The sequence below is a fragment of the Aquarana catesbeiana genome, linkage group LG05, assembly GCF_042186555.1.
Source record: "Aquarana catesbeiana isolate 2022-GZ linkage group LG05, ASM4218655v1, whole genome shotgun sequence".
NCBI classification, from domain to species: domain Eukaryota; kingdom Metazoa; phylum Chordata; class Amphibia; order Anura; family Ranidae; genus Aquarana; species Aquarana catesbeiana.
In genome coordinates this window covers 476,042,145-476,330,502 of record NC_133328.1, presented here as the reverse complement: position 1 = coordinate 476,330,502, position 288,358 = coordinate 476,042,145, and the positions used below count along the sequence as shown (strand labels likewise).

The 288,358-nt window shown below is 42.0% G+C and overlaps 2 protein-coding genes across 3 annotated transcripts; one reads left to right on the top strand and one right to left on the bottom strand.

Moving 5' to 3' along the window:
• Window positions 1–12,326: 12,326 nt before the first annotated feature.
• On the bottom strand, window positions 12,327–37,421 carry RIOK3 (RIO kinase 3). The gene is made up of 13 exons (XM_073631476.1): window positions 36,992–37,421; window positions 33,059–33,180; window positions 28,207–28,352; window positions 27,824–27,931; window positions 26,192–26,301; window positions 23,760–23,903; window positions 23,529–23,656; window positions 23,004–23,186; window positions 21,221–21,380; window positions 21,022–21,102; window positions 20,573–20,662; window positions 15,506–15,613; window positions 12,327–13,207 (listed from the first exon to the last, which is right to left on the bottom strand). Exons 1-13 carry the CDS (start codon window positions 37,394–37,396, stop codon window positions 13,097–13,099), a joined length of 1,896 nt encoding a protein of 631 aa, XP_073487577.1. The 5' UTR covers window positions 37,397–37,421; the 3' UTR covers window positions 12,327–13,096.
• Window positions 37,422–48,290: 10,869 nt separating this feature from the next.
• Window positions 48,291–266,874, top strand: TMEM241 (transmembrane protein 241). Of its 2 annotated transcripts, XM_073631474.1 has the most exons (15): window positions 48,291–48,509; window positions 62,422–62,468; window positions 66,054–66,131; window positions 107,275–107,356; window positions 118,800–118,877; window positions 122,538–122,563; window positions 123,111–123,162; window positions 138,469–138,517; window positions 141,467–141,512; window positions 141,878–141,913; window positions 145,516–145,550; window positions 172,502–172,571; window positions 181,163–181,256; window positions 235,283–235,347; window positions 262,532–266,874. In XM_073631474.1, the coding sequence occupies exons 1-15, from the start codon at window positions 48,438–48,440 to the stop codon at window positions 262,590–262,592; spliced, it is 891 nt and encodes a 296-aa protein (XP_073487575.1). In that variant the 5' UTR covers window positions 48,291–48,437; the 3' UTR covers window positions 262,593–266,874. The 2 variants fall into 2 exon arrangements, with proteins under 2 accessions (XP_073487575.1, XP_073487576.1); XM_073631475.1 differs by lacking the exons at window positions 235,283–235,347; window positions 262,532–266,874 and adding an exon at window positions 200,979–201,421.
• Window positions 266,875–288,358: the final 21,484 nt, after the last annotated feature.

Here is a 288,358-nt window from a genome sequence, read left to right as displayed (position 1 = left end):
ACAAGAAATTGTTTCTAAATGTCATAAGAAATTTAAAGTGACATAAGCGCTGCTATGATGTTTTAAAGGGTGCAATTTTTTTGCATTTTTTATTTTCATCATTTTACATATTTGCTATATTCAAGTAGCTGCTATTTAGGATTAAAGAACTATAAGCTGTAATATAGATATCTAAGATACCTAGGAGGATTTATCATCAATAGCGCTGAGCGGTGCATTTTGGGCCTATTTGTGTGCACCTGTGTGTTATGCACCTGTAATAAAATATTTACAAAAATGTGAGGGATGTACTCACCTTTGTGAGATACTGTATATAAAAACCAAATTATGCACATTAGGTGTCAATATCCATGTAAATAGCATTGGATGTGCATGTGGGGAAACCCACATCCAGTTCGCAATAGTGTGAACCCAGCCTAAAGTGGTTGTAAACCCTTCCATATACCCAGTGAAGTGACTGGCCTCAGGTGATACACAGAGGTGAAACAAATCCTCCTACATAAGTGATACTGGTTTATCTGCAGTATTCTCTTCTCTTCAGCTTTTCAAAGTCCAGAATTTATCAAGATTGTCTCAGCTTTCAGAAAAAAAGGAGGTGGAGAGCTGAAGTCACACTCTGCAGAGCTCAGTGAAGAGAGCTCTGAAAACTGATTGGAGAGAAGGGACACATACCCTTTCACACAGCACACGTGAACAGAGCTGAGGCTGTCAATCAGCTGGAGGTCCCTCCCTGTCATCATTTTTCGTTTGGTGTCAGGAAAACTTGTCAGAATTGACTCATGATAGCAGAGGAAGGAAGCAGCAGACAGAAATGACAGTTAGTGCTCTGGATTGAGACAAGTACACACTATAGAAAAATATGCTTTGTTCATATTTCATGTCTGAGGTTTACAATCACTTTATTAATGCTCACTTAAGGCGTACCCCGAAAGCATTTTTTTAAAAAACTAACAAGCTGAGGCACAGTGGCTGCATATACTGAGCACAGAGGCTGCATTTGATTGGCACAGTGGCTGCATATGATGGGCACAAGTGGCTGCATATGATGAGGCACAGTGGCTGCATATGATGGGCACAGTGGCTGCATTTGATTGGCACAAGTGGCTGCATTTGATTGGCACAAGTGGCTGCGTTTGATTGGCACAAGTGGCTGCGTTTGATTGGCACAAGTGGCTGCATATGATGAGGGACAGTGGCTGCATTTGATTGGGCACAGTGGCTGCATATGATGGGGCACAGTGGCTGCATATGATGGGCACAGTGGCTGCATTTGATTGGCACAAGTGGCTGCGTTTGATTGGCACAAGTGGCTGCATATGATGGGGCACAGTGGCTGCATATGATGGTTCATAGTGGCTGCATTTGATGGGCACAAGTGGCTGCATTTGATGGGTACAGTGGCTGCATCTGATGGGCAAAGTAGCTGCATATGATGGGGCACAAGTAGCTGCATATGATGGGGCACAGTGGCTGCATATGATTGGCACAAATGGCTGCGTTTGATTGGCACAAGTAGCTGCATATGATGGGCACAGTGGCTGCATATGATGGGCACAGTGGCTGCATATGATGGGCACAGTGGCTGCAAAGGATGGGCACAGTGGCTGCAAAGGATGGGCACAGTGGCTGCATATGATTTGCACAAGTGGTTGCGTTTGATTGGCACAAGTGGCTGCATATGATGGGGCAGAGTGGCTGCGTTTGATTAGCACAAGTGGCTGCGTTTGATTGGCACAAGTGGCTGCATATGATGGGGCACAGTGGCTGTATTTGATTGGCACAAGTGGCTGCATATGATGGGCACAGTGGCTGCATTTGATGGGCACAGTGGCTGCATATGATGGGGCACAGTGGCTGCATATGATGGGCAGGGTGGCTGCATATGATGGGCACAAGTGGCTGTGTTTGATTGGCACAAGTGGCTGCGTTTGATTGGCACAAGTAGCTGCATATGATGGGCACAGTGGCTGAATATGATGGGCACAGTGGCTGCATATGATAGGCACAGTGGCTGCAAAGGATGGGCACGTCTGCATATGATTGGCACAAGTAGTTGCGTTTGATTGGCACAAGTGGCTGCATATGATGGGGCAGAGTGGCTGCATATGATGGGGCAGAGTGGCTGCATTCGATTGGCACAAGTGGCTGCATATGATGAGGCACAGTGGCTGCATATGATGGGGCACAGTGGCTGCATATGATGGGGCACAGTGGCTGCATATGATGGTTCATAGTGGCTGCATTTGATGGGCACAAGTGGCTGCATTTGATGGGTACAGTGGCTGCATCTGATGGGCAAAGTAGCTGCATATGATGGGGCACAAGTAGCTGCATATGATGGGGCACAGTGGCTGAATATGATTGGCACAAGTGGCTGCGTTTGGCACAAGTAGCTGCATATGATGGGCACAGTGGGTGCATATGATGGGCACAGTGGCTGCAAAGGATGGGCACAGTGGCTGCATATGATGGGCACAGTGGCTGCAAAGGATGGGCACAGTGGCTGCATATGATTGGCACAAGTGGCTGCATATGATGGGGCACAGTGGCTGCGTTTGATTAGCACAAGTGGCTGCGTTTGATTGGCACAAGTGGATGCATATGATGGGGCACAGTGGCTGCATTTGATTGGCACAAGTGGCTGCATATGATGGGCACAGTGGCTGCATATGATGGGCACAGTGGCTGCATATGATGGGCACAGTGGCTGCAAAGGATGGGCACAGTGGCTGCATATGATTGGCACAAGTGGTTGCGTTTGATTGGCACAAGTGGCTGCATATGATGGGGCAGAGTGGCTGCGTTTGATTAGCACAAGTGGCTGCGTTTGATTGGTACAAGTGGCTGCATATGATGGGGCACAGTGGCTGCATTTGATTGGCACAAGTGGCTGCATATGATGGGCACAGTGGCTGCATATGATGGGCACAGTGGCTGCATATGATGGGCACAGTGGCTGCATATGATGGGGCACAGTGGCTGCATATGATGGGGCACAGTGGCTGCATTTGATGGGCACAGTGGCTGCATATGATGGGGCACAGTGGCTGCATATGATGGGCACAAGTGGCTGTGTTTGTTTGGCACAGGTGGCTATGTTTGATTGGCACAAGTAGCTGCATATGATGGGCACAGTGGCTGAATATGATGGGCACAGTGGTTGCATATGATTGGCACAAGTGGCTGCATATGATGGGGCAGAGTGGCTGCGTTTGATTAGCACAAGTGGCTGCATTCGATTGGCACAAGTGGCTGCATATGATGGGGCACAGTGGCTGCATATGATGGGGCACAGTGGCTGCATATGATGGGGCACAGTGGCTGCATATGATGGGCACAGTGGCTGCATTTGATTGGCACAAGTGGCTGCATTTGATTGGCACAAGTGGCTGCATATGATGGGGCACAGTGGCTGCATATGATGGTTCATAGTGGCTGCATTTGATGGGCACAAGTGGCTGCATTTGATGGGTACAGTGGCTGCATCTGATGGGCAAAGTAGCTGCATATGATGGGGCACAAGTAGCTCCATATGATGGGGCATAGTGGCTGCATATGATTGGCACAAGTGGCTGCGTTTCATTGGCACAAGTAGCTGCATATGATGGGCACAGTGGGTGCATATGATGGGCACAGTGGCTGCATATGATGGGCACAGTGGCTGCATATGATGGGGCACAGTGGCTGCATTTGATTGGCACAAGTGGCTGCATATGATGGGCACAGTGGCTGCATATGATGGGCACAGTGGCTGCATATAATGGGCACAGTGGCTGCATATGATGGGCACAGTGGCTGCAAAGGATGGGCACAGTGGCTGCATATGATTGGCACAAGTGGTTGCGTTTGATTGGCACAAGTGGCTGCATATGATGGGGCACAGTGGCTGCATTTGATTGGCACAAGTGGCTGCATATGATGGGCACACTGGCTGCATATGATGGGCACAGTGGCTGCATATGATGGGCACAGTGGCTGCATTTGATGGGCACAGTGGCTGCATATGATGGGGCACAGTGGCTGCATATGATGGGGCGCAGTGGCTGCATATGATGGGGCACAGTGGCTGCATATGATGGGCAGGGTGGCTGCATATGATGGGCACAAGTGGCTGTGTTTGATTGGCACAAGTGGCTGTGTTTGATTGACACAAGTAGCTGCATATAATGGGCACAGTGGCTGAATATGATGGGCACAGTGGCTGCATATGATAGGCACAGTGGCTGCAAAGGATGGGCACGTCTGCATATGATTGGCACAAGTAGTTGCGTTTGATTGGCACAAGTGGCTGCATATGATGGGGCAGAGTGGTTGCATATGATGGGGCATAGTGGCTGCATTCGATTGGCACAAGTGGCTGCATATGATGGGGCAGAGTGGCTGCATATGATGGGGCAGAGTGGCTGCATTCGATTGGCACAAGTGGCTGCCTATGATTGGCACAAGTGGCTGCATATGATGGGGCACAAGTGGCTGCATATGATGGGGCACAAGTGGCTGCATATGATGGGGCACAAGTGGCTGCATTTGATTGGCACAAGTGGCTGCATATGATGGGGCACAGTGGCTGCATTTGATTGACACAAGTGGCTGCATATGATGGGCATAATGGCTGCATTTGATTGGCACAAGTGGCTGCATATGATGGCTCACGGTGGCTGCATTTGATTGGCACAAGTGGCTGCATATAATGGGGCACAGTGGCTGCATATGATGGGCAGGGTGGCTGCATATAATGGGCATCTATCAAAAAGGGTTTTTCATCTTTAAACCTTTCATCTGATTTCTAAATTGCTGCATTTGTATAATCCAAAAGCCAATATAAAGGAAAAGTAGTGGTAAAAAAATCACTTGTGGGTTTAACCAATCTTGTTTTTTTTGTACAATTCTCCTTTAAGAGGGCGTGGCAAAGGGTGTGTCCTATGCCTGCATACTTTTGCTGATAGGTGTCCCTCATTCCCACCTCAAAAAGTTGGGAGGTATGCTTGTCACCCCTCTGAAAAGCGATTCACTGGTGTTTGACTGGTGCCTGGTTTAACTAAAAAGGCTGATTCACTCTGCCCCATACACCTGAATTAGTTGCGTTTGGCAGTGCTACCCCCCACTGAGTGCGGCGTGGTTTCATTTTTGCAGCAAAGGATTGCAATCGCAGCGTGTGTACATCCCTGAGCCTATCCTTCTTTAGGAGGGTGGTCTGGATAGAAAGGGGGATTTGGTGATAAAACTGTGGGGTTTATTTACTAAAGGCAAATCCACTCTGCACTACAAGTACACTGCAAGTGCACTTGGAAGTGCAGTCACTGCAAATCTGAGGGGAAGATCTGAAATCAGGGGAAGCTCTGCTTATTTAATCATCCAATCATGTACTAGCAAAAATGCTGTTTTTTATTTTCCTTGCATGTCCCCCTTGGATCTACAGCGACTGCACTTCCAAGTGCACTTGCAGTGCAAAGTGTATTTACCTTTAGTAAATAAACCCCTGTGGCTCAACCACTTGCTTTTACCACCCTTGGGCTGCCTACCTGAATGAGTCCTAAGAGCAGACATCACAAGGTATTACCTGTATAAGTCAAACAAGCCTCTTCCATGCACCCCTCTGATTTAGTTTCATTATTACTGGGTCCTGACTTCCCCTTTTCTTTTACTGAAGGAGAATTGCGCATTGTATTGTATACAGTAGAATCTCTCTGACCGGAGACACAAGGGAGAGAATGCCGCATGCTACAATCTGAGCCAGAGCTGCAACAAGGTCCTCCAGCACCCGCAGCCCAGCCAGGATGTTAAAGGGTCTTCCCATGCCACCAGTTTGTTTTGTCATTTTAAAAACCCCTTTAAAACATTTATACACAAAAAGTCAAAAGAAAAAAAAGAGGAAATTAAGGCTTTAATAAAAATAGTCAGGGCCAAGTAAAATTTTAATTATGAGTGTTAAGCATACCTCCCAACCTTCCCAGATTCGCCGGGACGGTCCCAGGATTTGATGTAAGTCCCGGCCAACAAGGCTTTGTCCCAGAGTGGAGCCCAGTGCCAGAACCAGTTCCAGCACTTGGCTCCAGTGGCTTGCCCAGCATCACACACTAGCATAGGCACCGGTTATACCTGCCCTGTGGCTTGTGAGGGGTGTCTGGGGTCCAGCATAGCTGTGTATATGTGAGAGGCAGTGAGAGATGCTGGCTGCCTCACACATGCACAGTGCACTGCAGAGTGGCTAGCGGCTGAACCTGCCTCCTCCTTGACTGTGATGCTATTTTGTCATGTTACAACCAAAATGTAATTGTATTTTATTAGGATTTCATGTGATACACCAAAACAAAGTGGCACATAATTGTGAAGTGGAAGGAAAATGATAAATGGTTTTCAAAATGTATTACAAATAAATATCTGAAAAGTGTGGCGTACATTTGTATTCAGCCCCCCTGATTCAATACTTTGTAGAACCATATTTCACTGAAATTACAGCAAGTCTTTTTGGGGATGTCTCTACCAGCTTTGCACATCTAGAGAGTGACATTTTTGCCCATTCTTCTTTGCAAATTAGCTCAAGCTCTGTCAGATTGGATGGAGAGCATCTGTTAACAGAAATTTTCAAGTCTTGCCACAGATTCCAGTTGGATTTAGGTCTGGACTTTAACTGGACCATTCTAAGGGCCAGTTCACACCAGATGCAGTTCTGTGTGCTTTTTGTCTGCACTAAAATGCATGCACAGTGTTTTCCATGTATTCCAATGGCTCTAGTTCTCACCAGTGCAGTCAGTTCCAGTGCAGAAACTGACCGGAAACTGACTGCATTGGTGCAGAAAAAAACAGAACTGAATCTGGTGTGAACTGGCTCTAACACATGAATATGCTTTGATAAACCATTCCATTGTAGCTCTTGCTGTATGTTTAGGGTCATTGTCTGGCTGGAAGGTGAACTTCCGCCCCAGTCTCAAGTCTTTTGCAGACTCTAACAGGTTTTTTTTCTAAGATTGCTCTGTATTTGGCTCCATCCATCTTCCCATCAGCTCTGATCAGCTTCCCTGTTCCTGCTGCAGAAAAGCATCCCCACAACATGATGCTGCCATCACCATATTTCATGGTGATGTGCAGTTAGTTTTCCGCCACACATAGCATTTTGCTTTTAGGCCAAAAAGTTCAGTTTTGGTCTCATCTGACCAGAACACCTTCTTCCACATGTTTGCTGTGTCCCCCACATGGCTTCTCGCAAACTGGACATCTAATGGCTTTCTCTTGCCACTCTTCCATAAAGGCCAGATTTGTGGAGTGCACGACTAATAGTTGTCCTGTGGACAGATTCTCCCACCTGAGCTGTGGCTCTCTGCAGCTCCTCCACAGTTACCATGGGCCTCTTGGCTGCTTCTCTGATTAATGCTCTCCTTGCCTGGCCTGTCAGTTTAGGTGGGCGGTCATGTCTAGGTATGTTTTCAGTTGTGCCATACTCTTTCCATTTTCTGATGATGGATTGAACAGCACTCTGAGATGTTCAAAGCTTTTTTTTTATAACCTAACCCCGCTTTAAACTTCTCCACAACTTTATCCCTGACCTGTCTGGTGTGTTCCTTGGCCTTCATGATGCAGTTTGTTCACTAAGGTTCTCTAACAAACCTCTGAGAGCTTCACAGAACAGTTGTATTTATACTGAGATTAAACTAAACACAGGTGTATTTTATTTACTACTCAGGTGACTTCTGAAGGCAATTGGTTCCACTAGATTTTAGTTAGCGGTGTCAGAGGGGGCTGAATACAAATGCGCACCACACTTTTCAGATATTTATTTGTAAACAATTTTGAAAACCATTTATCATTTTCCTTCCACTTCACAATAAAGCCTCGTACACACGATCGGATTGTTGGCTAACAAAACCGTGAACTTTTGTCCTAAGGGCGTTGGCCCAAACTTGTCTTGCATACACACGGCACACAATTGTTGGCCATCAATCACAAACGTAGTGACGTACTACATGGTTTTTCAGCTCTTTAGCACCACCCTGTGGGCTCCTTCTGCTAATTTTGTGTTAGTAGAAGTTTGGTGAGTGTTGATTGGCGCTTTTCATTTAGTTTCTGAATGGCCGTTCGTCAACCAGACATGTTGCGGAATCGGAGGAGATAACATGTTATTTATTATTGGCCTTGGATTTATTGCTTTGACATGATTTTTTGGTTGAATAATGATTTGATTCGGTATATTTTCTATATTTTTGGATGCATAGAATGCACTTTTTGGTTATGTTCTAATGGCAGATAGCATGTCTAATTTTATTTGTTTTCTTTTTTTAATAAAAAAAATTGTGGAGAATAATACCTGGCTGTGTTTTACTTCAAATGACAATTTGGGAGTAGGCAGTTACATTTAAAAAAAAAAAAAATTAAATTGACAAGGAACACCAACATTGTTGTATCTTTGATCTTAAAAACTATGGGATAATGGTGTTGTGGTAACTTTCCCAAAAAAAAAAAATTATTCTTGATATCACTAGAAAAAAAAAGCCTTTGAAAATTAGTTTGCAAAAACTCCATCAGTATCACCAGCAAAGCACGTCACGAATGTTAATTCTCCATTACGAACGCTAGTTTACAAGACCAACCGCTTCTGGCTCGTCCTTGCTTCCGAGCATGCGCGTTTGTACTTTGGACATTTGTCCGACGGACTCGTGTACACACGCTCGGAAAATCCGACAACAGACATTTGTCCGCGGAAGATTTGTAAAACCTGCTATCCAACATTTGTCCGTGGAAAATCTGACAATTGTCTGATGGAGCATACACACAGTCGGTGTAGGGCAGCACAGTGGTGTAGTGGGTAGCACTCTCACCTAGCAGCAATAGGGTCGCTGGTTCAAATCCCGACCACGGCACTACCTGCCTGGAGTTTGCATGTTCTCCCTGTGCCTACGTGGGTTTCCTCCGGGTACTCCGGTTTCCTCCCACACTCCAAAGACATGCTGGTAGGTTAAAAAGCGCCCTGAGGCGATTCAGTTCGCATAGGTAGCGCTATACAAGTCACTCATTCATTCAAGTCGAATTTTCCGCTAACAGCCTGTCATCACACATTTCCCGTCGGAAAATCCGATCGTGTGTACGAGGCTTTAGAGTGCCTTGAAAAAGTATTCATACCCCTTGAAATTGTCCAGATTTTGTCATGTTACTACCAAAAACATAAATGTATTGTATTGGGCTTTTATGTGATAGACCAACACAAAAGTGGCACATAATTGTGAAGTGGAAGGAAAATGATAAATGGTTTAACATTTTTTACAAATAAATACCTGAAGAGTGTGGCGTGCATTTCTATTAAATTAACCCCCCCCCCCCCCCAAAAAAACAAAACAAAAAACAGATCCTGTTCCCTTAGAGCATGTTATACGGCAGAGTGCCTGTGCTGTGTCAGTTTGCCCCCCCCTGTAACACCTAAAAAACCTGGCTGATCCTGCCAGTTTCTACCCTCCCCGTGCTGACTCCCATGTATCTCTCTCTCTCTCTCTCTGCCTGAAAGCTCCCCAATCCTCTCCTGCTCGGGAAAAAAAAAAAAAAAAAAAAACTATTTTTTTTCTAGTTCCCTCTGATATATATTAGTAAGCTGGGATCCCATTTGAAAAAGTCTATTCGACGAAACATGTCTTGGGCATGGTTACACGGCATTCCATCGCACTGACATTAGATGCCGCTGTCTGAGGAGGACTACACCGATCGGATGGCTGGGCCTTAGAAGGTTGGGTGAGAGATATACCAGTTTACACTTCAGGTCCGCTGTGACCGCGGTGCACCGTTGGATCACTGATCCTGTTGCTTGCTGTGGATTTCTTTTTAAAGGCTTTTATGTTTCAGTTTAAAAGTGAGTGTAACCATTGAAGTGTGTTTGAAGTGATTTTAATAAATCTGTCAAAATGGTATCACGCTATGTGGAGCACTTTACTCATTTTTTCACATATGGAGCTGGCTTGATTGGAGTCACGGTTCATCACATGCAACCCAGGTGTGGTTCAATTGCTGTTTTGCCAAACACGAGAGTGGGAGGCTATACAATCTGGTGAGTGCGCTCTTCAGAGGGAGTGGTGTCACTATCACGGTGGTGTGGTGGAAGAGTAGAAGATTTTTCACAAGAAGATTGAAAAACAACTGTTGAACTTGATCATTCATTTCTTGTAATTTATTATTTATAGTGACACTTTTCACTGGGTGTTAAAGAAATTTCTTTTCATGATAAAATATTTTTCATGACACTATTATTATTAATATTTTTATGCATAAGTAGAGGGTCATAGGCATTATACTGCTCTGACCCATTATTTTACACAATTTATATTAGCGCCGCTATCTCTATCTGTACACGTGTGAGAGGTATAGTTTTGGGGATTTTGATCAGATAAAAAAATATCCCAAGCTTTGAACATCTCATGGAACAATGTTCAATCCATCATTCGAAAATGGAAAGAGTATGCCACAACTGCAAACCTACCAAGACATGGCCATCCACCTAAACTGACAGGCTGGGCAAGGAGAGCATTATGCAGGCTGAATACAAATGCAAAAGTATAGCTCAGAGGAAAAAGTGACATTAATGGAAAAGTCAGAACTGTTCCCTTTTTTTTTTTTAAACGCAGATGAGGTCTAAAAATATCATATAGTCATTATTTTATTGGGCATCCTTACAGAATCTCATTTTGAGGGTTAACAAAGGGGGGGGGAGGTTTAAGCAGGCAGATCACCAGTGAATTGCAGACTTCCCAGCATTCTGAATTTGCAGATAATTGTTCAGATTTTCAGAGCGATTTATAAAAGGAGGTTTGGTTGGAGCACTGTAGAAGCGGTTGTGTCTCATTTCATTATAGCCATTTGAAAGACTATATTAGATTATTTTACGCAATCTAACTGGCATGTTTTGGGGTGGAGGAAACTATTGGGATTTTTTTTAAATAGTTCCAGGGAAAAAAAAAAAAAAAAAAGTTTTTAAAGCATAGAATGGCTTACAAAAGATATCACATGCCAAAAAGTTTGACGACTGGGAATCTTTAATTTAATCTTTGCCTACAGATACCCAACGATCTATAGTATGTTTCCAATAAGTCAAATGTTAACCAATGACCCTCCAATTGATATATTACCCTCCACTTAAATACAAAATATATTTTTAAATTTTAGTAGCGGAGGTCTTCCCACTTTCCTCCATCTGCTAGTTGTTGGACTGACCACCATCCATCGCCTTGTCCAGCCTTAGACCCAGCACTGCTACTTAGTTTGTCAGTAAAAGAACAAATTATATACTGTTATTTTTGTATTGTTTCACTGGCTGTTGCGCCCATTTTATCGTTAACCACATTCTCTCAACAAAAAAATAAAAAAATTGAGTTAGAAATGGTTTAATGTCAGGAGATGTATGCCCCCTACTGGAAACAAAATACTACCTGTTATTTACACTTTCATTGAACACTGGTTGTATAGATTCCGTTATACTTCTAGAGCTTTGCTAGAGACTTGTATCTATCTTAGGGCTCATTTGCTTCAACTTCAGTACACAAAGTGCCTACCACCTTACCATGATTTATTTATTTTTTTAAGCTTCAGTGATGTTTTTTTTTTTAAGTTTGGTAGGTAGATGCCCCGTGTGTTGAGATCTCAGATTTGCAATACCTCCAAAACAATGCAAAGCTTAAGCTGAATAAAAGCCTCTCAAAAGCTTCAGGTGAGCTTTGTCATAGATCTCTGGAGGCTCTGAAGAAGTACCATGAAAGCAACATGGGGTATCATTTTTTTAAATTAGGCTAAGCACAGTAAACCGTGTATGAACAGGACTGTAAGGTAAGCAATTTTTCCCCCTGCTGTAGCAAATTGGATCATACTTTGCTGGGTTTTTTTGCCTTCCTCTGGATCAACTGTGGGAATAGGATTGGGTATATGGGATTGTATAACATTTTTTATTTATTTTTATGGTTGAATTAGATGGACTTGTATCTTTTTTCAACCTGACTATGTAACTGTATTCTGTGAATAGGATCATAGAATAAAAAGTGTTCTCCGATTGGACAAGATGAGGTAAGGGGAATCCCAAGTTTTGGAATTCTTCAGATTGTAACAGTGAGAGGATCCAGATGGATGCAGCAAACTGTACCGCCATTACTACAAAAACACACACAGAAGTTATTATATAACCAGCAGCCGAAGATCTTGGGAGGGTAGAGAGCACCCTTGAACAATTACAGAACAATAAAAACAAAGTTTAGTGTATTTTATTGCGTTTAACTGTAAGATGCTGTATTCCTATTGTTTGGAGAGGAGAAATAAAATAATAATAATAATAATAATAATAATAATGTAAAATCAGAAACAAATGCATTCAAAACTATTTATTTCAGACCTGGAGATTACACAGATACAAAACTATTATGCCTGTTATGTAGTAGTCATTAGAATTATATATAAGCAGTAAAGACAAACTTTAGTAAAAAGCACATCATTGTTCTTTTCAAGATAGAACTTTTAGGTCACAGGCTAATTAGAGTCAAACAGGTCAGATTATTAATGTTAAAAACTATCCTGGTTAATATAGGTTTAGATTATATTATCTCATGTTGATGTTTTGAGAGATCTATAGTTATTTGATAAAAGGGTCAGCACCCTTCTGATAACTCCATGTAATTCCAAAGTTAACAAAATGTATATTTGCTCAATCCAAACTCTGGAGGAAAAACTGTTTCCCCTTCACTCTCAACTCCATAGTAAAATATTTCAATTTTCACAATATTTTTTTTCTTTTTTTTAACCAGTCACCCAAAGCACACTTTTCTGGATTCAACCCATCTGCTTTCACAGGGCTCAATGAGTAGCAAAGCAACTGGACCATCTTATCATAAAAAAAAAAAAAAAAAAAAAAAAAAAAAAAAAAACAACTTAGAGCAAAGTCTGCACTTCTGTGCCATGCCAAACCATGTTGGAGGCGTGTAAGCAGACATCATACTCTAGATCAGGAACGGTGTTCTCTAGGGTGAATGGTGATCTCTATCAGCACTTCCAACCTGCATTTGGCAGGGGTTGTTGTCAGGAGACAACCATTTTTTTGCCTTTTTTTGTTCTGCAACTCTGCATGGGCATCACATCAGGGTTATTCATCATATATTCTTGGAGGTCCATCATCATCATCTTTCTGGAAGGCAGAAACCTTCTTTGCATGATTCTGGACATGATCTTCATTCATTTTCTCCAGGGCTTCAATCTAGAGGAAAGAGAATTAAGTGTATTACCACATATCCAAATTAAAAGCAACCAGGTAAAAGACCACATCTGTCTGTGTTGTCCCAACAGCACCAAAGTTATGCTGGCCATACACTATACGAAAAATCGGCCGAAAAATCGTTCGTACGGACACTTCGTTCGTTTTTCGGCAAGTTAGTGGGTACAAATCGATAATCGTTTGTGACGTTTTTGTGGAAAAAAAACGAACGGCATGTTTGGAAAATTTCTGCCGAACGTACGATAAATTGCAAGGTTAATGTGTTTCCCGTCCGAACTGCCTGCACTAGGTATATGTAAAAAAACGAACACAAAATTATTTATTCATGTCCACTGAACAGATTATCGGACATTATATGATGGCACGATCGTTTGCGGTCACGGTCGAACGTTCGTTTTTCGAAAATGGGTTCGGCCGATTTTCTGTATAGTGTATGGCCAGCATTAGATTCAAGCTTAAACTGGAAAACAGCTGACAAAGGACAGGTTTAATCCAACCAGGTGCTTCAGGGCAATACAGACCATTCTAATTTCAGACACTTTGATAAACGAGGGCCTATTATCCCAAGCATGAACATGTTGGATACCACCTAAAGGGGTTAAGCTACAAATAAAGGTTTCATTTCTTAGTAGCATAGAATTAATTTGGAAATATATTTCAAACCCTTGAAAGGTTCCCCTTCCCACACACTCATTTATAAAGCAATGAATTTGACATTCAAACATTCACTGCATTCTTAATTATAAAAATGTTTTCACTGTGTTTTAAATTAAATTATTGTGACCGATTTACCTGTAATAAATGTTCGGTGACTACCACATTCTCAGCTTTATAGATTTGGGGAGAACTCTCATCCCTCTTTCTTTTTTAATTCCATCTTACCTTTTTTCACTGGGCTGCCCTTCCTAAAACATACTAACATGCCCAGCGAATACAGAGTTTCTCTGTAGTACCTGGCATTCACTGCTGCACACTGGGTCCCACATCGCCATCTTCCTCCTTTACACTATCTGGAAGCTGGCCCTCTGATGACAAGCAATGGAACATGTACTATGTAGTACCCCAAGGTCTCCTGGGATTCATGGCATAGAATCTCAGGAGGCTGCAGGCAACTGCGAAAGTCATTCTGGCCTAGGTGAAAATTGTGGGGAAGTTTCCCAAACCCTTAACAAAAAAAAGTGTGCTTAAAAGATAAAGTCACTTTTTAAAAATAATTTAATAAATGCACATTTTTTGCAGGTAGAAAAAATATGTATTTTTAATTTAGTTATTTTCGTAGGAACCTAGAAAGCATTGCATGCATGATCAACAGATCGCGGGTGCCATGCAGGACTCCTACATACTGTCAGTGTAAGCTGCCTGCATCTTGTATGGGCAGGCAGTTTCACAATGACAGGAAGAATCAATGAACTACTAGAGCACTCAAAAGCACCGTGGTAGTTCAGCAAGAGTTACAAGCCGACAGCCAGAAAGGCATTCACAGAACTCTGAATGAATGACACGGCAATGTGGGTGGAGCCCTGCACTGCTGCTCTCTTTTCAAATAGTGACAGCAGGCATGGGGAGAAGATCCCCAGTCTGTCACAGGGAGTGCGGAGACCCAGGAGCGGCTGCAGGATCGGAAACATGTTACACCCTAAAAATGGGTGGAACACGTAACATGTTCCCGAAGGTGAGCTTATCCTTTAACTCTTCCCTTCCCCAGCATCAAATACTCATCTTCCTTTAGCCCCCCTGGTGCCAAGGAAGTCACCTAGAACAGATGTTCCCGCATACCTGTAGGTGATGGGTATTTCCCTTCACTTTAAATGAACAAACAGAGCAGTAGAAGAGCAAAAAGGGGAGGGGGATTTAACTGAGCCTGTTTGGCCTGCATTGTCAAAAGCACAGGTTCACTTTAAAGTTAGTATCCACTGTTAGGCACATGTAGAAGTTGCCAAAAGGCTACCACTTATGGGATGCAGATGAAAATTCCCAATATGCTTTTCTTTTCATGGTCTCGAGATACCCCCATTATCTGATGGCACTGTGTTGGCACACACCTTATTCAAATTTTGTACAAAAATAACAAAATTGCTTGTATGAAAACAAAAATTAGAGGACATTTTAATTCATTAGCAATAACAACTAAACTACACTTCATTGGAAGCTCAACAATAGGTCTTTTCACTTGATCTTGTCCTATTCTACAAAGCCATGCAGAGTTGCAGTATGAAGGTTATGCTAGGTCTTTTTATTCAGCACACAATATAACTAACTAATAACTAAAATGTCATTTACCTCTGCAAGGAAATCCACTTGATTATCAGAGGTGATATTCAGGCCAGAGACCATATTGAAGAGTTCACGTTCATTGGGAGTCTCTGCAACACCACATTTCTGGAAGAACTAGTGAGCAATGCAAATAATATGTTAGCCAATTAACAATATCTGTCTGTGTCAAATTACTTCAGCAAAAATGAAAATGCTTGCTATTCTGTTTTCCCAGCCAAAAGAATTTTAGTCTTGGATGAGGAATGGAAAAATCCAGTTATACAGGGAATCTTTAAAGAGATTCTCCTCATTTACCATCTCAGGGACAATGGTTTTCTTTGGACGGGTAATGAGGAAAATCTGCAACAAACACAGGAAGGCCATGAAATGCTGAAAGGGCCTTCAGGAGGAAGAAGACGACCTAGAGGCAAGACACAGAGCCTTTCTGCTATGCAGTTTGTACCATGCTCTGAACTCTTTCCTGGTTATCGGTGTCCGCTGCCTGTCCTAAACTATCTTGTATCCTGACAGTCGGTGTCTGCAGCCAACCATGATATCTGGCTTGCACCCTGGTGACTTGTTCTGTTTAGGGATGCATTGATACCAGTTTAAAGACCAAGAAGTGATACTTTTTCCTTAAAGTTCTCACCAATACCAATTACCGATACCTATTTTTAGTGTCATGTGGCAGTTTTTGCAGCTCTAATCGTTAAAAGATCACGATCTCCATTCTTTCATGTAACAAGTATAGAGTTCTCTGCTTACTCTGGCAGACTGCCAAACTGGGAGATTTTAACATTGTAACTCTTCCCTCTTAGATCAAAGGGAAGAAACTTCTGTGTGAATATGCAGGAAGTTTAACCACTTAAAGTCTAAACCTTTTTCTGACACTTGTTTCTTACATTTAAAATCAGATTTTTTTGCTAAAAAATTACTTGGAACCCCCAAACATTATATATATTTTTTTAGCAGAGACCCTAGAGAATAAAATGGGGATTGTTGCAATATTTTAAGTCACACTGTATTTGCACAGTGGTCTTTCAAATGCAATTTTTTGGGAAAAATACACTTCAATGACAAAAAAAAAAAAAAAAAAACGCAACAGTAAAGTTAGCCCAATTATTTTGTTTAATGTGAAAGATGATGTTACGCCGTGAGAATCGTGAGAGATTCATGATCGATCTTCTAAGAAAAGAAAATAAATAAATAAAATAAAAAATAAATCGCGATTCTCATTTTAGTCAGAATCGTGCAGTTCTACCATACATGCATGAAAACCGCACAGATGGTCTTTCGGTCCCTAATTTATGGGCCTATTATATAGCTGCTAATATAGCCCCACTCTCACGAGACAAATCAGCTCCCGCTCTGGGCGACGATTGACATGGTCGACACCGACCCTATTTCTATCTCCTCACTGCCCTGGCTTCCTCCTGCGCACCGCCCGGCGGTTATAGGGCCCTGCTTGGCCCACTCCTTGTGATTATGGGATTTGATAAAATATTCAGCGGGATTGATTTCTCCCCATCTACCGCTTTTACGACTATTACACACTGCCCATTATTTCTCCCGGGCTGTGACAACCCCACCCAATTCTCATGGTGGACTGTGAATGGCTTCATAGATGTTCATTCACTGTTCACACCGACTAGAATTTTGACGCTCTACGTTCTTCTCATGATATCCCCTTGCGAGAGCATTATAGCTATTTACAACTTCGTCACTTTCTCCAAAGTCTTATTAAATCCCAACCCTCCCCCTATACTTTGACCCCTTTTGAGAGCCTCTGCAGAGCTAGGCCCCATTCCACGGGACTGATATCACTGATATATTCGGGCGTGATATCCATAAAGAGACCCCCTTTGAGACCCCACCACCTTCAATGGGAGAAAGAATTGGGGAAGCAATTGGACCCTGAAGACTGGCAGGCAATGACAACGGCTTTGTCCAAATGCTCACGTAATGTCTTAATTTTGGAAAATGCCTATAAAGTATTGTACAGGTGGTACTACACTCCGGCAAGATTGGCACGCTTTATTCCAACTTACTCCCCGCTCTGTTTTAGGGGTTGCTCCCAGGAGGGATCCATGGCACATATTTGGTGGTCATGCCCGCGGGCATGCAGACTATGGGTCAGGGTATACACCCTTCATCGCAATCTGTTTCAGATTAACATTAAAAGGGACCCTTATGAAGCTCTCCTTGGTAAGCCTATTGCTGAATTACTACGTCCAGAACGGCAACTAGCCCAACATCTCTTTACTGCAACTAGATTGACGATTGCGAGAGCATGGAAAACCCCCACACTTAGCTTTGAGGCAGTCAAAAATCGCCTGAATGATGTCATGGTCAATGAGAAACTGCCGGCTGTTCTTTCTGACACGCATGACAAGTTTCTCAAAGTCTGGCAACCTTGGATTGCATATCACCACCCTTCAAGATTTGACGTAACATTACTATCAATATAGGTTTCCTCCTGCCCACACCCCATGGACCCCCCTACCCCTTTCCTCTCTCTACCTCTCTTCATCTTCTACCCTCCTTTTCTTTTTGCTCTACTCTATCACTTTTTCCACTCCTTTATCACCTCTTTCTTTTTAGTTATCCTTTCTCTTTTCTCGAGGATGCTAAACTTCAGGTTCTACTGTAGTGTATTGTATACCCTTGTTACAGGTTTACAAGCAGCCGGGCTTGGCCCGGGTTCTGCACCAAATGGTTCTTAGAACTTTTTCCATTTGAGTCTACATAGGATCACAGTTCCAGCCTCCATTATGCTGGAGATGGCTTCGGGGCCCTGATTTGTTCTGTATATTATATGCTATAATGCTCTATTGTTAACCTGTATTGTTGGTTTGTATGACAATAAAACTTTTGTAAAAGAAAACCGCACAGATTTCACTTGGAGATATCAGTTTTGCCTTTCAGTGTGTGGTCAGGCTGCAGTGCTATTTGAAAACAAGTCCTGTGCTAGGCCTGTCTGGTCCAGGTGCGATTTCTAATCACATACACTACAATTCGCATTGGAATCGCACCAGACCGGGCTTTGAAATTGCACTCCAAACCCAGTCTGAAGGTATCAGTTTTAGTATGGGTTGGGAGCATTTGCACGAGTACAATTACTCATGCAAATGCTTAGTATCTGCACCAATATCAGTATCGGTGTAACGCTAGTTCTGTTCCACTGTTACCTTATCTGCTCCAAGACCTACTTCTTGGTTCATGCAATACATGGCACTTAGACAAAGACAAACTCACTGGCTTATCTTATACAGTGTAGCTGTAGCTATAGTCCAATCTGGCAGAGTGACCATCTTGACATAAAGGATACTAAGCATAAACCTTATCGATTTGTCACACCAGATGCACTTTGTTGCAGAGCATGTTAACACAACTTTCAGATGTGTAGTTTCTGGCAAAATGCAGAGCAACACACCAAAATGAAGAATGCTGCAGGACATGTGCATAAATACAGGTTTGATCATATGATGCTCCCCACGTGTCAATAACCATGCTGGTGAGATGAAGGAGTGACATGCATATGCTCGTATAACCTGAAGGGGAAGGAAGAATGGGAAAATGCTGATGTAAACAAGCTTTTCCCTGTTCTGCCTAGTGACACTGATCACAGCTCCCTGTAATCGGGAGCAGTGATCAGTGTCGTGTCACACATAGCCCCTCCCCCCCACAGTTAGAATCACTTCCTAGGACACACTTAACCCCTACGGTGCCACCTAGTGGTTAACCCTTTCACTGCCAGTCACATTTACGCAGTAATCAATGCATTTTTAATTGTACTGATCACTGTATAAATGTGAATGGTCCCTAAATCGCACCAAATCTGTCCGCCATAACGTTGCAGTCAAGAGAGGAAAGGAGAAAAAAATAAATAAATAAAAAAACTATCCCCTATTTTGTAGACGCTACAACTTTTGCGCAAACCAATCAATAAGTGCTTATTGCGAGTTTTTTTAACAAAAATATGTAGAAGAATACGTATCGGCCTAAACTGAGGGAAAAAATGTTTTTTTATATATTTTTTTTAGGGATATTTATTATAGCAAAAAGTAAAAAATAATGTTTTTTTCAAAATTGTCGCTATTTTTTTTTGTTTATAGCGCAAAAAATAAAAACCGCAGAGGTGATCAAATACCACCAAAAGGAAGCTCTATTTGTGGCGAAAATGGGACGTCAATTTTGTTTGGGAGCCACGTCGCATGACCGCGCAATTGTCGGTTAAAAGAACGCAGTGCTGAATCGCAAAAAGTTCTCTGATCTTTGGGCAGCCAAATGGTCCGGAGCCTAAGTGGTTAAAGCAGCACCCAGACTGAGAAAGAAAGGGGAATCATAAGGAGCTAATCAAGCATTCATTAGATATGATGCTCTGCGAGTGTGTTGCTGACACTTCACTTCAGTCAGTGGGTTGCAGGTTGGTGCAGATACTGCTGTATTCCTTAATTCTGGTTTCTAAATATCAGACGCCAATCTCTAGGCTGTGCTTCATGGTAAAGATGTATGAAACAGAGAAGTGGCTGGACAGATCTACAAATACTTTAGCAAGTAGGACAATTCACATGTCTGTATGTGGGCATTTGCCTTAAAATATGAATTACAGACATGGTATATTTATCAATAGTTATATTCGTATGGCTTGGACCAATGTAACAACGTATATACACCATACCTGGCTGATAACCATGGAAGCTGGAAATCACTGAAATAGACACTGTCCACTTGCTCACAGGTTCTGTGCTGAGGGGCCAGCCTGAAGCATTGTGAATAGAGGAGGTTGGCTGCTCAGCATGGGCACCATTCAGAGAATGCTTTGCATTTTCTAAAAGAATGCAAAGCATTGTCTGATTAAACAAGGTGGAGGGGTGGTGATTTCATGCTCTCCATCAAGTCCAATAAGAGAATGCACAGCGACGTCTTCGGTGATTTCCAGCTTCCAGGGGCATCGACCAGGTATGGTGTATGCATAGTTACATTGGTCCAAGCTGGACCAATGTAACAGTATGTGATGTAAGGAATTATTTTTTAAGATTAGCTTACACTCCACCACAGATTTGTTCTTTAAAATGTTTAACCTTAATGTACCTGTGACACATTCCTGCAGTCCCGGTAGAGAAATTCCAGTCCATGTGGATGCGTAGGCTCAACTGACTGACTTACATCAATAAGCCACACCTGTGAGAAAAAAAATAAAAATAAATATCGTCAACTCACCCAAATGAAAACAAAACCTTTGATAATTTGCCAGTCATACAAAATAAATGCATTCACTTTTCAAGTTTAAAAGTATGCAGCATACTGCAAAGTATGCATGAGCAGCATTACAGTGTACATCTAATCTAAACTTAGCCAAAACCAAGACTGTAAAAAGGCTTAACCGTTGAATACAATGTTAGCAACACCTCAAGCTCTTGAGTCCTAAACCATAGGTTCATGTAAAATGTATTCAATCATGAAATAAAATGTTATTATATGTATATCTTTATTATCTCGCCATCTTCAGACTCTGCTACGGAGTAAGCAAATACACTCACCTTCCCATTATGCCACATCATGTTGTATTCACTCAGATCAGCATGAACAAGAGTACACTCATCATAAAGCTGCTTCATCATCTAAAAGGAAAAAGACAAATCAATAAACCTAAACACGCTCTAAGTGTCAATGCAGTAATACACCATCCCAAATGTCAGTTTTAGAATCAACACTGTACTGTCATAAATGTAAACTTACAGCAAGGACCTGGTAATAAGCAACTTTGGATTCTTCCAAACCAAGCTTAGCTTCTTTAAGGGTGGGAGCAGGTACCTGATCCTTCCCAATAAAAGACATGACCAAAACATGCTTCTTTAACATAACAACTTCTGGGCAAGGAATGCCAGCTTTCTCCATTCTGTACAAAAACACATGTAGAAAAAGAAATGGTTATACAGTACATCACAAATATTAATTGCTTTGTGTCATTTGCGATCAGCTGTACTTTCTGGGCTTCATTTATTTAGTGTATGGCTTGATGATGCGACTAAAACAACTTGCAGTAACATCAGTACAAGAATGATAGGAAACACCTGACAACCTTCCCTTAGAATGGATACAGGGCAAAAAAAGCAAGCGTAATAGTGCAACACCTGTGAACCCTGTTTGGTCAGACTCCTGGCTATATGTTTTCAGCTCCCAGACTCCCAATCTGCACTACAATGTGATCACCTTATAAACAGCAAACATAGCCTGCAATATAAATACATTTGTTGTCTGGTACCATGGCTTAGCCCTGCATTTTTATTTTTTCCATGCCTTCAACCCTCATGTAGAGCAGGGGCCCGTGGAGCCCGCTGACATGGCCCCCTAACCTCCTGATCTAGGAATGCAGGTCAGCAAGCCCAGATCGTGGGTTGCTAACCTGCCATACCAGAGCATCAGAGTGGATGGAGCAGGAGCCGCATAAGCCGATGCGTACTGTAGCGCCAGCTCCTGTGCCAGGTGAAGTGCATTAGGTTCCTGTCCCAGGCGGAGTGATACCAAACAGCCAGCGATGGCAGCAGAAACCGAAAGATAAAAAAAAAAAAAAAAAAGGTCAGTTTATTAATCATCACATAGGTTTTGCAATTGGCATATATGAGCACAAAAAATACATTGAAAAGGGAGGGAAAGGAGTTGGTTTTTTAGGCTGCTTTGACAATGATCCATGGGTGCAGCACAGTGCACCTGAGCCTTTCCTGTGGGAGACGCTACACCAGTGGTTGGGGGTGTGTGGTAAAAACACATGTAACTAAGTCCTTATTGTCCTGAGCCCCTATAAGGCTGCTATGACACCTGCATCGCTGGTGCAGTGCAATGCACCTGCGGCTTTCCTGCACTGAATCATAGACTTATTACAACCTGCGGGTTTGGTGCGCTTTCTGAAAGTGCACCAAAACTCCTGAATGCAGGAGGAGTTTGTGCGCTTACAGAAAGGGCACCACACCTGCAGGATAAAATAGAAGTCTATAGCAAAGCACAGCTAATTCGCAGGAAAGCCACAGGTGCATTGCACTGCACCAGTGATGCGGGTAAACAACAGTGCATCAGTGTTAAAGCAGTCTTATAGGGGGCTCAGGACAATAAGGGCTTATTTAGATTTGCGGTTGGGGGGGGGTGGCACGGTAAAACCCCGTAGTTGAGATGTGTTTTTACCACACAGCCCCAATCACTGGTGTAGCGTCTCCCAGTCACATTCAGTTTTACACTTGGATAGGAGGGGGCAATCGATCCTCTCCATTTTTCTACTGCAACCGCTGCAAGACGGTTTCTTCTCTCCTTCCTGCTGGCATTCAGCAGCTGCAGCAGGAAAATGTTCATTATGCTATTCAAAATATTCATTTAAAATAATTTTTAACCATTTCATTGTGGCCCGCAACTGGTTACGAAATCACTTAAATGGCCCTCGCTCTTAAAAAGGTTTAGCACCCCTGATCTAGAGTACTCCTGCCATTGCATCATTTTGATATGCTTCAATACTGCTGGCAGCTCTGCATACCTCTTCAGGTTATGCTTTTCCTTTTCGGCCCACATTCGGATGATCTTGCGTGGATTCAATTTGCTGAAGCGATCCTTGAACCTGTAATCATCCTTAATATATTTGTCTCTGTTCTTAAACTCATTTAGAGTTGTCTTGAATACCTTTAGGGCACATTCAGCAGGTACTTCCTGGCCTTCAATGCTTTGAAAAAAAAAAAAAAAAAAAATTGAAATCAACATATAAACTAATCAATGGTGCAGCAGGCAAGAATATCTGAAAGTTTAATCCACCCAAAGGTAACATTTTAGTTCCAGCTGGATGCTGATTTTCTAAATGAGCTTCTGATACCCGAATACTCCAATTGCATGATCTCTGTGCCTGCGAACATAGTTTGTTTACAGATCCAAGAGCAAACGTGCACAGCTCTCACCAATGGTCCCCAAGAGATCAAAGACATTGACTGTTGGTTTAACTCAACCCAACTGAAAGATCACTTTTGGGTATCAATCCTTTAAAAACTCAAGCTTTTATTATCCCCCATACCTTCCTCCATTTGCGTGAAACACAACGGATTCTTTTCCAGTGCTCACACAACCATTAATGGTGTCCAGTATCCCAGAATTCACCATTTTGTACAAAAGTAGTCTGGTCTTTGGGTCTACCACTTTTTCCTGTAACACATTAAATCAAAAAAAAAAAATGTTACAGCGGTCTACAATATACAGCATGCACATGAGTAATAAAATGTAAAACAAAAGACTGAGTTAGACTTACAGCTGTTGACACTTCCTTTTTGTCATGCACTCTGGCACTCTTGCGCTGTTCAGAGATTGAGTGTTGCTTTAATGCATTGAAAACTTGATTGGACAACTTCAAATCCATTCCGATTCCATCTCCAACTTGAAACTCTGGGGCAAACTGAAAGATTTAAACAAAGGTTAGGTTCACCGTGTTTTGAAGATTTTACTATCAATATTACGGCAAATATAAAGCATAACCTACTGGTTCTAATTAACAGTTTAGCTCAGCCAAAATGAAACTTTAATCTAAATGGATTGATTCCCCCCCCCCCCAACACAAGCAGAAAAAAAAAAAAAAAAGAGAAGGAGAGAAGAAGAGCTCTCCATGTTGTCATGCTAGCCGTGAAAACACTTTCTAAATAAGGCACACACAGATAACACTGGCCTAAGCCTCTGACCAAATGCTAACTCCTTCAGCAGTGTATGAGCCTAGCCTTTAAAATCAATATATAGCATTTTTCTCCTTTTTGTCTTTATCATGTTCAGGACAAAGAGTAAAACTTTTTTTTTATACTTTATAATTAACAATGAAAAGCTGAACCTGAACATTTCATATTCAACACACTCAGCATGGGTTTTGGGTCTGCTAACTAAGTTTTCTGCATTTCTTTCCTTCAAAAGAAAGATAGGTGGGGGGTTCTAAGTAATTTTTTAGCAAAATAAATACGGATTTTAGGAGCTTATTCAGTTGGGCAAATAAGGCCCATAATAAGGCTTCCATGAGGTTGCTGGGAGATGCGAGTGCTTCTATCTCAGAGCTGTGTGTAGGCAGCCCATTGAAGAAGTGGATGGACATGCAGTGGATGCACAGACACAATCACATGCCAAAGTATGGCAGGGATCCGAACACAGATCCGTGCACCCCCTCCAGTTATAATGTCAAACTTCGACATGCGATTGTGTTTGTGCAGCTGCTGCGTGTCCATCGACTTCTATGGGTTGCCTGTATGCATTGAGGACCGGCCTAATCGCCCGTCTAATTGAGCTCTAATGCGTGTAAAAAAAATTTAAAAATTGCCCGAAGTAATATAGGAGCTGCAATCGCCTACATTCTTCTAAGAATGCTAAACTAAGTTGTTAGACCAACACACTGAATCTTACACTTTTTAGGTCACTAACCCAAGACAAGCATGCCAATTAGAAAAGTCACATGGCCTTCTCTTCTAATTGTTCAGGTGGTTAGTTAAAAACACTAAATAAAGAAAGTCAGCATGGTAGCCAGCCTGCTAGTTCTTTGCAATGAAAGCTTTCTTCTTTAAAAGAAAAAGGTTTATTTTTTTATTAAAACATTTATATAAGCAATTAAGAAAAAAAAATGTATGTATATATGAATATGAGAGAGTAAGACAGAAAAAGAGTATATATATATATATATATATATATATATATATATATATATATATATATATGTATATATATATATTCTCTAAGATTGTAAGCATAAAAAGTGTGACTGTAACCAACAAAACACGATGAGGGGAATTTACTAAAACTGGGAGCAGGTGTGCATAGTAACAAATCAGCTTCTATATTTAGTTTATTCAGCTAAGGCTGGCCATACACGGGTCGAATTTCGAAAGAATTTTCTTTCGAAAATCCTTATCTAAGAATCTTCGTTCAAATTTTGCACCATTTGTGGGCTGCAGCAACAGCCGATTTTCGTGCGGCAATCAAATTTGAGTAAATCGGGCATGTTGAAAATTTTTTGAAAAACGAACTATTTTCTAATCATTAATGGGGGAATCGTGCGAGAAATGTAATAGAAAAAAGGAATGCACATGAGTGCAAGAAAAGAAAATTCCCAGCCACCAAAATTCTTTTCTGTAGCAACATGAGGTAAAATGGAAGGCTTGGTTGGTCGAATTTCCAAAATCAATAGTGGCGCCATCGGATCAAAAATTGCACAAAATTTGATTTTGAAAAGAAAATTTGTTCGGAATTCGACCATGTATGGCCGTATGGCCTGCCTAAGCTTTGAAAACTAGAAGCTGACTGGCTGCCATGCAAAGCTGCCCCAGATTCTGCCTGCTCTAGTTTTAGTAAATTTTCATCATTATAGTTTTACTATAAGGTTACCTGTATACAGACGTGGTAAAATACTTGTTAACAACATTCTGGGTACTCTAGGTTCCTCCCACAACCCAATTTTCAGTAAGTTAACTGCCTTTTAGCAAAATAGCTGCTGTGACCATGCTTGTGAGTAAATGACTGGGGCCATGATAAACTGTAGGCAACATTAAACCAGAGGCCTAAATGAACATTTTAATGGTGCCTGTAATGCTTTGTAAAATTATGTCAGCATGATATAAATGGGTAAAATAGATATATCTTGTGATATTTAAAAATAATTTGGTATACTGCTATTCTTCCAAACAGTATATAACAAAAGCATTTTCCTCTGCTTACATTCTCCATCCGAGCTGTATTCTTCCTGCCGCACACGACCTCATCATGTTTGGTTGTAATGTCTTTACCTTTACCAATGAATCCTTTTTTGGGGGTGGTGGTTGGTTTATCTGTATATGAGCATATGAGAACATCACTGGAACACATTTTTTAAATTACGCTAACATTTCAAGAAAGTTTCTTATTTTAAATCATAAAAAAAGTTTATACCTAGCGATCAATTAATTTCCACAGGTCCCAAAGTGACACTGGAAACTTTCACACTGTACTGAAGCCTCGTTCTAGTGACTCCCATCAAGAACAGCTTAAAGGGAATCTCTGAGGATACAGTCTGTATTTTTGAAGTTGCAGGCTCTGGGACTGTCAATCCTAATCTCCAATTAGCGAGAGTGTCACTGACCCAGAACAAGTAGCGCACATTATCTTTCCTGGTAACTAATGAACACCTCATTATTCCAGGCTAGTGACTTAAGCCTGGTGCACACTATAGGCTTTTTTTTCTTCAATCCAGAGGGATAAATGAAAAAACTGACAGATCACTGTACTAACACATGGATGTTAGAGCAGCGATCTTCCCCGCTATGCTATTGTGTTCTGACAGGAACAGTGATGAGCGCTGACAGCAATTGGCTACCAGCGCTGATCGGATGCAGGTGGGATGATGGTTTTCCAGTATGCTTGTTCAACAGAAAACGGTTGAGATCAGCTTCTGACAGACAGGCAGCTGTACACATGGGCGGAAAGTTGGCCAGTTTCTACTGTACTGGCGATTTCAGACAATTTTCAGCCCGTGTGTGTCCGGCCCTAAGCTGGCCACGCACAGCTCTATAGTTGGCACCACCCATTTTGACAAAAGAATTTAAGTAGCCAAGTGGAAAACTGGCAGCTGAACAGTGACAGCATCCTATCAGATGTAGTCTCTTTACAGGTTTGCAGCTGTGGGTGCTATGGCTCCTTGAATATATTAACCATCAGAGGAGATTCCTCAACTCACACTGTTTAGCATGGGTGTAGGAGCCTATTAGATTTCTCTAGTTAAGCTCATGGTCTGAACAAGAGAAATCTATGCGAGTAGGACTAGCATTACCAAGCAGCTAAGTAAGGATGACAGCCCCAGCACATGCACCCTAAAAACAAGGCAGCAGGTGCTGGACCCGTACTTCTGCCCTGCACAAGGCACTAGGATTAACATGATTGTCTACATGAACATCTTAGCTCAGAAGTAGATGCTGATTCCTGAGTAAACATGGCACTAAGCTTCTAAACAGAAAAGCAGATGAAGGAATTGACAGACAGTACTGCGATCACTTTGAGAGCTCCTAAAACACTTACGCTGGCTGCTCTGCTATAAAAAAGGTTGTCAAAACAGTTTTGTGCACCTTGTTAAAACATTATCCAAATCTCTTTAGACAAAGCATTTACAACAAACAATTAACAGATTACTTTTGCGCATAAGGCCTAAAACTTGTTCTGAAAGAACCAGCAAGTGAGAAGACAGCCACTCCATTTCATTTTACTAATGACCTAAATCAATAGGAGTATCAGAGTTTGATTTGTAGAGCTTGAAGCGCTGGCAGGAATCTAGAATGAGGTCTCAACAGAGCAGAATTATATCATCATCTGTATCCTCACCAGCTTTATATGGGTCGTGGCGTGTATCCTGCCAATCCACTTCATCTTCGGAGCTGTCAGTATCTTCACATGGATGCACCTTGCGATAGTTTTCAAAGGATATGGAAACTGCAAACATCAGAGTACCATGTTTAACTTGTTTTCTAAGCTGTATATTATTGGCCAAATCGAGATTGATTTATTAAAACTAGAAAGTGCAAAATCTGGTGCTGCTGTGCATAGTAGCCGACGATCAGCTTCTAACTTCAGCTTGTTCAATTAAGCTTTGAAAAAAAAAAAAAAAATGGAAGCTGATTGGTTTCTATGTAGAGCCGCGCCAGATTTTGAACTCTCTAGTTTTAGTAAATCAACCCCACAGTGTCTTCATCACTAGGCCACTTTACCTTTACTGTCGCCATTAAATTTCTTCTCCTCTCTGAGAAGCTGAGCATCATACTCCTTGTCAAACTGCGTCTGCAGCATCTGAGCCAACACGGCATCACTTGATGTATCAATGTTCTCACTGGTTAAGAAAGCACCTTCATCGGAACTAAAATAAGAGTAGAAGATGGAGGTTAACTGATTCAACTGACAAGACACACTATTATTATTATTAAAGCAGAACTTCATGCTCTCAATCACACTAATTGTTTATCCTTATGCCGATAGCATTAGTAAATGGATAGAAAAGTACATCAAGTTTGTTCGTTTTAAACATTTTTTTTTTTTTACATTTCTTCAGTTACATTCTGGTTTTCGTGCCTAGGCAAATTATGTCATACATTCAGGAGGAGGGGTTTCTCAGCCAAGCACACTCTCTCTTGTTTGCAAGCCTGAGCCAAGGGCAGGTGGATTCCAAGACGCAAATGCTAAATGAATCATCTGCACTTACTTAAGATGGCCATGCCCAGGAATGCTAGGGGGTGTTTTTCAAAGTAATTTCTCAACAGAATAAAAGCAAAGACATAGATGGATGGGGGAGTTTGCTTTGAATATTAACCACTTAAAGACTGAGCCTCTTTTTGAAATGTGTTGTTTACAAGTTAAAAACAGTTTTTTTTGCTAGAAAATTACTTAGAACCCCTAAACACTATACATTTTTTTTCTAACACCCTAGAGAATAAAATGGTGGTTGTTGCAATACTTTGTCACACAGTATTTGCGCAGCAGACTTACAATTAAAAAAAATAAGACAGCAGTAAAGTTAGCCCAATTTTTTTTTTTAGATTGTGAAAGATAATGTTACGCCAAGTAAATTGATAGCCAACATGTCACTCTTCAAAATTGCGCCCGCTCGTGGAATGGTGACAAATTTTTACCCTTAAAAATCTCTATAGGCAACATTTAAAAAAGTTCTACAGGTTGCACATTTTAAGTTACAGAGGGGGTATATGGCTAGAATTTTTGCTCTCGCTCTACCAATCGCGGCGATACCTCACGTGTGGTTTGAACACCGTTTTCATATGCATACTTTTTTTCCCCCTTATTTTTACACTGTTTTTAAAAAAAAAAAAAAAAAATAGGGTGTCACTTTTATTCCTATTACAAGGAATGTAAACATCCCTTGTAATAGGAAAAAAGCATGACAGGATCTCTTAAATATGAGATCTGGGGTCAAAAAGACCTCAGATCTCATATTTACACTAAAATGCAATAGAAAAAAAAAAAATTGTAATTAAAAAAAAAAAAAAAAAAAAAAAAGCCCTTTAAGAGCTATGGGCGGAAGTGACGTTTTGACGTTGCTTCCACCCTGCAGTGTTATGGAGACAGGTGGGGGCCATCTTCCCCTCACTCATCTCCATGCCCAGCAAGGGCGAAGATCCAATCGCCTCAGCCGCTGCCGACGGCTCCGGTAAGCGGCAGAGGGAACCGGAGCGTGGCGGGAAGGGGGGGTCCTCTCCCGCCACCGATAAAAGTGATCTTGCGGCAAAGCCGGCCAACAAAAAGGATATTGGGGTTACGGTAGCTGCTGCCATAACAACAATATCAAATAAAACAAAAAGTGTAGCGCTAATATATAATGTGCCTAATGCGATGTGCATAGGTGAATTGAACCACAAAAAACTATATGTATTAAATAAACCAATATAAAATAATCACATTAAATATATCTAAACATAATCTTAATTGTCACATAAAAATTGCAAAAAAAAAAACAAAAAGACTGAAATAAGTGCCCATAGATATATTCTTCATCTGAATAAAATAAGAAGTGAATCTTGAACCCGGTGCATATATCAAATAGTGAAGAAAACCACCACCTGTTAAAAAGGAGGCTTACCAGATAGTTTGAACACGACAGAGCATACGCCCTGCGTGTCAAACAAGCTTTAATAAACAGTAGAATGGACTCTGAACCGATATCCACAGGTAGGTATTCCCTCCAAAGACCGCCAAGTTGAAATCACAGAGGATCTAATACAACCGACAAACCGGAGCTCAGATGTCCACAGGTATATAGTAGTGTTTTTAAAGAAGAAAGCAAAAGAGGACCATAGTGTAATTCCGCAAAAAACTTTGATTTATGAAAAAAGTGAATAACACTCACATGATTGAAGATAAAAGACAGCGCCGATATAAAAAATCAATAGAAGCAACAGTGAGGATTGTACTGACGCGTTTCGTCTCTACAGGATGTCCTGTAGAGACAAAACGCGTTGGAACGATCCTCACTGTTGCTTCTATTGATTTTATATCAGCGCTGTCTTATCTTCAATCATGTGAGTGTTATTCACTTTAACAAATCAACGTTTTTTACGGAATTACACTATGGTCCTCTTTTACTTTCTTCTTTAAAAATACTACTATATACCTGTGGACATCTGAGCTCCGGTTTGTCGGTTGTATTACATCCTCTGTGGTTTCAACTTGGCGGTCTTTGGAGGGAATACCTACCTGTGGATATTGGTTTAGAGTCCGTTCTACTGTTTATTAAAGCTTGTTTGACCCGCAGGGCGTATGCTCTGACGTGTTCAAACTATCTGGTAAGCCTCCTTTTTAACAGGTGGTGGTTTTCTTCACTATTTGATATATGCACCGGGTTCAAGATTCACTTATTTTATTCAGATGAAGAATATATCTATGGACACTTATTTCAGTCTTTTTGTTTTTTTTGCAATTTTTATGTGACAATTAAGATTATGTTTAGATATATTTAATGTGATTATTTATATTGGTTTATTTAATACATATAGTTTTTTCGTGGTTCAATTCACCTATGCACATCGCATTAGGCACATTATATATTAGCGCTACACTTTTTGTTTTATTTGTTTTTGTAATACCATTATTTCCATAAGGCCCCTTTCACACTGGGGCGGTGGGGGCATCGGCGGTACAACAGCGCTATTTTTAGCGCTGCTGTACCGTCGTTCTTGTAGCTGTATTCGGCCGCTAGCGGTGCGGTTTTAACCCCCGCTGGCGGCCGAAAAAAGGGTTAAAATCCCTCGTACAGCGCGGCTATAGCCGCGGTATTGCCGCGGTATAGCCACGCTGTCCCATTGATTTCAATGGGCAGGAGCGGTGAATACACCGCTCCTTCACCGCTCCAAAAAAGCGGTTTGCAGGACTTTTTTCACCGCCCTGCCTGCGCACCGCTTCAGTGTGAAAGCCCTCGGGCTTTCACACTGAACAAACAGCGGAGGCTGTTTAGGGGCGGTTTGCAGGCGGTATTTTTAGCGCAATACCGCCTGCAAACCGCCCCAGTGTGAAATGGGTCTAAGTGGTGTGTTAGCTGCTGGTTTTAGGAGCAGCGCAAAATTAATTTGTATTCATAACAACAATATTCCTCTTTAAAGTTAGGACGTATAATTGGCCTGTGGCTGTCCGGAAGTGGTTAAAAATGAATTAAATTTTTGGTTTGTAGTGCTCACATGAAGTATAGTTCCACTTTAAGTGGATCCAGTGTAGGTCTGCATTCTCACCTGGCCGTTTTGAATTGCGGGCAGATTTGCCACGATTCTGCCCGTGATTGCAAAACGCCCAGGTGTGAATGCCAAAAATCGCACATTTCAGATGCCATTCATTGGAATGGCACCTAAAAACGCGGTGCGGTTCTGCCATAATTGTCCTGTGATAAATCACGCTGCAATCACGGCAAACCACATTGCGTGAAGGATGTTGCCCAAAAGAAGCGCCTGAACTTTTTTTGTGCAACAAGCTTCACGCTATGTGGTTTGCTGTGATTGCAGCACGATTTATCGCTGATAATCACAGCAGAATCGCAGCACGGTTTTAGGTGCCATTAAAATGAATGGCATCTGAAATGTGCAATTTGTCATTCACACCTGAGAGTTTTGAAATCGTGGGCAGAATCACGGAAAATCTGTCCATGATTCAAAGCGCCCAGGTGTGAATGCAGCCTAAAGGAGAAGGAAGAATCCCATAAAAAAAAATAACTGCTTAATACAATCTTAAAGAGGAAGTAAACCCTGATGGATTTTACTTCCTCTTTAATTTCCCTGCAAAGGTAAAGCATAATGGGCTACTATGCATAGTAGCCCATTATGTGTCATTTACCTGAAACTGAAGCCTGCGATGTCACCACTGTCCCCACTAGCAGCGAGCATCCATCTTCACTCCTCTTCCTTCCGGGGCCAGAATCGCGTGACATCACTCCCGCGCATATATGACTTCTTTGGAAACGGCACAATCTGCCCTTTCTAAAGTGCGCATGCGCCGACATTGGCGCACAGCTTTTTTTGTAAATATCTCCTAAACCGTGGAGGTTTAGGAGATATTTCCAGCACCTACAGGTAAGCCTTAATATAGGCTTATCTGTAGGTAGAAGTGGTTGTACAGGGTGTACAACCACTTTAAAAGTGCAATGCTACCATTAGTGAACTTATGCCTCCATTCCTTCTCATATTCCCCAACCATAATAAATATTCTCATTTGTATGCACTTGGTGGTTATACACCAATGTCAACTGGCATTTATTTTTTGACAACTCCTGCATGAGTTGCATAGGTCTCATAACTGTCTTAGGGGGATTAGGTTTTCCCATATTATGCTTTATAAATGATATGTTTTACATGAGCAGTGCGGCTGCTTTCTTCTGTGAGGTTTCAATTCTTCTGAAAGTGCCAATAAGGAAGAAAGGTCTGAATTAAGAACCTGCACAGATAAATCTCATGAATAGCTTATATTTTGTACAGCTAGTATATATTGTGATAGATTTATTCAGCATCAAGTTAGCGATTGCCATGAATAATAGATCTTAAAATAGGAGAAGACAGAAGCTGATAAAGAACTTACAGCACTTCTTCCGGGAACACATGTCTCTCTTCTTCTAGCTGCAGCTCTCTGGCCAGCTCTTCACTCATGACTTCTGTCAGGGAGCACTGACTCACAGGCTTTGCAGGTAAACCCCAAGGGCTCTGAAATGAAGGAGAGAAGCAACTAGTAACCAACGTGTCAAACAAATTAATTCACAGTTCTGTAAATCCACTCTTTTATAGGAGATAGATAAATAAAATGTTACCCGCCATTCATTTTCCAAAACATTACTTAAAATGTGAACTCCAGGCAAACAACTAAATACACAGATGAAATGCATACATAAGACTGTTTTACCTGTCAAAGGATTTGTATTTCTGTCCATCCAGTCCTGAGATTTACAAAATTCTGCCACAGAGCAGAGTTATTTCCAGCAAGAACAGGAAATGTACTTTCACTTACATGTCCTCTCCCCTACCCACCATTCTGTAGCTGGACGGTGAAAAGGAGTAGGAGCACAGTGATTAGTTCATTTTTCTGTCACCTTGATCTCTCCTCATACAGCATGCTCTTTGCACTGCAGAAAACCTGATTTACTACTTGTGCTGCTTCTCCCTCCTCCTCTCCGAGCTATGCAGTACAGGGACTGAAAGAGGAGGACACCAAGTCAAAATTGGGTACTTACACTGATAGTATTTAAAATATAGATGTTATGATTTTTTTTATTAATAATTAGAGAGCTGCATTAGTTGTGCCTTTTAGATGTGCCTGGAGTTCAGCTTTAAATTCTATTCCTATTACTCTGAATGATCTTTAAGTTTGTAAACTTACTTTGTGAAGATCCCCACCCGTTATTTTCTTGAATTCTGTGACACATCATCACTATGTCCTGTGAGAAGTCACACATATCACAGAGCCTGCCTTCTGATCTACAGAGGTGCTGAGAGGAGGAGGGTCAGGAGGAAGAGCCTATACGGGAATCACTGCTTGAAGACAGCATAGTACTATGGGATATGTAGATGTTGGAAATTAAAGTTTATTTGAACCCTTGCTTTGTAAAACAACCCAGTTTAAGATAGGAATGCAAGGTAATCACATAACCTCTGTTCCCAGCTCTATAAGGGTCTTATGCCGCGTACACATGGTCGGACTTTCCGACGGTAAAAGTTCAATGTGGGCTTGTTGTCAGAAAGTCCGACCGTGTGTAGGCTCCATCGAACATTTGCTGTCGGAATTTCCAGCCACAAATGTTTGAGAGCAGGTTCTCAAATTCTCCGCCAACAAAACTTTGTCAGAAATTCCGATCGTGTGTACACAAGTCCGTCAGACAAAAGTTCAGACATGTTTGGAAACAAGCAGAAAGAGCTGCACTGGCTATTGAACTTCCTTTTTCTGCTCATCGTACAGCTTGTACGTCACCGCGTTCTCACATTCGGAATTTTTGGCCAACATTTGTGTGACCGTGTGCATGCAAGAAAAGTTTGAGCCAACATCCTTCGGAAAAAAATCCACGGTTTTGTTGGCGGAAAGTCTGATCGTGTGTACGGGGCATTAGAGAGGCGGTGTGGACAAACAGCAGTACACTGATCTTCTCAGTGAATGAATGTACAGAGGGGCATGTCAGTGCAAGTCTGACCATTGGAGGATGGCAGGCTGTTCTCCCAGGACAGGCAGAAAACTGACCACACTAAGATGGATGTGCCCTCATGCCTTGTGTGGTCAGTTTGAAAATCCCCCCCCCCCCCACCTTAACCCAATTCCATTGCTATAACAAGGGGGGGTGACAGCCCACTATGTGATTTCACCTAAAAAATAACAGGTATTTTTATGAAGTCATCATGAACCTCTTCCTGTCTGCAATCTGTGGTTGTTCCCCAATATTATGATGCCCTGTGTCAAGTATACATTAATATTGCTCTCACTATGTGAGAGCAAGCAGCATACACTCAATCCTTTCTTTCACCAATAGCTGGGGTCCCCATTGACTATAAGAAACTGATCAGACGTTATAAACAGAGATAAATTGTATTTTCTACAAGTGTGCCACTCTGTTGATCCTCTCCTGCCTATACAGAGGCCAATGCAATATCATAAAGCAGTAGAACAGAGAAGATATAATCAAGTGAGTCAGACAGAAAATCCGGGTTATGTGTGACATCACTAAAATCAGATATTGTGCAATAGGTGAACAAAGTACAGCAGTAATTCCATAAACATGGTACAGTAATAAATAACAGTGGGTGTGCTGCTAAATAATCTGCCAGCAGAATGGGAGGAGGAGAATGGTGTCATCTAATGAATTTAAACAAACTAAAGATCATACAAACCAATCAATTCCAATACTACGAAAGTCTTTTTTTTTGTTGTTCATTGAGGGCAACAGGATTATAGTAATTTTGGAAATATTGGTTATGTTTGGACTCTAGCAAACTGTGCATCTTAGTGAACACAATATACAGGGATACGGGAAATAATTATAGACACTGACACAAGTACACCTATACAGGTTGAACTGGATGGACTATTATCTTTATTCAAACCTACCAACTATAAATCCCTTCTGAAGGCAACAGTAGAACCCAGATACCCAATAATTACTGCACTGCTATGCCCCTCAACAGACACAAGGAAAAAAAAAAAAGTTTTATGGTATATAAAGAAATCTTTTTTCAGAGCACAGGTCATATTTATATTCTTTACTGCTATCTGGGACTCCATCAGAGAGATTTATTCTCACTTCCTGTCCTGCTGACAGTCTCTCCAGTATATTAAAGTATCACACAGTTCTAATTAGGAAAGAGCTTGTGTTGTGGATCTGGGCTTAAGTCCAAAGCCAGAAGAGCTGACATTTCTGGTCCAATGAGCTGCAGGCAGGGGATTCCCCACGCCCACAGATGATGTTACAAAGGGGTGGGAATTGTTGGTGACATCATCGACCTAATTTGACCACAGCTCATTGGACCAGGAAATGACAGCTGGGCATGAACCCAATTCTGGACAAAGGCAACAACACTATCCCTACTTCTGATTAAAGATCAGACCGAAATATTGTATTTTAACCATTCCAAAGATTTCCCCATTACTTCTGGTGACAACTCAACATCATTTGGGATTTCCCTCACTTTCATTCTCAGGGGCCGTGGTCACCAGGACAAGGGGATTGAATCTAATGCAGTCAGAAAAAAAAAAAAAAAACCCTGACAGTGGTTCTAACCTGGACAATTCTATTAAACATAAAACTTGCTTTAGATACAGTCACATGACCAGGAGAATCGCCTTTAGATACAGTCACATGACCAGGAGAATCGCCTTTAGATACAGTCACATGACCAGGAATATTGAAGTGGAATTCCAGTCTAGATGAAAGCTTAAAAAGGACCCCCACTTATCTTCTAACACCTGTACTACCTACCCTGTAGAAGATGTGTATACTTACCTATTCTCAGGGTGCTCCAGTTCGGTCACATGATCGAGTCCCAGCAACCAACTTCAGGGGAGAGGAGAGATCACTGACAACAGATGGAATGCCTGTGCAGTGATGTCACCCATAGGCTTATTAAGGGGCATCTGTTCATCCTCTCCCTGGGAGCCAATCATGTGACCTGAGTATAGGTAAGTATACACATCTATCTACTACAGGGTAGTTGGTATAGGACTTGGGAGGGGGGTACATTTATGTTCAGTTAGGTGCAGCTCGGAGTTCCACTTTAACTTTAGATCCAGCAGAGCTGTCAGAGGTGGGGCAGTGCCCGGCTGGTATAAAGAGCACCACATGGCAGCTGTGTCCTTATATGGTGATGGGCCTGGTGTGATACCACCTGTGCCCCTGTGTACGTGTGTGTGTGTACACACACGCATATAGACATCTAAGTATTGACAGTATATATATATATATATATCACACACACACAGATATGTCAGTATTAGCAGTACAGAGAGGGGTGACCATGAGGTGGGTGATGGGGGTCTCACCGGCCGGGATTCGGGTGTGATGATGCCCCCTCGCTCCATCTTCTCATTCAGACTAGAGTGGGTGCTGGGTGTGGACGGAATGTCGGTCGGTGGTGGAGGTAGGTAGGTAGGTAGGTCGTACAGACGGTATAGAGAGATGGCGGACTGTGGAATATGTCCGGACTTGTCCCTCTGTGCTGGTCTATGGAAGACACTGGCTGTATAGATGTATGAGGACGGAGGAGAGGTCCTAGGATGGTCCTGGTTCCGGTCCTGACAGATAACAGTAACAGGCGGTAGCTGGGCTCGGTATGAGGGCTCAGAGTCGGGATAATCGTCTTCTATACCGGGGGGTGACGGAGCAGCGCAATGCACTCTGGGAGTAGTCTGACTATTCCCCTCCCCTGCACTAGGGCCGCCCTCCATACGTCTGCATGTCCTCACCGCTGAGGAATGTGACTTGTAGACTGACAGAGCGGACCTCTCTGTGTGTCTCACAAATCCTCCATTCCCCGCTACATAACACTACAAGGATAAGAGGAATTAAACGTTAAAGTAGTTATCATGTTTCATTATAAATTGAAAGTGTTTGAATAAATAAGATGATAGAAGAATTCATACTGTATTGTGGAGTTTTCTCTAAACATTCACTCAACAACTTCACTAAAATGTCTACAGATACCAGCGTGCTCTAGCGTCCGATCCGCGGACTGACGTCATCCGTACTTAGTCATACAGAGCGGGGACAATGATTGGGTGTGCGTGACAGGCAGTCATATAATTATCAGAAGGGGATTTACAGAGGAGATACTACGAATGTGTTACCATGGAGATGGCACTCCTTACTGACTACATGACGTCTTTGTTATGGATCCTATTATATCATGTTGTCATGACATACTGTCCTATATGTTGTAGATCATTATATGACATACTGTCCTATATGTTATAGATCATTCTATGACATACTTTCCTATATGTTATAGATCATTATATGACATACTGTCCCATATGTTATAGACCATTATATGACATACTGTCCTATATGTTATAGATCGTTATATGACATACTGTCCTATATGTTATAGATCATTATATGACATACTGTCCTATATGTTATAGATCATTATATGACATACTGTCCTATATGTTATAGATCATTATATGACATACTGTCCTATATGTTATAGATCATTATATGACATACTGTCCTATATGTTATAGATCATTATATGACATACTGTCCTATATGTTATAGATCATTATATGACATACTGTCCTATGTGTTATAGATCATTATATGATCCATTCACAGGGAGCTTTGTATTTTATGAATGAATATGGGGTTTCCTCTGATTGGCTGAGGTAGTTATTCTGAAGTCATGCACCTGATTCTCCACCAATTAGAGGAAGTCTTGTATCGTTCAGAAAAAACAAAGCTCCCTGTGAATGGCTGAGCAGAACCTGTCCCAATAGAGAAGGAAGAAAGGGGCATGTCCCCATCAGATCATCTTTAGTACAGCTGAGCCCAGAGCTACAGGGCTGCTAACCCCCTCAGCTTCCAAAAGTTCAACTGCAGGAAGAGCACGGGGCAGCCCTGCAGTGAAGATTTCCACAGAATCCAGCAGCCTGCACATTGTGGGACATTCACATAGTTGCCAACATTGTAAAAAAAATTTATAGGGACACTTTTTTTGGCTGTAGGCGGAGTCTTATTATAATTAGGGGGTGGGGCATGTGTTTGTAGGCGTGACATTGCAAAAAAGAAAAATGAGGTGCGCGCCGAAAAATGGGCATGGTTTACGTTAAATCGCGGACGTGGCTTATATGGGCGTGGTTCAAACGGGGGTGTGGTTAGAGTCTGAGATGAATGAGAGATGGAGAAAGAAAGGGAAAAAGAGGGAGAGAGAGAGAAAGAAGGAGGGAAGGAGAAAGAAGGAACGAAAGAGGGATGGAGGGACAGCAGGCTCAGATCCTACACCACAATAGAAATGTATATTCCAGAGTTTAACAAATCAGCAGATAAAGATACTCCAAACACCTGGTGTTAGCACTTCAGTCATACCAGCACCATGGTTGTTGTGGTGTCAGGATGATTGAAGAGCATTATTACTATTATTACATTGTAATATAGAATGAAATCATTCATCTCACCATAATCCAGAATCAGTGAGACCCCTGAGCATGTCACCTGCCATGTCGCCTGCCACCAGATGCCATCAGGTGCCCCCAGTAGAGTCTGTCCTTGCATCAGGTGTCCCCAGCAGAGTCCATCCTTACATAAGATGCCCCCAGCAGAGTCTGTCCTTACATCAGGTGCCCCCAACAGAGTCCGTCCTTACATCAGGTGCCCCCAACAGAGTCCGTCCTTACATCAGGTGCCCCCAAAAGCAGAGGCCCTCCTTACAGATCTGTGTCCCTGGCAGCGGAGCCCCTCCTTACATCTGGTGTCCCCAGCAGCGGAGTCCTCCTTTACATCTGGTGTCCCCAGCAGAGGAGCCCTCATTTACATCTGGTGTCCCCGGCAGAGGAGCCCTCATTTACATCTGGTGTCCCCGGCAGAGGAGCCCTCATTTACATCTGGTGTCCCCGGCAGAGGAGCCCTCATTTTCATCTGGTGTCCCCGGCAGAGGAGCCCTCATTTTCATCTGGTGTCCCCGGCAGCAGAGCCCTCCTTTACATCTGTGTCCCTGGCAGCAGAGCCCTCCTTTACATCTGGTGTCCCCCAGCAGCAGAGCCCTCCTTTACATCTGGTGTCCCCCAGAAGCGGAGCCCTCCTTTACATTTGTTTTCTCCCATCAGCAGAGCTCTCCTTTACATCTGGTGTCCCCCAGCAACGGAGCCCTCCTTACATCTGGTTTCCCTGGCAGCGGAGCCCTCCCCGGCTCAGCTCCGCTCGTAGTCCCGCCATTGGACGGAGTGTTATATTCATCATAGGAGCTGGGCAGGACTGCGAGCGGAGCCGAGCACTCGGCTCTGTCTTTTTCGGCAGCACTCGATCCTTATCCTCTCAGAGACAGCAGGGAGGCGGGATGGCGGGACTTCGAGCGGCAGAATGGACACTGATGAGACTGCATTGATTGGCATTTAAATGTAAGTTTTTTTCCTTAAACTTCCCTCCTAAAAGTTTTTTTTCTGAAAATGCCCCCCTAAACTTTGGGTGCGTATTATACGCCAACGCATGTTATACGCCGATATATTGTATTTTTTTCTAATCTGTTCCTTTGTTTTTCTATGCTATTCTTTTCTATTCTAAACTTTTCTATTCGAATTTGAATTCATTCTATACAAAATTAGAATTTCGGAAGATGGCTTCTGAAATTCGAATTTCGTATAGAATGAATTCGAATTTGAATAGAAAAGATTAGAATAGAAAATAATAGAAAAGAATAGACTAGAAAAACAATAGAACAGAATAGAATAAAATATAATATATATATTATATTTTATTCTATTCTGTTCTATTGGTTTTCTAGTCTATTCTTTTCTACTCTATTCTAATCTTTTCTATCCACATTCAAATTCATTCTATACGAAATTCGAATTTCAGAAGCCATCTTCCGAAAATCAAATATCGTATAGATATTCAAATTCAAATTAAAAATAGAATTCAAATTAAAAATAGAAAAATTGGCTTCTGAAATTTGAATTTCGTATAGAATGAATTTGAATAGAAAAGATTAGAATAGAAAATAATAGAAAAGAATAGACTAGAAAAACAATAGAACAGAATAGAATAAAATATAATATATATATTATATTTTATTCTATTCTGTTCTATTGGTTTTCTAGTCTATTCTTTTCTACTCTATTCTAATCTTTTCTATCCAAATTCAAATTCATTCTATACGAAATTCGAATTTCAGAAGCCATCTTCCGAAAATCAAATATCGTATAGATATTCAAATTCGAATTAAAAATAGAATTCAAATTAAAAATAGAAAAATTGGCTTCTGAAATTTGAATTTCGTATAGAATGAATTTGAATAGAAAAGATTAGAATAGAAAATAATAGAAAAGAATAGACTAGAAAAACAATAGAACAGAACAGAATAAAATATAATATATATATATTTTATCTTATTCTATTCTGTTCTATTGTTTTTCTAGTCTATTCTTTTCTACTCTATTCTAATCTTTTCTATTCAAATTCGGATTCATTTTATATGAAATTCGAATTTCGGAAGATGGTTTTATATATATATATATATATATATATATATATATATATATATATATATATATAATATTTTTTCTATGCTGGTCTATTGTTTTTCCATGCTATTCTTTTCTATATTATTCTAATCTTTTCAATTTGAATGCGAATTCATTCTATACGAAATTCGAATTTCGGAAAATGGTTGTATAGAAATAGAATGAAATCGAAATCTAATAGAATATAAAAAACAATAGAGCAGAATAGAAAAAAAATACCACCTGATACCGGTGAATGTGCACTTTTAATATGATTTTTTTTTTTTTTTTTTAACTAAATGGAAGTGTGTGTATATTTTCTTACTAAACAATAAAATTAATGTGATATATTGTACAATCTTAAATGTGTATTGATTACTTATAGTTACACTTTGTTAATACTGTTTTGTATGTGTAGCACCCTGATGTTTAGGCAGGATTGCTAGTAAATTTACCTGCCAGGTATAGTTGCCTTGGCCAATTGATAGGAGATCAATTGATTCCACCCTAATTCTGGAATTGCTGCACTTCTCTCTTCTGTCACTAGATGGCCGGGTATCTGGTGCCATTGGATAAGAGAAGGGCATTGCAGGGACAGTTTAGGAATAGATGGGGTGTCTCAGCCAATGTGCAGGGATCTTCATGGGTCCCTTAGCCTGCTGGAAGAGCCTATTTATTTGGGTGAGGTCAGGTGATTGGGGTTCTGTGCCAACTGGACGGCTGTCTGGGTGGACTTGTGTTGTACTGTCCCGGGCTGCTAGGCCGGAGCCTGGGGCCTATCCCGGGGACATCTGGCTGCTAGGCTGTCTGAGGGCCTACCCAGAAGTAAGAGAGCAATGTAGGGTTGGGACTGTGGCTTGCAGTCCATCCATAAGTGACGGTTCTGCTGGCTGGAGAACCTGTCGTTGTCAGAGGTAGAGGGGAAGCTGTCGCCACTAAGAGTCCATCCTCCTTGTTACCGGGGACCACTGAGTAGCTGAAGCGTGTACAGGAGCAGTATTCTCACCAACCGGGGACGGTGACAAATTGGGAAACTCCAGCAGGTGTCAAGCCAGGGACCCAGCCAGCAGAGGTGATGCTTGCAGAGCAGCCTTGTGTGTCAAGCCAGGGACCGAGCAGGCCAGTGGGGTGACGCTTGAGAAGTATCTTGGATGCCAAGCTAGGGACCCAGCAGGGATGCGGGGCTGAAGCTTGAGGAAGATACTGATTGAGAAGGTTGGAAGAGCTCAGAGGATCCAGTGGCAGTGGATCAGTAAGTCTAGTGAGAGAGACTGGGAGCTCAGTTGAGTGAAGATCTACAATAGGAGATTGTAGAGAAAGTTAAAGAGTTCCCTTTGTCGGATGAAAGACTCTGGGGAGTCTTTCATCCGACCAGGATTGTTGATACAGGACTCCAGAGGAACCCTGAGCTATCCCTCACAGGCCGGAACACTCACCCTAACTTCTCCTAACTCTCCCTGACAAGCAGGTTCACTCACCCTGTCTGTATACACACGTGAACTCAACTAAACATGGCTGAGCTTTCCTATATAAAATATCCACCCAAAAATGGCCGACCAAATCTCTCGAGATTTGCTTGTCCTATCAGAACACCAGGCTTCTCCAAAATGATGCTGGAGACAATATAGAGGCCAAACAGCTCTGAACCTATGTACACATAATAAACATATCAAAGAGGCTGGAAGTGAGAATATACACTTGTTAACCCACTACCTCCTGCAGCCAGCTAGGCTGCCCTGCACACAGCTGCTTACAGGCCGATCGGAGACTTTCAGCTCTGCTCGGCTCCGACACCCCCCACCTCAGGCCAAAAGCGGTACTGCACACCGCTTTTGGCCTGAATCCTGCTCATTTTGCGAGACAACACTTGCAAACCGAGTTAGGAATTTTAGAAATACAGTGCTCGGTTTGCGAAACGCTCGTTAACGGCGTTAATCGCAAACCGAGGTTCCACTGTATATAGTATCACACAAAAGTGAGTACACCACTCACATTTTTGTAAATACTCAGAACTCTCTGAGGATCTGAAAAAAAGAATTGTTGCTCTACATAAAGATGGCCTAGGCTATAAGAAGATTGCCATTTTCCCTCCCCGGTGTCATGTGACTCGTTAGTGTTACAAGGTCTCAGGTGTGAATGGGGATCAGGTGTGTTCAATTTGGTGTCATCGCTCTTACTCTCTCATACTGGTCACTGGAAGTTCAAAATGGCACGTCATGGCAAAGAACTCTCTGAGGATCTGAAAAAAAGAATTGTTGCTCTACATAAAGATGGCCTAGGCTATAAGAAAATTGCCAAGACCCTGAAACTGAGCTGCAGCACGGTGGCCAGGACCATACAGCGGTTTAACAGGACAGGTTCCACTCAGAACAGGCTTCACCATAGTTGACCAAAGAAGTTGAATGCACGTGCTCAGTGTCATATCCAGAGGTTGTCTTTGGGAAACAAACATATGAGTGCTGCCAGCATTGCTGCAGAGGTTGAAGGGGTGGGGGGGTCAGCCTGTCAGTGCTCAGACTATACGCCGCACACTGCATAAAATTGTTCTGCATTGCTGTCATTCCAGAAGGAAGCCTCTTGATGCACAATAAAGCCCCCAACAATTTGCTGAAGACAAGCAGACTAAGGACATGGATTACTGAAACCATGTCCTGAAGTCTGATGAGACCAAGATAAACTTATTTGGTTCAGATGGTGTCAAGTGTGTGTGGCGGCAACCAGATGAGGAGTACAAAGACAAGTGTGCCTTGCCTACAGTCAAGCATGTTGGTGGGAGTGTCATGGTCTGGGGCTGCATGAGTGCTGCCGGCACTGGGGAGCTACAGTTCATTGAGGGAACCATGAATGGCAACTTGTACTGTGACATACTGAAGCAGAGCATGAGCCCCTCCCTTCAGAGACTGGGCCACAGGACAGTATTCCAACATGATAATGACCCCAAACACACCTCCAAGACGACCACTGCCTTGCTAAAGGAGCTGAGGGTAAAATTGATGGACTGGCCAAGCATGTCTGCAGACCTAAACCCTATTGAGCATCTGTGGGGCATCCTCAAATGGAAAGTGGTGAAGGACAAAGTCTCTAACATCCACCAGCTCCGTGATGTCATCATGGAGGAGTGGAAGAGGACTCCAGTGGCAACCTGTGAAGCTCTGGTGAACTACATGCCCAAGAGGGTTAATATCCTTATAGATAACCTCTATGGCAGTAGTTTAGAAAGGATGACATTGGGTTTACATCCACTTTAATGGCTGTGTGTTGAGTTATTTTGATTGGACAGCAAATGTACACTGTTATACAAGCTGTACACTCACTACTTTACATTGTAGCAAAGTGTCATTTCTTCAGTGTTGTCACATGAAAAGATATAATAAAATATTTTGTTGTGAGATAATGTATTCTAGATATACGGCGGCAAGGCAGCTTGGCTGTGCCAGATCAGTTACCTAGTAAAAACTCCAGTATATATCCCATAGTTTGTAAACGCTATACCTTTTGCGCAAACCAATCGATATACGCTCATTGGAATTTTTTTTATCAATAATATGTAGCAGAATACATATTGGCCTAAATTTATCAAGAAATTCGATTTTTTTACATTTTTTTTGATTTGATATGTTTAAGGCTGGGTTCACACTATTGCGAAATGGATGCAGACAATAGCAGGAAATTTTGACTGGCTCTCTATGGAGCCGGTTCGCATATCTCCGCTGGGGCTCCGGTGCGAATTTGCACAGAAGCCCTGTGCGTCTTTTGGTTTGTTTCAGGTCAGAATTCAGCCAAAAATTTAGGCTGAAATCAGACCTGAAACGGTGAACGGGGATCCACCGAACCCCTGCTGTGAGCCGCATGCGAAGATAGTGTGAACCCAGCCTTATAGCAGAAAGTAAAACATTTTTTTTTTCTTTTTCAAAATTGTCTTTTTTTCTTTTTTTGTTTATAGTGCAAAAAATGCAGAGGTGATCAAATACCACCAAAAGTAAGCTCTATTTGTGGGAGAAAAAGGACATCAATTTTATTTGGCTACAGTGTCACACGACCGCACAATTGTCAAAATTGTTAAAGTAACGCAGTGCCGTATCGCAAAAAATGGCCTGGTCATGAAGGGGGGTAAATCTTCCAGGGGTGGTTAAATCCCTCCTTATATGATGTCCCTTTCTTCTTCTATAAACAAAAAAAAAAATACAATTTTTGCTGGAGATCCACTTTGATCCATTTTGCAAATAATCATTACAAATCTACTTTTGTATTTCTGTGCTGCAACTCCATTCCTTTGATTTTTTCTTTTGGTGGAGTTTCAATGTTATGACCTTGTTTCTCTGTCACCCCTGCTGACAGCATGATGTGATCTAACTGCTCCCCACCATAGATGATCCACACCTCCCAACTTTTTGAGATGGGAATGAGGGACAACTATCAGCAAAAGTATGCAGGCATAGGACACACCCCTTGCCATGCCCCCTTAAAGGAGAATTGTACAAAAAAACAAGATTGGTTAAACCCACAAGTGTTTTTTTTTTACCACTACTATTCCTTTATATTGGCTTTTAGAATTTACAAATGCAGCAATTTAGAAATCAGATGAAAGGTTTAGCACTGGGAAACACTTTTTGATAGATAAAAAGTGCATTTTATATACATCTATATAGACCAGACCAAAATGAGGAGGAAAGAGGGACAGGGGGACTTTGTTCCAAATCAGGGACAGTCCCTCGAAATCAGGGACAGTTGGAGGTATGTAGTATGTCATATAATGATCTATACACTTTTTGAAAGATAAAAAGGACATTTTATATACATCTATATAGATCAGACCAAAATGAGGAACAAATGAGGAGGAAAGAGGGATAGAGGGACCAGGGGCAGATCCGGGGGGGGGGGCAACAGGACAATTGCCCCCCCCTCCGAAAATACTACACTGACATGCCTCTGCCTGAGTCTCTCCCTCACATCAGCCGATCAGCGGCGCCGAGAGAGAGACTCGTCTAGTGTTGCCGTCTAGCCTGGCGTCTAGCAACGAGTGAGGTCAGAGTCACGTCGGACTCGAGTCTCAGACAAGTGATGTCAGTGAGTCACGTTGGACTTGAGTCCCGGAGCCGATGTGACAGGAGCTGGAGCCATAAATAGGGGAAAAGTTGTTGCTGCAGTTTAGAGTTTAGACAGATAGATAGAGTTAGATATAGTTTAGAGTTTAGACAGACTAGTTAAAATGTCCAGCGTCCACTGTCAGTGGCAGAGCGCCAGCATTATTCCTTCTCCGCCCCAACTTGTGGCAAGTGACAATCTGCAACGTGTGGCAGGTGACGTGACAAGTGCACAATCCGCAACGTGTGGCAAGTGGACAATCCGCAACATGTGGCAGGTGACATGGCAAGTGTACAATCCACAATGTGTGGCAGGTGAAATGGCAAGTGACAATCCGCAACGTGTGGCAGGTGACGTGACAAGTGCACAATCCGCAACGCGTGGCAAGTAGACAATCCGCAACGTGTGGCAAGTAGACAATCCGCAATGTGTGGCAGGTGACATGGCAAGTGACAATCCGCAATGTGTGGCAGGTGACGTGACAAGTGCACAATCCGCAACGTGTGGCAAGTAGACAATCCGCAACGTGTGGCAAGTGACATGGCAAGTGACAATCCTCAATGTGTGGCAGGTGACATGGCAAGTGACAATCCGCAACGTGTGGCAGGTGACATGGCAGGTGACAATCCGCAACGTGTGGCAGGTGACATGGCAAGTGACAATCAGCAACGTGTGGCAGGTGACGTGACAAGTGCACAATCCGCAACGTGTGGCAAGTAGACAATCCGCAACGTGTGGCAGGTGACATGGCAAGTGACAATCCGCAATGTGTGGCAGGTGACATGGCAAGTGACAATCCGCAACGTGTGGCAGGTGACATGGCAAATGACAATCCGCAATGTGTGGCAGGTGACGTGACCAGTGCACAATCCGCAACGTGTGGCAAGTAGACAATCCGCAACGTGTGGCAGGTGACATGGCAAGTGACAATTCACAACGTATGGCAGGTGATGTGGCAAGTGCACAATCCGCAACGTGTGGCAGGTGACGTGGCAAGTGACAATCCGCAACGTGTGGCAGGTGACGTGGCAAGTGACAATCTGCAACGTGTGGCAAGTGGACAATCCGCAACATGTGGCAGGTGACGTGGCAAGTGACAATCTGCAACGTGTGGCAGGTGACGTGGCAAGTGACAATCCGCAATGTGTGGCAGGTGATGTGGCAAGTGCAAAATCCGCAACGTGTGGCAGGTGACGTGGCAAGTGACAATCCGCAACGTGTGGCAAGTAGACAATCCGCAATGTGTGGCAGGTGACATGGCAAGTGACATTCCGCAATGTGTGGCAGGTGACATGGCAAGTGACAATCCGCAACGTGTGGCAAGTAGACAATCCGCAACGTGTGGCAAGTAGACAATCCGCAACGTGTGGCAGGTGACATGGCAAGTAACAATCCGCAACGTATGGCAGGTGACGTGGCAAGTGCACAATCCGCAACGTGTGGCAGGTGACGTGGCAATTGACAATCCGCAATGTGTGGCAGGTGACGTGACAAGTGACAATCTGCAACGTGTGGCAAGTGGACAATCCGCAACATGTGGCAGGTGACGTGGCAAGTGGACAATCCGCAACATGTGGCAGGTGACGTGGCAAGTGACAATCCGCAACGTGTGGCAGGTGACGAGGCAAGTGACACACTCAGGGCTCCCACTGATTCTGCATTATGGTGAGTTGAACCATTTCATTTTATATAACAATGTAATAATATAAATAATGCTCTTCAATCATCCTGACACCATAACAACCATGGTGCCGTGATTATTGAAGCGCCAACACCAGCCATTGCCCCGATAAATTGCCCACAAAAAAAAATTATTTTCTGGCAGTGCCCTTCCCGAGATTAGACTCTGGATCCGCCCCTGAGAGGGATTTGTTCCCAATCAGGGACAGTTGGACTTGGGAGCTATGGATGATCCGAGAAAGCGATCACCTGCCTCCTCCCCACTCCCCAGGGTTCCCAGAGCCTGGATACAGCGCTGGATGAGATAGTGGGCGGAGATATGTAAATCTTCACCTAGGTCCCGCCTGCAATACACAGAAGCGTGTGCAGGCAAAGGAAATGGCATACGCTGATTGGAGGAGGCGCAGAGCAACGTGGAAGTGTCATGGCAGCTTGCTGCTGATCCTTTTCCTGTGCTGATTGTATTGAAGGAATAAAGAGCGATCAGAGCGGTGGAATGCGGTGACAGATGTATTTTAGGGGACCCGCGGTGGGTCTCACCTTCTGCTTCTTCTATCTGGCCTCTTACTTTACAAACAAGGTGAGATGAGGGGGGTGGAGGAGCACACATCTGTGCAGGGCTGAGGTTGCTGAGTGGAGGGAGCACTGTGTGTGCAGGAGTTGGGAAGTTCACTTACAGATTTGGGATACATGTGATTAGTAAAGGTGATCAGATCTTCCGATCAGCTCAGTGTGGGAGTACAGGGTGGAAGGAGGTCACAGATTGGGGGCTGTCAGGAGGTCATAGCTCTGTATACACTCAGGGTGGTACACCTGTGTGCACACTACAGATAACAAGGTGTATGTGCCTTCATCTTGCCACTAGTCTGGCTGCCAGCATAAGTGCCCAACACTTTGTCCTAGTAAATACAGTAGTCTGATGGGTCTGATCGTTATAGTAGACGAGCAATGTACAAACAGCAGATCCAGAGCAATCATTCAAAATACCTGTTCTCACCTGTTTGTTGCATCTCTGTACTGCTGATCCCTTGCATCCTCTTTGCAGACACTTTGTTCGAACAGCCAGGTGTGATCGTCTAATCACAAGCAGTGAGACCTTTTCCCGATGTGCGGCTGCAGAGATCAGGAAATGTCTCACTGCCTGTGATTAGCACAGCACTGTGCTGACCTCCTGGCGGGCTCGGCACGTGGGCTGTGCGAACACGCTGGAGCTCATCCTGATCCATGAGGCAGGGTGACAATGCAGGAGCATAATTGGGAGGTAGAGGCAGAGCGTGGTTTTCATGCTATAAGAACTCCTATCATAGGACAGATATTATAAGTGCTCAACCTGTAGCCCTACAGCTGTTGCAGAACTACAAGTCCTATGATGCCTCAGCCTTTGGGAGTCATGCTTGTAACTGTCAGCCTTGCAATGCCTCATGGGAATTGTAGTTCTTCAACAGCTGGAGATACTTGAAAAAGGAGGCAGGTCCTATGAAACGTGTTGTACACGCCCCCTTTTCACCCTCTGTGGATGCTAATTTGATCCAGTTACACTGCCTGCCCCTTTGGGCGGTCCTGGAGTCTGTGCATGACAGCTGTTTGTGCTGGCCAGCTGTGCTGCTCTTCACAGTTTTGCAGCCCTTTGCTTACCCATACGTTGGTGTGCTTTTATTAAATGATCTATACTCGTATTGTTTGGGCTGTGGCCACGTTTGTTTTCTACATTATATTGAGGATTCCCAGACCGGATGAGCCCTGCTGCACCACAATCTGAGCCGTCGTCCATCCGTTTTTTTTACCACTCACCTCTTCTGCTGCGATATATATCCTAGATTGACTTTCATTAAGGCTGATGATTGATGTATTCCACCCTGATCCATCCCACTGGAACCAAGACTCCATTGGAGTACGGGAGCCTCTCTGTTACATCATAACCCTTTCGCTGCCAGAGCCGGTTTTGCTTTTTTTTGCACACGTTTAAAAAATGAATTTTAGGCCTAAAGATTGCACAAAACCCACAAGTATTATATTTTTTCTGAAAGCAGACACCCTAGAGAATAAAATAGTGGTAGTTGCAATTTTTTTATGTCACACAATATTACCGCACAGGTCTAGGAAATGTAAAATTTCAGTAAAAAACACACTAACGTGAATTTTAGGGCAAACAACCGCAATACATTACCCAAAATTTTGATAAAATATAAAAGACGGGGGTTGCACCAAATAGATAACCAACATGCCAAACCTTAAATTTATGTGTGCCCGTGAAATGGCGACAAACTTCAGTACCCTATATTTTCTAGAGGCGACGCTTCAAAAGTCCCCTATAGGTATCAGTTTAGTGTTATGGAGGAGGCCTTGTGTTAGAATTATTGCTCTCACTCCAGCATACGTGGTGATATGCAACACATGTATCGCAATCAACGTTTTCACACGTAGGCGCCCCGACGCATGCGTTTACATTCGTGCTTGTGTATATATGGGGGGCCTCAAAACTTTTTTTTGGGGGGGGGGGGGGGGGATTTTATGTGTTTGGGTGTAACTCTATTTTTTTTTTTTTTTTTACTTTACTTTTTTTTCCTTCACATAGGGGACAAACAGTCCCCTATGTGATGATTTTTAGGGGACAGGTTCTCTTTATTGAGGTATGCATGGTCTAAAATGCCCTGCATGTCTCTCCTGTGCTCCACTGAATGTTTTGCAATGCAGATCACATTGGGTCGCTGGGGATACCGTGAGCTTGACCCGGAAGTGATGTCAGAAAACGTTGCTTTCTGGGTCACAAGAAGAAGGGGAGAAGAGCGGATGTGTGTCCGCTCTTCTCCTTCCCCTCTACCTGCCGGCACCCGCCATGGACATCCCGGGCCCGCCGATGGGCAAGCGGAGCCTGGTAAGCAGGGCAGGGCACTGCAGCGGGGGAGTGCCGGTACTGGGGGTGTGTGCGAGCGATCGGGCAGCAGCAGAGCTGCCTGAATGCTTTCACCTGACAGGCAGGAGTCTGCCTGTCAGTTTCAGACACAATCCAGGTGGCTGCAGCCACCGGATTGCGTGTGATGGCCACCACCGTTGGGTCCATATGATGTACGGACCTGGTGGTGAAAGGGTTAAAGCTCCCTTTATTCCTGGATTTAAGGTTTGATGAGCCTGAACCTAGAGAGCAATGAGACTCCTTCCCTTTTTTTTTTCCTTGTCTGCAACAGTTGGAGGTCTACAGATTGAGCACCAATTAGATAGATGAGCTGGGGCAGTTACCATTGGAAATCAGCGATCCTGGTTGGGTACATACATTTGCATGTAACAAATCAATGATAGGTACCACCACTGTTCACATGATCCGCTCATCTAAGTGGTTACATGGGATTAGGTACTCCGACTGGCCCTGTGCACAGCTTTTATCTAGGGATGGGGGTTCTGGCTGCAGCTAATCAGCCAGTTTGTATGCGCTCATAGCACAGAGCTGGTGGGTCTCAAAGAAGAATTTTAGTTTAAAATGAACAATGTGATGTAGGGATCAGGATTGCATAATGCGCAGAGGTCCTGAGTGCTTAATGCAGAGAGTGCAGGGGTCAGGTGTTTGTATCACACAATGTACAAGGGTCAGGAGTTCCTAAATTGGAATTCCAGGCTAGTACCTAAGTTTCAAACTGCCCCCCCCCCCCCCCCCTTCTAACCGCTATACTAACTACCCTGTAAAAAGAAGATGCATATACTTATAGTACATATTCTCAGGGTACAAGCTCAGTAACGTCATATTCTAGCGGCTGGCTTCAGGGGAGGGGAGAAAGTGCTGGCAATGGATGAAATGCCTGGGTGAGGACATCACCCATAAGCTCACTATGGGTTTCTGTTGTCAGCTGTCCCTCTCCCCTGAAGCTGGCCATTGGGAGCAGATCACATGACCGGACCAGAGCACCCTCTGAATATGTAAGTAGAATCATCTTCCTTCCTTCCTTCTTATAAATAAAGTACCAACAGTCCACACATAAAGTGCTCCAGTGCATCTTCATAAATAAATACATTTAGTCAGTTCCCACCCAGCATCAGTTAGTGCCAGATTTCCGCTGCACTATCACAGTCCCATTATAAGTCACTAATTGCCACCATTAGCAGTATAATTTTTTTTTTTTTTTTTTTTTTTAATTCCAGTATATATACCATAGTTTTGTAGATGCTATAAGTTTCACAGAAACCAATTAAAATACACTTATTGTTTTGTTTTTTGTTTTTTTTTTTTTTTTTTTTACCAAAGGCATGCAGCAGAATACATTTGGGCCTAAATACATGATGACATTTTTTATTTTATTGGATATGTATTACAGCAGAAAATAAAAACTATTGGGTTTTTTTCTCAAAATTGTCGGTCTTTTTTCGTTTATATAATAAAAGATGAAAAACCCAGTGCTGATCAAATCCCACCAAAAGAAAGCTCTATTTGTGTGAAAAAATAATGATATAAATTTTGTTCTGGTACAGTGTTGTAGGACCACGCAATTAGCAGTTAAAGTAGCTCAGTGCTAAATAGCAAAAAATGGCCTGGTCATGAAGGGGGTAAAACCTTCCTGGAGCTGAAGTGGTTAATGCGCAGAGTGCCGGAGTCAGAAGTGTGAAATGCACAGGCCAGCATGCATTATATAGAGCACAGGAAAGGGTTAGAAATGAAGTCAGATTTTTATTGCTGGTCATGTGACCGTTCTCGCCAGGACAGAAAGTGAGGAAAACTCCCAAATGTAATAATTGTCATTGGGAGGAGAGAAGGGAAAATCTCCTGAATGGACAATGTTTCAACAACAGCATTTAAAGGTAGGATTTCCTCTTATCTTCTTTGAGTCAGGGGAAATCTTCCAAATAGAACCTAACAGTTCTACCCCCCCCCCCCCCCATTCTGTTCACAACAACAACAAAAAAAAATCAAACTATTTACCTTCAGCTCTTGTTCACACCAGCGCGCCTTTGAAATCGTGCTACTTTAGCACAATTTCAAACCGCAAATCAGTGCGATTTGGATTGCCGATTTCATTGCGGCATGCGACTCAGAAGTCAATGCAAGTCGCAGTGAAATCACAAAAAAGTCGTGCAGAAGCCTCTTTCAGAGTCGCAACAATATGAACGGTTCCATTGCTGAAAAAAGGGTTCAACTTGTCATGCCATTTGGAACTATCAAATCGCATGAAAATTGCACTGGTGTGCAATTTTAGTCGAATGGCTTGAAACATGAGAACTTTTTTTTTTTTTGGTCAAAAAAATAAATAAAAATACTGGATATCTCTGGGATTTAAGGTTAAACTCTACGCATTGGAACCAAACCCATCAATGTTCCCCCAAACAGTTACATTTAAAGTGGTAGTAAAGTCCTGCTGATGAATTTTCCCCATATAAATCATTAAGGAACACATGTTCGCTGTGTGTGCATTCATCCGAACCCTCTCTGTTTTTCTTGTAAGCCAACGTAATTCTTTTTATGATGTCACTTGCGCATGCACACATTTCACACAGCACACACATTGGGGGTTATTTATTAAAGGCAAATCCACTTTGCACTACAAGTGCAAACTACAAATGCAAAGTGCACTTGAAATTGCACTGAAAGTGCACTTGGAAGTGCAGTTGCTGTAGATCCGAGGGGGATATTCAAGGAAAATAAAAAACAGCATTTTAGCTTGCACCTGATTGGATAATAAAATCAGCAGAGCTTCCCCTCATTTCAGATCTACCCCTCATATTTACAGCAACTGCACTTCCAAGTTGACTTTCAAGTACACTTTGCACTTGTTGTTTGCACTTGTAGTGCAAAGTGGATTTGCCTTTCTTAAATAACCCCCATTGTATCCCATCGGTCCTTTTAATACATGCCGTGGCTCCTTCATATCCTCTCGCTATGGCACTGCATGGGGGTCCCGCAAAATTTTAGTCCCATTCAGAAGCTCCTGCTAAAAATGACCGCGCATGTGTGAGATTACACAGGACAAGAAGAAAGGACGGAAGTACAGTGCGGATGATATAACCTAACATGGTGCCTGGCTTCTCCCAGAAAGAAAGAAAGATTTTGGAAACCACTTGAAAATAAGTTACACGCGAAGGCGCTTCACATTGATGCAGAATGTTTTCAGAAGCTCTATTTTATTGTGTGAAATAAGCAGCAATTGAGGGCAGAGTTTACTACTGCTTTAAAACGGTATTAACCACTTAAGGACCGAGCCTCATTCTGAGATTTGTTGTTTACAAGTTAAAAACAGTTTTTTTTTTTGCTAGAAAATTACTTAGAACCCCCAAACGTTATACATTTTTTTTCTAACACCCTAGAGATCACTCTTATCAGAATCCAGACCGCCGGCTGAACACGAGGATACCGGGGTTATGGCAGCTAGCTGCCATAACAACGATATCCCCTGTCAAAGTTGGGACGTATATCGGCGTGCGGCAGTCCGGAAGTGGTTAAAGTAGTTGTAAAGGCGGAAGGTTTTTTTTTTTTTTTTTTTTATCTTCATGCATGAAGATAACAATGCCTTCTGTGTGCAGCAGCCCCCCTTTAATACTTACCTGAGCTCCATCTCGATCCAGCGATGTTGCACGAGAGACTCTGCTGTCTGGGACTCTGCCTCCTGATTGGCTAAGACACAGCAGCAGCGCCATTGGCTCCCACTGCTGCCAATAAGGGGAGCGAGGGGGTGGGGCCCCCATAACAAGCTGCTTGCTCTGGGGGCACTCGGCAGGAGGGAGGGGCCAGGAGCGTCGGTGAGGGACCCAAGAACAGGAGGATCTGGGCTGCTCTGTGTAAAACCATTGCACAGAGCAGGTAAGTATAACATTTTTGTTATTTTTAAACAGAAAAAAAAGAGACTTTAGTATCCCTTTAAAACCAAAAATAAAAATGTAACATATTGCCTCTTACCATTTCTTAGATGTGTATTGAAGGAAGAATACACATGACTCTTGTATTTAGAAAATATTTGCTCAGCTTTAACTAACATGGATCCAGCTGCACAAAATGACTCAACGATGTCAGGATGAAAATTGGAGCCAGCTTAGCCCACAGAGTCATTTTAAACGGGAAGAGGTCTTTCTATGGCTTTTTACAGTACAATGCTATAAATAAGACCTGGTAAACTATTACTGTCATTACACATAATTCACAGAGCTTCTTTACTCCCTTCATGATGTTAGCAAACCTGTACATATAGCAACTACTTTGTGTATCCAGGTGAATTAGACTAGGGTCACACCTATGTGTTTTGCAGTGCATTTTTAGATTTGCAGAAACGCACTGCACTCCATTTAAAGCAAAGTTCCAGCCTGTAAATAAATAAAAGTCAGCAGCTACAAATCCTGTAGCTGCTGACTTTTAGGCTGCTTTCACACTGAAAGCGCCGGCTGTTAGCACTAAAGCCCCGCTCGTTTTAGTGACGCTTTTCGGCCGCTAGAGGGGTGCTTTTATCTCAAAAAAGGGTTAAAAAGTCCCGTTTTGCCACGCTTTTAAGGCATTTTGAAAGCACTGCCCATTCATTCCAATGGACAGGGTGTTTTGGGACAGAAAGGAGGGGTTCCCCTAAGTGGACTTTTAAGGCAGCCAATGATATTCTAATGCCGCGTACACATGAGCGGACTTTACGGCAGACTTTGTCCGACGGACTTTACGACGGACTTTCCGAATGAACGGACTTGCCTACACACGATCAACCAAAGTCCAACGGATTCGTACGTGATGACGTACGACCGGACTAAAATAAGGAAGTTCATAGCCAGTAGCCAATAGCTGCCCTAGTGTCCGTTTTTGTCCGTCGGACTAGCATACAGACGAGCTGACTTTTCGACCGAACTCGAGTCCTTCGTACAGATTTGAAACATGTTTCATTTCTAGGTCCGTCAAACTTTTGAGAACAAAAAAGTCCGCTGGAGCCCACACACGATCGAATTGTCCAACGGACTCCGGTACGCCGGACCAAGTATGCCGTAAGTCCGGTCGTGTGTACGCGGCATAAGAAATATGCAAGAGTAATATAATAACAACAATTTTATTTAAACATTGTTAAAATAAAATGAAACTGATACGCTGATTTGTTACAATACAATTCATTACTATCACCCTAAATCCAGCGCTCCCAACCCACCCCAAAGATGCTGCTTACAGGACTTTTCAGAACGTCCCGCAAGCGCACCGCCCGAGTATGAAAAGACACACTGGAATGAATGGGAGGCGGTTTTCAGGTGCTTTGCCGAGGCTATTTCTAGTGCTAAAGAGTGAAAACCACCCCAGTGTGAAAGGGGTCTTAATATAAGGACACTTACCTGTCTAGGTATCCTGCGATGTTGGCACCCCTAGCTGAATCGTCAATCGGCTTCGGGTGCAGGCGCCAGCATCTTCACAAAGGGAAACGGGAAGTGAAGCCTTGCAGCTTCACAGCCTGTTTCCTACTGCGCATGCACGAGTCTCGCTGCTCTTTCTGTATAGTCCCGCTGTCTTCAGGGACCTGTCTTCAGGAACCCCACTGTCAGTGCGTCCAGGGGCAGCAGCGTTTTAGTAGAAAAAAAACGAATGACACTGCTAAATGCGCCAAAACGCTAGGCACGTTAATTATTTTAATAGCCACAAAAAATTATTATTCTGGTCAATGAAATGAATTAAAGCTCTTCATGCCTGTTAATGTGCCTAAAAGCCTGTAAAAGTTTTAGACACGTTTACAAGCGTCAGGCTTTTTTTCTGTCATGACGCTGCTGCCAGGAGAAAAGGCTTCTAAGAGAGTTTGCAAAACGTCTTGTGTGCATGAGGCCCAAATCTCCCTTTCCTCTGAAGCCCAGAGGCTGACACATATTTTAACCTTTTTTTTTTCCAACAATTGCACTGCAACCATTTGCATGCCACGTGGTTGCAGGTCGTTTGGGGTGCTTCCTCCTTTGATTGAATGTGTAGTGTTTCGGCACAGGTGTTTGGGCAGCAAGTCACGCAAATATGCAGGCCCTCTGCGCTGAGGACCAGGTGCAGAGAGGCCACATATTTGCCTACGGCCAGCGCCATAGGGTAAGGCTTTGACCAAAAAAACGGGAAGCTGATTGGTTTCTATGCAGAGCAGCACCAGTTTTTGCACTTTCCAGTTTTAGTAAATCAACCTCTTAAGCCTCGTACACACGATCGGATTTTCCGCAGACAAATGATCAGACTTTTGTCCAAAGGGCGTGTGTTGTGAACTTGTCTTGCATACAAACGGCACACAATTGTCGGCCAACAAACACGAACATAGTGACAAACTACGAGCCGATAAAGAGGAAGTTCAATTGTCAGACTCCATCCTTTGGGCTCCTTCTGCTAATTTCATGTTAGTAGAAGTTTGGTGAGTGTTGATTTACGCTTTTCATTTCTCGCCTTTCAGTTTGTTTCTGAACAGCCGTTCGTCAACCAGACATGTTGAGGAATCGGAGATATATATGAAGTGAACAGATAGGCTATGGGGGTACCTCATCCTTTATAGAATTTATAAACAAAGAACCAACATGACGTACCATAGAGGAATTTCAAACACCTAATAATTTGCAAACAATTTTTATTTTACAAAAGTTAATACATAAAAAAAAAAAAATATAAAATCAATAAAGCTGTTCTTGTAAGCTTCAACAGTAATAGGTACATCAGATGTAAAAAAAAAAAATGGTTGACGCGGGGATCCCTTCCTTCGTATTTTCCCCTCAATTTGATAGATCTTGAGGTTTTTTATAATATTTGAGGTATGCTGTATGAGCAAGTTAAGTGCTAATTGGCACTAATGGTCTGCTTAGCATCTACTAGGAGATTGATCCGTGTTTTCGGCCGGCTGCTTGCGTTGCGGGATTGTCTGGGCCCGTCTGTGCATGTGCGTTGTTTCATTCTCTGGGGGCGGAACTGGCGCTTGCGCAGTGGCGTTCGGATGGATGGTGTCATCGCATGTTCCTGCATTACCATCCTCTGTTGAGGATTATCCCAGCCAACACACCTGCCGGCAATTGATTGGAATGCCGTTTTTTGGCACCAAAACTGACTGTTTAGTCAGTGTGGTTTGTCAGGTCTGGCGAGCGGTGTGCATTTTTTTTATGCTGGGTGACTTGGATGGTAAGTGTCTTTATGGATGTTCTTTTGATATTTTGAACCCTTTATGGACAACGGTCCCCTCTATTGTGGTGACATGATGCCAAGTCCTTATTTTCTTTCCTTCAGTTGTGCTGTGCTTGAAGTTAGAAACTTTTGCTGCAGCAGCGCTTTGCGGTGGCTTTAACCCTTTCGCGGCCACTAGCGGGGGTAAAAGCGCCCCACTAGCGGCCGAATAGTGCCGTGAAATTGACGGTAAAGCGCCGCTAAAAATAGCGGCACTTTACCGCCGACCCCACACCCGTGTGAAAGGGGCCTTAATGGATTGATTGGATCTGTGATATCTTATTACCTGAACTGACTGGTGTTCCTACGATGGGCTCATTCTCATTCTGAGTTTTAAGAGCCATGTCATTTATCAGCATGGAAGTCATATAGAGGTATTTTTTGTCTCTATTCCATATATACCCCTCATATTTAAAATTTTCTTTTTTGTCTATCTAATATTTTATTTGTAAATGATATAGGACCCCAGTGACAAACAATAAATCTTCTTAGGGAGTGTCATCAGTTATATGATTGGAATACAACCACTTGCTCCCATCCTAATTTGTGATTGGGAAAACTTTCCAGTGAGTATTGCCTATCTTTTCATATGATTGGCGTTGTTCACTACTGTATCTAGTCTTTGGCACTTTTGTAATCGGGGTTTATTTTGGTAAATTTTTATTATATAGGGGCTGTTATTTTGGTACAGTATCCTGCATCCTCTGTGCAACAACTCCCTTTGCCATTGTGTGTGGGCACACCGCTTTTGGTCTATAGGCTGTTTGGCTGGGTTCATAACATGTAAGTCACAATGCTTTCTTTGAATGAGGGTTATTATATCTGTAATAAATGAGATTACTATGTGTCTTTTTCTCTTATCCTGATCTAAGTCATATAACCATTGCTAATGATATCTATCTCCTCCCATTTCTCCAATTAAGGATCTCTTGTTACAAGTCAATAAATAATTGGTTCTGAAGAAGCAGAAATGTGAAACGTGTCAATCATTTTTTTGATCTGTTGTAACTATTACTGTTGAACCTTACAAGAACAGCTTTATTGATTTTATAGTTTTTTTTTCTATGTATTAACTTTTGTAAAATAAATTGATTGAAAATTTGTAAGTGTTTGAAATTCCTCTATGGTACCGTGATAATCCGTCATGTTGGTTCTTTGTTTATGAATCGGAGAAAATAACGTGTTATTTATTATTGGCCTTGGAGTTATTGCTTTGACCCAAGTCCAGTCCAGGAACAGGAGGAGGAGGATTTCTTGGACCAAAAATTGGTTGCTTTATTAATCGTGACTAATTATGTCATATGCCTTTGCTGCAGGAGCTCCAGGAGAATAATCCGGATGATTTTCCGAATTATCTCCGGATGATGGACCCCTGCTTTCATCAACTGTTGGCATTGTTGACCCCCTATATTAAGAAGCAGGACACATACATGAGGCTTATTTTATTTTTTTGATTGAATAATGATTTGATTTGGTATATTTTCTATATTTTTGGATGCATAGAATGCACTTTTTGTTTAAGTTCTATTGGCAGATAGCATGTCTAATTGTATTTGTTTTCCTTTTTTAATGCACAATAAAACAATTGTGGATAATAATACTTGGCTATGTGTTTTACTTCAAATGACAGTTTGGGAGTAGGCAGTTACATTTAAAAAAATACAATGTAAAATTAACAAGGGACACCAACATAGTTGTATCTTTGATCTTAAAAAACTTCGGGATAATGGTGTTGTGGTAACTTGCCCAAAAAAAACAAAAAAAAACAAGCATAATAATATTTGTTCTTGATATCCCTAGAAAATAAAAGCCTTTTAAAATACCTTTGGCAGAACTCCATCAGTATCACCAGCAAAGCAGCTTCATTATTATCCCATTAAAGAAGAGAATGTGCGCAGCATTTCGATATTTAATAATTTGCCGTGTCACGAATGTTAATTCTCCATTACGAGCGCTAGTGTACAAGACCGACCGCTTCTGGCTTGTCCTTGCTTCCGAGCATGCGAGTTTGTACTTCGGACTTTTGTCTGACAGACTTGTGTACACACAATCGGAAAATCTGACAACAGACATTTGTCCACGGAAGATTTATAAGTCTACCATCCAACATTTTGTCTGCGGAAAATCCGACAACATTTGTCCGATGGAGCGTACAAACGGTCGGATTTTAGGCCAATAGTCTGTAATAGAGGTCGGCCGATATTTGGCTTTTTTTACTTAATCGGCATTGGCCGATTGTGCTGATAAAAAAAGCCGATTATAACTTCATCGGGACTTGCAAATGACTTCTGTAATAGAAGTCAATGCAAGTTTCCTGAGGTTATCTGTGGAGAGGATTCTCTCTCCCCCCCTGGACAGCCTGCCAAGTCTGATAAGAAGAAACATTGTATCTTTTCAAATTCTTTTTATCAATGAACTGAGCTCCATGTGTAGAAGCTCTCAGTTTTAACCATTTAAAGACTAAATCTTTTCTGACACTTGTTGCTTACAAGTAGAAATCCTGTATTTTCTGCTAGCAATTCACTTAGAACCCCCAAACATTATATATATATTTTTTTTAGCAGAGACCCTAGGGAATAAAAAAGCGGTTGTTGCAATATTTTATGTCACACGGTATTTGCGCAGCGGTCTTTCAAACGCAATTTAAAAAAAAAAAATTAATGAAATAAAAAAAAAAAAAAAAACTAAGCAGTAAAGTTAGCCCATTTTTTTCGTCCAAAAGTTTTGATTACCTGTTTTTGTGTATTTAATATTTAAGATAGTTATTTTTTTTTAATCTAAATTATACATAGAAGTGAACTGATTGGAGGTTTGTTTTGTTTAATAAATGTAAAAAATTTTCTGTATCACTTATTACTTAAGGTTGCTTCACACTGGAGCGGGCATGCGTTGACGGTAAAACGCTGTTAGTTTTAGCGGCGCTTTACCGTCATTTTAGCGGCGCTATTCGGCTGCTAGCGGGGCGCTTATAACCCAGCTAGCGGCCGAGGAAGGGGTTAAATGCGCCCATGAAGCGCTGCTGCCGAAACGCTTTGCAGGCGCTTCGGCAGCGGTGCGCATTCATTTCAATGGGCAGGAGTGGTGGAGGAGCGGTATACACCGCTCCAAAGATGCTGCTTGCAGGACTTTTTTTTAACATCCTGCCAGCGCATCGCCTCAGTGTGAAAGCACTCGGGATATCACACTGAGACTGCAGGGGAGCTGTTTTACAGGCACTTTACAGGCGCTATTTTTAGCCCAAAAGCGCCTGAAAAACGCCCCAGTGTGAAAGGGGTCTAACTATTAGATTTTATGAGATGAAGGGGAAAAAAAAAAAAAAAATCGGCCTAATATATCGGCCCAAAAAAACCGGCATCATATATCGGCCATCGGCCACCGCGATTTCTAAATATCGGCCAGAGAAAAACCCATATCGGTCGACCTCTAGTCTGTAATCACACAATGGCCGTCAGAAAATGCGATCATGTGTACGAGGCTTAAGTGTCATTTACCCACATCTCAATTTTGGGCCCACTTAAGGTAGTTAACACTTTCAGATATTTAGGTGGTGTTGTGCAACAACCCCTTCAGCGATATATTCAAAATAACCTGGAACCTCTTATTACTAAACCTAAAAATAGTATTTGGACCAAACTTCCCTTAGGTCCAGTTTACACCAGGATCACACGTGTTAATATCAATGTTTTAGTGGTTAGCTTTCTTTATTGTCTTAGACTGTGTGTTCTTCAAACTCCTCTGAATTCTAGAGCCTTATTTAAGTAGAGCTCATTAGAACAGCTTTGCAAATCTTGGGGTGGTCAAACACACTTTGATTTTATTATCAAATCAAATCAAATCAATGTTCAATTTGATCAAAACAATTGAACCAGAGACCAACTGAATAACCATACCGCACTTCCAATTACTTTCGACTCTTTTTAGATTGGATTCACCCAAAATAAGATTGGCTAAGGCAGAATATTATCAAACATTAGCAGCACTAAGATACTTTATGAATACGATTGATTGATTGTATTTCTATCGATCAGAATATGAGTCTACACGGTGGAAACAGAGATATAATCGATCGATAACTTTTTGTTTAACTATCAATTGAAATCTACTTCCCAATATGTGGCATATTGATCAAATGGGTAATTGACTAGAGATCTATTATACTTTTTAAAAGAAATCAAAGCATCTATGACCCCATTACTGAGTACTCTATGTGGAGAAGTGTATTTACATATGAAGAGCTTTGTTCTAGCTTTGGCATGCCTCTGAATCCCTAATAGTAGATAATAGGTCTATGTAACCCACTTTACTCATGTATTGTTGTGAGCAAGTCCTAGCATTTTTATGTTTTAACTTAATTGATGTCTGTCCAATTAACGTGGTCTTTGTTTTCCAGTATGTTCTGTCTATTCTGAAATTCACCTATCCTACCCTTTTTCAAGGGTAAGTATTATATATACATGTGGGTATATTTAATGATGGAAATAGGAAATCATTCTGTAATACTTTTGTCTGTTGAATCATTATTTGGTGTCACATAAGCAGAAGTAAATGGAAACAAATTAAAAACAAAAAAGTGTCATTTGCATACCATGTCCATTTTTTAATTAACTTGGCTTTACCAGTTGGAAGAATAAATAAGATAACAAATGTTGCCCAAAATGCCCTATAATATCTGAATTACAAAGAAAAGCTTTAGCGGGGTTGTCCCATATATTTATTTACTGTATATAGTGCTGAAAATTTATGTAATGCTTTACAACAGATCTTCAATTTTTTGAAGAGTGAGGGCCACTTAAGCAACTTGGTAATCACTTACGGGCCACAATGAGGGAAGCGGGCAGATGACAGGTCCGTTTCCACGCCGTATATATATGCAGAGCAGACAGGGGACACGGTATGATCCACTTTATGGGCCCCCAATCCTGTCCACCCTGACGGAAGGGGAAAGATTCCCCTTCTGGTTTTTTTTTTTTTTGCAAATCGGATTGGAGGTAGGTGGGCGTAAACGGACACAAATCCGTTTTATCTGCCGCTCCATAGAGGTGAATGGCGGATCCGATTGGGTCCGCCTGAAAAACAGACAGGCGTACCTGATTGGACTGATCATGTGAAAGGGGCTTAAGGCTGCTTTCACACTGATGTGCTGTGGTTTACACGTACCGCAGGTGCAGGGCAGTGTATCTGTGGCTTTCATGCGGGTTAGCTGCACTTTGCCATAGAATTCTATTATATCTTGCAGGTGTGGTGGACTTTCTGAAAGTGCACCAAAGCCGCAGGTAATAACAGAAGTCTGACTCAGTGCAGGTAACCCGCAGGTGCACTGCTCTGCACCTGCAGATCAGTTTGAAAGCAGCCCAGTGTAGCTAGTGTACCAGTGTAGAGAACAGATATACCCATTGCTGTTTGATATAATTATTTCGCTTCTTCCTCAGGATTCTTGCGGGTATGGTTGGCAGCTGCTGCTGCTGTCCCTCAGGAGGGTATGGTTGGCAGCTGCTGCTGCTGTCCCTCAGGAGGGTATGGTTGGCAGCTGCTGCTGCTGTCCCTCAGGAGGGTATGGTTGGCAGCTGCTGCTGCTGTCCTTCAGGAGGGTATGGTTGGCAGCTGCTGCTGCTGTCCCTCAGGAGGGTATGGTTGGCAGCTGCTGCTGCTGTCCCTCAGGAGGGTATGGTTGGCAGCTGCTGCTGCTGTCCCTCAGGAGGGTATGGTTGGCAGCTGCTGCTGCTGTCCCTCAGGAGGGTATGGTTGGCAGCTGCTGCTGCTGTCCCTCAGGAGGGTATGGTTGGCAGCTGCTGCTGCTGTCCCTCAGGAGGGTATGGCTGGCAGCTGCTGCTGTCCCTCAGGCGGATATGGGTGGTAGCTCTTGCTGTCCCCCAGGTGGATATGGCTGGCGGTTACTGCTGGCTGTCCCCCAGGGCGGATTTGACTGGCTGGTACTGCTGGCTGTCCCCCAGGGTGGGTATGGCTGGTTGGCATGCCTGGCTGTCCCCCAGGGCTGGCTGTCCCCCAGGGCGGATATGGCTGGCAAGTCCTGCTGGCTGTCCCCCAGGGCGGTTATGGCCAATATAGACAGAAGCCAATTAAACATCTAGCATGTTTTGGAGTGTGGGAGAAAACCCACCAAAGTACAGGAAAATCATACACACTCCATGCAGATAGCATCCTGGACAAATTTTAAACTGTGGAGCCTAGTGCTACAAGGCAGAAATGCTAACCACTAAATCATTGTGCTGCCCTGCATGTAATTTAATACTAATTTCCAGTCTTGGCTAGTGTGGGAGAGTTGTGATATCAGTCCCGGGTAGGAAGACCTCCTCCTATTTATGGTCTCGCTGACACCTGTCACCGGTTTAGGAAGTAAAGGGAGGCTGCTCAGCAGTGTGGTGATATACATTCATGGTCCAGTGAGCGGCCAGAAAACACTTCTTACCCTACTTACTATGGTCTGTGACAGTGGTGTGCAAATCTCCGAACAGAACTACAAATGTGTGGGCAGAATTTTTTTTATTACAACTGTAACTTAAAGTGATTGTAAAGTGTTGTTTTACTTACCTGCTTTGTGTAATAGGTTTGCACAGAGCAGCCTGATCCTCTTCTCGGGTCCCTCGCCGGAGTTCATGGCCCCTCCCTCCTGTTGAGTGCCCCCACAGCAAGCAGCTTGCTATGGGGAGCACCTGACCCCAGCTGCAGTTCCGTGTGTCCATTCAGACATGGAGCCACAGTTTGCCCCGCCCCTCTCCTCATTGGCTAACTGACTTTAACAGCAGTGGGAGCCAATGGCGCCGCTACTGTGTCTCAGCCAATCAGGAGTCCTGGACGACCGAGGCACATGTGTACATCACTGGATAGAGATGGGGCTCAGATGAGTAGTAGGGGGGCTGAGGGGAGCTGCTGCACACAGAAAGTTTTATTTTTATCTTAATGCATAGAATGCATTGAGATAAAAAACCTTCTGCCTTTACAGCCCTTTTAAGTTGTTTTGCTGGTTTTCTGCTTTAAACAGCAAAGTGATAAGAAGGTATTTTCTTATTTTCACAGCTTACGTCTTCCTACATCTTCTGGTTGCACCAAATCCAATAATGTTTAGGTCCGCCACACTCATCTATAGTAAGGGTCTACTAAATGTTCACTGTACCCTTACTATACAGAAGAAGCACTAAAAAGTTATGACTGAAGTTCATCTGTAAATGGCTTCATGTTTAATAAGTGATGTGTACTTTGCACATGGGTGTCTGAGCCTGTTCAACATAAATTCTTGCATCTTTCCCTCACCCGGGAAGCCCAGGTGGAGCATACAGCCCCTCATAGACATGAATGGCTGTAAGACGTTGTACTCGGGTATATACATGTGCGTGTATCGTAAACACGGGTATAGTGTACTGCCGTGTGTTAAAAAAAAGGATACATTTTCTAACAATAACCCAGCTGTAAAGTCTATGCCACGCTAGCCTGTAATCGAACTGATGAAACCCAACTCATGGTGGCCCCCCAGCCATCCAGTGAATAGGGCCACAGGACACGTTATGTACACTAGGGAGAGGACCCAGTTGGAGCATTTTGTGTGCACAGCTGTGCAGTGCAGGGCAATCCAGCGAACTCAAGGGGCAAAAAAAAGTTAAAGTTGGCCATACACAGCTCCAATTTTGGCCAAATCTTGCTAAATTGGACAAAATTTGAACTGTGTTTGGTTCTTTTGAAAAATTGCCATCAGAACAGCGACTGCATCCTATCAACTTGAGGGCCGAATTAGTGAATTTTATGCATATTTGACTGGCCTTTGTATATAATTTTGCAAGCTTCAATGATGGGGGTGGGGAGTTTACTTAAAAGATAACTCCATTTTCATGGAAAAAAAAATATAATATAGTTTGAAGCAACAGTAATGTGACCGATGTTGTTTTTTTTTCCTTCTTAAGGTGAAAAAACAATATTCATTGAATGTTTGAAGTGTCATTGCCTGCATTAATATGTTTCTTGTCTTTCTCACTCTATAAGCTGAAGATGATTGTCATTTGTTTCTTGCAGGTGGCAGACATTAGTGGGTGGAGTCTTTCTTCATATATGTTGGAAAATAGGCTGGGTGGAGATTAACTGCTCTTCCAGGTAAATTTAACTTTTTTTTTTTCCCCCTCTGGTGTAGCTGGTGGGGTTGTTAGAAATCAACAAACTTAGCTACACCTATTCTGGGATTTATCTCTTTCTTTAGGTCAGTTTAACAAGGGGGAAAAGAGTTTTTTATTTTTTTCTAAATGTTCGGGGTTTGCACTTCTCTAGATTAAGAATTTTTCCAGGAATTGAACATTAAATTGTTGGAAAACGCCTTACACACTGTCAAGGATGGCAGTCTTTTTTTTTCACTTTTCTTTGGGGGTAGACCAGTGTTTCTTAACCAGGGTGCTGTCTGGGTTGCCCCAGGTTGCCGTGAGCATGGGCTGCAGTTTTCTCTGGATCAGCAACATGAGTTGCCGTGGTACAGGTGGGCAAGCTGTCACGCCTGGTCCAAGGTACAGGTTTCCTTGAGCATTGACAGATCGATCTACCACCTGAATGTACCTCAAAAATGTAATTGCAGGGCTGATGTCTCTCTGCATAGCCAGCAATGTAAGACCAGTGGAGCCTTCACTCTCAAATATGTGACCAATGACAGCAAGATCTTTTTAAGCTGTCTGTAAGTGGGCATTTTTCTCATTTACCCGTAATGAAGGGATGCACTTCTCCATCTGACCACCAGTGAAAGGGACCATTCTCCCACTGGTGGCCAATAAAAGAAGGGCCTTCTGTTTAGCCAAATATCATAAAGAGTACCCTACCAGGTCAAAAAAAGGTGAAAATACATTATTATGGAGTAGGAGCCATCCACAAAAATCTTTAGAACCAAAAATACAATAACAATTGATAGCTCCAACTATTCCACATCCGTTGTTATAAATACTAATTTGTTATTTAATTAATTCATAAATAATTAAGTAATTACGAATAAGGTGACCGAAATAATTAATCCCTGACAGGTGTCATTGCAAAACCCTTTATTGAAACATCTCTATAAAATAAGGTGAAAACACATGACAAACCATACATGGTGAATTATTATAAAAACTCCACCTGTAATGTTCCCCAATGATATAATTATTGATCATATTCTGAGATAAACTCAAGATAGACTATATCCATATCAAAAAGATCATATAGCAATGGATAGGCTTCTAAAAGGCAAATATATGTCCTTAAATATGCCTTGTTGTAAAAAGTGGCTTTACTGTTATTGAAGATTGGTGAAAGTCAATACATATGCAGTAATAATCCATCATAGCTGTGTGAATGCGGTCCAGAGGAGAAGTATGGGCTGGCAGGTGTTTGCAGTCCATCAGACAAGTGATTATTTATGCAGAGCCCCACTCAAATTCCCTTACACTTGAAGAAAAGAAACACCACATAAAGGAACTTCAAGAAAAGAAAGATCCTCATATATCCAAGATGATATATTTGACTTGTAGACTCCCTGTGAAAGCAAGTGGATAACCAGTCCCTGTTGCCCAGAGGGGGAGATTGGGTTTATATTATGCATTATGTGTATTAATAGGACAATGTTATCCAGTAGTTTCCTTAGGCCTCAAATGACCTCCCTCGCACAGGTAATTGGTGTGCCAAAAGAGGCACTTGTTAACAAACAGTTCCTCATATATCTATATCTATATCTATATCTATATCTATCAAAAAGTCTTCATTCAAATGGCCTTTCCCACAGTACCCATAATGGTGGACAAATGGGGTCTGTGGCGACTGGGATTAGCCTGACCGGTTTCGCCTGTTCCAACCGGCTGCATCAGAGGCATCACTAATACTGTCACTGACCAACAATGTAGGAGGGTACATGTTACCCTGATCGCACTAATGTAATGGGAGTAGATTAAACTTAAAGCGGAACTCTACTCTCTTCCAGTCCAGCGATGTGGTGTCCCAGACCTCTCCCACCAGCCAATGATCTCTTTGACCGGCCTTCTTCCAGGTTTTAATCTTTAGCTGTTTTTATTGGCCAGGCCAAGATGACGTCGCTCCCGCACAGGAATCCATTCAAGCATCCGTGGGATGCGATCTTCAGTTTTTGAGGTTTGAGGAACACAACGTGTTTGAAGTGTTTACTGAACCTTAAAATTCTTCAGATCACATCCCACAGATGCTTGAATGGATTGAGATCTTCAGCAATTTTGATTGGTCACGCCGCGGTGACGTCACTCCTGTAAAGGAGTTCATTCATCACGGCAGATGCCAAAATTGTACACTGAGCTGCACGTGCACAGCCCAGTGTATATTGCAAACAGGCAGGTAAGAATATTTTTACAGCCCTGCATAGAAACTAATCAGCTTCCAGGTTTTATTGTCCAAGCTTAATTGAACAAGCTGAAGTTAGAAGCTGATTGGCAACCATGCACAGCTGCACCAGATTCTGCACTCTTCAGTTTTAGTAAATCAACCCCATAGTATGTCTCTTCTGTAATAAAAATCCTTCCTATTTGCACATTTTTATAGTAAAGTTTCACTTTAAGCAGGGGATTCCCAAGGCCCAATTATTACAAGGAATTATTACAGGATAAAAAGGTTGAGACAAGCTGGTATAGAGGGAAAAACACACTGCAGATGGTCTTGTACAAAGGTCTTCCAAGTAAGCCAGGCCCCCTAAAAGACCTCAAGTGTATCTGGTAACGTGTCTGTATTAACCTTTTACTGATCTAAATTTTGGACAGCTTCAAAAAGACCCCATTGCACTAGGTTTGGTGTACACCATTGTTTAGCTGTAGTCTGTCTAGCAGCTGCCAACACAAATTCTGTTTTTTACCTCCCACATGATCAAGCATTCAGAGCGTGCAAATACACTTTTTAAAGTAGGAATGCTCTACTCTAATTAATTAACCCCAGCATATATGTCCCTCTGTAAAGGATAATGACACTGATAATGCAATTAAGCCAGCTTTTCAGGTAACCCAATAATGCAAATAACACCCTTTTACAGCCAAGCTGGCTTTCCCTAGAGTTTTGGCACACAAATAAACACGATCTGGGAGAAATATAAATCCCTTCCATTTGTATCCCAGTGCTTCTCTCGCATATCTTACCCCTATATTGACCTGGGGTCGCAACATGTATAGCTCAAAAACAGTGATCACTTTGGCTTGCAAATAACTACACCAATCAACCAAAACTTTATGACCACTGACAGGTTAAATGAATAACATTGATTATCTTGTTACAATGGCATTTGAAAGTTGATGGGATATATTAGGCAGCAAGTAATCATGTTGTCCCTGAAGTTGATGTGTTGAAAGCGGAAAAAATGGGCCTCAGTTTGTTGTGTGTGGGGCTGTGTAACTGCAGATCAGTCAGGGTGCCCATTTCCACAACCCAAGGCTCCTACAATGGCAAGGTGGTGTAGTCTGATGAATCCTGGGAATGAGATGGCACCAGGATACAGTATGGGACAAAGGTAATCCGGTGGAGACAGTGTGATGCTTTGGCCAGTGTTCTGCTGGGAAACCTTGGGTCCTGCCATTCATGTGGACATGTACCACCTAACTAAACATAGTTGCTGACCAAATACACCCCTTCATGGACATGGTATTCCCTTTCAGCAGGATAGTGCACACTGACACGCTGCAGAAATGGTTTGAGAAACATGACAAGTTTGAGGTGTTGACCTCCAAATTCTCCAGATCTCAGTCCATTCAAACATCCTGTGGGATGTGCTGGAAAAACAAGTCCAATCTACGGAGACCCCACCTTGCAATTTAATGGACTCAACTGCACCACCCCCTGTACATTTACTGCAGCAGGGCGACCGCTCTGTGCCAGATCACGTACCTAGTACGTGATCTGACACTTCCAGGCCTGGGGCGAGTGACATCGGTGGCCCACTCTTGCTGTGATTCTAGACAGCGGGAGCTGATGGGCAGGTACAGCGGAATCAATGTCCACCAGCACCCACCGATTGCTTCCGTACATAGGAAACATGGCAGTGTGCCTATGTAAACAAGGCAGTGAGTACAGAAAACAGGAACACCGATCCATGCCTTCCACTAGTTAAAGCACCTCCCCCGCTACACTGAAAAACCAGCTAGGCACACAGTTAACCCTTTGATCGCCTCTGATGTTAACCCCCTTCCCTGCCAGTGTCATTAGGACAGAGACAGTGCATATGTTTAGCACTGTATTAGTGTCACAGGTCCCCAAAAAGTGTGAAAAAAGTCAGCGTCCAATTCGTCCACCACAATATCGCAGTCCCACTATAAGTAGATGATCGCCGCCATTACTAGTACAAAAAAATAAAATATCCCATAGTTTATAGAAACTCACTTTTGTGCAAACCAATCAATATACACTTATTGGGATTGTTTTTTACCAAAAATATGTACCAGAATACGTATTGACCTAAATGAAGAAATTTGATTTTTTTTACATTTTTTTTATTGGATGTGTTTTATAGCAGAAAATCTTTTTTTGTTTATAGCACAAAACATAAAAACCACAGGGGTGATCAAATACCACCAAAAGAAAGCTCTATTTGTGGGAAAAATAGGACATAAATTTTATTTGGGTACAGTGTTGCATGTCTGTGCAATTGTCAGTTAAAATAACGCAGTGCTGTTTCGCAAAAAATGGCCTGGTCATGAAGGGGGGTAAACCTTGCAGAGGTCAAGTGGTTTACCACTTCAGCCCCGGAAGAATTTATCCCCTTCCTGCACCCAAACAAAATTTACGTCCTTTTTTTTTTCCCCCACAAATAGAGCTTTCTTTTGCTGGTATTTGATCACCTCTGCGGTTTTTATTTTTTGCGCTATAAACAAAAAAAGAGCACCAATTTTGGGAAAAAAAGCAATATTTTTTTACTTTTTGCTATAATAAATATCCCCCAAAAATATACAAAAAAACCCAAATTTCTTTCTCAGTTTAGGCTGATATGTATTCTTCTTCTACATGTTTTTGGTAAAAAAAATTGCAATAAGCGTGTATTGATTGGTTTGCGCAAAAGTTATAACGTCTACAAAATAGGGGATAGATTTATGGCATTTTTATTATTCATTTTTTTTATTATTAATGGTGGCGATCTGCGATTTTTTTTTTTTTTTTTTTTTTTTTTTTTTTTTTTTTTATCATGACTGTGACATTGCTGCAGACACATCGGACACTTTTGACATTATTTTGGGACCAGTGACATTTATATGCGATCAGTGCTATAAAAATGCACTGATTACTGTGTAAATTACACTGGCAGGGAAGGGGTTAAACACTAGGGGAGCGATCAAGGGGTTAAGTGTATCCTAACTGGGGGAGGGGGGGATGGGATGGGCTCACTACAACATGACAGAGATCACTGCTCCCGATGACAGGGAGCAGTAGATCCCTGTCATGTTGCAAGGCAGAACAGGGAAATGCCTTGTTTACATCGTCATCTCCCTGTTCTGCCGCTCCGTGTCACGATCACGGGCCCCTGGCAGACATCGAGCCCGCAGGCACGCGGCAGGTGCGCACCCACAATGCCACGTCTTGAAGGGGATGTACAGGTACGTCCCTTTGCGCAGCTGTGCCATTGTGCCGACGTGCATCGTCGTGTGCTGGTCGGCAAGAGGTTAAAGGTTCGGCTACTGATGGCTTGATGCCAGATACCACAGCATACCTTCAGAGGTCTAGTGGCGCATCCATGCCTCAATGGGTCAGCTCTGTTTTGGTGGCAAAAGGGGGACTTACTGAATATTTGGTGGGTGATCATAAAGTTTTGTATGATCAGTGTATATCACAATGAGTACAGTACAACCCGGCTATGTTTTCTGCAATATGTACATGTTCATGGTTCCTCTCTGTGTAAAGCCTAGTTCACATGTATGTGTGTGCAGGACTGTATGTCTGCTGTTAGCAGATGCGCAGGGTTGCCATTAATTCTTAATGGTACCCCATGCACTGAAAACCACAACGTATTTTTCTGTGCTGAGAACTGCATAGTACAGCGCTACGCGGTTTCCATGCAGCTGCGATTTTGGTACAGTAGCGCAATCAAATAAATGAATAGGCTGCTGTGCCTGCGCAAACATGGCCGCAGGGAAACTGCAATAGTATGAACCTAGCCTAAAGCAAGAGTGAGAAATGTAGCTTCTCACTAGAATGGGTTGTCATGTGTGTTTTCAGTTTTAGGTGTCTGCTACCAGAGCTGCAATGAAAAGGATGCTTCCCATTTTGTGTGAATGGAGATGTACTTTCAAATTGCTTTATTTGCATAATTTATTGCATAATCGCACACTTTAATGGCTTTTCATACATCAGTTTATAACAGCGATGTCTGGCTAAATTTATCACTGGTCACAAAGGCCATATAACAATCTCAGCACTTTTGAGGACTGGTGACATTTGTCTGTAATGAGGTGGAATTGAGTAAAGTTAACAATTCCATACGTTCTTCCACATTGGTGACATCTATTAGGTCACTCATTAGCCGTGTGATGAACTGGGTGTGATCATCTTGGGCAAATATATCTACAAAGCTCACAATGGAAGGTTTCCTTTCAGTGTTTTTTGGTTTTGGTTTTGGAGATATCATGTTTACAACATGTTTCCACAAATTTGTGCTGCCTGTTCCCTTATGAAGTCTTAAAAAAATAAAAAATATCTTTAGACAAATGTCACAAGCATTGACCTAATCTTCACAAATTCTAGTTGTTTTTTGCTCTAAGTAGAACTTTATCCAAAATGAAAAAGAAAAAAGTTTTGCCTAGAGTAAAGCCTCATACACACGGTACGATTGTTGGCCAACCGAGCGTCTGATTTTTGTCAAAAGGGCGTGTGCCAGGATCTTGTCTTGCATACCAACGGTACACAATTGTCGTGCAACAAACACGAATGTAGTGAAGTGCTACGAAGAATTTCAGCTCTTGCGCGCCAGCCTTCTGCTAATTTTGTGTTTGGTAAGCATTGATTCCGAGCATGTGTGTATGTACTTTCGACTTTTGTGTGACGAATTTGTGTACTGACAATACGAAAATCTGACGTCAAACCATTGTCTGCCGAAAATTTACTAGCCTACCATCCAACATTCTGTCAACAGTCCAATCCCCTGCCATCCAATCCCCTGCCAACAATCGTACTGTGTGTACGAGGCTTAAAGTGGTGTTCCACCCCCAAAAAAAAAAAAAAAAAATTGGAAAATGTTTTTTTTTTTTTTACTCCCCTTTAAATGGCTGTTGCTCCCCTTTAATTCATCACTAAACATATATACCTCATATTTGTTGGTATATAGAACAGCAGTAGCATATACCTTATGAATATTAGCGGTTACCTCATCTAAAATCTGTACAATGTAACCACGTCTGTAACACTATGCAGCAGCAATACACTTGAATGTACAAGAGAATTGCCACCTAAAAAATGGCTGCGCACATGATGTCTAAATTATAGAGCACTACCTTCAATAAAATGGAGGAGAGTAAACCTCTCTAAAACTAAAGAAAAATGGCCGCTGAACGAAATTAACACTGACCACAAGTAAAATGGCGGCTTTGAGACTTCCGGTTTTATAATATATAAGCCCACATAGAACAGCCAATCCGGTTCCCCAGATGAAGACACGTGACGGTGTCGTAACGCGTAGGGATTGGCTGGAGCGATACACACTATCTGAAGCATAAGTGAGAGGGCGCTGAGAACGCCAGACCGTTTTTTACATTTACCCTGCCTGTTTTAACTATAATAGATGTAAGAGCATTACTTTAATAAATATCCCCCCTTGATTTTAAAAGTTTAATGCACTAGTGGAGCCTCTTTTCTCCCCCTTCCCTCTTTATTTATCCCCCCCCCCCCCCCCAAAACTGAGTTTACCAGAGCGGAGTTACATAGAGGGAATGCTGGAGAAAAAAATAACAAAGAAAGAGAAGGCTGCCAGAGACCACTCCCACTCCTTAAAGATATACTACTGAATGCCTGACTACTACTAATTGAAGGTGAGGGTTCTGTGAGACCACACTAGGAGACACCACCAGCAAAAGGATACATATTTGTCACATCTTTATTTTCAAGATTAAATAGAAGAATCACTCACAGACTTTTTTTATATTAATACCCACCTACCTCCTTTCAAAGCACTTTTTTATCTGAACACCTGCACTTTATTGTAGCACTAAAATGGACTGTTTTTCACTCATTTCAATGACCATAATTTTTATGAGTATTTTTTAGGATTACACTTATGTTTGATTGCACATTTTGATTATTAATTTTAGAAGATCTTATTTGTTTTTTATTCACCAGGTATTACCATTTGCTTATGCACGTATTCATGTTATATGCACGTATTCTTTTATGCTGATTACAGGGTGGCATATATATATTATTCTAGCATTTGATTATTGCTTTTAGAAGATTTCATTGGTTTTTTATTTACCAGGAATTGCCATTGTTCATTCTTTCATGCTGATTACAGGGTGATATTTTTATTATTCCAGCATTTTATTACAACTATTGGAATACCATCACTATAGAGGCAATAGCAGCGATTATTATTTTGCAAAATAGAGATCATTAATCCTAGCAATAATAGCAATAAGTCACCAGTGTCCCACACTTGCATTATAGTATGCACTTTACATATTCACTTACACATTATATTTTGATTTAATATTGCGCGAAATTTATTTTAATATTAATGTTATTAAGTGTTGGTGTGAACACCCTCATTTTGCTGCAATATTATCACTTGTTTAATTTATTACCACCCATATACTTAATTATCGGGTGATTTCACCTTTTAGTATCCACCAGCGCGAAGGACATTTTTTAACTTGTTGCTAGGGGGTCCCTCGTAGTCTGCCTCCTTCAGTGCCTGGGCTTGTGACATCACCCTTGGCGCAGAAAGGGCTCAGCTCTGCCCCCTCCCTCTTTTCAATCATCTGGGACACGTGACAGGTCCCAGATGACTGCGCGGCCAATCACAGTGCGCGGTGCTGCTCGCGCATGCGCAGTGGGTGCCCGGCTGTGAAGCCACAGCCGGGCACCCACAGTTGCAATGCCAGCACTGCCGAACGGAGGGGGAGATGAGCGGGGATTTGTTCCCCCGCATCGCTGGACCGTGGGACAGGTAAGTGTCTGATTATTAAAAGTCAGCAGCTGCAGTATTTGTAGCTGCTGAATTTTGTTTTTTTTAAATGGGAACTCCCCTTTAAGAGAGGGTTATAACCCATCAGTTTTTTTTTTTGACCATCTGTGTCCCACTGTGGGAGATTTCCCTTCACTTCCTGTTCCATAGCAAAACAGGAAGTGAGAGGAAATCCCTGCAAATTAAGAGAATTCCTTGGGGACCCCCCGGTCACTAGAACTGGTGTCCCCAGTTAGAAGATTTCTCCTCTATTACTTTTCTGGGGACAACCCAAAATTTGGGATTTTCTTTTACTTTCACTTTTTAATTGTAAACAGGTCAAATAGAGAGGGTGAATCTCCTTAACGGGGGGCACAGCAATAAAAACTGCCAAGCGTTCTAAATCCTCTCCACTCTGTTGCCTTTAGTTACACTTTAAAGTAGAAGTTCACCCTAACACTAAAATCTCTAAATCTACAGGCATCCACAATCTAACCTGTAAAGAAGAAATCACTATACATACCCTTTCTGAAGCCGGTCCGACCGGTCCCATGCTGAGCTGTCAGCCACGGCTTCGCTGTGTAGGTGGGTGCAGAGGAGGCAGCCCACAATGGAAGCCCCATAGTAACTCTACGGGTGATGTCACTTCCCATTCATTTCACAACCGTTGTCGGCTGTATCCTGCACAGAGCTTCCGCCGCTGGAGACCGGACCAGCTTCAAAAAAGCTATGTATAGCGACTTCCTCTTTTTACAGGGCTAGATAGGTTTGTCTTAGATTGTGGATGCCTGTAGAGTTATAATTATAATAATAATAATAATACAGGATTTATATAGCGCCAACAGTTTACGCAGCGCTTTACAACTTTAGGGTAGACAGTACAAATACAATACACTTTAATACAGTAGGAATCAGGCGGCCCTGCTCCTTAGAGCTTACAATCTAAGAGGGAAGGTCAAGAGATACAAGAGGTAATAACTGTGGGGAATGTGCTGCTGGAGAAGATAGATGTACAGTTATTAGGTGGGGGCCAGATAGGCTTCTCTGAAGACATAAGTTTTCAGGGATTGTCTGAAAGTGGATAAAGTAGGAGAAAATTGGCCAGATTAGGGTGGAGCATTCCAGAAGATGGGAGAGGCTCTGGAGAAGTCCCTGAAGGCGAGCATTAGATGAGGTGACGAGGGAGTTTGAGAGCAGGAGGTCTTGGGAGGAGCGAAGAGAACGATTAGGTTGTTATTTTGAAACTAGGTTAGTGATGTAGCTGGGGGCCAGGTTGTGGATGGCTTTGTAAGTTATAGTTAGTATCTTGAATTTAATTTGTTGGCTGATTGGCAGCCAATGGAGGGATTGGCAGAGGGGTATAGCAGACGCTGAGCGGTTTGTGAGATGGATGAGCCTGGCAGCAGCGTTCATGATGGACTGAAGTGGGGATAGCCTATTTAGAGGTAAGCCAATGAGGAGGGAGTTGCAGTAGTCGAGGCGAGAGATGGCCAGGGAGTGGATTTGAAGCTTTGTGGTGACGTTGGTTAGGAAGGGGCGTATCTTGCGGAGGTTAAGGCATCAAATTTTGGATAGCGATAGGATGTGGAGCCGAAAGGATAGTTCAGAGTCCAGGATTAGACCTAGGACCTTGGCGTGGGGGGAAAAGTTGATAGTTGAGCCATTGATATTGACAGAGAGATCAGGGGAAGTGGCACCTGGGGGAGGAAATGTCATGAGCTTAGTTTTGGATAGGTTGAGTTTGAGGCAGTGATGTGACATCCAGGCTGATATGTCTACTAGTAATTTGGTGATACGCGAGGAGACAGATGGAGAGAGCTGGGGGGTGGAGAGATGGATTTGGGTGTCATCTGCGTAGAGATGATATTGTAAGCCATGGGAGGCAATCAACTGACCCAGGGAGGTGGTGTTGATTGAGAAAAGGTGAGGTCCAAGAACAGAACCTTGGGGGACCCAACAGAGAAAGGAAGAGGAGAGGAGGAAGTAGAGTTGGAAATGACACTGAAGGAGTGGTGGGATAGGTAGGATGAGAACCAGTGAAGAGTACAGTCACGGAGACCAAAGGAATGGAGTTTATTGAGGAGGAGGGAGTGGTCCACTGTGTCAAAGGCAGCAGAGAGATCCAGGAGAAGTAGTACAGAATAGTGTCTGCTGGTTTTAGCCGTTAGTCGGTCATTTTAGAGTTTAAGGAGAGGAGTTTCCGTGGATTGTTGAGGGAGAAATCCGGACTGAAGGGGATCAAGAAGTTTGTTCATGGTCAAATGGTCGCTCAGTCGGTTGTAGGCCAGTCTTTCAAGAAGTTTGGAGGAGAAGGCAAGTAAGGAGATGGGACAGGTTGTTAAGATTGGTGGGGTCCAGTGAGGGCTTTTTAAGTATGGGGGTGACTAGCGCATGTTTTAGAGAGTTTGGGAAGATGCCACAAGAGAGGGAGAGGTTGAAAATGTGAGTTGGAGGGTATACAATCGATTCAGAGGGTCAGCGTAGCATTTGTGAGGGAGCAGGATCCAAGGGGCAGGTGGTTAGATGAGTATTTAGATAAAAGTTTAGCAACCTCATTATTACTAGCAGGGTTGAATGAGGGAAGTAATGATTGTTTCTGTGGACATGGGGTGTTGCGTGGGGGAGGTTTCTGCGCGTTGGAGATCTCATGAATTGTAGCAATCTTATTTTTGAAGTGATTGCCGATCTCCTGGGCAGTGAGTAAGTTAGAGGGTGGAGGCAGTGAAGGGCAGAGTGTTGAAGGTAGAGAAGAGTTGATGTGGACTGGATGAGAAAGTGTTAATGAGTGTGATTAAGTAGGTCTGTTTGGCAGTGTGGAGGCAGGAATAGTATTTTAGGAGGGCAGATTTATATTGTGTGAAGTCTTCCTGGAACTTAGTCTTATGCCACAGACGCTCAAGAGCACGGCTACGTTTTCTGAGACTTCTGGTGTCGTTTGTTTGCCAGGGTTGTAGCAGTCGGGGCCTAATTCTGCGTGTAGTGAGGGGGGGGCAAGATTTTCTAGGGAGGAAGACAGTGAGCTGTTGTAGATGAAAGTAGCTAGGTTGGGGCAGGACAGAGGTGAGATTTTGTCATAGAGGTGATCAGTAGCAGAGTAGAGAAGAGAAGGGTTGAGGTGGCGAAGGTTTCTACGTGTAACTGTTAGGCAGTTGGAGGGAGAGGAGGTGGAAGACAGGGAGAGAGCAAAACTAATAAAGTGGTGATCAGAGAGTGCGAGAGGATTGTTGGAAAGGTTGCACAGAGTGCACAGATAGGAGTAGACAAGGTCAAGAGTGTTGCCGTTGGAGTGAGTAGGAGCTTGTATCCATTGCTTCAGGTCAATAGATGAGGTTAGACTGAGACATTTAGAAGCAATAGTAGTGTTAATATTAACAGGGATGTTGAAGTCACCGAGAATAATTGTGGGGATTTCAGAAGAGAGAAAGTAGGGTAGCCAGGAAGAAAAGCCATCAAGGAAGGCTGATACTCGTCCAGGGGGCTGGTAGAAGACAGCAATTCTTAGAGAAATGGGAGAGAATAGACAAATGCAATGTGCCTCAAAAGGGGAGAGTGTCAGAGAATGAGATGGGCGGAGTACCTGATAGGTGCTGCATGGAGCTAGGACACCTCCCTTCCGTCCACTTGGTCTGGGGGAGTGAGTCCAGAGAAGGCCACCATGGGAGAGGGAAGCAGTAGGGAGAAGTAGTATCTGATTCATGAAGCCAGGTTTCAGTAATGGCAAGTAGGTTAAAGGAATTTGTGATTTGTGATTGAAGAGGTTGTGGAGGGCGGAGAGTTTGTTACAGACAGAGTGTGCATTCCAAAGGGCACAGGAGAAGGGGTTTTGGAAAGAAGAGAAATAGAAACTAAGTTCTGTGGGTTGCGGCTGCTGCCAGAGGTGTAGGGCAGTGGTCATCAACCCTGTCCTCAGGGCCCACTAACAGGCCAGGTTTTATGTATTACCTCGGAGAGATGCAGACTAGAATACTGCAATCACTGTGCAGCAAATCATCTCACCTGTGATGTATTTCAGTTATCTTGCAAACCTGGCCTGTTAGTGGGCCCTGAGGACATTAGTTGATGACCACTGTTGTAGGGGGATGGGAGCGTTGGGCAAAGACAGATAATGGAGGCCCAGGGTTTGGGGATATGTCACCAGAGGTTAGGAGAAGCAAGAGGGTGAGGGAGGTAAAGTGGGAATGTGATTTAAATGAAGGGGTATGCCTCAGAGTACTGGAGGTTTTATCAGTATATGGATGTAGAATGAGCAAGAGTTGGTAGGAGCTGTAATAGGGAGAGGACAGAAGGCAGGGTGATCTGTATAAGCAGGGGGGTGGAGAAGAGGGGTGAAGGTAAGAGAGTTTGAGGAGAGAGGACACAAGGAAGGAGTGGTAGAGAGCACATGTTGGAGTGGAAGGAGAGCTTAATAGAGAGACAGGGTCACCTGCAGTCTGTTAGGTGCTTTCCAGTGCAGTTTGCTATGTATGTTTGCTTTGTGCAATCGCTGAAGTGCAGAGATTGAAGTGCATATCACTTGTAGAAAGAATCATTTAGAGAAAGAAGCCTTAAGGATAGAAGCCCCTGCAATGTACTCCCCCAGCAATGAGTTACAGGTTTTAGTTTTTAAGGTGAACTTTTACTTTAACCACTTCAGCCCCAGAAGGATTTACCCCCTTCCTGACCAGAGTACTTTTTACAATTTGGCACTGCGTCGCTTTAACTGCTAATTGCGCGGTCATGCAATGCTGTACCCAAACGAAATTTGCGTCCTTTTGTTCCCACAAATAGAGCTTTCTTTTGATGGTATTTGATCACCTCTGCGGTTTTTATTTTTTGCGCTATAAACGGAAAAAGACCGAAAATTTTGAAAAAAACGATATTTTCTACTTTTTGTTATAAAAAAAAAAAATACAATAAACTCAATTTTAGTCATACATGTAGTCCAAAATGTATTCAACCACATGTCTTTGGTAAAAAAAAATGTCAATAAGCGTATATTTATTGGTTTGCGCAAAAGTTATGGCGTCTACAAACTAGGGTACATTTTCTGGAATTTACACAGCTTTTAGTTTGACTGCCTATCTCATTTCTTGAGGTGCTAAAATGGCAGGGCAGTAAAAAAAAACCCCAAAATGACCCCATTTTGGAAAGTAGACACCCCAAGGAAATTGCTGAGAGGCATGTTGAGCCCATTGAATATTAATTGTTTTTGTCCCAAGTGATTGAATAATGACAAAAAAAAAAAAAAAAATTACAAAAATTTGTCACTAAATGATAATTTGCTCACACAGGCCATGGGCATATGTGGAATTGCACCCCAAAATACATTTAGCTGCTTCTCCTGAGTATGGGGATACCACATATGTGGGACTTTTTGGGAGCCTAGCCGCGTACGGGGCCCCGAAAACCAAGCACCGCCTTCGGGATTACTAAGGGCGTAAATTTTTTATTTCACTCCTCACTACCTATCACAGTTTTGAAGGCCATAAAATGCCAGGACAGTTCAACCCCTCCCCCCAAATGACCCCATTTTGGAAAGTAGACACCCCAAGCTATTTGCTGAGAGGCATGTCGAGTCCATGGAATATTTTATATTTTGCCACAAGTTGCAGGAAAATGACAAACCTTTTTTTTTTTTGCACAAAGTTGTCACTAAATGATATATTGCTCAAACATGCCATGGGCATATGTGGAATTACACCCCAAAATACATTCTGCTGCTTCTCCTGAGTATGGGGATACCACATGTGTGGGACTTTTTGGGAGCCTAGCTGCGTACGGGGCCCTGAAAACCAAGCACCGCCTTCAGGATTTCTAAGGGCGTAAATTTTTGATTTCACTCCTCACTACCTATCTCAGTTTCCAAGGCCATAAAATGCCAAGATGGCACAAAACCCCCCCAAATGACCCCAATTTGGAAAGTAGACACCCCAAGCTATTTCCTGAGAGGCATGTTGAGTATTTTGCCGCTCTCATTTGTTTTTGAAAATGAAGAAAGAAAAGAAAAATGTATTTTTTTATTTTTTTTTTCAATTTTCAAAACTTTGTGACAAAACGCGAGGTCTGCAAAATACTCACCATACCTCTCAGCAAATAGCTTGGGGTGTCTACTTTCCAAAATGGGGTCATTTGGGGGGGGGTTGTGCCACCTGGGCATTCCATGGCCTCCGAAACTGTGATAGGCAGTGAGGAGTGAAATCAAAAATTTACACCCTTAGAAACCCTGAAGGCGGTGCTTGGTTTTTGGGGTCCCAAATGCGGCTAGGCTCCCAAAAAGTCTCACATGTGGTATCCCCGTACTCAGGAGAAGCAACAGAATGTATTTTGGGGTGTAATTTCACATATTCCCATGGCATGTTTGAGCAATATATCATTTAGTGACAACTTTGTGCAAAAAATATTTCATGGACTCGACATGCCTCTCAGCAAATAGCTTGGGGTGTCTAATTTCCAAAATGGGGTCATTTTGAACTGTCCTGGCATTTTATGCACAACATTTAGAAGCTTATGTCACACATCACCTGCTCTTCTAACCACTTGAAGACAAAGCCCTTTCTGACACTATTTGTTTACATGAAAAAAAAATGATTAAAATGGTGGGTGTTTTTTTTTTTTTTTTTTTTTTTGACACAGTATTGACGCAGCGATTTTTCAAACGCATTTTTTTGGGAAAAAACACACTTTTTTAATTTTAATGCACTAAAACACACTATATTGCCCAAATGTTTGATGAAATAAAAAAGATGATCTTAGGCCGTAGTACATGGATACCAAACATGACATACTTTAAAATTGCGCACAAACGTGCAATGGCGACAAACTACATACTTTTTTACAGGTTACCATTTTAGATTTACAGAGGAGGTCTACTGCTAAAATTACTGCCCTCGATCTGACCTTCGCGGTGATACCTCACATGCATGGTGTAATTGCTTTACATTTGACGCCAGACCAACACTTGCGTTCGCCTTTGCGCGAGAGCAGGGGGGGACAGGGGTGCTTTTCTTTTTTTTTTTTTTTCTTTATTATTTTTTTTGCTTTTTTATCTTATTTTTAAACTGTTCCTTTCATTTTTTTTTTAAATCATTTTTATTGTTATGTCAGGGAATGTAAATATCCCCTATGATAGCAATAGGTAGTGACAGGTACTTTTTTTTTTTTTTTTTTTTTTTTTTTTTTAAATGGGGTCTATTAGATCCTAGATCTCTCCTCTGCCTTCAAAGCATCTGACCACATCAAGAAGATCAGTGTGATAAAATGCTTTCCCAATTTTCCAATGGCGCTGTTTACATCCGGCGAAATCTAAGTCATTAAATGCTCGTAGCTTCCGGTTTCTTAGGCCATAGAGATGATTGGAGCCATTCTGGTCTCTGATCAGCTCTATGGTCAGCTGGCAGAATCACCGGCTGCATTCTCAGGTTCCCTGTTGGGACAGGAGAGCCAGAGAAAAACATGGAAGAGGGGGGGGGGGATGGGGGGGTTGCTTTTACATGAAAGCTGACCACTGGCTGAAAAGAATGATACTAAGATGATACCTAAACCTGCAGGCATCATTCTGGTATAACCAGTCAAAGTCCAGCAACATACCAGTACGTTGCTGGTCCTTGTTGGGCATATATTGTAATCTTTTTTTTTTTTTTTTTTTTTTTTTTAAATGCAGCCTGTGGGCTGAACGAAAAAAAGAGATTGATTGGTGGGTATGCCCACCATTAGAATACCTCCCTTCATCCAGCCACTTCTAATGATGGGCATACATGCACCATTTATATATGCCGAAGCATGGGGGTATCCGCCCCAAAAGTTGGGAGCAAATCGCTCCTCCGCCCCTGCTGCCCCCATGCTTCGGCATATATCACCTCCGCTGGAGTCACGGCTTTATATATCGTAGGAGCAAATGCTGTTGCTGTCAAGATAAATTAAATCCGCGCTGCAGCTGAATGGCGTACCTGAAAACAAAAAAAATGGTTAACAATAAAACACAGTAAACAGTAAAGCATAAAAAATTGCATACCTAAAAAAGCAAACATGATAAAACATAATAACAATAAAACATTGCAGAATAGAATACAGTAAAAAAGAGCAGAACAATAGAGAGAGAATAGAGAGAGAGAGAACAATAAAACGACAACTATTTTTTTATTTATTTTTTTTTACACTTTTTTTTGTAACTGTAACTTTTATAACTGTAACCGGTTCCAGGTTCGGGTCTCTCAAAATGCGATGGCATCTTGGGAGACCCTGTGAAAGTGTACCTAGTCTGTGCAATGCTGTACCCTACAGTAATACTCAACTAGTGTATGGTAGCGTTCAACATTCACCAATGCAAAGACCAGGATTGTCAGGACAGGAGGGACAATAATAGCGGGTGTCACGCCTATATCCTCGCTTGCTGCAGACAAGACATCTTTTTGGGGGGTTCGTTGGGTAGGGGTACTCGGGAGGACATAAAGAAAATGCCTCTCATGCAGCCGACTGCATTTGGTTGGGGATGTGAATGGGGGAAGTACGGGTGCTGCAGAAGTGGTGGGTTCCCAATTAGGATTGGCGAATGCATCAGGAAGGGCATTATGGGCACGACAGGCCTGTGTTTGTCTTCTTCTTGGTGGCAGCGGGACACTACTTGTGCTTGCCACCTCACCAGCTTGAACTGCACTTATGGGACTCGCCACATCACCAAGTGTTACTGCAGTGCTGGTTTGACTACGACTGGGGTGTACTAGGCCACTGGTGCTTGCCAGTTCACAAAACGCTACCAAAAAAACTGTTAGTGATCACAGGGATCAGGCCTGACTCTGCGAACGCTGCAGTTATGCGTTTAGTGTTTTGTAAGTGACAGTGATCGATCGATACTGCACTTGGGTGGGCTGGGCCGGGCGGAGGGGCAAAACGCAGGTGCTAGCAGGTATCTGGGCTGATCCCACTAACACTGCGTTTTTGGGAACCCTAAACTGCTGGGGACGCTAGTATAGATCTGATCGGATCAGATATTGATCTGTTCAGATACTATACCACTAAGGGAGGTGTATGCTGCGTGCGTGGGTGTTAGCGGTACTGGCGCTAACCTGACGCTGCCTGGGGCGACGCAGACCCTATCTGACCCTAAAACCTAAGTTATATCACTGTCGGGCGATCAGGGGGTTAAACCTTTATTAGGTAATAAAAGGCAGGTGCCCTGACACTATAAGAAATAAACTAACCAGCGTCACCTGTACCGGTTATACGGTGATCACTGGTGAAAGGGTTAACTAGGGGGCAATCAAGGGGTTAAAACCTTAGGTAGTATATGGGGGTCCCTGACGCTATAAAACGCTGATGGCGAACCTAAATATTTACCTCCCTAACTAGCGTCACCAGTTATACTAATACAGCGATCAGAAAAATGATCGTTTAGTGACACTGGCGATTTATGGCATTTATATGGCTTTTTTTTTTTTTTTACTAGTAATGGCGGCGATCTGCGATTTTTAGCGGTAGTGCAACATTGCGGCGCACAGGTCGGACACTTTTGACACATTTTTGGGACCATATATATGCTATAAATATGCACTGATTACTATGTAAATGTCACTGCTAGGGAAAGGGTTAACACTAGGGGGTGATCAAGGAGTTAACTGTGTTCCCTATCTGTGTGTTCTAACTGTGGGAGGATGGGACTAACTAGGAGAGATGACAGATCGCTGTTTCTACTTTGTAGAAACACATGATCTGTCTTCTCTCCTCTGACAGCACAGGGATTTGTGCTGCCCGTGCTGCCGCTCGTGCACGTGATCGCGTCCACCGGCCGTGCATCGGGTCCCCTGCTGTGCAGCGGGCGCGCCCTCTGGTGGCTCTCCTGGGCAAAGCTGTATATGTATGGGATTTCGCCCAGGAGAGCCATTCTGTCTCAGTATATCTGCATGAGCCTGTCGGGAACTGGTTAACAGGACAGGTTCCACGAGAAGTTGAGTGTACATGCTCAGTGTCATATAGAGATATTCTATAAGAAAAAGGGGGATGAGCATAAGTCTGTGTAAAGGATTTTGAAGTCCTCGGTCTTTCATTTCCCTCTCAATCTGTGACACGCTGTCCCATATTGGGCAGACATTTTTACCATTGGCTCTTCTCCCAGTAGAAATTTGAGTTTCCTCTTCTCTCCTATAGAATTGAAGTCTGGAATGAGAGTGGAGAGTCTCTGGAAGTGAGTGTCTCTCACTGATGAGTACTTTGGGCAATGTAGCAGGAAGTGGTCCTCATCCTCCAGGACCCCTGGTCACATTGCTGGCACAGTCTACTCTCCCTGGGCTTGTGGGTCTGTCTGTGCCGTCCTAATTTGATTTCCAGGCTGTGGACGCTCAGTCTGTGCAGGCTCAGGGTCTGTCTTCCTTTGGGGTCTTATAGCACCTCCAGGTACGGGGCCAGTTTGTAGTCTCTTTGCAGTGACTGGTAAATAGTTAGTTTTTTGGAGCTTGTTAGCTCGTTTCTCCATTCTCCAACATGTTTTTCTTTGGAGTCATTCATTATGTTTTTTATGTGAGATTTTGTCAGGCCGCATTGTTGAGAGTTTGGGATAGAGAAGGTGTTGATGAGTTGTTGTAGGCCAAACGGCTTGGACTGGTCCTCACTGTTCAGTAAGGCTTTATGGTGGTATGAGTTGGGACTGCTGTTTTGTAGATGGTCCCAGTATGATAGCACCCTCTTCTGTACTGCGAGAAGTAAGGGAAATCTGCCCAACTCAGACCAGCAAGCACTGTTGATGGTGCTCCGATGGACTTGGAGGAGGTGCTTGCAGAATTACAGATGGAATATTTCTGTTGGGCGGGGGTCCCATTTGGATTGGTTTGGATAGGTGACAGGACCCCAAACTTCACTGCCATAAAGAAGAATTTGGGTGATGACGCTATCAAATATTCCGAGCCAGAATCTCACTGGTGGTTTTAGGTGGTACAGCTGTCTCCTGATGGCATAGAAGGCTCTGCATGCCTTGTCTTTTAGTGCCTCTATGGCTGGCTTGAAACTTCCTGATTGTTAATTTCTAGGCCGAGGTATGTGTGGCTGTTAGTTTCATCAACAGTGCAGTTGTTTAATGTAAAGGAAGGGCTCTTTGTTTTTTGTATTTTTTCTTTTGGAAAACTATGATTTTTGTTTTGCTTGAGTTGATTGGTAGTGCCCACGTGGCACTGTATTTCTCCAGCAATTCCAGGCTGTCTTGTAGGCCTTTCTCTGTTGGTGACAGAAGTAGGAGGTCATCCGCATACAGCAGGAACTTCACCTCAGTGTCATGTAGAGTCAGTCCTGGTGCTGGGGAGAATTCTAGAGCTGTGGCCAGTTCATTGATGTAGATGTTAAAGCGGGTTGGACTCTTCAACCCTGTTTGACTTCTCTCAGGCCTGCAGGAAGTGTTCAGTTATTTTCCAATTCACCTTTATGCTGCAGCTGTTCTCAGTGTATGAACTCTTGATAACATCATATGTTTTCCCTCCTATTCCACTCTCCAATAGTTTGAGGAACAAGCCCGGGTGCCACATGGAGTCAAATGCCTTCTTAAAGTCCACAAAGCAGGTGATTATCTTTCCATGTTTTGTATTGTGGACATGGTCCTTGATGAGGCTGTGCAAGGTGTAGATGTGGTCTGTAGTTTGATGGTTTGGCATGAACCCTGCCTGACTTCTGCTGAGGACATTGTGTTGTGTCAGGAAGTTGAGGATCTGTTGAATAGTTTCCCTAGTGTGCAGCTGACATGTATCCCCCTGTAGTTGGCTGGATCATACTGGTCTCCACTCTTATGAATGGGTGTTATAAGGCCTTGGTTCCATACTGTAGGGTACCAGCACTCAGGACCAGATTGAACACTTTGCATAGTGCAGCGTGTCTACATCTGGGTAGCCATGTTTAATCCTCTCTGGCAGGATTCCATCCACCCCACTGGATTTTTTGGTTTGCAGGTTTTGTATTTTCTCCCTAATTTCTTGTGGTGTAACCGGTACATCTAGGGGGTTCTGGAAGTCCTTAATTTTTTCCTCCATATCATTTAGTCTTTTGATGATGTCTTTTTGTCCTACAGTTAGAGCCTCCCCTGGAATATCTTTGTAGAGGTTCTTAAAGTAATTGAGCCAGATGTCGCCATTTTAGATGTGGAGGTTGTTTTTCCTGGGTGCTGAGCTAATATTCTTCTATATTTCCCAGAAAGAATTTTCCTGAAGTGCCTCTTCCAGCTGTTGCAGGTTTTTGGAGATGAAGTTTTGCTTTTTCTTTTTAAGGGTTTGTTTGTATTTTTTCTGTAGGGTGCCATGGGCTATCCTTAGGTCAGTGTTGTCAGGGTCTCTGTGTTTTGTTATTGCAGACTGTCCATAAGGTGTTCCTTAATTCTTTGCATTCTTTGTCGAACCATTTATTGGATTGTTTGTTGGATGTTTTTTTGTAGTTGACTTTTCTCAGCTGGGCTGTTTCTGCGATGGTGTGTAGTATTTTATGGAAGTCCTTTGCTGCTTGGTTCACACCTCCGTGGGCTTATCTCATAGGCGTTGTTTTGAAAGTTTTTTTTAAAGCTGTTTTTTTATGTCAGGTCTGTCAGTTACCTCTCTGTATTTTGTGGTAGACTGTTTGGACCATTTTAAATGATGGTGGCAGGTTGCAGAGAGAGGCCCGGTGGAGTTTTGGTGATGGTTTGCTAGAAGATTTAATGTATAGCAGTAGTTGCTTGTGGTCTGACAGGTGTATTTGTGGGGTGACTGTAAAACCATTGATTGGGGGGGGGGGGTCATATCTGTGATGGCATTGTCTACCACGCTGCCGCCTACATGGGAGCTAAATGTGTACATTCCTAGAGTCTCCCTTGGTACGGCCGTTGAGGATGTAGAGGCCCAGACTGCGACACAAATTCAGCATTTTTCTTCCATTTTTGTTGTTTGTACTGTCATAGCTGTTTCTTTGTATCTGTATCGACTCATGATCGTAATTTGCATGGCCCACTATGTACGTGTTGCCATCAGAACTTGTATAGTACTTTTCCCTTCCTGTCCTAGCATTGAGTTCTCCACAGATGAGCACTTGTCCCAGGGATTGGAAGTGTATAACGTCACTTTGTAGGACCACATAGGTGTCTGGTCTGAAATATGGGAACTCTGCTGGGGCAATGTATGCTGCACACGGGTAGCTGCCAGACTGAGAGGTAAGGACGGAGCTGCTTATTCTTAGCCAGATGTGGCTCTCTCTTTTTTTGATTGCATTGATGTTCCCATGTAGCTCCTCCTTATACCAGACTAGTATTCCTCCTGAACACGACCCTGTTTGATGTCTTTATCTTTCTGTGCGGGGACAGAGAATTCCCTATAGCTAGTAGGTACTGATGGTTCATCCTGTGCCCGGGTCCATGTTTCCAGGAGGATTTGTATGTCAGTTTCGCATAGTCTTTGCTTGAAATCTGGATTATTTACTTTGGATCCGAAGGCTGAAGCGTTCAGACCCTGAATGTTCCAGCTACTGATTACTAATGATGTAATTTTTTTGTTTGTATATTTATATACCTTGTAATGGGTACATTTCCTGGGACAAACCGCGTTATGGGTGGTTGTCGTATTTTTTGCTTTTTTAGTTCAGTCGCATAGTTTATTGCATAATGTGCTGAGGAGAGTTCTTATCTCGTCCTTTTCTCTGCTCTGTGGTGATCTTAACATCCATCTTGGAGCGGGTGGTTTACTCCATTCTTGCCATTTTCGTGGCCCTGTTTTTTGGCTGAGTATTGTTGTTGTATTGTATTAGTGGTGAGGTTTGGGGTCTTGCAGTTTTAATTGTGCCCGTCTGAGAATGGTTTGTGCCATGTTCAGGGTTGTGAGTTCTCTCAAGAACAATGTCTTTGAATTCCCTTGCCAGGTGACTGACCCTTTGTTTGATCAGATGTTTGTTGTCATAGAAGAGTTGGGGTATTATAGAATGGTGTTGTGCCAGGTGGATGGAAGGCTTTGACCTGATTTTGTCTGCCAGCTCTGTATTGATTTGTTTGATTATGTTTGGTATGTCCCTCCTTGGAAGAAGAGAGGGCAGAATTACTTTGAAAATTTTTGTTGTGCAGTCTCTGTTAGTTGCAGTAATTTTGTCCACGATAACTTCCTGTTGTTCCTTGATGTTTGTGCCTGTGTGTATGATGATATGTTTGGGCTTAGTGAAATATGGATCGTTGATGACTCCTGTTGCCTGATTGTGGAGTATCATTTGTGATTTTAGTGAATTTATTTCTTCCCTCATTTGAGCATTTTCTTGTTGTAGCTGTTGCTTTTGTAGATCTAGTTTCTAATAGGACAGACTTGTGTTCAGACTTGAATGTGTTCAGTTCTTCCTTCAGATTTGAATGTGTTCAGTTCTTCCTTCAGCTGGTCATTTACACTTTTGTCACCTAAATGTCTTTGGAGCTGTTCTTTGAACTGTACAAAATCTCTCTCTAGATGAGATAAGCAATCTCAGAGGATGTTGGGTGAGGGGACATCAGGCATGTCTATGGACAATGTCTTTGCTGGTATCTGTTTCTCATCATTTTATCTGTAGTTTTTAAATCCTTATAACCCTTGGCCTGATCTTTAATTTTGGGGAAGACATGCTTATACTTCTCTAATTGTTCATCTGTGCCTTGTGCCATGATGGTGCCATTGTTATATATGTTTAGGGTGAGTACCGCACAATTATCTTCCTCAACCCTGACCTTGATCTGCCTGCCATTGGAGATATATCTCTCTATAATAATCTTGTAATAATTACAGAAAGCTGTATGCCAGGCTTCAGTGTTCTCAGTATAGAATAAGTAATCCGTGATCTTTCTGCCATGTTCAGTACTGGTGTAGTCAGCTAGCAGAGTCTCTGGCTTTTGCCTAAGACGTTTTTTTTTTTATGGCTTTCTTTGCTCGTTTGCTGTTTTCTCTCTCTGGGTAAACAATCTCCAAGACATCAGACCCCCCGGTGGCTTTGGCTTGTGTAATGGGGTCTGTGTTTGGGGTATTTGCTTTCTGCTGTTCCATTTTTAAGTATAGAAGTTTGCTTAAAAAATATATTTTTTCTATATGTTTCTTGTTTGCTTTTACTGTTATAGCAGGATGGTCCTACCTTGTGTCACTGTTTGCTTGATTCCTTCAGCCCTGGATGCTCTCTGATGCTGGATACTTGTCCGCCAGATGGGCTTGCTGTTTTTGCACTTTTTATCTTTATTCTCCTCTTTTTCGTTGAGTTATTTCTTCTTGTTCATCTATGTCTTGTGTGTAGTCTCAATTTTCCTGGTTTTGTCTTTCAATTTTACCCATTACAAGGTATAAAGTGATGAAGTTTCAGGAACTCATTCTAAGTGCTGCTGCCTCTTCTGTCTCTGTCTCTCTATACACACACTGTACATAAGTTTGTTGACGCAACGCAATATTTACATGTATTCACACATATCTCTTTGTATGCAAACAACTATGGCGTTGACTGTCGCTTGGCAGTTTTGGCACCAAGGTAACCAGTCTGTCTGGAGTCAAGAAGCACATTCACCTTTTCACCATCACAGAAATGATGAACATTTGTGTACTTACTCAGACTGTGGTATAGCCATTTAATCTGGCTGGGTAAACCGATATGACAGTCTGTCCCTAAACACAGTATCACATTGCATAGGCTCAAGCTGTATGTCCCATCACTTGCCATCTGAAATAGCAAAAAAAAGGCAGCTTGCAAGTGTGTAGGCCCAAAATCTAGAATCCTTTCTAGGACAGGACAGTCTCTCATCACTATTTCTAGCTACATTTTCCCCCAACAAAGCCATTTTGGACATAACTGATGGTCTTATTTTCTGCACTCATGTGCACTGGGGGCTGTTGAGAATATAGTACAGTGGAACCTCGGATTATGAGCATAATCACGTTCCAGGAGTATGCTCGTAATCCAAAGTACTCGCATATCAAAGCGAGTTTTCCCATTGAAGTAAATCTAAACGAAAATAATTAATTCCGCATCGACTTCAATGGGATGCAATACCGTATGCGGCCAGAGGCGGAGGGTGCCGGAGAGCCTTGGAAATGGACGAAAAGGCCCGAGCACACTTCAGCTGACCTCAGAAAGACTCCGTTCACGAGCCTTTCCAGAGGTTTGCCGAGGTCAGCCGAACTGTCCTCGGACCTTTCCGTGCATTTCCAAACGCCGAGGATCGGCGCTGTTCGGCTCCGGCGCCCCCCCACCTCAGGCCAAAAGCGGTACTGCACACCGCTATTGCCTGAATCCTGCTCGTTTTGCGAGACAACACTCGCAAACCGAGTTAGGATGTTTAGAAATACAGTGCTCATTTTGCGAAACGCTCGTTAACCACGTTACTCGCAAACCGAGGTTCCACTGTAGCTCCTCAGCCCAGTAGGTTTCTATGCCAGTGACACCCTGGCACAAAGGATGTCGCAATGACAGAACATAATGGAAAATCTCTCTAACAAGAACATGGAAAGTAATATGGAAAGTAATATCCAAAGGTAAAAAAAGAAACAAGAAAAGCTACAGTTGGAACTTAAAAATCTCCTAAACTTGGTGGCTATAACTTTTAGGTGTGTCTTTGGGGCTGATCAATAAAAAATATGAATTATAGAAGCGGCCTATAGCTTATATGGAAGATCTAGCTGCCAAAATTACTGTACAGTTTAGAAAATGGTGTTAATTAATAGCATTAGGCAATTCTGCAAGTTTTCATAAAAAACAGCCAGAGATCTGTCCTATGTTAGAAAAAAAAAAAAAAATAAATAGATTTTTTTGAAAGAATTCAGCAAACCACATTTGCCATAATGTGCAGGTATGTATAGTATACCTGCACTTTATAACACTCTTGCCCTTGGAAGTGCGAGCTCTCCACCTCTACTGCGTCCCAACCATTGCCATCTTCTTCTGAGTCCAGCGTCTTCTTGATTAGCCGTTTAGATGGGCACTGATGATGTAACAACCACAAATTTACATTGGAGCCACGTTATCTTGGTACCCTTCTCCATTCATGCCTCTACAGATTTCGGGGCCGTGCTTGGCATGCTTTACAGTGGGTACAGATAACCACAATTGGCATGCAGACAGAAAAAAAGTTGTTTTGGAAGAGACCAAAAAAGTACACGCTTTAAGTGTCCTTATCTCTTCTACGCTGTGTTTTTAGATAGCACAACTTGGAACAGTGCAAGCAAAGCTCACATCCACTTTAGGAAAATGGTATTTATTTATTTTATAATTGGTTCAGACTTGCTCAGTTATAAAATTGCTCAAAGGCATAGCCACACAAGCTCAAAAACGAAAAATCTTATGTGCATTTAGCAGAGGGCTCCATGAGCCTATAAAACTGCATTTTTTTTTTGCCAGGTCTCCAGGATTATCTGAAAGTATAATGGGTTAATTTTTTTTCTTTTTAGCCATTTCAGATTTGGTGATGTTCTTTCACAGAAAGGAAAAAAAAGTCTGTTGTAAAACAAGACACTTCCCTTTTGTACAGTTTTAGTTAATTGTTTAATTAACTTTTTGCATTAAGGATCAGCCTAATAAAAAGTGAGATTTTAATTCTCGGTAGAGTCTGGTGTGCTGGGTCATTGGCTTCTTTAATTCTTGCTTCTTATATGTGATATTCAAGATATCCCTGCCATAATTATGTGCTTTCTGAGCAGTCAGGATTTTTAGGTGTTCCTGTCCATCATGTATGGAATTCTCTGTAATATTAAAAAGGTAAGGGATCCAACCTGGAGAAAGTGAAGTTTAAAGCGGAACTAAAGTCTGCTGTAATCACCTTGTGCCCAGGATTGCAACATCTGCCCCTGGCATCTTCATTCAGTCTTCTTCGGGTTGGCATTTTTACCTGGGCTGACAAAACTCCCATACATTCAGAGAGACGTTAATTCATACACTGAGCTGTGCATGCATGGCTTAGTGTACATTAAAAAGATGTATTGCTGGCACGCAGGTAGGAAGTATTTATTGCGGAAGAAGCATGCTAAGTCACTATTGCAATAAAAACCTACCTGCCAGTAATGTTTCATAGAAAGGTTATAGTTACGCTGTAACAGTTGTGCAGACCCGTCAAGTACAAAGATTTCACCAAGCCTTTGAGAGATGTAAGAAATCACCGTGTTTAGGATTTCCAACATTTTTCCAAAAATGTAAATATGTTTTGGGTGGCCTGACCCTTTTAATTGTTTTGAATCATAAAAAAGCAGTTGATCGTAATTTATACATAGCTTCTCTTTTTAAAGTAATAAACTTATTTACTTAGTCACTTATTTTGTCTTTTCAAGTTTACTTTTTCTTTTTTTTTTCTTTTTTTAAACTACATAAATTAAGTTCAAAGGTTTTTTGGGTTTGCAATGGTTGATAACACACTAGGGAACTCTGCCATGTACTTTGTTTTCAAGGATTTGCAAGAAGTGCTGATAAGTGACTTAACAGTTTGTACTGCAGTCATGGACCTGGCATTACAAAGCAAACAAGAAGCCAATTTGTCTATGCTCTCTGTTTTTTCTTTCTTTTTTATAGCCTGGGTTTTAAATATTCACTTACATCCCACATTTCTCAAAGACTAAATTTTATTAATACTATTTAATATTATTTATTTTATCAATACTTTATTGTTCCATATGTAAGCTCTAATGAGCAGGGCCCTCTGATTCCTCTTGTACCAAATTGTAATGAAACTGTTATATTGTTAAACGCTGCTGAAACTGTTGGCGCTATATTAAACCTGTATAATAATAATAATTTATTAATAGTTGTGTTTTTAAAATATTTGTAGTATGTCAGGTTACCACCAGATGGCAGTATGTGCCTCAAAAAGAAGCATGTTGAAGTGCATAGTTTTTAGAACAATGGTATGCAGCAATAAATATTAGAAAGCTATTGAGAATGTAGATAAAAAAAACATGCATACACTAAACGGGTGTGTGCTGCAGAATGGTTTTCAATAATTGAGGTATACTTCATTTATTTACTTAAGGTGGCCTTGTCACCACTGGGTCACTTATAAAGGATCATATATACCTTCCTTTAATTAGGACCAGAGTCTTTAAATACCACAGCTTTGCTGCTGTTCAGCAGGTTTTTGAAAGTTCCTGGTGTGTTAAATACCTGCTCTGCTCCCGCACCTTATGCTGAGGGTTCTCCTGCTGACTCATGTGTGATGCCATTGCTGGTTTATAAAAATCAATAAAAAAAGCCAGAAAAAAAGTTGCTGCAATAACCCTTTCAATTCAAAGCTGCTCCTGCAGTACTTATATACTTCCATAAGATGTCCTCCGGTCTTCTGAGTTAAATGGCTTCCATGAATCCAGAAGGCACTAGCACCCAGGGCCACTGCTTTTTGGATTGACAGCTATTGAAACCCTTAGCCACAGTGTCTGAGAAAGGTAGTGTCTGAGAAACAAGTAATGGATGAATTTGCTTTCTCGGGATAGGTAAAGAGATGGATAGATATATGCAGTGCCTTGAAAAATTATCCATACCACTTAAAATTTTCCGCGTTTTGTCATGTTACAACCAAAAACGTAAATGTATTTTATTGGGATTTTATGTGATAAACCAACACAAAGTGGCACATAATTGTGAAGTGGAAGGAAAATGATAAATGGTTTTAAATTTTTTTTTTTTTTTTTTTACGAATATCTGAAAAATGTGGCGTGCATTTGTATTCAGCCTCTTTTTACTCTGATACTCCTAACTAAAATCTAGTGGAACCAATTGCCTTCAGAAGTCACCTAATTTAGTAAATGGAGTCCACCTGTGTGTTATTTAATCTCAGTATAAATACAACTGTTCAGTGAAGCCCTCAGAGGTTTGTTAGAGCCCTTGCACACTGGGGCGGGGGGCGGCGTCGGCGGTAAAACGTTTTACCCCCCGCTAGCGGCCGAGAAAGGCTTAAATACCTTTCTGCAGAGGCGCTTTGCCGGCGGTATAGCCGCGCCGTCCCATTGATTTCAATGGGCAGGAGCGGTAAAGGAGCGGTATACATGCCGCTCCTTCACCGTTCCAAAGATGCTGCTGGCAGGACTTTTTTTTACCGTCCTGCCAGCGCATCGCTCCAGTGTGAAAGCCCTCGGGGCTTTCACACTGGAATGAAAGTAGCGGTACTTTTGGGTCGGTTTGCAGGCGCTATTATTAGCGCAATAGCGCCTGCAAACCGCCCCAGTGTGAAAGGGCTCTTAGAGAACCTTAGTGAACAAACCGCATCATGAAGGCCAAGGAACACACCAGACAGGTCAGGTATAAAGTTGTCAAAGTTTAAAAGAGTTGTAAAGGCTGAAGGTTTTTTATCCTAATGCATTCTATGCATTAAGATAAAAAGCCTTCTGTGTGTAGCAGCCTTCCCAGCAACCCCTAATACTTATTTGAGCCCCATCTCTGTCCAGCGATGTCCACGAATTCCTCGGCTGTCCAAGACTCTCCCTCCTGATTGGCTGAGACACAGCGGCGCCATTGGCTCCCACAGCTGTCAATCAAAGTCAGTTAGCAAATCAGGGGAGAGAGGGGGTGGGGCCTAATAGCAGCTCTGTGTCTGGATACAGGAGCTGTAGCTCAGCTCGGTTGCCCTCATAGCAAGCTGCTTGCTGTGGGGGCACTGGTCAGGAGGGAGGGGCCAGGAGCAGCAAAGAGGCACCCGAGAAGAGGAGGATCCAGGCTACCCTGTGCAAAACCAACTGCACAGAGCAGATAAGTATATGTTTTGTTGCTTTTATTATTTTTTTATTTTAATTTTTAATTTTTTTTTAATTAGACTTTATAATCGCTTTAAAGCAGGGTTAGGCTATTAAAAAATATCCCAAGCTTTGAACATCTCACGGAGCACTGTTCAATACATCATCTGAAAATAGAGTATGGCACAACTGCAAAACTACCAAGACATGGCCTTCCATCTAAACTGACAGGCCAGGCAGCCAAGAGGCCCATGATAACTCTGGAGGAGCTGCAGCTCAGATAGGAGAATCTGTCCGTAGGACAACTATTAGTCGTGCACTCCACAAATCCGGCCTTTATGGAAGAGTGGCAAGAAGAGAGCCATTGTTGAAAGAAAGCCATAAGAAGTCCCGTTTGCAAGAAGCCATGTGAGGGACACGGCAAACGTGGAAGAAGCTGCTCTGGTCAGATGAGACCATAATTTAACTTTTTGTCCTGAAAGCAAAATACTATGTGTGGTGGAAAACTAACACTGCACATCACCCTGAACACACCATCCCCACCGTGAAACATGGTGGTGGTGGCAGCATCATGTTGTGGGGATGCTTTTCTTCAACAGGGACGGTGAAGCTGGTTAGAGTTGATGGGAAGATGGATGGAGCCAAATCCAGGGCAATCTTAAAAGAAAACCTATTCGAATCTGCAAAAGACTTGCGACTGGGGCGGAGGTTCACCTTCCAGCAGGACAATGACCCTAAATATACAGCCAGAGCTACAATGGAATGGTTTTAGATCAAAGCATATTCATGTGTTAAAATGGCCCAGTCAAAGTCCAGACCTAAATCCAGTTGAGCATCTGTGGCAAGACTTAAAAATTGCTGTTCAGACACTCTCCATCCAATCTGACAGAACTAGAGCTATTAAAGAAGAATGGGCAAAAATGTCACTCTCTAGATGTGCAAAACTGGTAGAGACATCCCCAAAAAGACTTGCAGCTGTAATAGCAGGAAAAGGTGGTTCTACAAAGTATTGACTCTGGGGGTCTGAATACAAATACACACCACACTTTTCACATATTTATTTGTAAAAAATTTTGAAAACCATTTATCATTTTCCTTCCACTTCATAATTATGTGCCACTTTGTGTTTGACTATCGCATAAAATCCTAATAAAATACACTGTTTTTGGTTGTAACATGACAAAATGTGGAAAATTTCAAGGGGTATGAATACTTTTTTAAGGCACTATTATTACTTTTGTGTTTCCTTATAGTATTTGGATTGGAGCTGTTTAGACTGTTACATATTGTAGAAACATTCAGATGTATTTTAAAATATATCTGTATATTATACAGGTGATACTCGAAAAATTAGAATATCGTGCAAAAGTTCATTTATTTCACTAATGCAACTTAAAAGGTGAAACTAATATATCAGATGGACTCATTACTTGCAAAGCAAGATAGTTCAAGCTGTAATTTGTGATGTCATAATTGTGATGATTATGGCTCACAGCTCATGAAAACCCCAAATCCACAATCTCAGAAAATTAGAATATTACATGCAATCAATAAAACAAGGATTGTACATAGAACAATATCGGACCTCTGAAAAGTATAGGCATGCATATTTACTCAGTACTTCGTTTGAGCCCCTTTTGCAGCAATCTCTGCCTCAATGCGCCGTGGCATGGAAGCTATCAGCCTGTGGCACTGCTGAGGTGTTATGGAAGACCAGGATGTTTCAATAGCAGCCTTTAGCTCTTCTGAATTGTTCGGTCTCATGTCTCTCATCTTTCTCTTGGCAATGCCCCATAGATTTTCTATGGGGTTCAGGTCAGGCGAGTTTTCTAGCCAATCAAGCACAGTAATCCCACAGTCATTGAACCAGGTTTTGGTGTTTTTGGCAGTGTGGGCAGGTGCCAAGTCCTGCTGGAAAATGAAGTCAGCATCCCCACAGAGCTCGTGTGTGGAATGAAGCATGAAGTGCTCCAAAATCTCCTGGTAGACAGCTGCGTTGACCCTGGACTTAATGAAGCACAGTGGACCAACACCAGCAGATGACATGGCTCCCCAAATCAACAGACTGTGGAAACTTCACACTGGACTTCAAGCATCTTGCAGTGTGTGCCTCTCCATTCTTCCTCCATACTCTGGGTCCTTGGTTTCCAAATGAGATGCAAAATTTGCTCTCATCAGAAAAGAGGACTTTGGACCACTGAGCAACAGACCAGGTCTGTTTTTCTTTAGCCCAGGTAAGACACTTATGACATTGTTGTTTGTTCAGGAGTGGCTTGACAAGAGGAATACGACATTTGAAGCCCATGTCCAGCATCCGTCTGTGTATGGTGGCTCTTGATACACTGACTCCAGCCTCAGTCCACTCCTTGTGAAAGTCCCCAACACTTTTGAATGGCCTTTTCCTGACAATCCTCTCCAGGCTGCGGTCATAACTGCTGCTTGTGAAACTTTTTTCCTCCACACTTTTCCCTTCCATATAACTTTCTATTAATGTGCTTTGATACAGCACTTTGGGAACATCCGGCTTCTTTTGCAATTACCTTTTGAGGCCTTTCCTCCTTATGGAGGGTGTTAATGATGATTTTCTGTACAACTGTCAGGTCAGCAGTCTTTCCCATGATTGTGATTCCTACTGAACCAGACTTAGAGACCATTTAAAGGCTCAGGAACCCTTTGCAGGTGTTATGGCTTAATTAACTGATTAGAGTGGGACACTTTGAGCCTAGAATATTGCACCTTTTCACAATATTCTAATTTTCTGAGATTGTGGATTTGGGGTTTTCATGAGCTATAAGCCATAATCATCACAATTATGACAAATCTCGGCTTGAACTATCTTGCTTTGCATGTAATGAGTCTATCTCATATATTAGTTTCACCTTTTAGGCTAGGTTCACACTGCTGCAGTGTGAATTTAGCGCGATTTTGATCCGATTGCGTTGAAAATTTGCATTGCGAATTCTTTGTGTGTTCTTGCGATTCTACTGCAAATTTTGCAATCTATGGAGCTGAATTCGCATTGCACACGGATCAAACTCGGACAGGACCCTTTTTTTACGCAGGTTAAATTCGCAACGCATTGATGTGAACAGCACTCATGGAAAACAATGTTATTAAAATGACTTGCGAATTTGAGCGATCGCAGCGGCTCAAATTCGCAATAAAATTCGCAGCAGTGTGAACCTAGCCTTAAGTTGCATTAGTGAAATAAATTAACTTTTTGCACGATATTCAAATTTTTCGAGTATCACCTGTATATTATAAAATATAAATGTAATACATAGCAGCTTATCGGGCCTTAGATGTAGTGGACTGTCTTTGTACGCAGCCTTTTGAACTAGAAACTGAGAGTGGGGGTATTTTATTTAATTATATATCTCCCCAGTGCGGACACCGATTGCAACAAAAACTTAAAGAAAGTCTCATTCTTCCCCTTTTATTCTAAACTATAAAAAAGTTTTGTCTTTAAATTACTTTTATATTTTTAGGCTTCAGCATAAACAGTAAATACAAATATGTATAGGATTAATGCATTCACTTTACCATTTTTCAAGAGTCTCCTCTTCTTAAAGTCTCCCCTCCACACAATTTTCACTAAAAATCAATGTAAAAATACCTTAAACACTCCAGAAGCTACTTACTCAAGACATGTGTGAACTAAAATATAGAGGCTGAAATTTCCGCCTCTGTCTGTTTTCGTACTGAAGAATAACTTTAAAAATGTGATGCTGGCTGTTTCCATCTTGCTTGTGGGCATGTGAAGCCCACAAGCATTGATTTCCTGGATGTGGTGAATGCTGTTCATTCACAGCTTGTTCACACGCATGATCATTGTTCCCGCACTGAATCTTGGGAAGCCTGACACTAAGCTCCCAGGAGACAGTGCGGCGCCGGGGAAAGGCAATAAACACGCCTACTCCCATGGGAGGAAAGACAGGAAGTGCCACAATAAAGTACAATGTAAAGGTAATTACAGCGATAAAAAATTTTTTCGTGCGGCATTTGAACATCTATGCAATTAACTGAAGGGGGTAAGATTAAGTTAAAAATTTGAGTGGAACCCCCGCTTTAACTGTTTATGCACAAGCTTGGATCCTGAGGAAGAAAATCATAAACACGTTGATCCTTTACACTTTCAAGAGGTTGATTATATGCCACTGAAAATTACTTTCTTATCGTATATCATGGGACACAGAGCCATAGTAGTTACTATGTGGGTTATAGGCCACCTTCAGGTGATTGACACTGGCACGCCCTAAGACAAAAAGTGCACTCCCTATATAACCCCCCCACTACTGGGAGTACCTCAGTTTTTTCGCCAGTGTCTAAGATGTTGGTCATGAGTAAAGATTTGCTGTGTTGAGCTCCACTGGAGCAATCCTTGCTGGGTCTAGTCATGCAGCCGGAGCCATTCAAAGTGTCTTTTTGGCCGAATTGAATGGTACCCAGGCCTCGTATCTGAAGAAACAAGGTTTTGCCTGTAACGCTTCTCTTTTTAGAGAGCTGGACCCCGGGATCCAGTACTTTTTTGATATTAAGGTCATAAAGTTTTTACTGATGGGATGCTGTTACAGGTCCAGGATTGTGGGTTTCCTCGAGGATCCCCAGCTCCTGAAGGTTTAACGGAACCCACCGTGAAGGGTGAAGATTGGGTCTGTTGGTTTACCACAGAAACCCTACGGCGGGAAAGGTAAGTTGAGTTTTCTAAGAATTTTTCAAAATTTTCTTACGAATGTCTCCTTTTAATTAGTAAATGCTATCATGCCTATGTGTCACCACTGGGGGCTGTATTAAGTACTCACCGTCTCATGCTTCTCAGAGAACCCACGCTGTGTCTTGAAAGCTGCAGATTCTTCTTCCTCCGGCCAAGCAGCAGATCTCTGGTAAGTCTGAGGGGGTTTCCTCCCTCCACCAGACGCTCCCCTGTGCTGTTTTCTTCCCCTCTTCTTGGGGAAAAAGGGCTGCAAATTTTTGGGAAAAAAAAAAACGGAGCGAACGGCATGCCGCTCGGCGGCTTCCAGACCCCCCTCGCCATTTTCTGTTTCCTTCCCTTGGATCCCATAGGATCAGGAGCCCATGCTCGCACGAGAAAAAGCTCTTTTAAAAAAAGAGGGGAATGGCTGTAGGCGACGGGTGGCGGGGCTTAGTACTTCATTGGCATCGTCCAGCGCGGGATGGTATGTTTTAAAGGCACCATTTGTGCTGTTACATGCTGCAGGAAGGACACAAGAGCAAAGGTGGCATGTAAGAGGTTTTGGTAACACAGGCATTCCTTTTGAGACATTTACTTCTGCATCAGGCTGAGCATTAATAGCAGTGACAGAACTGGACTATTGCTCAAGCAGTGGATGCATTCCTTCTGGTAGTACCTCTGCTTTGTGCATCAGGCTATGGTCGGAAGGGGGGGTAAAGACACCTCTAAAAAGGGTTCTAGAAGGACTTACAGTCGCATGGAAGCCTAAAACCACAGCAAAAAAAATGGCATCCTCCCCTGAAAGTGATATGGCTGGTCAGAGTGAGCCATCAGGAGGGGCAAGTGTTGCAGCTGCTCTTAACACTACAGCCCCTGCGTATATTACTAAGGAGGTTTTTTTCTTCAACCATTTTAAGCTTGGAGCAAAAAATTGATGCTTTAATTGCATCTCAGAGTGGGACTAGCGCAGCAAGTCCCTGTCTATTGCTCAGGACTCTCTTACTGAGGAACAAGGAGCAAGAGCTGACGAATTTCTTTCAAGAGACCAGGAAGAGCCTAATGTCTCCTCTTTCCGAAGAACCTGATATGGAAGTATCAGGTTCGCAGGAAAGATTGTTGGTACAGTCTCTCGCTGAATTGGTCCGCTCCACATTTTTACTGCCAATAACGAAGTCCGTCGATGAGCCCACTTCTGGTTTGGGTTCACTAAAGCCTCCCCAATCTATTCATTCTTTTCCTATCCATTTATGGCTAAGGAAGCTAATGTATTCTGAGTGGGAGCACCCAGATAAACAGTTTTTTCCTCCGAAAAAGTTTTCAATACTTTATCCTATGGAGGAAGACTTTTATAGAAAATGGGGAATTCCAGCAATTGACGCTGCCATATTATCCTCTGTAAACAAAAACCTGACTTGTCCAGTAGACCATGCTTATATGTTAAAGGACCCAACAGATAAGAAGTTGGAGTTCCTTTTTAAAAACTATATTTCGCTGACAGGTTCAGTCGTTTAACCTGCACTGGCAGCGATCGGAGTATCTCAGTCCTTAAAGGACCAGTTCATAGAGGTACTCAAAGTCATTCCTGATCAGCAGGCCCAGGAGTTGGCCAGGATATCAGAAGCATTGTGTTTTACAGTAGATGCTATGAAAGATTTTATTATCCAGGCCTCACGGCTCATGGTAGGGCTGGTACATGTGCGTGGAATCCTATGGTTGAAAAATTGGTCAGTCGAAGCACCATGCAAAAAGCTTTTGGCCAGTTTTCCTTTTTCATGGTGAACGGTTGTTTGGAAATGATCTGGATAAGTATATCCAAAGAATTTCTAATGGGAAAAGTTTCCTTCTACCAGTTAAGAAGAAGTTTAAGCATTTTTATTTTAAACGTGCTTCTTCTCCAGTGCCAGGGGCATCAGACTTCAGGCAGTCACGACGGCCTCCACCGTCAGGTTTAAGAGGTAAACCTCAGGGTCAGTCCCAGGGCCAAAAAAGGGCTTGGGGAAAGAAACCCACAAAACAGAATACTAAAGCCTCCTTATGAAGGGGCGCCCCTGCTCGCTCGCGTGGGGGGAAGGCTTCTACAGTTTTCACAGGATCTGGCAGGAACAGTGTCAAGACAGGTGGGTGGCTTCCTCAATTTCTCTAGGTTACAAACTAGAGTTCCGAGAGTTCCCGTCTCCTCGTTTTCTCAATTTAAACGTTCCCAGAGATCCAGTGAAAAAGAAGTCTCTCTTTCTAGCTTTGGATCATCTCTTGTCTCAAAGAGTGATATCCGTGGTCCCATTGGAAGAGCAAGGTTTGGGGCTTTATTCAAACCTGTTCACGGTTCCAAAGCCAAACGGGGATGTCGGACCCATTTTAGATCTCAAAGATCTAAACCGGTTTTCAGTCAATCCAATCAGTAGTCTCCATCCTACAAGGGGGAGAACTTCTGGCATCAGTCGACATCAAGGATGCTTATCTCCATGTGCCGATTTTCCCCGCTCACCAGAAATTTTTACGCTTCGAGGTAGAAAATCTTCATTTCCAGTTTGTAGCTCTGCCTTTTCGGTCTAGCTACTGCACCTCGAGTGTTTTACAAAGGTCCTGGCTCCTCCTTTAGCCAGGCTAAGAGCTCAAGGTATAACGATACTAGCCTACTTAGACGATCTACACTTGATCAATCAGTAGCCCGCTTAAACCAAAGGTTGGTCACCACAGTCAGCTATCGGGAATACCTAGGTTGGATTCTCAACCTAGAGAATTCCTCCTTAAAACCATCAAGGAGATTACAGTACTTGGGGCTGATCATAGATACAGCTCAGAAGAAGGTGTTTTTGCCCCAGGAAAGGATCAGTTCCATAAAGGAACTGATTCAGCTGGTCAAAACAATAAAGAATCCTTCTATTCGACTTTGCATGAAATTGTTGGGAAAGATGGTGGCTTATTTCGAGGCCGTTCCTTATGCGCAGTTTCATTCAAGACTGCTGCAAAACAGTATCCTGTCAACTTGGAACAAGAAAGTCCAAGCTCTGGACTTCCCAATGCGTTTATTGATATCCAACAATCTTCAAAAAGGGAAATCCTTTCTACCAGTTACCTGGAAGGTGGTAACAGATGCCAGCCTTCTGGGCTGGGGAGCAGTCCTGGAGGAAGCGTCTGTCCAAGGGAAATGGCCCAAATCAGATGACCTTGTCCATCAATATTCTAGAGTTTTGGGCAGTACGCCTGGCCCTGGAGGCCTGGATGTCCAGGCTACGGAATTATCCTGTCAGAATCCAATCCGACAATGCCACAGCGGTGGCTTATATCAATCACCAAGGGGGCACGAGAAGTCGTGCGGCCCAGAAGGTGGTGAATCATATTCTTTCTTGGGCAGAAAACAACATTACTTGCCTATCAGCAATTTTTATTCCAGGGATAGAGAATTGGCAGGCGGACTACTTGAGTCGCCAACAATTGTTCCCGGGAGAATGGTCCCTTCATCCTGACATCTTTCTGTCAATATGTCAAAAATGGGCATTCCGGACGTGGATCTGTTTGCGTCCAGGTTCAACAACAAGTTTGACAACTTTGTGTCAAGGACAAGGGATCTGATGGCATACGGAACAGATGCCTTGGTCTTTCCATGTGATCAGTGATCACTGATCTATGCATTCCCTCCTGTTCTGCTGCTTCCGCGTCTTCTTCGCCGAATCAAGCAAGAAGTGAAGGAGGTGATTCTGGTGGCCCCAGCGTGGCCCAGGAGATCTTGGTTTGCCGGGATCATAAAGATGGCGGTAAGGGACCCTTGGACCCTACCACTATGGCCAGACCTTCTATCACAAAGTCCGGTATTCCATCCTACCTTACAAACTCTAAATTAAACGGTTTGGCTATTGAGACCCACATTCTAAAGGACTGTGGGCTGTCAGCTTAAGTAGTTTCTACTTTGGTTAATGCTAGGATGCCGACCTCCAGAGTCATATATACTATAGCAGTGATGGCGAACCTTGGCACCCCAGATGTTTTGGAACTACATTTCCCATGATGCTCATGCGCTCTGCAGTGTAGTTGAGCATCATGGGAAATGTAGATCCAAAACATCTGGGGTGCCAAGGTTCGCCATCACTGTACTATAGAGTCTGGAAGGCAGATGTCTCCTGGTGCAAATCCAGGGTTTGGCACCCCAGGAAATATGTCATAGGTAGGATCCTTGAATTCCTACAGATGGGATTAGAAATTAAGCTGGCCTTGAGTACTATCAAGGGCCAGGTGTTGGCCTTATCTGTGTTTTTTCAACGACCTCTTGCTTCACACTCTCTGGTTCGTAACTTTATTCAGGGGTAACGTGGATTAATCCCCCAGTTAGGTCACCCCTGAACCCTTGGGACTTAAATCTAGTCCTGTCGGCTTTTTGAGCCAAAACGAGATATTCCCTTGATCCTCTTGACGAGGAAAATAATTTTCTTGGTTGCCATATCTTCTGCAAGAAGAGTAACAGTGTTGGCTGTTCTTTCTTGTAAAGAGCCATATTTGATTATTCATAAGGATAAGGTTGTATTGCGGCCTCATCCTAATTTCCTATCGAAGGTAGTGTCAGGTTTTCATTTAAACCAGGATATTGTTCTGCCTTCATTTTTTTCCAGAACCTCGTTCTGTGGAAGAAAGGTCACTACATTCTCTTGATGTGGTGAGAGCCATCAAGGTCTATTTGAAGGTGACCGCTCAGATTTGTAAAACAGATGTTTTGTTTGTGTTGCCAGAAGGTCCTAAAAGAGGACAGGCAGCGTTGAAATCTACTATTTCTAAATGGATTCGTCAAGTGATTGTTCAAGCTTACGGTTTAAAAAGGAAAATTCCACTTTTTCATATTAAAGAGCACTCCACCAGGGTTGTTAGTGCTTCTTGGGCAGTGCATCACCAAGCCTCCCATGGCTCAGATCTGCAAGGCCGCAACTTGGTCTTCAGTCCATACATTAACCAGATTCTATCAAGTAGATGTAAAAGGTCATGAGGATATTGCCTTTGGGTGCAGTGGACTGCAGTATAAGTCCTCTAGTCTCTTATTGCCCTACTTTTGTTGTGTCTCCCTCCCTTCAGTTGGCATTGCTATGGGACATCCCACATAGTAACTACTATGGCTCTGTGTCCCGTGATGTACGATAAGAAAATAGGATTTTTATAACAGCTTACCTGTAAAATCCTTTTCTGAAGTACATCACGGGACACAGAGTTCCTCCCTTCTTTGGTATACACGTGTATTGCTTTGCTACAAAACTGAGGTACTCCCAGTAGTGGGAGTGGTTATATAGGGAGTGCACTTTTTGTCTTAGGGCGTGCCAGTGTCCATCACCTGAAGGTGGCCTATAACCCACATAGTAACTACTATGGCTCTGTGTCCCGTGATGTACTTCAAAGAAAAGGATTTTACAGGTAAGCTGTTATAAAAATCCAATTTTTTGGATATGGCTTATGATAGATCTATATATGGCTTTTAATGTGATATTTAAAATTTTGTAATAAAAATATTGTGATTTTATTGAATGCTTGTATATCATTGTGTTCTCTATTCTGGCACAATTTAAATTTCCTATTTTTGTGGTCTCCTCCTTATCCTGGGAGTCATACCACGGGGTTGGTGGACTCCCATGTTTCTTTTCATGTTGGCTCAGTATCATGTAGCTGGTGGAGACTGGAACATTGTGGGGGCCTTTCTTGAACCTCCTGACCAACACTCCTGAAAGTGAAGACACGGAGTGGCACGAGTGCCAGAGTAGCTGGCTGATGTCTGCACTGTAAGTGGATGGAGTTGGAATTCACAGTCCTCAGGGCAGGATGCAGAAGTGGCTTGGTACCAGAGCAGGAGGTAGTAGAGGAAGCTAAGAAGCAGGCTGGAGTCGGCCGTAACCGGGCAGCATGGGGCCGAATCGGCAGGCAGAGTAATTCTAGCAAGCAGGCCAAGGTTGGTAACAGCCAGGCAAAGCAGAGTCATCAGGCAAAGGGGAGTCCAGTAATGAGGCTGAGGTCAAGGGAAACCAGATGAGCAGGTGTAAGGCAGCAGGTATATGCGAAGTTCAAGGAGAAGCCAGGTCACACACGGGTAGGCAAATATAGTGAATCAGGTCTCAGGATACACAGGAACAAGCTGAAAACCACTCGGGCAACTTCTTTCAGTGTCAAATAATTTTAAATAGGCCGCTGGGTGCCAAGTGTGTGCGCTAATTGTTACGTGCGCACGCGGCAAACTGTCACAGCACTTTTTGATGTAGTCCTTTTGCCTAGAAGTACAAGTGGCGCAATGCGTACAACATGCATAAGCATAAATCCATACTGGCTTTTTGGAAATCTGGTTTACCTTCTCAGTCAAGAAGGTGTGTGTGGGTTGTGTTTTTTTTGTTTTTTTTTTTTTTTTAATTTATTTATTTATATATTTTTTTAACAATATTTTTTATGTATTGTTGCATTCGTTTTTTTTTTATCAGAATGTTCCCTTTTGCTAACTAAGGGTTTCTGTGGCTTGTAGCGACCTATCCCAAATTTTATTATATTTGGACATGCATCCTCTGTGCTTGTATATGAGTTGTTGTGTGTTTTTTTTTTTTTTTTTTTTTTTTTTATGGTAAGCTATTATTTCCCTTATTTTTACTTGGTGAATCTGCCTGTAAAACATTTCTCGTCCCAGGGTGACAATGCTCACCCACTGTACTGTACCTATAGAGGGAGAGCGTTGTGACCCTTGGCTGCTTGCTCTTAATTTAGACTACAGAACACTTACTTCCTCCTCTCCATAAGCATATTAATAAACCAGCTATGATTTATTATATCACCAAAATACTGTTTATTTTATCTCTCTTTTCTATATTTGTTTTTTGTGTTTTTCAGATCTGATGTTATATCATGGCTTCCTGCCTCGGCTTTCTTTGTGGGCATTATTTATGCTGGTTCCAGGGCTTTGTCAAGACTGGTATCTATAACAAATATCTCTTTGCTTCTGCTTTGGTTCCCCCCACCACCCCAAGTTTTTATTCATTTGAAACCTGGTTTTCATAACGACAATCTCATTTAGCTTTTGTTTCTTCTCTATTGCTTAATATAAAGGCATGGTCTGTCCGCTGGGACGTTGCCAGCAGGAATGCACTTTATGTGATGAGCTGGATTGTTGTCTTTTGCTAGGGACTCTGCTTGTCTCTAATGTTTACGTTAAGTTATATGGACAGCCGCATAAAATATCAGTGTTTGCTTTATGTAATGCCATAAAAGCCATGTTTTTTATTTCACTTTTTCTTTTTCCTTAATAAAAAGGGCTTTCTTAGGATTCTGTCTGTAGGATGTATAAAAGTCCTTAAAGTTGGCGAATTTTGAGGTACATTAAAGGACTAGAATGGAAAAAAAAGTATTTTTTTTTTCTATAATAAATATAAAAATATATATATTATTTTTATTTTTTTCACAAAATTGAGTAAACCCCTTTACATTTTTGTAAATATTATTATATCTTTCCCTGTGACAACACTAAAGAATTTACCCTTTGCTATAATGTAAAGTAGAGAGTGTACAGCTTGTATAACAATGTAAATGCTGTCCCTTCAAAATAACCCAATACACAGCCATTAATGTCTAACTACACAAACAACAAAAGTGAGTACATCCCTAGGTGAAAATATCCAAATTGGGCCCAAATAGGTTCTGTCCTGTTAAACCGCTGTATGGTCTTGGCCACCCTGCTGCAGCTTGTTTCAGGGTCTTGGCAATCTTCTTATAGCGTAGGCCATCTTTATGTAGAGCAACAATTCTTTTTTTCAGATCCTCTGAGAGTTCTTTGCCATGAGGTGCCATGTTGAACTTCCAGTGACCAGTATGAGAGTGAGAGTGATCACACCAAATTTAACACACCTGCTCCCCATTCACACCTGAGACCTTGTAACACCAACGAGTCACATGACATCAGGGAGGTAAAATGGCTATTTGGGCCCAATTTGGACATTTTCACTTAGGGGTGTACTCACTTTTGTTGCCAGCGGTTTAGACATTAATGGCTGTGTGTTGAGTTATTTTGAGGGCACAGCAAATTTACACTGTTATACAAGCTATACACTAGAGCTGCACGATTCTGGTCAAAATGAGAATCACAATTTTTTTTCTTAGAATAAAAATCATGATTCTGGCGGCAAAAAATCTTTCACATTATACAAAAAAAATTGGGCTAAGTTTACAGGTTAGTTTGAAAGACCGCTGCGCAAATACAGTGTGACATAAAATATTGCAACAATCACCATTTTATTCTCTGATCCGTTGACAAATTGTACAATGTTTAGACTTGGTTCCACTGCTAAACAACATTGTGATACTTGGCAGACTACCCGTTATTTTTTTCTTCCTTTCTTTTGAGGGCTGTGGCTTCAGCAGAGCAGAGAATTCTCTGCATAGAAAGAATCAGGAAATACTTTTGTCAAGATCGCAATGGGGAAAAAATCACGATAACGATTCTTAACGATTAATCATGCAGCTCTACTGAACACTCACTACTTTACATTGTAGCAAAGTGTAATTTCTTCAGTGTTGTCACATTAAAACAATACAATAAAATATTTAAATCAGAGGGGTGTACTCACTTTTGTGAGATACTGTGTGTGTATGTATATGTGTGAGTGCTCCCTTTACATAATTGCCAACATTGCAAAAAAAATACGTGGGACACTTTTTTGGCTGTAGGTGGAGCCGTGCAATAATTAGGGGGCGGGGCATTCGTTTGTAGGCGTGACCTAGCAAAAACCTATAAGTGTGGCGCTCGAAGCGCGCCGCGGCGAAAAATGGTCGTGGCTTACGTGTAAAAGTGGGCGTGGCTTAATGGGCGTGGTTCAAGAGGGTGTGGTTAGAGTCTGAGATAAATGAGGGATCGAGAGGGAAAGGGGGAGAGGGGGAATGACGGGACAGCAGCCCCAGATCCTACACAATAGAAATATGTGTATTCTAGAACGTTTAACAATCAGCAGATAAAGATACTCCAAACTCCAGGTGTTAACGCTTCAATCATCCCGGCACCATGGTTGTTATGGTGTCAGGATGATTGAAGCGCATTATTTCTATTATTACATTGTAATATAAAAATAAATCATTCAACTCACCATAATGCCGAATCAGTGGGATCCCTGAGCGTGTCACTAGCCACGTCGCCTGCCACCAGCAGAGTCTGTCCTTGCATCAGCTGCCCCCGGCAGAGTCTGTCCTTGCATCAGCTGCCCCCGGCAGAGTCTGTCCTTGCATCAGCTGCCCCCGGCAGAGTCTGTCCTTGCATCAGGTGCCCCCGGCAGAGTCTGTCCTTGCATCAGGTGCCCCCGGCAGAGTCTGTCCTTGCATCAGGTGCCCCCGGCAGAGTCTGTCCTTGCATCAGGTGCCCCCGGCAGAGTCTGTCCTTGCATCAGGTGCCCCCGGCAGAGTCTGTCCTTGCATTAGGTGCCCCCGGCAGAGTCTGACCCCATACACAGTGCCCACAGCACAACGGTGACCCCATACACAGTGCCCACAGCACAACGGTGACCCCATACACAGCGCAAGAGCAGGAATGTGACCCCATGGAGTCCATTGGTGCACTGTTATGGGGACACCTGATCATCATTTGTGAACTGTAAGTAGCAGGCACAGGCACTCCTGATCTGCGTGGCATTCTAATGATTGCAGTACATGTGCCCAAGCCCAGTAAGGGGGCTGATATCAGAGGCGTCCCCACTACTCAGTCCAAATCAGGCATGCCCCTCAGTGCCTGCGTAATGCAGCATGCTGCTATAGATCAGAGGACTGGAAAGCCTCCCTCCCTTCCAGGCTCAGCAGCTACATTAAAAATGGAACGATGCCTGTAGCAGCGATCATCCTAGCTCCTCCTAAGCCTTCCTCCTCGGAGCACACCATGTGACACACACACACCCCCCCCCCCCCCGCTTATCCTCTGACACTGGCAGCTCCGTTCTGCTCTCTCCCTCCTCCTCCTCTCTCTCCTTAGAATACCTGCTTCCTCCAGGTTCCTGGGACACTGCACAGGGCTGGGCTCTCTTGGCTGCTTCTATCCCATTCATCTTTTGGTGGCAAATGCAGGAGATAGCATGTGTCAGCACCAGCACTGGATCAATCTGCCACTGATGCAGGCTCACCACCCAGCCCCTGCCGGGTCTAACTAATCATTAGCGGCTTATTCGGCTGTATCCCTCCACTTCACAAAACAGTCCCTAGCCTCTTGCAGACAGGATTCACAGCAGGTACCAAATATTTTTTTAAAAATCCTGTGACTGTACTGTAATACCTCTGTTGAAATTTTGGGGGTGCTATGAGGGTGCTTGAACATTTTTTGGGGGCGCTTCAGCACACCCAAGCACCCACCTGGCGCCGCCACTGATCCAGGGAGATTTGTCCTGCACATTCTTGCAACAAATCAAGAGGTAACAGACAGGGCACAAGTCTAGGTGTAGTAGCTTAAAATACAAGTTTATTGTAAAAAATTTAGTGGCTACTCGCAATGGTAGTACTGTATCGGGCATGTCTCAGATAAAAGTATCTGGGTCAGATGGAGATATTCCCGGCGTCTGTCGCAGGTAGTAAACCTGGTGTGTTCACACCGGACCAGAAGTTGTTGGCCAAGAAAGATGACAACCAGCATGTTCCACTGAAGAGGCGCTTCTTCTTCTGACCTCTGAAGAGGTCTAAAGAAGAAGCGGAAGCTTTGAAATGCGTCACCTGAATATTATGAGGTCTCCCATTGGACATTGCCTCCAGCACGGCCTGTTGTGCGTTCCACGCTGGTTGTTAGCTTGCTTGGCTGACCGCTTCTGGTCCAATGAGGACACACTGGGTTCCGGAGTGGCTCACCACCAGTGACAGATGCTGGGGATATCTCCATTTGACCCAGATACTTGTATTTGAGACATGTTCGCTATAGTACCACCATTGTGAGTAGCCACTATGTTTTTTACAATAAACTTGTATTTTAAACCACTACACGTAGGCTGGCGCCCCTGTCTGTTCCATCTTGTCTTGCAGAGATTTGCTTAAACTCTATGGGAAGATGCAACTAGGATGATAACACTACATAAGAATTTTTCTATTATTAAGTTTTTTACAAAAAGGACTTTAGCTTTTTAACCATTTAGTGTTGTAATTTTTCTTGTGCCATTCTCCTCTTTTGTGTTCCTTGCAACAAATCAACACAGCCAGTGCAGGAGGGCTTTGCACAGCACATTCATGGCATAAAGCAAAACCTCTGCTTATCTAAACAACTAAGTAAACTTGGGTCAGTACCAGACTAACAGGGAGCCCCCTGTTGGGTTCCCCAAAACAAACAGGCAGCACCTGTACCTTTTTTTGCTGTTCTATCAGCACTCTGCCCTTTCACCCTGCAGCAGGCTCCCACAGCGTAAACATGCCTAAACATCAGTCGGCTTGTTTATTTAAAGGCCTGTGCACAACAGAGATTGATAATGAAGTCTGGCTGGCAGGTATGCATGTGAACCTAGGAATGTAGGCTTTATCCCACCCAAAGCTCTACAAAGCCTCCATGCACCAGGATGCAGTACAGAACTTAAAGCGGAGTTCCACCCAGAAATAGAACTTCCGCGGATCGGATTTCTCCCCCCCTCCGGTGCCATATTTGGCACCTTTCAGGGGGAAGGGGGGGTGGATACCTGTGAAATCCAGGTATCTGCGCCTACCTCCGGGGAAAGATCGCTGTGCGGTGAACTACCCAATGTATCTTCCCCCCCCCCCGCTATACAAAAATTGCTATAAACAGGGGAATTGGCGCTGTCCGGCTATATGTGCATTAAATAATGATTCATACAAGTGCAAGAAAAAAGGAGACATACGTGTAAAATAAAAAATGCGTGTGACCAATGTGTTGCGGGGACTATTAAAGTGCAAACAACACTCCCAGCAAGTGTTAATATAATAAAGTGCAACTTGCTCCTATAAATATATGTATATGTGCCAATATCTCAATATATATCAAATACCTATATATGTATAGGAATGTGCCCAAAAGTAAAAAACAAGAACTCTGAAATAAACAGTTATGGCAATAAAACAGTTTTGGCAATAAGGAACAAACAGTTATGACAATAAAAAACAATTAAGACAATAAAAAATCCCCAGCATGTGTACATAAAGAGTCCAACAAAGCAATTCGTGAAAAGTGAAAAAAATTGTGTATGAAAAAACAAAAAATCTATAAAAACCAGTAAGTGTCCAAAATCAAGGTCCTAAAGTGTATCCTTCTAGTGAAGAGAACGTGGTTTCAGCATTGACTGGTGTTGCCCCTGTCCTTCACTGCACCCCCACCGGACTGCTTAACCCCTGCAGGTGTAAGAGGCATGTGTAGAAAATCCTGCGATGGCGAGTTCAGGAAGCGATCCTCCGTCCAGGGGTGTTTATCCTTCTCTGATGTTTTAGTATCCCCAATATTAAACATCCATCTGTCCAAGAATCCAGCTGTGCCCACCTGGGCTGGTTCCTCAAGAGTCTTTAGGTTGCGCTTTGTGAATGATCCAACAGCCTTCTGGTATCTGTGACGGGTCCACAAGAGGCTGAGGGCAAGGAAGGGAGGGGGCAAACTTCCGCTTAACTTGCTTAGGCAATCGGAGTGGAAGTGGGTACCTTTATTTCTGCCTTAGAAGTCCAAGGGGGTGGCCTCTGTTGCACTTGTTGCATGCTCCTTTTTTTCTCAGAGATTGGAATTTGATTGATTGCTTCTGCGGAGAGGTGTCTTTTATACAGGTTACCTGTATAAAAGACACCTCTCCGCAGAAGCAATCGTCCCTGCAACACATTGGTCACACGCATTTTTTATTTTACGCGTATGTCTCCTTTTTTCTTGCACTTGTAGGAATCATTATTTAATGCACATATAGCCGGACAGCGCCAATTCCCCTGTTTATAGCAATTTTTGTATATTGGATTTCACCTAGGTGATTTTCATTTTTAGGGGGGCAGCAGTCCTTCCTTGTCCCTATCCTCCTAAGCACGGAATTACCGTTACCCATTACTCTTCCCCCCCGCTGCCTTCTGGGAGACACACATGTAGCAGAAGACAGGAGGGACCATTCAGAACCCACAGCGAGATTCGCGAATGCGCAGTAGGAAACAGACTGTGAAGCCGCAAGGCTTCACTACCTGTTTCCCTTAGTAAGGATGCCGGCACCTGCACCTGAAGCCGAGGGACGGGTCGGCTTTGGGTGCCGAATCGCGGGCTCCCTGGACGGATAAGTGTCCTTTTATATTAAAAGTCAGCAGCTACAGTATTTGTAGCTGCTGTCTTTTAATATTTTTTTTCCCCCGGGCGCAACTCCACTTTAAAAGAGAAGTATGGAAATCAACAAGATATAAAAATCATACTGCCTAGATGACTGCAGCATGGATCCGAGCTGCAATTGTCCTCTGCCAGCTTTACCTGGAGAACTGAGCTATCAAAAATACTGTTAATCGCTCTCTCCCCCTCCGCTCTGAGCAGAGAGCTGTGACTGACAGTCAGCAGATCTCTGCTCCCCCCACCAGCGCTCACTGGAGCTACAGGATGGGCTGGCTCAGGCTCTCAGCAGATCGCTGAGAGCCTGAGCCAGGTTCTAGCCCAGGCATCTGGGTGGATCCTGACCATAAGGTCGGGATCTTTCCCGAGCCCTGACCGGCTGAGAGCCCCTCACCACATGTAGGTGAAAAGCCTAGGTGATGCATTCACACCATCCAAAATTATTAGGTAATGACAAAGCAGCTGCTTCTGCACTGATACATTTTTTTTTTTTTTTTTTTTTTTTTTATAAGCAGCTGATGCTAAACAGTCTTGGAAGCCATTTGTTATATTACTTTTTTTGACATTTTATTTTAAAAATGATTTTAATTTAAGTAGCGCTACATTTTTAATTATAAACCTATTCCGTATTAACAGAGTTTAGTTTATTTTCTATTAGTTCTACTGTGTCCCTGGAGTTCTCCTTTTTTTAATCGTTTCAGTTTTTAATTAATATAGATTTTAATACCCATCATTGAACTGTTTGGACAGTGTGTGTGCATGTGAGTATAATTATCTATCCATCCTGTGTGTGTGTGTTCCTGAGAATTTTTGTGGTAGTTTTAAGTGTAAGGTAATTTTTAAAAAAAATATTATTTTCTCCATAGCTAATAAATTAATTAATTCAGCACTGACTTTGAATACTGCAGCGGCTGTTCAACAGACAGTGGCACTACAGAATAAAGATTTGCCGGTGCTCCTTGATTTCCGATCACTCACAGTGATGAAGACTAAATGTCCTGTGTGCTGGATATTTGGCTGCATAGGGCTTAGTCACACCATATCATTTAAGCTGCATTGATCTGCAGATAAGCACAGGCTCGATGTAAGGGCACATAGAAAAACAGTTGTTCACACATAACGCCACATTGAGGTACAGTGTGCTGTGTAAAATGTAGCATGTCTGCATTTTTAGGGCTTGCGCATACCAGTCAGCACACTAAAGACCATGCACGGCAGTGAGGGGTGGTGCAATGCTTTGTTATAAGGCATAACTGTTTCACTTTTTTTTTTTTTTTTAAATTGACACTTTATTTAACTCATTAAAGTGCTGCAATGCCCTGAGTTGCACTGTGTAACAATGCAGACATGCTTCTTTTTAATGTAGTGACCTGAAGCAATGGGTATAGGCTTCTACTCACTCTGATGGCAACACCCTTGACCTTGTATTCTCCTACCTATGCACTCCATGCAACTTCTCAAACAATCCTCTCTCCAACCATCACCTTATTAGTTTCTCTCTCCCCCTGCCTTCCACCATCTTTCCCTCCAATCGCCTAACCATCACCCGTAGAAATTTTCGCAACTTCAGCTTTTCTCTCTTCTATTCTGCTACTGACCACCTCTATGACAAAATCTCTCCCCTGTCCTGCCCCAACCAAGCCACGTCCATCTACAATAAATCCCTGTCCTCCACCCTGGACAAGCTCACTCCCCTCGCTACACGCAGAATCAGGCCTCGACCCCTACAACCCTGGCAAACAGATGACACTAAAATTCTCAAAAAACGTAGTCGCGCTCTTGAGCGTCTGTGGCACAAGACTAAGTCTCTCAAAGACTTCAACCAATACAAATCTGCCCTCCAAAAATACTTTTCTTTCCTCCACACTGCCAAGCAAACCTATTTTACAGTTATTATTAACACCTTCTCATCCAGTCCCCGTAAACTCTTCTCTACCTTCAACTCTCTACTTTGTCCTCCACCGCCTCCACTCACTGACTCACTCACTGCCCAGGAGATCGCTAATCACTTCAAAAACAAGATTGATACAATCCGTGATGAAATCTCCACTCTACAGGTATCTCCCCCAGCTAAGACCTCATGTCAACAGGTACAACTGACACTCCCCCTATTCAAATTTGCTACTACAGACAAAGTTGCTAAACTCCTTTCTATCGCCCACCTAACCACCTGTCCCCTGGACCCTATTCCCTCTCATATGCTACGGTCGCCCTTTGACTCCATCCCACACTCTCTAACCCACATCTTCAATCTCTCCCTCACCTCTGGCATCTTCCCCAATGCTCTAAAACATGCACTGGTCACCCCCATACTTAAAAAGCCGTCCTTGGACCCTACCAATCTTAACAACCTACGCCCTATCTCCTTGCTCCCCTTTTCCTCTAAACTCCTTGAACGCCTCATTAAAAACAACCTTCTTGATCCCCTTCAATCTGGATTTCGCCCTCAACACTCCATAGAAACTGCTCTTTTAAAACTCACAAATGACCTACTAACTGCTAAAACCAATGGACACTATTCTGTACTCCTACTTCTGGATCTTTCAGCTGCCTTTGACACGGTTGACCACCCCCTCCTCCTCAAAAAAAACTTTACTCCCTCGGTCTCCGTGACTGTGCTCTTCAGTGGCTCTCATCCTACCTATCCCAACGCACCTTCAGTGTCACTTACAATTCTACTTCCTCCACTCCTCTTCCCTTCTGTGTCGGGGTCACCCAACGTTCTGTTCTTGGACCTCTTTTATTTTCAATCTACACCTCTTCCCTGGGTCAGCTGATAGCCTCTCACGGCTTTCAATATCATTTCTACGCTGACGACACACAAATCTATCTCTCCACTGCTCAACTCACTCCATCAGTCTCCTCACGCATCACTAACTTACTAACCGACATATCTGTATGGATGTCACACCACTTCCTCAAACTCAACTTGTCCAAAACCGAGCTTATAATATTTCCTCCCCCACGTGCCTCTTCCCCTGACTTGTCTGTCAAGAGCAATGGCACAACCATCCACCCGTCCCCACATGTCAGGGTGCTAGGTGTTATCCTGGATTTTGAACTCTCCTTTCGGCCCCACATCCAATCACTTTCCAAAGCTTGCCGCCTCAACCTCCAACATCTCTAAACTATGTCCCTTTTTAACCAATGAAACCACAAAGCTCCTGATTCACTCCCTGGTTCTCTCTCGCCTCAACTACTGCAACTCCCTCCTCATTGGCTTACCTTTAAATAGACTATCCCCCCTTCAGTCCATCATGAATGCTGCTGCCAGACTCATCCACCTTACAAACCGCTCAGTGTCTGCTACCCCTCTCTGCCAATCCCTCCATTGGCTACCACTCACCCAACGAATTAAATTCAAAATACTAACAATAAGTTACAAAGCCATCCACAACTCTGCCCCAAGCTACATCACTAGCCTAGTCTCAAAATACCAACCTAATCACCCTCTCCGTTCCTCCCAAGACCTCCTGCTCTCTAGCTCCCTCATCACCTCCTCCCATATCTGCCTCCAGGACTTCTCCCGAGCCTCGCCCATCCTCTGGAATTCCCTACCCCAATCTGTCAGACTGTCTCCAAATTTATCCACTTTTAGGCGATCCCTCAAAACTTTCCTCTTCAGAGAAGCCTATCCTGCCTCCATCTAACAATTGCACTATTTTCTCCATTAGCTCATCCCCCACAGCTATTACCCTTTTGTATAACTTGACCCTCCCTCCTAGATTGTAAGCTCTAACTAGCAGGGCCCTCTGATTCCTCCTGTATTGAATTGTATTGTACTTGTATTGTCCTCCCTAATGTTGTAAAGCGCTGCGTAAACTGTTGGCGCTATATAAATCCTGTATAATAATAATAATGTAGTGTATCTCAATGCAGCATTATGATGGGAACAGGGCACATACAAACCAATCATTTATTTATTTATTTTTTCCCTATGTGACCTTGCATTAAGCTTGTATTGATCTATGCAGTTCAGCTGATGTGCCATGAAGAAACCCTTAGGCCTCATGCACACGAGATGCTGTTAAACACGCGTTCAGAGGCAGTTGGACACTTTTTTCAACTGCCCCTGAACTCATTCAATGTTATCCTATGTGTCCATGTACACAGTCTAGTTTTTTGGCGTTTTTAGGCAGTTGTGTTTAACCTCGTTTTTCCAGAAGCAAAAAAATGGGTTCAGACGCAAAAGTTTTCCACGTTTTTTGCGTTTATACGTGTTTTAAAAGGAACCCTATTTTTTGGACCAGAAAACACAGAAATATGATAGTAAACTGCAGCAGAGAATGACATTTTGCGACCCGACTTTGGGGCCCCATATCTCGGGGCCACTTGATGCTAGGAACCCCAAATTTGGTGTGCAAAGACAGTGGAACTAGCACTATAACTGTAACATTTGGGGTTCCTAGTACCAAGTGGCCCCGAGATACGGGGCCCCAAAGTCGGGTCGCAAAATGTCAAGCACTTTTCTGTAGCAGTCAGGTCGCAAAATGTCAAGCACTTTTTTGTAGCAAAGAATGACATTTTGGGGCCCCATATCTCGGGACCACATGGCGCTAGGAACCCCAAATTGGATATGTTGTAGTGTTAGTTCCACTGTGTTAGCACACAAAATTTAGGGTTCGTAGCACCAAGTGGCCCTGAGATACGGGGCCCCAAAGTTGGGTTGCAAAATGTCATTCTCTGCTCTGCAGACGCTTCTAGACGCAAACGTGGCAAAACGGGCGTTTCTAAACGCCGGTTTCAGCTTTTAAAAAATGTGTTCAGCAGAGTTTGCACCAGCGTTTCGTGTGCATGAAGCCTTACACAGCTCATTGCAACACACCGTGGTGCAAAGAGTTGAATGAAGTGTCTTTTTATGGCATTTTAATAAAGTAAAAAAAGTAAACTGTTACTTTTTAACAACCCATCGTACTGCTCCTCACTGCCCCTGTGCAACACACCAGCATGCACATGTTTTATTTTGCAGGTTAGCATGATGGTGACTTATCAGAGCCCAGAGACTATTGGTGATCTAAAACTGAAATATTTGTTGTGGGTGGACTGATCAATGCAATATGTTACATGCACATTGGTATTCTGTGTATTCTTATTATTTTTAACTGTGTGTCTTTCTCTGCAGCCCATTCCTGTGTTTTTGACTCTGCACAATGCAGCCGAAGCTGTGACATATGGCGTTCAGAAAACGTTCTTCAGAGAGGTGGGATATCCTGAAAGTTTTAAAGTGATACTAAAGTCTTGTGTTATTTTTAAGGAAAAAAAAAAAAGGAAAACATGTTATACTTGCTGGCTCTGAGTAGTGTTTTTTCACAGAGCAGCCCAGATCCTCCTCTTCTTGGGTCCCTCTTCGGTGCTCCTGGTCCCTCCCTTCTGTTGTCTCCCCCCACAGCAAGCAGCTTGCTATGGGGGCACCTGAACCAAGCTGCAGCTCCATGTATCCATTCAGAGACGCAGCCGTGGCCTGGCCCCACCCTCTTTTTCTCATCATTGGCGCACTGACTTTGACAGCAGCAGGAGCCTTGCTGCTGTCTCAACCAATGAGGAGGGGAGTTCCGGACAGCCAAGTCTCTCGTGCAACATCGCTGGATCTAGATGGACCTCAGGTAAGTATTAGGGGTGTTGAGGGGGGCTGCTGCACACAGAAGGTTTTTATCTTAATGTATAGAATGCATTAGGATAAAAAAAATCTTCTGCCTTTACAATCACTTTTATTCACATTCCTTAAAGCGGTAATGACATGTGTAATATATTGCAGTTCAATCCTTAAATAATCCTTGCCGCTTTTATTCCTGGTTATTTATTTATTTTTCTCCCAAAAGTTATCTATAGTTATAATCTAGCACATGCTTTAGCCTGTCTGCGTTAGGCAGGAGCAAACACTACATAAACTTTCCTCTTAGTAAAGTGGCGTTGCTTGTGCTGTTGCTACAGGCCCAGGGGCCCCCAGTGTAAATTGTGGACCTAGCGCCCTCATTACTGTACCTTCCCATGGCTACCCCCTCCAATTGATTTACCTTTTCCCCCACTATTATAACACCTTATTCACATCTCTCCAGTTTATAAGTAATGCATGTATTAAAAATTCCCCCAAATTCACCAGTTTTTCAGCATCAATGCCGTGTTGTGCTCATCTGTGCATTCAGCTCTCACTATCAGGCTCACTTCATGCAGCAGTTTAAGAGCGTTACAAAGAGTGCTGTGTTATCTTTTTAGGGGCACCATGCTAAAATTTGCTGCCTGTCTTTTTACTAGCTTAACCATCTCAATACAGGGCACTTATAGCCCCTTCCTGCCCAGGCCATTTTTCAGCTTTCACATTTTGAATGACAATTGCGCAGTCATGCTACATTGTAACCATGTAAAATTGTTATCATTTTCTTCACACAAATAGTGCTTTCTTTCGGTAGTATTTAATCACTCCTGGGTTTTTTATTTTTTCCTAAAAAAAAAAAATGAATTTTGAAAAAAAAAAAGTTTTTTTTCTTAGTTTCTGTCAGTAAATTTTGTAAATAAGTAATTTTTCTCCTTCACTGATGGTCGCTGATGAGGCTGCACTGATGGGCTTTACTGATGGGCACTGATGAGGTGGCACTGATTAGGTGGCACTGATGAGGCACGAATATGCCGCATTTATGGGCACTGATAGGTGGCACTAATATGTGGCAATGATGAGTGCTGATAGGCGGCACTGGTGGGCACAGATAGGCAGCACTGATGGGCATTGATGGGTGGCATTGATGGGCAGCACTGAATACCTAAGTATTCACAGCCTTTGCTCAATACTTTGTTGAATCACCTTTTAGCACCAATTACAGCCTCAAGTCTTTTTGAATATGATGCTACAAGCTTGGCATGCCCATTTTTGGGCAGTTTTTCCCATTCTTCTTTGCACGACCTCTCAAGCTCCATCAGGTTGGATGGGGAGTGTTGGTGCACAGCCATTTTACGAACTCTACAGAGATGTTCAATCGGGTTCAGGTCTGGGCTATGGCTGGGCCACTCAAGGACGTTCAGAGTTGTCTCGTAGCGACTCCTTTGTTATATTGGTAGTGTACTTAGGGCCGTTGTCCAGTTGGAAGATGAACCTTCACCCCAGTCTGAGGTCCATAGCGCTCTGGAGCAGGTTTTCATCAAGGATGTCTCTGTACATTGCTGCATTCATCTTTCCCTCAATCCTACCTAATCTTCCAGTTCCTGCTGCTAAAATACATCCCCATAGCATGATGCTGCCAACAGCATGCTTCACAGTAGGGATGGTATTGGCCAGGTGATGTGCGGTGCCTGGTTTCCTCCAGACGTGACACTTGCCATTCAGGCCAAAGAGTTCAATCTTTGTTTCATCAGAGCAGTGAATTTTGTTTCTCATGGTCTGAGAGTCCTTCAGGGGCCTTTTGGCAAACTTCAGGTGGGCTGTCATGTGCCTTTTACTGAGGAGTGGTTTCCGTCTGGCCACTCTGCCATATAGACCTGATTTGGTGGAGTGCTGCAGAGATGGTTGTTCTTCTGGAAGGTTCTCCTCTCTCCACAGAGAAACACTGGAGTCCTGTCAGAGTGACCATCAGGTTCTTGGTCACCTTCCTGACCAAAGCCCCTCTTTCCCGATCGTTCAGTTTGGTCGGGAGGCCCGCTCTAGGTAGAGTCCTGGTGGTTCCAAACTTCTTCCATTTACAGATTATGGAGGCCACTGTGCTCATTGGGACCTTCAATGCTGCAGAAATTTTTCTGTACCCTTCCCCCAAGTCTGTGCCTTGATACAAACCTGTCTTGGAGGTCTACAGACAATTTATTGGACTTCATGGCTTGGTTTGTGCTCTGACATGCACTGTTAACTGTGAGACCTTATGTAGACAGGTGTGTGCTTTTTCAAATCATGTCCAATCAGCTGAATTTACCACAGGTGGACTTTAATAAAGTTGTAGAAACATTTCAAGGATGATCAGTGGAAACAGGATGCACCTGAGCTAAATTTTGAGTGTCATGGCAGAGGCTGTAAATACTTATGTACATGTGATTTTTTTTATTTTTTTTTTTTATTTTATTTTTAAGAAATTTGTAAAGATTTCAAACAATGAATTTAATATATTTTGGAATAAGGCTGTAACTAGGGCTGTCCCTATACCAAACTAGTATTAATATCGGCACTGATACCGAGCATTTGCCCAAGTACTTGCACTCGGGCAAATGCTCCCGATGCGTCCCCCGATACCTGGATAGTCAGCAGTGATCGGCGCGTGGGGGAGTTACAAGCTTCTCCTCCAGCGGCTTTCAGCTGCTCTCGTGAAATCTATAGTGGTGATCCGTGCTTGTAACACCCCCACACCCGATCACTGCTGACTGTCACCGCATCCTCCTCCAGTCCACCTCCATGCCACCTCCACTGTCAAGTGACATTAAAAATAAAAGAATCGGTATCAGTGAGTACTTGAAAAAAGTATCGGTACTTGTACTCGGTCTTAAAAAAGTATCGGGACAACCCTAGCTGTAACATAACAAAATGTGGAAAAAGTGAAGCGCTGTGAATACTTTCTGGATGCACTGTATATTTAAAGATTATGTCCAGGGAAATTTTTTTTTTTTGTAGAGAAACCAGACAGATAAATTCCTCTAGCTTTTCCGATTCAAGGCAAGTCACTAACATCCTGTTAGACTTGTTCATTACCTGGTACAATTATTGGTGTACTGTTGACAGCTCAGGCCTTCAGGTTTATACAGTGCTTAAAAGCTCCATTTAGATTTTGCGTATCTGTTGTTCTGTAATCTACTCTTTGATCGAATTTGGATTGTGTGTGAAGGGTTTGTTTTATATGGCAAACTTGTCTGTAAGTTTTAGAATAAACAATATTCATCTTTTTATTTGTAGCAAAGCTCTTATACAAGAACTTGCAGGTAAGAAACAAAATGTGTCTTTTAATTTATGTAGGGTGTGTTGTGTTTGTATTTGAAAGGATAGCTGTACTTCTGCGATGAATGTACACATGTGTGCAGACCAGGACTGAGAACAAAGAACACATCAGGGATCCTGCAAGGTTTGCCTTCTGCCCTCCATAGTGGACTGGCTGAAATCCTATGGGACAGGAGGGAGCAAGGGCTTAGCTAAACTTGTACAGGGGCTGCTTTCTGCATTCCTTATTGTTCTCCGCCATGGTCTGCGGACATGGTGCTCTCTACACTGTACAGGTCAGACAGGCTGAAAGTATACAAAACATTGTTTACATTGTCCTCATCCTATGCAGACAGTTCTTGAAGTACGAAAAAACCTAGTGTAGTGACATTCAGCTCTAGTCCTTGAGTCCTGCTAAAACACATATATACTCCTTGTTCTTGTACATAGATATTCAACTATCAGATCTGCAGTTAAGTATACAAAAACTCTACAATTTCAGCCTTGCTGTTTTCAAGCTTAGGTTGTTACAGATTACATTTCATTTTTCAGTGTAATACTTTTACTGATCTCAGCGGGGTGTCTTCCATTACATGACTCTCAGGTATGTTTTGTTTTTTCTCTACCTGTAGCTGCTTTTGTTCTATAAGCCGATAATTGTCTCATTAGTACTTTCTCTTGTAAAAGTGTACATGTTGAATAAAAACAGTTGAACCAAAAGAAAGTGTATGAGTGTTTTAGAAAAAACAATGAATGGATGCATGTTATACTTACTTTCTGTAGGCTGGACATAGCAGAGAAAGGTACAGAGCTTAGCAAGGGTATGGCGCAGCTTCAAATCTCAACAGCGCCTGTAAATTTAGTAAGATGTCAGGCATTAATTGAGTTTTTGCTAGGCTTATATGAATGAAGTGTCACACTCTGTTCAAGGTAAGATTTCTAAAATATAGATCTCTAACAGTACATAAGAAAAAAAATTGCTAATAAAGATAGCGTGACCAAATAATACATCAATTATCCGAGCAGCAACTCTCCTGTAAGATATAGACACAATCACATAATAATCAAAATCATTTACAGTCACACTGAATGAATGATTATCCATATATAACAAACCGTACATTTTCCAAAAATTAAAAAGTTACGCCTCTTTCAGACATACAGACCGTTCGTCCGTTTTTCATCCATCCGTTACCGGATGACAAACGGACATCAATGCATTCCTATGGAAAAAAACGAATGACAACGGATGATTGTCTATTCCGCTTCCGTCAACATCCGTTTTTTTTTTCAACGGATGAAAGCCTTATTTTTCATCCGTTTAAAAAAATGTATATAAACGGAGGAATGGCCTGTTTTTGCATGAAAAAATTACTCCAGGACTCAAGTGGTTAAAGTGGAGTTCCACCCACTTTTACAACTCTTCAGCATCCCTCACTAAACTGTGCACTGTAAACGAATTGGATATTTAAAAAAAAAAATTCTCAGCACCTACTGTATATCTGCTGTATTCATTTTTCACTTCCTCCTTCCTGGCCGTGGCCCATCGCATCATTTCCTGTTTGCAATGCCTTCTGGGAAGGGGCAGCAACTTCCTCTAACACTGCCGTTGCTATGGAAACCTGACCTGAAACCTAGTACACTGCTTGTGCTGTACTGAGCATGTGCGAGATCTGCAAGGATGAGATCCAGGAAGAAATACAGTCTGGCTTCAGATGCCCACACTTAAGATGGCCACGGCCTGCTGTAAGTTTATAAAATAACAAACTACTGCTATAAACTAACAAAACAGACCTTAGTTTACAGACTAACTTTACTAGAATACATTAAGCTTGTGTATTATAGGGGTAATTTTATTTAAAAAGTATAATTTCGGCCGGAACACCACTTTAAGGACTCTAGTTGGCAGATGTAAAAAAACGGATGAAAAACTGATGTAAACTCCAACCGTTTTTTCTTTGAAAAAAAAGTGACTGAACTGATCAAACAGACGGGGTCCGCATGTGTGAAAGGGGCCTTATCCTGTCACACTAACAAAAATGTCCTGCCTGTAAGCAACAAAACAATGTCTGGGTTCACTCTGGGAATTTAAGCTGGGAAATGTGTATTGAGGTTTTAAAAAAACTACTTCATTATGAAGTTGTCCCTGTAGATTACTCATTGGTTTACAGGTTTTCAGTTTTGTCCTTGTAAAGATTCTCAATTCTGTGGTCACTAAAATGGTTATCTCTTCCTTGATTTTTACCTTTCACTACCTCTGTGTTCTCACATTCGCTGTGCTGGCAGATGGCCGTCTTAATGCACCTCATGCTTCTACAGATTAACTTTCACAAAGATCCCTGAGATGGAGATGGTATATTTTCCACTGTACTAAATGGATTCAGTGTGCAGGGGACCGGTTTTCTTTTTTTTTCTCATAGTTTAATGGGGCACACAAATCATATTTCAGAGTGAGCCATCAGTATTTTATTCACCCTAGCTGAGAAACTTTAAACAAGTCATGTGTATAGGCACCGCTTATAATAATGCTCTGTGCAAAACCACTGCACAGGGCAGGTAAGTATAACATGTTTGTTATTTATAATTAAAAAAAACAAGACTTTAGTATAATTTTAAAGTGGCTGTTAACCCACTTTGCCAACTTTACATAATCCTCCTCGTTCCCTAATAATAGGAGCTCCTGTCTCTGTGTTTTCATCATGTGACCACGGTCACGTGATTGTGGGAAACTGCTCTGAAATACGGCAAAGGAGGCATTTTAAAAAAAAACACAGACAGGAGCTCCTGTCATTAGGGAACAAGGAGGATTATGTAAGATTTTAACAGTTATGAGAGCAGCAGAAGTTGCCAGGGTGGGCACTGTCACAGGAGCCGACAGGCAGGGAGGGTGGGGCAGAGGAAGACAGAGGAGAGAACGAATGAGGGAGGCACGTAAACTGACCACGGTTTCGGGGCTCAGCAGCCATGCTAAACTATAGTCAGCTTACAGGGGGAGGGCAGAACCAGGCAGGATCAGCCAGTTATTACAGGTGATACAGGGAGCCAAATTACACAGCGTAAGCACTGTGCTGTATAACATGCTTTAAAGAGACAGGATCAATTTTTTTTTTTCTTTTTAGGTTAACAAACGCTTTAAGGATTAACGTTTTCGCCGCCACCCTTTCGCCACCATGGCGGGGGGTATTACACAAAATCCGGTGGCTGCAGCCACCGGGATTGTATGTGAAACTGACAGGGAGAATCCTGCCTGCCAGGTGAGAGCGTTCGGGCTCGCACACACCCCCAGTACCGGCACCCCCCCCTGCCGTGGCGCACCGCCATGCTTACTGGGCTCCACTTGCCCATTGGTGGGCCCACACACATCCGCTCTCCTCCCCTTCTTGTGTCACTTCCGGGTCACGTTCTCGCTGTCCCCGGCTCGCTTTGCCGGTGTGGGATGTTTTGCAATGTGATCTGCATTGCAAAACATTCAGTGGAATACAGGGGAGATATGCAGGGTCTTTTAGACCCTCCATACCTCAATAAAGAGAACCTGTCACCTAAAAATCATCACATAGGGGACTGTTTGTCCCCTATGTGATTAAAAAAAAAAGTTTAGTAAAAAAAATGTGTTTATATTTTTTTTGCAAAAAAAAAAAAAGTTACACCCAAGCATATAAACCCCCCCAAATTTTTTTTGAGGCCCCCCCACCCCACATATACACATGCACCAACGTAAACGCATGCGTCGGGGCGCCTACGTGTGAAAATGTCGATTGCAATGCACATGTTACATATCGCTGCTTACGCTGGAGTAAGAGCAATAATTCTAACACCAGACCTCCTCCATAATACTAAATTGATACCTATAGGGGGTTTTTGAAGCGTTGCCTATAGAAAATATATATTTTTACGTGAAAGGTTGCTTAAAGGTGCATTCACACTGCAGCTAAAAAAAAAAAAAACCAAAAAACAGCTTTTACAGGCAATTTGAGCTTTTATTTCCCTGCCTAAAAGCTTGAAGAAGTTTGTGCTTTTTTGTGCTCATTTTTTTTTTAGCTTTTTTTTTTTTGAGCTTTTTTGAGCATAAGCGCTTTTCTTCACAAACCTTCCACTCGGCTTATTTTTGCTTTTTTTTTTTTTTTTTTGTTTGTGTGTGTGTGAACTATTTTTGTGCTTTTTCACACTTTTTTGCATTTTTGGGCACTTAGGCGTCTTTTATGCTCGAAAGCTCCTCTCAAAAACACAGGTTTGGTGGGGTTTTTTTTCTGCCTGTAAGAGCACATGCTTGTAAACTCCTGTGCTTGGACACATTGGGGCTGATTTACGAACATGTTGGCGCATTTGCGTGAGCAGGAATAGTTATTGCGACATGGCGCATACTTAAAGGAATAGAAACTAGCTGGTGACTTGCGCCGGATGCGCGGAATCGTTGCGCGCATGGGCGCAGACACATTCTTAAATACAGAACAGACATCGGGCACTTGCTCATTGTAATGCTGATCATGTTAATGAGCTTTTCATATCACATGAGGAATATTGCTTCCAGTTTTATTCCATTCATTAATTTCTTTTTGAAACAACTAAATTAATTATTCTAGAGATCTTCCTCCAATCAACAACTGTGCGGATATTCCCTGGACTTAGATGTGAAATGTCATAATTGTCAAAATGTAATTGTGTGCATTTTATGGTGATAATCATTGGTGACCTGAAACTTCCATGAAAACATCTTCTTAATACATGTCTGTGTATTATGCATTCTGGACAATTCATTTCCCCATACACTGTGCAATTTGATTGGATAACATATAAATCTACTCATCTATCCGAGCAATTCTTTCCCCATACACTGTGCAATCTGATTGGATGACTTTAAATCCACTCATTTGTCTGAGCAATTCTTTCCCCATACACTGTGCAATGTGTAAAGGGTTAATACCCAAAAGAGAAAGCAGCTTGTGTCTGGTGGTGTAGCTGATTAGTAACTCCTATTCAGAATGTGTCAGCACAAAACCAGATGCAGTTCCGTGCGTTTTTTTTTTCTGCCCTGAGGCTGGATTCACACCTATGCATTTTTAGTGCTTTTTGCATTTTGCAGATTTGCACTACAGAACGTGTTCCATATGAGACCATGTTAAATGGACTGTACTGCAAATCTGCAAAATGCAAAAAGCACTAAAACTGCATAGGTGTGATTCAGCCTCAGGGCCAGTTCACACTAGATGCAGTTCCGTTTTTTTCTGCACCAATACAGTCAGTTCCGGTCAGTTTCTGCACCAGAAACTGACTGCATGGTGTGAATTAGATCTATTGGAATACATGGAAAACACTGTGCATGCATTTGTAGTGCAGAAAAAAGCACACGGAACTGCATCTGGTGTGAACTAGCACTAAAAATGCATGCAGTGTTTTCCATGTATTCCAATGGCTCTAGTTCACACCACGCAGTCAGTTTCTAGTCAGTTCCGGTGCAGAAAAAAAGCGCTCGGAACTGCATCTGGTGTGAATTGGCCCTCAGAACTTTAGTTCTTAAAGAAACCAAAGGTAGTAATGTTGTAACCCCTTTTTTTGAACAAGCATGAAAAATATATTGCTCACAAAGAGGGGAGTATTTCCAGCATATTATCTGTGTGATCATGTGTGTGTCTATGGGTAGTCCCCCCCCCCCCTCCCTTTGTATATTATCTGTGTGATCATGTGTGTGTCTATGGGTAGTCCCCCCCCCTCCCTTTGTATATTATCTGTGTGATCATGTGTGTGTCTATGGGTAGTCCCCCCCCCCTCCCTTTGTATATTATCTGTGTGATCATGTGTGTGTCTATGGGTAGTCCCCCCCCCCCTCCCTTTGTATATTATCTGTGTGATCATGTGTGTGTCTATGGGTAGTCCCCCCCCCTCCCTTTGTATATTATCTGTGTGATCATGTGTGTATCTATGGGTAGTCCCCCCCCCCCCCTCCCTTTGTATATTATCTGTGTGATCATGTGTGTGTCTATGGGTAGTCCCCCCCCTCCTCCCTTTGTATATTATCTGTGTGATCATGTGTGTGTCTATGGGTAGTCCCCCCCCCCTCCCTTTGTATATTATCTGTGTGATCATGTGTGTGTCTATGGGTAGTCCCCCCCCCTCCCTTTGTATATTATCTGTGTGATCATGTGTGTGTCTATGGGTAGTCCCCCCCCCCCCCTCCCTTTGTATATTATCTGTGTGATCATGTGTGTGTCTATGGGTAGTCCCCCCCCCCCCCCTCCCTTTGTATATTATCTGTGTGATCATGTGTGTGTCTATGGGTAGTCCCCCCCCCCCCTCCCTTTGTATATTATCTGTGTGATCATGTGTGTGTCTATGAGTAGTCCCCCCCCCCCCCTCCCTTTGTATATTATCTGTGTGATCATGTGTGTGTCTATGAGTAGTCCCCCCCCCCCCTCCCTTTGTATATTATCTGTGTGATCATGTGTGTGTCTATGAGTAGTCCCCCCCCCCTCCCTTTGTATATTATCTGTGTGATCATGTGTGTGTCTATGAGTAGTCCCCCCCCCTCCCTTTGTATATTATCTGTGTGATTATGTGTGTGTCTATGGGTAGTCCCCCCCCCCTCCCTTTGTATATTATCTGTGTGATCATGTGTGTGTCTATGGGTAGTCCCCCCCCCCTCCCTTTGTATATTATCTGTGTGATCATGTGTGTGTCTATGGGTAGTCCCCCCCCCCCCTCCCTTTGTATATTATCTGTGTGATCATGTGTGTGTCTATGGGTAGTCCCCCCCCCCTCCCTTTGTATATTATCTGTGTGATCATGTGTGTGTCTATGGGTAGTCCCCCCCCCCCCTCCCTTTGTATATTATCTGTGTGATCATGTGTGTGTCTATGAGTAGTCCCCCCCCCCCCCCCTCCCTTTGTATATTATCTGTGTGATCATGTGTGTGTCTATGAGTAGTCCCCCCCCCCCCTCCCTTTGTATATTATCTGTGTGATCATGTGTGTGTCTATGAGTAGTCCCCCCCCCCCCTCCCTTTGTATATTATCTGTGTGATCATGTGTGTGTCTATGAGTAGTCCCCCCCCCCCCCTCCCTTTGTATATTATCTGTGTGATCATGTGTGTGTCTATGAGTAGTCCCCCCCCCCTCCCTTTGTATATTATCTGTGTGATCATGTGTGTGTCTATGAGTAGTCCCCCCCCCTCCCTTTGTATATTATCTGTGTGATCATGTGTGTGTCTATGAGTAGTCCCCCCCCCCCCCCTCCCTTTGTATATTATCTGTGTGATCATGTGTGTGTCTATGAGTAGACCCCCCCCCCCTTACCTTTGTATATTATCTGTGTGATCATGTGTGTGTCTTTGGGTAGTCCCCCCCCTCCCTTTGTATATTATCTGTGTGATTATGTGTGTGTCTTTGGGTAGTCCCCCCCCTCCCTTTGTATATTATCTGTGTGATTATGTGTGTGTCTTTGGGTAGTCCCCCCCCTCCCTTTGTATATTATCTGTGTGATTATGTGTGTGTCTTTGGGTAGTCCCCCCCCTCCCTTTGTATATTATCTGTGTGATTATGTGTGTGTCTTTGGGTAGTCCCCCCCTCCCTTTGTATATTATCTGTGTGATTATGTGTGTGTCTTTGGGTAGTCCCCCCCCTCCCTTTGTATATTATCTGTGTGATTATGTGTGTGTCTTTGGGTAGTCCCCCCCCCTCCCTTTGTATATTATCTGTGTGATTATGTGTGTGTCTTTGGGTAGTCCCCCCCTCCCTTTGTATATTATCTGTGTGATTATGTGTGTGTCTTTGGGTAGTCCCCCCCCTCCCTTTGTATATTATCTGTGTGATTATGTGTGTGTCTTTGGGTAGTCCCCCCCCTCCCTTTGTATATTATCTGTGTGATTATGTGTGTGTCTTTGGTTAGTCCCCCCCTCCCTTTGTATATTATCTGTGTGATCATGTGTGTGTCTTTGGGTAGTCCCCCCCCCCTCCCTTTGTATATTATCTGTGTGATCATGTGTGTGTCTATGGGTAGTCCCCCCCCTCCCTTTGTATATTATCTGTGTGATTATGTGTGTGTCTATATGTATATATTATTATAATAAATCTATATAAAAAACACACACACACACAGCATACATTAAGGCCCAGTTCACGCTTGTGCGATGCCAGACATCGCATGTAATTCGCAGCGCACTGCCGTTCACATCATATGCGATGTCTGTGCGGTGCGATATCAGCCATACAGATAGTATGGCTGATATCGCACCGCATTCGGTCCAAACACGCACAGGACCCTTATTTCTGTTCGGACCAGAATCAGATCGCATGTATGTTCACACATATGCGATCCGATTCATGTCCGAACTGTCAGTTTGCAGTGCGATATGCAAGCTGAACTGGGGGTGTCGTTAACAATGTATTGACACTCCCCTGTGATTCGCATATGGCAGTGTGAACTGACATGCGAGTCGGTGCGATGCGGGTACCCGCAGTGGATTTGCAGTGTTCTTGCATCGCACCAGTGTGAACCGGGCCTTATGCAGATTTTGACCATAAATATGTAATGTGTCTAGCCACTAAGGCCCAATTCCCACTGGTGCGATGCGAGAATACTGCGAATCCACTGCGGGTTCCCGCATCACCCGCATCTTCACATCACCCCCATAATATTGGCACTTCCAGCTTCTTTTAACTTTGAGTTGAAGATGTCCTGTGCCATGTCCATAGTGGCGCACTGATCGCCTCCTCCCATGCGCCGAGATTACTGTAGTAAATGGGGAATAGCGCTGTTCTATTCACACTAATGCGTTTTTTGATGCATTTTGCAGAAATGCATGGGAATTTTTTAACATGGGTTCCTATGGAACATGTTCACATCAATGCATTTTTGTGCCTCTGCGTTTTTGGAAAGGGTCGGGGACTTTTTTCATGCAAAAAGCAGCGTTTTGCATGTAATAGAATTCAATGGACCCGCATCCAAAACGCAAGTACCGTGTTTTTACAGCGGTTTTAACGCGTTTTTGCAGGGTTTTTTTCCTTTCTTTTTTTTTACTCTGTATACAGTATAAAAAAAAAAACGCAAAACGGCGCAAAAACGCATGTTCAAAAAGGCGGTAAGCACCGCAAAAAGCACTGCAGAAACGCTCAAAAGCAACATGCATAGATGTGAATCGAGCCTTGCCGGCACAAACGTTTCATAAATACCAAAACGTACATTGCGCCTCAGCGTGCACCTCAACTCATGGCGCAAACAGTTCGTAAATCAGCCCCCTTGTATGGGGAAATGAATTGCTCAGACAAATGAGTGTATTTAAATGTCATCCAATCAGATTGCACAGTGTATGGGGAAATGAATTGTCCAGAATGCACAATACACAGACATGTATTGAAAAGATGTTTTCATGGAAGTTTCGGCTCCACCAATGATTATAGACTATCACCATAAAATGCACAATTACAAGTCCAGGGAACATCTGCACAGTTGTTGATAGGAGGAAAATCTCTAGAATGAATATTGAGTTGTTTCAAAAAGAAGTGAATGAATGGAATAAAACTGGAAGCAACATTCTCCATGTGATAAGGAAAAGCTCATTAACATGATTAGAACTACAATGAGCAAGTGCCCGATGTATAAGCAGTTGTGCACGCTGGAGAACGCAGATGCGCCTGTGTGCAACACACATATTTAACAAGCTAAAGCGTGTGCGCCCTGTCGGGCAAGGATGAAATGGTGTGCTTTGACAATGCGCATGTGCAGTTGAGTAAGCTGAAAGAAGGGTGTAAAAAGGCTTGATTAGTTGTAAGACAGATCTACATGTTCTGGACAGAATTTGTGCATTTAAACAATATTATATACATACTTTTTAGCCTGGTAACAGAAGATGGTAAACTGTAGTAAAGTTATCCACAGTATTCAGACAAAAATGTAGAAGATTATATTGGCTGCACTTGCTAATGGTAGGCGCGAAGGATTGTGCAAGTACGCAATAGCGCTTACTATGTAAATATGGTTTGGTGCATATAAGTGCACCATAATTTTTGATAAATGTCTTGAGTCCCGTTTTTTGTGCAACTGCTCCAATTTCTCCACTGCACCACAGGCGCAGGTCTTTAGTAAATCACCCCCATTGGCTAACATGGAGGGGAGTTTCCAGGCACAAGAAATGAGAGCTCAAAAAGGTTCAAAAGCGTGTAGGAGCAGCTTCTTTGAGATGCAGTGTGCATGAGCCCTTAAACTGACTTTATCTGCAGATCGAAGTTCATCCATTTGATTTGTAGATGAATAAACAAAAAGATAGATATAAAAAGAAACAATGTTTCTTTTGAAAGTTATGTTTCAGTGGCTGAGCAATGTTGTTGATAAACATTGCGCTGCTGCTTTTTTTTGACTGCTGCAATTGCCAGGACTTCATTTACAATATAGCTGTCAACCCCACTGACCAATCAACAAGTGATCGGTTGTTAAGGACACAGCGGCCACCCCGCTCCTTTAACAACCGATAATTGCCGACCCCCTTTTTAAAAAAAATTATTTTACATTTAAGAGGGGGAATACCTCTGACCGATGAAAGAACCGTGCCTGAAAGTTTCAGGCATTGGAGCATTTGAGTGTGTACCAATACTCGTGCAAAGGCTTAGTATCCGCACCTGCAACCCTAATTGACATAAAATAAAATTTGGTTTTAAATATTGTGTTATGCTCTGTACACATGACCGGTTTTCCCATCTGAATAAACTCTGTAGGTTTTTCCGACGGAGTTCAGACAGAATTCCGATCAAGATGTCTTGCATACACATGGTCACACCAAATTCCGACCGTCCAGAACGCGGTGACGTACAATACGTACGACGGGACTAGAAAACGGAAGTTCAATAGCCAGTAGCCAATAGCTTCCGTCTCGTACTTTCTTCAGAGCATGCGTCGTTTTTGGTACGTTGGAACAGCATACAGACGATCGGTTTTCCCGATAAGAGTTGGTTCCGTCGGAAAAATTTAGAACATGTTCTTTTTCTAGGTCCGTCAGAATTTTTGACGTAAAAAGTCCGATGGGGCATACACACGATCGGAATATGCAATGAAAAGCTCCTGTCCGACTTTTTCTGTCTGACATTCTGCTCGTGTCTACGTGGCATAAGAGTGGTTCTCAAAGGAATACTTTTTTTTTTTTCTCCAAATAATTCCTCAAAATAACTTAGACCCCATACACATTGGTTGTTTAGCTCTGGTGCATGGGGCACTAGCATTTAGCTTCTGGAAGAGGGCACAGATGCGCTGTCCAGCCCCACTGCCAGCAGCCTGCCATACTCTGAGAAGCTGACAGCTGCAGGAGCTGGGTGCTGCACCTAGTGGTATGTAAGTTTAGTGCAGTATAGGCCCAGGGATGCAAGAAGTCTGTGTTCTGGGCATTCATCTCTGGGCACATAATGCTCATATATATATATATATATATATATATATATATATATATATATATATATATATATATATATATATATATATATATATATATATATATATATATATATACACACACAACAGTGTTAAACAACCAGTGTGCATGGAGCCTTGTACAACCCCAGACAAATTTTCTTATTTTAAATTGTAAACACAGTTGTCACCTGCATCGGCTTTGCCCAAATAGTCCCAGTTTTTTACAGTAAATACTGCTCTGGCATTGGTGTATCCAAGACCGTGCTCTGAGATGGTGGATGAGGTTCCTGACCAGCAGGAATAGCGGAAGTGACTTTCAATATGCACAAGCAATTCTCATGGCACAACCACTACTACACACAAACCTCACCGATGGCCTGCCTGATTTCTCAGTTGTACAGGTGCATTATTGTGGACACTGCAATTCTTTTCTCTTAGGGCAGTTCACACCACAATTTCTGTATTCCAGATGTGTTTCAGTGTGTGCATTTTTTAGGTTTTTTTATGTTCCGTTACAGTACGTTATTCCCCTCCTTATTTTCTTTATCTCAATTTAGAAGGTGTGCATTCCAGTGCGTTATTCCCCTCTTATTTTCCTCATCTCAATTTAAAAGTGTGTTCTGGTGCATTTTTGATGCATTTTGCCACTTTCCAGATGCATTCCATACAGAAAAAATGCAGCAGGTTCTACTTTGACTGCACTTGAACACACTAATGAAAGCATGCGCATGCTCAGAATACAATAAGCAATAGGGGACATTTCTTCATCCATTTGGATTTGCATTGTAAGAAGGTTCAGTGAAGCACAATTATTATGCGACACTGCAAACCAGGATGCAGAACCTGTATAATGAGCAAATGTCCTTGTCTTATGTACACAAAAACGAAAGCCCCGTCCACACTATTAGATTTTCTGCAGATCTTTGTCTTCAGATTTACCAAAACCATATAATATGAGATCAAACCGTAGCCTCCCTGACGGTATTCCTGAGTGTGGCTCGGGGTTAAATTTCAGCACCATTAGCGGTAACCCCGAGCCACACTCGGGATTGCATTGCAGGATCCTGGAGTGGTATACTTACCTTGTCCCCAGGATCCTGCAATGTCCCCCCGCGCTGTCTGCGGGCTCCGTCCTCCTCCCGAAGCCTCTCTGTGCCGGGCTCCATTCCCTGCAAGTGTCGCGACGCACGGGGGCGGAGCCTGGCGACAAATTCAAAAAAATGTAAAAATCATAACACATACAGTACTGTAATCTTACAGATTACAGTACTGTATGAAATCATTTCACATCCCTTTTGTCCAATGCCCTGCATGCAGTTTTATATTATATATACTGTTCTTTCTGCCTGGAAACTTGAGATTGTCCATAGCAACCAAAAAGTGTCCCTTTACATCAAAAGTGGTTTTAGACCAGCTAGAAAACAGCGATAAATTAGAACACTTGCAGAATTGAGCGATAGTGAATCGTGGGGAAATTTATTTTATTATTATTATTTTTTTTTTTTTTAATTATTTATATTTATTCTATTATAATTTATGATTTTGTGTTTCAAACTTCATCATACCCGGGATATCTACTAGGCTCTTGGTGGACATATTTAAGTGTGTTATTGCTAAGAATTACAGGCCTACAATATAAAACGCCAAATTTCTATGCAAAATAATTGTACCGCTTTGAGACGCAAAAATCTGAAATAATCATACCGCCAGGGAGGTTAAGAGTTTCAATTTGTATGCAATCAGGCAGGCCCTTGCACTATATGTTTTTGGTAAATCTAAAGACAAAAATCTGTAGAACATCTAATTGTTTGTATGGGGTCAAACTGTACACAGAAACAAGGCTTTTAAAACATTGACACATATTTATAAGGTTATTTCTATGAAGATGATTTCTTTTAAGAATGATTTACTTTTTTAACTTATATCTAAAAGTTTGATGGGCTACACATTCTCTCTAAAGCAAACATATAAGGCCATGCAAAGACGACAGACAACAGAGGTTCTTCATTTTGGCTTTGCATTTTTTTACCTATAATAAGTGCTGTCATACAGTGTGCAATGATTTTGAACTGGTAAATCATTCAGTGGATTTCCTTTGAGAATCCAGAAGCTTTTCTCATTGCCCTGGATGATTAATACCCATACATGAGGACATATAACTGGTTCACCTCTGCTCCTACTCTGTATATAGTAGCTGAACTGTAATGTTATTGTACCGTGTCTAAAATCACGTCAGCTGCCCTGTTTTTAAACGATGTGGTCAATACGCCTTCAATAACTAGAACAATTCACAGCTTCACATACTGTATCCTGGGGCAATTGTATGTGTGTCATTTTGTTAGATGTTGGTGCAGAGCAATGGGTTTATCACAGGACTGAATTTGCACAAAGCAGGCAATGGGTTGCTACAAGGCATCATAATAGTGTATGTTTTTTATTTGGTTAATAGCATACTTTACTTAACACAGCTTTGTATCTAAAGTGTCTATTAGAATGGAAGGCAGCCGGTTTGCCTAATGTGCTGTATGAAGTGGTAATTATCCCAGCTGCGTGTTCTGCTACTGGGGGTCCTTTATAGAAAATCAGGCAAATTATCTTGCTGTAAATTGTCTGTTTAAATATTAGCTTAAACAATACCTTGCAGATTTACACTAATAAGAGTATTGTATTTACTTTATTTGGTGTCTTGGTCCGTAGAGTTTAAAGCTGGCCCACCGAGGCAAGCAGCCAAACACACTAATATATATATATATTTATATATATGTGTGTATGCATATATTTGTATATAAATATACATATACACACACACACACTATATTTCCAAAAGTATTGGGATACCTCTCTTTACACGCACGTGAACTTTAGTAATGAGTTGGCCCACCCTTTTCAGCTATAACAGCTTCAAATTTTCTGAGAAGGCTGTCCACAAGGTTTAGGAGTGTGTCTATGGGAATGTTTGACCATTCTTCCAGAAGCTTATTTGTGAGGTCAGGCACTGATGTTGAACAAGAAGGCCTGGCTCGCAGTCTTCACTCCAGTTTTTCCCAAAGGTGTTCTATCGGGTAGAGGCCAGGACTCTTTGTAGGCCAGTCAAGTTCCTCCACCCCAAACTCGCTCATCCTTGTCTTTATGGACCTTGCTTTTTTCACTGGTGCGCAGTCACTTTGGAACAGTAAGGGGCCATCCCCGAACTTGAGAAGTTGGGAGCATTAAATTGTCCAAAATGTCTTGGTATGCTGACACCTTAAGAGTTCCCTTCACTGGAACTAAGTCGCCAAGCACGACCCCTGAAAAACAACCCCACACCATAATTGGCCCTTCCACCAAATGATTTGGACCAGTGCACAAGTCAAAGTCCATAAAGACATGGATGAGCTAGTTTGGGGTGGAGGAACTTTACTGGTCTGCACAGAGTTCTGACCTCAACCCGACAGAACACTTTTGGGATGAATTAGAGTGGAGACCGCGAGCCAGGCCTTCTCATCCACATCAGTGCCTGACCTCACAAATGCACTTCTGGAAGAATGGTCAAACATTCCCATAGACACACTCCTAAACCTTGTGGACAGCCTTCCCAGAAGAGATGATGCTGTTATAGCTGCAAAGGGTGGGCCAACTCAATATTGAACCCTGCACAATATAGTGTACATCAACTAAAGTAAGTACACACAAGTGAGGCAGCACCAAGTGAGAGTACAAGGAAAGGTGGATGTGAGGAGCTGAACTGATTGATGAACAAACCTCTAGCATGAAGTGGCACCGTCTACCCCCCCCCCCCCCCCCACGCAGAAGAATGACGATGACCTCCACTAAGATATCAACTGAAGTCAACAAAAAGAGCGCCAGATGGTCATCTTATATGTCCATAATTTATAGATAAAATTAGGACAACAGGAAGATGAAAGGTATCCATGTTCTGGGGGGGCAAAAAAGCCCCCTTCATCGGAGTTCAAATAAGTATAAGAAAATTCCTAGAGAATTGTATATATAAAAGCTAAAAAGAAGGCGTTCCAAATTGGAGAGGGAGCATTGATGATCATAATTTGATAAACTTGCAGTGAGTTTCTCAAGCGCACGTTCTGTATGACCATAAATATATTCTGATCAGAATAAAATTATTCTGATTAGGACACTTTGCAGAATATTTTAAAGTTGGAGTCCTAGTGGAAGCTTTTTTTTTTTTTTTTTCATTTGAGCCCTGATGAAGGGGGGTTGTTTGGCCCTTAAAACATGTTGGCAGTCTTTCATCTTCCCTTCCCATGAACCTAATTTTATCAATATTAAATATGGACTACTAAGATGACTGACGCTCATTTTTTGTGGACTTCACAGAAAAAGAAAATTGACAAGGAAGGACTGAAAGGGTTAAGCATACCAAATGCCAGGGTGTTGCATATCAATTGTCATCTGTCTATGTATTTCAGCTTTGTATTTACCGGTTTGTCTGGAATTCAGCTTTCAAAAGAATATAAATTCTCCTTAATATTGTATATACACTGTATTATCTTTGTTTTCTTTACAGTTTGATAGAGACGGTTATTTTTGGGCTGTGATACATCTAGTTTGTTCAGGTACGTGCACCTGATGGCACATAACATAACATTAAACTTGGCTGAAAGTAACTAACCATCAAAATTAAAGTGAATCTGTTCCCCATGTTAAATATTTAAATGTATAGCCTAAAAGCAGACACCACAAGATGCATGTTATCTTTTTTAACCAGAAAAGCCTCTTCTGTGCCCCCCAATTTACTATTGGTAGGAGACTTCTTGGCTAAAAGTAGTCAATGCCATTCTAACACTGAAGACCACCGTCCTATATTTGCAGGTTTGTTGTCTATACCCAGTCACCCATTGTGCCCAAGTGTTTGTGAATAGATATCCTGATATAATCAGGGTTTTTGTAAAAATTATTTTTCTTTTTTCATCTAACTAGAGAAACTGCTTTTGAAATATTTGTCTTAGGAAATTAATTTGTAGATACAGTGAAAGATTTTTCATACAGTGGGGACGGAAAGTATTCAGACCTCCTTAAATGTTTCACTCTGTTATATTGCAGCCATTTGCTAAAATCATTTAAGTTAATTTTTTTCCTCATTATTGTACACACAGCACCCCATATTGACATTTTTGAAGATTTATTAAAAAAGAAAACCTGAAATATCACATGGTCCTAAGTATTCAGACCCTTTGCTGTGACACTCATATATTTAGTTCTACACCTTCATTTGAGTCCAGCTGTGTTTGATTATACTGATTGGACTTGATTAGGAAAGCCACACACCTGTCTATATAAGATCTTACAGCTCACAGTGCATGTCAGAGCAAATGAGAATCATGAGTCAAAGGAACTGCCTGAAGAGCTCAGAGACAGAATTGTGGCAAGGCACAGATCTGGCCAAGGTTACAAAAAAATTTCTGCTGCACTTTAGGTTCCTAAGAGCACAGTGGCCTCCATAATCCTTAAATGGAAGACGTTTGGGACGACCAGAACCCTTCCTAGAGCTGGCTGTCCGGCCAAACTGAGCTATCGGGGGAGAAGAGCCTTGGTGAGAGAAGTAAAGAAGAACCCAAAGATCACTGTGGCTGAGCTCCATAGATGCAGTCGGGAGATGTTAGAAAGTTGTAGAAAGTCGACCATCACTGCAGCCCTCCACCGGTCAGGGCTTTATGGCAAAGTGGCCTGACGGAAGCCTCTCCTCAGTGCAAGACACATGAAAGCCCGTATGGAATTTGCTAAAAAAACACCTGAAGGATTCCAAGATGGTGAGAAATAAGATTCTCTGGTCTGATGAGACCAAGATAGAACTTTTTGGCCTTAATTCTAAGCGGTATGTATGGAAAAAAACAGGCACTGCTCATCACCTGTCCAATACAGTCCCAACAGTGAAGCATGGTGGTGGCAGCGTAATGCTGTGGGGGTTTTTTTCAGCTGCAGGAACAGAACGACTGCTTGCAATTGAGAGAAAGATGAATGCGGCCAAGTACAGGGATATCCTGGATGGAAACCTTCTCCAGAGTGCTCAGGACCTCAGACTGGGCCGAAGGTTTACCTTCCAACAAGACAATGACCCTAAGCACACAGCTAAAATAATGAAGGAGTGGCTTCACAACAACTCTGTGACTGTTCTTGAATGGCCCAGCCAGAGCCCTGACTTAAACCCAATTGAGCATCTCTGGAGAGACCTAAAAATGGCTGTCCACCAACGTTTACCATCCAACCTGACAGAACTGGAGAGGATCTACAAGGAGGAATGGCAGAGGATCCCCAAATCCAGGTGTGAAAAACTTGTTGCATCTTTCCCAAAAAGACTCATGGCTGTATTAGATCAAAAGGGTGCTTCTACTAAATACTGAGCAAAGGGTCTGAATACTTAGGACCATGTGATATTTCAGTTTTTTTCTTTTTTAATAAATCTGCAAAAATGTCAACAATTCTGTGTTTTTCTGTCAATATGGGGTGCTGTGTGTACATTAATGAGGAAAAAAAATGAACTTAAATGATTTTAGCAAATTGCTGCAATATAACAGAGTGAAAACTTTAAGGGGGTCTGAATACTTTCAGTCCCCACTGTACAACGTATTTCAGCTTTAGTATTTCAGAATAACCACAGTTACCAAGTGTATATCCAACATGAATTCTAATATGTCTTAACACTTTGCAGCTTGCAATTTTTTTTTCCATCTTATTTCATGTGACCTATAACCAAACCCTAATATAGGGTATTGCTGGAGCTCAGTCTAGGGGCTGACTTTATGCATATGTTTACATAGTACAGACGATCAGAAAATCGGACGAAAAATACAGCTTTCAAAGTGATCATACGATAATGTTATCGCTCGAACGCAGCTTTCGAGAGCCGATCACGACAGTTCATGAGAAATTATCTGAAGGAACAAACGCGAAAGCTTTTCTCGTAAAATACCAAAACAAAAGATTTTTGAATAATCAGTACAGTATTCGTCCGAAAAAAATCAGAAGACCATGCATGCTCGGAAACTATAGAATACATTACAATACAATACATTACTTCTTAGTAACCTCTTCATTTTAGATATAAGACTAGCATGCAAAAAGCAGACGACCATTCATCCGATATTCTCATCGTGTGTATGAGGCTTAAGAGTGGTCTTTTAGCTAACCCCCTTCTTCAGATTTCGCTATCCTCTTACATTAGAGTATGACTTCAAAACGTTTTTTAAATAATCTCCTGAAAATCCCACCTTTGACAGTTGTTAATGGAACCCAAACAACAAGTGTCACCATTGGAAGAAATCCCTCCGCTATTGTTGCAGTGAATACTTTGCATTGCTCAGTTTCTCTGAGGACAGTTGCCACCAGAACAAATAGTGACGTTACGTTACATCTCCCCAATGAGGACACAGAAGCCAATGACAACCTGCCATATCTCTAACCTTCCCCCATTTAACTCAAATTGCAAAAAAAATAAATAAAAATGCTTGACTGAAGTTATACATTAAAGATAATAATAATACATGTTATGCAATCTTTTTATCCAGGATGCTACAGAGTATTCCAGAAATCTCAGAAGTCAAGTTTGCTAAGGTAGTATACATGAATAATGGTAACTAAATATAAATGTACATTAGTATGAGTTCTGTCTCTCAGGACTTTGTGCTATATTCAATTTGGGGCTGCTTAACAATGGAAACTGGAACTGTCTTTGTTCCTTCTCTGAGGAGCAAACTTAAAAAACAAACATTCTTAAACTGTGTGGATTATACTACAATAGTAACAAAGGATACAACACAATGGTGTGAGGAAATATATGTACTTGCCAAGGGCAGTTATGCTTTTTGCTTATTACTTTTTACATTACATAATTATGGCATAAGCACTGCATCCAAACAATATATAACCCAGCATTTTTGCGACCGCCGTCTCATTTTATTTCTTTTTCTTTTTCTCAGTGACCTTGATCAACAGTATATAAATTATTTTTTCAGGTAAGTATGATCTATATATTTTTTTGGGTGGTGTATAATTGTTTAAGGCTGGGTTCACACTTTTGCGAACATCCATTAAGCAACAGCAGGAGATTTTGACTGGCTCTCTATGGAGCCGGTTCACATATCTCCGCTGCGGCTCCAGTGCGAATTTGCACAGGAGCCCTGTGCGTCTTTTGGTCCGTTTCAGGTCCAAATTCAGCCAAAAATTCGGGCTGAAATCGTACCTGAAACAGTGAACGGGGACGCACCGAACCCCTGCTGTGAGCCACATGCGAAGATAGTGTGAACCCAGCCTCCAACAAACATAAGGTGAAATCGGGAATGTTGGTGACTATTGCCTATATACTCCATATTTTTAATCTATATCAATGACTTTCACTACTGATGAGTTAAAACTTATACCATCACTACCTTGACCAACTGTGTATAAACTATTTTCTTCAGGTTGGTATAACCTATATACTGTTTCTATAATCTTTATTAACATAAACTGAAATGAGAAAACATAGTGAATTTTGTCAAATATACTTTATATTGTGAGTATTGCATATGAATGGCCTCCTCTGTTGGTGAATCAAACCTTCTAGATCTGTTATGGTGCCGTTGGCAGGACACGTGGGTTCATCCAGAGTGTGGAGTCTAAATACTAGTGGGTCTTCACTAGAGCATCCTGTAAGGGATAATGGCCTGGAACCCTAGTAGCAGCCTGCTTTCTTTTCTACACACTGCCACCTGGTCGCGGCCCGCATGATTGCCCCACCAGAGACCACAGAGGTGACACGAATGGAGGAGCATGATGTGTGGAGACAGTAAACAATGCCTTAGTTGAGAGAGTAGTCAGGTATAAGTGGGGGTCGAGGCAGACAGCAAGCAGAGCACAGTCAGACAGTCCAGGTCAGGAATAAATAAACAGTAGGGTAAAAGACAGGAGAGTAGTCAGGCACTTTGGGTCAGCAACAATCAGGCACTGGCAGGCTTCAATATTATAGCTCTGAGGTAACTGATAAGAGGACACAGTGCCAGCCTGTTAAAAGGCTGGTGCTTAAATACCCTTAGAACACTCCCAGTGGTGTTGGTGTTTGGTGCATGTTAGAAAACCTGGAACTGGACTATAAGTAGAGTTGCAAGGAAGGATGGACTGCAGCAGACCACAGACAACTGGAAAAAGGCTGGAAAGCGAGAGCAATGCCTGAACAGGGCTGGATAGATGTAACAATGCCACTACAGGATATGTTTGGGACAACAGCTTGCAGGAGGAATCACAGCGCAAAGCAGCTGACATGCTATCGGACATGCTGGAGGTCTCACCTGTTGCTGTGGATGACAATGGACATCTGACTCGCCACCTGCTAGTTGGGTAAGTATTCAACATAATTTTTCACAGGTGCTTCAGGCTCAATCTTCCTTACATAGCAATATGGTCATGTTGGAATATCTTTTTCTCTTTGTGCACATGCTCTTTCTGCTCTTCCACCCCAGTTCTTTATGCTGGCACAATGACAAGTTTCCAACTTGCTTAGGAAGAGAGAAGGTGTATCTGACGACGTCAGTTACAGCGCAGTAGATGTGGTCAAACTCTGGGGCCTATTGGACTGCACAGTCATATTTTAACACCCTGTACAACTGCTCCGACGTGACAATATAGGTGAAATATATTAATGTATGCTATCAGGACAGTGTCTTTCTAAGTGAATACTTCTACAACTTCAGTCAGTTTGCCATATCGCAGAACACTTTGCAATATATAAAGTATGCTTATGGAATTTTTCAGTTTCTCAGCCAAGAAACAAATAGTCCCACTGAAAACCAACATATGGGGACAGGACTTTTTTGGGTGTCAGATTGTTATGTCAAGATATTAGGTGTCCAGGTTTCATATTACTTTTTGCATCCAAGATAACGGATAGACATACAGTAGCTGTAAGTTCACAGTTGTGCATCATCTTTAAACTGGTTTGCCCTTTTGAACAGCTGAAAATTGGACTATATCGTACGCTTACATTTTGCAACTCTAAAACTGGCACATTTTAATACCGCACATGTTCACCTTTTCAGCTTGTGGCATTTGGATGTTTTATAGAATTTACTTTTTTTTTCTAAATAATTTGTTTTAGAATTGCCAGTCTCTGTATATTCTGTGCTCATTTGTCACCATTGGGGCTAGTTTTTCTGTTTTTAAATGAAATACAGAAGTGTCTTTAAGCAGCTTGGTGCAACTAAGAAGTAGCTTGGAGCAACTTTTTCTAACAACTGGAGGGAAAATCAAGGCAGAACAGATGGCATCTGAAAATATATTAGATTTAATTCTCTTCTGAGTCTACAACCCGTCTATACAAGCTCAAAAAATAATGGAAACAACTTCTACTTTCAAAGGCAAAGCCAATTTATTTGTTTACTTTCTCACACCAATATTCAGATGTTGTGACTATAATGATGCCTGACATTTCTTATCAATGGCCATAGAAAATAAAAATCTGTAATATATAATCGCCCTCCTGAACATTATTGCGAGCGCTATGTTAATACTTGCTATTCTCACTTTCTTAGTATTGATACATTTATACATATGCCGAGTTCCCCTGAGGCAAATCCTTTCTAGCACATTCTACTATATCTACAAATGCATGTTTTCTTTTAATACTGGCTGTCTTCATTCTGGAAACTAAACAAACAGGATTGCGTTTCCCAGGCCTGGCCGCGTGGCTGCCCTCGTGCTTGTGGAGAAATAAGTTATGAGGTGATATCACAGCAGTTTAATGAATGTGCAGGGATTTCTCGCTAATACATGACAGACTGTTTGATTGCTCAGAACCGCAGGAATGTGGTAGGATTACAATAATCAGTGTAAGGAAACTGTTTAGAGTTTCCAACTGGAATTTTCTGTTTAAATTCTTTGTTCTAGACTTCAGCTAAGAGAATCCAGTTTATATAAAGGAATATGCTCCCAAAACAAGCTAAACAAGGACTGGCCTGTTGTGTCTTGACTATATATTCCATATCCCCCTGCTGCTTCCATAAAGTTCCGTCACAAGAGCCTAAGTACATTTCAGGTTGGGTTCTCCTTCTGGTAGCCTACTAGAATACAAGCATTATGGAGGCCGGGTGGGGTGGGAGGACATATATACATGTAGGATTGAACTCGCATCCTCGCTTTTTTTTTTTTTTTTTTTTTTTTTCGGTCCTGTAAAAAGATATGTCTTTAAAGGATTTTCCCTTGGATACACCTTAAAAGCTTTTTTTTTTGTGCTGGTGGAAATGCATTTCTTGCTTTCTTTTCCAGGCACGAAGGAGTAACAGCCAGTGTGTCTTCCAGTTTACTTACAATTTTGAGGAAAAGGGGAAGTTAGATTAGGGGTTGGACAGGACAATGTGCGCTAATCCTTGTACATATTGGACTGCACACTCATATTCACACACATGGAGCAACTACTGTAAAAAGGAAATGGAGGTAGTTTGTACAGTAGGCCCACAAAGCTAACATACCAGGATATCCGGGACATATCTTTTTTGCATTTTGTCCTGTAGAAGATGGTAGGATGTCTTTAATATCTTGTTCTGAGAAAACATGCATACAATGTTTGCAATTTTGTGTCTTGCAGTGTTGTCCTGTTGGCCTCTGCCTCACATCCTACTGGTAAGTGTATATAGTCAATGCAAATATTTGATTTTTATTGGCTCAGTGACAGTTCATGAAATATGCTTTTGTGTAAAAGCATGTGCATCCTAATGTGCAAAAGGGCCAGGACTTCTAGTGTCTACTACTTGTTACTATAAATGACCGCTCCTCTAGACTCTTTCCAAACAATTGTGGTTTAGTTTATGATATGATGACCTGCCCTTTTCTGATACCATCATTCTTCATGTTCTGGTTGGTGCAAAAATCTTAAAGCAGACCTTCATCCTCTTCCACTAGTTCCCTCCACTCCACCCCTTCTTCCATCCTTTATACGTTTTGCACTGTTTTTTGTTGTTGTTTTTTTTACCGTTTTCTTAGGCAAAAAAGTCTGGCCCCACCTCCCCGTGCATATCAGTCACCTTGGGGTGAATGATGTGCACACTGCCCTGCTGTCCCTCCTGAAATATGCACGTGATCACATATCCCGGGAGAAATCGCCTTCCATTCTAAAAAGGAGGGGGAGGCGGGCCTATCGGCACGTCATTGGGAGGCCCGCCTACTGAACCATGAAAAGCCAGCAGGCCTCTTGATGACGTCAGAAAAAATACATGGCAGAGTGGGACAGAGTTGTAGCCATGCAGGAGAGGATCTTAGCGGGACAACACTGGATAGGTGAGTATCTGAAATGTGCAGACACCACCTTAAGGTAGGAGGGGGTGAAAAAATCTGCTTTAACTTCACATAAGAGAAAAGCAGGGCATAGACTGCTTGAAATTCAGTTGCCTGGAGTCACTGATCAGTGTATTCTGACAGCAGTGGGATCTGCCGTCAGAATACAATGTCCCTGCGGGATGGATAACACCATCCACCTTGCTTGTGTGGATGGAGGAACTAAAAAACTAACCTTCTTTGCCCAGCTTTAGTCTTTAAAATCATTCCTGACCAACAGCATGAAAATATGACAAAATAGAAATAAATTCTTGTCAGCTCTCTGCAGGGGTGGTAAAGACACTTGTGGGCCAGTGCAAACCATCCAAAGGAGGTCCCTCTGCTCAGTGATACCACTGCAGCAGTAAAGTTTCAGTTTAAACAAGCAGGCCTGTAGATGGCCATATATGTATTACAAGCAAATGTAAATAGTACTATTTCTGTCATTCCACATATAGCCAAGATCCCAAGTCCTTTTATCACTGTAAAGGGAAACCAGGGTCCAGAACTTAAACATGGAAACATAGCATTCTAAATTTAGTTACACCTCATTTATAATACTGTCTCAGCTCTGGAGTCCCAACTTACAAAAATATATTGATGAGATGAAACAAGTCCAGAGATGAAGAGAGAAGTGTTAATAGTTTATTTTTATCAATGAACTAAATGGAAATTAAATGAACAATCAAATCAATATTTGCTGTGACCACCCTTTTACCTTCAAAACAGCATCAATTCTTCTAGGTAATCTTGCACTCTGTTTTGGAAGGAACTCGGCAGGTAGGTTGTTCCAAACATCTTTGAGAAATAACCACAGATATTCTGTGGATGTAGGCTCCCTCACATCATTCTGTCTCTGCATGTGATCCCGGTCAGACTCGATGTTGAGATAAGTGCTCTGTGGGGGCCAAACCATCACTTTCAGTACTGCTTGTTCTTTATGCTGAAGATGGATCCTAATGACATTGGCTGTGTGTTTTGGGGTTGTTGCCCTTCTGCAGAAAAAAGTTGGGGTCATCACCTGCCTCCCTGATAGTATGACATAATGGTTAAGTATCTGTCTGTATTTCTCAGCATTGAGGACATCATTTATCCTGACCAAATCCTGCCCAAATTTAATATATTAACTCATCAGTCCTGAGCACCTGCTGACATTTTTCTGCACCCCAGTTCCTATGTTTTTGTGCATAGTTGAGTCCCTTAGCCTAGTTTCCACTTTGTATGTATGGTTTTTTGGACACAATTCTTTCATGAAGACCACTTCTGGACAGACTTCTCTGGAGTTCTGCCAGTTCTGTGTTGATGGCACTGCTGGACATCTTCTGATGTCGAAGGAAAGTAAGTATGATGTGTCTTTCATCTGCTGCATAACGTTTCTGTGGCTGACCACTGCGTCTACGGTCCTTAACCCTGCCTATTTCTTCGTGCTTCTTCAAAAGGGCTTGAACAGCACATCTTGAAACCCCATTCTGCTTTGAAATCTTTGTCTGGAAGAGACCTTGCTGATGCAATATACCTACCTTGTTTCTTGTCACTGTGCTTCTATAGTGCTCCAGCCCCCCCCCCCATTTTACTTACCTGACACGGATCTTTCTCTGGCCGGGAAAGAGCGCACCACCTGTAGCTGGTGTCTCGTGTCCTGATTGAATAGATTGATAGCAGCGCAGCCATTGGCTCCTGCTGCTGTCAATCAAATCCAATGACCTGGCGCCAGGGGGGGCGGGGCCGAGTTCTCCACAGACACAGATGCGGGATTTGGGCACGCGTCCGCACGGGTGTCCAAAAAGGAGAGCACTTCTCCAACATGGACACTCGATGCGGGGAGGAGCCACCAGTGCCGCTGAGGGACCCCAGAAGAGGAGGTTCGGGGTCACTCTGTGCAAAATGAACTGCATAGTGGAGGTAAGTATGACATGTTTGTTATTTAAAAAAAAAAAAAGAGGGTTTACAACCCCTTTTATTGTTTTTTAACTTGCATATGAAATTGATGATCATTAGCACATGCTTGGTGTAATTGGTTAATCATACACCTGACTCTAATCCTACAAAATCCCTGACTTTGTGCAATTGTACAAAGTGTGACAATTTAAGAATTGATGCTGGATTGAAGCCAAAATATTATTTTCTTCTGTTCGCTCTCTTTGCATTTTGTAAATTGATAAAAATAAACCATTAAAATATACAGTATATATTTTTGAAAGCATTCTTACTTTATAGCATTTCTTTACACCTTCCTAAAACTTTTGTACTGTACTGTATGATGGATACTGTGCACAAACAAGGTCAATAAAGACATGGATGAGCAGGTTTGGGGTGGAGGAACTTGACTGGCCTGACCTCAACCCCATAGAAACACTTTGGGATGAATTAGAGCAGGGGCTGTGAGCCAGGCCTGCTTATCCACATCAGTGCCTGACCTCACAAATGAGCTTCTGGAAGAGTGGTCAAATTCCCATAGACACATATTCCTAAACCTTGTGGACAGCCTTCCCAGAAGAGTTGAAGCTGTTATAGCTGCAAAGGGTGGGCCAACTCAATATTGAACCCTGCACCTAAGACTGGGGTGCCAATAAAGTTATGTGTGTGTGTGTGTGTGTGTGTGTGTGTATGTGTATGTGTATGTGTATATATATATATATATATATATATATATATATATAAGCAGGTGTCCCAATACTTTTGGTAATATAGTGTAGATGCACTGTAAATTACACTGCCACTGATTTTGCTGACTTTTCACTACCGCTGACTGCACCAACCTCCATTCCGGGTTGGGTGTGTTACTTTTCACTGCCAGTGCACTGACCGCCTATACAGGGGAGCAAAAAAATAGCACTGCTACTGAACACCAGTGTAGTAGGGGGCTAACAGCACTGCCACTATTGCTGGGGATAACAGACATTAGTGCTGGGGCTGTATTATTGAAATCACTGTTATACCAATGCAGTTTTTTTTTTATTGTGATCTGTGACACAAATGTGGGTTTATTATTGTTATCATTGACACCAATGATGGGGGTTATTACTGCAGTCACTTATTATTTTGGCCACTGACACCAATGCTAGTGGTAATCATTGTGTAATTATTGTGGTCACTGACACCAATGATTGGAGTGTTTATTGCAATCACTGACACCAATGCTGAGGTTAATCACTGACACCAGTGCTGGGTGTTCTTACTGTGGTTGTTTGTGCGGTCACTGACACCAATGCTGAGGCGGTTATTGCAGTCACTGACACCAGTACTGGGGATTATTATTTCAGATGAAGACCTCAATGGTTGAGGATACTGTGGTCACAGACACCAATGATGACTCCAACTTTCTGTTAGTGTGCATTGCAGTACCAACATTTTTAGGTGTTGAGGTGGGTTAAATCCTAGTAATTTTGATTGGGCTGCCTAATTTGAAGCAATGCCCCTCAACACACGAAAACATGTTGCTATGCAGCCCTCTGGAAACGTCAGGTCTGTGCTTGTGACCCTTCCATTATTTTCACGTTGACCACCACTGATCTATTCTTTTTTAGGTTTTATATACTGCTATAGCAAAATCTTTTTAAAGCGAGTCAGTTAGGTTAGATTTCTAAAAGAAGTCAGCTGATTTTTAGGAAGTCAAGTCACAGGGCCGTAATTTTCATGCTTGCTTCACTACTAAATCATTGGTCCAGAAAAAGTGTACATATCAAGTGTCCAACACCCAATCAGCAGTTTCTTCTCCTAGGCCAGTGACTAGTCAAGTAGTGAACCAAAAATGAAGGCGACTGCTCTGGAACATGCATTTTAAAAAATAAATTATGGCATGATTAAATGGCTCATTCTGGCAACCCTTTTTCTGTAAAATTCAGCCTTACTATTATTATATTACTATACATGATTTATATGGTGCCAACAGTTTGCACAGTGCTTCATAAAATAAAGGAAGACAGTACAGTTATAATGCAATTCAATACAGGAAGATTCAAAGGACCCTACTTGTGAGTGCTTACAAGGTTATAGGAGTTAAGGGATAAAGTAAAAGTACAATTTATTAGATGGAGGCAAGATAGGCTTACCTGAAGAGATCAGTTTTCACGGATCGCCTAAAGGCGGACAGAGTAGGAGATAGCTGGACAGGTAGGGGTAAGGCGTACCAGAGGAAGGGAAAGGTTCTAGAGCACAGGTTTCAAACTGGCGGCCCTCCAGCTGTTGCGGAGCTAGAAGTACCATGAGGCATTGCAAGGCAGACAGTTACAAGCATGATTCCCACAGTCAGAGGCATCTAGGTGGCAGTGGGCAGCGGCTCCTGTGTCCTCCTCCATCACGACGGCTTCCACCGTGGGGCTCCTCCCATCTTCCTAGGTGTCCAATAGAACTGCCTGTCCTTTCAGCCAATCGGGTGCCGGGTCTCAAGACCCGCTTCCTGATTGGCTGGGAGGAGGATCAGTGTTATAGGGCGTACACACGGTCGGACTTTGTTCGGACATTCCGACAACAAATCCTAGGATTTTGTCCAACGAATGTTGGCTCAAACTTGTTTTGTCTACACACGGTCGCACAAAGTTGTCAGAAAATCCGATCGTTCTAAACGCGGTGACGTAAAACACGTACGTCGGGACTATAAACGGGGCAGTGGCCAATAGCTTTCATCTCTTTATTTATTCTGAGCATGCGTGGCACTTTGTCCGTCGGATTTGTGTACACACGATTGGAATTTCCGACAACGGATTTTGTTGTCGGAAAATTTTATCTCCTGCTCTCCAACTTTGTGTGTCGGAAAATCCGATGGAAAATGTCCGATGGAGCCCACACATGGTCGGAATTTCCGACAACACACTCCGATCGGACATTTTCCATCGGAAAATCCGACCGTGTGTACGGGGCATTACAATAGTGAATGTTAATATTAAAGAGATTATTCCTGCGCTATCAGATATGAGAGTAGGCTGAGGGTGGAAAAGCTGCTAGCACCGATTCTGGTATACACCTGACCTTAATAATAAGTATATAAATGGGTGGTGCTGCGCTGATCCTAAATAGAGTGGTGTAGCTTAAGTGGTAGGCGTCACCAAAAAAATATTCAAATGGTGCGTAGTGCTAACCAGAAACGTATAAATGTCATAATCTTAAAAAAATCTTCATAAAAACACTTATATAAAAAACTTATATCACCGTGGTGTATGACTGACTAAATCAGTAACAGAACAATACTTAATGCAGTGCAGGTAAGTTGTGATTTAAGCTATGTGCACACACAGCTCATGAAAAGTGACATTGTGCAATGTGCAATACAATACAATATAAGTGACAGTATGCTAAAACTTCACACAGAGTGCAAAAAATAGAAAAAAGATCCCAAATTAGATACAATATGAATGTCCCAAATAAGGAAATACATGTTGCAAATAAAGGAAATACTTGTTGCAAATAAAGTCCTTTTGTGAAAAAATATATATGTGACAGCAGCGTCCAAGCATGCAGACGTTGCAAATAAAGTGCTCAAAAGTGAATCACATCTGGTGTATCTTCGTGTGCAAACACACAGGTGGGTATTGGCCCCTTACCTTAAGGTAATAGGGCAAAAGCATATAGCCACACAGAGCCTTTATGGTATCCACCTGGGGGTTCCAGTGCTTCCCTCACCGTCCTAGATCCTGGGACATGGTTCCCTCAGATACAGTGCGGGGGGGTATGTAAAATAATAAGGCAAGAAGGGACCCAATAGTGTAACACCATTTGATATGAATAGCTTGTTTATTGGAAGAAAATATAGGTACTCACATTTAAAACAGTGAACAGCGATTTAATCCGACGAGCGGCGAGCTCGTATGTTTCTATCAGTATCTGCAGCCTGTCCCGTCCCTACGTGTGACCTCACACCACACGTGACTTCATCAGGGGATAAGTACAGGCTAGAAAAGTGTCCTTAAATAGTTTAACATTGGCCGACAATGGGCGGCCATTTTGCCGAAGTCTAATGTATTGTAGTGCGGTGGCCATTTTCCTGGGGATCATAAGGCGCTAGTTCCGCTTATGATGTACATGGATGTGAGGCATCAGCTGACTTATAGGGCCAATAGGCAGTCTGCAGCCCATTCCAGCTCCTTAAACTGTCAGCAGAGAAAAACAGATGCCGGTTCTAAATTAAAACCAAAACAGAAGAACAAACGAATAGGAATCTCCACAGACTAGATGTAGTTAGCTGTGTGATAATTAATTTGCATTCCCACGGTTCTCGTATCGTAGCGGAAAGGGGATAATGTGCACCACAACCCCCCTCTTATGGAATCTATACTAGGTGAAAGCTTGTAGAATACTACAAGCGATAGATTTTGAAGTCACGTGTGGTGTGACGTCACGCGTAGGGAAGGGACAGGCTGCAGATACTGATAGAAACATACGAGCTCGCTGCTCGTCGGATTAAATCGCTGTTCACTGTTTTAAACGTGAGTACCTATATTTTCTTCCAATAAACAAGCTATTCATATCAAACGGTGTTACACTATTGGGTCCCTTCTTGCCTTATTATTTTACATACCCCCCCGCACTGTATCTGAGGGAACCATGTCCCAGGATCTAGGACTGTGAGGGAAGCGCTGGAACCCCCAGGTGGATACCATAAAGGCTCTGTGTGGCTATATGCAAAGGGTGGGCCAACTCAATATTGAACCCTGCACCTAAGACTGGGGTGCCAATAAAGTTATGTGTGTGTGTGTGTGTGTGTGTGTGTGTATGTGTATGTGTATATATATATATATATATATATATATATATAAGCAGGTGTCCCAATACTTTTGGTAATATAGTGTAGATGCACTGTAAATTACACTGCCACTGATTTTGCTGACTTTTCACTACCGCTGACTGCACCAACCTCCATTCCGGGTTGGGTGTGTTACTTTTCACTGCCAGTGCACTGACCGCCTATACAGGGGAGCAAAAAAATAGCACTGCTACTGAACACCAGTGTAGTAGGGGGCTAACAGCACTGCCACTATTGCTGGGGATAACAGACATTAGTGCTGGGGCTGTATTATTGAAATCACTGTTATACCAATGCAGTTTTTTTTTTATTGTGATCTGTGACACAAATGTGGGTTTATTATTGTTATCATTGACACCAATGATGGGGGTTATTACTGCAGTCACTTATTATTTTGGCCACTGACACTAATGCTAGTGGTAATCATTGTGTAATTATTGTGGTCACTGACACCAATGATTGGAGTGTTTATTGCAATCACTGACACCAATGCTGAGGTTAATCACTGACACCAGTGCTGGGTGTTCTTACTGTGGTTGTTTGTGCGGTCACTGACACCAATGCTGAGGCGGTTATTGCAGTCACTGACACCAGTACTGGGGATTATTATTTCAGATGAAGACCTCAATGGTTGAGGATACTGTGGTCACAGACACCAATGATGACTCCAACTTTCTGTTAGTGTGCATTGCAGTACCAACATTTTTAGGTGTTGAGGTGGGTTAAATCCTAGTAATTTTGATTGGGCTGCCTAATTTGAAGCAATGCCCCTCAACACACGAAAACATGTTGCTATGCAGCCCTCTGGAAACGTCAGGTCTGTGCTTGTGACCCTTCCATTATTTTCACGTTGACCACCACTGATCTATTCTTTTTTAGGTTTTATATACTGCTATAGCAAAATCTTTTTAAAGCGAGTCAGTTAGGTTAGATTTCTAAAAGAAGTCAGCTGATTTTTAGGAAGTCAAGTCACAGGGCCGTAATTTTCATGCTTGCTTCACTACTAAATCATTGGTCCAGAAAAAGTGTACATATCAAGTGTCCAACACCCAATCAGCAGTTTCTTCTCCTAGGCCAGTGACTAGTCAAGTAGTGAACCAAAAATGAAGGCGACTGCTCTGGAACATGCATTTTAAAAAATAAATTATGGCATGATTAAATGGCTCATTCTGGCAACCCTTTTTCTGTAAAATTCAGCCTTACTATTATTATATTACTATACATGATTTATATGGTGCCAACAGTTTGCACAGTGCTTCATAAAATAAAGGAAGACAGTACAGTTATAATGCAATTCAATACAGGAAGATTCAAAGGACCCTACTTGTGAGTGCTTACAAGGTTATAGGAGTTAAGGGATAAAGTAAAAGTACAATTTATTAGATGGAGGCAAGATAGGCTTACCTGAAGAGATCAGTTTTCACGGATCGCCTAAAGGCGGACAGAGTAGGAGATAGCTGGACAGGTAGGGGTAAGGCGTACCAGAGGAAGGGAAAGGTTCTAGAGCACAGGTTTCAAACTGGCGGCCCTCCAGCTGTTGCGGAGCTAGAAGTACCATGAGGCATTGCAAGGCAGACAGTTACAAGCATGATTCCCACAGTCAGAGGCATCTAGGTGGCAGTGGGCAGCGGCTCCTGTGTCCTCCTCCATCACGACGGCTTCCACCGTGGGGCTCCTCCCATCTTCCTAGGTGTCCAATAGAACTGCCTGTCCTTTCAGCCAATCGGGTGCCGGGTCTCAAGACCCGCTTCCTGATTGGCTGGGAGGAGGATCAGTGTTATAGGGCGTACACACGGTCGGACTTTGTTCGGACATTCCGACAACAAAATCCTAGGATTTTGTCCAACGAATGTTGGCTCAAACTTGTTTTGTCTACACACGGTCGCACAAAGTTGTCAGAAAATCCGATCGTTCTAAACGCGGTGACGTAAAACACGTACGTCGGGACTATAAACGGGGCAGTGGCCAATAGCTTTCATCTCTTTATTTATTCTGAGCATGCGTGGCACTTTGTCCGTCGGATTTGTGTACACACGATTGGAATTTCCGACAACGGATTTTGTTGTCGGAAAATTTTATCTCCTGCTCTCCAACTTTGTGTGTCGGAAAATCCGATGGAAAATGTCCGATGGAGCCCACACATGGTCGGAATTTCCGACAACACACTCCGATCGGACATTTTCCATCGGAAAATCCGACCGTGTGTACGGGGCATTACAATAGTGAATGTTAATATTAAAGAGATTATTCCTGCGCTATCAGATATGAGAGTAGGCTGAGGGTGGAAAAGCTGCTAGCACCGATTCTGGTATACACCTGACCTTAATAATAAGTATATAAATGGGTGGTGCTGCGCTGATCCTAAATAGAGTGGTGTAGCTTAAGTGGTAGGCGTCACCAAAAAAATATTCAAATGGTGCGTAGTGCTAACCAGAAACGTATAAATGTCATAATCTTAAAAAAATCTTCATAAAAACACTTATATAAAAAACTTATATCACCGTGGTGTATGACTGACTAAATCAGTAACAGAACAATACTTAATGCAGTGCAGGTAAGTTGTGATTTAAGCTATGTGCACACACAGCTCATGAAAAGTGACATTGTGCAATGTGCAATACAATACAATATAAGTGACAGTATGCTAAAACTTCACACAGAGTGCAAAAAATAGAAAAAAGATCCCAAATTAGATACAATATGAATGTCCCAAATAAGGAAATACATGTTGCAAATAAAGGAAATACTTGTTGCAAATAAAGTCCTTTTGTGAAAAAATATATATGTGACAGCAGCGTCCAAGCATGCAGACGTTGCAAATAAAGTGCTCAAAAGTGAATCACATCTGGTGTATCTTCGTGTGCAAACACACAGGTGGGTATTGGCCCCTTACCTTAAGGTAATAGGGCAAAAGCATATAGCCACACAGAGCCTTTATGGTATCCACCTGGGGGTTCCAGTGCTTCCCTCACCGTCCTAGATCCTGGGACATGGTTCCCTCAGATACAGTGCGGGGGGGTATGTAAAATAATAAGGCAAGAAGGGACCCAATAGTGTAACACCATTTGATATGAATAGCTTGTTTATTGGAAGAAAATATAGGTACTCACATTTAAAACAGTGAACAGCGATTTAATCCGACGAGCGGCGAGCTCGTATGTTTCTATCAGTATCTGCAGCCTGTCCCGTCCCTACGTGTGACCTCACACCACACGTGACTTCATCAGGGGATAAGTACAGGCTAGAAAAGTGTCCTTAAATAGTTTAACATTGGCCGACAATGGGCGGCCATTTTGCCGAAGTCTAATGTATTGTAGTGCGGTGGCCATTTTCCTGGGGATCATAAGGCGCTAGTTCCGCTTATGATGTACATGGATGTGAGGCATCAGCTGACTTATAGGGCCAATAGGCAGTCTGCAGCCCATTCCAGCTCCTTAAACTGTCAGCAGAGAAAAACAGATGCCGGTTCTAAATTAAAACCAAAACAGAAGAACAAACGAATAGGAATCTCCACAGACTAGATGTAGTTAGCTGTGTGATAATTAATTTGCATTCCCACGGTTCTCGTATCGTAGCGGAAAGGGGATAATGTGCACCACAACCCCCCTCTTATGGAATCTATACTAGGTGAAAGCTTGTAGAATACTACAAGCGATAGATTTTGAAGTCACGTGTGGTGTGACGTCACGCGTAGGGAAGGGACAGGCTGCAGATACTGATAGAAACATACGAGCTCGCTGCTCGTCGGATTAAATCGCTGTTCACTGTTTTAAACGTGAGTACCTATATTTTCTTCCAATAAACAAGCTATTCATATCAAACGGTGTTACACTATTGGGTCCCTTCTTGCCTTATTATTTTACATACCCCCCCGCACTGTATCTGAGGGAACCATGTCCCAGGATCTAGGACTGTGAGGGAAGCGCTGGAACCCCCAGGTGGATACCATAAAGGCTCTGTGTGGCTATATGCTTTTGCCCTATTACCTTAAGGTAAGGGGCCAATACCCACCTGTGTGTTTGCACACGAAGATACACCAGATGTGATTCACTTTTGAGCACTTTATTTGCAACGTCTGCATGCTTGGACGCTGCTGTCACATATATATATTTTTTCACAAAAGGACTTTATTTGCAACAAGTATTTCCTTTATTTGCAACAAGTATTTCCTTATTTGGGACATTCATATTGTATCTAATTTTGATCTTTTTTTTATTTTTTGCACTCTGTGTGAAGTTTTAGCATACTGTCACTTATATTGTATTGTATTGCACATTGCACAATGTCACTTTTCATGAGCTGTGTGTGCACATAGCTTAAATCACAACTTACCTGCACTGCATTAAGTATTGTTCTGTTACTGATTTAGTCAGTCATACACCACGGTGATATAAGTTTTTTATATAAGTGTTTTTATGAAGATTTTTTTTAAGGTTATGACATTTATACGTTTCTGGTTAGCACTACGCACCATTTGAATATTTTTTTGGTGACGCCTACCACTTAAGCTACACCACTCTATTTAGGATCAGCGCAGCACCACCCATTTATATACTTAATAGTGAATGTTCATTCGCTATTGTAACACACCTGTGTGGGCTCAGTTTGCATTCTCTGTCCCTGGAGCCTACCCTATTTTGAAGCCTATTAGAGCCTCCGGCTCTAATCAGGTGCCTCAAAAAAAACAAAACGCATGGATAGGGGGGGGTATCACCCATGCATCTTTAATGGATAGGCTGTCCCTGACCAGGTACAGCTTCTAAATCGTTACCTAACATGGGTTGGACTGCCTTTGGCATCCAAGACTGCCTGAATTCTCTTGGGAGTTGATAAATAAAAAAAGTCTTGGATAATGGAATCTAATACCAGTCTTTATGCAAAAATCATTCTAGTTTTTCCAGAGATGCTAGAGGCAGAAAATGAGCCCGAACATTGACCATAGTGGCTCTATTATATTGATGTCTGGCGAATGCAGCGTCCAGGGAAGGTGCGAGACTGTATACTCGTCAAACCAAGATTTGACAATACCAGTTGTGTGAATCGGACCATTATCTTGGTAAATGTCTGCACCATAGGGTGCATATGGTTGGCCACAATTTGTACATAGTCGCTGGCACAGACTCTAACTTTCAAGGTAATGATGGGGCCTGCAGATCACCAAGAAATGGCTGCTGAAACCATGATTGCACCGCCGTTATGCTTTACCATTAGCACAAGACAGTCCTGGTCGTAAGCTTGGGACAGTGTTTGCCACACGTAAACATGTCTGGTGGTTGTCAAAAAGTGTGAAGCTCGGTTCATCAGACCATATAACAATCTTCCGTTGATCGATAGTCCACGATTTTTGCGTTCTGCAGCACTCTCTCCTCTTCTGAGCATTATTATCAGTCACTAGTGGGTTGGCAATTTCCTCTCGCTCGTGAATGTTTTGCTTAGGGCACTTTCACACTGGGGCGGTGAGAGTGTCGTGGTAAAGCGCCGCTAGTTTTAGCAGCGCTTTTAGACCGCTAGCGGGGCGCTTTTAACCCCAGCTACTGGCCGAAGTAGGGGTTATAGCACCCGCAAAGTGCTGCTGCCAAAGCGCTTTGCAGTCGCTTCAGCAGCGGTGCCCATTCATTTCAATGGGAAGGGGCGTTTTTAAAGCGGTGTATTCACCGCTCCTAAACCGCCCCAAAGATGCTGCGTGCACAATCTTTTTTTAATGTTCCACAAGCGCACCTCTCCAGTGTGAAAGCAGTCGGGCTTTCACACTGGAGTGACAGGAGAGGCGCTTTACACACTTTTTAAAGTAGTCTTAGAGTGGATGAAAACCCAATTCATGAAATTTGAGCTGGGCACATATATCTGCATTGTTATCTCTTCAAAGCACTATGTCCTGTAGCTGTCTCCTGCTTCGATATTCTGTTATCAGCCTGATAATTCCTGACAAGTTCTCCGTCACATATGATAAAAGGAGCTTTGTGTTGGGGGGATGCTACAAATAGATTAGCACGGAGCTGAATAATTCAACAAACCGAGCTGAAAGTCTCTACCTATGAGGAGAGGGAGTGTATGCCTTTCCTCCAATCCGCTGTCTTGGCTGTATGCCCAGGCTTCACTGCAGTGCTAACCAGGAAGAGAAAATCTCCTAACACGATGTGCACTTTCTAAACAGTATATAAAGATGAAGACTGCAGATATACATGTAAAATGTATGTAGGGAGTTCGTTTCATCTCTGTGTATCAGAGGCTGTTCACTTCACTGGGTACATGGGTCCACTTTAAGGAGTTCCCTCTGCACAGTTTTTGTGGACCTGGGCTTTGGAAGACTTATGCCCCGTACACAGGGTCAGACATTGATCGGACATTCCGACAACAAAATCCATGGATTTTTTCCGACGGATTTTGGCTCAAACTTGTCTTGCACACACACGGTCAAACAAAGTTGTCGGAAAATCCGATCGTTCTGAACGTGGTGACGTAAAACACGTACGTCGGGACTATAGACGGGGCAGTAGCCAATAGCTTTCGTCTCTTAATTTATTCTGAGCATGCGTGGCACTTTGTGCGTCGGATTTGTGTACACACGATCGGAATTTCTGACAACGGATTTTGTTGTCGGAAAATTTTATAGCAAGCTCTCAAACTTTGTGTGTCGGAAATTCCGATGGAAAATGTGTGATGGAGCCCACACACGGTCGGAATTTCCGACAACAAGGTCCTATCACACATTTTCCGTCAGAAAATCCGACCGTGTGTACAGGGCATAAGATTGAGCTCTGCAGTCATTTTTGCAGCCGTTTTCTTATTCCGGGTCACAATCCCTGCATACTTTTGTCTCTTTCGATCAGTTGACCATGCCGACCGCGCTTATGCTTGGCAGACAATATTTTACCAGAAACTGAATTTGCCATCATAATCTTTGATAATGTACCTCACGACAACGCAAATTGTCAACTTCAGTCACAGAGGCACCAGCTAAGCCAACAGTTTGTCCTCTTTGAAACTTGGTAAGCTCTGACATGACACTGTATTATTAGCAGTGCATGCAGTGAATGACAAAAGTGAGGCTTTCCACCTGTTCACTAGGTGTCTCCTCATACAGCAGAAGCAAAAGAATTTCCGTATTTTTGTCCAACCCCTGTCGTTTAGGACAGAGGTTAGAATTTTGAATTATTCTTTGAGGGAGTGGAAACCAGTGGAAGGGTTGGCAGAGTAGGGTGGAAGAGTCTGGTAGCAGCATTCATGATAAACCAAAAGGGAGATAGATAGCACGTGTAAGGGCATGCCTAGATCCTTGGTGTAGCAGAAAGGGCTTTATATAATGATGTCCTGCTGCTGTACTAGGTACTGTACCAGAGACATTCTTGCTGGCACTGGTGGTGAGCCCACCTGGATTGCTGCCAGCTGTCTCATTTTCCTTATGAATAGAGTAGCCCTCTGCCTGCATCTCCTCAGCATTTCATATTTGTATCGAGCAGATCTTGGCCAAGAAAAATAAACTCCCATGATACAATGGGGTCCCCCCTATTTTCTGTGCAAGGTGTGCTGTCAGACTGATCTCCTATTGCATGAAAAGTTATTACTAAAAATGAATTGCTCAATGAAACAGTTCCTCATTTCGAAGTTGTTTTCTGCTTTTCACTACACCGGAGTCATCCTTTTTATGTAGCGTGTGGGGCAGTTTGCATGAGGTGTCCTCATTCAGTCATGTGTTCTTTTACTTAACAGGCAAAGCTACCAGAGGGAATTTCTATTAAAACAATCTTGACTTCCTTTCTGTTCTTATTTTTATTTTCATTCGTGTAGATTGTTACGCAACGTTTTAGTACAACAATTAGAGAGAAAACAAAGATCTTAAGGCACAGCCATGACACAGCAGTCAACGCACTTGGATATTTGGTCATTAATGGGAATGTTGTTAAAAAAAAAAAAAAAATTTAAAAAAAAAAGGTGAAATGCCACCAAAGATTAGTGAGGGGTTAGCACAGTTATATCATTTTCTAGCTTCTCTTTTTTGTTTTGCTGTTCTGCTTTGCCTGCGATAACCCAAGAGAATGCTTGCCAAACCAATAAAAGCTATCTAGGTTCATCCTCAAGAAAGTACATTGCAACACCAGCAAGCTTAAATACATCTTGCTTAAAGGGAACGTGTAGTGCATATTCATTGAGCATATCATTTGAGGAATTTTCATAGAGTTTGCTGCAAAATAATATTTGAAGTGGCTTTTACTTTTTACATGCTTGTTCTTGTTGCAATAAATCTAGAGATTTGCAGAGTACCCACTAGAGGAAGCTCTGTATTTGACTTGGCTTCACATACACTCTCCGCTTGGCAGCTGCTGGGATAGCAAATGGGCCACAAATGGAGTGCTTTTTTTTCAGAGTGTTGGCTGATTGATAGACGAGAAGAAGCCGTAAAGCATGATCATGGTGTAGCAGAGCTGCAGTGTGAAATGAGCAAATGCATCTGCTCCCATATGCATATAAAATCAACCCCTTAAGACCGTCTGTATGCTTACATATGTGGCAGCATTGACTGGTCCTTATGCCATGCTGCCACACATATGACCTACAGTTGTGCTCAAAAGTTTGCATACCCTGGCAGAAATTGTGACATTTTGGCATTCATATTGAAAATATGACTGATCATGCCAAAAACTCTTTTATTTAAGGATAGTGATCGCATGAAGCCATTTATTATCACATAGTTTTTTGGATCCTTTTTAAATTATAATAACAGAAGTCACCCAAATGGCCCTGATGAAAAGTTTACATACCCTGGAATGTTTGACCTTGGTACAAACACAGAAGGTGGCACACACAGGTTAAAATGGCAATTAAACATTAATTTCTCACATTTTTGGCTTTTTAAATCACAATTAGTGTCTGTGTATAAATAGTCAAAGAGTTTGTTAGCTCTCACTTGGATGCACTAAGCAGACTAGACACTGCGCCATGAGGAGGTAGAAAAGAACCGTCAAGAGACCTGCGTAACAAAGTAATGGAACTTTATAAAGATGGAAAAGGATATAAAAAGATACCCAAAGCCTTGAATATGCCATTCAGTACTGTTTAATTCCTTATTAAGAAGTGGAAAATTTGTGGCTCTTTTGATACCAAGCCAAGGTCAGGTAGACCAAGAAAGATTGCAGCCACAACTGGTGGAAGAATTGCCCAGGATACAAAGAAAAACCCACAGTTAACCTCAGGAGAAATACAGGCTACTCTACATAAAGACGGTGTGGTTGTTTTTAAGGAGCACAATTCAACAATACTTGAACAAAACGCAGCTGCATGGTTGAGCTGCCAGAAGGAAGCCTTTACTGCGCCAATGCCACAAAAAAGCCCAATGAGGCATGGTCAAGGTGTTGTTGGGCATATTGTAACCAGGATTTTTTGTGTAACTGGTGCAGTAAAGGCTTCTTTCTGGCGACTTGACCATGCAGCTCTTTTTGTTCAAGTATCATCGTATTGTACTCCTTAAAAACAACCACACCATCTTTTTCCAGAGCAGCCTGTATTTCTCCTGAGGTTACCTGTGGGTTTTTCTTTGTTTCCCGAACAATTCCTGGGGCAGTTGTGGCTGAAATTTTTCTTGATCTACCTGACCTTGGCTTGGTATCAAGAGATCCCCAAATTTTCCACTTCTTATTGAACGGTAATGACTGGCATATTCAAGGCTTTGGATATCTTTTTTTATATCCTTTTCCATCTTTGTAAAGTTTCATTACCTTATTACGCAGGTTATTTGACTGTTCTTTTCTGCTCCCCATGGCTTAGTATCTAGCCTGTTTAGTGCATCCATGTGAGAACTAACAAACACATTGACTATTTATACACAGACACAAATTGCAATTTAAAAAGCCACAAATGTGGCAAATTAACCTTTAATAGCCATTTTAACCTGTGTGTGCCACCTTCTGTGTCTGTACCAAGGCCAAACATTCCAGGGTATGTAAACTTTTAATCAGGGCCATTTAGATGATTTCTGTTATCATGATTTTAAAAGGAGCCATAAAACGATGTGATAATAAATGGCTTCATGTGATCACTATCGTTTAAATAAAAGACATTTTTTTGGCATGATTAGTCATATTTTCAATATAAATGCCAAGATTTCACAATTTCAGCCAGGATATGCAAACTTTTGAGCACAACTGTATGTTTGTGCTAGGAGTGGACTCGATTGTGCGCACCCAGCACTGAGACTGAGCTGTTGCCGACAGCTCCTGGTCTCAAAGTAACAATCTGGAGCCAGTAGGGTGGGGTCCCGATCATATGATCACTACGATAACCAATCACAGTGACCACTAGTTTCAGAAGACTCCCTTGTATCTCTTCAGAACTTTTGTGAGGAGAAAAAGTTACATTGGGGAACTTGGATGTGCATCCTAGCGAAAACAATATACGGGGATATGGGAAATTATTTTCTACACGCACACAACCTTACCAACTATGTAACGTTTCTCAATTCTATTGCAGGACAAGGCATTGCTAAATAGGGGCAGGGAGACGCATCCTGAGACAGATTTATTTCATAATTAGTTGTAATTTCCACCTATGGCCTGTGTGATGTCACACAACTTGACTGACTGAAACCCCACCCTGACCGCTAATGTCTGTTTTACAGTTTAAATCTGCCTCTTCTTCAGTAAAGAGTCTGTCTTTGAACTTTGCAAACTGCCCAGGAATGCACACATCTGTAAACCAGAGATGCAGAGAAAGGCTTTGCCTTGTGTGCTATTGTTTATATGTGAACAGTGGCAAAATGCCAGACAACTCTGAAGAACTAGTGGGAAATTGCACTTGTTCAGCTCCACCATATTTGCTCTTTAAGCATGATTTTGGTTTTCAGGTCAGCCAGAAATAGATTGCAGACCAGGTCATTATATGTAAATAAGGAGAATTCGCCAAATCAAAGGCGATATGCAGAAAGATGGGCAGAACGTGGAGTTTTTTCAGATGGTGAAGAGGAGACTTGACCGCTTTGTCATTTTGAAACACAACACTGTGGTTAAACCAGAAAAAGGGATAAAAGGCTTCCTGTACAAAATGTTCCACTGTGCAAATTAACAAACAAATCTGTAATTATAGAAGTCTAAAATTAGCATGCAAGACCCACAGGCCACATCTTGCTATTGGTCCCCTTAATCAATCCATCAATGCTTAAATGCTTTCAGAGAATCTTTTGTCCCTTGCCAGCTGCAACATTTACCTTGATAAATCCCCTGTTGTAAAGATTTATCTCCCTGTTTTATGTGAAGGTTTTGCTAGATCTGTGAATAGCTTCCTCTTTTTGCAGGAAGACTAGGTTCATCAATCCCTCCCTCAACTTTTTTGTGGATTTGCCTATGTTGTCATTTGTATTTGCTGGGAATTCTACGTACGTCTAGAATAGTAAATTAAAATGCTTAATGATTATAAACTTTCTATGTTAATGTTTAGCTGCTGGTTGTCTTGAAGTAAACATAATGCTTCGAAAACTAATGCAAAGTTTTATTTTTACAAAGGGGGTCAAGTGGCTTTATTTTATTTGTATTCAAAAGTAGTTTTCTAGATCTTTTGTGGGTATTTTAAAGCTAAACTCAATGAAAACTTCTAATATGCAGAGTAAATGCATGTGAGAGCTGTTTCACCTGCCAAAGAATTTATGTATTTTTTCATTCAGTCCTGAGATCTTCACAGCCCCTTCAAATAGCATAGCCACGTGAATGACACCATGTACGGTTAAAGAAAAGAGGTGATCACTGTCTACTCCCAGTCTGCTGACTGGTCAGTGACAGACCTGCAGCAGACTGATTAGGTCATCCCTCTTCACTCAGCTCCTATCCACATGGTACTTCTAAGGATGTTGGCATGCAGCACACCTGTTTGGCTCCCAGCCCTGTCCCTCGCTCTCCCAGTGAGTGAGAGGGGTCAGCACTGGTAATCTTCATTTAGCTTACTCTGGGTTTGCTTTAACATTAGATCCCTCTAGGAAAAACAGTTCTTTTTTAAATATGCTCATTATATCTGTTAATTAAACCCTCCTGCCCAGCCCTGGCATCCCTTTCATAGGGCTACGAGCGGGTGCTGATAAGTATTGAGCCTTACCCAGAAAAAATTGGCAGCTGTAAATTGCATGGTGTACTGGCCAATTTGTCTATATTCGATGGTGCAAAAATCCACTTAGCTATGTTTTTAACTTATTATTCTTTTTCAGGTCCAAAGTGAACATGGCAACACCTCCAAAACAATTCAATGTGGACGCGCATAGGACCATAATCAAGTTCCTGTTTCTCCAAAGGAAAGGTGCGAAGCAGATCCATTATGAAATGTCACAAGCTTTGGGTGACAGTGGCCCTTCATTTGCAACATTGGGTTGTCAATTTAAAAACTGGCCATTTTGGTGTTGAAAGTGAGAAACCCAGTGCAAGGCCTGTTTCTGCCTCTGTGCCTGCAAAAGTCAAAAGTTTTGGGATCCACTTTGCTGCAAGCTTTCTAATTTCCAAGTCTTTGTGGATAATGGCACCAACTCTATCACATGATATTCCCAGATATGCAGCAATACTTTTGGCTGATATTCAGCAGTCCTCCATGATCATGTCATGAATGGCTTTCACATTTGTAGGCACAGAGACAAACAGGCCTTCCACTGGATTTCTCACTTTCAACACCGAAATGGCCAGTTTTAAACATGGTAGCCCAACATTTAACTGTTGCATATGAAGGGCCACTGTCAGCCAAAGTTTTTGACATTTCACCATGGATCTGCTTCGCACCTTTACCTTGGAGAAACAGGAACTTATTTATGGTCCTATGCTCTTCCACATTGAATTTTTCTGGAGGTGCTGCCATTTTAAATTTGGACCTGAAAAAGAAAGATAAGTTAAAATCATAGGTAGTGGATTTTTGCACCATTGAATATAGACAAATTGGCCAGTACACCATGCAATTTACAGCTTCCTCGCTCAATTTTTTCTGGGTAAGGCTCAGTACTTATCAGCACTCCCTCGTATATGCATTGGATGGGAAGGATCAGCCGATCATGACAACTGTGATTGGCTGTCAGAGTGATCAAAGACAACTTTCGGTTCGGGCTAATGATCTAGAGTTGGTGGGACCAGCTCCTGATCATGTGACCACTGTGACAGACAATCGCAGTTGTCATGTTATTGATTGTCACATGATTAGGAGGCAGTCCCACTGACTCTCGATCATCAGTATAAACCGAAAGCTGTCTCTGACAGCTACCTGGTCACTGTACTGGGAGCCCGCAGTGGGCACACAAAACTCTGCCGCCCATGAACACACATGTGCAGTGTGTGGGTGATAAATACTCACCTATCCAATAGCTGCTGATTATTATCTGTTATATTGGTCATCTTTCCTGACCCTGCCTAGTAAGTGGGCAGTGAAGGACCCGCTCCAATAATAGATTGACAACACTGCAATACAGTAAAGCCCTGATTAATTCAAATTGTTGACCTTACATTTCCTAGCCCAAGGCCAGATGTGCAGGAGGTTAAAAGCAAAATGCATAAAGACAGATTCCATTACATACACTAGCTGTATTTGAAAATACATTTTAGTAAATTTTTTTTTTCTTAATGAATTCATAATTAAAGTGATTTTTTTTCAGTTTGCCTGTAGTTATACTATTTTTTTAATGATTCTGTCAACGAATTTGGAAAATATGACCACTTACTGCTACCTGAGAAATTCTAATCACTTTGATGACATTTGACATAAAAAATTCCTTGATCTGTGCATGTTGGCCATTTTCCTTATTACTGCCCAAGAGGCTCTAATGATTAGTGCAAAGTTCTCTCTATTCACCTGCAGATAAATAGATAAGAATGATCGGAAGACTTGAAAAAATGTTCTAGTAATTCTAACAATATGAAGGCCGTATTCAGAGACGGCTCTAGGCTTTGTGAGGCCTTAGGCAAAATTTAGACATGAGGCCTCACGCCCTTTGCAGGGGTTAAAGTGTTTGATGCATTTCTAGAAGACTATGCTAGACCCTCTAATAGAGGCTGGCATAACACACTACGTAAGGTATTTTGATAAACGAGTGTTGTAAATACAGAATTTTGTCTGTCTTCAGGCTGGTCACATGACTCGTGGCCCCTTTACAGTGCTGATGGATGTCTTCTGCGGGAGGAGCCATGATTTCCCTCTGACATCAGCCGAGGAGATCACGTGACTGCTTGTCTCCTCCGCAGCATCCATCCATCGGAGCTATAAGGCCGCCACAAGTCACATGACCAACCTGAAGACAGCTGAAATTCGGTATTTAGAACACTAGTTTTTCAAAACAACTTAAATAATGTGTTATGCCAGCCTCTAATAGAGGGGCTGGCAGTGACAACTTTAGGTTTTTCTTTTACAATTATAGCGGTGGGGGGGAGGGGTCAGGCCGGAAACGGACAGGGAGGGAGATGACGGGTAGGAAGGAGGGGGTGAGGGGGAGAGAGGAGAGCTGAGGTCAGGCAACGTATGATGGAGGGACGCACTCTGACCACGGTGGTCATGGCTCAGCAGCCATGATTTTTGTGGTCAGTGCAGAGAGGGCATTTAGGAAGTGGCAAGTTCAGGGAGGTTTTTTTTACAGTTTAGAGGGGCGGCAGATTACACAGCACAAGCACTGTGCTGTGTAAACTGCTTTAAGGGACCAGGTTCTGTTTTTTTTTTTTTTGGGTTAACAAACACTTTAAAGAAGCACCCAGAGGCGGAGCATCTTTTTACTGCTGCTGCTTGTGTGGGTGGGATGTGTACTGTGGCAATCACATGGGATGAATAGGAGAAGAGGGTCAGCAGGGACTGGCACAGTACGCATCCCACTCACACAGACAGTAGCAGTAATAAGATTCCCTGCCTTGGGGTTCTTCCTTAGCCCCTAAAAAAAGGAGGGTGGGTATGGGGGATAGGACTGGGAACCATGGGGTAGGGGAGAAGGAGGAGGGGGGAAGTGGGTAGGAGATGAGGGATTGGGTAGAGGAGAACTGGAGTGAAACTGGGGGATCCTGGTCTGTAGAGGGAGGGAGTGAGGGAGGGTGAGAGGGAGAGAGATCCTTACATCAGAATACTGACTGGGAGGCAGGAGAGAGAAAGGGGGGGAGTGAATGGATGGACCAGGCCGCATTTCTCCTTTTCTGGTTGCTGGCTTCAAACTTCCCATCCACAAATCCCCTTCTCTTAGACAAAATGCTGTCGGGGAGTGTGAGCGGGAAAGACACAGGAGGAGAGGGCGGAAGGAGGAGGAGCAGAATCAGCTCTCTCTCCTCTCCCATCTGTGAGGGGGGGGGGGGGGACTGTCAGCGCTGGTTCTCTCTCTGGCTGTGATCCGGAGCTGTCAGTGAGCTTCCATTGGATCATTAAATTCATATTCTCACTAACCTGCTTAAATTGATCACCTGTATGGGCAGGGCCGGCCCTACCATGGGTCCCGGGCGGCAGGTTCTGAGGGGCGGCACATTGATGCCTAAGAAGACGGTGGCGTAACTCCCGCCAATCGCTCCGCTTCTTATCCTACTGTGAGGGTGGCCTGGGCGGCGCCGCTGCTTTTAGAGGTGATTGCAGAGCACTCGCTGATATACCCGCACAGCGGACCGCTGCTCATCCTCTTCGCGGCTCCCCCTATTGCTGCTCCCATTTCGGGACGACAAGAGAAAGTCAGCTGACAGCCAACAGCATGAAGGGGAGGAGCTTTCTGCTGTGCACTGAGACCCCATGATGAAAGGGGGATCGCTGGAGGTGCGGCTGACACTGAGAGAAAGTAAGTATCAGCACCATTGATCTCATCTCCACCACCCTTGCCTGTATCTAACCCCCCTCACCACCCCTGCCTGTGTCCAACCCCCCCCTCACCACCCCTGCCTGTGTCTACCCCTAACTACCCCTACCTGTGTCTAACACCCCTCACCACCCCTGCCTGTCTCTAACCCCCCTCCACCACTTCCTGTGTCTAACCCCCCCTCCTCCCTTGCCTGTGTCTAAACCCCCCCACCACTACCTGTGTCTAAACCCCCACCACCACCACTACCTGTGTCTAAACCCCCCCTTCCCCTGCCTGTGTCTAACCCGCCCCCCACCCCTGCTTGTGTCTGTCTAACCCTCCTCCTCTACTCCTGCCTGTGTCTAACCCTCTGCCACCCCTGCCTGTGTCTAACCCTCTGCCACCCCTGCCTGTGTCTAACCCTCTGCCACCCCTGCCTGTGTCTAACCCTCTGCCACCCCTGCCTGTGTCTAAACCCCCCACCACCACCACCACTGCCTGTGTCTAAACCCCCCCTGCCACCCCTGCCTGTTTCTAAACCCTCCACCACCACATCTGCCTTTGTCTGAACCCCAAACCCACAACCCCTGCCTCTAACTGAATCCCACCACCACTGTTGCATGAATATCTGACTTCCTGATAAATGTAATTTTAGTTTTAATTGTCATGATATAAAATAATGGATGTGTGGACCTTTTGGTGGGCGTGGTGTTTTTTGTTTTGTTTTTTTATGGAGGAGGGGGGGGGGGGGCAGCATTTTATTCCTGGTCCCAATCAGCACAGTGTCTTAGGCCAGTCCTATGTATGGGTAATACCCTGGAAATTGTTCTGACTGCTTGTGTGTATGTATAGTGACAATGGAATGACGGCTAGAACCCATGTAATGTCTTTTCATCCCACAGTAGTGCAAGCAGGCATAGTCTACATACAGTGGGAAAATTAATTATTTGATCCCCTGCAGATTTTGTAAGTTTGTCCACTCTCAAAGAAATTGGGGCGGGGGGTTATAATTTTTATCATAGGTGTATATTAAATGATACAGACAATATCAACCAAAAATCCAGAAAAAACACGATACAAATGTTATAAATTGGGTTGTGGTTCAGTAAGTAAAATTAATTATTTGATCCTCAAGAAAAACATGACTTAGCACTTGGTGGAGGAACCCTTGTTGACAAGCACAGAGGTAAGACATATCTTGTACTTGGTTACCAGGTTTGCACACATCTTGGGGCAGGAATTTTGGTCCACTCTTCTTCACAGATCTTCTCTAAATCCTTAAGGTTTCTTGGCTGTCACTTGGCAAGTTTCAGCTCCCTCCATACATTTTCTATAGGATTAAGGTCTGGAGAATGGCTAGGTCACACCATAACCTTAATGTGCTTATTCTTGAGCCACTCCTTTGTTGCCTTGGTGGTATGTTTTGGATTATTGTCATGCTGGAAGACCCATCCACAACTCATCTTCAGTCTTCTGCCTGAAGGAAGAAGGTTCTCATCCAAGATTTTATAATACATGGCCCCATCCATTGGCCCCTCAGTGCGGCAAAGTCAGCTTGTACCTTTAGCAGAGAAACAGCCTCAAAGCATAATATTTCCACCTCCGTGCTTGACTGTAGGAATGGTGTTCTTAGGGTCATAGTCGGCATTTTTCTTCCTCCAAATACGGCAAGTCGAGTTCATGCCAAAGAGCTTAATTTTGGTCCCATCTGACCACAGCACTTTCTCCCAATCCTTTCCTGAATCATTTAGATGTTCATTGGCAAACTTCAGACGGGCCTGTACATGTGCCTTTTTGATGAGGGGGACCTTGCGGGCGGTGCAGGATTTCACTCCATGGCGGTGTACAGTATTGTGTTACCACAAGGCAAACCCTTGTATGGAGCTCCAGACCGAGGGCGATTGAAGGCTATTTTGTATTTCTTCCATTTGCAAATAATTCCTACAACAGTTTTCTTCTCACTAAGCTTCTTGCTGATGGTCTTGTGGCCCATTCTTCTAGCCTTGTGCAGGTCTACAGTCTTGTCGCTGATGTCCTTTGACAGCTCTTTGGTTTTGCCCATGATGGTGGGTTTGAATGGAAGAAAGAGATTCTGTGGACTTTTGTACATATAACAAGCTGTCATTAGGAGCACCTTCTTAGATGGACAGGACTAATCTGTGTACCACATGAGCACATACTGTAGCCAGTCTGTGGAAGCCAGAATTATTGTTGGTTGGTAGGGGATCAAATACTTATTTTATCGGAAAGTAATTTTTCCCACTGTAAGGCCCCTTTCACAGGGGGTAAACTCTGAGTAGATCAGCAGGGAATCTGTCTGCTGATTCCCTGCAGACCAGAGCAGAACAGGTAGATGACTGGTCCATGTCCACTCAGTTTATGCAAAATAGACACGGACAGGGCATGCTCTGCTCTATGAGCAGACGGTATAAACGGACCCAGCTGTCTGTTTACCACCAACTGCCCTCCAATCCGATACACCTAGGTGGAGGACAACGGTTCCCAAAATTTTTTTTTTGTGAGCCAGATCCGAATCGGAGGTAGGAGGGTGTAAATGGACACGAGTCCATTTTACACTCGCCAGTCCATAGGGGTGAATGGGCTGTCTGATCAGGCCTGACTGAAAAGCTGACAGGCAGACCTGCTCAGACCCTTCATGTGAAAGAAACCTAAAGGTGACAATGTTGCTTTGAATATAGGAGTTTACATGAGGTGGATTTCGCTGGCAGGATCAATGGGTATTTTTGAGACTTTTGAAGGGGATTAAGGCTGCATTCACACCTGAGCATATCGCTTTCAGGCAGAAAGTCACATGTTTTTGCCGCAATTTTTACCTCATTTTTTGCCGCGTTTTTTGCCGTTATTTTGTAGAGGTCAAAAAGGTCACCAATGTAAAAAAGCAGAAAAACGGCTGTAATCTGCCCAAAAAGAAGCTCATATACTTTTTTGAGCTTCAAGCGTTTTGCTTCAGGCGACAGAACGCTCAGATGTGAACAGGGGCCATTTAAATGAATTGGTTTTTGCTTGTTGGGCGTTTTTGAACCTTTGAGATGAGCGTTTTACTTGTTGAAACTGCTCAGGTGTGAATGGGCCTAAGGGAGAGCTATAAGTTGCACATAAAATTACATTATAAATGTCTCAGCACCTGTTTTTAAAGGATTTTTTGATCCTTATCCCTCACCCCTCTATGTGCAGCCCATCTGGGATAATACCTTCTTCCCCGACTCAGTTGTCTTTCCTCTGACAAGGTCCCAGGGTGTTCCTTTACGTACTGCTCATGCACACTAGCCCCATTCATTCCTTTTGGGTAGGTCGTAATTCGAGGTACCACTAGAGGTTGCCATGAGTATGGCTTACCCATAAAAATTAATGGGGCCACGGCTCACATGGGTTATATTAAAGGGAGCCAGCTGGTACCTTGTCAGAGGAAAGATCGCCAGGGAGGAAGGTAATTATTATCCCAAGTGGTGTAGTGATTTTTTTTTTTTTAAAGTACAACTTCACTGTTGATGAAGATGAAGTTGTCCTTTAATGGAAGGCTGTAGTTTTATTTTAAATGTTTACATATAAATAGTAAAAAGAAAATGTAAAAAAATAGCAAAGAGAAGAAGGAAATGGTAGATAATAAAAACAAATCGTGATTAAGAACTTGTTATAAACCGGCATCCTGATGTTCCACCCGACTAACTAGGGTCTTCAAATATCTTCTTTTTTTTTTTTTTTTTTTTTAATTCTTTAAATGTCTTAGTGCTTCATGTTCTGTTTTTTTGTTCACTTAAGGTGACCTCCTCAGTGCCTTGGAATTCCCCTTCCTTTATTTCTATCGATTCCATAGTGGGTGTTGTGCCAGGTAAGATAAAAGCCTTATAAATTACTTCTGTATCATTTCTACACTGGAAAGAGATTACATTAGATTACATATTTATAATAGATTACTGTTAGCTTAACAAGTGAATGTGCAGAGGAACGTTGCCAAAGCATTGTTAAAAAAAAATAAATAAAACTTTTAATAGAGACATCTTTGGTCGTCTTTATTTGGTATGTACAGTATATTCTACATACATGGCAGTATTTGGAGAAAAACAAGTACCGGTAATACAGTTTCAGAGACATGTTTTAAAAAGAATGATTAACTGTTGCAAGAAGTCTAGAAAGTTGACATTCTTTAATATATTATTTCTTTATTATACTGTCAGATTTCCATTGTGATTGTGTTTTTAAAGCTGGCCATAAATTTTTATACAATTTCCTTATTCGATTTCCTTTAGATTTACCTTCAACTATGTAGTGCAAGGGTCTGCCTGATTACATACAAATTGAAAGTGTTTAGGTTTGACCTCCTATATGGTTTTGGTAAATCTAAAGGAAATATACACTGTAGGTGAACAAGTAAAAACCGCCAAACCCCGTCCTACCACCACTGCGCTCTATATGGTGAAAGATAACTCAAAGAAAGTTGCCAATTTAAAAGAATGTGTATAAAAGATCTGAATCCACCCCTCAAAAAATGAAGATTAAATAGTAGCGCTAACCCCCCCCTTGATTGTGGGAGTGAGATAAATGCTAGAACACACCCTTATGACGTGGAGTGAACTAGAAGTGTACTAAATCAAATAGAAACAATATAGGTATGTATATATAAAATGATGAATAAAGAATCTATAAATACATATGGGATGAGTACACGTGACCCAACAAATAACACATATACACACAAGAAACAAATATATATGCATAGAACACCTAATACAGTGTAACACTATGACCAAGTGAATAAATGAACAGAAGTAATCTAACACACAAATGCCTGAAAATGCAACGAGTGAGAAATAGAAGGTGATGACACCTTGTGACAGATGAGTGAAACTGGTATCGTAGTACAAGCTTTATGAACCTCCAAAAACTAGGCTTACAAGAATAAAAACTGAAGAAAAAAAGTGAAAATTACATGAGCTATAAAAACATCCACATATGATGTGAAAAAAAAAATATATATATATAATAAGGAAAGAGTTCCAAAAGTGGGGGTGTCTCCAATCCAAAATGCTGTAATCCAACTGTTCACCACACCTCAGTGATGTGATTCCACTCCCTTGTGAACTTCAAACTCACCAACTGTTGAGGCCTCCCACTCTCGTGTTTGGCCGGCAAGAGCCTCAACCCACTCTCATGGGGGTTAACATACGAACATTGATATCCGCTGCTGTGTAAAATGATCACTCTCCTTAAAATAGTGGTCCCACATATGAGATGAGAAGAAATGCTCCAATAGTGTGATATCGTTTTAAAAATGTATTCAAAACTAAAACCAACACTAATGCACTCACATAGTAGATAAAATCAATGGGCAAATCACTTCACAGCAGTCAGAATACATCACAGCAAAACATGCAGCAACAATGGCACAGCAAAGGACAGCCACGACGGACCCAGGAGGTATGAATGCCGGCGATCGTCTCACCCGTTCCCAGCAAACGTTCCTCCACTGACCCCTTCTCCGTCACGCCTTCCTCTAACACAAGTGTAGGATTACCGTATAGCCACGCCTCAACATGTTTCGTCACTGGGACTTAATCATGGGGTTGACTAACCGGCAAGGCAATCATGGATTTATGCAAATTTGATATAGTGTTACACTGTATTAGGTGTTCTATGCATATATATTTGTTTCTTGTGTGTATATTTTTATACTACACCATTAGGTGATGTGTTATTTTTTGGGTCACATGTACTCATCCCATATGTATTTATAGATTCTTTATTCATCATTTTATATATACATACCTATATTGTTTCTATTTGATTTAGTACACTTCTAGTTCACTCCACGTCATAAGGGTGTGTGCTAGCGTTTATCTCACTCCCACGATCAAGGGGGGTTAGCGCCACTATTTAATCTTCATTTTTTGAGGGGTGGATTCAGATCTTTTAAATCTAAAGGAAAATTGTATAATGTATGGCCAACCTTGGGCATCTAAAACACACCACTTAACACAGTCATATATTTAATTTAATAAAATGTATTTTAAGCTTGTGTAAATACCTGAACTGGCTTTGGAATGAGCCTCTGTAACTCCCCCATATAGTAGAACTTGGGCTCGGAGAGGGAGGAGTAGTAAATCTGTACCCAGGTGTGTTGCCCGTAGGTACTGAGAAGTGTAGAGAAGGATAACCTCATCAGTTTGCAGCTTCTTCTTCACTGCCCAGTCACAGGCCAAAAGCGGGGAGTTGACCTAGCTGTGTTGCATATTTGCAGCAGAGGAAAGGTTAGGTCACCAATCTGGCTGTGCTAAGGAAAAAAAAAAAGAAAAGAGTGATAGATAGAGAGATAGATATAGAGATAGATAGATATATCTGAATTACAGTGGATAGTGCGAGCCAGGCCTTCTCTCCAACATCGGTGCCTGACCTCACAAATGCACTTCCTGGAATGGTCAAACATTTCCATAGACACATAAATATTTATACAGTGGGGCAAAAAAGTATTTAGTCAGCCAACAATTGTACAAGTTCTCCCACTTAAAAAGATGAGAGAGGCCTGTAATTGTCATCATAGGTATACCTCAGCTATGAGAGACAAAAATGTGGAAACAAATCCAGACAATCACATTGTCTGATTTTTGAAAGATTTTATTTGCAAATTATGGTGGAAAATAAGTATTTGGTCACCTACAAACAAGCAAGATTTCTGGCTTTCACAGACCTGTATCTTCTTCTTTAAGAGGCTCCTCTGTCCTCCACTCATTACCTGTATTAACCACTTGCCGACCGCCTAACGCACATATACGGCGGCAGAATGGCACGGGCAGGCAGAATCACGTACCTGTACGTGATCTGCCTCCCGCGGGCGGGGGGGTCCGATCGGACCCCCCCCGGTGCCAGCGGTGGTCGGCATTTGACTGGGAGCGTCGGGAGGCGAGGGGGAGACCATCCGATCGTGGCCCCCCCCTCGCGATCGCTCCCAGCCAATCGGAATCCTCCCCTGCCTGTGTGTAGTTTCACACAGGCAGAGGATGTGATGTCATCTCTCCTCGGCTCGGCAGTTTCCGTTCCAGCGCCGAGGAGAGAAGACATGTAAGTGCACAACACACACAACACAGTAGAACATGCCAGGCATACTTTACACCCCTGATCCCCCCCCCCCCCCCCGTCACAAATTGACAGCAAGCAGTATTTTTTTTTTTTTTTTTTCTGATTACTGCATGGTGTCAGTTTGTGACAGTTACAGTGTTAGGGCAGTGAGTGTTAGGCCCCCTTTAGGTCTAGGATACCCCCCTAACCCCCCCTAATAAAGTTTTAACCCCTTGATCACCCCCTGTCACCAGTGTCACTAAGCGATCATTTTTCTGATCGCTGTATTAGTGTCGCTGGTGACGCTAGTTAGGGAGGTAAATATTTAGGTTCGCCGTCAGCGTTTTATAGCGACAGGGACCCCCATATACTACCGAATAAATGTTTTAACTCCTTGATTACCCCCTAGTTAACCCTTTCACCACTGATCACCGTATAACCGTTACGGGTGACGCTGGTTAGTTGGTTTATTTTTTATAGTGTCAGGGCACCCGCCGTTTATTACCGAATAAAGGTTTAGCCCCCTGATCGCCCGGCGGTGATATGCGTCGCCCCAGGCAGCGTCAGATTAGCGCCAGTACCGCTAACACCCACGCACGCCTCATACGCCTCCCTTAGTGGTATAGTATCTGTACGGATCAATATCTGATCCGATCAGATCTATACTAGTGTCCCCAGCAGTTTAGGGTTTCCAAAAACGCAGTGTTAGCGGGATCAGCCCAGATACCCGCTAGCACCTGCGTTTTTCCCCTCTGCCCGGCCCAGCCCACCCAAGTGCAGTATCGATCGATCACTGTCACTTACAAAACACTAAACGCTTAACTGCAGCGTTCACAGAGTCAGGCCTGATCCCTGCGATCGCTAACAGTTTTTTTGGTAGCGTTTTGGTGAACTGGCAAGCACCAGCCCCAGGCAGCGTCAGGTTAGCGCCGGTACCGCTAACACCCACGCACGCACCGTACACCTCCCTTAGTGGTATAGTATCTGATCGGATCAATATCTGATCTGATCAGATCTATACTAGCGTCCCCAGCAGTTTAGGGTTCCCACAAACGCAGTGTTAGCGGGATCAGCCCAGATACCTGCTAGCACCTGCGTTTTGCCCCTCCGCCCGGCCCAGCCCAGCCCACCCAAGTGCAGTATCGATCGATCACTGACACTTAAAAAACACTAAACGCATAACTGCAGCGTTCGCAGAGTCAGGCCTGATCCCTGCAATCGCTAACAGTTTTTTTTTGTAGCGTTTTGGTGAACTGGCAAGCACCAGCAGCCTAGTACACCCCGGTCATAGTCAAACCAGCACTGCAGTAACACTTGGTGACGTGGCGAGTCCCATAAGTGCAGCTCAAGCTGGTGAGGTGGCAAGCACAAGTAGTGTCCCGCTGCCACCAAAAAGACAAACACAGGCCCGTCGTGCCCATAGTGCCCTTCCTGCTGCATTCGCCAATCCTAATTGGGAACCCACCGCTTCTGCAGCGCCCGTACTTCCCCCATTCACATCCCCAACCAAATGCAGTCGGCTGCATGAGAGGCATTTTCTTTATGTCCTCCCGAGTACCCCTACCCAGCGAACCCCCCCAAAAAAGATGTCGTGTCTGCAGCAAGCGCGGATATAGGCGTGACACCCACTATTATTGTCCCTCCTGTCCTGACAATCCTGGTCTTTGCATTGGTGAATGTTTTGAACGCTACCATTCACTAGTTGAGTATTAGCGTAGGGTACAGCACTGCACAGACTAGGCACACTTTCACAGGGTCTCCCAAGATGCCATCGCATTTTGAGAGACCCGAACCTGGAACCGGTTACAGTTATAAAAGTTAGTTACAAAAAAAAGTGTAAAAAAAAAAAAAAAAACACAAAAATATAAAATAAAAAAAAAATAGTTGTCGTTTTATTGTTCTCTCTCTCTCTATTCTCTCTCTCTTGTTCTGCTCTTTTTTACTGTATTCTATTCTGCAATGTTTTATTGTTATTATGTTTTATCATGTTTGTTTTTCAGGTATGCAATTTTTTATACCTTACCGTTTACTGTGCTTTATTGTTAACCATTTTTTTGTCTTCAGGTACGCCATTCACGACTTTGAGTGGTTATACCAGAATGATGCCTGCAGGTTTAGGTATCATCTTGGTATCATTCTTTTCAGCCAGCGATCGGCTTTCATTTAAAAGCAATCCTAGCAGCTAATTAGCCTCTAGACTGCTTTTACAAGCAGTTAGAGGGAATGCCCCCCCCCCCAACGTCTTCCGTGTTTTTCTCTGGCTCTCCTGTCTCAACAGGGAACCTGAGAATGCAGCCGGTGATTCAGCCAGCTGACCATAGAGCTGATCAGAGACCAGAGTGGCTCCAAACATCTCTATGGCCTAAGAAACCGGAAGCTACGAGCATTTTATGACTTAGATTTCGCCGGATGTAAACAGCGCCATTGGGAAATTGGGAAAGCATTTTATCACACCGCTCTTGGTGTGGTCAGATGCTTTGAGGGCAGAGGAGAAATCTAGGGTCTAATAGACCCCAATTTTTGCAAAAAAGAGTACCTGTCACTACCTATTGCTATGATAGGGGATATTTACATTCCCTGAGATAACAATAAAAATGATTTAAAAAAAAAAAAAAATGAAAGGAACAGTTTAAAAATAAGATAAAAAAATAATAATAATAAAGAAAAAAAAAAAAAAAAAAAAAAAGCACCCCTGTCCCCCCTGCTCTCGCGCTAAGGCGAACACAAGCGTCGGTCTGGCGTCAAATGTAAACAGCAATTGCACCATGCATGTGAGGTATCACCGCGAACGTCAGATCGAGGGCAGTAATTTTAGCAGTAGACCTTCTCTGTAAATCTAAAGTGGTAACCTGTAAAGGCTTTTAAAGGCTTTTAAAAATGTATTTAGTTTGTCGCCACTGCACGTTTGTGCGCAATTTTAAAGCATGTCATGTTTGGTATCCATGTACTCGGCCTAAGATCATCTTTTTTATTTCATCAAACATTTGGGCAATATAGTGTGTTTTAGTGCATTAAAATTTAAAAAAGTGTGTTTTTTCCCCAAAAAATGCGTTTGAAAAATCGCTGCGCAAATACTGTGTGAAAAAAAAAAATGAAACACCCACCATTTTAATCTGTAGGGCATTTGCTTTAAAAAAATATATAATGTTTGGGGGTTCAAAGTAATTTTCTTGCAAAAAAAATTATTTTTTTACGTAATCAAAAAGTGTCAGAAAGGGCTTTGTCTTCAAGTGGTTAGAAGAGTGGGTGATGTGTGACATAAGCTTCTAGATGTTGTGCATAAAATGCCAGGATAGTTCAAAACCCCCCCAAATGACCCCATTTTGGAAAGTAGACACCCCAAGCTATTTGCTGAGAGGCATGTCGAGTCCATGGAATATTTTATATTGTGACACAAGTTGCGGGAAAGAGACAATTTTTTATTTTTTTTATTTTTTTTTGCGCAAAGTTGTCACTAAATGATATATTGCTCAAACATGCCATGGGAATATGTGAAATTACACCCCAAAATACATTCTGTTGCTTCTCCTGAGTACGGGGATACCACATGTGTGAGACTTTTTGGGAGCCTAGCCGCGCACGGGACCCCGAAAACCAAGCACCGCCTTCAGGCTTTCTAAGGCCGTAAATTTTTGATTTCACTCTTCACTGCCTATCACAGTTTCGGAGGCCATGGAATGCCCAGGTGGCAAAAAACCCCCCCAAATGACCCCATTTTGGAAAGTAGACACCCCAAGCTATTTGATGAGAGGTATAGTGAGTATTTTGCAGACCTCACTTTTTGTCACAAAGTTTTGAAAATTGAAAAAAGAAAAAAAAAATGTTTTTTTCTCGTCTTTCTTTATTTTCAAAAACAAATGAGAGCTGCAAAATACTCACCATGCCTCTCAGCAAATAGCTTGGGGTGTCTACTTTCCAAAATGGGGTCATTTGGGGGGGGGGTTGTGCCACCTGGGCATTCCATGGCCTCCGAAACTGTGATAGGTAGTGAGGAGTAAAATCAAAAATGTACGCCCTTAGAAATCCTGAAGGCAGTGATTGGTTTTCGGGGCCCCGTACGCGGCTAGGCTCTCAAAAAGTCCCACACATGTGGTATCCCCGTACTCAGGAGAAGCAGCTAAATGTATTTTGGGGTGCAATTCCACATATGCCCATGGCCTGTGTGAGCAATATATCATTTAGTGACAACTTTGTGCAAAAAAAAAAAATTGTCACTTTCCCGCAACTTGTGTCAAAATATAAAACATTCCATGGACTCAACATGTCTCTCAGCAAATAGCTTGGGGTGTCTACTTTCCAAAATGGGGTCATTTGGGGGGTTTTATGCCATCTGGGCATTTTATGGCCTTCAAAACTGTGATAGGTAGTGAGGAGTAAAATCAAAAATGTACGCCCTTAGAAATCCTGAAGGCAGTGATTGGTTTTCGGGGCCCCGTACGCGGCTAGGCTCCCAAAAAGTCCCACACATGTGGTATCCCCATACTCAGGAGAAGCAGCTAAATGTATTTTGGGGTGCAATTCCACATATGCCCATGGCCTGTGTGAGCAATATATCATTTAGTGACAACTTTTTGTAATTTTTTTTTTTTTTTTGTCATTATTCAATCACTTGGGACAAAAAAAATGAATATTCAATGGGCTCAACATGCCTCTCAGCAAATTCCTTGGGGTTTCTACTTTCCAAAATGGGGTCATTTGTGGGGGTTTTGTACTGCCCTGCCATTTTAGCACCTCAAGAAACGACATAGGCAGTCATAAATTAAAGGCTGTGTAAATTCCAGAAAATGTACCCTAGTTTGTAGGCGCTATAACTTTTGCGCAAACCAATAAATATACACTTATTGACATTTTTTCTACCAAAGACATGTGGCCGAATACATTTTGGCCTAAATGTATGACTAAAATTGAGTTTATTGGATTTTTTTTAGAACAAAAAGTAGAAAATATCAATTTTTTTTCAAAATTTTCGGTCTTTTTCCGTGTATAGCGCAAAAAATAAAAACGGCAGAGGTGATCAAATACCATCAAAAGAAAGCTCTATTTGTGGGAAGAAAAGGACGCAAATTTCGTTTGGGTACAGCATTGCATGACCGCGCAATTAGCAGTTAAAGCGACGCAGTGCCGAATTGTAAAAAGTGCTCTGGTCAGGAAGGGGGTAAAACCTTCCGGGGCTGAAGTGGTTAATGGCACCTGTTTGAACTTATTATCAGTATAAAAGACACCTGTCCACAACCTCAAACAGTACACTCCAAACACAGAGGTACCATATGTGTGTGGTTTCAGATCATGAAGGCTAAAATATCATTGTCTTTAACTGATCTGACCAGATTATCATAGCTGTTTTACTGAAATTATGTATTGATCTTCCAGTGGGATTTTGGGTTTCGTGTTGATGCTGCTATCTGTAAAATTAAGGAGCAGTCTGTCTCCTGCACATCACTTCTCCTGGACCTTCCTAGCTAAGGTAAGTGACTTCTATTTAGAATTCTTCCTACCGTACAATTATGTAAAAGAAAAGCCACAGCTAGCTTTGTTCTTTCTCTCATCTCCTGGGCAATGGTAGAAAGGGCAGTGGGTCTTATGATTCTTGGCTGTCCAATAGCTTCCAAGAGCCACAAGTGTGAAAATGTCAACAGCTTAGACATGAGCTGTTGACATTTTCTATAGCAGTGGCCAGCAGTGTTGTCATCACTTAAATTCTGGTGTGGGTGTGACATCCCTTGTCGGATGGAGGAGGCGCATTCACACGTGGAGCAGTGAGTTGGCCCACTCCTGCCATTCACTAAGCATACTGCTGGTCTCTAAACACATTGTACCACTACAACACATGTCATAGGACATGTGTGAAGTCTTCTGGAAAGCTGTGTGGTGAGACTGGGATTCCTCACAGACTCTCTGGAACTTGCTGCTACTGCACTGAGCCACACCTATACACTCCCACCTCTGCGCTAGCTGGTGACGCTGCACTGGTGGAACCGCACTTCAGCACTCATGAGCACTTATTCACTCGCTGCCGCTGCAGTGTTCCACTTTTCTATATTTATCCAGTTTAACAAACATAACATTTTTGCTAGTTTGCTTAAAATCTTAGTTTCTATTAAAGTTGTTACTTAGCCCTTTCCTTGCCATGAAATGCGTAAATGCATGTGAAATGTGTGACACACCTGCTCATGTATTTTGCAGCCATTTTAATTTATTTGGGGAGATTAATTTAGGTAATGTCTGGAAATGCGCTTTAAATGTCCCCCCACTTCCCAGAGTGGATAACTGCCAATATACTTACCTTCAGCTCCACTCCTGAGTTCTTTATTGTGCGTTTACATATTCTGTACCCACTTTCTCAGTCAATGCAATTCTTTTGAATTGAAAAGTATATTTGTTTTTTAAATGTAGTATCCATGTTTCTCATTTATTTAATGATGGTTATTACTGTAGCACAGTTGTGCTTGAAACAAGATTAGTCATATTTACGTCCTATATTTTTGAACATCTACTTTAAAGAGGATTTTTATTTATTTATATATTTTTTTATTTAAGTTAGCAGCTACTAATACTCTTTTAGAAATCAGGTACTGTCTTCTCGCAGGCAGTTCTTTTTATGGGCGCTACCATCTTGAATATGGGAGCCGGATATGGTTTCCTGAGGAACCACAGCCTGATCCTCACTGCACATGTGCAAACTTGTGCAACACTTTGGGAGGGGGCGGGACCAGGGATGTCATCCTTACCTAGGTGAGGATTACAGAAAGGGCCATTTCACACTGGGGCGGGGGGCGGCATCAGCGGTAAAGCGCCGCTATTGTAAGCGGCGCTTTACCGTCAGTATTCGGCCGATAGCGGGGCAGTTTTAGCCCCCGCTAGCAGCCGAGAAAGGGTTAAAAACCACTGCGCTGTCCCATTGACTGGGCAGGAGCGGTGAAGGAGCAGTATATACTCCGCTCCTTCACCGCTCCAAAGATGCTGCTAGCAGGACTTTTTTTACCGTCCTGCTAGCGCACCGCTCCAGTGTGAAAGCCCTCGGGGCTTTCACACTGGAGACAAAGCAGCGGCACTTTCGGGACGGTTTGCAGGCGCTAATATTAGCGCAATAGCGCCTGCAAACCACCCCAGTGTGAAAGGGCCCAAATGGGAGTGGGTACTGATAAAAAATCGGTACCCTTTTCCCCTCCACAAGAGGTGGGAGCAGGCCAGTTGGACTTTACTTTTTGAGTGAAGTTCCACTTTTAAAGCTAAGCTCAACTTTAAAAAAAATGCACATCTTATCTGCAGGTAAAAAAAAAAGTGAATTTTATGATTATTATTTTTCTTTTTACTTGGAGCCTAGAAAGCATTGCATTCGTGATCAGCATCAGCAGCCGACAGCTGCAAAGGATGTTGGGACTTGTAGTTTCGCATTCAGAAAGGACAGTGAATGACGCGGCCAGAGCCTTGCACACCCATGTTATTTTCAAACCGTGACAGCGAATGCCCAGAGAAGATGCCAGTCTGCTGTCACTGGGGAGGAGAGGCTGCAGCTGCTGGAACATGTTACATGTTGCATTTAGTTTGGTTCATGTAACATGTTCCAAAAGGTGAACTTATCCTTTAAGTAAATCTGTCCCAACTAACCTTCCCACCCAAATTCAAATTTCATGGTTGGTGGTAAGGGGGTTGGGGACAATTGTCTTCTTGTGACATGTTTGTCCTCAGTCACATTTGTGGTTATTCATTTAACAAGAAATGAAGCAAAGTGCAAAATCTTATAATAACCAGAATGTGCATTAATTATCTTTAACACCAGTTTAATATATACCCAGAACAGTTGCGGTGGGGTCTGTACTTCCTGATTGCACATCTGTTTAATTCATGAACCCCCTGTGTCTGCTAGGTTGTATTAAATTTCATATTCTATACATAATACGTTTATGTCCAAGGAGACGTGCTTTTAGAATTGCTGGGCTCACCACTAAATATACATATACTCTGCTGACTTGTAGTTACTGTAACGACAGCATAGTTTGATACAAGCAGCAGTAATTAGATGTTGAAAATTCTGAGCCTTTTGGGAATGTAATCCTCTTATGATTTTCATTACTTTGATATTGTCCATACACAGTAAGTGGCACAGGGCGGACACGTCATGTTTTAGCGGAATGTTCTCAGATCCATGGGAATTAATGATTCCTTTTAAAGGACCTGCCACTATTAATTAAACAAAAAGAAAAATTTGTTTATATGAAACCTTTCGCCTTTAGAGTGATATTTGGAATGCACTTCCAGAAGTTGGTTGCTGCAAGGCAAGTGGAAATGAGTAACTATTGTAGATGTCCAAGTATTGTGTACTATGGCATTATTGCAGTTGGAGATTGAATGCTGATGCCAGCCATCCATTTGGGATCTGGGTTTTGTCCCTTAAGCGTTGTCAGACCTCTTGTATTATTGAAGTCTGAATCCTCTGGTAAGCAGCTGTGTTTACGAATGGTGGATGGTGTACAATACAGGTGTCAAATCATATATTCAGATATAGATTTCACTTCATGGTGGACTTTTAGTTTTTGCGTTTTTTATTTTTTGGGACTTATCAGACTGATTTAAATTGATTGAAATTGTTTGCAGTATTGAAACTGTTTGCGACTGCGCAACACATTTCTAGTTATTTTATTCTGGCCAGGATGCATTGATGTACGAACATGTCTAAACGCAGCTAGCAGTAACACGCATTTGCGCGTTTTCCTCACCTGAACACGCTGGTGATTTGGGGGGGGGGGGGGTGTTCCAGCCTGTAAACACTTCACTTCTAAAACACCTGTAGACACCTACAGGAAAATTAATAAATGTTTTTCAAAAATGTTTTACAAATAAATATCTGAAAAGTGTAGCGTGCAAATTTTTTCAGCCCCCTTTACTCTGATACCCCTAAAAAAGATAGTAAAACCAATTGCCTTCAGAAGTCACCTAATTAGTAAATAAAGTCCACCTGTGTGTAATTTAATCTCAGTATAAATACAGCTGTTCTGTGAAGCCCTCAGTGGTTTGTTAGAGAACCTTAGTGAACAAGCAGCATCACGAAGTCAAAGGAACACACCAGACAGGTCAGGGATAAAGTTGTGGAGAAGTTTAAAGCCGGGTTAGGTTATAAAACAATATCCCAAGCTTTGAACTCACGGTGCACTGTTCAATCTGTCATTCCAAAATGGAAAGAGTATGGCACAACTGCAAATCTACCAAGACATGGCCGTCCACCTAAACTGACAGGCCAGGCAAGGAGAGCATTATTAAGAGAAGCAGCCAAGAGGCCCATGGTAACCCTGGAGGAGCTGCAGAGATCCACAGCTCAGGTGGGAAAATCTGTCCACAGGACAACTATTAGTCGTGCACTTCACAAATCTGGCCTTTATAGAAGAGTGGCAAGAAGAAAGCCATTGTTGAAAGAAAGCCATAATAAGTCCTGTTTGCAGTTTGCGAGAAGCCATGTGGGGGACACAGCAAACCTGTTGAAGGTGCTCTGGTCACATGAGACCAAAATTCTACTTTTTGGCCTAAAAGCAAAAGCTATGTGGGGCAGAAAACTAACACTGTACATCACCCTGAACACCTTCTCCACTGTGAAACATTAGTGGCAGATGCTTTTCTTCAGCAGGGACAGGGAAGCTGGACAGAGTTGATGGGAAAATAGATGGAACCAAACACAGGGCAATCTTACAAGAAAATATGTTAGTCTGCAAAAGACTTGAGACTGGGGTGTAGGTTCACCTTCCAGCAGGACAATGACCCTAAACATACAGCCAGAGCTACAATGGAATGGTTTAGATTAAAGCATATTCATGTGTTAGAATGGCCCAGTCAAAGTTCAGACCTAAATCCAACTGAGAATCTGTGGCAAGACTTGAAAATTGATGTTCACAGCGAAGGGTGGTTCTACAAAGTATTGACTCAAGGGGGCTGAATACAAATGCACATCACACAAATTTTGAAAAACTTTTATCATTTTCCTTCCACTTCACAATTATGTGCCACATTGTGTCTATCACATATAACCCAATAAAATACATTTACTTTTTTGGCTGTTACATGACAAAATTTGTAACATTTCATTTTTACAGCCTGAAAACATAAATGCCTGTAAAATCTGCCTTTTTTCTGCCCAGTGTGTGAGGCTAAGTATGGCTAAAGGCTGCTTGACTGCATGTTTTCTGCAAGATTCACTAAATTGTGAAATAGATTCACTTAAAGCGTTACTAAACCCACAACAGTCAAATCAGCCTGTATATGCAGTAAAGAAAGCAGGCTTGTTATACTCGCTGTGGAACCTAAGGTGTTAAATCTGTATTCTCTGATCCTCCCCTTCCACAGTCCCCAAACTGTCTCCTGATAGCACAGAGCCTTGGTGGCACTCGGCACATGTTCAGTTTGGTGTCTATTGCTAGACAATTTTTGTTTTTTTTTTCCTTGGGAGAGTGCATGTAATCAGCACAGGCCAATCAGCACTGTCCAGACAAAGGGTCAGAGGCCCTGCAGCCTCATAGGCTCCCGGTTCTCTCAGGGGAAAGGAGACAGATTGTGTGCTCCTACTAAGTAGGAACACCGATCGATCTCCTCCCCCACAGTTAGAACACACCTAGTTAACATCTCGATCGCCCCCTAGTGTTAACCCCTTCCCTGCCAGTGACATTTATACAGTAATAAGTGGCTATTTTTAGCTCTGATCGCTGTATAGCAGGGATATGCAATTAGCGGACCTCCAGCTGTTGCGGAACTACAAGTCCCATGAGGCATAGCAAGACTCTGACAGCCACAAGCATGAAACCCAGAGGCAGAGGCATGATGGGACTAGTTTTGCAACAGCTGGAGGTCCGCTAATTGCATATCCCTGCTGTATAGCGTCAAAAGTGTCCGATCTGTCCGCCGCATTGTTGCAGTACCGCTAAAAATCGCATATCGCCGCCATTAATATTAAGAAAAAAAAAAACAATGTTGCCATAAATCTATTTCCTATTTTGTAGACGCTATAACTTTTGCGAAAATCAATCAATATACGCTTATTGCGATTTTTTTTTTTTTTTTTCCAAAAATATGTAGAAGAATACATATCGGCCTAAACTGAGAAAGAAATGGTGTGGGGTTTTTTTTTTTTTTTTTTTTTTTAATTGGGATATTTATTATAGCAAAACGTACAAAATATTGTGTTTTTCAAAATTGTCGCTTTTTTTTTTGTTTATAGCGCTAAAAATAAAAACCGCAGAAGTGATCAAATACCCCCAAAAGAAAGCTCTATTTGTGGGGAAAAAAAGACATACATTTTGTTTAGGTACAACGTTGCATGACCGCGCAGTTGTCAATTAAAGCGACGCAGTGCGGTATCGCAAAAAATGGCCTGGTCAGGAAGGGGGCTAATCCTTCCGGGACTGAAGTGGTTAACATGCCTGTGTACAGAAGAAGCATAACAGCCAAACATGACTGTCATCTCAGTAGGCACTAGTCACGTTGATCTAAATAAAACACATTTTCCTTGGTTCTCTGGGTTACTGCACTTAGCCTTTGTACAAATAATATAAAAACATTTACAATTTTATGGAATTTGCAAGATCCTCTCACTTTAAATATAATATGCTTTCGAAATTGTAAATCGCCCAGAACTGTGGTTTTTCCAGTCCCTAATTAGCATGTCTGTTCTTTCCATGACATCAGTGCCTAAACAGTGTGAACCCCATAAGAACTCTGGCTTTTTATTTTTGACTAGTAGGCAGTCTGAAATGATTCGGTTACTTTCCATTATTTGCCCTACAAATAAAAGTATTTACTGCAAACAAAAAAGGAAATTAATAGAAGCACTAGGATTGCCGGGAACATTCAGAAGCGGCTTGCTTTTCTGATTGGAGTAACTGCTTCTGATATACTTTACCAAGAAAGTGATGCATATTTTTCACTTTCAAAATATTTTATTTTTAAAATAACATAGGATACAATACAATTCATTTAATCATTGTTTTAAATATTTATTAACATTGTATAACATTAATTCCTGGAGAATGACTATTTCACAAACATGTGTTTTTGATAAGTGGGGAGAAAATAAAATTGGATATAAATAAATACAATTAAATATACTATTCCTGTGTAGTCAACTTATTAGATATTCTGATCTGGTGGGGATCATTAAGGAAATAGAGGCACTCCCAACCCCCGGCACCCCTAACGGGATCAAACTGTGCCGAAGGAGCGAAACCTCCACCCCCCCCCAACGACCCCAACCCCCAATCAAGAAATGTTTAGACAGGAACATCCGGTCCAACAAAAAGAAAGATAAAATATACATATTGATATAATAAATTAAAATTGTAGGTAAGAATCTTCAAATGTCATTTCCAGAAGTCCTCAAGACATATAAATGAAAAGACAGAAAAAGAAGAGGAAAGGGAAAGGAGAAAAAGAGAGGGGATAGGGGTCTATTCTAATGCATGGGAATAGAGATAGTCTATATAACAACATGCTAAATACAAGTCCTTATATATTTAATCCAAGGATCCCAAATTTGTTCAAACTGTGGGATCTTGTCAGCTAAAATGCTGGTTAACTTTTCTTGGGTCATTATCCAGGACACTTTTCTTCTGACCTCTGACAAGAAGGGTTTAGGTTTCTTCCAAGCTTTCGCTATTATAAGCTTGGATCCTGTTAGTATGAAGTGAATTAATTTTTGTGTGTGCTTTGGAATGAGAGGTATATGGGCATTGAGAATAGCTACATGAATGGATCTAGGAATCTGATGACCAGTCACCTTTAAATATCATATTAAAAACCTTGTTCCAAAATGGTCGGATCTTAGGAGTGATGCATATTTTTCATGCTTATAAGCTGGCCGTTTTAAACATTTTAAAGCGAATTTAAAAAAAGGAAAAAGTTTTGGGACTTTAAATGAGGCTAGCACCAAAGGGATGCTCGCCTCCATCCTGGTCATTGGTTTTAAAAAAAAGGAGGAGAAGTGGGACTTTAAATGAAGCACAGAGCAGCACAACGCAGGTCAAGTGACCAAAATTCATTTATTTGCTATAATCCATGGTGTATAAAAAACATTTCGGGCATCCAACCTCTAAGATGCTGTGGGCATCAAGCCTCTATATAATAAACCATGGATTGATTATACATAAAATACACATAAGTTGCACAATAAGTCATGATCCATTGTCACACAGAGAGCAAAGATAGCAATCAACATACATGTGTACAATTGTTACCGTGATTAGACCCAAAGAGAGCCATGAAAATTAGGACAAATAATAAAAAGGATTTAATGCCATGACAGATACTTATGGAGGTAAATGGAATCATTGAAATCTTGATATTCCATGATATGTGAAGATTGGTAATAATCAAAGCTCTACGCGTTTCACGGTATAGCAACCGCTCATCAGGAGCATACGTCATGGAATGATTCTAAAAAATATAATTTTATAGAAAAAAAAATATATATTTTCAGGAAATAAACAGGAAATAAAAAAAGGTTTTGTATACAAATATTTTACTTGTATAAAACGAATTAAAGGTTGTGCGTCCAAACTCATGTCTGCATCAGCGATCCAGTGAAACAGTGTCCAGAATCACAGAGAGCTGCAATGCAAAGCCGCCTGACGCCAGGGTGGTCTGCGGGAATGAGAGCAACAGCCATAGGCAAAACCATTGCTGGTAGGTGCAATAAGTGTGGGATGCTGACTTCCGTTTGGGAAACCTATATGAAACAAATCATAGTGATGTGTGTTGGTGTGTGAATGTGAAAAAAGTGTAAAAAAGAGTGATGTGGGGACAAAGGTTGAAATAGGGAGAGAGAGTGAGATAGGAAGGGGTTTAAAGCGAACCTTCAGTCATTTGTTCGTCTTTCCATCTATTAAATCCTCTGCCCTTGTTGTTTTAACTTTGAATAGTAAAACATTTTTTTCTGCCAGTAAATACATTATACAGCCCACTTCCTGTTTCTTGTCTGGTCATTAGCCTAGGCTTATGACATCATGCACAGCTCTCTCTCACTCTCGTGAGTGTTTGCCAGGAAGGGAGGGGGGATGAGTCATAAGAGGGCCAATGAGAGCTGCAGAGCTGGAGGTGTGCCTGTGTGTGTCTGTGTAAATCCAGGAAGTGAACAGACAGCAGCTTCAGCTGCCCACAGTTAAAATGGATGCAGCCAGACTTAGTGGAGGGATATTTCTGCAGCATATTTGGCAAGTACAGAATCACAGTACTGTATATATAAAATAATATGCAAAGTGGTTGGAGGGAAGCTTCAGAATGGCAAAGATGTTTTTATTACAAATTTATGTGAGCAGACTGCAGTTCCTCTTTAAGTAAAACTAGTGCCTAAAGGTAGACGTGACATGGCTATAAAGAGTTTTTTTTTGTGCCTTTCTAATTTAGTTTATTGTGTTATTTAGGAGCAAAACTTCTGACCTAAGCTCTGCCTAGACTAGAGGGTAACTCCACTTGCTTGGAAAAAAAATAGGAGCGAATAAAAAAAAAAAAACATATTGTTACACAAGTTATAATAATGTACTTAAAAATTCTATTCCTATTTCAATCTGCAGCGCTGTAATTTTTTGTAAAATTCAATGCAATATGGTAACCTGGAGGCATTCTGTACATAGTGTACAAAACACCTCCAAAAATATCAATTCCTGCTTCTGGGAAGAAGTCTGCACTAAGATACAAGTCAGGTTTTAGGCATCCTGTGCAATAAAAATGTAATTTTTGGTGAGCAACTTCCTAAGGGTTAATTACTTGTAAAGGAATGCAGACACTGCAACTTATCTAATCTGAACACTGAACATGCATCAGCTGATTATACTGAACCAGTCACTCCTATTCAGAATCACTTTGCGTCGGGCATTATGAAACAAACCAGTGGGGATCTGCGACAAAGTTTTCTAAGTATGTTGATCATGCAGAGGAGATTGTGTGTGTTTTTTTTTTTTTTTTTTTTTTTTTTTTTTTCTCGAAAAAAAAGTGGACTTGCTCTGTAAAGGGAAATCTGCAGTTCATAAAAACAAGGTTTGCTTCATATATGAGAATCCTCTCCCCAATTAAAGTAAATATCAGCATTAATGGAAAGAAAACAAATAGCGGTAGAAAAAATTATATATGCTTACTTACTGCAAGGGATGATGTCAAGTTTCATTTAACAAGATCTCTTGGAATGCTGAGTATCCCAGATCTCACAAGATAGTGCCCCAGCGCTGTGTAGAATTGTACACACTTGTGTTTTCTGGTCCTTAGCATTTCTCTGCCCCTTAATGGCTCCTTCCTATTTCTATATGGGTAGTAAAACAGCTCATAATCATGATGGGCCAGTAGGACTGTGCGGGGGGGGGGGGGGGGGCATATGGAATTGTTGGGCTCCAACACTACCTGGAAATTTAAAAGCATTGCCTGTCAGAACGGCCCAGGGTTTGGCATAAGGGCCAAGATTTTAAGGCTTTCAGCAGTTTTTCCAATTTTTATTTTTGCTAAAAGAGTCTGTTTAAATTGAAGTCTGCACTACCTTATGAATAAGCCTTTATACAGTGGATATAAAAAGTCTACACACCCCTTTTTAAAATGTCAGGTTCATGTGATGTAAAAAAAATAGGCAAAGATAAATAAATTAAAACTTTTTCCACCTTTTTAATGTGACCTATGAACTGTACAACTCAGTTGAACAACAAACTGAAATCTTTTAGGCGTAGGGAAGTAACAATAAAAAAATAAAATAATATGGTTGCATAAGTGTGCACACCCTAAACCTAGGTTCACATTAAAGCGATTTGTCATGTGATTTGAGAGCTCAAATCGCATGACCAGTCGCAGCCTATTAAAGACAATGGCACTGTTCCAATCGTTGGGACACCGATCTTGTGGCGCCACACCGATTTGCAAAAGTAGTTCCTGCACTACTTTTGCCGATTTCAGGTGCGACTTCAATAGACATCTGTGCATGAAGCCTCACAGATGTCTATCAAGTAGTACCTGAAATCGCGCTGACCTAGCTACTTTGAAATTGCGCTACTTCAAGTGAAGTAGCATCAATGTGAACCAGGGCTTAAACTAATAATTTGTTAAAGCACCTTATGATTTTATTACAGCACTCAGTCTTTTTGGGTATGAGTCTATCAGCATGGCACACCTTGACTTGGCAATATTTGCCCACTCTGCAAAAAACACTCCAAATCTGTCAGATTGCGTACAGCCCTCTACAGATCACCCCACAGATTTTCAATCAGATTCAGGTCTGGGCTCTGGCTGGACCATTCCAAATCTTTAATCTTCTTCTGGTAAAGCCATTCCTTTGTTGATTTGGATGTATGCTTTGGGTCGTTGTCCTGCTGAAAGATGAAGTTCCTCTTCATGTTCAGCTTTCTAGCAGCAGCCTGAAGGTTTTGTGCCAATATTGACTGGTATTTGGAACTGTTCAGAATTCCCTTTACCTTGACTAATGCCCCTGTTTCAGCTGAAGAAAAACAGCCTCAAAGCATGATGCTACCACCGCCATGCTTCACTATGGGTATGGTATTCTTTTGGTGATGTGCAGTCTTGTTTTTGTGCCAAACATATCTTTTGGAATTATGGCCAAAAAATCAACCTTGGTTTCATCAGACAATAACACATTGGTATATTCAATGCCTTGGAAATTCTTTTGTACCCTTCTCCTGACTGATACCTTTTAACAATAAGATCCCTCTAATCCTTTGGAAGCTCTCTGCGGACCATGGCTTTTGCTGTAGGATACGACTAAGAAAAGTTTATAGGTCACATTTTTTTACATTACAGATATCTGACATTTTAACAGGGGTGTGTAGACTTTTTATATCCACTGTATGTGTTTTGTCATTTTTGGTCTTCTAATGTGTGTATATATTGCACTGCTCTGTGTAACATCTTTTTGTGTACAGTTGCAAAGGGTCAGCAAGTTGGATTCTGAGTGCATGCATTGCTTGTGTTCGTTTTGGGAGGAATGACCTGTTTAAATTTTCCAGTGATGCACAAGTATGAGAACAATGTGGTTTTGGGCTTACTCAGAGTATGTCTTTCCGCTCCCTTTGTTTTTATATTGACATACAGACTCCTGTGGAGCCATGTACTTCATTAGTTCAGTGCTTTGGGGGCATGAGAGAAGACGGACTTGTAAGCTGAGTGTAGATTTACTGTGTGTTAATGGTTTTCTGTAGGAAGTCGTATCCCACTAACATTGTTACCACAAAGTATACACCATTGTTAACAGGGAAGTGCCTATTTTAAAAATCTTTGTTTTCCATTTGAATGGATTTGTGGCATAATATCAGATATTCTTACAAAAGAAAGAGAATGCCCTAGTTGATTTTAATTTTAGCCTATAAAAGATCTGTATTTCTTCTGGGGGCAGGAAACAGATTCATAATGTTAAATTACTCCTATACAGATAATTTATTACCACTGATAACGTCATTTAACCAAGTTTGGACTTTGGTCAGGATGCCAATGGTGTACACACAATTAGATGCCCTTGGCACAGCTGTGTTCTATAGAAAAGATTTTCTCTTGGGTTGGTATTTTGTGGCTGGTGGTCTTTTATTCCCACAGGTAAGAGAGATCTTATGTGTAACACACACATGTTCACATGTATGCTAGCATGCTATGAATGACTGAATTGATTGCCCAGCAGTTGTTTTTTTCCGAACAGCTAGCCAATGTTTTTATGTATCCCTTTGGTCTACGCAATGGTGAAACTGGAAGGTATACCGATGGTAAACAGTGAAGATCTAGAAGGAATGTTCTATAGTGCAGTAAACCAGGCATGAGAAGATATTGGCTGTACAGGATTCCAGGGATGGGTCTTGGATAGGAGGTATGTGTCCCCATTGTTTGGATTGTAATTCCTTAAGGGGGATAATAAGAATCAGTTGGAGTACCCAGGGATTCTCATCCACCCAGGGTGGGGGGTTCCAGGTTGATCTGGCAGAGACGGAAAACTGATTTTACAGTTTTCTCAGTATTATTAAGTCCTGATATGGGACCCAAAGTCCAGAGAACTTGGGTAGGAAAAGGCCTCCAACCCTGACTACGGGTATAATGGTACTGTAAAAGTTAACCTGTCTGCCAGAAAGGGCTAAAAAGGGTAGGAAGCAGGCAGCAGGTGTCCATGGGTGTCCATGAGGTGTGGTGTGGAACAGGACACAGTTGTGAAAAGGCTGTGGGCTATTTATCTGCTGGGCTGGGACAGGTTTATGCTGGCGGTGAGTTGAATCTTTGTGCTGTAAAAGTAGTTTCTGAACTATTTTTGTTTGGTTTATACTGAAGTAAGGCTACTTTCACACTGTAGCCGTGACCACGTTGGCGGTAAAGTGCCGCTCATTTTAGCGGCGCTTTTTGGCTGCTAGTCGGGCGATTTTTAACCCCCGCTAGTGGCCGAAGAATAGGTTAAAAGCGCCTGTGTTGCGGCGTTTCTGAAGCACGTTTCAGGCGCTTCGGAAGTGCTGCCCATTCATTCCAATGGGCAGGGGCGGTTTAGGAGTGCTGTATTCACCGCTCCCAAACCACCCCAAAGATGCTACTTGCAGGACTTTTTTTTTTTTTCCCATCCCGCAAGCCCACCTCCCCAGTGGGCTCTATTTTTAGCGCTAAAACGCCTGAAAACTGCCTTCAGTGTGAAAGGGGTCTAAAGCTATTTTTGTTTGCCCGTTATGAGGAAATATAAACCGTTTGCTTTCACAAAGATGACTGATCTGGACCCCCAAATATCACATGACTAATAACAGGATTCAGTGTAAACTGTGTCCAGTTAGGCTCGGTTCACACATGGGCGGCACGACTTGCAGGTCGCCTCAGCGAGGCGACCTGCAAACGACTGCGGGGCGACTTGCGAGACGACTTCTGCATAGAAGTCTATGCAAGTCGCCCCAAGTCGCCCCCAAAGTAATACAGGAACCTTTTTCTAAGTCGGAGCGACTTGCGTCGCTCCAATTAGAACGGTTCCATAGCACAGAACGGGAGGCGACTTGTCAGGCGACTAGGTCGCCTGACAAGTCGCCCCAGTGTGAACCGAGCCTGAGGGTTCTCTGCTTGGGACTGTTCAACATATATAATTGACTGTAAAAGCCAGCATTGTGAAGTTCTATAGCAGCTGGTAATGACATCTGACCATGTTATGTGTTTGTTGTAATACATTTAGGGCAAAGGAACAATGGTTTTCTTAAGAGCCCACTAAGAAACCTGACTATTTATTTTGTCCTGGTGCCCCCAGCTGCTCTATTTACTTAGAACTGAGAATTAAAAAACCTGTCTCGGCTCAACCAGCCCAAAAGCATAAAAATAGAAATAGCCCACTGCATGTATCAAAGATGGCAAACAATTTTACTAGATAAACCACAAATGTATGTTTAAAACAATAACGAGCAGACGCAAACAAACACTAATAAAAACAAGCCAAGTCCACCTCTTGCAGACCCATGAATAATACCAAGATAACAGCAGCATTTCGCAATTGTACAAAAATAATAAATCTAGTGTTGAGGGTTATACCCTTCAGCCCACAAAACCTCTTAAGAATGAATAGCTTGTGCGCCAATGGAGGCCAAGGTATATAAAAACTGTAAATGCTCATGGAGTACAATGTGCATACATATCCCCAATGTCCATTTGCTGCATAGTTGGATCCAATAGTGATAAGGGTTACTGGCCACATATACACAAATTTTGCTGGCAATGTCCTGATGGTGTTTGGACAACCCAAGAAGGGGAAAACTTTTCCAATGGTCTAGAGCAGTGGTCATCATCCCTGTCCTCAGGGCCCACTAACAGGCCAGGTTTTCAAGATAACTGAAATAAATCACAGGTGATATAATTTTCTGCTCAGTGATTGCAGTATTCTAGTCTGCATCTCCCCAAGGTAATACATAAGGCCTGGCCTGTTAGTGGGCCCTGAGGACAGGGTTGATGACCACTGGTCTAGAGGAGGTATGTCAAACAGGATGGTTGTGTATGGACTGCACTTGATTGGGCCTCTGACGCAGCTGGCGGTTACTGGCAAAACCGGTCAGGCCTTGCCACAGTCTTATCCTCATGACCCTGTTGACCTTGTGACGGCACCCGCTTGTTTGAATGCACCCTGCAATGGAATACCAATTGCTGCACCATCAAGGAGTTGGCCATATTTCTGCATCTGATAAGTATACCTTACACCCCAAGAACTTGGGAACTACGCAATATTTTATATACAACCATATGGTCCTTGGGGGGATCAGGACTATCAGTTTGCTTTTTTCAGCCATATGCTACAATGTAAGGGAGGCCATACAGGAGCGGATATGCCACTGAGTGTCTTTAGTGGCTCTATATTGTGTGTACGCAACCATCCTGTTTGACATTGTGAAAGGTTGCGCTGTCTCATGAAAAAAAGAAAAAAACTCTTTTCAAAAAATATAGCAAACACAGTGTATCAACTAGTGATAAATAAAGAGTTCAATAAACAAGTGTCCACATCAAAAATTATTTCATTAGTATTCCACCAACTGGATGTGCTCTCCACCGTTCCCAGTGATAATAAAGTATAACAATCCAAACGAAAATGTAATCGGCCTCTTACCAACTTTCGATTATCTCTAAATTATAAGAGATCAGCAAATGCATGAGGTAAGAAAATGCCCGACCACATCCTCTGCGTGTCTCCCGACCTCCAACATGGATGGATGGATCCAAATGCTCCAGGCTCAGCATCCCAACACCTCTCACTCTGAACTCTGGCTCCACACTGAAAGTATATTCCATCCATCCATCCATCTTGGAGGTCGGAAGACACACACAGGATGTGGCCAGGCATCGGACATTTTCTTACTTCATGCGTCTTTTATAATTTAGAGATCATCGGAAGTTGATAAGAGGCCAGTTTAATTTTCATTTGGATTGTTTTACTTTATTATCACTGGGAACGGTGGATAGCACATCCAATTGGTGGAATACCAATGGAATAATTTTATACATGGACACTTGTTTATTGAACTCTTTTTTTTATCACTAGTTGATACACTGTGTGTGCTGTATTTTTTGAAGAGGTTTTTTCTTTTTTTAGGAGACAGTGCAACCTTTTACATTTTCAATTTTTTTCCATCATCTACTTGTATCCAAGGAGTGGTAAAAGTGCAGCAGTCTACACTGATTATTAGCGCAAGCATTTCACACACATTTCTATCCTGTTTGACATACCTCTTCTAGACCATTGGAAACGTTTTCCCCTTTTTGGGTTGTCCAAACACCATTAGGACATTGTCAACACAATTTGTGTATATGTGGCCAGTAACCCTTATCACTATTGGATCCAACGATGCAGCAGGGGGGATTTGCACATTTTACTCCATGAGCATTGACGTTTTTTTTTTTTATATATATATCTTGGCCTCCATAGGTGCACAAGCTATTCATTCAGATTTTGTGGATTGAAGGGTATAACCCTCAACACTATTTCAGGCACTTATATAGCGCCGTCAATATACGCAGCGCTTTACATATACATTGTACATTCACATCAGTCCCTACCCTCAAGGAGCTTACAATCTAAGGCTAGATTTATTATTATTGTACAATTGCCACATGCTGCTTTTATCTTGGTCTTATTCATGGGTCTGCAAGAGGTGGACTTGGCTTGTTTTTATTAGTGTTTGTGTCTGTTCGTCATTGTTTTAAACATACATTTGTGGTTTATCTAATAAAATTATTTGCTATCTTTGATGAATGCAGTGGGCTATTTATATTTTATGCTTTTGGGCTGGTTGAGCCGAGACAGGTTTTTTATTCAATATGCATTTACCGAAGGCTCCCACTCCATTCATTTCCCCCCTTACTTGAGTTAGACAAATCGCAATAATTCAACTAAGTTTGTTTTCTTTTGAACTTTTTTTGATCATTATAATTTTATGTTAGGCATTACCTTGAGGGCCCTTTCATTTTGTAGTATTTGCTCTATTTACTTGCTAAGGCCAAATGAAAAATCTGGTACCTCTGTGTATGGCGAAGCTTGTGATTCTCTAATCTTGCTCCCATGATGTAGCACTGGGAGCCAGTCCATAGGCCTGAGTGCACTCACGTGGGGGCACACCGAGGGAACACTAGAAAGACAAAACCAAACCAACTTAGTGCTTACATGGGGCTTCTTTGCTTGGCTATTTTGCGCAAATTGAAGGTAAGTATTGTGTTGGTGAGGCATAAGGATAAAGGAACCATTAAACCCAGATTTAGTCACAACCAACCCTCTCTACAGCAAAAATATCCCTGCAGCTACTCCAATATGCAGAAATTGACCTTTACACTGTCTGGCCTGTTCGCTGATGCAGTGTTCCTTGATCCAGGTGCTATTTGTGTCCTATAAAAGCTATTAGTCCTGGTCTAGGCCTACAGAATAATGACTTTTCCTCATCTTTAGCTAGTACCAGTACTAGGCATGCCCATTTTCCGCAGGCTTTAACAAACCACTGAAAGCAAATTACACTGCCCCTTGACAGGTCAGACAATATAAACTTCAAATGATGTACATCAGGGGTATGTGGTATTAAGGGGTATATGATATTGTCTACTAGATCTGAAGTCATTTATTGCATGTATTAGAAACATATTGCTAAAGCACGTCTTTGCAACACAGTTAATTAGCAACTGTCTGCATACTTGCATGTTTTGATGTGTTCATCCATATATTATATATTACTATATACATACAATGGGGACGGAAGGTATTCAGACCCCCTTAAATTTTTCACTCTGTTATATTGCAGCCATTTGCTAAAATCATTTAAGTTCATTTTTTTCCTCATTAATGTACACACAGCACCCCATATTGACAGAAAAACACAGAATTGTTGAAATTTTTGCAGATTTATTGAAAAAGAAAAACTGAAATATCACATGGTCCTAAGTATTCAGATCTTTTGCTCAGTATTTAGTAGAAGCACCCTTTTGATCTAATACAACCATGAGTCTTTTTGGGAAAGATGCAACAAGTTTTTCACACCTGGATTTGGGGATCCTCTTCCATTCCTCCTTGCAGATCCTCTCCAGTTCTGTCAGGTTGGATGGTAAACGTTGGTGGACAGCCATTTTTAGGTCTCTCCAGAGATGCTCAATTGGGTTTAAGTCAGGGCTCTGGCTGGGCCATTCAAGAACAGACACGGAGTTGTTGTAAAGCCACTCTTTCGTTATTTTAGCTGTGTGCTTAGGGTCATTGTCTTGTTGGAAGGTAAACCTTTGACCCAGTCTGAGGTCCTGAGCACTCTGGAGAAGGTTTTCGTCCAGGATATCCCTGTACTTGGCCGCATTCATCTTTCCCTCGATTGCAACCAGTCGTCCCTGCAGCTGAAAAACACCCCCACAGCATGATGCTGCCACCACCATGCTTCACTGTCGGGACTGTATTGGACAGGTGATGAGCAGTGCCTGTTTTTCTCCACACATACCGCTTAGAATTAAGGTCAAAAGTTCTATCTTGGTCTCATCAGACCAGAGAATCTTATTTCTCACCATCTTGGAGTCCTTCAGGAGCAAACTCCATGCGGGCTTTCATGTGTCTTGCACTGAGGAGAGGCTTCTGTCGGGCCACTCTGCCATAAAGCCCCAACTGGTGGAGGGCTGCAGTGATGGTTGACTTTCTACAACTTTCTCCCATCTCCCGACTGCATCTCTGGAGCTCAACCACCGTGATCTTTGGGTTCTTCTTTACCTCTCCCACCAAGGCTCTTCTCCCCCGATAGCTCAGTTTGGCCGGACGGCCAGCTCTAGGAAGGGTTCTGGTCGTCCCAAACGTCTTCCATTTAAGTATTATGGAGGCCACTGTGCTCTTAGGAACCTTAAGTTCAGCAGAATTTTTTTTTGTAACCTTGGCCAGATCTGTGCCTTGCCACAATTCTGTCTCTGAGCTCTTATTTATATATATATATATATATATATTATATATAAGAGCTCAGAGACATATATATATATATATATATATATACACACCTGTCTTATATATAGACAGGTGTGTGGCTTTCCTAATCAAGTCCAATCAGTATAATCAAACACAGCTGGACTCATATGAAGGTGTAGAACCATCTCAAGGATGATCAGAAGAAATGGACAGCACCTGAGTTAAATATGAGTGTCACAGCAAAGGGTCTGAATACTTAGGGCCATGTGATATCTCAATTGTTCTTTTTTAATAAATCTGCAAAAGTGTCAACAGTTCTGTGTTTTTTTGTCCATATGGGGTGCTGTGTGTGTGTGTGTGTATATTAATGAGGAAAAAAATGAACTTAAATGATTTTAGCAAATGGCTGCAATTTAACAAAGAGTGACAAATTTAAGGGGGTCTAAATACTTTCCTTCCCCACTGTATATCAATTCAGGTAAGTGCAAGAAGCTATGACAATTTACAGAGCAACCTATTACTGATTTCTTTTACTATAAGGAAAAAAAACAACTTTAGTGGACCTGTTTCCAATCTCAGTGGGTCTCACTTGCCATAGGCTACCTGTGAAAAATTATAGTAAGTTGACAGTTTGTGTTGGGAAATGTATTCTGCATACGGTCATGGTTAGATGGAAGGTGAGTAGTAATACATTAAAGTATACCAAACCTGAAAACTGTGTATTCCTTTAAAGTCAAGCATAGTCTGTGCATCACTTGACTTTTTTAAGCTGTAAGCAGCCGGGCACTCAACTCAAGACGTTATTTCACCCACGCTGAGATTTTCGTCAGCTCGCTCCCTTAGATTATTGTATGGATAAAACGCCTTTTTAAGTCATTTTTTTTTATGGTATCTTACAACCTGCTGGCTTCTGATCTCCGTACACATAACCTCTCTTTCCTACACAAATTGGAACACTTGCTTAAAATTTCCTTCTCTCCATTGCAAAAAGACTGCATTTTGCTCTTTTCCCGTAAGGCCTCCTTAGCCAACAACTGCCAACAAACTGGTTACAAAATGATGACTTGTTGGTATAACCTCCAAAGTCTTGCATTAAATTGAATCAACAGTGTTTCCTTTGTGTTGGAGGTGTAACCAGCAAGTTGGGACACTACTACACATCTTTTGGTCTTTCCCTAAAATATCTAAAATATGCGACTTCTGGATGCAAGTTACTGATACCATTTATAGGGTGATGAATGTGTCTCTTGCAAATGACCCTGCAGCCTGCCTGTGTCACTCCAATGTCATTTAAGCGATTTACATACTCTCTCCTCAAACCCTCCTTAGTTCGGCCAAAGCTTTCGTCCCTGTTATGTGGAAGTAACCTTCTCCACCAACAATTGAGCAATGGCTGGACCGAGCATCCTATTTCTAGTTGGAGCAACTTATGGCCGACTTCAAGGACCAAACTGTGAAACACTTCCATGTTTGGACACCCTGATGGTGTCACATTAGACCACAAAGAGGTTCTTTGGAGCGGCGAGTCCCCCGTTCACAACAGCCACCCTTTTAAAAATAAAAAAGCTCATCTTTTCTCTGCTGAGCCCATTTTTAACTATTTCTAAGAAAACAGAAAATGAGGGGTGGAACGACAGAACTTTGCAATATCTTAACCTACCACTAGAGGTTTATAGCCAGCCTTTACAGACTCTGTACATCTACTACAATCCTAATTGATGTATTGTGATGGCTAATTCTTTCTAACTGTTTGTACTTGTAATAGGATTGCTATACTGTCTGTTCCAATTTTTTGGAGTTTGAAATAAAGAATTTATAAAGTCAAGCATAGTGTATTTTCAATGAGTTATTCTTTTCACGTTTGGCTGAAAGGATTTTTTTTTAAAGGGTTACATTTGTGCTTGCTTCCTTTCTATTCTATGATGGTGTTTCATTTATAAATTTGAATATTCTCCTTGCATCTTTCTGTATGTTAGACAATGCAGTTGTCATCTTTGCTAAATAACTTCTGAGAAGAAATCATTTTACAGTGGGGACGGAAAGTATTCAGACCCCCTTAAATTTTTCACTCTTTGTTATGTCGCAGCCATTTGCTAAAATCATTTAAGTTAATTTTTTTCCTCATTAATGTACACACAGCACCCCATATTGACAGAAAAACACAGAATTGGTGACATGTTTGCTGATTTATTAAAAAAGAAAAACTGAAATATCACATGGTCCTAAGTATTCAGACCCTTTGCTGTGACGCTCATATATTTAACTCAGGTGCTGTCCATTTCTTCTGATCATCCTTGAGATGGTTCTACACCTTCATTTGAGTCCAGCTGTGTTTGATTATACTGATTGGACTTGATTAGGAAAGCCACATACCTGTCTATATAAGGCCTTACAGCTCACAGTGCATGTCAGAGCAAATGAGAATAGTGAGGTCAAAGGAACTGCCTGAGGAGCTCAGAGACAGAATTGTGGCAAGGCACAGATCTGGCCAAGGTTAAAAAAAAATTCTGCTGCACTTAAGATTCCTAAGAGCACAGTGGCCTCCATAATCCTTAAATGGACGTTTGGGACGACCAGAACCCTTCCTAGAGCTGGCCATCCGGCCAAACTGAGCTATCGGGGGAGAAGAGCCTTGGTGAGAGAGGTAAAGAAGAACCCAAAGATCACCATGGCTGAGCTCCAGAGATGCAGTCGGGAGATGGGAGAAAGTTGTAGAAAGTCAACCATCACTGCAGCCCCCCACCAGTTGGGGCTTTATGGCAGAGTGGCCTGACGGAAGCCTCTCCTCAGTGCAAGACACATGAAAGCCCGCATGGAGTTTGCTAAAGAAAACACCTGAAGGACTCCAAGATGATGAAAAATAAGATTCTCCGGTCTGATGAGACCAGAGAATTTTTTTTTTTTTTGTAAAAAAAAAAAAAAAAAAGCCAATATACTGCCCAGCATTTTCATGTATAATATAAAGTTTATATGAAAAAAAGTTTTATAACTATACGTAGTATTTAAAATTTACATCATAACATTACCATGTCTAAAAATGGTAGACTATAATTTCCTTTTTAAATCAAAGTAGTCAACAGTTGACATGAGAAACTGACAATTTGACAAATGAGCAAAGTAATCATGTGTGTTGTCACCGGTAATTTCCATTTTAAACATGATTTATTTGTGCAATAATAACTGTGGGTTTATCGCTAATTATACAAATGAGAAAGGCTGCCTACAGATTATTATCTCCATACATTATGATGGCAGCACACAGACAGAAGGAAAGCATTAATGTGATAGGCATATATTCTTGTAAGCTCATCTCTTCCACAGTGCCTACTATACATGCTTATTTGGAATTTTTGATGTGATCTCTTTCCAGGTATGACTGCCGGATTACAAACAAGATAGATTCTGTAGGTTTTTTCTTAAGCAGAATTTGTGTGTAAGTTGTACATTTAAATTTTTAAGTGCAACTCCAGCCACAAAAAATATTTTTAAGTTTTTTGGAAGACAGGTGTAAATGGACAGTGAAGTTTACTCCACACCACCCTTAGGCCGGTTTCACACCAGGGTGGTGCGTGCGTCAGCGGTAAAACGCTGCTATTTTTAGAGGTGCTTTACCGTCGTTTTAGCTGCGCTATTCACCCGCTAGCGGGGGGGGTTTTACCCCCTCGCTAGCAGCCGAAAATAGGGTTAAAACCACCTGCAAAGCGCCGCTGCAGCAGTATAGCCGCGCTGCCCCATTGATTTCAATGGGCAGGAGCAGTGAAGGAGCGGTGTATACACCGCTCCTTAACCACTCCAAAGATGCTGCTAGCAGGACTTTTTTCAGCGTCCTGCTAGCGCACCGCTCCAGTGTGTAAGCCCTCGGGCTTTCACATTGGAGAGACAGCAGCGGCTGTTTCAGGTCGGTTTGCAGGCGCTATTTTTAGCGCAATAGCGCCTGCAAAAGGACCCAGTGTGAAAGGGGTCATAGAGCAGAGCAGGCTCTCGCCGTGTCTGCTTTGCAGAAACTGAATGAACACAACTGCTTCAATCAGCAGAGGATCAGCTCACAGATCCCTTGCTGATCAGAATGGAATCTGCACAGTGTGAAAGGGGCCTTACATTTCTATTGTTGCTTCCTGGTTTCCTAGACCAAAATAATGTTGGCGGCAAGGGGTTAATGGCAACTATTCTGGGCACATTTAGGGCCCTTTCACACTGGGGAGGTTTTCAGGCGGTATTGCGTTAATAATAGCGCCTGCAAACGACCCGAAAGTGCCGCTGCTTTGTCTCCAGTGTGAAAGCCCCGAGGGCTTTCACACTTGAGCGGTGCGCTAGCAGGACGGGAAAACAAGTCCTGCTAGCAGCATCTTCGAAGCGGTGAAGGAGTGTATACCGCTCCTGCCCATTGAATTCAATGGGACAGCGCGGCTATACCGCCGGCAAAGCGCCTCTGCAGAGGCGCTTTTTCGGTGGTTTTTAACCCTTAAAACCGCCCCGCTAGCGGTCGAATACCGATGGTAAAGCGCTGCTTACAATAGCAGCACTTTACCGCCGACGCCGCCCCAGTGTGAAAGGGCTCTTATATTTTCCATATGACATCCGGGCCTAATCAGTAATCCTTTAAAGGCCCCGCTAAGTAAAGTTTATGATGCTTCTAACTTTGTCTGCTATGTCTCAAATGTGTCTGTAGCTGGCTTGAGCTTACTTGCTTAAAGCGGAACTATACTCACCTTTGCTCCAGCGATGCAACGTCCTGGAGCTTCTCGCTGGCTGCTGACCTCTTTGAGCAGCGGGCTTCCAGGTATAAAGCACCAACTGCTTTCATTGGCCAGGCTGATATAACGTCAATCCACGCATGCACAGGAGTTCAATTGGCTTCGGCATTGCAGTTTTACTGTACAGGGGGGACAGGCAGGTAGGCAAGTTTAATGCAGAAGAGACAAAGCATGTCTCTTCTACATTAAAATTCCTGTCTGTTCGCCCATTTTTATAATTTGCATAAAGTTCCACTTTTAGCACTGACATGGAATTTAAACGTGGCCAGTTTTGTTGCAAACATGCACAGTTTTGGGGATAATTAGGGTTCTCGTTACATAGTTTGGGGTTTGTCAGACCTTTTAATATCGTCAGTCTTTGTCTTCACTGGGGAGATTTTACCTCACCACCTGTACAAATGGCATCCGTCTATGGGACAGAAAGTGGAGGGAAAGGTAAACCTTACAGGGATACAGACAGTTATAAAAATCTGATGTAACCTAAAAACCACAGATGGCTGTCAGCGTCTACTGGGGTCATTTTCTCTGATATCCTGTTCCAGGTGAACAGAAAGTGAGGAGAAATGTATTAAACATGGACATTATCAGTAACAATCTTGAAGAATCTCATACACTTCCCACTCCAATCTAAAACCGGAAAAAAAATATTTGTTTAAACTTTTACTTGCACAAAAGTAGTAGAAGTAGAACTAGTAGAAGTAGTAAGAGCATTACTTAGAACCTTTAATAAAAACAGCCAAGTTCAGCTTTAAATGGGGCAGGGCAAAAATCACTTGCTAGCTCTGTTGAATAATTACAGCAAATATCACAGCTTGGTTAAATATTTTAGTACTGACTTGGGATCACAAGTTGGGCTGAATGGATTGGGGCTAAATGCTGACATATGAGCCGTTTTAATATTTCACAATTCTAACATTACAGCATTACATATTAGGCTGTTGGCAGGCCCAGAGCAAATGCCCTTTTAGCTGCTTTATTAAAAGAGCCCTGAATACAACGTTTTTTAATTGTTCTCTTATGAGCAAACAGTTCCTTGTATGAATCCCGTTTCAGCCAACACTGACTTCTGTGTTGTAAATTTTATAGGAAAAAGCCTTTTCGCATGGGCTAATCTATTATATTTGCAATGAATTCTCATTCTAGAGGCACACATTCTGAGCTCGTGGGACATTAAAAAAAAAAAAATTTGGATAGAGGTTAGGTTTTTAGTTTTTATACAATTTATTTTATTTGACATTTTAAGCCACACAAAACAATATAAAGAAGGAAAACGGAAGGGAGAATTCACCTCAAGAACAAACACTGATATTAGTAGCGCGTCAGTACACCATAACCATTACGAGCCTAAATCTGTCCTAGATTTTCGATCTAAGTGGACATTCCCCTCAAACTTTGGGCTGAAGGGGAAAGGGCTCGCATAATAAATCGGTGAAAAAAAACCTCACTGTATCTTAAGCGCTCAAAAAATGAGCATATAAAATATGAAAAATATACAAGTATAGCTAAGGACTCTATGAATCGGTAGACACAAACACACCTGGTTCATTGGCTGATTGGGTAGGACTAAACTAGGAACATTAATTTTATTTCTATATCTGGTTCTGAACCTGATTCAGGTTCCCGGTTCATTTGGACAAGTTGCCCAAATGCAGGGTCTGCCAAGGTTAGCAAAGCAATATCTAGACTAGAGGAAACTGGGGTCTGTCCAGACGTATGACTCTGCCATGAGGCCCAGATTGAGTTAAAGCGCTCACAAGTTCCCTTGCAAGTGGCCACCTATTCCTCTGCTACCATTATCTCCATCACCTTCCCAAGACAGTCCTGCTCGCGTGGAACTCGCTGGCTTTGTGGCATAAGGCGCTTTGCGGCTTTGAAAAGGTGAGGGAGAGCACTGCGTTTTATAGTGAGAGTGGGGGGTGAGGGATGTGAAGCAAAAAAGTGCTTCTAGGAAAAAGGTACGTCAGTACCAAGACTATCCGATATGCGCCTGCGGACAGCAGACCAAAAGGGTAATAATAACGGACAGTCCCTCCAAATATGGCGTGTTCCCTTATGCCTGCACCCCTCCAGCGCAAGTCAGAGACTGAGGTAAATTCTAGCAAGGGACGTGGGCACACTGTACCACCATGACAGCAGCTTATAGTTTTTTTTTCTTGCATTTTAGAATCCACTGAGCTAGAATGTGTGAGGCGGTACAAGTGGTGCAATTGCTCCTCGGCAAACTCACACTGGAGATCACGCTCCCAGGTTTTTAGTTTTAAATAGAGTGGGGAAGAGTTGTTTCTGTCTTTACCCCATTGGGAGATTTTCCCGCACTTTTCTGCTCCTGCCCTACAACAAATACAAGTTGCAGTTGTTGCAGAAGCCTGAAAGCAAAGACAGCAATAAAATCCTTGTCAGATGTTCTAACCTTTCCTACCTTTACTAATAATGTTTGTTTTTCTGTATCCCTGCTGAATAGATTTGCCTCCATATCCTGCCCTGACAGGAAATGAGGGGAGACTCCCTAATAGCAATAAAAAAACAGACAGAGTATGTAACCTGCCCTGCTCAATAAAACGATTAAAAAACACACTGCAGCAGGCAGGGTTTCTGTCCCTACTTCTAATGCATATTCCATGGCTGTAATGAGTTTGAAATGTAGCAGGTTATGGCAGGGTCTTTTAACAGATTTATGCCTGGGAAGATCAATTTAATAAAAATTCATTGTGTCTAAGCTGATGTTGAACTTGTTTCAGAGAATGTGTTGGCATCATGCTTGCTTCACAAGGCCAAAGATGTCTTTTCTAAAAAAATGGCCATTTTTATTAGCTTTATATTTGTGACAAAGGAGGGGGCCTCATACAGGGTGTCCTTTATCTTTTTGCTGTGCAGTAGATACTGTAGCCGTCAGATTCCATTAAGTGATTCTGGTGAAATCTTTACAAATACGATCTAAATTAATAAGTATGATCTCTCTCTGCAGATGCATAGTTTTTATTTTTAGATGATTCTTTCAGAGGTGAAGCCCACCTTATATACAAACCTGGAACCTATTTAGTTTTAAGCATTAAAGCGGTTGTGTACCCTAATTTGTAATTTTTACCTACAGGTAAGCCTATAATAAGGCTTACCTGTAGGTAAAATTAATAACTCCTATACCTGTATGGCTTAGGAGATATTCCCTTTGCATGCAGCCGCTGATGTCAGCGGCGCATGCGCTCTGAATGCCCGGCTGAAGACTCTGCCTTGCTGGGAAGAAGACTCCCGCGTGATGCCATTGCGGCTTCACCACTCAGAAGCGCCAGAGCCGCGAACCCGGAAGAAACACCAAGGGCAAGATGTCAGTTCCCTCAGCGTGGATGGGGCTGCGATACGGGGACCTCGTTCTAAGGTAAGTGTTTCAAATGCTGTGCATACTAGCTCATTGTGCCTTTGCCTTGCAGGGTTTACAACAAGCAAAAATCAATCTCGATGCAGATTTTGGACACATTTTCCAGAAACCCTTATATTGATGCACTTAAAGTAGTTCTCTCAGGGAAGAAAATAATGTCTCATGACCTGCCACCCCCTCCCCTTTAGGCCTCATGTACACTGCTGCTGATAAAGGGACCTTTAGGAGCAGTTGGGCATTTTTTTCAGCTGCCCCTGAACTCTCCTCTGTTATCTTATCACTACATGTACACAGGGTCGTTTATAGTAGTTTCTAGGGAGTTGAGTTTAGAAGCATTTTTTGGAACGCAAAAAAATGGGTTCAGATGGATGTTCAGAGACATTTAAAACGCCAAATGCTTGTAAACTCGCGTTTAGCAGCATTTCGTTTACAGACGTTTTTCATTTTAACAAAAAAATACATAAAAACGCGCTTTTACATATGCTTCTAGATGCACACGCGGCATGTAAACGCAGCATGAATGGGCATTTTTAGGCACTGGTTTCTAGCTGTCAAGTTACATCGTTCAGGAGAGGTTAAACAACGTCACGTGTACATGAAGCCAAAACGCCCACAGGTTTTACATTTTGCAAATGATACATAAATATATATTTTTTTGTTCTAAAGTTGACCATGCACTATACAATCTGATTGTACAATCCCCTTTAGAACTACCATCAACTATGTAATGCGGAGGCCTGTCTGATTTAAAGCTAATAAAATCGATTGTTAAAGCCTAACTCTGGGCAAAAAATTTTTTCCCTTTAGTAGTCGGGCTGTGCCTGCGCTACAAGAGTTCACTGGTCGTTTTGTCCAGGGCGAGAGTAGGAAGTCTATACTCACCCATTCCACTGGCGAACATGATCCAGTGGTGGACTCCTCCTGACGTCCTCATGTCCAGAGCAGGGCTTTTGGATTGATTACGTCAGGAACAGTCCACCACGCAAAACTGCTAGATCACAGGGGCACAGAAGCTACAGGGACCAGTCTTGTGCGGGGAGGATCGGGTAAGTATATCGTCCTTCTCCAATCCCCTAGACAAAAACGAGCAATTAACCTTTGCAGTGTGGGCACAGGTTTTTTTTTTTTTTTTTTTAAATAACAAACGTGTTATACTTACTTGCTCTATGAAGTTGGTTTTGCACAGAGCAGCCTAGATCCTCCACTTCTTGGGTCCCTCTTCGGTGCTCCTGGCTCCTCCCTCGGGTTTAGTGCCCCCCCACAGAAAGCAGCTTGCTATGGGGGCACGCAAGCTGAGTCACAGCTCCCTGTGCCTATTCAGACACGGAGCCGTGACCCGGCCCCACCCTGCCCCCTCTCTCTCCCGACTGGCTGAATGATTTTGTTTGACAGTAGCGGGAGCCAATTGTGCCACCCTGCTGTCTCAGCCGATGAGGAGGGGAGTCCCGGGCAGCTTAGTCACTCCTGCAACATAGCTGAATAAAGACTGGCTTAGGTAAGTATGAAGGGGGCTGCTGCACACAGGTTTTTTTAATCTTAATGCAAAAAATGCATTAAGATTAAAAAACCTTCTGCCTTTACAATCCCTTTAAGAAAACGCTAACTGTGATCATCTCTAATAGCCAACAGTAATAATCTCTGATGCATATGGATCCAAATGGGTATTTAATTTCTATCCAATCACTTTAACAATGATGTCCTTCATTATTCTACTACCCAAATACAAGAACAGTAAGACATCCCCACCGATACCACCTTTTCAGCTATTCAGCCATAGAACAGTGCTATTACATTGAATATCTTTAGGTTACTTCCTACCATATAAGTACCTTTACAAAATACAGCTTCAATTCCTCAAACTGGCTAAACTGTATAGTACAATAATTTCTTGTTGTGACAGCTGAAAAGATCTTTCTTCACACTTTAGTATCAGATTTATCAATTGTGGTAAACTGAAGAGGATCTGGACCTGATTTATGAGTGTGAATTAAGTAAATCTGTGCAGATTTCAAATAAGCACTCATGACCAGAAGAAGTTCTGCACATGATTGGGTGTGTTGGGTGTTCCCACAGGTGCATTGTTTCAGCTCACTGCACACTTCAGTATATTTGGGCCTTAGGCTTTATGCACGAATGCATGAACACTGTTCAGGTTATTTGGGTGTTACAGTACATAGGCAGATCTGTGTGCAATGGTACACTTCAATATCCAGAAAGGGGTTTGTTGAGGAAGATCCTAATGCAATCACTAAATTGATGTCATTTCAGAAGTTTTTAATCTTTTTAAAGCTGAAACTTTCATTTAACCCCTTCACTCCTAAGGGTAAAACAAATCTAAATGTCTAAGCACAATTTTGAAACTTTGACATGTGTTAGTAAAACTGTACATATCATTACAACTACTTTGTGCATCCAGGTGGATTATAATGCGTTTTTTTCGGAATAAATTGGGCTTTCTTTTGGTGGTAAATGGTAATGGATATCTCCTAATTATTATTATTTTCTATATTATCAAAGGAAAACTGGCCCAAAGTAGTAAAAAAAAAAAAAAATCTTTTTTTTTTGTTAAATTTAGCTGTGGATTTCTTGCTGCTACCAGAACCTTCAACCAAAGAACAACCCAAATTAAATTCTCCTGCTCCTGATGATCGCAGCAATACCACATATATGTATGTTGTTGTTTCTACCCATAGCACAGCCCAAAAACAATAGTGCCCATTTTGTTTTGTTTTTTTATCCTACCTAAAACGCCTAAATACTGACCCTAACCTTGACCCAAACTCAAAGAGCCCTTTCACACTGGAGCCCCTCATGCATCCATGGTAAAGCGGTGCTTTTGCTCTGCATTTTCGCCCGCTAGCGGGACGCTTTTAACCCCTAAAAAGGTTGCGGCGCTGCTCATTCATTGCAATGGGCAGGAGAATTTTGGGAGCGCTGTATACAGTGCTCCCAAACCACCCCAAAGATGCTGCTTGCAGGACTTTTTCTAACGTCCCGCAAGAGCACCGCCCGGGTGTGAAAGCACCCATTGCAATGAATGGAAGGCAGTTTTCAGGCACTATTTCTAGCGCTAAAACACCTGAAAACTGCCTCGGTGTGAAAGGGGTCTAACCCTGGCATTGACCTAGATCAAACCTTGATCTAGGTATTTTTTTATTGTATTTTTTTATTACTATTTATTTTTACACACACTTTTCTCTGCATGGAGAGAGGGAGAGAGATATGAAGGCTCTCCGTGAGACCCGCGCTCCCAGCACAGAGGGGGATATTAAAATATGCGGCCCCACGAAAAAAAACCCAGTCCAGTGGGGCCGCAAATTTTCGTACAGTCGACGTGGACAGGTTCAAATACCCAGTGATCCTGCCATGTTCAGGCATTTTCTGTTTTGGGCAGACCTCTAACTCTGTTTTGCCTCTATGTTGACACCCTGTCACATGCTCCCCCTTAATAAGACTACAAGGACTCCCATTACAAAGGCATGGTCCATCATGGTGCTCTTGAGGAAGCAGGCCCGAGCAATGATATGTAACAATTGGAGCAAGTACATATAGACAGGAAATGACCAAAGCTCACTTAAAACAAATCCTCCAGGTCCTAAATTATTTACCTTTTTTTTTTTTTTTTTTTTTTCCTTAGATAAAGTCTCCATAGAAATGAGAGATGTCCACAAAAGCTATATTGAATAATAACAATATATCGATTGGTTTCTCTGCCTACTCCCTATGAGAATATTATATTTTAAAGTACTGTATATCCATTGGATCTAATATCTTTATAAGGAGTAGGTAGAGTAATCAATTCATATTTTATTATTTATAGACAGGAAGTGACTGGAACAGGATGGAGGAGATCAGTGCCACTGAGATGCCAAAATGAAGAAAAAGTTAAAACCTTTTTTAGAAAAAAAAAAAAAAACATGACATTTAGTATTTAGTGCTTTAGGAAAAAAACATGGCGTTTATTGCCCTTGCAAACTAAATGTCACCCAGTTTAGAATAGGGGATGTCCCAATTATTTCCAAAATGATTTGTCTGTTGTAACACAACAGCCGTTGGATCCACATTAGAACACATAGGTGTGTGTGTGTATGTGTGTAATATATACATACACAGTATATCGGTAGTACACAGGATCAGGTTGCAACATTGTAACTAGTAGTATCCAATGATAAGTAGCTTGCACAACAATCTTTAAAAAAAAAAAAACTGTGCTTTGGTGAACAACAATGATGAATCCACAGCGACTTTATAGCTGAGTAGCAAGCAAGGAAGAGCACCTACCGGTCAGTTTTCTTATTTTGATCTAGTACTTCCACATTTTGATGCACTTTGCAGTAGCCACAGTCCCATGTCAATTAAATCCTGATCTGGAGATACAGATTTAAAAAAAAAAGAAACAGAACACAGAGACAGTCAAGGCCTTAGCCATCGGCACACTGAGAGCACACAGTAAAGAGAAGTGATAATGCTGTCAAAAACCCCAGAGAAGCAGCTCTGCTGGTGACGTTACCACTCAGGCAGTACTACTTCTGATGGATTTCAGTGGAATTGTTACTCTTTCTGAAGATGGACCATAGGTGTGTAGCGCTTACAGTGATGCTAAACTCTGGTTTAAAAAAATAAATAAATAACCTTCTGTTGCTCTCAGCCACCTCCAAATTGTCAAATTCCTTTTTTTTTTCTGCTGTGATCTGAATTCCTGTTAAAAGGTGGATATGTTTATTCTTTATGGTCCCAATATAGGAAGGTAGCCACCCTGTTGCTTTTTCTCGGGATAGACTGTGGACCATTGACTGCTATGGGATATGGGCAAGCAAAATGTCTTTCCTCAGCAAAAATTAACGCAAACAGTCCATAATTCTGGTGTCTTGAAAACAAAACAGTGGTTCACCAACCACTAACTGGTGCTCATTTTGTTTTGTGTTTGTTTTTTTTTTGTTTTTTTTGAGCAACCAAATTCAAGCTAACAAAATCTACCATCATCAAATGTATTTTGCTCTTGTATTAATGTCAGTCCTTTTTTTATTGCAGTGCTAATGTTACTGGAATCTGGGTACCCACAGAATGTTACCAAATGATATGTTTTGGTGTGCTCTGTAAACTTTGCTATTTATATGTAAACTCTCTGTGTATTTCTTATTATCAGGATATAAAATGTATATGCTATGATTATGCAATCCCTACATTTAATAAAACAAAATAGAAAAAAAAAACCTGCCCAACATCTATTGTGTGTGCACAGGAAACCCACATTAGTTCTCCCTTTTCCAGACATTTGGATTTCTAGCTGAGTCAGTAGAAGTTGCTTTGTGTTGTTGTTGTGCAGGCTTGCTCTGGTTAGTCATAGGAAGGGGAAGTGTGTTTCTTGGCCATTATCTTACAGAGGTGCTGCCACATGCTTTCACTTGGCTGCCTCGCTCATGTTGCCTTCACTCAATGTCTGAATTAGTCTGGGTGGAGTTATTTAATATCATACATGATTTAACAAATGTTCTACCAAAGCTCAAAGTCTGCTTACTTCTGCTCCCTCTGCCTTCATAGTTAACCTATTCAGTTCCACCAAGCTTTTGTAATTGTGTCTAGACAGGGCTATGAAAATAGTCGTCAGAGATCACTGTAATGGAATCCATATACATAAAGATATTTCTAGCCTGAAAGAGGACCAGTCACATTTTAATATTCATAGTTAGAGGTATGTTATACAACTTATTTAAATGCTTTATTTGCCAAACATTGCTGTTTGCCATAGAAACAAATGGCCATGCTCTTGGCTGAGAGTCCTAGAGACTTTCCTATGTACCTCTGTTTAACATTAGCCTTAAATCAACCCAAAACCCAAAATATATCTTTCTGTTTACCAATCCTTAAATGTTTTGTCTGCATTCATTTTCTTTATTTTTTTATTTTTTCCCCTTTTATTTTCACCTGGTGATCCTACCAGTAACACACTTCCTGTCTGTCTCCTCCTTCTTCGATGGAGGGGCAAAGAAGACTCCTTTTGGACAGTAGCATTGTAATTGTGGGGGTTGGGTAGTCTTATGCGGGTACACACTATTGTTGCTCGTTCCGCAGAAGCCGGTCATGAGACCAGCTTCTGTTGGGTGAGGAGCTGTACACACGGGCCAAAAATCATCCAGTTCCTGCAGAACCGACCATTTTGTGTACCCGGCCTTTAGATACACCAGCGAATCTAGATGGACTTAAGTTTAATGGCAAACTCCAGCTAATGCTTGTTAGCTAGTTACAATTTTTTTTTTCCCTTTTGGGACAAAGATTTACATGAATGAAAGCAGACTATTGTAACCACCCCTGTCAGTGTTAAATAGTTTGTCTCAACACTCTTAAGCTGGCCATACATTAGTAAAATTTTTGTATAAAAATGTTAATTTTAAGAATTTTTACTAGATTTTATAACCATTATTGGGGTCAAATTAACATTCGTTTTCAACCGCAGTGATGAGAAAATTTGAAGAAGCAGTATGGGAAATGTGTCTGGAACTAATACATTTCTAACCATTTCTTCTATTCCAAAATTGATTGTTTAAAAGCACTTTTTAACCTCTTCTACAAAGTAGAGATGGGCTCTGGCGTGCTCGGGATCCTAGTCCCAACCCACCTGCCCCATCCCGCCAGGAAGCCGACATTGCACACACCGCCAATCACAGGCAGTGAGACATTTCCTGATCTGTGCAGCTGCGGACCGGGAAATGTCTTGCTGCCTGTAATTGGCAGTGTCGGCTTCCTGGTGGGATTGAGCATTTGGGTTTGGGACTAGGATCCCAAACACGCCAGAGCCCATCTCTGCTACCAAGGCAGAAGCCTCCCTTGAAGTCACTTGCCCTGCCCTGCCCTCTTATACAATGTATTCGCATAGTATGTGGCTCATACCTCTCCTACTCAGGCTTGGTGGGTATAGATAATTTTTTTACATGTTGAATCGGGGCTTACATGTTACAAGGTTGAGCGAGCCTGTTCGTTTTTGGGAACTGGTTGTGTATGTTTTGTAAGCTATAGTTTACTATGTATCATTATGAAACAAAATACTTGTCTGATATTTGTGCGTTAATCAATAAACTCAATAAAAATTGATTGGAATGGAAATTTTGAAATACTTTTGAATGACATTGACATTAAAGCCGCTGCTCAAGGGGAACACCACTCACTAGAAACAGGTGCTAGCCCAGATTATTGAGCTGTACAGATAGATAAATGCAGGAGACTTGGACGGCTGCACTCTGAAAAAAATCATCCGCTTTTATTGTTGTAATGACATTTTCAGTAGCAAAAGCAAAGCACTTTGTGGGCTGAAGGAGAATTCAATGCATTTCACGCTATCTCAGCGCAACTGTCTTGCTTTCTACGTTCCCTTCCTGGACCCTGCGGGACAGGCGCCTCACCCCATTTAAAGACCTTTGCCTCGGTGAAGGTCACATTCGTACATTACTCTCTTCCTCATAGTGTATCCTGCTAGACTTATCTTCCCAGCAGGGTCCTTCATAACCCATCCAAATGGGAAAGGGACCTGAATACCATTTTCACTGATGACCAGGAGCACTGTATACTTTTCTTTGCCCACAAATCTTCTTTGTGTAGCAAATACCAAGAGACTACATATAAAATTCACGTTGGTAACAGACTCCCGCTGTTCTAGTGTCAATGTTTCCTGGACACAGTCCTTCTTGTTGGCGATGCAGAGCCCAAGTCGGTACAATATTTCATATTTTTTGGGACTGTCCAAGCATTCAGTCTTTTTGGCGACAAGTCCTACAAATTTTTCACAAACTAATGGACATCTCCATTTTTGACAACCCTGCTGCAGTGCTTCTCAACCTGACCCCCATGTCCAGTAAGAGATACCGTAAGTCACTAAGAAAGCATTTACTGAATGCTGCCAGGGCATGCATCCCCAGTATGTGGAAAAAACCACTTACCATCTCTCAATGGTTCACCAGGGTGAAGGACATCCAACACATGGAGGACTTGACTGCTGCCCTTAGAAATAAGATAGAGGAGCACAACATGTGATGGCTTCACTGGGACTTGTTTTACTATTCAGGTGAATAGTTATCGCTATCTTAACCTGCTAACATCTTCTATATTAGATGCGATTTTAAGACCCATCTCACCCAATGTGGACCTCCACCCCCTTCCATTCGCCCTATCATTCTGCCTCTTCCTCTATGTTTACCTATACAACCTTTTTTTTCTTTTTGTTTTTTCTTTTTTCCTTACTTTTTCTCTCTACATTTACATCTTCACTTTTCCCTCAAACGCCCTAATGTGTTTCTCGCCCCTTTTTTCAAAAATATTTCAAAAAGCTTTATGGTGTATGTGGATATTATGGGTATGACAGCTTGCAGGCCATGTTCACAGGTTCTGATTTTTGTATTCTGTTTTTTTTAATGTGTGTTATTGAGGATTGTTTTTAATTGCCTATTTGTACCCATTCATGTTATCTTGTACCATTAAATAAAGGTTGATTAATTTTTTTATATATATAATGAAATATGGTTATGACTCTGCTAACAATCAATGCCATTTTCACTGTGCCCTTTGTATTATTGTTTATTGTCAATTGATGTAACATCTTCAAAAGTTGCTATACACGTGAACCATTACGATTTGTCCATACCTGTTACTCTTAAAAAGATCTATTAAAATAAGATTTTAAAAACCCAACATAAGGGAATGTTTGGGGAAAAAATGTACCTATATACAAGGCACATGTCAAGATGTACCTGTAGTATATTTAATGAAGTTCTTGCTATGGGGCACTTGAGCAGGCTCGCTCCCAAGCTGCTGCTCTGTGAATGGACATTGTCCATTCACACACAGTGTGGCTCAGCCGCGTGCCTGCTCTATCCTCATTGGCTCACTGGCTGTGATTGACAGCAGTAGGAGCCAATGGCTCCTGCTGCCATGTGAGCCAATGAAGAGAGAGGGACCTAGGAGAGCCACTGCTCTCATGCACATCGCTGGATCAAGATGGGGGAGCTGCACCCCAGAAGGTTTTTTTACATTTAATGTATAGAATGCATTATGGTAAAAATACCTTCTGCCTTTGGAACCACTTTAATATTGCAGACAAAATACTTTTACATATTAGCTATTGTCACTACTGGCATATGTGTATTATTTTGTCTGTTAACACTCTTTACATTTTCATTCTAGGTATTTTTTCTTTCTGCATTACCATACCTTTCTGTTCATAGAGTTGCGGTTAAATTCATCATTATATTGAAGGATGCATCATTAGCTGTTATTGACTAACTGACAGCATGTGGTAAAAGGATCCTGCAGAGAAGCATAGAATAAATGATACTGCTGATAATTAGTGCTCATTAATTTGATGATACCACCAGAAGATAAATGCCACCAGTATTAAAATTAATAGTTTACAGGGAAATTTTCACCTTGGTTAAAACTTGATTTACATAACCATATTAATGGTTTTTCCTTGATAAAATTAACCTATTTTATTTGTAAGCTACAAAATCAGAAATAATTAAAATACGCACAGGATAGATTTATAGATTTCCGATGCCTGCTGGACATAAATGTGGCCGTGTTGTCCATATCATCCAGTTTGTTTGTTTTTTAAACTTGCACCTGAAAAACGAAAGCTAGATTCTCTTATCGCACACATGGTAGGAGTCAGATTAAAAACGTGTTAAAATGAAGATAAGTAATAGAAGGGTTGGGATGATTTCCTTTTCTTGGAGAAAATGCTGCTCCCAAATTTTCTATATGTGACATGTGGTATTTGGTCACATGATCTCTGGTGAAAGACAAGATCAGCCAATGTGAACTGCTGATCATCTCCTTTAGCACTGATCACATGAGCAATTGCCAAAGCCTTCACATACGTACCAACACAGGGGCAGTCTGGCAGTCTGGAGCACTTGGGATCCTGTATGTCTCCATTCCACGAAGACTGTTAAAGTGGTATTACCCCAAAAACAAAAAATGTATTATACTGAAGCTTACCGATTCTTAAATGGCTGCATTGGCTGCATTCGTTTTCTTTGGATTTTTTTTCCCTTTATTTTAACCTGGCTGGTGATTCAGCCAGTATGTCTTTTGTTATTCATATTCCTTTAACACGGCTACAAAAAGGGCAGAGGGTTGAGACAAACCATTTATCATTGGCAGGGGTGCTTACAATGGTCAGGGGTGCTTACAATGGGTAGGAGTGCATTTTTGTATGCATTTCAAGCCTTTGTTTTCACTTTTGACTGGAGTACGCCTTTTAATTAAAAAGTGGTGAGACACTTGTTTTTCTTCTGCTCCTACATATAATGAGCCTGAAAGTCCTTTTCCTTGTACATAAACAGCAGTTGCAGCATTTGTTACTTATTGAAAGGAAACTGTTCTGAAAGCTGGTGAAAGTATTACTCAGTGTCTGAGAATACAGACAGCTGGCATTCCTCAGCAAATATGTATGTGTGTTGTATTTAATCTTTAAAGGCACTACTTTCCGATACTGTTGTGCAACAAAAAACTGGTCTTCAATTTGATGTGTGTTTGGAGAAAAGCGTGGTACATGGAATGAAGTGAAAGCTTCAGCTGCTAAGCCCACTGAAGCTTTTTGTGGATATGGGTCTTAAGAGGAAACAACTCTCACCAGAATTTGTTTGAGACGGCGGAAGTTAAGATCCAGTCACAAACCCATTTCTTCTGTTGGGTTTCGTATCTATTAACGCTGTCTTAAAGTTAGTGTATGTATAGTAAAAAAACTTTTTTTTTTTTTTTTTTAGCTTTGAATACAACATGAAATGGTTAAAACTCTGTTTACCATTTGCCCTATTGTCCTATTGTTTCCACAGTAATACCTGTGAAAATGTGGAATAGACTCCCTCAAGAGCTGCTTCTGGCCAGCTCAGTAAAATGTTTTAGGAAAGACCTGGATTTTTTCCTAGATACACATACAGTGCCTTGCATTTACTTGCCTTGCAAGTATTCACCCCCCTTGGCATTTTTCGCCTTTTGTTGCCTCACAACGTGGAATTAACATGGATTGTTTGAGGATTTGCATCATTTAATTTACAGAACACGCCCACATCTTTGAAGATGATTTTTTTTTTGTTTTTTTTTATTGTGAAGCGAACAACAAATAGGACAAAATAACAGAAAAAGTCAATGTGCATAACTAGTCACCCCCCTAAAGTCAATACTTTGTAGAGCCACCTTCTGCGGCTATCACAGCTCCAAGTCGCTTTGGATAAGTTTCTATGAGCTTGCCACATTTTACCATTGGGATTTTTGCCCATTCCTCCTTGCAAAACTGCTCCAGCTCCTTCAAGTTGGATGGTTTTCGCTTGTAAACAGCAATCTTTAAGTCTGACCACAGATTTTCTATTGGATTGATGTCTAGGCTTTGACTAGGCCATTTTAACACATTTACATGTTTCCCCTTAACCACTTCAGCCCCAGAAGGATTTACCCCCTTCCTGACCAGAGCACTTTTTACAATTTGGCACTGCGTCGCTTTAACTGCTAATTGCGCGGTCATTCAATGCTGTACCCAAACGAAATTTGCGTCCTTTTCTTTCCACAAATAGAGCTTTCTTTTGATGTTATTTGATCACCTCTGCGGTTTTTATTTTTTGCGCTATAAACGGAAAAGAACCGAAAAATTTGAAAAAAAAAATGACACTTTCTACTTTTTGTTATAAAAAAAATCCAATAAACTCAATTTTAGTCATACATTTAGGCCAAAATGTATTCGGCCACATGTCTTTGGTAAAAAAAAATGTCAATAAGCGTATATTTATTGGTTTGCGCAAAAGTTATAGCGTCTACAAACTAGGGTACATTTTCTGTAATTTACACAGCTTTTAGTTTGAATGCCTATGTCATTTCTTGAGGTGCTAAAAATGGCAGGGCAGTACAAACCCCCCCCCCCAAATGACCCCATTTTGGAAAGTAGACACCCAAAGGAAATTGCTAAGAGGCATGCTGAGCCCATTGAATATTCATTTTTTTTGTCCCAAGTGATTAAATAATGACAAAAAAAAAAAAAAAATTACAAAAAGTTGTCACTAAATGATATATTGCTCACACAGGCCATGGGCATATGTGGAATTGCACCCCAAAATACATTCAGCTGCTTCTCCTGAGTATGGGGATACCACATGTGTGGGACTTTTTGGGAGCCTAGCCGCGTACGGGGCCCCGAAAACCAATCACCGCCTTCAGGATTTCAAAGGGCGTAAATTTTTGATTTCACTCCTCACTACCTATCACAGTGTTGAAGGCCATAAAATGCCCAGATGGCACAACCCCCCCCCCCCCAAATGACCCCATTTTGGAAAGTAGACACCCCAAGCTATTTGCTGAGAGGTGTGTTGAGTCCATGGAATATTCTATATTTTGACACAAGTTGCGGGAAAGTGACAATTTTTTTTTTTTTTTGCACAAAGTTGTCACTAAATGATATATTGCTCACACAGGCCATGGGCATATGTGGAATTGCACCCCAAAATACATTTAGCTGCTTCTCCTGAGTATGGGGATACCACATGTGTGGGACTTTTTTGGGAGCCTAGCTGCGTACGGGGCCCCGAAAACCAATCACCGCCTTCAGGATTTCTAAGGGTGTAAATTTTTGATTTCACTCTTCACTGCCTATCACAGTTTCGGAGGCCATGGAATGCCCAGGTGGCACAACCCCCCCCCCCCCCAAAATGACCCCATTTTAGAAAGTAGACACCCCAAGCTATTTGCTGAGAGGCATGGTTAGTATTTTGCAGCTCTCATTTGTTTTTGAAAATGAAGAAAGACAAGAAAAAAAAAATGTTTTTTTTCCTTTTTTCAATTTTCAAAACTTTGTGACAAAAAGTGAGGTCTGCAAAATACTCACTATACCTCTCAGCAAATAGCTTGGGGTGTCTACTTTCCATAAAAGGGTCATTTGGGGGGTTTTGTGCCACCTGGGTATTCCATGGCCTCTGAAACTGTGATAGGCAGTGAAGAGTGAAATCAAAAATTTACGCCCTTAGAAAGCCTGAAGGCGGTGCTTGGTTTTCGGGGTCCCGTACGCGGCTAGGCTCCCAAAAAGTCTCACACATGTGGTATCCCCGTACTCAGGAGAAGCATCAGAATGTATTTTGGGGTGTAATTTCACATATTCCCATGGCATGTTTGAGCAATATATCATTTAGTGACAACTTTGTGCAAAAAAAAAAAAAAAATTTGTCTTTTTCCCGCAAGTTGTGTCACAATATAAAATATTCCATGGGGTCATTTGGGGGGGTTTTGAACTGTCCTGGCATTTTATGCACAACATTTAGAAGCTTATGTCACACATTACCCACTCTTCTAACCACTTGAAGACAAAGCCCTTTCTGACACTTTTTGTTTACATGAAAAAATTCTTTTTTTTTTTTTTTTGCAAGAAAATTACTTTGAACCCCCAAACATTATATATTTTTTTAAAGCAAATGCCCTACAGATTAAAATGGTGGGTGTTTCATTTTTTTTTTTCACACAGTATTTGCGCAGCGATTTTTCAAACACATTTTTTGGGGAAAAAACACACTTTTTTTAAATTTTAATGCACTAAAACACACTATATTGCCCAAATGTTTGATGAAATAAAAAAGATGATCTTAGGCCGAGTACATGGATACCAAACCTGACATGCTTTAAAATTGCGTACAAATGTGCAGTGGCAACAAAATAAATACATTTTTAAAAGCCTTTACAGGTTACCGCTTTAGATTTACAGAGGAGGTCTACTGCTAAAATTACTACCCTCGATCTGACCTTCGCGGTGATACCTCACGTGCATGGTGCAATTGCTGTTTACATTTGACGCCAGACCGACGCTTGCGTTCACCTTAGCGCGAGAGCAGGGGGGGGACAGGGGTGCTTTTTTTTTTTTTTTTTTTTTTTTTTTTTTTTTCCTTTATTATTTTTTTGCTTTTTTATCTTATTTTTAAACTGTTCCTTTCATTTTTTTTTTTAATCATTTTGATTGTTATCTCAGGGAATGTAAATATCCCCTATGATAGCAATAGGTAGTGACAGGTACTCTTTTTTGAAATAATTGGGGTCTATTAGACCCTAGATCTCTCCTCTGCCCTCAAAGCATCTGACCACACCAAGATCGGTGTGATAAAATGCTTTCCCAATTTCCCAATGGCGCTGTTTACATCCGGCGAAATCTAAGTCATAAAATGCTCGTAGCTTCTGGTTTCTTAGGCCATAGAGATGTTTGGAGCCACTCTGGTCTCTGATCAGCTCTATGGTCAGCTGGCTGAATCACCGGCTGCATTCTCAGGTTCCCTGTTGAGACAGCAGAGCCAGAGAAAAACACGGAAGACGGTGGGGGGGGGGCATTCCCTCCCACTGCTTGTAAAAGCTGTCTAGAGCCTAATTAGCCGCTGGGATTGCTTTTACATGAAAGCCGACCGCTGGCTGAAAAGAATGATACCAAGATGATACCTAAACCTGCAGGCATCATTCTGGTATAACCACTCAAAGTCGTGAATTGCGTACCTGAAGACAAAAAAATGGTTAACAATAAAACACAGTAAACGGTAAAGTATAAAAAATTGCATATCTGAAAAGCAAACATGATAAAACATAATAACAGTAAAACATTGCAGAATAGAATACAGTAAAAAAGAGCAGAACAATAGAGAGAGAGAGAACAATGAAACGACAACTATTTTATTTATTCTATATATTTTTTTGTGTTTTTTTTTTTTTTACACTTTTTTTTGTAACTGTAACTTTTATAACTGTAACCGGTTCCAGGTTCGGGTCTCTCAAAATGCGATGGCATCTTGGGAGACCCTGTGAAAGTGTGCCTAGTATGTGCAATGCTGTACCCTACGCTAATACTCAACTAGTGTATGGTAGCGTTCAAAACATTCACCAATGCAAAGACCAGGATTATGAGGACAGGAGGGACAATAATAGCGGGTGTCACGCCTATATCCGCGCTTGCTGCAGACACAACATCTTTTTTGGGGCAGTACGTTGGGTAGGGGTACTCTGGAGGACATAAAAATGCCTCTTATGCAGCCGACTGCATTTGGTTGGGGCTGCGAATGCAGCAGGAAGGGCACTATGGGCACGACGGGCCTGTGTTCGTCTTCTTCTTGGTGGCAGTGGGACACTACTTGTGCTTGCCACCTCACCAGCTTGAACTGCATTTATGGGACTCGCCACATCACTAAGTGTTACTGCAGTGCTGGTTTGACTACGACCGGGGTGTACTAGGTCGCTGGTGCTTGCCAGTTCACCACAACGCTACCAAAAAAAAACTGTTAGCGATCGCAGGGATCAGGCCTGACTCTGTGAACGCTGCAGTTATGCGTTTAGTGTTTTGTAAGTGACAGTGGTCGATCGATACTGCACTTGGGTGGGCTGGGCTGGGCCGGGCGGAGGGGCAAAACGCAGGTGCTAGCAGGTATCTGGGCTGATCCCGCTAACTCTGCATCTTTGGGAACCCTAAATTGCTGGGGATGCTAGTATAGATCTGATCGGATCAGATATTGATCCGTTCAGATACTATACCACTAAGGGAGGCGTATGCTGCGTGCGTGGGTGTTAGCAGTACTGGCGCTAATCTGACGCTGCCTGGGGCAACGCATATCACCGCCGGGCGATCAGGGGGCTAAACCTTTATTCGGTAATAAACGGCGGGTGCCCTGACACTATAAAAAATAAACGAACTAACCAGCGTCACCTGTAACAGTTATACGGGGATCACTGGTGAAAGGGTTAACTAGGGGGCCATCAAGGGGTTAAAACCTTTATTAGGTAGTATATGGGGCTCCCTGACGCTATAAAACGCTGACGGCGAACCTAAATATTTACCTCCCTAACTAGCGTCACCAGTGACACTAATAAAGCGATCAGAAAAATGATCGCTTAGTGACACTGGCGACAAGGGGCGATCAAGGGGTTAAAACTTTATTGGGGGGGGTACCCTAGACCTAAAGGGGGCTAGCACTAACTGCCCTACCACACTAACTGTCACAAACTGACACCAGTGCAGTAATCAGAAAAACAAACAAAAAACTGCTTGCTGTCAGTGTGACGGGGGGGGGGTGATCGGGGGTTTATTGTGTGCCTGGCATGTTCTACTGTGTGTGTGTGTGTGTTTGTGCACTCACATTGAAGTCTACTCTCCTCGGCACCGGAACGGAAGGCAGATCACGTACAGGTACGTGATTCTGCCTGCCCGTGCCATTCTGCCGCAATATATCTGCGTGAGGCGGTCGGCAAGTGGTTAAACCACTCAAGTATTGCTTTAGCAGTGTGTTTGGGGTCATTGTCCTGCTGGAAGGTGAACCTCTGTCCTAGTCTCAAATCACACACAGAATGGCACAGGTTTTTCTCAAGAATATCCCTGAATTTAGCACCATCCATCTTTCCCTCAAGTCTGACCAGTTTCCCAGTCCTGACTGCTGAAAAACCTCCCCACAGCATGATGCCGCCACCACCATGTTTCACTGTGGGGATGGTGTTCTTTGGATGATGTGATGTGTTTGGTTTGCGCCAGACATAGTGTTTTCTTTGGCTAAAAAGTTCAATTCAAGTCTCATCAGACCAGAGCACCTTCCTCCATACATTTTGGGAGTCTCCCACATGCCTTTTTGCAAACTCATAATGTGCCATTTTGTTTTTTGCTGAAAGTAATGGCTTTCTTCTGGCCACTCTGCCATAAAGCCCAACTCTGTGGAGCATGTGGCTTATTGACGTTCTATCTACAGACACTCCAGTCTCTGATTTGGAACTCTGCAGCTCCTCCAGGGTTACCTTAAGTCTGTGTTCTGCCTCTCTGATTAATACCCTCCTTGCCTGGTCTGTGAGTTTTGGTGTGCGGGCGTCTCTTGGCAGGTTTGCTGTTGTGCCATGTTCTTTCCATTTGGTTATGATAGATTTGATGGTGTTCCTAGGGATCATCAAAGATTTGGATATTTTTTTATATCCTAACCCTGACTTGTACTTCTCAACAACATTGTCACTTACATGTTTGGAGAGTTCCTTGGTCTTCATGGCAGTGTTTGGTTAGTGGTGCCTCTTGCTTAGGTGTTGCAGCCTCTGGGGCCTTTCAAAAAGGTGTGCATATGTAATGACAGATCATGTGACACTTAGATTGCACACAGGTGGACATCATTTCACTAATTATGTGACTTCTGAAGGTAATTGGTTGCCCCAGAGCTTTTTTATGGACTAAAAGGGAGTGAATACATACGCACATGCCAATTATCAGTTTTTTTATTTCTGAAAAATTAGTTTTATGTATATATTTTTCTAATTTTACTTTACCAACTTAGACTATTATGTTCTGATCCATCACATATAATTCAGATTAACAAAACATTGAACTAAAGGCCGTAATGTAACAAAATAGGTAAAAAACCAAGGGAGGTGAATACTTTTGCAGGGCACTGTAATATAAATGGATACTACTATTTATAGGTAAAGTTGAGCCAGGGAATATCCGATAGCCTCCTGGGGGATCAGGAAGGATTTTTTTTCCCCTGCTGGAGCAAATTGGATCATGCTTTATTGGGGTTTTTTGCCTTCCTCTGGATCAGCTGTGCGTAAAGGATTATATATTTATTTTTTTCCTTTCTATTGGTTGAACTGGATGGACTTGTGTTTTTTTTCAACCAGACTAACTATGTAACTATTGGGGGGAGTCTCTTCCCTTCCCGTGCCAGAGACACAACAAGAAATTACTGGAAATCAACAGTGTACTAGAAATTGTCATCTTGGGTAGCTGTCATTGGAAAAATGTAATTGGTGTTGTTAAAATTTCAATACACATCTACTGTAGATCCTGCAATGTCTGGCAAACTGTTCCATCTCTGTCAGGTTGGATGGGGACTGTCAGGTAAACAGCAACTTTCAACTCGTGTTGCAGATTTCCATTGGATTAGGCAATTTTAAGATATTCAGGTTCTTGGTTTTAAACCACTTCCCTGTAGTGCTGGCTGTGTGCCTAGGGTAATTGATCTGTTTGGAAGGTAACCCTCCAACACAATCTCCGTTCTCTTGCACACTAAAAAAACGAATTGTCCTCCAGAACTGCCTTTGATTTTTTTTTTTAAATGGTCTATTTTTTATTTATGAAATATGTCCCCAAATTGATGCTACTGCCACGACCACCATAGAGAATGGTGTTCTCAGGGTGATAACCAATGTTGGCTTTCCAACTCAACTAGCAGTTTGTGCTGAAGCAAAAAACAGTTGGTCTCACCAGGCCAGAGAACCTTTTTTCACATTTGCGGCTTCTCTTACATGCTTTTTAGAATACTCCAACTGTGATTTATGTGTTTTTTTCAGCAGTTCCCCTGTCCTCTTACCACACTCCATAAAGCCCTGCTTTGTGCAACTCCAGGGCTATAGCACCTCCAACAATTGAATCTCTTTATAAGGAGTTATGGCTTCATACATAGTCCTGTACACACCATCTGGATCTGCTCTGTTCCTGGGGTTGGAGGGAGATCCTCCTTGTCTGTGTCATATTTCCAAACCTATGTCTCATTTACCTTCTTTGTTCTCATCACTTTATAAACCACTCTTACTTTTTTGCTTTCTCCAAGGAACCAAGTTTTCCACATATTTTTATTCTAATAAGCTTTACAAGCTTGGTGGGGGATTTGTCTTCCTTACAATAGGTTGTGTCACAAAAGTATTGTGAACTCTCAATCTATTTCTATGTACAACCTCCAAGCACACTTGTTCATATTGTTAACACCATCTGTGTTTCTATACTCTCTCGCATATCTAGGTTGTAAACTCAAAAAAAAAAAAAAAAGAAAAAAAAAAAGTGAAATTAACTTTCCATTACATTCTGCCTCCAGCTATGATTTCTGTATCTTTTAAAAAGTTCAAATGTCAGTTCCTCACAACCATAGTAAATTTGGAAGTCTAGTAAATTGTCCTCTCTGTGCAACACAAAAAGTGCTATACCACTACAGAATCAATAGTGAATAAAACAATTTCTCCAAATCTACTAATCTAATAATGTTGCTTTCACACTGCTGTGTTTCCACATCAAACCATAATCATATATCAAATCGTGCCACGCAACATCTTCCCAAGCAGTAAATAAATCCAGTGACTTAATGCTATGTGTGAGCAAGAAATAAATATACATGAAGGATAATTTACAAAAAATCAAGAATAAAATAAATGACATATATTATTGTTTCCTTTTGAAAAAGTCACACAGGAAGAGACAAAATGCATCAGGGCGGATCCCACATAGGCATTAAGTCACTGGATTTATGTATTGCTTCAGATGATATTGCATGACACTATTTGATATACCATATTAACTCAAGTATAAGCCGACCCGAATATTACCACAAAAAACTGGGAACACTTATTGACTCGAGTATAAGCCTAGGGTGAGAAATGCGCAGCTACTGTAAAGGGAAAAGAGGGTCAACAATGCCCATTTGCAGCCTCACTGTGCCCATTTGCAGCCATAGGTCCCCCAAACTTCAAACTCGGTAGTTAAGGGTTCCTGGATGCCCCCTAGCTGCAGCCAAAATTTGGGGTCTCTGGACCCAAAGGGTCCCGAAATGACATGGCTGCAGATGGACACAGTTGACCGAATTTGAGGCCCCGTATCTCAGGGCCACTTGGTGCTAGGGACCCCAAACGTGGTGTAAAAAGCCAGTGGAACTAGCACTACAACATATCCAAAGCTTGGGGTTCCTAGCACCAAGTGGCCCCGAGATACGGTTCACAAAATGTCAAGCACTTTTTTGCAGCAGAGAATGACAGTTTCCGAACCGACTTTGAGGCCCCATATCTCGGGGCCACTTGGTCCTAGGTACCCCAGCTTTAGATATATTGTAGTGCTCGTTCCCCTGAGTTTGCACACCAAATTTGGTTCCTAGCACCAAGTGTATATATACAGTATATACGGTATGTTAATAACTTTGAAAGTCTGTTCACAGTTTATTCTGTTCTTATTTAATTAGCTACTGTTTTTCCCATCATTTTTTTAATTTCACAACACTGGGACTGACCACTTATTTATAGCAGGCAGACCCTCCCAATTTGCACTCTTGTTTCAGCAGTTTAAGAAATGTATTACAATGGTCTGGTCTGATTTGGTATCTCCAAATCAGAATGACGAGTTTAAATACATAAGATTAAATAGGGCTAGTGAAAAATTATAATTTCATGATAATTATTTAAAGTTGTTCAATGTTCATGTACATTGTTCTTAAACAAGTGTTGTTTGTTCCTTGTACAGTACAGAACATTGGCTGATATCCAGAAAGGCCACGAGTGACAATATATTTTTTTTGTTTCATTTTGCCTGGCAAGTCTTCAAAATTGTATGTACTTCAAAATACAGAATATGCTGATTATATTTCTATAGAATTAAATATATCCCCTTTGTGGAATATGTTGGCCATACATTGTTTTTTTGAAGGGCAATCCTTTGTAAGCAATTGTATGATGTGCTTTCTGTGTTTTAAGAAAGAACAAGTCCCCTACCCGTGCCTCTGTTTGCAGAAAATGACTGGTTCTTTTTTGGCTTGAAAAATTTATTAGTCCTTTGGGCATAATTAATTGTCCTTTATACGAATAGTGTATGAACAAAATGTTTTCAACAGCTAGTATTAACTTTTTTTTAAATTTTTTTTTATTTGAGAAATGGACGAATGTCGATTCATCTATGGCCAGGTTTACTGTTCATTTTCTTTAGAAAGCAGCCACAACCTGAGTAGAAAAGTATGTCTCCTGAAAGAAAGACTGTCCCCTTCCTCAGCTGAGATTTGCTGATTGCACAGCTTCAGGTCTGACGCTATTAATGCCTTTTCTACACAGACTGTGACTGCTTTCTAAAGAAAATGAGCTGTGAACATCTTTTATTTTGATGCACCAGGAATGTTTAGCTGATTAGCTGAATGTTTAATTGAACTTTAAAGGTTCATTTACCAAAATACAATTTCCTCTGTTTTATAGCAAAAGGGAGACACCGTTCAATAGCATTCCATATGTATGGTTAAAGTAAAAGTGTGGGATTGTAAAAAACAACACAAATTAATTCATAATCCTCTCCATGCTGCAGCATCGGTCTGATGTTGCAGCTGTTTCCCTGCAGCTCTAAGCCCCAGAAACTGAGCGATCACATGACTGTTCCTGGTCTGAGCGATCACTCGGTTCCTGGTCTATTCAGAGCAGAGATCCGTGATGGTCAATCACCGCTCTCTGCTCTTTCCCTCCAGAGCTCACTAGAGCACCAAACTGGAGAGGAAGCGGGAGCAGCTGACGCAAACTCTCTGAGCAAGCTGCTGGACATGCATCTGGGTGGATCCCAACATTATTGTAAGGATCCTTCCAGAGCCTGGAGTGGCTGTAGGATATGGTTCTGGGTCGCTGGAGAGCAAAAGTAAGTGCACTGCTGTGACCCAGAAGTAACGTATGGCCAAAAAAGCTTTGGTCATACTGTCTTTTAAGCCATGTAAAGTTAAAACAGTTTAATTTGGTTTAATCCTTTGCCAGTTTTTTATTTCTGGACTGGGAAAGAGAACAATTTTTGCAAACCAAGGACCGTCATCTGTTGCATGCCATAAGCTGCTCACATGCTCAACATAGCATGGCATGAAGGGGCCTTATGTACAATGGAATACAAAACATGGTACAGCCAGTGCTAAGTGCTTTACTACAGTCTAGAAGGCCAGTGATAGACAAATGTCTGTAGTTTCAAGGAGTCTTAATGTGATGCAATCTTAGCCAACGTGTTTCGGGGGTTTTACGGTGGTTCCAAAGGCTTTTTTTTTTATGAAACAACGTACATGTTCAATTTACCTGCTCTGTGCAATGGTATTGCACAGAGTGGCTGCTTAGTTCCTTTTCTGGGGTGTTGTCTCCTCCTCTTCTTTGAGTGCAAGCTGTGTGCTGAGGCAATACTCGTGGGGGCGTGCTCCTGAGCTGGGCTGTGTGTGTCCATAAACAAAAACAGTATGTTTCAGCTCCGCCCCCCTACTCTCTCTTTTCTCAGGATTTGACTGACAGCAGCAGGAGCCAATGATTCACTCAGCTCTAAGTCCTGTGCGGAGAGGAAGAGAAAGCAGCACTGCTGCAGATGGCACAGTGCTGGATCGAGATGGGACATGTAAGTGTCTAGGGAGGAAGGAGAAAAGAGCAAGTAGTGGGACATTTTTTACCCTAATGCAGGTAATGCATTAAGGTAGAAAATGTCTTGACTTTAGAACCACTTTAATTTATTCCCTTTCAATTCTAGCCAAAGCATTTTGGGGGAGGTTTAATATATCACCTATGCTATGATGATCTACAATCAAATCATCTTTGAATTAAAGTCGTTCTAAAGGCTGAAGGTTTTTACCTCCCTGCATATGCATGAAGGTAAAAATCCTTACATGTGCAGCAGCCCCCCTAATACTCACCTGAGCTTCATCGCGATACAGCAATGTGCATGAGTGTCTCGGCTCTCCTTGGACTCTCCCTCCTCATTGGTTGAGACAGCAGCCATTGGCTTCCGCTGTTGTCAATCACAGCCAGAGAGCCAATGAGAGAGAGGGGGCAGGGCTGAACTGCAGCTCTGTCTGCATAGACATGCAGAGCCGCAGCTCACCTGCTTGGGTGCCCCCATTGCAAGCTGCTTGCTCTAGGGGCACTCGACAGGAGGGAGGAGCCAGCAGCACGCGTCAGCATGGGACCCAAGAAGAGAAGGATCGAGCTGCTCTGTGCAAAACCACAGCACAGAGCAGGTAAGTATGACAGGTTTGTCTTTTAAAAAAAGAAAATTTGTGCCTTTTAATATCACTTTAAAAACCAATCATGCACATATTTCTATGTTCTAAGGCTTTACCCTTCCGGTTTTGAGTAGAACTTTCAGCAACCTATACAATATTAGTTTTTTATTCCTGTATGTGTCACTTTAGAGGAGATTTTGTTCCATTTCATGTCGTAGGAACAGATTTCAAGTGATTAAATCTTTTTCAATGGAATTGAAAACTGTATTACAAATATACTGAAGTAAGGTTAGAACGTTTCTGGTGTCAATGTCCAATCATGTGCAAGCAAACATGCTGTTTTTTTTTTTTCCTTTGCATGTAATTGGGTATTTTTTTGCAAAGTGAAGCTTTACCTCATTTACTATGCTCTGGAGCAACCGCACTTGCAGAGTGTAACTGCACTTTGCAAAGTGCACAGTCTACTTCCCTTTATTAAATGTATTACTTTATGCTTGCAGAGTGCCCATTGACCTAAAATTATTTCCAGTAAAACAACCCTACTCTGAGAATTTCTTCACATTGTCTGAACTAAAGATCTGTCCAGCTGCTTTGTACTGGGAACTGATGAGACTGCAGACTGAGATTGCCCAGCTGTTTGTAGAAATAGAAAGGGGGCTTTAACCACTTTAGCCCCGGAAGAATTTACCCTCTTCCTGACCAGAGCACTTTTTGCGATTCAGCACTGCGCCGCTTTAACTGACAAATGCGCGGTCATGCGACGTTGCACCCAAACAAAATTGACATCCATTTTTTCCCACAAATAGAGCTTTCTTTTGGTGGTATTTGATCACCTCTGCGGTCTTTATTTTTTGCGCTATAAACAAAAAAAAGTGGCAATTTTGACAAAAAGGCAATATTTTTTACTTTTTGCTATAATAAATATCCCCAAAAATAGTCCTCTACATATTTTTGGTAAAAAAAAAATCCCAATAAGCATATATTGATTGGTTTGCACAAAAGTTATAGCGTCTACAAAATAGGGATAGATTTATGGCATTTTTATTTATTTTTTTGTAGTAGTGGCTGCAATCTGCGATTTTTATCATGGCTGCGACATTATAGCGACACATCGGACACTTTTGACACTATTTTGGGACCATTGTCATTTATACAGCGATCAGTTTTATAAAAATGCTCTGATTACTGTATAAATGACACTGGCAGAGAAGGGGTTAACCACTAGGGGACAATCAAGGGGTTAAGTATGTCCTAGGGAGTGATTCTAACTGGGAAGCTACCTAGAACATGACAGCGATCACTGCTCCCGATGACAGGGAACAGTAAATCTCTGTCTTGTCACTAGGCAGAACGGGGAAATGCCTTGTTTACATAGGCTTCTCCCGCTCCGTGACATGATCTTGGGACACCGGCGGACATCGAGTCCACGGGTCCCGCGGGCACGGTCACGGAGCACGCGGCAGATGCGCGCCCACAATGCCGCTTCTTAAAGGGGACGTACCTGTACACCCATTTGCGCAGCCGTGCCATTGTGCCGACGTATATCGTGGTGCACTGGTTGGCAAGCGGTTAACCTTTGTCTCCCTAATGCCTGTACAGCAGTCATAATAATTGCCATTCCCTTATTCTGACCAGCAGCCACTGCCATTGTGACACCAAATGATGGTGTCATGCTTGTCTCTACAATACAGACAAATCATGGGACAGCTATGCATTCTTATTTGAAATCCCTACTTCGTAGACACTGTTAAGAAAATCATGTAGCTCTACCTACAGTATCATTTGTTGTCTTGCAAGCCCTGTATTTGCCTTCAGCTTTTTATTTCTATTTCTATTGAAATCTAACGTTTGTCCGATACTTGATTTATATTGAAAATGTAAGATTTGATTAAATACTGCATTCTGTAGATTGCAAGAGTAACTGGCAAAAATCTGTAAGAAAATAATTCTCTTTAGTAGAAATAAAAATAGATTGTGTTTTTGTAGATACTCCCCAAAACAGTTCAGAGAACTATTGTGCAAATATTTTAGTGGAAAAATCTGGACAATTCTTTGGCAACTCTACTTATTAATGACAGGGTGAAATCGCTCCGTCCGCATCTCGTATGCCAAGTTTTCTTCTTGTGTTTTCTAAACAAGTAGGCACATGATCTCCCCTGAGCTGAACCTGTGATCCCGTCTCTCTCTGTGAATTGGCATCAGCCAGGAAGTCGTGCAAGGACACAGGAGACCAGAACACTCCCTGACCACTCTTTGTGAGGCTTCATTCTTTCTAACGCTATTCAAAGCTCAAATATTTCTGACCAAAATAGGATGCTTTTTAACATTCCTTTCATTGTGAAAGACACAACATGAAAAACAAAGCAAAGACCATGAACCCTGCTGCATAGTTTTTGTGTTATATGTTAGACGGGTAAAAGTAAAAACAGCCCTGAGTCTAGTATTTATTAAAACACTTAAAAATCCAAACTGGATGACAATTGAAATTTTTTTTTTAATAAAATACTTATCACCTTTTGTTGTATCACAGTGCTGCTGATCTAATGCAACCCCTTTGAAGCTGCCTCATGTCTGCATACACTTCAATGATGGCTGCATGGCAATCTTTTGGGCAGGTTTCCTGATGATGACAGCAGTGGACCATGCCCAAATACAATGCCGAATTTATAAGTGGGCAAAAGGGGCTATGCCCCAGGCCCCCCCTGCCAGAGGGGGCCCCAGACTTCCTTTAGGCTGGGTTCACACCGCAGTACTGAGCAGATGACAGCAGGGTGTCCGGTGCGGCCCTGTTCCCCGTTTTTAGGTCCGAAATGAAACGTATTTTTCCTCAAGACTTCAGTAGTGCGTTTGTTGAGGAAATTGTCCTGTTTGCAGCCTTTGCCAAGCTCTAGTCATGTCTCACTCCATCTCAACTGGCAGTTTTATTACATGATGAGAAGTTTTCTGATAAATTTCCATGTGTTAATGTAGCTCTTTGAATATATTTGAGCATGATAGTCACTAGTTGTTCGGGAGAAAGGTTGTTCAGCAAATTGGTTCTGATAAAGAATTATTTGAGAACTGCAATGACCCATTAAAGACGAAAGTCTGGTACACACAATGAGATTATTGGACGAATGATCGTCCATATTTTTTATGTTTTTGTATGCTATTCTCATATTGGAAAAAAAGAGGTTACTAAAGTTTGGAAGGGATATATTGTTTTGCATTGTATTTCCAGACGACAACTGTACAGATTAAATGAAAATTTTGACGATCTGGTATCGTACGAAAAAAATTTTTTTTTGCTTGTCCCATCAGATAATTTTGCATGAATTATCGTGATCGGCTCTTGAAAGCTGTGTACTAATGATCAGATTATCGTACGATTGCTTAGAAAGCGGTATTTTTCATATGATTTTCTGATCGTGTGTACGGGCCATAAGTGCTCTGTACCTACTGGCTGATGAGAGCAGTGTCCTCAGGATGATACAGTTTTTAGTGAGATGGTTAAAGATTGTGCAGGAAGACTTTTTGTAAATATTGTAGTGTGATGCCTAACTGATGTATGACTTGCCAGTTCTTTTTACCTGTGTAATGTGTATTCTAAAGCCCCGTACACACGATCAGACTTTCCGATGGGAAATATTCGATGACAGGCTGGTGTCGGTAAATCCAACCGTTTGTATGCTCCATCGGACTTTTGTTGTCGGACTTTCCGCTAACAACTGTTGGCTAGCAGGTTTTCAAATTATCTTCTGCTGAGATTGAAGAAAGATACACAGTACTTCTGAGTATGGGGAGCCTGTAACTCACTGCTTGGTGACTGAAAGCTCAGGTGCCCAGCACTGTCCAAGGTTGCCAGGTAGAGAGTCCTTCGCACTGGGCAAGCCACAGGTCATAGTATGGCACTTATACAGTAAGGCTGCTCATTCATAATAATGCAACAATATGGGTTTTAACAGGCCTGCAATATTCTCCCAGACACACAGCACCCAATGCTGGATTTAAGAGGGCAAAAGGGGAAACTGCCCTGGGCCTCCCTGGCAGAAAGTACTCCCCTCTATACAAAAATAATATAAAAACCCTTTAAAAAAATAAACATTAATAAAATAATTGAAAATCTATAATAATAAAAAAAATTCTTTCTTTTAATAAATGCATCTTGAGAAGTAATATTTTGCTGGCCATCATCTGTAAAAGTTTTTACTCTGGACTTTTATATTGTAGCATTTTTAAAAACAAGTGGTGGCAGCTCAAGCAAACCACACATAGAGCAGTGTGTGTGTGTGTGTGCGCAGGCTTGACTTCAGAATGACATGTCATGCATTTTAAAAATGTGTGACTGTCATTGAAAATGTAAACCCGCTCTGTGTATGAAAACCCCCCGAAACTGACATCCCCCAGGCCCCCAAGGTCTAAATCTTGCCCCAACAGCACCACAATGCATAGGGGGTTCACAACTGTGTGTTTTGATACTTTAAAAATGTGTTGTGGTATTATGGCTAGGTGTATTGGGGTGCCATACAAAATGGCACGTTACCATACATTATCACAGTGTGCTGCTCTGCAATGCTGTTCAAAGTCAGCAAGAACATTGATGTAGTATTCTTGACTTGCATACTTTTATTATCTGTAATTGCAGTGGTCTGAACTTCCTGTTTTTGCTTTTTGTAGTATGTTCTCCAATCTAACCCTTCCCCATTTTCTCTAAAAGGATAAAAATGGCTAGAAATGCAATCTGAACATCCATGTGATTTGTCTTCTAAAGTCATTTTAGTAATATGTATTGTTTTCATTTTTGTATTGAAGGTTCTTACTGCGGTTGTGTCACTATTTGTCTTCGAAATATCCTTGAATGTTCCCTTGACTATATGGTAAGATCATTGTTCAAAGATCCTTCTTTTGCTCAGTAGAGTTGATGGTTGCAGACAAAACATTGTTCCCTGATAACAGTTTGGTCTCAGGAATGAAGCAATATACTATGAAAAATCTCATGTTTTATTCCTAAATAATGAGAAAACTCATAAATACATAAATGTTTATTATTTATTTTATTTTTTTAATTCTTCAAAGCGGCTAAAGCAATTCTGATTATAATGCACATTAAAATCATAAGGGTCAGGTCACCTCATATTGATTTTGACTGCTTTCATCTCTCAGAGATGGAGATCTGCGATTTAAAGTAGGAATTACTCAAAAGTGTTAATAATGACTTAAATAACATGCATGAAATACAGCTTGTCAGCTCCATGCTTCAATTTTTTCTTTCAGACTGTATTGCATCGGTATCCTTCATTAGCTTTTGTCAGTAGTCTGAGAACCCCCTTTTCCATTTTATGGTTATGTAGGATAGGTGTTTCCAACACACCTACTGCAGGCTCCTTGCTGTCACTACAATACAGGCAGCAATATGTAACAGCCAGCAATCGGAGTCAAGCCTACCTTAGCACTTTCAATGTGAATTTTTTTTACAGAGACAAAGAGGAAGTTGCTCACTACCTGCTTAGGCAGCCCATAGACGGTTCCTGCTGAGCCGGTCAAGATTCGAATTGTGTATGGCCGGCCTAAAAGTATATCTAAAGTCAAGACATTTTAATTTGGATAGAACAGGGAATCATTAAAATCCTGTCATGTTTTTTTCTATATTCCATTGGGTAGATTTCCTTCACTTGTCCTGTAGCAGGATGTGAGAGGAAATCTCTCCATAATGAGGAAATTCCTGATTGTCACCAGAGCTAGTATCCACATTAAAAGATTTCCCCTCAATTCCTGTTCTGGATACAACCCAACATTTGGGATTTTCTTTAACTTCAGTTTTAATGATAATGGTAAATGTGATAAATAAGTTGAATCACCCTATTACTGAACCCCCCCAGCTCTAAGAAAAAAAATGCCTTTAGTTATACTTTAAAGCGGAAGTAAACCCATTGATTTAAATGTTTCAAAACCCAATTAAATTCGGAAATGTGGTCACATTGGTTGTGCTTTCAAACTGTCAAATCATCCAATGGCTGGTGTCACATCTGCAGAATCTTGGCAGTTGAAGATCAAACAGAGGCCAAGATGGCAGCTTCCTTTGGCTGAAAACCATAGGAGGGTTTACTTCCACTTTAAGTATACAAAAATTCAAACCTTACTCCCTAGCCCGTAAAAATGCTTAAAAACAAACACTCTTATCTTTAAGCCCTGTTTCACACATGTGCGGTGCGAATTGAAGCTCAGGTTTCACTGGGGAGATAACAATCTCCTGTTCAACGGATTCATTGCGTTTTTGCTCAGGATTAGAGAGCAGGGAGAGGGGGAGGGAGGGGGGGGGAGAGGGGGAGGTGTAGTGAGGAGAAAGAGAAAATCCTTGTTCAGAACGCAATGCATCTGCGAATCAGATGCGTTCCCATAGGAGATAATAGGCTTGTAGTTCGCACCGCAATGTCCAAAAAACGCACACGTTTTTTGTGCAATGCGCAGTGCGAATGCAACGCACATATGTGAACCAGATGCATTCATATGAATGTATTTTAAAATGTCCTGCGAATTAGATGCGGTGTAAGCCGCATCTAATTCGCATAGGTGTGAACCCGGGCTAAATGTTTTTAAGTGTTTTATGCTAAGGTATATGAATTGGATTTTTGTCTACACTGGTATTTGGTAATTGCATAAATAAACTTTGGAGATTTGCTGTGCGGCAACTTGTTTTAGGAGCGTTTTCTGTGTTTTGTGGCTGTATAAAATTGTTTGCATTCCTTGCTACTGTACTGTATATTGTCAAAGTGGCATATTCCCTATATGTAAAATAAATGTATATGTCTTTAAGAAATAATTGTAAAAAGTGGCAGCTTGCACTTGTGTGCTAATTTGCACTTTTGTAGCCCAACAGTATAAATGGGCATTTGACCACATCAACCAGGATATGTGCCTCATGTATGGGCACCTTTGTATCTCATGAACTGTTTGCTCAAATGCACAATTCAGTGCCTACAATGTTTTAAAGGAAAAAAAACGTAACTTCAACTGTTCCCAAGCATTGAAACATTATGTGAAAAGATTGTTGGCAGTTGCCTTTATATTGTCATTCATGTATTTCATCTAGGAGGCCTAAAGGCAAAGAGCACATGTAGGTTGCTTCGCCAGAGATTTTCTTGGAGGTGTAATCCAGATCTGTGGGAGGCTTGGCCACATGTGGTGATGACCTTATCTGACATGCATGGGTGTTTTGTGTTGCCCGTTCATCCATATTGTTCAGCGGGTGTTGAAGTTAATTGTACACAAGCCAGGTACATCCAACAATCCTATCCAAAAGATGTCTGAGTTAGAAGAATCTGCACATATGCTGCTCATCAGCATAGAAGATCTAAAACAAACTTCTTCTACTTTGCGGAGTTAACTTCACATCCAAGAGCGCAATGTGGGCAACCAATTAAGTGAGGCATTATGAAATCCAGTGGAACGTGGAAGGGTTGCCTATGCTTGATCTTTTGTAAAGTTGAAGTTTCAGAGGACTGTCTGGGCTTCCAGGGGCCCAGTTGCTGCAGTTAGGGATCGCAGTCTATAGGCCCATATGGTGGCATCATGGTGGAAATATCTGGTGTGCAATGTTTTTATGAAATGCAGGTACATTTTATGTATATTTCTTGTCCAAAATATTACATTTTTGTACCTGATTTAGATCATTAAATGGCAGATAAGAGTTTGCAACATTGTTTTTACTCAGAATCTGCAGGTTAGGGGACCTCAGAGGAAATTTTGCAATTGTTGATGGGGAAAAAAGGCAGGTAGAACTGTATTGTCAGTAATGGCTAGTATTACCTAGTTCCTAGGGTAGACATCCTCTTTAAAGCTTCAGTCCTATTTTTTTTTTTTTTTTTATCTTTCCATCTATTAAATCTTCTGCCCTTGTTGTTTAAACGTTGGATAGTAAAACATTTTTTTTCTGCCAGTAAATACCTTATACAGCCCACTTCCTGTTTCTTGTCTGGAAAAATGCTTAGGCGTTTGACATCATGCACAGCTCTCTCTCGCTCTCACTCTGGTGAGAGTTTGCCAGGAAGGAAGGGGGGATGAGTCATAAGAGGGCCAATCAGAGCTGCAGAGCTGGAGGTGTGTGTCTGTGTAAATCCACTTTCCTCCTTTAAAGAGGAACTGCAGTTTGCTCACTTAATCTGCAATAAAAACATCTTTGCCATTCTGAAGCTTCCCTCCAACCACTTTGCATATTTTTTTATATATACTGTGATTCTGTACTTGCCAATATGCTGCCAAAATCTCTCTCCTCTGAGTCTGGCTGCATCCATTTTAACTGTGGACAGCTGAAGCTGCTGCCTGTTCACTTCCTGGATTTACACAGACACACAGAGGCACACCTCCAGCTCTGGAGCTCTCATTGGCCCTCCTTTCCTGGCAAAATCTCACAAGAGTGAAAGAGAGAGCTGTGCATGATGTCATAAGCCTAGGCTAATGACCAGACAAGAAACAGGAAGTGGGCTGTATAAAGGTATTTAGAGAGTAAAACATTTTTTTTTATGTCAGTAAAGTTAAAACAAGGGCAGAAGATTTAATAGATGGAAACATGAAAAAAAATGACTGAAGGTTCGCTTTAATGACCATGTATTTATTTTGGGTGTGCAGTTATCATGTGAAAAAATAACGTGCGTATTTATCACTGCAGCTTATGTTCATATCATAGTGAATATGATAATGACCTCATAGTCATACTACATTGTAACAGCTATAAACACCATTTGTTTTTATTGGAGACTCCTTAACCACTTGCCGACCGCCGCACGACTATATACGTCGACAGAGCGGCACGGGCAGGCAAAAGGACGTATATGTACGTCCTTGCCTGCCCGCAGGTGGGGGGTCCGATCGGACCCCCCCCCGGTGCCTGCGGCGGTCGGCAAATCTCCCCCGGCGATCGGAGGTGAGGGGGAGGCCATCCATTCGTGGCCCCCCCCTCGCGATCGCTCTCAGCCAATGGGATCATTTCCCTGCCTCTGTATTGTACACAGAGGCAGAGGAAATGATGTCATCTCTCCTCGGCTCGGTATTTTCCGTTCCGGGCCGAGGAGAGAAGACTGCAATGTAAGTGCACCAACACTACACACACAGTAGAACATGCCAGGCACACAAAACACCCCGATCCCCCCCCCGATCGCCCCCCGATCCCCCCCCAATCACCCCCCCCCCCTTGTCACAAACTGACACCAGCAGTTTTTTTTTTTTTTTTTTTTTTTTCTGATTACTGTATTGGTGTCAGTTTGTGACAGTTACAGTGTCAGGGCAGTGAGTGTTAGGCCCCCTGTAGGTCTAAGGTACCCCCCTAACCCCCCCTAATAAAGTTTTAACCCCTTGATCACCCCCTGTCACCAGTGTCGCTAAGCGATCATTTTTCTGATCGCTGTATTAGTGTCGCTGGTGATGCTAGTTAGGGACGTAAATATTTAGGTTCGCCGTCAGAGTTTTATAGCGACAGGGACCCCCATATACTATCTAATAAATGTTTTAACCCCTTGATTGCCCCCTAGTTAACCCTTTCACCACTGATCACTGTATAACCGTTACGGGTGACGCTGGTTAGTTTGTTTATTTTTTATAGTGTCAGGGAACCCGCCGTTTATTACCGAATAAAGATTTAGCCCCCTGATCGCCCGACGGTGATATGCGTCGCCCCAGGCAGGGTCAGATTAGCGCCAGTACCGCTAACACCCACGCACGCAGCATACGCCTCCCTTAGTGGTATAGTATCTGATCGCATCAATATCTGATCCGATCAGATCTATACTAGCGTCCCCAGCAGTTTAGGGTTCCCAAAAACACAGTGTTAGCGGGATCAGCCCAGATACCTGCTAGCACCTGCGTTTTGCCCCTCCGCCCAGCTCGGCCCAGCCCACCCAAGTGCAGTATCGATCGATCACTGTCACTTACAAAACACTAAACGCATAACTGCAGCGTTCGCTGAGTCAGGCCTGATCCCTGCGATCGCTAACAGTTTTTTTGGTAGCATTTTGGTGAAATGGCAAGCACCAGCCCCAGGCAGCGTCAGGTTAGTGCCAGTACCGCTAACACCCACGCACCGTACACCTCCCTTAGTGGTATAGTATCTGAACGCATCAATATCTGATCCGATCAGATCTATACTAGCGTCCCCAGCAGTTTAGGGTTCCCACAAACGCAGTGTTAGCGGGATCAGCCCAGATACCTGCTAGCAACTGCGTTTTACCCCTCCGCCCGGCCCAGCCCAGCCCACCCAAGTGCAGTATCGATCGATCACTGTCACTTACAAAACACTAAACGCATAACTGCAGCGTTCGCAGAGTCAGGCCTGATCCCTGCGATCGCTAACAGTTTTTTTTGTAGCGTTTTGGTGAACTGGCAAGCACCAGCCCCAGGCAGCGTCAGGTTAGTGCCAGTAGCGCTAACACCCACGCACGCACTGTACACCTCCCTTAGTGGTATAGTATCTGAACTGATCAATATCTGATCCGATCAGATCTATACTGGCGTCCCCAGCAGTTTAGGGTTCCCAAAAACGCAGTGTTAGCGGGATTAGCCCAGATACCTGCTAGCACCTGCGTTTTGCCCCTCCGCCCGGCCCAGCCCAGCCCACCCAAGTGCAGTATCGATCGATCACTGTCACTTACAAAACACTAAATGCATAACTGCAGCGTTCGCAGAGTCAGGCCTGATCCCTGCGATCGTTAACAGTTTTTTTGGTAGCGTTTTGGTGAACTGGCAAGCGCCAGCGGCCTAGTACACCCCGGTCGTAGTCAAACCAGCACTGCAGTAACACTTGGTGACGTGGCGAGTCCCATAAGTGCAGTTCAAGCTGGTGAGGTGGCAAGCACAAGTAGTGTCCCGCTGCCACCAAAAAGACAAACACAGGCCCGTCGTGCCCATAATGCCCTTCCTGCTGCATTCGCCAATCCTAATTGGGAACCTACCGCTTCTGCAGCGCCCGTACTTCCCCCATTCACATCCCCAACCAAATGCAGTCGGCTGCATGAGAGGCATTTTTATGTCCTCCCGAGTACCCCTACCCAGCGAACCCCCCCAAAAAAGATGTTGTGTCTGCAGCAAGCGCGGATATAGGCATGACACCCGCTATTATTGTCCCTCCTGTCCTGACAATCCTGGTCTTTGCATTGGTGAATGTTTTGAACGCTACCATTCACTAGTTGAGTATTAGCGTACGGTACAGCATTGCACAGACTAGGCACACTTTCACAGGGTCTCCCAAGATGCCATCGCATTTTGAGAGACCCGAACCTGGAACCGGTTACAGTTACAAAAGGTACAGTTACAAAAAAAGTGTAAAAAAAAAAAAAAAAAAAAAAAAACACAAACAAAAATATAAAATAAAAAATAATAGTTGTCGTTTTATTGTTCTCTCTCTATTCTCTCTCTCTCTATTCTCTCTATTGTTCTGCTCTTTTTTACTGTATTCTATTCTGCAATGTTTTATTGTTATTATGTTTTATCATGTTTGCTTTTCAGGTATGCAGTTTTTTATACTTTACCGTTTACTGTGCTTTATTGTTAGCCATATTTTTGTCTTCAGGTACAGCATTCACGACTTTGAGTGGTTATACCAGAATGATGCTTGCAGGTTTAGGTATCATCTTGGTATCATTCTTTTCAGCCAGCGGTCGGCTTTCATGTAAAAGCAATCCTAGCGGCTAATTAGCCTCTAGACTGCTTTTACAAGCAGAGAGAATGCCCCCCCCCCCCCCCCCATCGTCTTCCGTGTTTTTCTCTGGCTCTCCTGTCTCAACAGGGAACCTGAGAATGCAGCCGGTGATTCAGCCAGCTGACCATAGAGCTGATCAGAGACGAGAGTGGCTCCAAACATCTCTATGGCCTAAGAAACCGGAAGCTACGAGCATTTTATGACTTAGATTTCGCCGGATGTAAATAGCGCCATTGGGAAATTGGGGAAGCATTTTATCACACCGATCTTGGTGTGGTCAGATGCTTTGAGGGCAGAGGAGAAATCTAGGGTCTAATAGACCCCAATTTTTTCAAAAAAGAGTACCTGTCACTACCTATTGCTATCATAGGGGATATTTACATTCCCTGAGATAACAATAAAAATGATTAAAAAAAAAAAAAAATGAAAGGAACAGTTTTAAAATAAGATAAAAAAGCAAAAAAATAATAAAGAAAAAAAAAAAAAAAAAAAAAAAGCACCCCTGTCCCCCCTGCTCTCGCGCTAAGGCGAACGCAAGCGTCGGTCTGGCGTCAAATGTAAACAGCAATTGCACCATGCATGTGAGGTATCACCGCGACGGTCAGATCGAGGGCAGTAATTTTAGCAGTAGACCTCCTCTGTAAATCTAAAGTGGTAACCTGTAAAGGCTTTTAAAGGCTTTTAAAAATGTATTTATTTTGTTGTCACTGCACGTTTGTGCACAGTTGTAAAGCATGTCATGTTTGGTATCCATGTACTCGGCCTAAGATCATCTTTTTTATTTCATCAAACATTTGGGCAATATAGTGTGTTTTAGTGCATTAAAATGTAAAAAAGTGTGTTTTTTCCCCAAAAAATGCGTTTGAAAAATCGCTGCGCAAATACTGTGTGAAAAAAAAAAATTAAACACCCACCATTTTAATCTGTAGGGCATTTGCTTTAAAAAAATATATAATGTGTGGGGGTTCAAAGTAATTTTCTTGCAAAAAAAAATAATTTTTTCATGTAATCAAAAAGTGTCAGAAAGGGCTTTGTCTTCAAGTGGTTAGAAGAGTGGGTGATGTGTGACATAAGCTTCTAAATGTTGTGCATAAAATGCCAGGACAGTTCAAACCCCCCCAAATGACCCCATTTTGGAAAGTAGACACCCCAAGCTATTTGCTGAGAGGCATGTCGAGTCCATGGAATATTTTATATTGTGACACAAGTTGCGGGAAAGAGACAAATTATTATTATTTTTTTTTTTTTTTGCACAAAGTTGTCACTAAATGATATATTGCTCAAACATGCCATGGGAATATGTGAAATTACACCCCAAAATACATTCTGTTGCTTCTCCTGAGTACGGGGATACCACATGTGTGAGACTTTTTGGGAGCCTAGCCACGTATGGGACCCCGAAAACCAAGCACCGCCTTCAGGCTTTCTAAGGGCGTAAATTTTTGATTTCACTCTTCACTGCCTATCACAGTCTCGGAGGCCATGGAATGCCCAGGTGGCACAAACCCCCCCCCAAATGACCCCATTTTGGAAAGTAGACACCCCAAGCTATTTGCTGAGAGGTATAGTGAGTATTTTGCAGACCTCACTTTTTGTCACAAAGTTTTGAAAATTAAAAAAAGAAAAAAAAAATTTTTTTTTTTGTCTTTCTTCATTTTCAAAAACAAATGAGAGCTGCAAAATACTCACCATACCTCTCAGCAAATAGCTTGGGGTGTCTACTTTCCAAAATGGGGTCATTTGGGGGGGGTTTTGTGCCACCTGGGCATTCCATGGCCTCCGAAACTGTGATAGGCAGTGAAGAGTGAAATCAAAAATGTACACCCTTAGAAATCCTGAAGGCGGTGATTGGTTTTCGGGGTCCCGTACGCGGCTAGGCTCCCAAAAAGTCCCACACATGTGGTATCCCCATACTCAGGAGAAGCAGCTAAATGTATTTTGGGGTGCAATTCCACATATGCCCATGACCTGTGTGAGCAATATATCATTTAGTGACAACTTTGTGCAAAAAAAATATAAATAAATAAATAAATTGTCACTTTCCCGCAACTTGTGTCAAAATATAAAATATTCCATGGACTCAACATGCCTCTCAGCAAATAGCTTGGGGTGTCTACTTTCCAAAATGGGGTCATTTGGGGGGGGTTTGTGCCATCTGGGCATTTTATGGCCTTCAAAACTGTGATAGGTAGTGAGGAGTAAAATCAAAAATGTACGCCCTTAGAAATCCTGAAGGCAGTGATTGGTTTTCGGGGCCCCGTATGCGGCTAGGCTCCCAAAAAGTCCCACACATGTGGTATCCCCATACTCAGGAGAAGCAGCTAAATGTATTTTGGGGTGCAATTCCACATAGGCCCATGGCCTGTGTGAGCAATATATCATTTAGTGACAACTTTTTGTAATTTTGTTTTTTTGTTTTTTTTTTTTTCATTATTCAATCACTTGGGACAAAAAAAATGAATATTCAATGGGCTCAACATGCCTCTCAGCAATTTCCTTGGGGTGTCTACTTTCCAAAATGGGGTCATTTGTGGGGGTTTTGTACTGCCCTGTCATTTTAGCACCTCAAGAAATGACATAGGCAGTCATAAATTAAAGACTGTGTAAATTCCAGAAAATGTACCCTAGTTTGTAGGCGCTATAACTTTTGCGCAAACCAATAAATATACACTTATTGACATTTTTTTTACCAAAGACATGTGGCCAAATACATTTTGGCCTAAATGTATGACTAAAATTGAGTTTATTGGATTTTTTTTAGAACAAAAAGTAGAAAATATCATTTTTTTTCAAAATTTTCGGTCTTTTTCCGTGTATAGCGCAAAAAATAAAAACGGCAGAGGTGATCAAATACCATCAAAAGAAAGCTCTATTTGTGGGAAGAAAAGGACGCAAATTTCGTTTGGTTACAGCATTGCATGACCGCGCAATTAGCAGTTAAAGCGACGCAGTGCCAAATTGTAAAAAGTGCTCTGGTCAGGAAGGGGGTAAATCCTTCCGGGGCTGAAGTGGTTAATATATGTATCAAATATCCATGGTAGGAATCTGCATTTTCTTCAAGACAGCAGAATAGCTTTTTTGGATGTTCTGTCTGCTAGTGAGAGTTAAATGCTTTAAGGTGTTATTATGGAGTGGAGGTTTGGTAGCAGATGAATACAAGCATTGGATCAATGGAAAGAAGCCCATCTCACACACTGCGTACTCTGGTGTTCTCGTGTCTGAGAATGGCCTCTTCTCACTTGTTTCTCGAAGCAACTCAATCCTGCGTCTCTGATCTACTCTAATCTACATGACTTGTAACTTGGATTCTTTCCCAGGCATGGAGCTCAATGAAGAAGAAAAAAAAAAAAAAAAAAACATTCCAGAGGTCACACATAGTATGCACTGCAACATTTCTAATGCGCCAAATCAAGAGAAAAATATTATGCTGTATTATGTGATATTACTTTGTTATATTTTACAGTTATGAGATTATCCAGACACCATTTACCCAGAATATACTTATAATAAGAAGGGAAAGAAAGCAGTGTATCCTTGCTGTTCTCTGTTCCAATAATGTACACGGAAATGATCTGAATTTGTGCCACTGTTGTGTATGTGTAATATATATATATATATAAGAGAGAGAGAGAGCGCCATTTGGGTGATTTCTGTTAGTTTTTTTGGCTCCTTTTAAAATCATAATATGAGATAATAAATGGCTTCATGTGATCACTATCCTTGAATAAAAGACATTTTTTTGGCATGATTAGTCATATTTTCAATATAAATGCCAAAATTTCACAATTTCCACCTGGGTATGCAAACTTTTGAGCACAACTGTATATATACATATATACAGTATCTCACAAAAGTGAGTACACCCCTCACATTTTTGTAAATATTTTATTATATCTTTTCATGTGACAACACTGAAGAAATGACACTTTGCTACAATGTAAAGTAGTGAGTGTACAGCTTGTATAACAGTGTAAATTTGCTGTCCCCTCAAAATAACTCAACACACAGCCATTAATGTCTAAACTGCTGGCAACAAAAGTGAGTACACCCCTAAGTGAAAATGTCCAAATTGGGCCCAATTAGCCATTTTCCCTCCCCGGTGTCATGTGACTTGTTAGTGTTACAAGGTCTCAGGTGTGAAAGTGAGTTCAGATCCCACTCAATGTTCAAACCCCTAGGAATTCTAGTTTGTTGTTCAAATATCCAAAATATTTTGTGTTTGCATAAAAATTTAAAGCTGTCACCCCCTCTACTTGGTGTTGAGATTTTCTCTATGCCCTGTATTTGTATCAAAGACATGTCCCTATTATGAACCTCAATAAATTGCAACACTAGAATTGTGATTTACTTGATCACTTATAAAGAATAAAAAATCCAATATGTGGGTTGCACAACTAGAAGATTGAGGGATCGATTATATGATCATGTTTATGACACTGAGAAGGAACATGCCACTAATGTTGCTAAACACTTTATCTGCTTGCCGTCATAATACTGCGGCAGGTCAGCACGTTCCCCTGAACCATTGTAGCTGTACGTCGGCCATTTAAGAGGGGATAGCAGCCGCTGCACTGCAGGGGTGCCGATGCATGTGGCCGGCGGTCGTGATGACCGGCGGTCTACGCGCGATCGTGGGCACGAGAGCCTGAACAGGTGTGTGTGTGTGTGTGTGTGTGTGTGTAAACACAAATCCCTGTTCTGTGAGGAGAGACCGATTGTGTGTTCCTACTAGCTAGGAACAACGATCTGTTATCTCCTCTAGTCAGTCCCATCCCCCTACAGTTAGAACACACACGAGGGAACACAGTTAACCCCTTGATCACCCCCTAGCGTTAACCCCCTCCCTGCCTGTGACATTTACACAGTAATCAGTGCATTTTTATAGCACTGATGGCTGTATAATTGTCAGTGGTCCCAAAAATGTGTCAAAAGTGTCCGGTCTGTCCGCCATAACGTCGCAGTCCTGATAAAAAAATCGCTGATCCCCGCCATTACTAGTAAAAAAAGAAATAATAATAAAAATGCCATAAATCTTTCCCCTATTTTGTAGATGCTATAACTTTTGTGCAAACCAATCAATATACGCTAATTGCAATTTTTATTACCAAAAATATGTAGAAGAATACATATCGGCCTAAACTGAGGAAAAAATTAAGTTTTTTGTTTTTTTTTTTTAAAAATGGGGATATTTATTATAGCAAAAAGTACAAAATATCATGGGGTTTTTTCAAAATTGTTGCTCTTTTTTTGTTTATAGCGCAAAAAATAAAAACCGCAGAGATGATAAAATATCGCCAAAAGGAAGCTCAATTTGTGAGGAAAAAAAGGACATCAATTTTGTTTGGGTACAGCGTCACACGTTCGCGCAATTGTCACTTAAAGTGATGCAGTGCCGTATCGAAAAAAATGGCCTGGTCATTGAGTAGCCAAATCTTCCAGGGCTGAAGTGGTTAATGAGGTTCATAATGGGGACATGTCTTTGATACAAATACAGGGCATAGAGAAAATCTCAACACCCAGAAGAGTGGGTGACCGCTTTAGAATTGTATGCAAACGCTAAGTAATTTGGATATTTGCCCTACAGAGTAGAATTCTTAGGGGTTTGAATTTTGAGTGGAATCTGACACATTTTATGACTAAAATTAATATACTTTTTGATCCTTTTCTTGCAATGGTCCACAATATGTATTGATTCATGTAAGGTACATTGACTTTGTGATGTATTACCAGCTCACGTGTATATGTATCTGTTATTTGTCCTTTCCCCTTTGATACAATTGCATAGGTTAGTATCTTCAGGTATATACGTTTATGTGATACCTGAATGAGGGCGGTCTCCACAATTATGTGCTGCTATACCTTATAGTGTTTTTGTCCTCTAGATTTTTAGTTTTTAGTCTTGTCATTTTCGTGATAAGCCATTTTTGACCTTTTTTATAATATCTTTTAAGGTTTATTTAGATCATTCCACTGATTGTTAATAGCGTTCTAATATACACACTATAGGGACTTACAATGGGATTTGCAATTACCTGATTGGGCATACCTATATTAAAACGGATTTTATACATACAGTTTTGCTCAGAAGTTTACATACACTGGCAGAATTTATGATTTCTTGGCCATTTTTCAGAGAATATGAATGATAACTCAAAAACTTTTCTGTCACTCATGGTTAGTGTTTGGCTGAAGCCATTTATTATCAATCAACTGTGTTTACTCTTTTTAAATCATAATGGCAACAGAAACTACCCAAATGACCCCGATCAAATTTTAGATACCCCAGTTCTTAATACCGTGTTTTGTCCCCTTTAACATCAATGACAGCTTGAAGTTTATTGTGGTGTTTGTGGATGAGGCTCTTTATCTTCTCAGATGGTAAAGCTGCCCATTCCTCTTGGCAAAAAAGCCTCCAGTTCCTGTAAATTATTGGGCTGTCTTGCATGAACTGCACATTTGAGATCTCCCCAGAGTGGCTCAATGATATTGAGTTCAGGAGACTGAGATGGCCACTCCAGAACCTTTACTTTACTTTATTCTGCTGTAGCCAATGACAGGTCGACTTGGCCTTGTGTTTTGGATCATTGTCATGTTGCAATGTCCAAGTACGTCCCATGCGCAGCTTCCTGGCTGATGAATGCAAATGTTCCTCTAGTATTTTTTGATAACATACTGCATTCATCTTGCCAACAATTTTGAACAAATTTCCTGTGCCTTTGTAACTCACACATCCCCAAAACATCAGCAATCCACCTCCGTACCTTTCATCATAGGCCTTGTTGACTCCTCTCCAAATGTAGCGTTTATAGTTGTGGCCAAAAAGCTCAATTTTAGTCTCATCACTCCAAATGACTTTGTGCCAGAAGGTTTGAGGCGTGTCTCTGTGCTGTTTGGCGTATTGTAAGCAGGACACTTTGTGACATTTGCATAGTAATGGCTTTCTTCTGTCGACTCGACCATGCAGCCCATCTTTCTTCAAGTGCCTCCTTATTGTGCATCTTGAAACAGCCACACCACATGTTTTCAGAGAGTCCTGTATTTCACCTGAAGTTTTTTGTGGGTTTTTCTTTGCATCCCAAACAATTTTCCTGGCAGTTGTGGCTGAAATTTTAGTTGGTCTACCTGACCGTGGTTAGAATTCAACAGAACCCCTCATTTTCCACTTCTTGATTAGAGTTTGAACACTGCTGATTGGCATTGTCAATTTCTTGGATATCTTTTTATATCCCTTTCCTGTTTTATACAGTTCTAATACCTTTTCCCACAGATCCTTTGACCAATCTTTTGCTTTCCCCATGACTCAGAATCCAGAAACATCAGTGCAGCACTGGATGAAAGATGCAAGGGTCTGTCAGGAGTCCAGAAACTCATTGACCTTTTATACACACACAAACACACACACACACACTAATTACAAGCAAAACAGATCACAGGTGAGGATGGTTACCTTTAATAGCCATTCAAACCCCTTTGTGTTAACTTGTGTGCATGCTATCAGGCCAAAATCACCAGGGTAAGTAAACTTTTGTTCAGGGTCATTTGGGTAGTTTCTCTTGCCATTATGATTTTTAAAAGAGTAAACACAGTTGATAATAAATGGCTTCAGACAAACACTAACCATGAGTAAAAGAAATGTTTTTGTGTTATTCATATTCTCTGAAAAATGTGGTTTTGATAAAGCACGGATTCCATTTGTGAAACGCGTCAAACTTGCCATCCCCCTGCCTGTCTGTGCTAAGTTGTTTTTATGGACATTTATTTCAATAAAGCCGAATTGTATAGTGTGGGAGTGCAGCCACCCGATTTTTTTTTTGTTCGGATCTCCCTCCTCCATAGCTGAGTGGTCAAGCGAATAAATACCCCCTTCCAATTATCGGGTAAGATGCAGTACATAACCCCCTCCATATAATAAAAGGGGTCACACACAGTACATAACTCCTTACATATAACTTGGGGGTCAGATATAGTAAAAAAAAACCTTCTTCCATAACTGGTCAGATGCCCTACATAGCCCCCTTCCATAAACAAGCACAGAAATGGCAATAAGCTTTTCTTTTAGTCTTACGTGTGCTATATTTTTAGCAGTATAAAGTAACATTAATGTTTGTAGCTGAGTTTGTTTCTCTCAATTTTTATTACCCTAAAGTCTAAAGCAGAAAAGTAAGGTGACATAAACTTACAGGGTGTATTTGTCCTTGATTTGCTTTTGTAAAAAAAAAAAAAAAAAAAGTAAATTCACCTAATTAAGATTCAGTGGAATTTGCTCAGCAATCTCTGGCATATTTATTATGACACTTGCTGGATGAATATTAATAGTACAGTAGCAGCTATTTTTTACCTTTTGGATGAGTCATTTTGGGAATGTTTGGGGCAAGTCTTGTTAAAGTAGGGCTTAAAGTTTGTTATTTAAAAAATTGCCTTTACAAACATGTCCTACGTGCTTGCTCTGTGAATGGTTTTGCATAGAGCAACACTGATCCTCCTCTTCTCAGGTCCCCCTCCGGTGTTCTGGCCCCTTCCCCCTGCCAAGTGCCCCATAGCAAGCCATTTGCTATGGGAACACTTGTTTAAGCTCGCCCTGCTGTGTCTCTGTGTCATCCTCGCTCCCGAGCCCCTACCACCCGCTGCAGGGGAGCTGCACATACTCTACTCATTTGCTATAGAGATACCAGTATGCATGCATAATACGCAGGGCTCTTTCAGTCTGGGAGGGAGGTGAACACTTATTTTTTGTTTGCAATATTAAAAAAAAAAAAAAAAGAATCCATGATTGTGCTGAACTTGTTTTAAAATGCAGGTACAGCGCTTTGTATAAGCCAAAAATCCAGCCTGTATGCAATGTAGCACTTAAAAATACACATTCCCCAATCCAAACCAAAGAGTATTTTGAATGTTGTGAAAGGTAAAAAATGGGCAAATGTTGGATACATTTCAAAACAAATCTACATTTCCTGAGTAATAGGAGGAATAGAGTAAATCACTTTACAATTGAAGAGCTGATATTAGGTAAACTTGTTTAATTAAATGTTTGACAGGTGAAAATTAATGTTAATACATACTCATCAGTCAGCCATAACATTATGACCACCCACCATAACCCATGGAGACATGAAGCCCACTAGACCTCTGAAGGTATGCTGTGGTATCTGGCACCAAGCCTTCAGCCTTCAACAGATCCTTTACATCCTGTAAGTTGCGAGGTGGGACCTCCATGGATTGGACTTGCTTTCCCAGCACATCCGTAGATGCTCGATTGTATAGAATTTGGAAGTCAACACGTCAGACTTGTGTACCTCAAATCCTTCCTGAGTTCATCAGAACAGACCACCTTATTCCATTGTCCCTGTGGTCAAGCTCTGATGCTCATGTTCACATTGTAGGTGCTTTTGGCTGTGGACACAGGTCAACATGGGCACCCTGACCAGTCTGTGGCTACGCAGCCCCATACACAACAAAGTGTGTGTTTTGACCTTTCTATTGAAACCAGTATTAACTTTTTCAGCAATCTGAGCTACGGTAATTCGTCTATTGGCTCAGAATACACAGACCGGCCTTTGCTCCCCGCCTGCTTCAGAGAGCCTTGGCTGCCCATGACCCTGTTACAGGTTTTGCTGGTTTTCCTTCCTTGGACAATTTTTGGTTGGTGCTGACCACTGCAGACCAGAAACATCCCAAAAGAGCTGCAGTTTTTTAGATGCTCTGACCCAGTCATCCAGCCAAGACAATTTGGCCTTTGTCAAAGTCACTCAAATCCTTACGCTTGCATGTTTTTTTCTGTTTTCAACATATCAACTTCAGGGACATATTCACTTGCTACCAAATAAATCCCACCCACTTTCGGATGCCATTGTAACAAGTTATTCAAGGTTATTCACCGGTCAGTGGTCATAATGTTATGGCTGGTTGGCACAGAGTGAATGTGGAAAATCAAATCATAACTGAAAAAAATTGTCAAATGTTGGGAAAATTTATGGTTAAAGCAACAATAAATATGCCCCTACGAAAAACTTTGATTTACTGAAATCTATATTAAAGTGAATTGATATGAAGTTAACCCGTGGGCTCATTAAACATCCAGTGACGTAAAGGACAATTTGGGGGGGGGGGCTTCTACTTTCCATTGGTTGTTTGAAGGGAACACAAGTCCAGGTCCATGTGAAATGGTGTGCTAAAGACCTGGATAGTGTATGTCAGTGGTAGGTCCCATTTAGACTTCCATCCATGGTGGTACTAAGCCTTAGTAGGCATGTCATGGTTTATTGTTCATCCGATGGAAAGTCATTCATATAGCTGGTGAGCTGGTGAAGGATGCAAGACATGGAAATGGGAGCAATATGCTTCCAGCAGAGGGCACTCTGTGGCAGAATTAATAATTAAGAATAGTTTGACACAGAGAAACAAAAAAAAATGAAAGCAGACAAAGTGAAATGTCCTTGGTAGTTTGGCGTGTCTGGACAAGATTTGCTCAGAAACAAGACTTTCAAAGTGTCATAGATCGGGAAGACATAGCAGCCAGGCTTCTAGTGGAATTGTTTTCTTACTCTGATATGATTTATAGAATTGCATATCATTCTGTAACAAGACAGTGGATAAAGACTAGTAGATCCACCTAGATTTCTCATTGGTCTGTCTGCTTCAAAGTTATTTCTAGTCCTGTAATCATTCTTGGCATAGCTGTATGTTTATCCCGAGCATTTCTAAAATATTTTACATCATTTTTTGTACTGGATGATTCAATGATCTCATGCAGCTCATGATTTCACCTATGTGCTATAAGGAATAATATAAATGGTTCCAGCTTATCTGCATACTCATAAAACTTGGCCAATATACTTATTTCACTGATAGTATTGACAAAGTCAGCAGGAGTTTAACCCTTTCAGATCCATTTTTGTGAGGGTTTTTTTTGTACACTTGTTTAAAAAAATTATTTCAGGCCTGAATATTACTTATCCCCTAAAATAGTATACAATATATTATCCAATAATTTTCATAAAATATGAGGTTGGGAGGGGAGAGGGTTTAGAGAGAGGGTTTAAGTGCTTGCTTGACACATTCCCTTTAATGAGACATCAGAGGTCTTTTAGTGCACCGCCCTAAGACCTTTAACCCTTTGTGAGGACAGACAGTGTTCAAATCTATATTACAACTGATAATGAGATCTGCCAGCAAATGCAGTACATTACATAGAAGGGGAACTCTAGAAGGAATTTAATGGCTCTCAAAATGTATAGAGTTAGGACTGCAGATAAGACTGGGGGGGGGGGTCTTGTCACAGCTTACGCATGTATTTGTAAATGTGTGCAACCAAACCCCCGTTTTTAGTGTGAACTGTGATAGGACAATTTGGTTTAATGCAGGCTGACTGGTAAGTTGAGCTGGGAATTTTTCTGTTTTTGTTTGACATGCGTCGCCCTTCCATGTGCTCCTTGCTGTTCAGGCCAGTTGTAGGTTTGGGGAGTTGCTGTTTGTCCTATTGGTTATTTGTTGAGGGGACGCATTGGACACCTTTGCTGCCATTGTGCTATTTGCTGGGTGTCCAGTGTGCCATGTGCCTTTTTGAGGAGTGGCCCCCCTCCAGGCAAACCTGCCCTCAATCTATCTATTACTATACTGTATATGTGCTCCCACTATGGAGGCTCTCAAAATTATAGAGTTGTGACTGCAGATAATACTAGGGTGCCTGGAGCTTATCGTTTAGGTGTAAGTCATTTACTATAAATGTGTTATCTTGCTGTAGGAGAATAGCTAGATTACCCAGAAGAAAAACATGTTAATACAGCAAGAACATGTAAACTCGAAGCACATAATCCAGGGGGAATTAAAGAAGAAGTACAGCCAAAGCTCGTTTGGCTGTACTTCTCCTATGGATCACATGAGTGCAGTTCGTTCTGCACTCCTGTGACCTATTTTCTGCAGACAGGGGGCTGAAGCCCGCTGATGGCTGATGTCACAGAGCCGGTCCAGGTTGGGGAAAGTTTGTAACAATATGGTCTGGATCCACCCACAAACCTGGACTGTCACCCAGCTCAGTCTCTCAGCAAGTCGCTGAGAGTCTGAGCCAGCCGCTTCCACCCCCACCATAGCCCAGCACTCCAGTGAGCATGGGGGAGCAGAGTAGAGAGCCAGTGACTGAGAGTCACCAGCTCTCTGCTCACAGAGCTCTGAGAACCAAGCGATCGGCGGTGTTTGATCTCTCGGTTCTCAATCTTAGAGCCGGCGGGTGATAGAAGCAGCCTCGGACCAATGCTGTATTGACCTAGGTAAGTATGGGTCTTGGAAAAAAAAAAATGGCAAACTTATCTTTTAAGCTTCCTGCACTATTATAATGGCTCAGGCTCCATTCACACCTGAGCAAATCAATTTACTTAGTTTTTCGGGCGTTTTTTAAGCTTTTTTTGCAGCTTTTTACAAACTTTTTAAAAGCATTTTAGAAGTGTACCACAAGTTTTTTAAAGCTTCAGGTGTTTTAGAAAGCACTAGGGGGAGGAGAGGGAGAGGAAATAAGGGGTGGAGAGCTGCTATTTGAGCATTTTATGAGCGTTTTCTGCTCTAGTCAGGCATTTCTATGGAAGTCTATGGGGCCAAGTCTATGGGGCTTGTAATCTGCCAAAAAGAGGCTCATATACTTTTATGAGCTTCAGGTGTTTTGCCTCAGGCAACAGAATACTCAGATGTGAACAGAGGCCATTGGGATTTGGTTTGTTGAGCATTTTAGAGCTACAAGCTTCAAGCAGAAAATCGCTCAGGTGTAAACGGGGCCTCGGGAAGCTCTCAGGAGTGGCGTGATCCACATTAACTAAGCAGATAGACCTGTTTTGGGTCTATATGCACCACCAATGTCAGTTTCTATTTCAGAATGAATTAGAAATTAGTACAGATCTGTCCCTAGTTAACAGAGGGAATACAGCAGCTTTCCAGAGTGAAAACTCCCGGAGCTTCACGCCAGGTGTGACCTTATTGTACAGGATGTGAACTGTCAGTAGGCAGCCCACATCCCTCTTTCTGCATGTGCAGTGATTACACCACAGAAGCAGAGCCTGTCGAACTTACAGCCCTGCTCCCCCCTCCCACTCTGAGCCAAGCAGGGAGTTGGGGACAGGCCGAGAGATCGGAGCATGCAGCTTCAGCTCTCTGTTCCCTGTGCTGCCTGTCTTGGACATGGCAGAACAGGGCACTGCACCACTTTTTTAATTGGGAGAAGCATCTGCTCCATTTTCTATGTCTAGAAGAGTGGTACAATCTTGTGCTTGCACCACTCTTTCATAATTCCCCTAATGTCACCAGTAAACTGATTTTGTGCACATGCTCATTTTTATTTACAAATACCGTACTGGTGACCCAACAATAGGGATAAAACTTTTTCGCTGAAGTAAGTTTAACAAGACTCGTGGCCACTCATTAAAATTAGAAGAAAAGAGGTTTAACCTTAAACTGTGTAGAGGGTTCTTTACCGTAAGACTGGCCAGGATGTGGAATTCCCTTCCACAGGCGGTGGTCTCAGCAGGGAGCATCGATAGTTTCAAGAAACTATTAGATAAACAACTGAACGACCACAACATACAGGGATATACAATGCAATACTGACATATAATCACACACATAGGTTGGACTTGATGGACTTGTGTCTTTTTTTTGACCTCACCTACCATGTAACTATGTAATTGTGAGCTATGGATATACTTCTCAGTTAAGAGGTACAGGTTAGATATTGGCTTCCAGCAGCTCAGGATATGTTTCTAATTGCAGTCAAGGAGGATTTAGGGTCCTTTCACACGGGGCGGATCCCTGATGATCCGCTCCGTGAACACCCGCTTGCTCAGCGGGGATCGCTCCGTGGATCCCCGCTGAGCAGGCAGATGACAGGTGTGCAGCGACGGATCTGTCAGAGCGCCGCTCTCTCGTATGGGGGGATCGGATGATGACAGACCGTAGAGTCCATTGTCACCCGATCCAAAAACGGATGGAAAAGTAGGTTTTTCCTCCGTTACACTTTTTCGGATTGGAGCGGGTCGGATGTCAGCGGACATGTCACCGCTGACATCCGATGCTCCATAGAGGTCTATGGAGGGTCTGTTCAGGTCCACCTAAAAAACTGACAGGCGGACCTGAACGGATCGTTCATGTGAAAGAGGCCTTAGTTGTAAATGGAGTTGCATTGTATATAATGGCTAGCATATGGCCCAGCACACACAAACAGGCTTTTTTCCCTAAAGTACACATTTTTATGGTGTATGATTTTTTTTTTCTCCTATTGGTGCATATCAAAGAGATACAAACATCCTTTTTTATTTTTTATTTTTTTTTTACATTTTTACAGTTTTTTCTTGATTGCAGCATTGGATCGATGCTGCATCCACCTAGGTGAGTATAATTTTGGTTTTTCTAAAACCAATACTTTTTTTCTTTTGATTTATACCTCTCTGGCCTTTGTCTTTACCAGCTTACATAACAACTGATTCAGATTTTTTGCCCATTGTAAGTGGTGTTGTGGAATAAGGCTGGGCTGGGTTGTAAACCAGAAGCTTTATTTGGCAACTGGTATAATGGATGTGTGATGACAAGGTCTCTAGTTGAGCATGTCCAGTGTTGTCATTTATAATATTTAAAGCACTGGTGTGAATAAGTTGAAGCACTAAAACAAGTAGTAGAAGAGAGAAGGATTGAAGAATCAACATATCAATGAATTGACATTTATGTTTGTGTATTTTTTTGATTTATGCATTTTGATTATATGTGTAGAAAGCGCTGCACTGTTATTATTTATTCTAGTATTGTATAACACAGATATGAGAATGTGGAAAGTGGTAGCAGCTTTCATTCATGGTTTTTGTTAATAAGCAAATTGATATATATAGTTTAACATAGCAGCTCGCAAAGTAAATTATATATTGTGTTCAGCTTCCTTTCACTGTTTTGCTAATAGCACGTTGAAGGTTAATTTAGTTAAACATGGTAACATTTTACATTGTGATGCCAACAACTATACTCAGATTAGGAATAAACCACTTGTTTGGTAAGTTTTGTGTTGGAAATGATGAAATGTATATATTGTGGTTGATTTACTAAAACCGGAGAGTACAAAATCTGGTGCATCTCTGCATAGAAACCAATCAGCTTCCAGGTTTTTTTGTTAGCTGATTGGCTACCATGCACAGCTGCACCACATTTTGCACTCTCCAGTTTTAGCAATGTCCCGTACACACGATCCGAAAATTGTACGACAAATACCGATTTGAAATCGATTGTACAATAATCTGATCGTTGGTACAGAGCTTTTGAGAGCTGATCATGACAGTTCACCTGATATTACTCGATCAGACAAGCATGAAAATTTTCCTCGTACGATACCAGATCGTATGATTTTCGTTTAGTCAGTACAGTTGTTGTCCGAAAAGACAATACAAATACACCACAACACATGACATCACTTCAGAATTTTTTTTCTGTCGTACGAGAATTTTCGTGACTTTAGTAACCTATTCAATTTGTACTTGTGACTAGTAAGCGAAAAAAGTCGGACGATCTGTCATCCGATTTTCGGATTGTGTGTACGGGGCATTAGTCTCCTCCAATGTCTGTTTAACCACTGTGGACTGTATAACTTACATATACGGCGCCAAAGTGGCACTGCTGGGCGGGATCGCGTACCTAGTACGTGATCCTGCACGTCCGGGTAGGGGGCACACATGCGTGCCACCCGCGGCTCGCTCCCTCTATGGTTATACACAGTAGATCGGCGGGTACTTTGGACTCAAATGTCTGCTGGCACCCACTGATCCTTTGGTACTGAGGGAGAACGGAGATCACTGTTCTGTCAGTAGGGAAGGCATGGATCCTGTGTTTCTGCAAAACAGGGAAATGGATCCATGCCTTCCCCTAGTAAAAGCACCTCCCACACAAAATCACTAGCTAGGCACACAGTTAACCCCTTGATCGCCCCTGATGTTAACCCCTTCCCAGCCAGCGTCATTAGTACAGTGACAGTGCATAATTTTAGCACTGATCACTGTATTAGTGTCAGTGTCTGACTGTCAGTGATAAGTTGCTGATCGCCGACAATACTAGTAAATAAATAAATTTTAAAAATCCCATAGTATGTAGATGCTCTAACTTTTGTTCAAACCAATCAGTTTACGCTTATTGGAATTTTTCTAACAAACATATGTAGCAGAATACATATTGGCCTAAAATGATGAAGAAATTAGAATTTGTTTTTTTTTTTTTTGGATGTTTTATAGCAGTAAAATATATATATTTTATATATATTTTTTATATCTTTTTGTTTATAGTGCAAAAAATAAAAACCGCAGGGGCAATCAAATACTACCAAAGGAAATCTCTCTATTTGTGGGGGAAAAAAAGGACATCAATTTTTTTTGGGTACAGCGTCGCACGACCACACAATTGTCAGTTAAAGTGACGGAGTGCCATATTGCAAAAAAATGGCCTGGTCATGAAGAAGGGGGAAAATCTTCCAGAGGGCAAGTGGTTAAAGAAGAAAATACACATCAAAACTCAAAACACATCCCCTTGCAAATGCAAGTTTTACCTTGCACCTGATCGTCATCTATACTCGCTTCCCCTATATTTAGGACTTCTAACAAACGTTTCCCCTTCTCTAGACTTTCCTTCTACATGCACTTGGTACTTTTCAACCCTTGAAATACACCCCTAAAACTCCACTCTTTTCACACCTATATGATCTTGAAATTAATTGCCAGATTAACAGGTATTATATTAATGCGCACTGATTTTAGAAAAAAGCAGATTAAATAAAACATTTAAAATCACATTAATCTGTTAAAGCTTATATGATACTTTAGTAATTGTGTGTTTGATCTTTTGCACTGTTCTGTTCTGGATATTGGAGTGTGACATCACATAGACAATACATCACATGACATACCACTCATGTCCCTTATTCACTTTTAATAAGTTTTATATGCAAAATATTCCTCACAAACAGCACAGTCCCCTGACTTTCTATTTAACTTATGACAAAGCCAGACGTCCTACCACTCCTTGTTATCATTGGTTTCTTGTAAGTGGCAGCGGGGTATGGCAAATTAAAAATTACACGAGTTTCACATGCTGTGAAGGGCATCGTGCCCAGACCAATGACCCTCTCCAAATTCACTCTACAGTTATTAATTCTAAGGAACTTTATTGTCTCATAAGGCAACTAGCATGCAAGATTTCATTCCAAGATTAATTTTGCTGTGGTTTTACACAGATTTTATTACTCAAGATATGGATTTCAGCCATTGCCAAACTGGAAACCAAAACAAAATTCAGAAAAGGTATACCAGTAAGGTTATTGTGGGGACAGAAGGAACTAAAAAGCTTTTGACTAAAACACTGTGAAATACTGTATTATCTACTTAACCTACATAGTATATATGTCTATACACAGCTTATATCAGCCTTTTTCAACCAGGGTGCCTTTCCAAAAAAATTGATCAAAAATTGTATATAAGGCAGCAGGTGGACTAAGCCTGCCTTTTAGTTACACAAAGCCACTGGTTTTTATTATGCACCATTACGACTTTATAGACACTGGCATCGTAACAACCAATGACGTCAGTTAATAAGGAGGATGTCTGTTGACTCCACAGCATCCTTGTTTGACCCTCCTGTACACCCCTCCCTTTAGCACTGGGGTCACATTAGCTGACTGATGGAGAGAAATTGAGGGAGAAGAGAAACATTGGAATACTAGTACCGGGTGTGCAAAAGTGTATTTACTTTGGAAGAATAAACCACCTCTAACGTTGGGTGTCCTATGTGTGGATGTGGCTGCATTGTGTAAAGCTATTAGAATAGTTTTTTAGAATAGTTTTTTACATTTTATAATGGGGCGCCTCGAGACTGTTCATCATTTTAAAGGGTGCCTTGACTGAAAAAAAGTTGAGAAACACTGGCTTATATTTACCTATGATGCTTCCTGGAACTGGCCTAAACATTTCTAAAGCAACAGTTGCCTCAAGTGTGCTTTGTCAATGCAGGGCAGAATAATAAGTTCACATTAATTTATGCACCCACATCTGCTTATACTTACTTTCCCTTCAGTCCCCTGCTACTTAGGGATGTCACATCATCCTTTTAATCCAGGACACACATTAATTACACAGGTTCTGTGGCTGATTACGGTGTAATTAAACTCACTTGGTGCCATATCTGCATTAAATCAGACTCAGAACCTGTGTAATTAATATGTGTCCTGGATTAAAGGGATGATGTGGCAACCCTACTGCTACTCCATTTACCAAGAGAAACAATGGGGTTGATTTACTAAAACTGGAACAGTCAAAATATGGTGCAGCTTTGCATTGAAACCAATCAGCTTCCAGGTTTTATTGTCAAAGCTTAAACGAGCTGAAGTTGGAAGCTGATTGGCTACTATGCACGGCTGCACCAGATTCTGAGTGCTCCAGTTTTAGTAAATCTCCCCCCCAATGTGTAATACCCAGTATTTCCAGGTATAACCTATGATCTAATTCAGTGGTTCTCCAATCCTGTCCTCAGGACCTATTAACAGGCTGGGTTTGCAAGATAACTGAAATACATCACATGTGATACCATTTGCTGCTCAGTGATTGCAGTATTCTCGTCTGCATCTCCCCAAGGTAATACTTAAAATCTGGCCTGTTAGTCGGACCTGAGGACAGGAGTTGAAAAGCACTGATCTAAATGGAGACTGACTCAATTATTAACACAGGTATTTGCAGGCCCAACCTCAGCACGGTTACCTAGAATTATTTTAAGCCAGGTCAGGTTCACTTTTACTGTCTTAATTGTTTGTAGCGTGAGCATTGATTGTGAGGAATAGGGGACCATCAAGTTGTGTGGGGTTCATTAGAGGCAATAATGTTCAGAGCTTTATCTGGCTTTTTTGAAATTCTCTACATGACTGGTGATTTTTTGAAGAGAAGGTCAATGAGGCTTTCTCTACCATGAACTGCACCCACCACACATGTGCAGTAACGTAATGATCAAATATACAGACAGACGCGCTATAGGCTTAAAATATGTATTAAAAAAAACAAAATAAAAAAGCCTCTAGCACAACATGTAATATGTAATGTAACCAAAATGCACTAACATAATAACCAAATAGTAGAGAAGGTTGCAGTGGGTCTTGATTGTTAGGTGATACAGATGTGGGCAAATGGTGGGATGTCTATCATCTGTGGGCAACCAAAATCTTGCTGCTGACAAGCAAAGACAACAGGATGGAAATGGTAATATTCTGTATCTTTGGAAAATAAAACAGTGGAGTTGGTTTATTAAAGCTGGAGAGTGCAAAATGTGGTGCAGTTGTGCATGGTAGCCAATCAGCTTCCAGGTTTGTTTGTTTTTTTTTTTTTTTTTTGTCAAAGCTTAATTGAACAAGCTGAAGATAGAAGCTGATTGGTTTCTATGCACAGCTGCACTAGATTTTACACACTCCAGTTTTAGTAAATCAACCCCAATGTGTCAGGGATTCATTTAAGTGTTCAGTTCTATGATTCTTTACAAAACAACTGATGAATGATCAGCCCCAACATGTCTTCTAGAGATGAGCAAATCAATTTAACCACTTCAGCCCCGGAAGATTTGGCTGCTCAATGACCAGGCCATTTTTTGCGATTCGGCACTGCGAAGCTTTAACTGACAATTGCGCGGCCGTGCGACGTTGCACCCAAACAAATTTGACGTACTTTTTTCCCACAAATAGAGCTTTCTTTTGGTGGTATTTGATCACCTCTGCGGTTTTTATTTTTTGCGCTATAAACAAAAAAAGAGCGACAATTTTGAAAAAAAAACCCAATATTTTTAACTTTTTGCTGTAATAATTATCCCCATTTTTTTTTTTTTTTTAAAAGCAAATTTTTTCTCAGTTTAGGCTGATATGTATTCCTCTACATATTTTTGGTAAGAAAAATCGCAATAAGCGTATATTGATTGGTTTGCGAAAAAGTTATATCGTCTACAAAATAGGGGATAGATTTATAGCATTTTGATTATTTTTTTACTAGTAATGGCGGCGATCTGCGATTTTTATCATGACCAGTTCACGGGATCGTGCCAACCTGCCGCAATATGACGGCGGCTGGTCGGCAGGCGGTTAAACCCAATACTTTCCACACAACTGTCTTATTAGTATGCATATGTACTTAATGGTTTGTCCAATATACAGCAGATCACATTCAAGAGAATTGGGATTTGCTCGGAGAGTATCAGATTCACCTACTTGAGTAAACCAATGTCTTCTATGATGTTGAGCTTTAGATCAGGATTGATGGGCTGTAACCTATAGTAACCCAGGTTCCTATGTTTTATTGATCCTGCCCTTGCTGAACTTTATTAACATGTGTGTTTTCTTTCCGTAGTTTCCTGATATGTTCCCTTGGAGAGGCTCTTCTAATATATACTGAAAGGTCAGGGGTATGAAGAAGATGTACATGATACAAGACCAGCACCGTCTTTCAGATCTGCCCGTTTCAGTCATACCATAGGCGAATTCCATCAACGCTAATCAACTAGTACCTGTAAAACAAGCAAAGTACCAGAGCGTAAACATTTGCTGCCCACACAGGACCAGCAGCACAAAGAACCGCTACCGTGTGCAGTTAACCACAGCAGCCAAACCGAAACCATCTAAAAACAGTAAACTGAAATCTGATTGGGCACTGAACTTTCCTGAATTACTGAACTTTGCAAATCATCATTGCACTTTGTATTGCTTTATCAAACAATACTGTGTGTGTTTTGCTTGGCAAATCTGCTATATTAGCTCAAACCAGCAAAATGCAACATGCACTTGTTTTAATGTAGCCTGTTAGAGCTGTAATGACAGCAACGTAAATGTCATGTAGTAATTTATCATTATAGACGGTTTTGCTCATTATGATAATCTCCGAGAGTGGGGGAAAATACTAAGGACTGATTTACAGGCAGGCTCACTGTAGTTTTTCTTTGAAGTATACCAGGGATTAAGTTTAACTTATTGGACTGGTACCTAGACTTAACAATGTGTGGGTGGCTGCAGCAGCAACTACAGATCATGGCAGACCCATAGCTAAATTTTAATTGGCCCCTACTTTCATAGATCCTACCATAAGGTATGTCTAAACCAACTACAGGTAATGCAGCTGTCTGAATACAATATCTGTCCATCTTCTCTGCTTAGGGCAGATGGGAAAATCAAGCGGGCAATTAAGAAATCTTAATGTGTATGGTTAGCATAACACAGCTAAACAAATTCCTCCCTCATGCACATCCTGAAAGGGGGATCTGTGGCTAGAAGCAACCAAGATTCTGAAGTCTCCTCCTGTCCGAGGTCCCCTCTTCTTGATTGGAAATGTCACAGGGGGTGCAGGGTTTGTGTCAGAAGAAAAACACAACAATACTGGATTGGTGTTATCTTCATATGCAAACTGATTTTCTGAGTTTGTCTCCCTTTAATGGGCCCCCCTTCCACTCTCAGGCCCCGTAGCAGCTACAAGGGCTGCTATGGCTATTGTTACATCATTGGGTGGCGCTGTCCAGTGCAGGTACTAGTTAACCAATGTTAACCTAACCCCAGACACATTAATTCATATTAGTTTGTGTAACTGCATCAAATAAATCCACATATATAACGGCAGCCAAGCCAAGTGATTCCATCCAAATACAATGAGCAGACTGTGTATAACTGGGGTTACTCTGCAGGTATTAACCACTTCAGCCACGGAAGGATTCCCGACCAGGCCATTTTTTGCGATACGGCACTGCGTTACTTTAGATGACAATTGCGCGGTCGTGTGACGCTGTACCCAAATAAAATTGATGCCCTTTTTTTCCCACAAATAGAGCTTTCATTTGGTGGTGTTTGATCACCGCTGCGGTTTTTATTTGTTGCACTATAAACAAAAAAAACGACAATTTTGAAAAAAAAAAAACATTTTCTATTTTCTGCTATAAAGCATACCCAAAAAAGTAAATTAAAAAAAATCGAATTTCTTCATCAATTTAGGCCAAACTGTATTCTGCTATGTATTTTTGGTAAAAAAAAAAAACAATAAGTATATTGACTGGTTTGCACAAAAGTTATAGCGTCCACAAAATAGTGGATAGATTTATGGCTTTTTTATTTTACTAGCAATGGCAGTGATCTGCGATTTTTAGCGGGACTGCGACATTGCGGCGGACAGATCAGACACCTAACTGACATTTTTGACACCTTTTTGGGAACCAGTGACAAATTATACAGTGATCAGTGCTAAAAATATGCACTGACCTTGTACTAATGACAGTGGCAGGGAAGGGGTTAAATATGTTCCCTGGGTGTGTTTACTGTGTGGGGGGATGGGCTGCCTGGGACAACACACAGATCTGTCTTCCTGCATAAGAGAAATACAAGATCTCTGTGTCATCCCCTGACAGAACGATGATCTGCCTTGTTTACTTCAGCAGATTCCCGTTCTGTCACTGCGGGGAATGTTCACGGGCAGCCGGCGAACATTGAGTCTGCTGGACCCGCTAATTGGCTCCCCCACTGTCCAATCATCGCGAGCGCCCACAGAAAGTTACGCATGAGCCCGAGGTACACCTATGGCGATTCACACAGTCGAGCCAACCTGCTGCAGTATAACTGCGGCGGCTGGTCAACAAGCGGTTAATGTCTTGGTAGTAAATGATTTTAAGTGGAAGTCTAACCATATTTTTTAATTTTAGTTTTGGATACATTCAGGAAGGAGTATACCATGTGTCAGGTTTCTGTTGTAGACTTTTGTTCTTATTGGAGAGATTTTAATTAAGTTTCTGTCCTAGGTGGCAGCAACAGTTGGAACAGGAAGGGAAGGAATGCTCTACACACAGAAAAAAAACAAAAAAAAAAAAAAACGAACAGGGGTTCTAGCCCTTTTTTTTAACTGTACTAAAAAAAGTTCTTATTGCTATGTGTGCTAATTTCCTGTCTGATGTGGCAACAGCCCACCTTAATGGTGGGTGGGCTGTTGCCATAATGTGCTAAGTGTGGCACACTAACCCCACATAGTTTCTCCTCCAGTAATGACAGGTCTAGGCACTAGTTGACACTTCTTCCCATGTTGCTGCTTCCGAGTCCCACAACATTTCTCTTCACTGGGTGGCCACTGATGATGCAATTTCTGCACAATCACACAAAATTTACATTAACCCAGCATTATTCTTGGCGTTTCAGGATTGTTCACTGCATGGTGCAATATACATAGAAACTACACAATCTGCTAGATTATAGGGATTTTGACAAAACTGTTTGCATGTCTCTTTTGCCCAAAAAATCCTAGCAATTTTTTGTTGTGGGACTTTCTGCTCTAAGTTATTTTTCTATATCTATATCTGTATATGTTAAACTGAGTCTACCCATACAGCCCTGGCCAAAAAACTGAGAATGACAGAAAAAAAAAATAATCTGCTGCGTCAGTGTTTGTAGATCTTTTTGTCAGATGTTACAATGGTATACTAAAAGTGTCAAAGGCTTGTATTGACAATTACATTACGTTTATGCAAAGAGTCAATCTTTGCAGTGTTGACCCTTCTTTTTTTCAAGACCTCTACAATCCACCCTGGTATGCTGTCAATCAACTTCTGGGACACATCTTAACTGATGGCAGCCCGTTCTTGCATAATCAATGCTTGGAGTTTGTCAGAATCTGTGGGGTTTTTTGTTCACCCATTGGGAACTTGAGGATTGACCGCGAGTTCCCAATGGAATTAAGGTCTGGAGAGATTCCTGGCCATGGACCCAAAATTTTTATGTTTTGTTCCTTGAGCCACTTAAACAGTTCTTGGATGGTTGGGAGAAGTTGATTTATTCATGGCTGTGTTCTTATTTCTTCTTGAAAATTGTGAGTTTGCCCACTCTCTTGTCTGAGAAGCAACCCCACACATAAATGGTCTCAGGATGCTTTACTGTACACTTTTTCTTCTCCGGACAAGGTTTTTTCCGGATGCCTCAAACTCTCGGAAAGGGGATTCATCAGAGAAAATGACTTTACCCCAGTCCTCAGCAGTCCAATCCATGTACCTTTTTACAGAACGTCAGTCTGTCCTTGATGTTTTTCCTGGAGAGAAGTGGCTTCTTTGCTGCCCTTCTTGACACCAGGCAATCCACCAAAAGTCTTCTCCTCACTGAGTGTGCAGATGTACTCGCACCTGCCTGCTGCCATTCCTGAGCAAGCTCTGCACTGGTGGTGCCCCGATCCCGCAGCTGAATCAGGAGGAGATGGTCTTGTCACTTCCTGGGCTTTCTTGGGCGCCCTGAAGCCTTCTTCACAACAATTGAACCTCTCTCTTTGAAGTTCTTGATTCGATAAATGGTTGATTTAAGTGCAATCTTAGTAGCAGCAATATCCTTACCTGCGAATTCCTTTTTGTGCAAAGCAATGATGACTGCATGTGTTTCCTTGCAGGTAACCATGGTTAACCACTTACGGACCGCCCGCCGTCATTATACGGTGGTACTTTGAAGATGAGTATCGTTGTTATGGCAGCAGATAGCTGCCATAAACCTAGTATTCTCGTCTTAAGCGGGCGGTCCGCTTTCAGATAAAAGTGGTCTCAGCGGCGGATTCGCCACGAGATCACTTTTATCGGCAGCGGGAGAGGGGCCCCGCGCTCCGTTGTCCTCCGAAACTTACCGGAGCAGCAATTTTTTTTTTTTTTTTTTTTTAAAAACAGTGTAAAAAAAAAAAAAAAAAAGTAAAATAAATAATGCCGCATACACACGAGCGGAATGTCCGACAGAAAAAGTCAGACGGAAGCTTTTCATCGTCTATTCCGATCGTGTGTATGCCTCATTTGACTTTTCTTTTTTCAAAAATTCTGACGGACCTAGAAATGGAACATGTTCTAAATATTTCCGACGGAACCAGTTCCTGTCAGGAAACCCGCTCGTCTGTATGCTGTTCCGACGGACCAAAAATTACACTTGCTCTGAAGCAAGTACAAGACGGAAGCTATTGGCTACTGGCTATTGCACTTCCTTTTTCTAGTCCCGTTGTACGTCACCACGTTCTGGACGGTCGGACTTTGGTGTGACAGTGTGTAGGCAAGACCACTTGTGCGGAATTCTGTCAGGGTTCCGTCAGAGAATCCTTCGGAGTTTTTTTCCGACGACAAAACCGGTCGTATGTACAGGGCATTAGAAGAAGAAAATTATTTTTTAAACGTGCCCCGTCCCACCAAGCTCACGTGCAGAAGCAAACGCATACATGAGTAGCGCCCGCATATGAAAACGGTGTTCAAACCACACATGTGAGGTATCACCGCCATCGAGCGAGAGCAGTAATTCTAGCCCTAGACCTCCTTTGTAACTCAAAACATGCAACCTGTAGAATTTTTTAAACTACACATATGGAGATTTTTAAGGGTAAAAGTTTGTCGCCATTCCACGAGCAGGCACAACTTTGAAGCGTGACATGTTGGCTATCAATTTACTCGGTGTAACATCATCTTTCACAATATAAAAAAATTTGGGCTAACTTTACTGGAGACTTTGCAAATCATCTGATCACTCTTCATAACATTCTGGAGTATATGCAAATTGCCATCATAAAAAACTGAAGCAGCAGACTTTGTGAAAATTATTTGTCATTCTTAAAACTTTTGGCCAGGGCTGTACTTGATTCAAAACCAAATAACAGATGCTGCTCAAGGCTCACTCGGGTTCTCTTCCATGGCAAACCGCTGGGAAAGCAGGCAAGGATAGAGGTCATCCTGGCTTCAAATACCGTGTTTCCCCAAAAATAAGCCTGGGTCTTATATTAATTTTGGCAACAAAAGACACAGTAGGGCTTATTTTCAGTGCAGTCTTCTCTCCCCCTCTCTCTCCCTGAAAGGAATCCCCAGTGTGAAGTGAGTTAAAATGCTTGTACAATCCTATAATCCACTCTATTACAGTAGTATATAATGTACAATGTGTTTGTTTCTGTAATATAATTGTGCCAAATACCTTAGTTATAGCTCCACTCTGTGCTTCTGTGACCCGCCGAAGCTCTCTTCCCTGCAATTACATTACAGAAACACACACATTGCGTATTATATACTACTGTAGTGAGTGGATTATAGGCTTTTACAAGAATTTTAAACTATGGCTTATTTTCCAAGTAGGGCTTATGCCGCGTACACACGGTCGGACTTTTCGTCTACAAAAGTCCGACAGCCTGTCCGACAGACTTCCGACGTACCTTCGGCGGACTTGCGGCAGACTTTCTTACGAACGGACTTGCCTACACACGACCACACAAAAGTCCGACGGATTCGTACGTGATGACGTACACCGGACTAAAATAAGGAAGTTCATAGCCAGTAGCCAATAGCTGCCCTAGCATGGGTTTTTTGTCCGTCGGACTAGCACACAGACGAGCGGATTTCGGGGTCCGTCGTACTTACGACGTAAAGATTTGAAGCATGTTTCAAATCTAAAGTCCGTCGGATTTGAGGCTAAAAAAGTCCGTTGAAAGTCCGGAGAAGCCCACACACGATCGGATTACCAGCCAGCTTTAGTCCGTCAGCGTCCGTTGGACTTTTGTAGACGAAAAGTCCGACCGTGTGTACGCGGCATTATATTGCAGCCCTCCTGGAAAAAAACACTAGGTCTTGTTTTCGGAGTAGGTCTTATTTTCGGGGAAACACGGTCTCAAATGGAAAACAAGAAGGTCCTATAAGCCGCACATCTCTGCCCAACCCTGTCACTTGTTTTGCATACTATGTACAGGTGCAGCTCCAAAAAATTAGAATAGTTACTTTATTTTAGTAATTCAATTCAAAAAGTGAAACTCATTCTATAGATTCATTACACACAGAGTGATATGTGTCAAGAATTTCTTTCTTTTAATTTTGATGATTATGGCTTACAGCTAGTTAAATAGAAAGGCAGTACAGCGCATATAAAACTAAATAAAAACCATCAATAATAGTCCATATAAAAACTAGATCCAAATAAAATCCAGCAATTCCTCCAGTGATAATCGTGACATGCAATATCTGGTAGGGTGACTGTAGTGAAATGGACCTCCACCTTCGGTAGTACAAGCCGCTCACCTCTACAGATGGACCCCTGAGTATATCAGACAGGTCAATTAAGCAGTTCCCTCACAGGGATAAAGGCAGAGGATGGTAAATACAGATCCTGGTCAGGTTTCAGCAACAGGTACTCTTGCAGTCATGACATGTGGAGATATATAAAGGAGATCTAGTGCTCTCTGTATATCACTAAAAATCTTTTATTTAAAGATAAGTCAAAACACTTACAAGCATCGCACTGTACCCCAGTGCAAAGGACAACAGCATGTAAAGATGGATGATCCCCGTTGAATAGACGAACGGAGCGCAGGTGACGTCACGATCCAGACACGTTGGCGGTGCCGTACGCGTTACGTCCCTAAAGGGGGCGGGACTTCCTCAGCGGCCGCAGTGTTTTGACTTATCTTTAAATAAAAGATTTTTAGTGATATACAGAGAGCACTAGATCTCCTTTATATATCTCCACATGTCATGACTGCAAGAGTACCTGTTGCTGAAACCTGACCAGGATCTGTATTTACCATCCTCTGCCTTTATCCCTGTGAGGGAACTGCTTAATTGACCTGTCTGATATACTCAGGGGTCCATCTGTAGAGGTGAGCGGCTTGTACTACCGAAGGTGGAGGTCCATTTCACTACAGTCACCCTACCAGATATTGCATGTCACGATTATCACTGGAGGAATTGCTGGATTTTATTTGGATCTAGTTTTTATATGGACTATTATTGATGGTTTTTATTTAGTTTTTTATGCGCTGTACTGCCTTTCTATTTATGCTTTTTGGGATTTGATAAATTTTACCCCCAGTACTACAGCTGCTCAGTGTTAGGTTATACGGTTTGCGCTGATCGATTTAGTTTTATAATTACAGCTAGTTAAAACCCAAAATTTGGTATCTCAGAAAATTAGAATACAACCTAAGACCAATAAGTAAAAGTATTTTTAATACAGAAATGTTTGTTTACTGAAAATTATGTCCATATACAGTATTGTATGCACTCAATACTTCGTCGGGGCTCCTTTTGCATGAATTATTGCATAAATGCAGCGTGGCATGGAGGCGATCAGCCTGTGGCACTGCTGGGGTGTTATGAAAGCCCAGGTTGCTTTGATAGCGTTCTTCAGCTCATCTGCATTGTTGGGTCTGGTGTCTCTTGACAATATCCACAGATTCTCTATGGGGTTTAGGTGAGGTGAGTTTGCTGGCCAATCATGCACAGTGATACCATGATCATTAAACCAGGTATTGGTACTTTTGGCAGTGTGGGCAGGTGCCAAGTCCTGCTGGAAAATGAAATCAGCATCTCCATGAAGCTGGGCAGCAGAAGAAAGTATGAAGTGCTCTAGAATTTCCTGGTAGATTGCTTCGCTGACTTTGGACTTGATAAAACACAGTGGACCAACACCAGCAGATAAAATGGCTCCCCAAATCATCACAGACTGTGGAAACTTCACACTGGACCTCATGCAACTTTGATTATGTGCATCTCCACTCTTCCTCCAAATTCTGGGACCTTGATTTTTAAATAAAATGCAAAATTTATTTTCATCTAAAAAGAGGACTTTGAACCACCAAGCAACAGGTCAGACACGTCTGACGTTGTCTCTGGTTCAGGAGTGGCTTGAGACAAGGAATGCGACAATTGTAGCCCATGTCCTGGATACGTCTGTGTGTGGTGGCTTTTGAAGCACTGACACCAACCGTAGTCCATGCCTTGTGAATCTCCCCCAAATTCTTTAATGGCCTTTACTTCACAATCCTCTCAAGGCTGCGGTTATCCCTGTTGCTTGTGCATCTTTTTCTAACCCACTTTTTCCTTCCTCTCAACTATCCATTAATATGCTTGGATACAGCATTCTGTGAACAGCCAGCTTCTTTAGCAATGACCTTTTCTGACTTACCCTCCTTGTGGAGGGTGTCAGTGCAGCAGTCTTCCTCATGATTGTGTAACCTACTGAACCAGACTGAGAGACCATTTAAAGTGTAAGTTCACCTTTACAAAAAATCTGTAAGGTGAACTTACACTGGACCCCCCCATGCCCCCGGTCCAGCTGACCTGGTGTCCCGCAATTACCCACCCAATTTACCAGTTCGGGGATTTGAAATCCCTGCAGCTTTCTCTCCTCTTCTCCAGCACTGACAGGACGAGCTAGGTTGGTTCTGATTGGTCAGCACCATCCATTTAGAATGCCTCCTACCTATACATGCAGAGAGGTACGTTTAGGAGATTAAGCCACAGGGATTTCAAATCCCTGTACCGGTAAAGCAGCAATCTGATGTCTCATAACGGGTGATCAAGGGACCAGGGGGGTGAGGAAGGGGGCCTAGTGTAAGTCCATCTTTCAGATTTTCTGTAAAGGTGACCTTACCCTTTAAAGGCTCAGGGAACCTTTACAAGTGTTTTGAGTTAATTAGCTGATTAGAGTGTGACACCATAAGTCTACAATATTGAACATTTTCACAATATTCAAAATTTCTGAGATACTGAATTTCAGGTTTTTACTAGCTGTAAGGAATAATCAAAATTAAAAGAAAGAAATGCTTGAAATATATCACTCTGTGTGTAACAAATCAATATAATATACGAGTTTCACTTTTTGAATTGAATTACTGAAATAAATTATCTGTTTGATATTCAAATTTTTGAGACTCACCTGTATACAGAGATTCCTTTTACTGTCCAGTGTTATATTTTAAAGCGCATATATGAATATTAAATAAATATGATTTGTTTGCAAGTGTACTTGTCTTTTTTTTTAAGCACTTTATAAAAGAAATCCTTAATTATTAGGATGGTAAAAGCGATAGTAAACCCAAAAACGAAAATGTTCCATATTGCAACTTACTAAGTCTGTGGTGGCTGCATTTTTTTTTAAGCATTTTTTTCACATGGTGATCTGGCCAGTAAAGTAATACAAGGTTACATTTTTTGTCAGTAGGGTAAATAGGAAAAGAAAAAAAAAAAAAAGTTTCCATCATCCACCCAAACAAGGTGAATGGAGGAATACACTGATCAGCAGCTGTAGCCAATGATTGATGGAACATTTTCCAACATGTTCCTTAACCACTTGCCGACCGCCGCACGACTATATACGTCGACAGAGCGGCACGGGCAGGCAAAAGGACGTGTATGTACGTCCTTGCCTGCCCGCGGGTGGGGGGTCCGATCGGACCCCCCCCCGGTGCCTGCGGCGGTCGGCAAATCTCCCCCGGCGATCGGAGGTGAGGGGGAGGCCATCCATTCGTGGCCCCCCCCTCGCGATCGCTCTCAGCCAATAGGATCATTTCCCTGCCTCTGTATTGTACACAGAGGCAGAGGAAATGATGTCATCTCTCCTCGGCTCGGTATTTTCCGTTCCGGGCCGAGGAGAGAAGACTGCAATGTAAGTGCACCAACACACTACACACAGTAGAACATGCCAGGCACACTAAACACCCCGATCCCCCCCCCGATCGCCCCCCGATCCCCCCGTCACAAACTGACACCAAGCAGGTTTTTTTTTTTTTTTTTTTTTTTTTCTGATTACTGTATTGGTGTCAGTTTGTGACAGTTACAGTGTCAGGGCAGTGAGTGTTAGGCCCCCTGTAGGTCTAGGGTACCCCCCTAACCCCCCCTAATAAAGTTTTAACCCCTTGATCACCCCCTGTCACCAGTGTCGCTAAGCGATCATTTTTCTGATCGCTGTATTAGTGTCGCTGGTGATGCTAGTTAGGGACATAAATATTTAGGTTCGCCGTCAGAGTTTTATAGCGACAGGGACCCCCATATACTATCTAATAAATGTTTTAACCCCTTGATTGCCCCCTAGTTAACCCTTTCACCACTGATCACTGTATAACCGTTACGGGTGACGCTGGTTAGTTTGTTTATTTTTTATAGTGTCAGGGCACCCGCCGTTTATTACCGAATAAAGATTTAGCCCCCTGATCGCCCGGCGGTGATATGCGTCGCCCCAGGCAGCGTCAGATAAGCGCCAGTACCGCTAACACCCACGCACGCAGCATACGCCTCCCTTAGTGGTATAGTATCTGATCGGATCAATATCTGATCCGATCAGATCTATACTAGCGCCCCCAGCAGTTTAGGGTTCCCAAAAACACAGTGTTAGCGGGATCAGCCCAGATACCTGCTAGCACCTGCGTTTTGCCCCTCCGCCCAGCTCGGCCCAGCCCACCCAAGTGCAGTATCGATCGATCACTGTCACTTACAAAACACTAAACGCATAACTGCAGCGTTCGCAGAGTCAGGCCTGATCCCTGCGATCGCTAACAGTTTTTTTGGTAGCATTTTGGTGAAATGGCAAGCACCAGCCCCAGGCAGCGTCAGGTTAGTGCCAGTACCGCTAACACCCACGCACCGTACACCTCCCTTAGTGGTATAGTATCTGAACGCATCAATATCTGATCCGATCAGATCTATACTAGCGTCCCCAGCAGTTTAGGGTTCCCAAAAACGCAGTGTTAGCGGGATCAACCCAGATACCTGCTAGCAACTGCGTTTTACCCCTCCGCCCGGCCCAGCCCAGCCCACCCCAGCCCACCCAAGTGCAGTATCGATCGATCACTGTCACTTACAAAACACTAAACGCATAACTGCAGCGTTCGCAGAGTCAGGCCTGATCCCTGCGATCGCTAACAATTTTTTTTGTAGCGTTTTGGTGAACTGGCAAGCACCAGCCCCAGGCAGCGTCAGGTTAGTGCCAGTAGCGCTAACACCCACGCACGCACTGTACACCTCCCTTAGTGGTATAGTATCTGAACTGATCAATATCTGATCCGATCAGATCTATACTGGCGTCCCCAGCAGTTTAGGGTTCCCAAAAACGCAGTGTTAGCGGGATCAGCCCAGATACCTGCTAGCACCTGCGTTTTGCCCCTCCGCCCGGCCCAGCCCAGCCCACCCAAGTGCAGTATCGATCGATCACTGTCACTTACAAAACACTAAATGCATAACTGCAGCGTTCGCAGAGTCAGGCCTGATCCCTGCGATCGTTAACAGTTTTTTTGGTAGCGTTTTGGTGAACTGGCAAGCGCCAGCGGCCTAGTACACCCCGGTCGTAGTCAAACCAGCACTGCAGTAACACTTGGTGACGTGGCGAGTCCCATAAGTGCAGTTCAAGCTGGTGAGGTGGCAAGCACAAGTAGTGTCCCGCTGCCACCAAGAAGACAAACACAGGCCCGTCGTGCCCATAGTGCCCTTCCTGCTGCATTCGCCAATCCTAATTGGGAACCCACCACTTCTGCAGCGCCTGTACTTCCCCCATTCACATCCCCAACCAAATGCAGTCGGCTGCATGAGAGGCATTTTTATGTCCTCCCGAGTACCCCTACCCAACGAACCCCCCCAAAAAAGATGTTGTGTCTGCAGTAAGCGCGGATATAGGCGTGACACCCACTATTATTGTCCCTCCTGTCCTGACAATCCTGGTCTTTGCATTGGTGAATGTTTTGAACGCTACCATTCACTAGCTGAGTATTAGCGTAGGGTACAGCATTCCACAGACTAGGCACACTTTCACAGGGTCTCCCAAGATGCCATCGCATTTTGAGAGACCCGAACCTGGAACCGGTTACAGTTATAAAAGTTACAGTTACAAAAAAAGTGTAAAAAAAAACACAAACAAAAATATAAAATAAAAAATAATAGTTGTCGTTTTATTGTTCTCTCTCTATTCTCTCTTTCTCTATTCTCTCTATTGTTCTGCTCTTTTTTACTGTATTCTATTCTGCAATGTTTTATTGTTATTATGTTTTATCATGTTTGCTTTTCAGGTCTGCAATTTTTTATACTTTACCGTTTACTGTGCTTTATTGTTAACCATATTTTTGTCTTCAGGTACAGCATTCACGACTTTGAGTGGTTATACCAGAATGATGCTTGCAGGTTTAGGTATCATCTTGGTATCATTCTTTTCAGCCAGCGGTCGGCTTTCATGTAGAAGCAATCCTAGCGGCTAATTAGCCTCTAGACTGCTTTTACAAGCAGTGGGAGAGAATGCCCCCCCCCCACCGTCTTCCGTGTTTTTCTCTGGCTCTCCTGTCTCAACAGGGAACCTGAGAATGCAGCCGGTGATTCAGCCAGCTGACCATAGAGCTGATCAGAGACCAGAGTGGCTCCAAACATCTCTATGGCCTAAGAAACCGGAAGCTACGAGCATTTTATGACTTAGATTTCGCCGGATGTAAATAGCGCCATTGGGAAATTGGGAAAGCATTTTATCATACCTATCTTGGTGTGGTCAGATGCTTTGAGGGCAGAGGAGAAATCTAGGGTCTAATAGACCCCAATTTTTTCAAAAAAGAGTACCTGTCACTACCTATTGCTATCATAGGGGATATTTACATTCCCTGAGATAACAATAAAAATGATTAAAAAAAAAAAAAAATGAAAGGAACAGTTTTAAAATAAGATAAAAAAGCAAAAAAATAATAAAGAAAAAAAAAAAAAAAAAAAAAAAAAAAGCACCCCTGTCCCCCCTACTCTCGCGCTAAGGCGAACGCAAGCGTCGGTCTGGCGTCAAATGTAAACAGCAATTGCACCATGCATGTGAGGTATCACCGCGACGGTCAGATCGAGGGCAGTAATTTTAGCAGTAGACCTCCTCTGTAAATCTAAAGTGGTAACCTGTAAAGGCTTTTAAAGGCTTTTAAAAATGTATTTATTTTGTTGTCACTGCACGTTTGTGCGCAATTGTAAAGCATGTCATGTTTGGTATCCATGTACTCGGCCTAAGATCATCTTTTTTATTTCATCAAACATTTGGGCAATATAGTGTGTTTTAGTGCATTAAAATGTAAAAAAGTGTGTTTTTTCCCCAAAAAATGCGTTTGAAAAATCGCTGCGCAAATACTGTGTGAAAAAAAAAATTAAACACCCACCATTTTAATCTGTAGGGCATTTGCTTTAAAAAAATATATAATGTGTGGGGGTTCAAAGTAATTTTCTTGCAAAAAAAAATAATTTTTTCATGTAATCAAAAAGTGTCAGAAAGGGCTTTGTCTTCAAGTGGTTAGAAGAGTGGGTGATGTGTGACATAAGCTTCTAAATGTTGTGCATAAAATGCCAGGACAGTTCAAACCCCCCCAAATGACCCCATTTTGGAAAGTAGACACCCCAAGCTATTTGCTGAGAGGCATGTCGAGTCCATGGAATATTTTATATTGTGACACAAGTTGCGGGAAAGAGACAAATTATTATTTTTTTTTTTTTTGCACAAAGTTGTCACTAAATGATATATTGCTCAAACATGCCATGGGAATATGTGAAATTACACCCCAAAATACATTCTGTTGCTTCTCCTGAGTACGGGGATACCACATGTGTGAGACTTTTTGGGAGCCTAGCCACGTATGGGACCCCGAAAACCAAGCACCGCCTTCAGGCTTTCTAAGGGCGTAAATTTTTGATTTCACTCTTCACTGCCTATCACAGTCTCGGAGGCCATGGAATGCCCAGGTGGCACAAACCCCCCCCAAATGACCCCATTTTGGAAAGTAGACACCCCAAGCTATTTGCTGAGAGGTATAGTGAGTATTTTGCAGACCTCACTTTTTGTCACAAAGTTTTGAAAATTAAAAAAAGAAAAAAAAAATTTTTTTTTTTGTCTTTCTTCATTTTCAAAAACAAATGAGAGCTGCAAAATACTCACCATGCCTCTCAGCAAATAGCTTGGGGTGTCTACTTTCCAAAATGGGGTCATTTGGGGGGGGTTTGTGCCACCTGGGCATTCCATGGCCTCCGAAACTGTGATAGGCAGTGAAGAGTGAAATCAAAAATGTACACCCTTAGAAATCCTGAAGGCGGTGATTGGTTTTCGGGGTCCCGTACGCGGCTAGGCTCCTAAAAAGTCCCACACATGTGGTATCCCCGTACTCAAGAGAAGCAGCAGAATGTATTTTGGGGTGCAATTCCACATATGCCCATGACCTGTGTGAGCAATATATCATTTAGTGACAACTTTGTGCAAAAAAAAAAAAAATAAATAAATAAATTGTCACTTTCCCGCAACTTGTGTCAAAATATAAAATATTCCATGGACTCAACATGCCTCTCAGCAAATAGCTTGGGGTGTCAACTTTCCAAAATGGGGTCATTTGGGGGGGGTTTGTGCCATCTGGGCATTTTATGGCCTTCAAAACTGTGATAGGTAGTGAGGAGTAAAATCAAAAATGTACGCCCTTAGAAATCCTGAAGGCAGTGATTGGTTTTCGGGGCCCCGTATGCGGCTAGGCTCCCAAAAAGTCCCACACATGTGGTATCCCCATACTCAGGAGAAGCAGCTAAATGTATTTTGGGGTGCAATTCCACATATGCCCATGGCCTGTGTGAGCAATATATCATTTAGTGACAACTTTTTGTAATTTTTTTTTTTTTTTTTTTTTTTTCATTATTCAATCACTTGGGACAAAAAAAATGAATATTCAATGGGCTCAACATGCCTCTCAGCAATTTCCTTGGGGTGTCTACTTTACAAAATGGGGTCATTTGTGGGGGTTTTGTACTGCCCTGTCATTTTAGCACCTCAAGAAATGACATAGGCAGTCATAAATTAAAGACTGTGTAAATTCCAGAAAATGTACCCTAGTTTGTAGGCGCTATAACTTTTGCGCAAACCAATAAATATACACTTATTGACATTTTTTTTACCAAAGACATGTGGCCAAATACATTTTGGCCTAAATGTATGACTAAAATTGAGTTTATTGGATTTTTTTTAGAACAAAAAGTAGAAAATATCATTTTTTTTCAAAATTTTCGGTCTTTTTCCGTGTATAGCGCAAAAAATAAAAATGGCAGAGGTGATCAAATACCATCAAAAGAAAGCTCTATTTGTGGGAAGAAAAGGACGCAAATTTCGTTTGGTTACAGCATTGCATGACCGCGCAATTAGCAGTTAAAGCGACGCAGTGCCAAATTGTAAAAAGTGCTCTGGTCAGGAAGGGGGTAAATCCTTCCGGGGCTGAAGTGGTTAAACAGAAGTTAAACAATCAACTTTTGTTAGGCAGGGGAGCCCATACAGTATCTCACAAAATGAGTAGACCCCTCACATTTTTGTAAATATTTTATTATATCTTTTTGAGAACACTGAAGAAATGACACTTTGCTACAATGTAAAGTAGTGAGTGTACAGCTTGTATTGCAGTGTAAATTTTCTGTCCCCTCAAAATAACTCAACACACAGCCAGTAATGTCTAAATGGCTGGCAACAAAAGTGAGTACACCCCTAAGTAAAAATGTTCAAATTGGGCCCAATTAGCCATTTTCCCTCCCTGTTGTCATGTGACTCGTTAGTGTTACAGGGTCTCAGGTGTGAATGGGGAGCAGGTGTGTTAAATTTGGTGTTATCGCTCTCACTCTCTCATACTGGTCACTGGAAGTTCAACATAGCACCTCATGGCAAAGAACTCTCTGAGGATCTGAAAAAAAAAAAATTGTTGCTCTACATAAGGATGGCCTAGGCTATAAGAAGTTTACCAAGATCCTGAAACTGAGCTGTAGCACGGTGGCCAAGACCACACAGCGGTTTAACAGGACAGGTTCCACTCAGAACAGGCCTCACCATGGTTGTGCTCAGCGTCCTATCCAGAGGTTGTCTTTGGGAAATAGACTTATGAGTGCTTCCAGCATTGCAGAGATTGAAGGGGGGTCTGCCTGTCAGTGCTCAGACCATACGCCGCACACTGCATCAAATTGGTCTGCATGGCTGTCATCCCAGAAGGAAGCCTCTTCTAAAGATGATGCACAAGAAGGCCCGCAAAAACAGTTTGCTGAAGACAAGCAGAGACTAAGGACATATATTATTGGAACCATGTCCTGTGGTCTGATGAGACCAAGATAAACTTATTCGGTTCAGATGGTGTCAAGCGTGTGTGGCGGCAACCAGGTGAGGAGTACAAAGACAAGTTTGTCTTGCCTACAGTCAAGCATGGTGGTGGGAGTGTCATGGTCTGGGGCTGCATGAGTGCTGCCGCCAATGGGGAGCTAGAGTTCATTGAGGGAACCATGAATGCCAACATGTGCTGTGACATACTGAAGCAGAGCATGACCCCCTCCCTTCAGAGACTGGGCCGCAGGGCAGTATTTCAAACATAACGACCCCAAACACACTTACAAGGTGACCACTGCCTTGCTAAAGAAGCTGGGGTTAAAGGTGATGGACTGGCCAAGCATGTCTCCAGACCTAAACCCTATTGCGCATCTGTGGGGCATCCTCAAACAGAAGGTGGAGGAGCGCAAGGTCTCTAACATCCACCAGCTCCATGACGTCGTCATGGAGGAGTGGAAGAGGACTCCAGTGGCAACCTGTGAAGCTCTGGTGAACTCCATGCCCAAGCGGGTTAAGGTAGTGCTTGAAAATAATGGTTGCCACACAAAATATTGACACTTTGGGCCCAATTTGAACATTTTCACTTAGGGGTGTACTCACTTTTGTTGCCAGCGGTTTAGACATTAATGACTGTGTGTTGAGTTATTTTGAGGGGACAGCAAATTTACACTGTTATACAAGCTGTACACTCACTACTTTACATTGTAGCAAAGTGTCATTTCTTCAGTGTTGGCACATGAAAAGATAAAATAAAATATTTACAAAAATGTGAGGGGTGTATCCACTTTTGTGAGATACTGTATATTTATTGAAATGTGGCTGTCCCTTCTGGACTGGCTGAATTTCGATCAGTGTATAACCATCTTTAGTCTGTTACTTTTCAACTTCCTTTAGCAGACCAAAAAGTGTTGTAACTGCTTAACTACTTTGCCTCTTTGGATATACTATGTACGTATATACATGAACATCAGCCTATGCAAGTAACAGTCACTGGTTTGTTACCATCCAGTCAGCCAGCAAACAGTTGTCGTGTTAAAGTGATCACTTTTACAGTACAGACGGTGTGGTCCCGAACCCCAAACTTTTCCCTGATCCCCTCTGCTGTTTATAAAGGCAGAAGCGCTCAGCTATGGGCATTTCCAGTTTCAGGCTGCTCTAGCCAGGGAATCAACTAATCAAGCATTGTTTGTGCTTGATTATCTGCAGGGGAGTGATAAGGGTCTAATAAGCCCCTGATGTCTCCATAAAGTGTACCAATTGCTATCACATAGAAGGGTTGTTAAAAGTAAAGAACAATAACTTAACAAAATTTAATCAAAAAAGTAAAAAGAAATTAACCCCATTGCCCTTCACACACCCACAAATGCAAGTGCATGTACAGGGTGCATATGTGTATGTAGACCAGAATTGCACCATACTTGTGAGGTATCGGCTCAAATGTCAGAGTAAAAGCAACAATAATTCTAGGGCCATAACTCGCTGTTCACTCAGATGAGCTATAAAGGCTTTTAAAGCATTGTTTATGGAGAATTTTAAGTACTATCATTTTCCATGTTATGGGGGCACACAGTTTACAGACTTGACATATTTGGCATCAATTTACTTGACACAACCCCCTTTTTTGCAGCTGTACACAAATCAGTCATTTTATTTATTTTTTTTATTTATATTTTAGGTGAGAATGCATTTAACAATGTTAGGGGCTGCAACAATTGGCCCGAAGAAAGAATTGAAAATGGACAGTTCATAGACAGTTCATAAATTATTTCAAAGTGAACTAGTAGAACAGGTCTAGAAAGCATTTACAGTAAACACCAGGTAGCACATCGGTCAGTTAAAAATGTATAGGTGGAGATGGAAAGGGGGAAGGCCTTATTTACCAGGTTTTAGCCTAGGTTCACATTGGTACGATTTGGCATGCGATTTAACATGTCAAATTGGCAGTGCTACGCTGACTTTGCAGCACTGCACCGATTCCCAAAAGTAGTTCCTGTACTACTTTTGGCAACTTGGGGGGCAATTTCAATAGACGTCTGTGCAGGAACCCGCACAGATGTCTGTCAAATTGCCTCCGAAGTCGGACTGCATTGCCGGGTAGATATCTATCCCGCAGCAATGTGAACCTAGGCTCTATTTCCAATTAGGTGGAGGATACAGAATCAATTGAAGGGTCACACACCACTGGGTATATTGAGAACACTGTTGGGTACCAGCTGGTAGGGTTTGGACAAAGGATTCCCAAACGTAAAAAAAAACCCACCACAACCCCTTTTAGATTTTACCAAAATTGGGTATATATATATATTTTTTGGATGCACTAAAATTCATTTTACTGTATTTTTCCCCGAAAATACAGGGTTGAAAAACAGTTGCTTAAAGACTGTTCAACATTAAACATTGCAAAAACCTTCTTTTTATTCTACAGGGCTCCTGCTTTCAGATTGAGAGCAGGTTCTCTATTTTCCCTTCGGAAAAAGTTCCTATCGGAAATTCCATTTTTCCGCTCAAAAAACGACGAATGCTCGGAAACAATTTGATGCATGTTCGGAAGCATTGAACTTAATTTTCTCGGCTCGTCATAGTGTTGTACGTCACCGCGTTCTTGACGGTCAAAAGTTCAGAAAACTTTTGTGTGGCCGTGTGTATGCAAGGCAAGCTTGAGCGGAATTCCGTTGGAAAAAACCATCCAAGATTTTTCTGACGGAAATTCCAATCGTGTGTACAGGGCATAAGAAGCAGATTACATTTTTTATTTGGGGTTTAATTCTGATTTAAGTATGGCTTGCTCATTTAATTGTGATTTAAAGATGTGTACATAATGTAAAATATTTATAATGCCAAATATTCCAAATACCCCTGTGGTTATCAGTTTCTCCTATGTTACCCCAACATTTTGTACAGTTATGGTCAACACCCTTGGGATGCATGTACATGCTTTGCAGACAAACGCCTATACCTGGATTGAAGGAAGCTCAGGGGTTATGTTAAGCACACACAGCGACTGTACAGACGTTGCACTATGTACATAACATTTGGTGTGCACAGCTGCATGTTCCGTGAACTTTAAACACAAAAAGTACACATTCATGCTGTACCAAACAGATTATTCCTATAGCAGAAGAGAGGCCAATAAAGGTGTGACTAGTCTGTTATGAATATTTATATTTTCTGAGCCCATGGCACCTGCTGATAAAGATGAGTTTATAGCCTCGACTGTAAAACTTGCAGGATGATATGAATGCTCTGTACAGGTACCTATTGGCAGTGAAAGATGCATATTATAATAGTTGATCATTTACAGAACTAAAAAGAAGCAAATACTTTTAAAATTGGTTCAAATTTTACAGATAGAGTATGTATGGATTGGCCAGTTTTATAGATTTTCTTACATAAAGCCAAGTAAGGGGAGTTGATGGCTTTTCATATAAAAATGTTTCTTTAAACTAGAAAATGCATTTTCTGGGGAAAATGCGTGGGGAATACTGAATTGCTAATACGGCCCCCATCAAAACTGCCCCCATCATACTGCCATCAAAACTGCCCCATCAAAATTGTCCCCATCAAAACTGCCCCATCATATTGCCACCATCAAAACTGCCCCATCAGAATTGCCCCATCAAAACTGCCCCATCATATTGCCACCATCAAAACTGCCCCATCAGAATTGCCCCATCATATTGCCACCATCAAAACTGCCCCATCATATTGCCACCATCAAAACTGCTCCATTAAAATTGTCCCCATCAAAACTGCCCCATCATATTGCCACCATCAAAACTACCCCATCAAAATTGCCCCATCAAAACTGCCACATCAGAATTGCCACATTAGAACTGCCCCATCAGAATTGCCCTATCAAAACTGCCCCATCATATTGCCACCATCAAAACTGCCCCATCAGAACTGCCACATCAAAACTGCCCCATCATATTCCTCTATTATAAATCAGTACATGGTGTGTCTGTCCCCTCCCCCGGGCTCTGTAATCAGAGCTGAGATGCTCAAGCCACCTCCCCCCGTGTATAACAGAAGCTTTGGTAACCATGACAACAAAACCAGCACAGTACACTCTGTTTAATGGCTAAAATTTCCTGAAATGACCACTAAACAAACGGCTTTTTCACAAAAACTGTAAAAGATATCAAACTGAAAAGATATAGCCAGATAGCTGAATATTTTAAAGTTTGTTTGGCGTCTGTAGGTGAAAGTATGAAGGAGCTGAAACTTTTGGGAGCAGAAGAAGATTTTAAGGATCTGAAGCATGCTCCCATTGACTTCAATGTTAAAAAAAACATGTTAAAAAGCTTAATATTTTAAAAAGTATAAATAGTAGAAAAAAAGTTGAAAAAGTCCCATCATCAGCTGAAAGAGATAAACATTTTAATAGCTGAATGGTTTTAATAGATAAAAGTATGCAGAAGTTACGCAGAGACAAAAAACGTACGGAATAATAAACTAGAAAATGCATTTCCTGGGGAAAATGTGTGGGAATGCTGAATTGCTAAAAGGGCCCCCATCAAAACTGCCCCCATCATACTGCCATCAAAACTGCCCCATCATACTGCCATCAAAACTGTCCCATCAAAATTGTCCCCATCAAAACTGCCCTATCAGAATTGCCCCATCAAAACTGCCCCATTATATTGCCACCATCAAAATTGCCCCATCAAAACTGCCCCATCATATTGCCATCAGAATTGCCCCCATCAAAACTGCCCCATCATATTGCCACCATCAAAACTGCTCCATCAGAATTGTCCCCATCAAAATGGCTCCATCAAAATTGTCCCCATCAAAATTGTCCCTATCAAAACTGCTCCATCAAAATTGCCCCATCATATTGCCACCATCTAAACTGCCCCATCATATTCCTCTATTATAAATCAGTACATGGTGTGTCTGTCCCCTCCCCCGGGCTCTGTAATCAGAGCTGAGATGCTCCAGCCACCTCCCCCCGTGTATAACAGAAGCTTTGGTAACCATGGCAACAAAAGCAACACAGTACACTCTGATTAATGGCTAAAATTTTCTGAAATGACCACTAAACAAACGGCTTTTTCACAAAACTGTAAAAGATATCAAACTGAAAAGATATAGCCAGATAGCTGAATATTTTGTGAACATTTTAAAGTTTGTTTGGCGTCTGTAGGTGAAAGTATGAAAGAGCTGAAACTTTTGGGAGCAGAAGAAGATTTTAAGGATCTGAAGCATGCTCCCATTGACTTCAATGTTAAAAAAAAAAAGTGTTAAAAAGCTTAATATTTTAAAAAGTATAAATAGTAGAAAAAAAGTTGAAAAAGTCCCATCATCAGCTGAAAGAGACGAACATTTTAATAGTTGAATGGTTTTAATAGCTGAAAGTATGCAGAAGTTACGCAGAGCCAAAAAACTTACAGAATAAAATTAAATAATAAAATTAAAAATAAATAAAATCGAATAACAATAGTGGGACTGCTAAAGCAGTCCCACTAATTAAATAAAAAACAGCAAATAATAAATCACAGAGTGAAGGAAGTATGTTTGCCTTTTCGAAAAATATTCATATATTTTGAAGCTGAACTTTATTTTTGTTATATTGGACCAGGGACAAAACTGAATGTTGTCTTACATCCTGCTGGCTGGTTCTTATTGAATCCCTCTTCACACTTGCCATCCCCTTTCCTCCATTAAGAAAACACCTTGTATTGTTATACAGTTGAGCTCAAAAGTTTGCATACCCTGGCAGAAATTGTGACATTTTGGCATTAATATTGAAAATATGACTGATTATACCAAAAAACTGTCTTTTATTTAAGGATAGTGATCACATGAAGCCGTTTATTATCACATAGTTTTTTGGATCCTTTTTAAATTATATTGATAACAGAAATCACCCAAATGGTCCTGATGAAAAGTTTACATACCAAGGAATTTTTGGCCTTGGTACAGACACAGAAGGTGGCACACATAGGTTAAAACGTCAATTAAAGGTTAATTTCTCACATTTATGGCTTTTAAATCACAATTATTGTCTGTGTATAAATAATCAATGTGTTTTTTAGCTCTCACTTGGATGCCCTAAGCAGGCTAGACACTGAGCCATGAGAAGGTAGAAAAAAACAGTCAAAGACCTGCGTAATAAAGTAATGGAACTTTATAAAGATGGAAAAGGATATATAAAGATGCCCAAAGCCTTGAATATGCCAGTCAGTACTGTTTAATCCCTTATTAACCACTTAAACCCCAGAAGGATTTACTCCCTTCCTGACCAGAGCACTTTTTGCGATTCGGAACTGTGTCGCTTTAACTGACAATTGCGCGGTCGTGCGATGTTGCACCCAAACAAAATTGATGTCCTTTTTTTCCCCACAAATAGAGCTTTTTTTGGTGGTAATTGATCACCTCTGTGGTTTTTATTTTTTGTGCTATAAACAAAGAAAAAGACAATTTTGAAAAAAAAAAACAATATTTTTTACTTTTTGCTATAATAAATATCCCCAAAAAATATATAAAAAAACAAATTTCTTCCTCAGTTTAGGCCAATATGTTTTCTTCTACATATTTTTGGTAAAAAAAAAAACGCAATAAGCGTATATTGATTGGCTTGCGCAAAATTTATAGCGTCTACAAAATAGGGGATAGATTTATGGCATTTTTATTATTAATTATTTTTTATTAGTAATGGCGGCGATCTGCAATTTTTTATCATGACTGTGACATTGCGGCGGACACATTGGACACTTTTGACACTATTTTGGGACCATTGACATTTATACAGCGATCAGTGCTATGAAAATGCACTGATTACTGTGTAAATTACACTGGCAGGGAAAGGGATAAACACTAGGGGGCGATCAAGGGGTTAACTGTGTTCCCTCACTGTGTTCTAACTGTAGGGGGGGTGGGCTCACTAGAACATGACAGAGATCACTGCTCTTGATCACTGGGAGCAGTAGTTCCCTGTCATGTTGATAGGCAGAACAGGGAAATGCCTTGTTTACATAGGCATCTCCCCGTTCTGCCTCTCTGTGCCACGATCACAGGCCACTTGCGGACGCGCGTGCCCACTAGCCCACAATTTAAAGGGTACACCCATTTGCGCAGCCATGCCATTGTGCTGACGTACATCGTCGTGCACTGGTCCGCAAGCGGTTAAGAAGTGGAAAATTTGGGGTTCTTTTGATACCAAACCAGGGTCAGGTGGACCAAGAAAGATTTCAGCCACAACTGGAGGAAGAATTGCTCAGTATACAAAGAAAAACCCACAGTTAACCTCAGGAGAAATACAGGCTGCTCTCCAAAAAGACGGTGTGGTTGTTTTTAAGGAGCACAATTCAACGATACTTGAACAAAAAAGAGCTGCATGGTGGAGCTGCCAGAAGGAGGCCTTTACTGCTCCAATGCCACAAAAAAGCCAATGAGGCATGTCAAGGTGTTGTTGGGCATATTGTAACTGGGCTATGTTTTGGAACTTGTGCAGTAAAGGTTTCTTTCTGGCAATTCGACAATGCAGCTCTTTTTGTTCAAGTATCATCATATTGTGCTCCTTAAAAACAACCACACCATCTTATTCCAGAGCAGCCTGTATTTCTCCTGAGGTTACCTGTGGGTTTTTCTTTGTATCCCGAACAATTCCTGTGGCAGTTGTGGCTGAAATCTTTTTTGATCTACCTGACCTTGGCTTGGTATCAAGAGATCCCCACATTTTCCACTTCTTATTAAATGATTGAACAGTACTGACTGGCATATTCAAGGCTTTGGATATCTTTTTATATCTTTTTCATCTTTGTAAAGTTTCATTACCTTGTTATGCAGGTCTTTTAAACTGTTCTTTTCTGCTCCCCATGGCTTAGTATCAAGCCTACTTAGTGCATCCATGTGAGAGCTAACAAACTCATTGACTATTTATACACAGATACTCCTTGCAATATAAAAAGCCACAAATGTGGGAAATTAACCTTCAATAGCCATTTTAACCTGGGTGTGTCATCTTCTGTGTCTGTACCAAGGCCAAACATTTCAGGGTATATAAACTTTTTGAAAATGGTATTTTAAATTAAAAAATAGTGGCGCTGTGTTTCACATGAGTATAGTGATACCTAATCTAATAAACCACCAGATGGTGATAATGAAACTCAAAACAATGAATATGTTATTTACGTGTCCATAATAATTCCAAGTGTGTTAACACTCCAATGGTGAACGAAAAAAAACATGTGCACTCATAAAAATGATAAACTAATAAAAACAATAAGTGAATAAAGTGATGAACAAAAATAAATTGAATGAGAATAATGATATCAATCCATACACTAACAAATAAAAACGATGATAAAAAAGTTCATGCACAGTGCTGTGTGTCAGAAGTATGAAGTGAAATGAGAAAATCTTCCTATGTAATTCAACTTCCTTCCACCACACCGATCGTGATTGTGATGCACTCCTATGGAACCGCACTCACCACAAAAAATTGCCTTGCACTCTCATGCTCGGCACATAGGAAATAGACAGCCCCCCGTGGCTGATCAGGGTAAATAAAGCTCTTCAATTTGCAGCAGTGCTCATCCTGAGGGGATATATCCACATGGAAAGAAACAATGCAGAAATATTGTACTTCATGTAGCTGATGAACTTCTACATGTTCTGGTGCTCTTTTCTTGGCCACTAGTCTCTCAGTCCCACACTAGAGTTTAGGGTTCCCACTTGCTTCAGGTTACAAGGCAAGATGCAGGAGCTCAGCAAAATCAGTGTCTCAGTGTCCAGAGAGTCCACCCTTGTTCGCAGCTGTGAAACCACTCCACCCTACCTCACAGACCAGGTCTCTGTTTATTAGTTTATCATTTTTATGAGTGCACATGTTTTTTTTCGTTCACCATTGGAGTGTTAACACACTTGGAATTATTATGGACACGTAAATAACATATTCATTGTTTTGGGTTTCATTATCACCATCTGGTGGTTTATTAGATTAGGTATCACTATACTCATGTGAAACACAGCGCCACTATTTTTTTTAATTTAAAATACCATTTTCATATTAATTTATTTAAGTCGGCAGGCATTTTTTGCACAGGAGCACAGTGGTGGAATATCAAGTCTTGTTGCGCGGAACTTGATTACCGTCCTTTATGTAAACTTTTAATCAGGGCCATTTGGGTGATTTTTATTATCATTATGATTTTAAAAGGAGCCAAAAACTATGTGATAATAAATGGCTTAATGTGATCACTATCCTTGAATAAAAGACAATTTTTTGGCATAATTAATCATATTTTCAATATTAATGCCAAAATTTCACAATTTCTGCCAGGGTATGCAAACTTTTGAGCACAACTGTAAATTAATGTAAAATGCTCTGTGA

Coding starts and splice junctions, on each gene's coding strand:
- TMEM241 (XM_073631474.1), top strand. CDS start 48,438: ATGTATTTTAGGGGACCCGCGGTGGGTCTCACCTTCTGCTTCTTCTAT. Junction 118,878..122,537: donor AGAAAACGTTCTTCAGAGAG/GTGGGATATCCT, acceptor TTTTATTTGTAG/CAAAGCTCTTATACAAGAAC. Junction 181,257..235,282: donor CCTGGACCTTCCTAGCTAAG/GTAAGTGACTTC, acceptor TTTGTATTGAAG/GTTCTTACTGCGGTTGTGTC.
- RIOK3 (XM_073631476.1), bottom strand. CDS start 37,396: ATGGAGGGCGGCCCTAGTGCAGGGGAGGGGAATAGTCAGACTACTCCC. Junction 21,103..21,220: donor CTTATTACCAGGTCCTTGCT/GTAAGTTTACAT, acceptor TTTTCCTTTTAG/ATGATGAAGCAGCTTTATGA. Junction 13,208..15,505: donor AAGTGGATTTCCTTGCAGAG/GTAAATGACATT, acceptor TCTTTCCTCTAG/ATTGAAGCCCTGGAGAAAAT.